The 288,358-nt window shown below is 42.4% G+C and overlaps 4 protein-coding genes across 6 annotated transcripts; 1 reads left to right on the top strand and 3 right to left on the bottom strand.

Moving 5' to 3' along the window:
• Positions 1–59,089: 59,089 nt before the first annotated feature.
• BMP6 (bone morphogenetic protein 6) lies at positions 59,090–158,844 on the top strand. Its single transcript, XM_068396155.1, has 7 exons — positions 59,090–59,522; positions 130,565–130,757; positions 145,664–145,812; positions 147,028–147,225; positions 155,188–155,264; positions 157,219–157,329; positions 157,420–158,844. The coding sequence occupies exons 1-7, from the start codon at positions 59,090–59,092 to the stop codon at positions 157,567–157,569; spliced, it is 1,311 nt and encodes a 436-aa protein (XP_068252256.1). The 3' UTR covers positions 157,570–158,844.
• On the bottom strand, positions 154,280–186,113 carry TXNDC5 (thioredoxin domain containing 5). Of its 2 annotated transcripts, none has more exons than XM_068396157.1 (10): positions 185,829–186,113; positions 180,249–180,398; positions 177,347–177,452; positions 175,974–176,070; positions 173,540–173,655; positions 171,274–171,360; positions 167,319–167,459; positions 164,404–164,486; positions 161,035–161,164; positions 154,280–155,538 (listed from the first exon to the last, which is right to left on the bottom strand). In XM_068396157.1, exons 1-10 carry the CDS (start codon positions 186,065–186,067, stop codon positions 155,506–155,508), a joined length of 1,182 nt encoding a protein of 393 aa, XP_068252258.1. In that variant the 5' UTR covers positions 186,068–186,113; the 3' UTR covers positions 154,280–155,505. The 2 variants fall into 2 exon arrangements, with proteins under 2 accessions (XP_068252258.1, XP_068252257.1); XM_068396156.1 differs by lacking the exon at positions 154,280–155,538 and adding an exon at positions 160,277–160,418.
• A 33,816-nt stretch (positions 186,114–219,929) lies between these two features.
• BLOC1S5 (biogenesis of lysosomal organelles complex 1 subunit 5) lies at positions 219,930–240,594 on the bottom strand. Of its 2 annotated transcripts, XM_068396473.1 has the most exons (6): positions 240,433–240,594; positions 238,059–238,141; positions 237,591–237,632; positions 235,740–235,869; positions 231,362–231,420; positions 219,930–222,027 (listed from the first exon to the last, which is right to left on the bottom strand). In XM_068396473.1, exons 1-6 carry the CDS (start codon positions 240,542–240,544, stop codon positions 221,848–221,850), a joined length of 606 nt encoding a protein of 201 aa, XP_068252574.1. In that variant the 5' UTR covers positions 240,545–240,594; the 3' UTR covers positions 219,930–221,847. The 2 variants fall into 2 exon arrangements, with proteins under 2 accessions (XP_068252574.1, XP_068252575.1); XM_068396474.1 differs by lacking the exon at positions 237,591–237,632.
• An 8,089-nt stretch (positions 240,595–248,683) lies between these two features.
• EEF1E1 (eukaryotic translation elongation factor 1 epsilon 1) lies at positions 248,684–266,367 on the bottom strand. Its single transcript, XM_068396459.1, has 4 exons — positions 266,211–266,367; positions 264,233–264,433; positions 256,468–256,563; positions 248,684–249,345 (listed from the first exon to the last, which is right to left on the bottom strand). The coding sequence occupies exons 1-4, from the start codon at positions 266,310–266,312 to the stop codon at positions 249,205–249,207; spliced, it is 540 nt and encodes a 179-aa protein (XP_068252560.1). The 5' UTR covers positions 266,313–266,367; the 3' UTR covers positions 248,684–249,204.
• Positions 266,368–288,358: the final 21,991 nt, after the last annotated feature.

Raw genomic sequence — 288,358 nt, 5'->3', positions numbered from 1 at the left:
TCTTTAGCCACTCTTAGATTTTTGGCAAAGCTTTTAGCTGTAAAGTCAGTCATGTACTGTTGAAGGTAAAGCCCTGGAAGATGCTATTTTCTGCTATTGTTTTGTTTCTTTTTGTTCTGTGCCCCAGTTACTGTGAGTGCTAAAACTGATTTCATGTGCTAGCCACACTGTATTGTCTTTTGGTCCCAGGGATCCCGTCTTGCCCCCTAGCCTTGTGATCCCCAAGGGGTCCTGAGGAAACAATGAAATCTTTGTCAGGGTATGCTCTTAGTGCCTGAAAACTGGCTTCATCAGCATTTTGAAGTGAACTCTAACTCATGTGTTTTCCTGGACTGCCACCCACTCCTGAGATCCCACGTATCCTTCATCACCCTGGAAATAACAAAGCACCCCAGATAAAGCTCCCCATCTTGCTCAATACTTCTCAGTGTTGCAGAGCATCTTTTTGGTTTTGTTTGTATATCTAAGTGAACTTAATGCTCTCCAGTAATCTGCTTTGATACTGCTAGACAATTATTTCCAATATAGAACAGGAACTGCTTCAAAGCTGGAAGCTTACACGTCGTGTTCCACTTACATGCTTTTAGTTAGGCATCTTCAGGCACAAGAGAATAACTGATTTTTAGACCAACAGAACAATGTGTGGAACAGTTTGTTCCTTTCTGTTCTCCAGCTCACTCCCCAAGAGAAAATCCTGTTAGCCTTTCAACAAACCTGGGAAATGGCACTTTCTGTGCAGTATTATGCAGTGAAGCCAAAGTATTGCAGTGAAGTCCTTCCAGAAGTAAGAACAAGGTGCTGTTTCAACAGCAAGGGAGCTGGCAATTTCCAAAAAAGGAAAAAATAGGACAAAATGTTTTCCTTATTTGCAGAAATTTCTGGCACCATTGATACTGATGACATAGGACCAAACTCAAAATAGACTTTGTTTTATATCATATGCTCATCTTCTCCAGCCTCTCCCATAACTCCTGTATAACCTTATGTAAAGCAAAATTAAAGGAATGGTGCTGTAATTGAGTTGCCTGAAACTTTGTGTGGTATGCAGTGTATGACATCAAAAAGAATGTGATCCTTTGAATAACAAGCACCAGAAAATCACATTTTATAAGCTTTTATCAGCCTTCAATCTCAGAATGGCTGTTTTGCGAAGACCACAGTCAGGACTAATCACCCTGTAAGGTAATAATTTCATTAATTTTTACAGTAATGAATAAAACCTCCTCAAGGCTACAGTGTGTATGTCTACCATGTAGCTGTATATTTGAATTCTGTCCTTTGGCTGATGAAGCAAGATTGCCCAAGTGCTTTGTGCCCTTCTTAAGTAACTTGTGCAGAAATAGCAACCTTAAAGAGTAGACAGCTCTTGGTAGTCCTATTCTTTCAGCTAAGCCTGCTGAAAGTCACCAAATCCTTCATTAAGCTTTATTTTTGCAATCTTCTAAGTCCTTGTGTGCTCACTCCTGCTAGAGTCAGGAGGGCTCATTCTGGGGAAAGGTATTTCCATGAGTGAGCAGGAATAGTGACCTGGTCCCTGTAAAGGCATTTTTGTTACAGTGGTGGGGGCAAGGATGTACAGGGCTTGGCTGGGTCCCTTGGGACCACCAGCACTGTGATAAGCCCTGCCTCATTGCTAATGATCCTACTGGTTTCATTAATGACTATGTGAGTGAGCACACACTAAAGCAAATAATAGTCCTGTGTCTAGTAGGGCTATAGCACCTAAATCTGCTGTGACTTAGTTCTGCAAGATTTCTGTGAACTTATTTGACCATGAACACACGAAGGATTTACATGTTCAGGACATCCATTCTCAGCATTGATGGAGGCACAACTCATGGCTTGTCCTGCTGTAGACTTACCATCTCTCCAAGTAGACAGCTGGGTCCATTAACACCAGGAAGGCTCTGAGATGTAGACTGGAGAGCTGTTATTCAAACACAATTGTTTATTCCTCACGAAATTATACTTGTACTCCTAAAGGCTCCACAGCCAGCTCTCTGAGTTTACTGCAAATTCTGTGCCATGATGAGTTCTCAAAACAGTACCAGATTTAATATAATAAAGGAATAGGACAAGTTCAGTTCAGTTTGGGCTCTCACCTTGCCCACTTCACTCTGGATTCATCTGAAGCCATGCTTTAGCCAGTGCTCTCAGGCACTTGATATCTCTGAGCAAAGCAATGTTTTTCAGCCAGTGTATTCTGCATGCTCCTTGAGATTATCTGAGGATGTAGTTTCACATGCAAGTTATGCTGTTCTATGTATGGGCTGTGATTGAAAAGGGAATCCTGCATTCTTCCTCTTTTGCTGACTTTTCTTAGACAGCCTGAGCAGAGAACAGATGCAGCTGGAAATCAATGCATTTAAAAAAAAAAAAAAGGGTTGGGGGGGAGAAAGCATAGAAAAGGTATAGCTGCTCAGGAATGGTGCGGATTTAGGATTGGCTTCTGCTGACTGTTAAGCCACACCTAAAGGGAATATCTAGAAGTTGCAGTGGGGACCAGTGGCTGTCTGAGCTATTTTGTCAGCAGTGATGTGTCTCGGTGCCTTAGATTGGTGGGAGCTGGTAAACATGAAGAATGTGTCATTTGCATAGAGGAGAAGGCACACTGATGTTTGAACTGAAACTTATCTTGAGGATAACATTGCCAAAAGGTATTGCAATTAAGTGTCTACTTGCTGTGAAATGTTACTATTGAGAATGCTCGTGTTTTTTTTTTTTTTGCTTTTGTTTCTTATGAAGACAGCAACAAGATTAAATCTCATAAATGCAGGCTGTAATTAGGCTGACACTTCATACCTTCTCTCTAGCACATGAGCAACCGTCTCCCTCACTTCTATCAATATCATCCTGGAACACAAAATCAGCTATTACTTTTGGGTTTAGAACTAGCAGAATGCTTACAATGACTCTTACCTAGCTGCTTACAGCAAACAATGTAAAAATACAAGGTATTCTTTGTGTATCCTGTTGTCTTTTGGTTTAGATTTACCCTATGGACCTGGCAAACTAGGATCTCCCTGCGATGGAGAATTCAGACAGTTAAAAACAGACACATTGAATCAGTTGTGTCATTCTTTCTCAACATCACAATATAAACGGTTAGATGTTGCTCCTTGCTGAGTATGAATTTATCAAATTCAAAACTAGCTTTGAAAAAGGTCAATGAATGACGAGAGCCCTGTGCTGCCTGGCTTCATCAAAACAACTAACAAAAGATTGTCTTTGACTGCGACATATTGCAATCAAAATATAGGACAGGGATTTTCAAGTACACAAGACATGTAAACAAGGGTGATACGGTTACGTATTAAATAAGTCAACTTGTTATTAAAGGTGAGATATGAGGCAATGTAAAATATTGGCTTCCCCACCTTGAGAACCAACTTTACCTCTTTCTTCAGAAAATCCAACAGTTATTCATGTGATTTTTGTACAAGTAAGGAGTGGCATTGTTTCAGACCCATGCACTGTGTGGTTAAATGTCTGTTTTCTGGGAATTGCACAAAGCCAAAGCTATTGAAGTCCTGCTAACCAATTTTGCCTAATCCCTGGTACCTGGCATCTGATAACGAAAAAGGATAATAGTTAATGAAGGGAACAAAAGAATACAGCAACGGGTGTATGTTTTGAAACTACATGGATTGTAATGTGTGGATGTGTGTTGCTTAAGGTTATTGATTATTACCATAGTTCTGAGTAGCCAGAGGATCTTTCAGAGGCTACTGCAGTCAACCTGTCAAATAAAAAGCAAGTACTAATTGGTAACTCTGGAGCAGGGACATCACAGATAAGATGAAATCATTTTCAAGCTGATGTTCTGGTACCATGAGTAGTCCTGAAAGATGGAGAACGGATGAAAGTGTTTCTGCAAAAGGTAGTTATGCAGCACTTGGTGCCCAATGGTGATATGCTCTGCAAAAACTCATACGTACTATATGCCTTATGATTGTATGTATATGCATGTATTAGGCTAGTCTAAAAGCAGGTTGTTGGGGAGCAAAATAAATAGGAAAAGAAAGCATCTATCTTAAACCATAATGATTCTGTAGTGTTTCATTGAGAGGCTGTATAAGACTCATACCTGACATGTTAGTTGTGGATGTTCTTGGTGCTCAGCCAAGTTACCAGACTTTCATTTTAAGTACTACCAGACAGAAGATAAGGATTATAGTCTGATAAGGAAAGCATTTGCTACCTAAACACAGAAGGAATTTCGTGTGAAAAGCTGTGGAGATAAAAATCAATGCAGGTGTTAGTGACTTGTATGGGGGAGAAGTGAGCAGCAGTGTCAAAAATGTAACTCACTGCAATCACGGATTTCTTGTAACCTCTGTTTCTTATAGCAGTTCTTGGCATTTCATACATCTCATATTAGTAACAGACCCTATCACTTTTTGCTATCTGCAGTTCAAATGCAAGATACTGGCTTTTGTAGTGGGAATAAAGTTAGAACATGAAAAAAATTATTTCATTTCTAAGCATCTGATGGATAAATATTATTTGCTCTTTCTAGGTGTGACTACATGGTTGTCCTCCCTATGGTCACAGAATCACAGAACGGTTGAGGTGGGAAAGGAGCTCTGGAGGTCATCTGGTCCAAGGCTCCTGCTCAAGCAGGGCCACCTAGAGGTGGTTGCCCAGGATCATGTCTGGATGGAGTTTCCAGTGTCTCCAAGGATGGAGACTGCACAGCCTCTCTGGGCAACCTCTGCCAGGGCTTGGTCACCCTCACAGTAAAGAAATGTTTCCATATATTCAGATAGAACCTCTTGTGTTTCAGTTTGTGCTGACTGCCTCTGGTCCTGTCACTGGACACCACTGAAAAGAGCATGGCTTTGTCTTCTTATATCTGTACAAATTGATGACTTTCCCCTGAACCTTCTCTTCTCTGGGCTGAACAGCCCCAGCTCTCAGCCGTTCCTCATATGTGAGCTGATCCAGTTTCCCTACAGTATCTAGATGCCCTTCATTTTCATCCACTGGATGAAGTGCACGAAAACATTTCTGGAGGGTAGGTCATGATTGTGAGAACATTGGATCAGTCTTCACTTGACTGACTTCCCTTGGACATAATGTGCGTCAGACTATGCTGCATGAGTCCCACGTGAAGGAACGGTTCCAGAGTCATACTTAAGGACAAAGAATATAAATCAGTAATGGATTGGGATACTACACATCAGTGCTTCTGATCGACCATTGCAACACGATAATGCTCCATACATCACAGAGACAGGACAGTGGGGTCAAGGCTTCAGGCCAGAAATATTTAAGGGTGTTGTGTGAATAGGCTGGAGATAGTCATATTTTACTGCCTTTGATATTTATGAATCCTTCCCCCAACCCAGTGTGCATCACTATTGGCAAAAGCTAATGTGCCTGTAAAGGGTTAAGAAAGGAAAATATTCAGAGATTAGAAAAAGGCTCTCTTCTACAAAACTTAAATTTGCAGTGGCCCTAGAGCTGAAATTTACGCTCAGATTCAAATACAGGTCCCAATCAGAGTAACCACATCTGTTTGTAATCTTAGGTAAATTAAGGGGAATTAGAAATACTTTGATTTGCAGCTACAAGGAGAGAGGCTTTGCCTCCTGGAGGTCTAGGATGAAGTTCTGGCTCTACAAAAAAGAACAGGAAACTGACTACTGATTCCAGTGGGACCAGTTTTTCACCTTAGTTGTTTAATATTTTCAAACAAACTCCATCTTTTAAGCAAATGAGTAATACATTTTTGCAACCCCCTTATGCTTCATGTGCTGTTAGAGGCTTGCTCTGCTTTAATTGGTAAATGTCTGTCCTCCTTATCCCTTTACCAGGTGGACTGGCATGACCTGGCTCTCTAAAAACACTGCTGCAATTTGTTGGGGTTTCCACGTATCCAAGACTAGCACCATTGCAGACAAGGGAAGAAACATGCAATAAGAAAAGCAAATTAGCAGAACATAGCTAGGCTAAATTTGGCACATTTAAGCAGTACTTGACATACTTTCATTGTGTGTTCCAAGCAGGAGAAAAATATGTATGTCTAATTTCCATATTTACAAATCCATAAAGTAAGAAACTTGCCCATTCATCTTCCTGTAAGGAAGAGAAGAGGTGAAGGAAAGAACAACAGTGAAAAGTAGGCAAATGAATTTAATTAAAATCTCAGGAAAAGAAACCACAAGGATGAATTATTTGCAGTCAGTCAGCTCACTACCCCAGGAACTTCACAGCAGGTTTCCTCTGCTGCCACATTATGATCTACATGAAGTTCAAGCTGTTGCACACTAACCTATGGGATAAGTTAATAGGAAGAGAGGTTTTAAAATTCCTCAACAGTTGCAGCCTAACTCCAGCCTGTCTGCTTATCCATATAGATGCCTTCACCATCATGTCTGAGTATTTCCCAAATATAGGACTAAGCATAACTATTAATTCCCAGTTTGTGGGAGAAAGAACCTGGTAGGTTTGTGGATTTGCCTGCATGGGATGGAGAAGATTTCTGGTGCTGTGGTGCTTGCATCTGAAGAACTAATTGTGGAAGTATTAAACCTTGAGGAAATGCCTTGTACATTTAGTTTGAACTGTTAAGATCTGAAGTGAACTCAGCTGGGAGTAAGTCTCTAGAATTTTTTTGTCTACAAAATCCTGTGTTAGTTTTCCCAGGTTGGATGGCCCTGTGTTGTTCCAGTAGTGGTTTTCTGTAGCAAGTCAGGGCCACAGCGGGAAGGCAAATGCTATGACTGCTGTTTTGAGTCTCCAGGGTTATTTTGGCTAGGGGACAGAGACAACTTCTGCATTTTGGAGGAACCAAAGCAAAGGGCAGAGCACACACTCATCAGTCTCTTTTGTTAAACAGAAGCGTTGAAGACTTTTGAGCCAGTCATTTCTAGTTACTGTGGAGCACATACTTTGCATCTGAAATAAAATAAACCCTGTTCCCAGACCCTAAATTCAGACCACAAACTGTAGATCCGCTTCTAGCGGACAGTAATCTCAAAGGTAAACATTAATGAAGTAATAAAAATCCTGCTATTACAGTACACAGCCAAAGTTGTGCGTAGGGTGACTCTTGGCAGCTGAGGTCAAGTGGAACTCTAGGTACACAATAAGGCCTGATGATGACCCAGGGAGTAACGTTGTCTGGGGCTTGCCTTGCCAGGGCACTGTCTCTGTCTCTCCTCCTTGCTCTGTAGTGACTGAGAAGGGCCATCCATGAACACAGTGATCTGGCTTCCCCTAGCACTTGGGGCAAGTTTGTGCCAGGCTCCATCAAAAACCTTTCCCGTGATCTCAAAGATGGTACTCTCACTGCCAGACCCTTCTCTGGCTGCAGTGTAGATACCAATCGCCTTCCTCTCCCCATGGAGATGTAGCCTGAATTTGATTGTCACAACATACTGTATGACAGAAATAAGCATGTAACACACCATATTCCTTTGCAATGTCTTTCTTCCTGTTGAACAGTGTGGAGGTTGTGACACCTCTGGCACTGCTGTAGGTCTATGTTGGAGTGAGATAGATAGAGCTTGCATTCTGTGGGTTGCAGCCAGGAGATGTGGATAGGCATGAGTGGTTTTCTCCACATAATATGCATCAAGATAGTCATGTTTCTGGTGGTCATCTTTTGCTTACTCCCTGAACTCATAGCTACTAAAGGGTGTACTTCCAGGTTCAGGGGCAGCTGGGAAGGATTCTGATGCTGTTTGCCTGTAGGTCCTATCATGACGTAATACACATGTGAGATATTGGTAACAATGAAGGTGAATGTCTCTCGTATACCAGTAAAGATCTTCCTTTAGTCTGCTAGCTTGGTGTTTCCGAGGGTTTGATCCTACAGTATATACTTCTGTAGAAATCCCGTTGGACTTCAAGGTCTACAGGCATGTATAACTGAATTTATGGCACAGCAAAGGCAGGGTTAACCCCATCTAGCTTTAGTTATCTAAATGTTAAGTGGCTACATTAAGCTAGTCAGCTAAGCATCCGCTATATGCAGGGGGGAAAAAAGAGAAGCAATGTCTAAATAAGCTTGCTGAATCACACAGTGCATATCAGCAGTGCCTGTCTCTGTTTTTACCCATTGGAGGTAAGTTAGGTGATCAGCTTAGACTAGGTACCCACCTTTTGGACAGTTAAAGTCAGATCCCGGCCTTGCAAGCTATGAGTGTCAGTTCTATGCTGGCTTCATTTCTGCTATAGCCTACAAATACTTCTTACTGTACACTTGCATCTTAATCTGCTGGGTTTTCAGTAACTGGATTCACTGTCTGACAACTTAGAGTAGGGTCTAAGGTTTTTTTGGGGGAAAATACTGAAAATATGAGTAAACTAACTGAAAATTGTAATAACAGAACTATTATTTGTTTATTTTTGCTTTTAGCCAAGCTAAGTTAATTGATTTAATATCATGTACCTGAGCTGTGTGCAGACAGCTCTTGTCCTTTAATGTGGAATGACTCCACAGCAAGAAAGACTGAAGTCCAGGTCCCCACTGTTATCCATATCACAGATGAAACCTTCTGGTACAGCTGAAGACAATCAGGACATGTGTGATTAGAAAGACAAACTTCTAGCTCATGGCAGAACTACAGTGTCTTTCTGGACTCTTCAGAAATTTTACAGTTCTGATTTCACACTGTTGCCTTGCATCTGATCAGGCAGTTGGACTAGATGACCTCCTGAGGTCCCCTCCAGCCTGAGTGGTCCCATGATCCTATGATGACACACTAAGCCAAGGCAACAACATAACCTATAGAGTGAAAGAAAGAAGAGCAGTTACTCCTCAGGGAGACTTATCACCTCCGTTAATGTATATTATTTGGTATTTGTTGCTAGGTAAAATACTGCAGTATGTTTGGTATGCAGATGCAATACAATGCTGCATTGCAGGATGAAGAAAAAACATTTTTATAAACCTAGTACATCCTTTTCTTGGTGAGTGTCAATGGCTTCCTGCAAATTTTGGAAGTGTGCTGTTTCTCAGAGAAACCACGCAAAACTCTTTATACAAAAGTAAATTCTGGGCAACTGGAATTTGGATGCTGGACAACAGTTCCCTGAATAAGAAATTTAACTAGCACTTGCCTGTGTTTTCAGTGACCTATTACATACCAGCGAAAGTTGACACAGGATGTATTTTTAGAGGAGAGAAACTGGAATGCTTGTGACAACTCAAAAATGAACTTGTGACAGAGGCATCAACTTGTAACATGGCAGTTATGGCACAGAGGCTTATTTAACTGAAACCTATGTCAAGTCTTTGCTAGGAATCCCTTTGGAGCCACGTGCTTCTTGTAGACATTTCATTCTCAGAATGGGTGGTGCAGTGCTGAGAGCACAGCCTTTTCAGACAGCTTTTTTTATAGGGAGGACTTAGTCTTTTGCTCTTCTACAAAAACACCTCTAGCAGCTTGAGTCGCAGCCCTCAGGGAGAGCTTAAAATGCTCACCCACAGTATAAGAACATGTTTCCCCCAGAGAGGGAAATCTTTTTACCATCTTAGTTATCTGAAATATGCAAAGCTTGGGTGCATGCCTAATGGTAAGTACTAGGCTTAGGCACTTACCTGAATTGCAGTTCTTTCAAAAAATCAGTGGTAAAACCTGAAGATTGCTTACAAAAAATGTAATAGTTCAGAAAACTACTGTGAGTTAAAAAAAAAAAGTCTCAGAGAATGGAGGTTTTGTGTAACTGAATAAGCTTAGGGAAAAAAATAAAAATGTTACCCCTCTTACATTGTTAAAAAATAAAGGAATGTATCTAATAATAAAGTTTTGGGGTTTGGGTTGTTTTTTTTAAGGTAAGCTTAAAAATATATTAAGGAAAAATACACTAGCACAACTTTATTCATGGCTTATTTTTGTGCTTGCCTATTTAATTTTGGTCACTTACTAAAAATAAAGAGAATCTTCCACAATATTAAATTGTAAGTTGAGAGAAGGAATTGAGTTACAACTTGCCCCAGTCTTTAGGAACTATTAATTAGTGAATCTGGTCAGGACGGTGAGTAACCAAGATCAACTCACAGCAAGACTAGGCATTCCCGACCAGAGGAGAAGGTTACACAGAACCTTTGATGAACACAGAGCAAGAGCTCCTGATTTTGAACATTGCTGAGATATATTGGTTCTTTGAGTTAGTGAAATCAACATGCAAGTGCAAAATTTTAGTGTTAGTTTTGTTTTTCACCCAATATCTTTACTGAATAGGGTGTTTTTGTCTATATACAGTGTTACAGATAAAGATTGAATTTAACAAAATTTAAACACTTAAAAAATGCAGAAAATGGTTTCAGCTAAAATATGATTTAAGGTGTCTTGTTCTGCCACACATGGTAATTTTCACGGCCTGCCTTTTCTGTCTAGTGGTTTGTCACTTGGCTGATGTGCCCACAAATCTCAATGAAAATCTCTTTAACTGTAGTATTTACAGATGAGTGCAGGTTAAACTCTATCACTAGCATTCATTTAATGACATAGATTAACAGAATAGTCGAGGTGGGAAGGGACCTCTGGAGATCATCTGGTCCAACCCCCCTACTCAAGCAGGGTCACCTAGAGCAGGCTGCCCAGGACCATGTTCAGAAGGTTATTGAGTAGCTCCAAGGATGGAAATTCCACAACTGCTCTGGGTGACCTGTGCCAGTGCTCGGTCACCCTCAACGTGAAAAAGTGTTTCTTGATGTTCAGAGGGAACCTCTCCTGTTTCAGTTTGTGCCCATTGCCTCTGGTTCTGCCACTGGGCACCACTAAAAAGGGCCTGTCTCTGTCTTCTTTGCACCCTCTCTTCAGGTATTTATATACATTGAGGAGATTTCCCCAGTCCTTCTCTTCTCCAGACTGAACAGCCCCAGCTCTCTCAGCATTTCCTCATATGTGAGATGCTCCAGTCCCTCCATCATCTTAGTGCCTCTTTACTGAACTCTCTCCAGCAGCTCCATGTCTCTCTCGTACTGAGGAGCCCAGGACTGGACACCAGAGGCACTAGACATAATAACTTGCAATGGCCTATGAGACAAAAATCAATGCAAAAATACTTGATAATATTCAAAAAATCCATTTTAATGTGATTTCAGTGGAAGCTAGACTTGTGTGAATGACCACTTCTTTCTCTAGATGGCTACAGGCACCTAGCAATTCCTGCATGTTATTTCTCCTGACATGCCTTGTCTCACACTACTTCAACACTGCATTATAACAGCTCTGGCAGCTTCTGATCTTTAAAAATGAACCCTGAAATGTCCACAATACTCTCTAATTCTCATTGCTCTTAAATTATGTGTCATCTGGATGTTTTGCCACTTCACTGTTAATCCCTGTCTTCTGCAAAATTAGTCCTCCTTTATGGACTTTGGGATTTCTTTCTGCTGTTTCATTAAGTTGCAAGCAACTTTCTCTTTGCTTGGTAGGTTTAACTGTGGCACTATTTTGCCTCTTATTGAATGGTCACTTACTTTAATATCCTTCTGAGGTGTGACAAGGGTGGCCTTGTTTTCATCTTAAAAGGCTGCGAGGAAGAAAGGAGCTGTCACTTATTGGAAGCACTGATCTAGTGCTCCACTTCCAGGTTTAATTTTGAATTAAGACACTATGGAGCTTGAAGACATGTTTAAAATTATGTACATCGTTAAGTGCTTTGTTGCCTTTGAGCATGAATGAATACAGATCAACACAATGATGAAAACAGGCAACTTTAATGATTTGGTGGCTATCTGACATAATTAGCTTTAAAGGTGGAACAAAACTTAACAAATTATTTCAGTCACAGTGGCTTAAAATTCTGAAATGGCAGCAACTTATTTAGCCTTCCTGTTACCTTGATGTGTCAGAAAGTCAGGGTGATTGTTACAATTTTAAGCAGCAACTTTCTGTCTCCCAGATTTTGTTTCAGGCCAAAAATGTTTTTGACCCTGTAGCTATTTGGTTATGTGTTACTCCTTTAGGCTAGAAGTCCTAAAAGCCAACAGTTCACAGCTCTGCAGAAGTTACTTGATTTGTCCAATCTCTTATTAAGATTGATGAAAGTAAGGTATTTTATTTTTTCACTGTAATATATGTCATAATAAGAGATACATACATGTGTATGTATATAATATATAAAGATATATGTACATATATATGTGCTTTTGTAATACACGAGGAGTAACTGCTTACCCAAGTTAGCAGCGAGTAGTAATCTGCAGTGTCTCAGATGTGTGTGTCACACCACGGTAACTTTTAAGGTACAGTTTTGCCTTGCAGATTATCAATCTGTCTGAGCATTCTCCCTTGGGACATGGAAATATTTCCCTTTCATTTCCATTTAATTTTAAATGGGATGTTTGGTGGAAGGTTATTCAAATCAGGCTGTTAAACTCAGCACTTTGCATTGATGTGGGAACTGCTGAATGAAAGTTAAAGGAGCTGATCTCAGGTGAACAGAAGGAGGTCCAGTGCAGTGGCTCTGGTGGAAAGGGTGCCTGAATTAGTTTTTACTTTATTTCTTACTTGCCCAGAAAGTAAAGAGTTAAACAGAGCATCACAATACTGAGCTAGAGGGACTGGAACCACTTCTTAGAGGAGTTTTGTTTCGTGGATCACACCATTGCCCATTTGCAGTCTCAGAGCAATGCTGTGGCAAATACAGCCCTGATGTGTTAAAGTAATACTGGAAAGGATATGTATGTTTCCTACTGCCCTTCTATGAAAGGGAAGGAGCCAAAACCGTGGTCCCCATTGACAACAGTTCTTGAACAGTCCTGCTAGCTTCAGCTGGATTGATCAAAAAATGGCCTGAATATTCCCAGGTGCACATCTCAGTGACACTACTCACACACTGACAGTTCAGCAGCTATTCTCTATGTTGTTATACCATTGACAGAGTGTCTAGAAAGCCAAGACTTACGACTGTATCTAGCTTCTGCTGGAGTGAAAGGACAAGAGTCTGTCCCTCATAGGTGACTGTGCAGGCAAGTCCACCTTTAATTATGGGTAATTACAGGACATTAGGATGAGTGTATTTGCATCTTTTTTTCTCTCAGTTTTTCTTTTTCTAGCCTGAAATTAGAAGAACAAACACATTTGCTCATCTCTTCACATGCAAAATACACTATACTTTTGTCCTTTTCAGTCACATAATTTACTGTCATGCAGTTCTGAAAATGTCATAAACATTAGCCTAATAAATAAAGAAGCAGGACCAGCTTGCCATATGACATGGAAATAGATGCCCATAAGAATGCAAGATCAGTCCAAAATTATATAGCCTAAAGTACAATTCAGGAAATCTTTTTTGTAAGATTCTGTCACCAGGATAAATTATTCTAAAAGCCACACTGTCTTCCAGATTTAATTCTGAGAATAATAGTCAGAAGCTGAGAAATAAACAGGCTTATAATTTGTAAAAAAATATTAAAAAGGGAAAATGGAGGTTTTGCTATACCTTTGTACTTGAGGCAGACATAATTTCCGAATTACTGTTCTCTACAGGCACTGGCCTGATACGTACCAGGAATCCCACATATAGTAACAATTCTTCTTTTAACACTTGCCATTCATAGCTGCATCTCTGTGTATATTTTTTGTCTTCCTTGACTGTCCTTTCACTGGTGAAATGGTTTTTGAAGGCAGTTTTCCATCAGCAACTGTCTGGCAACTGTTGCCTGCTGATCTTCGTGCTCCAGCCGTGCCTATGGCGATTCTCAAAATGCTGAGAAATACCTGCTTCCAAAATGCAAACATGTCTCTCTCAACTTCTCTGTTCAGTTCTCTTCTTTCCACCCACCCCTCACCTCAGCATGATCTGGGCTTTAACTAGTACATACGATTTTTGAATTCTGCATTATTCTTTTCTATAAGAAGGAAATGTAAAAACTCATATCAGAGGAATATTGCCTGTGTCCCACTGAAGTGCTGAAATGACAAGTAAAGGAGATTTAGCATTCCTAGAATAATTTAAATCCAGCCTTATTTCAAACATGAAATATTTTCTTTCCTTTTCTGATATATTTTGCAAATGTGTGTGTGTATATATATGGACTCACATACATAAAAGCTTTTCTGTAACACACAGCACCTCTTAGTCTATGTTGCTTCACAGACTCGCCTGTTCTCTCCTAAAAGTAGTCCTGACTCCACCTCTTTCTTTCACTCCAGCTGCCCCTTTCACCTTGTTGCCTTGATCTCTTCTCCTCCACATCTTTCTTAGATCCTTTCCTTACGTCTTTTATAATGAACTGAAACTTCCTTCACAAATATCTCCTGCTGTCCCTCATGATAAATGCTTATCTCAGCTTTCCAGGACCTCACTGCTACTGTGGCAGGTGGTGATCATCATCTCTGCCTTTAGGTTTTTTTGTGTATCTTGCTGCTTTTCTGCAACTCATTAGCTGCATCATCATTTGCAGAATCAAGACTAATTTTATGAGTGTACAGTGTATTTAAATGTGCAATATAGTGAGCTTAGCAGTGATGTAGAACTCTTTTTCATATACCTGAACTATTTGGAAAAATCATAGAATCATAGAATGTTTTGACTGGAAAGGACCTTTAAGATCATCAAGTCCAACCGTTAATCCAGCACTGCGAAGTCCACCTCTAAACCATGTCCCTAAGCACCACATCTACTTTATGTCTTTTAAATACCTCCAGGGATGGTGACTCCACCACCTCCCTGGGCAGCCTGTTCCAATGCTTGATAACCGTTTCGGTGAAGAAATTTTTCCTGATATCCAATCTAAACCTCCCCTGGTGCAACTTGAGGCCACTTTCTCTCATATAATCATGGAATCATTTTGGTTGGAAAGGACCTTTAAGATCGAGTCCAAATTTTGAATTAAGACACTGTGGAGCTATGAAATGTTACTATGTGGTCTTTTGACAGACAAATGCAATTAAGTAGAACACATCAGCAACTTTACTTGAAAGGAAATAAGGTTATCATTAAATGGACAGATTTGTTGGTGAACTTTGGGTTTTGAAATGGCGAACAGACCATATTGTACATTTATTAGTTATTAGTCATCTTGTCATCGGTGGTTAATCCCGCCTGCATCAGCAGCAAATGTTATTGCTTCAGTATTCTCCTTTGGTACCTGATTATAACTTGTATATTTAATAAGATACGGACAGATGTAAGGGGAAAAGAGGTCAGTGTGGGGGGAGCTCAGCGGTCACAAGCCCTCCCAGTGAAACGACGCCCTGCGCGCATCTCCCGTGAGCGCGGCCAGCCGCCGCCGCGGGCGCTGTCCCTGGTGCTGAAGGAGGGCGCGGGCCGGGGAGCCAGGCAGAGCCGGGAGCGGCGGCCGCCCCCCTGCCCCCCCCAAAAGGTGCGAGGGCACACACGAGTCCTGCCACCGGCAAGCTGAGCGCTCTCGTTCGTGGGATGCGATGCTGATGTCCTCACGGTTAACAGCAGTCTGGTGTACCATACATGCTAGGTCTGTCATGAGAAGTCCTTGCCCTTGCTTCTACATTGTTCACTGGACGATTTGTCCCTTGGAAGTGGATGTGGCAATTCCTTTTGTCATGCATGAAATGAATGAAGAGAGATATCCAGAGAAGGAACAGGAGATATGCTGAAACATGTAAGCCACATACCACACAGCTTTGTGTTCTCCGAAAACCTGATGATATAAACAAAACTTGAACAGAAACAGCCTGTTCCTTAGAAGAGGCAAACCAGTTTAACTGAATTTGCCTTTTGTTTCTCACTCTGACTCTGATTAGTCAGACTGTGAGTCACAGCTATGCACTCTAAGATAATAACCTTTCATCTACAATGAAACAATTTTGCGTACCAAAGTATTTTCTGTAAGACATACTAGTCATATACTTTACATAGTATTTAACAATGACTTGCTCAAAATCTGTGCTTCAATAAGCAGAAATTTTCAGTACCTAGAGTACCAAGTACACTGCAGTGAGTAGAATTTAAGAGACATTCAGTCTGGAAAGTATTTTTAGAACTCAGACCCTTATTCTAGTATCTAACTGACATGTGAATTCCTTTAAAAAAAACCCAAAACAGGTAAACACCTAATTTTCACTCTTCCAGAGGAAAAAAACAGAAATTGATTCTTTGTGTCCTCTTTATGTAATGTCTTAATTCTCCTTATAGGAACCATATGACAGCAAAGAGAAAAAATATACGGAGTATTGTAATTTGTGTCTTGTATAAAATGGTTCCTTGATCCTTGCTCCTTAGATTTTTGTCATTCCTGAGTTATTCTGTGTCACCACCTATTCTTGTTAATTATCCTAGGTCTTATTCACTAGCCAAATTGCACAACAGCTGGCTTGACAGGAACAAGAATATTAGCAACAATAATGGCAAGCTCATCATAATAGAGAGGATAAGTGGATGGAATGATTTTATACACATTGCTCTGAGTTGGATGACTTCCACAGAGAAAATTCTAAAATAGAGAAAGAATACAGTACTATTAGTAGCTTTGAATGAAAATGCTGCAGAAGGACAATATACATTGATCAAGAGAACCTCCCTACACACATATTAATGATGTCTCTGAACCCTCTGTAATTTCTCTTTGCAGTTAGGTGTTATGATTTTTATTTTTTTGTACATAACCCATTCAGGGATTCAGTCAAGAGTCAAGCTAGTAAAAGATGCAAAGTGGTAAGATGACTCAAAGGCACCAGCCTATTCTGTTCAAAGATTCATCTCCTAAGGTCTCCTTTACACATAAGGATAGTCAGGATAGTTGATATAAATTAATGGCAAATGTGAATTTCAAGTAAGTTCAGAACACTAAATTAAAGCCTCCTTTTCCTGATAAAAATTATCTACACATGTAGAATATAGTTAAACTAAAAAGTAATGCTTTAAAAGCTACAATAGACCAACTGCCCCAAGTTACAGGATCTATCTGGTAAATCCTAAACCAACATGTTTCTCTTCTACACGCACATTAGAGGAAGATTTCCCCAGATAAATCCAGGGAAGGATACAAATAAATGCATTACAAAGGTGGAGTCGCTGAGATTGAACAAGCCTAGAGTTGGAGACTTGGACTGGGAGTCATTGGTGCGGTAGTAGGAGACAGCTTGAATGAAGAATTAGGAACAGGAAACTCAGGCGTTTGGGCAAAGAAAATAGGAAGGGAGGTAGAAAGGCAATGAGGGAGACCCTGACTCAAGCTCAGCAGGGAAAAGGCATGGAGATTGCAGCCAATGTGAAAAGTCAAAAGCAGGCTTAGTAGGTAAGGAGACTAGAACTAAGGGAGAAGATGTCAAAGATTAATAAGGACAAGGGCATGATACAGATTGGTGAATCAAACTGCTCCTTTTTGAAGGGATAAAGGAATCTGTGCCTGCCAGAGCACACACTATTCTTCACCAGAAGGTGATGCCAGAGGTTTGCCATTTTTCTGGCAAAATGTGGCAGTTCCCTGTAGGGCTGATTCACAAAGAAAATGCCAGCTTTGCTACTATGATATTTTTACTGTAAGTGTCAGTATTCTCTGTGTTTGGTTGCAAGTTGGAAGTTTGTTAATATCTGAAAGTCTTAATGTGATATGGTAAGAGGGAGTTTCAGGAGCTGGGGGGTGGACAGAGATGAAGCATTCAAGTTACTATTCAAAAGATAGAAATTATGATGCCTATAATACACACAAGAAAACATTGATTCAAGAACCCAGAAATCAGCAATTTTTGCTGTTCCACCTTCTGTTTGGCTCTTCGGTGGTATCATCAGGACACATGCCTTAATTATTCCCATCAATCTCTTTCAACAGAAGTCTTACCTCATTGAGGGCACAAGGTGGAAACTTTTTCTGGGGATAAATTAAGGCCATGTAATGAAGACACTGTTTTGTGTCTGGATTTGTCCCTTTTGCCACAGCTGTTGGACAAAGCACATTAGGAAATCAAGCAGAATGTTGCAAAATGAGGAAAGATGTCATATGGTTAAGATGTATATGATTCTCCATTGAACATGTTTGCTCCTTCCAGTCTTGATGCTATTGAGTCACTTAGAATTCATGAAAAAATAGTTTGTGTTTCATTTACTGCATGAACACCAGTAGAGTCCTGCCTGACTATGAAAACTGACATATAATGGTAAATACGCAAAAAGCCATGTTGTAGGAATTGCCAGCTAAGCAGCCAAAAGGAATGTTTTTAACCTTAATCTCTCTGCCTCCTTTCCCATGTGTAAGATCTCTTGTTGTCTCATTTACTCTCTGTTTACATGAGTATTATGAAAATAAACGATTTATGAAGTACTTAGCTATTCAAGAGATGAATGCTTTAGCAAAGTTAATGAGCAAATTCATAGAAGGGTTTAAATAATGTGCAGCAAATAAGGATCATACATCAAATGACAGCAGACAAAATACATATCGATAACAAAATAACATGAAAATCAGTTATATAGTCTCAATAAAACAGAGTTGGTATGGAAAGAAAACACCACCAACCTATTATAATAAAATTGAAGACTAACAGAATTTTTAGGCTCAAAGGAACCAAATTAATGGTCCATAAGTAACCTTACTTCTGCTATTTCTTGGCTCTGATACGCTCAACTTTGCACCTTTAAGAGGTTCTTTTAGTATTTTTTGTGTATCTGACATATATTTTCATAATATGTTTTCATTTTCATAAAACCTGTCTTTCCTCATGTTTGACAAAGGAATTACCCTGGCAAACACTTAGAATGCTTCCTTGTTAACAAAAACTCTAGATCCTTTCAGACTAAGCAGACTGACACAGTTAACGAGATTTCCATACACCATCTGAAATGCTGGCTTAGTGGAACAAAGCTTTGTCTGGTTCATGAATACAACTATCTTCTGCCCCTTTTCTTGACCATGAAGTCTGGAACTGTGAGAACTCTCCCCCAGAGCTTTATGCTTCTAGTATCTCTTGAACAACCAAACACATAGTGCACTACAGTATGTCCATGGATTATCCATTTTACTCCATCTGCGGAAAATCCTTAAAGAGTTGAGGTCATATAGCTTCCATAAGGGCAGTCTTTCTACCGCCATGAAGACAAAGACACCCAGAGCCATTAAACCCCAGCTAATCCCATGTGCTATGCATCCAGAGCTCTAAAAAAATGACAAGATTCAATGACTGAAAGGGTCTGCTGACATATTGTTGGTAGATATTATAGACAGGAGCAGGCAATGAGTGATGAAAGTGAAAATAAAACTAGAAAATTTCAATCCATGGTGACAAACTCTGAATAGCAGCGCGCAGCCTAGCAGTTTCTGTATTTCAGTTGTTGCAAGGTTATCTTGATTTGAAACTCTTATAAAAAGGCTAAACAGATTGTGGCCCTCTGCACTGGTAATGTTTCCATCTTTTCTGCCTCGGGATAAAAGAAGTAGTCATTATACTTCTAATGGCTAATTAGCAACATCTTGCAACGTTATGTGACGGGATTATTTTTAATGTAATCATCTACGCTGCGGGGAAGTTTTTGAGACCACTCAGTGTGCACTCTCATGGTGCTGAGCACTAGAGAAACATAAAAACAGACAGTCAGCCCTGTCCTGAAGAACTTATTGCCTAAAATAAGTCCTCATTTTCTGTTTTTATAACCACGTTCCTTCATCAATATTGTCTCTAGCACAAGTGGCTGAGAAGGGATAAGACAGGAAAGAAGTATACAAAATATACTCAAAATGCAATAGATTTTTCTAGTCTCACGGCTGGAAAATCTGGTGTCTCATAGCTTCTAAACTAGGAAAAGGAGACTGCTGGTCCCACTATGTCATGTATCTCATCGGTCGTTAAGTTTCTCTCCCAACAGATGCTATAAAGGTTATTGGATGTCATGCTAAGCATGCCTATGGTTATCTACTGCTGGTCTTGTGTTTCGGACAGGATGATGCTATGGGGGAAGGCAGGAGAAATTCTGCCTTTGGTAAAAAGGAGGTTTTGCTTTGACAACCTTTTGAATATGTCTGTTGTTCAGAGCAGTCAGTGTATGTTTCAGAGAACAGCATTTATTATATAGGTTTACAGTGCACCTTGCGATTCAGACGCAGAACCGTAGCTAGCCGGGCAGACTGTGCAAAACCATGTTTTCAAAGTGCCATCTAGTGGCTTCATGGGCTTTTTTGTGTCGGAAAGTGAAGTTCATCTCCCCGAAATTTGGGGTCAGACCAGAGGGCACGCTGGCTTCAGAGTCAAGGTGGTCAGCGGTGAGACCTCGGTAGCTATTCGCAGCCTGCAATGAGCAGTGCAAACGCTGTAACCTGGCCCGGCTAGAAGACACGACAGGAACAGGGAAACCTGTGCACATGTCCCCAGGAATGGGGATGTGAATCTAGCTGCTGCACCTGGATGTGAAAATAGAAGTGGGTGCAGAGATATACAAAAAAGGCACCTAGAAATAACTGAGTTTTAGTGTTCTGGTGGCAGGCTCTCTATTTTTTCCAGGAAGACAACAGCCCCTAAATCCCCAACTTAAGCTGATTAGTAACAGAGATTCTTTTCTGAATTGCTGTTCTTAAATACCTTAAAATTTGACTGCAGACCTCTAAGGGTCTTCAGAGACACAGTGAAAATCACTGATGTGATTTATTTTCTTAGAAATATAGGGACAAAATAACTGGGTCAAAATGGATGGGGCAGATTTTTAGTAAACCAGTGGCAGTTTTGTTCGGATGCAGAGCACAGATTTGTGACTAGAAAACCGGAGAAAGGAAACCAAATTTTGTTTTCGACCAGATTTTGTTGATGCAAACCCAAAAGCCTTGTAGTTCTGTGTGACAACTTCAAACTGAATTCATTGTTTCACAAGAGTTGCTGAATTCTATATGGGCTCTTGGTAGCTTTATTACTGTATAGTTGAGAGTTCTTAGTTTGGCACTGGTTCTTCACAGAAATCATCACTTTGACTACTGATCCTTTTCTGCAAAAGCGTTGTAAGCCAATATACATCAATGTACTATTTCATCTTTTTACAGTTTCAGAAGACCACAAATCATTCTCAGAAGTTATAATTTTTAATTCATTTGTCATTAATTTAAGCCTCAGATTTTCTTCTGGATTGTTCTCTTGTGGCTGGAATAAATGGACCATTCACTCCTGGTTCCATTTACGCATATCTGTCAGAATGAGTGAAGCTCTGCAGAAAGACACAAACTCTGTGAGCAGCAGTTATAAATGAGTATAAATTTTCTGCTTATCTAACTTAAAGGCAATGTATAACTGTCTCGAAACTGGTTCTGTATTATATTTTATTCAATAGCAAGTGGTTTTTTCTGCAGTTCTACTTTCTTGTGGCACTGGTAGTTGAATATATGATGAAATATATGATTCACAGAAATATCTTGTTTAGCTCCAGTTGTGTGCTTAAATCTTGCCACTTCCATGTGGTTCATACAACTGTTTAGTTAAACATATGTTGATTTTTATTTTTCTGGATATATATATAATTTTCTGAATTGGGGTCAGAGTACTAACGATTGCACTATACATAAAAATAGATGTTCATGTTGTTGCTATATCTGTTTTTAATAATTTAGGAGACACTCAGGCACCATGGTGTTGAGGCCTAGACATGCTTAATCTTCTAAGACCCAAATAAATGATATAACATATGATAAAAATCCAAAAAGAAGGGAAAAGAACCCACAAAGAACCATCAGCACAGGAATCTTGAAGTCCCATGGAAATAGTTCTGTTAATTTAGTTCAAGATTACACATTCCTGATCTTTACTGTTGAAATGAGTTACATCTGGAACATTAAGAGGGAACACTAATTTTTATGTTTTGATAGATATTTCAGTATTAAACCCAATGATGTCCCTTGAAATGAGGAATATGTGAGTGATAAGGAACCATAAGGCTAGAGAGGAAGGCTGGTTTCTTCCTAATTCTACTGATGCATAAAATCATGATAAAAAATTGATGTATTCGTGCCTCTCCCACACAAATATTTTGGATATTCATTCTCTAAGCAAAAGCATTATCAAACTCTTCCCAGAAAACATTTTCAAAAAGCAAAGTTTTTTTCCAGAAAGTTTGCAAAAAAAAGCCTTCACTTCACCACAGAACATTTGCAAAAGCTAACTGCAGATGCTTCCTCAAGTTCTAGTCATATGACCCTTAATTTAAAATGTGTTTCTTTTTAAAACATGGCCTATAAACATGCTTGGGGGGAGATCAACACAGTCATTTAGGAAACAGAAATTTGAGACATGTGTTTGAAATATGCTGGGGAGAAAAATAGAATGCATCACATTAATGACATCGAGAGTTATTTCAAATGCAATTTTCTTATTATTTTCTATTCGAATGGGATCCTGGAGAGACAGAGGACAAAGGCTACAAGGTACATGGCCAATAAGCTAGTTGGCCTTGTAGTTTGTAATTTATTTTTTGTACTTAGCTTTAAGTTCATAAAACAAACCCTTCTGAAGTACAGCACTCAGTGAACTACTGACAAACTGTTTATCTGCTGTTCTGATCTTCAGGATGACCAAGAAAATGGTGCTTTTCCTGTATAAATCTACTGCCTATAGGTGATCAATTAGTGAACTGATAAGAGTTTGTTACATTAGTTGGTGTATTCCACAAAGAGGGGGGAAAAAAGTGTAACCAGTACAAAACTTTATACTGAGATCCTGCAGTCTGCGTACCTTTTAATTGTTGCGTTAATCGTCAGCCCCAACAGAGGGAGGACTGAAAGGATGATAAGCCAGGGCACCAGAGGTGAATCTCTTGTTGCTGAAGAACTCATTGTGTTTAGGGATCTGCCTCTGCCAGTCTGAAAAGAAAGCTTTGCTGTCAGGTGCCTACTGTTTATCGCCAGTGTACCCCACACTGAGAAACAGAGAAAGAAATTGGTGTACTATAAAATAATTTCATCTTTAGTTTTTTCACTTTTCATACTGGCTAGTCCAGTAGAGGAAGGGAAGTTCCCCATCAAGCTGATATTTAAAACTTGCTAGCCAAAATGAGGCCCAAACATTGCTCCTTTCTTTTCTACAGCCAGAGTGCATTCTGCAAGAGACTGGTGTCTCACATGGCTCATGCAGACTTGACAAATACATCATGATGAAACACAAGCCTTCTGTCTAGTCGTAAACACACACACAGAGCCTTCACTGGAGATAGCAGGGCTTTTTCTCACTTAGCCATGATGTGGTGTAAGGACATGTTGCTTCAGGAGGGAAAAGATTCCTTGGTGGACTGATTGGCAGGTCTTGCCAGGAGGTGTAACGTATCCTCAGGCAGCACCTGCCTGCTCTGCTCCCACAGAGTGGGAGAGGGACCTCTGGGCAAAAATCCATGTCCTTTCCCAGCTCATTGGTTCCCAAAGGGAAGGTGTCTGAGGAGCAGACTCCAGTTTCCTCTGTGCTGGGCCTCTTATGTCTTCTAGACATAGCAAGAGGGAACAAGAAAAATATACTCGCTTCAGGTCCCCTGTGTAGCCATATTAGCCAGCCACAGCCTTGCCCTGGAGAGCCTTAGCCAATGGCTTTTCCCTCATGATGCCGCAGAATGAGAGGAGACCTCTGACATCACACAACACTCTGCAGTGCACCATGCATTGGATTATCATTTGAAAAATAGCAGCATTAATAAACCTGGACAAAAGTCCAAGCTTCTCTCTTATTTTCATAGGAGGCCGATGTTTTCAGTGCTTCTATGTCAAAAATTGTTCACATCCTTTTAAAATACCACACTACTATACATATCTTTCTTAGTTCACTTCCCCAAGGCCCAGGTATTAGTCCAAGTTAGATATGCAGCTGGTTCCTTTCTTTCAGAGCTCTACTCTGGGTCATGGCCAAGCCCCTTGCAAATAAATTGCTGGAGGTTTTCTACAGGCAGTAAAGAGAGGCTACTGTAACCACCTCTGTTACTCATCAGCTAATTCACTGGAAACCTGGAGACTTCTGCAACTGGCCAAATACTCCTTCTGGAGAAGCACAAGGTTTCCTAAAATAAAATAATTTAAAAGGCATTACAATTTGCCAAATGATGTATCCAGATTGAGAGCAGTGTAAAGAACAGTCTTTTTATCTTTTGCCATTGTAGATTACAAATTCTGCCAAAAAGTTATTAAAGGCAATAAGTGTATATGGGAATGGCACCAATTATCTAGTCATCCTGAAGATCAGAACTCTGGATTATACTTTGGCTGGTGAAATGAAGAGCATCTTCCCTTCCTTTATTCCTTGAAGGTCTCTTCCTCTTGTTTTGTTCACGGGAGAATGTAGAATCAATAAAAGTTCAGTAAAAATTCAGAAAGTTAAGGTAAATTTAATAAATTGGATATAATTAGTTCTAAGGGATATTCTCTAAAACTTTTCTCATATATGAACAGAATAAAAGGGCACAGAACCATTGCAACAAGTATTTGATGCATTAAGGACTAGAAATGTACTTGGGTAAAGAATAAGAGAAGTACATGTTTTACAGCAGATACTGGGATGGTACATGGAAGTGATATTTCAAATCTAGTCCAGACTTGCTACAGAATGCTTATGGATTGCAGACTCTATAAGGAAGAGCATTCACTGACAAAGCAAACAGGAAACCACATTTAAAAAATGATAGCTGAACATATGGAAGTTTTCACGTGCATGATGTGAAGTGAGGAGTGTGTGTGTTACTAACAGGCAGTGCTATAGCCAATTCTGTATCTGTCCTGGTTTTCATGGGGATAAAATTTACAGAAACAATTTTCTCTCACATTTTGTTTTAGTTTGTGGCCGGCCATGGTATGGTGATCAAGGCCATTAGCAGTGAAAGCCAGGGCAGCTGACCCAGGCTGGCCCACCGGTGAATGCTATAACATAAACATCATGTTCACTATAAATTGAAAAGCTTGCTGGGGATGGGGGGCTCTTTGCTTTGCTCTCTTCTCAATGGTTGCTACCCCTGCAGGGACTTGCCACCACTCTATGGGCTAAGTGTAACTGTGTCTTTTGTATTAGTATTGTTATTGATTTTATTAAATTTGTTTAAATTTCAACCCATGAGTCTCCCTCCTTTTCCCAATTCCCTTTCTCAGCTGGGGAGGGGACATTGGGTGATAGAAAAAACGGTTATTGTTTAGCCCTGGATGTGTGTTAACAGAGACAATATCACAACAGGCCTGTATTGTAAAAGACTCCAAAGCACTATCCTAGTCTAAACTGTAGTAAAGTGCCCATGTCCCAGGTCAGAGCTGGGTTACAAGAGCTGGGGAGTCACTCTGTAATGATGTACAGATACGTGTGTTTTGACCTACCATGTTTACTGTTCAGATGTCTTTCTTTTCTCTACTAAGAGGCTATGGAGAAAAAGCAAGCAGGAATATTCATAAATGGCCCGAAGTAGGCCATCTACCAGCAAACGCTTGAGATTTCACAGAATCACAGAATCACAGAATGTTAGGGATTGGAAGGGACCTCGAAAGATCATCTAGTCCAATCCCCCTGCCGGGGCAGGATTGCCTAGACCATATCACACAGGAATGCGTCCAGGCGGGTTTTGAATGTCTCCAGAGAAGGAGACTCCACAACCTCTCTGGGCAGCCTGTTCCAGTGTTCAGTCACCCTCACTGTAAAGAAGTTTTTCCTCATATTTATGTGGAACCTCCTGTGTTCCAGCTTGCACCCATTGCCCCTTGTCCTGTCAAGGGATGTCACTGAGAAGAGCCTGGCTCCATCCTCATGACACTTGCCCTTTACATATTTATAAACATTAATGAGGTCACCCCTCAGTCTCCTCTTCTCCAAGCTAAAGAGACCCAGCTCCCTCAGCCTCTCCTCATAAGGGAGATGTTCTACTCCCTTAATCATCTTCGTGGCTCTGCGCTGGACTCTCTCTAGCAGTTCCCTGTCCTTCTTGAACTGAGGGGCCCAGAACTGGACACAATACTCCAGATGCGGCCTCACCAGGGCAGAGTAGAGGGGGAGGAGAACCTCTCGTGACCTGCTAACCACACCCCTTCTAATACACCCCAGGATGCCATTGGCCTTCTTGGCCACAAGGGCACACTGCTGGCTCATGGTCATCCTGTTGTCCACTAGGACCCCCAGGTCCCTTTCCCCTACGCTGGACTCCAACAGGTCTGCCCCCAACTTGTACTGGTACATGGGGTTGTTCTTGCCCAGATGCAGGACTCTACACTTGCCCTTGTTATATTTCATTAAATTTCTCCCCGCCCAACTCTCCAGCCTGTCCAGGTCTCTCTGAATGGCTGCGCAGCCTTCCCGTGCGTCAGCCACTCCTCCCAGTTTTGTGTCATCAGCGAACTTGCTGACAGTGCACTCTCTTCCCTCATCCAAGTCATTAATGAATATATTGAATAGTACTGGTCCCAGTACCGACCCTTGAGGGACTCCGCTAGACACAGACCTCCAACTGGACTCAGTCCCATTGACCACCACTCTCTGGCTTCTTTCCTTCAGCCAGTTCACAATCCACCTCACTACCCGATCATCCAGACCACACTTCCTCAGTTTAGCTGCAAGGATGCTGTGCGAGACCGTGTCAAACGCTTTACTGAAATCGAGACAGATCACATCCACAGCTTTACCATCTATCCACCGGGTTACGTCCTCATAAAAGGCTATCAAGTTGGTTGAGCATGACTTCCCCTTGGTGAAGCCATGCTGAGTGCCCCTAATGATCCCCCTATCCTTGATGTGCCTAGAGACAGCACCAAGGACAAGTTGTTCCATCACCTTTCTGGGGATGGAGGTGAGGCTGACCGGTCTATAGTTACCCGGGTCCTCCTTCTTGCCCTTTTTGAAGACTGGAGTGACATTCGCTTTCCTCCAGTCCTCAGGCACCTCTCCCGTTGCCCACGACTTAGTAAAGATGATGGAGAGTGGCCTATCAATGACTTCCGCCAGCTCCCTCAGCACCCGTGGGTGCATCCCATCAGGGCCCATGGATTTATGGATGTCCAGATTGCTTAATTGGTCCCTGACCCAGCCCTCATCTACCAAGACAGATTCCTCCTCTATCCTGACTTCTTCTGGGGCCGCAGGGGTCTGGGGCTCCTCAGGACAGCCTCCAGCAGTATAGACAGAGGCCTTCTTTTTATCCTCTGTCTCCAGGGCCCCCACCTCATTCATCAGTGGGCCTACATTGCCTCTAGTGTTGGCTTTACCTGCAATGTATTTGAAGAAGCCCTTTCTGTTGTCATAAAGGAATATGTTCAAAATACTAACTTTAAAAACTTTTACTCCTTCACCAGTTAAGAGCAAAGTTGGCTTTGCTCATACAAGCTGAGACTAGCAGCATTCAAAAGTAAAGTGGGTGTTTTTGGAGTAAAAAGCACTTTCAACAGGGTCTCTCCTAAGAAGGAGAAGAATTTGGAAAAAATCAAGCTAGGAGTATCTGTAGAAGGCATAAGTTTCCTTTCAAGAGATATGCTATTAGAGTGATGTCTGCAGCCGTGGATACACTCATGCTGGGATGTCTGAGTTGTAGGTTATCTGCCTGAGTTATTCTGCAGGGGCAATAAAAGCACTAGACACCAAGCAGCGGGATCCTGTGCAGATTGCTCAGCCTCCTGATTACCCCACCGGCTTGTTCAGCCGGGACGCTGGCAGCGTGAAGGCACACAGAAAACAGAAGTGCGAGTTTAGCGCGAGGTGGCCAGAGATGTTTCTGTAGGGCTGCGCATTTACGCTTACTGAAGCCAGGGTCCCTGTATTAGTGGATATAGAAGCTACAGCTGCTGTGAGGGAATGCATGGCGCTGTCTGCTAAATTTAATATGTATTTAAAAAAAACCAACGCAACTGTCTCGCCTGCTGCTGGGGATCATTGCCAGCGCCGTGTGCGCATGAGGCTGAAGCCTCTCTGCCATTCATGCAGTTACCAAGATGCTGTTAGCAGAAGTTGTCCCTCCACACTCTTTCATAAGCTGTGCAAATGGGTCACTTAAATCACCGACCATGCTGTTTAAGCCAGGAGGTAACACCATGAAATTTCCTGCTTCACCTTGCACTTGCTGAGGCATACCCTGAGGGCTGGGGTTTGGGGGTGGGGGGGTGTGTGTGTGTGTGTGTGTGAGTGAATATATATGTTTTATATAATTTTTTATAATCTTGGCTGCTCATTTCGGCCTTTTATAATCTCAGCCTTCCAGTACCTGAAGGGGGCCTACAGGAAAGCAGGAGAGGGGCTTTTTACATGGGCAAGTAGTGACAGGACGAGGGGGAACGGTTTTAATCTGAAAGAGGGTAGATTTAGATTAGATATTAGGAAGAAATTCTTTCCTGTGAGGGTGGTGAGACACTGGAACAGGTTGCCCAGAGAAGCTGTGGATGCCCCCTCCTTGGCAGTGTTCAAGGCCAGCTTGGATGAGGCTTTGAGCAGCCTGGTCTAGTGGAAGGTGTCCCTGCCTGTGGCAGTGGGGTTGGAACTACGTGATCTTTAAGGTCCCTTCCAACTCAAATCACTCTGTGATTTTATGATTGATTTGGACCCAGCTGTCAGCCAGGGGCTCCAGCCCTGCAGCAAGCGCGAAGGGCCTCTGCCAGACAGAGGTGCCCGCGGAGGTCTGCGGTGGTGGCCGCCGCCCACCCGCCATGTCCCCCTCGGGGCTGCTCCCGCCCGGCCCCCCCCCAGCGGCAGGGCGCCCCTCGGCGGCGCGGCGGGGCGCAGCAGCAGGTGCCCCCGCTCCCGGCTGTGGCAGCCGCCGTGGGGCGGCGGGCGCCCGGCAGAGGGCGCTGCTGCTGCGGCGGCGGCCGGCATCTCCTGCAGGCGCTGGTGCGTGTTTTACCCCGTTCAGCTCGTGTGTTCTGTTCTATTTAACGGGACAACCGGGGGAAATTCCGCCTCCTTCGCCCAGGGCTGGGCGGGAGGGTGAGGCTGGCCTGGGGCCGGGCCTGTCTGGGCACCCCCAGTCTCCCGCAGCAGCAGAGCAGAAGGGAAAGGCCTTGTGGTTCCTCCCACCCGGCAGCTGTCTCCAAAGAAATAAAATGAGCAGGTCACTTCTATTATTATTTTTTTATTTGAGGCCAGCGGCAAGGCAGTTTGCTACCAAGTGTCGCATTATTCAGTAATCACTGCGATCGCTGCCATCCCCTCGCCTCTGGACCCTGCCGGCTGCGGTGGCCACTGTCCTGCGTGGGAGCTCTCGGCGGGGCAGAGATGGTGGACAGGCTTTGCGCTGGCCCACGCGGCACCGGGGTTCGCACGGCACCCCCTCTGTGCCCCCTCGGTTGTCCAGATCGCCGCTAATAGCGTGTAAGAATAAAGGATGCACTTTGTGCCGTTTTGGGGTTGCTGTAAGCTGTCACAAGCTTGTTTTATAGAGGCTGATTTTAATTTTGCCACCCAGGAGAGTAATAGTCCCAAGGAAATGAAGCGTCTTTCTGCTATTGTTATAAATCCGAAGGAGAAATCCTGGCACATAATTGGCTAAAAAATAGTAGTGTGATGAGTCAATAAATTTCTATTGTGTAGCTTTCTCTGAGTGAACAATGCTATGTTCTGGGGTAGTGTTAAACAATTAGTTCACATATCATACAAATAAGCACATCCTAGATGGATACATGTGGGGGTAGTAGAAATTGTTCATCTCTGGCCAATCAGACAGCAGTTTTTATTTATTTCAGTGTTTAACAGAATACCTCTCTGGGCTCTGGGAGACCTTGCGAGCAATTGAAAATACAATAACTTTAGAAGGAAAGCCAGCAGTTTTTCCTCACTCTCAATCCAGAATAATAATATATGACAAAATATCCTGTTCTCACCACTATTAGCCTTTCTATCCCCAAGTGTGTAAATAGATAGCTGTGCAGGATCAACAGACCTCTTCACAGAGTATGTCCTGCCATGGGGCTCCCTGCCCTCTTTCGCTAGTGGAAGAGTTTTTGGTGTTAATGTTTCCACCAGTACAAGGCAGAAAGAGAGATGAGTACTTCCCCGGGTCCATCAGAAATGAGTAATAAGGTCAGAACCTTAGTTTGTGTAAATGCAACTGGCTGTATTGAGAAAAGCAGGATGAAACAGACTAAAAATCAGCCATATTGTTTCTTCCGAATTTCAAGCATCAGCCCCCTCTATAGTGCTATTTAAAGTCAAAATGTTGTCTTTTCAACTATATGTGCTGAAAACATTTACAAGGAATGTACCGTCATCTTTGAACAGTACTCACCATTTCACTTGAGATGTTTGGAGTAGTTCTGTGTAAATTCCTGCAGTTATTTTTATTGTTTCGTGTTACAATAGTGCCTAGAAATCTGAACCATTTTGCTAGATGCTGTTCAAACACGTCCTAAAGGACAATCCCTTCCCAGAAGGTTTGCAGGCTAGTTCTTTACCCTGAGAATAGAATTTAGTTCCTGGATTTCATTTCTTGGTACATTTGAGTTCTTGTATCTCAAGAAAACTTAATTTTTCTCTGTTCTCATTTAATCCCAATTACTGCCTAATTAGAAGTTGATGTTTTTTTGTAGGAGGACTACCAAGAGAGTTTTCAAGCAACTTGAAGCATGCAGGATTCTGTGAACTAAGTCTCTACAGATGGTGCCTGCCTACAGACCCAACTAGATCTCTCTAAGGCATTAAGGAGAAGTTTAATATTTTTCATTTTGTGCAGAGAGAGTCCTCTTATGCAATGAGACCATCCATTCTTCACAGCTGGTCATTCTTATTAATCCCCAGGAAATGGCCTATGTTCTAATTTGTTGATTTTTAAATACAAACTGAGCAAAATCCATTTAAACACGGTAGTGTAAAAATTGAAATCATACTTTGTGATGGCACACATTTGTGAAGAAGTAACTTCTGTGGGGGTAAAAAAATACTACCCTAGGTTCACCTCTGGTGTTTATTTTGAAGTGTCACAGTGAATGTAATGGGAGAACATAAGCATCCCAGACACCCTTCTTAATGAACCCAAATGCATTTTTAGTCTGACTGTTGTTTTTTGTCTTCATGGGGGAAGAGAGATGTCAGCATGGAAAAGCACCAGGCCATTATGACAATTGGGATTAACAGGCCAGAAGCTAGCAATGCCGTAAACCAGGAAAACACTGCTTTGTTTTTACTGACGTTCAATACTTTTGACGTGGATTGCTCTAGCTGTGTTTCCTGAAAAAGGTGAAGTTTCTTAGGACTGTCAACCCTGACTGCGAATGGTCAGCAAATTACTATCATGAGAGCTCATTATGGGTCTTGTGTGCTTTCTAGCCAGGTAAGTCTGGGTAAAAAACAGTTCCAGTCTCTCAGTTGCATATTCTCCAATTGCAGGGACTGTGCCTGGCCATCTTCATTGTGATGCAGGTCCTCTTAGTTTGCATGCCCGAGACCTTAAAACAGGTACTAAGCTTCTCCTAGTTCCCTCCTAGCTGGTGCTTGGCTTTTTCCAGACTTACAATTACTTGAGCACTCTAATTTACCATCCTGCTGGTCAAGAACAAATCACAGCTAAAGTAGAAAGTGCGTGCTTTGCAAAAGAACTTGCTAAAAGCACAGGCTTGTCTCGCAAGCCACATAAGACAGTTACAGACTCAACAGAGTGAGCAGCAGGTGAATAGAAACTCCCAGCCCTGTCCTTAATGCTCCAGAGGCTTCTGAGGGCTTTGGTTACTATGCTTGAGAAAAATATGCAGAGCCGTTCTTGTTCCTGCTTCTCCCACTGCAGCATTTCTTTCAAGCCCCAGACCAGCTCTCTTCCTTAGGCTGCATCTGTGTTTAAAAGTAGTTCATTTGTGAATGTTCTTCTTTTTCCGGCTTTTTGCTAGGGAGTCTTTGCTATACTAGCTCTTTCTTAGAGATAGCTAGGCAAAGAGCTGACTTCTAGCTGTGGTGAATCCCTTCTGCTGTGGCAGAGCCATTCTTCTGGCACTTCCCAACGGTGGATGAAGTTTACTTTGCCAGATGTAAAGAACAAGATGTATGACCAGAGTCAGCTGTCAAGGGGATGCTTTAACACACAGTGATTCTTATAATTGTAAATGATATTTCACCAGGAAAGAAAAACAAAACAATTATTCTCTAAACAGTGTGGGATTATTTTCTTCTTTTTTTTTTTTCCCCCCTCTTGCCAAAGCAAGATTTAAATTTGGACTTTTCAGTATAAAAAATCCTCTGTCCTGATCTCTCCATCACTGAAGATGCTAAAATGGTTGGGCACTAGGAAATAAAAAGGCCTGAATGAGTTTATTTTACATGTCTACTGTCTCCTTGCCCTTCCTAAAACATGATTACATAAATGAATAATGAAATATGATTTGCATCTCTGTACATTACATAAATGAGTAATAAAACAAGATTCGCATCTATTTAAGGCAAAAAATTCTTAATCCTCTACATTTTTCAACAACTGGGTGAAAATGGGCATGTGAAGAGCTTAGGTTATGAAATACTCAACATTTTTCTTAGAAGTCCACTCATGTATTGAAATTAAAATTGAGGTGAAACATTTAAAAACACCATACTGATTTTCTTTGGTGTTCGCTGTAAAATGCATCTTTGATTTTTTTTGAGCTAGTAAGTCTTATTTTTGTTCTCTTTAAAGATGTAGAGCAGTATGTTAATAAGAAAATTCAGCATCTGAGCCTCATCTGTTGTAAAACAGTGTGCCTTCCTTTATTTCCTCCCACAAAGAATCTAGCCGGGTAATTATTTTAATTACAGTGACTGGGGTACTATGTGACTTCTGAGAATGTTTATTGTCCTTGCATGGAGGCATAGCTTATACGAAATGGCAGAAAACCCTAGTGACTTATTTCATTCTATGCTAGCACATCCACGAGAATGAAACATAGGACATATCTCAATTAGCAAATTAGTTTGGAGCAGGGGTGTATTTCTGAAGCCTAGCTCCTGAACCTCCTCTCTTACCATGTTTTCTTTCATGTCTTAAGTATACAAGCTAGGTTGCTTCCACATGACACTAGACTGGAAGATGCCCTCCAGTGGCTACACTCCAACCACCAGTGTTCTGTCCAATGGGACTACACCAGAAAACTGTTGGAAAGTAAAACCCCCTTGAAATGTGTGTAGCGCAGACATTGGATCCAACAATTTTGGGCTGCTCTACTTGTTAGTGTAGCCATAGCCAGAGGCATGTGAATATGAAACCCAAAGTAGGGAAAGAGAATGTGCATGTTATTGAATGTGTCCATCTTATTCATACTATATTCATTTATCTTGAAAGTTTAGCAGAAGAATAGTGGACAGGTGACATGTAAAACCCAGCTCTGGTAACTGCAACTCTGCACCCCGCTTGAAAGAATAGATCAAAGAACTGTTGTGAATTGTCAAACGGAGATAGCAAAACAGGGAGAGACGTTGTTAATTGCAAATTAGAAGTAAGTGCCCTGCCGTTGTCTAGGTGGGGAACATTTGTATCTATTGTTTATCATTAAGCTACTAAGAACGCTTGCCGCAGTTCCTGCAGTGTTAGTTCAAAGGCAGTTATTTACATTTACAGGGTAAAATCTTAACATTGACACCTTGCATTTGGTTCAGTAGGACCAGCATTTACAACTAATTGCCTTTATTATTACATTAACTTATTTTTTTGCACGTATGCTCTTGTCCTCTGGTTTACCTTAAAATCAGCTCTGTGGTTGGATAGTTTCTATTACTTCTGTAAGTGCAAAGAGAGTAAACGGAAGGCATATTCTGCCCCCAAATTAACTAAGTTAGCATTTGAATTTCCTTTCTGTAATTTAAAATACTGTGAAAGATATGTGTATGGACATATGTGTAACGTATATAGGCACATATGCATAAGCTCTGCACCCTATAGTACCAAATGCTGATTATTAGCCTTTTAAATAACATTAATAAAATGGAGTAATTCAGTTTTATATGGTGGATTTTCACCACGCTTTAAAAATACAAACTAGATTATTTGGATTCACTTGATGTTTCTCAACTGGAAAAGTCCAAATCCAGTCTTCCTGTCTTTTTTGAGAGAAAACAGATATTTCAGGGAAGAAGCAGTTTGAACACCCAACCTAACATTACAGTTCTAAGTTTGGAGATGGCCAGGCTTTTGCAAGCTAGTCTTCTTCAGTGAAGTTCGTTTTGCTGAATTTAGTGAATCAAATGAAAAAAACAAATGAAAACTTGATCTGTCTTTACTTTGATTTATGCCAAAAAAGAATGTAGCCAACCGTATAATAGCTTATTACCTGGTAACTGCAGATACGAGCACACTGCTGGTCGCAGCCTGCTGGGATCTTAGCTTTTCTATGTTTTCTATTTGAACTGAAGTCATGTACATGGCAGTATAGCAACTAGCAAGGAACACGCTTGTGATGTAAGTCATCCTACTTCTCAAAGACACACAAAAATGATGAGTGTATCAGCCTTTTGATTTATCATCCCAGGAGTGTCAGAGGAGACAGCCTGGAGGTTCAGGAAGAACAGCTCCCCTCCCCTCCCAGCCCTGGAAAAGTTTTGTTCCTTCACTCCAAGAAAAATACGTGGGCCAAATTTCTATTGACAATGTCTTCATTTACCTCTGTAGAGTTACAGCCTCTATGAATTTGTGCTCTCATGTCTCATGGTTTCTGTAGTGTGATTCACAATATCTTTTTCCTTTTTTTTCTGCAAAGCTAGTTAACCCCAAAATCTTGAAAAACACAGATACGCCAGTTATTCAGAATGACATCGTATTCTCTGAGAAAAAAAAAAAAAAAAAAAAATCTGTGTTCTTGATGTTAGCAGCTGCTTCTGAAAAGATAAGTCAAAAGATTGTTTGTTTTTGTTTTGTGGGAAACTTTTTCTTAGGTTTTGGAGTGCCTAAGCTGATGGCATCCTTACACAGTCTGACATCAACAAATGCAAAATTGCTCTGCTTGTGCTTTAAACTAGCCAGTCAGCATGACCTTTTGGCTCAGGCAGAGCTGTTGTCTGTGTGCCTTTGGGACAGTTGCTGGTATCCTTGGAGTGAGGTAGAGAAAGCCTTTAACTATTTGCAGTGTCTGAACGAGCATGGCCTCAGATGCCTTACAGAGGTGTAACACAAAGGACTACTGACCACCTATTCAGAAAAAAATCAAAACCCTTCTAAAATAACTTAACTTGAGCATTCTGGAACAAAAATTCTGGAATGGCAAGTAGTTTTTGAAAACTTCACCCTGAGCTTAACTCTTCACTTTTTTCCTCAATTTCCAGACTGTTGGTTATTCTATTTTATAATACTTGTGACATGATAACAATACTAATATTTACGTATTTACAAAGCCATGCCACTTCTTATCCAAAGGGAAAAGAAGTGAAAGTAAGGAGTTGGAAGCAGTGGTATTGTAGGTCCTACAAATTCATGAAAATTATTGTAACAAACTTTAAAAAAAGAAAGGGACTTGTGTGTGATTTACAGTTTTATTTTCTCGGTGCATACGTGTGAGTTATATATAGCACACAAATGAACTAAAGTCGGAAAATTATAACATTGAATTTTGCAGCCTTTCGCAGTGATTCTGTCTGTTAAACTGTACAAGGGAAATTTCTGCTTTCCTTTTATGTTTTGGAGATATTTTTTTGGTGTTGTCATACAGTCTAGTGCTAAAGTAAATGCTGTGTTCTGATTTCCATCAGTGTGGTTTAATCAGCAGCTGAGTTTTCTTGCAGCACGTAAAAATAACAATACCTCAGTCACCCAAAAATGAATTTATTTTTCTCTGTCTGGCCTGGTTGCATGGGCAGAGGAGTTACACCCCCAGTGATGAAGAAATATGGCTGTGGATTAGGAGGGATATATTTCTGACATACGCTGTCAAAACTCTTTGGAAATATATTAAACTTTTTATTCTGTGTATCCATCCTTAAAATGCAGGGCACATGGCAGTTACATGCCTGCAGTCTCCATTTGTATTTTGTGGTATACACACAGCCTTGAGAAGCACATACCATCCTCCCTTGTCCAAAACACTCAAATTACATCATTTGCCTGACCTCCCTTTGGGTACCCCTTCATCTTGGCACCAGTCATTGCCAGGCTTGCTTTGGCTCTGTGCTTGTTCTCTTTTCAGTGACATGTCTTTGTGGAATGTAGTATCTCTTCAGGGCATAATCATCAGGGTGCAAGAAAAGAACGTGGGGCAGATTACCAGAAAAACCACTGCAATGCTGATATCTTGCTGATAGGCAAGAATCTCCGCCATCAGCATAGCAAGCATCTTATTTCGTTTAATTGTTATATTTGCTTTTTGGGAAGCAATGTCTTAATCACAGTGAGTGCATGCTAGACCTCTCTAGTCTTGTCACAGCACCGACGGTTGCAGCACCAAGATGTTTGGCATCTTCTTTACCTTTCAGGATGCCGTGGTTTTTGTATTCATGCTCCACAGTGACAGTTATTTCTTCTCACTGCTTCTTAGGAGGGGTAGCAGTAATTTCTGGCAGTGAAACTGAGTGTTAGACTGTAATTCAGGTGTTCCATATGGTGGACATGGAGCCTTTGGGCCTTAGAGAGCCTGCCTTCCTGCAGGTTTGTTCAGGATACAGACTGGGAGTTAAAAGTTTTGCCAGTAGACCCTTGGCTCCACAGACATCCTGGAGAGGTTGAGTTTCATAGTTCTTCCAACTCTGTCATTGCTGTTGGTCTGCTGCTGGAAGAAAATTCCTTCTTTCATGCCACTCTTGAATGGGAATTTGCTCTTTAAAATCTCTTTCTGGAGTCCTGCACATACACGCATCCATGAACTAAGAGTATGGGCCTGCCTCTGTGTCCTTGGACATTACCCGCTGGTTTTGGATAGGTATGAGAGAAACAGCCCTATGCCACTAAGCTATGAATTCTATGGTGTTAAACATAGATCTGAACTCAAGAACAGAGGTGAGGAGTGTGCTACAGAGATCTGCCTTTGCCTTTCATTCACAAAATATGTCATCTTGGATGACCTCTAAGTTTGTTAGCCAAAACACTTTAGACCTCCTTTGGTACATTACATTGTTCTTCCCAGTTCAGACAACTGGGTTTAATTTTCAACACAAAATTATTCTACACTTCTTTGTGCATTCCCTCTTCATCTCCCCAAAACTAAATGCGTTTTGACAGTTACCACCAAGAAATAAAAAATGTTATATTCTGTGGTTCATCGGATGCAGTACTGGAAAGTGAATCATTCCTTTGCTGCATAAGTGCTACCATATACTGTATTGACTCTTGATTTGGAATATATAACTGTGTTTTGCGTGATCCTGTATGTCCCTAGGAATCTTAAAAGTTCAAAGGCCCTGGCTAGAACATACATCTGAACACTATTAGGTCTGGTCCACAGTGAGTGGCTTAAGAGCCCTAGAGCCTACTTCAGATACAGTCATTTTTAAAACCTGCTTAACCACAATAGTTGAACCCTATCATGTGGCTGTCACAGACACAGATTTAATACTCTTGAACAGTAGTTCTTGGAGACTCTTTTGGCCAGAATATGCATTATTTTTTTCAACCATTTATGAAACTTTCTTCTTCTTTTTTTTTCTTTTTTTTCTTTTTTTTAGGTTTCTACATCTGATATTTTCTTTACCTCATTCATACTGTAAGCTTGAATAAAAGGTTAATTTTCTATCAGAGTCTCTTTAGCATTCGTGGGTGAAAAAAATCTTGGTTATCTTTTAATCTGTTTTCAATTTGGGAATGCAGGTAGGCGTTTAGGTTTATACAGCTGTTGCTGACTCTCAGTGTTCATGCAGTGCTCCATTTTAATGTCTTCCAAAAAGTGGTTTCATGAGTGATTTGCATATGCATTTATTAATCTGCCACAGCACTGGGACTGACTTGTGCACTGAGATATTTTTCTCTTCTTTCAAGGACATTTTTGAACCCTGTTTTGACCATCTCAGGGATAAAGAACCAGCACAGCTTTTTTGTGTGTGTTTTCCCACTTTCAATGTAAGGGCCTTTTCCTATGCTCAGGGAAATACATCCTCGTCTTTCACAACATGCCCAAGAAAAGTTCAGAAGATAGTCCAAAGGCATGAATTAATTCTTAACCTATTGACAGGCAAAACAGCTCATTAAGAGTCAACATACTGTCTTTCCAGGAGAATCCCTGTCCGGGAGCAGAACGTCTCTCGTTGTTCATTATGGGGTGACCTGACTTTGCATCGCTCCCATTGTAGGAAAACAAAATCAGTTTCATTTTCTCTTCTTGATGTCATATATACAGTGACAAAGCTTCAGCCTCAATCTACACTTTTTTGTTTTTGTTTTTGTTTTTGTTTTTTTTTTTGTTAAATTTATTTTGACAGGTTGAATCAGCTGTTTGTGTCCTTGTTTGTAATCTGGCTTTAGCTGGCCCCATAAGCTAGTAGCACTTTGTGTCAGGCATTCAGTCTTTATAAGCTTCTTTCTTTCAGCTTTCCTTCATTCATCTGTGTCTGGAAAGGGTGCTTTCTTCCTCAAGGGAAGAAAGTACTGAAGTACCTCAGTCTCTTCTCTCATTGTAATACTTTACCATATGTGCAGTAGCTGAGCAATAGGGATCCCAACAAAGAGGAACATCACGATTTATCTGTGAATGAAGTTCTTCAGATGGGTTTACCGTTCCCTGGAGAGTTGTGCTTTTTTACGTCCATTGTCCATCCCCGTGTTGTTCAGATCATGGATTCCGACCTGTCCCTTTGCAAAGCAGTGGGCCACATTTTCTGTTGGTATACCTTGGCTCATCTCTGTACTCGAGGGGATATGCTGACTGGTGCCGGGGCAGAGCATTGTGCAAAACTTTTCTTAGCCTCATGGATAAAGCCGTTTGCCTGGGGTGAAGGCAGAGGTGTTCATTTAAAAGTTTAGGAGTCAGGATTCATGACTTCCATAACAGATGTGGAGGCACGTGCTTATGTAATGAAAAACGCCATTGAGAGGTGGTGAACATCTGTCAAATCCACATTAGGAGAGAGGCTTCTCCCTTGATTGCTGCCTTGGGTTAGAGAGCACTAAAATGAGGAGAGGAAAGAGGGACTATTAGGCTATGAGAGAATAATTAAGGTTGGTTGTACAACTTTCTTCTCTGTCCTCTTTTATATCCATTAGTGTTTACCACTCACTAGTTCTCCAACAAGCTCTTTCACAGATGCAATCTTAGGTGTGCATTTAGCTTATTGCAGTGTTAGAGAAATGGATGTTACTGAGCACATAGTGCTATTAGAGAGAAATGGTGTGCTGCTGCAAGCTGCAAGAATATCCTGTGGCTTTTCCCTGCAGTCCTGAGATAGAAGTTATACCTTTGTGAGGACCTTTGAATTTCCACAGTGTGTAAACAAGCATTAATGTAAGTAAGAACAGAGTTCTTTGTCTTCTCTTGCTTGTATTTTATACAGCTGAGTGCGCTGTATTAGAACTGTTACTTCCCATTTAAATATCTTAATTTATGAGTCAGATTTTCAGCTAGTTTAAATTAGTGTAATCTCAATGATATGTCAAGGAAACTACCCCAACCTACTGGCCCTACATCTCTAAATATTACTTATTTATAGGGCCCAAAGCCCCACTGAATTATAATTCAAATAATTTCCAAATAAAAATAAAACACTTGAAAGCAGGATACATGATTAGCCTGTACTTGAGAACATATTGCTAGCTGTTAGATTTTTTCACTCTTTTTTAACAGGTCTATCAAACATCATAATCCATTATGAAATTCTGTAGTGTGGCTTAAAATCAGTTTCACAAGTGAGGAAGCTGCTAGTAACCCCTTCTGCAGAGAAGCAAATGACTGGAGAAAGCTGGACTCGGTTGCAAACGATGCACAGTGCCCACGCTGAGGCTTTGACAGCCAGAGATCTGAAAGCACGGGAATATCAACCTGGTGTCATCCAGGGTTAAAATTGCTCCCATTGAGGCAGAGCTGCAGCTCTTAGGTGGCTGGGGTAATGTATTTGCAGATTTTTGAAACTGGGAGAGTTTGACTCACTATGAATTAAACTGTACGCTTTATTATAGACAATAGACATTGCTGCACTTTTCCCATTAATTCCTTTTGAAAACAATGCCTTCCTAGCTCTGTGCTGCAGACAGTGAATGGGTTGGAAAAACGTGATGATTGCCTAAGATTTATACATAAAGTTTTCTAATCCAAATCTGTTGCCTCAAATATTCGTACTTTTTTCTCCCCGAAATTCTGAATTAGGCAATCGGGGCAACATTAATTTCCAAATAAAAGCAAACAGTGTCCTCTCAGCCTCCCCCAAAACAGCTCTTGGACAGCCTCTGAGGGAAAAAAAAAAGGCTAACGATGCTTAAAGCTGCACTGACCCCAAAATCAAAAGCTTTCCTGAGTTCGCTGGTGCACAATCTCACTTTTCTGCGACATTTTGTAGGAGGTAATTTCTGTGCTGGTTATGATTTGAAAGGGCTGGCCCACAACCCGACCTCAGTCAAATTGGAACAACGTGTCACCAAAGGTCCTGGTCCCATGGTACGTGCTTGGAAATACAACTCCCTAGTGTGGAGAGGTTTCTGGCAATTCAGTGAAACTAAACTCAATTTCCATGGTTAGAAGTTGTTGCAGGAGCATTTCATTGTGTTGCAGTTGTTGTGCTCTCTATGTTTGTGTGTGTGTGGTGGGGGGTGTGCTTGCATGTGTGTGTGGCGATGCTTTACTTCTTAATAGTTAGGGCAACACTGAAAGTTTGATTTGTGGACAGAAATGACAAATTTCTATTAAATTACTGACACGGAAGGGAAAATACTTTTCTCCTTTGAAGTTAACTGAAACCAAATGGGATTGTTTCCCCAAGGGAAAAGTAGTAGTTTAGTTGTGATGCATCCCCTCCCAGAAATCTTTCAAATTATGCATACTGTACCCTCTGTTTATATAAATATGAATTACATGATTGTGTATACAGGGTCATTTGTAGTTCAAATGGAAATGCAGTGCTGCTAGGCAGAGGCTATGGAGAGATTGAGGGGGTCCTAGGATCTGCCATTTAACCCTTTTCAAACAAGGTACGTTAAGTGGCTTTGAGTAGATCTGAAAGAAAGCTTTGGCCCGGTGTGAAATGGAGACACCCTGGTTTTGCTGGTAAATCTGGATTTCTATGCAGCTTTAAATGAAGGAAGAGAGGCTGGTCATTTCTCATTTACATGGTGTGCTCTGATTGTACATTGTTGTTGATGGTGACAACCAACAGTTTATGCTCTGCATTAAATTTGCTTATGTGTTCTCATCCAGCTGTGAAGTTCAGATTTTGCAAGGGATGTTTTCCCACACGCAGGATAACAAATTTGACAGATTGACCTAAGGGTTGTTCTTCTCCAATTTGCCAGTGATTTCTTTTTCATTTCAGCTAACTTAATAATAGTTGGTTTAAATGTCGTTACGCCATAAATAAATTGTCTTCTGAAACATTTTTTCTGTGTCATACCGTCGTGTTTCTGTATGTCAGTGGAAAGACTTATTTCTGGCTGTCTCATATATCCGTCTTTCTATCTTTTAAGCTGAGAGTTTGTCAAATTTAATTTCACCATGGAATATTCAGTTATGTTTTTGCTCTTATTGTCTATATCCTTGGACTTCACTTTCTACTGCCTTATGTCTCCTGCAAATTCTCTGAGGAAACTTAGACAGAATTGATAGAGTTCCCTAATTTAGTAGCTCTGGGCAGTCCAAATATGATGCGTATAAAGTAGGAATGTCATGACTGTTGCCTTGTAGACAAAAAGTTTTGTTCCCAATCTGTTCCCCCCTGCAATTTCATCAGAGTTTTCCCAAAAGCCTTGCAAGCTTTGTGTAGTCTGTGGCTTATTTAATCTCTAAGAATGCCTCCTCTCCACAAAATTTCCCACTTAGATGAACTTTTCTACTGCATATGGGAATTAATCATCATTGGATATGTGTGATGTCCCCTAAAGATTGTCAGGATCGGGCTAACATGTATCTTCTGTCTTCCTGAGACTAAGAGTTAGACTGAAGCCCCGGAAAACTGGTTGATATTGATTTGGAGATACATCTTAGTGTGGGCAAAGAAGACAAGGCATCCAGCAAGAGTTCCTGAGCCAGTTCTTCAGGTGACCTCTTTTTGCAGTGTTGGTGGCAAGCAGGGTGCAGGGTTTGTCTGGCATGTTAAAAGATGTAATTCACTCCTTTGCTCTTGTAGGTGGAGTCCTTTCCACGGCATCTCCTGCAAAGACGTTAGGACAGCTCTCCCTGGCTTGCAGGGGAATAAAGGCTGACTGCACAAATGCTCTTAAAAACAGTGACCTGTACTTGCAGAGCTGGATGTGGAAGGAATTCTGTCTTACCAAAGAGGCTTGGGACACACGAGCCTGTTACCAGCAGTGAGTGTTGGGCAAGTGGCTTTTTCCACTGCTTCCAACGTATTTGCTGCTGCATGTCCCATGATCGTTCTCCATTCTTTATAAATCGTTTTAGACGATATCAAGGGACATGTTTACATTTCCATTAGCAGTGAATTTGCCAGAGGCACATTCATAATGGCCTGTTAATAAAAAGCAATGCAGGTGGATACAGTTTCAGAAAGCAAACGCTTGAATTAGATACACAGGTATCAGTATTAGATTCACAGGTATCAGTATCTATTGACTCAACACTATATCTCTTCTGGTCTGACCTCAGGTAATGTTAGAGCCAGCAAGGTCAGTAGGCTTTTCCAGTTGAAATGGAAACAGGGCAGTTGTATTACCTGAAATTTGTAGCAGCTTCTCTCATTTGGAGATCACTCTTGGTTTTTGACAGACAAAGCTATGTAACTAATACAGAGGGTTTGCTTCCTGAAAGTTAGTTTTCCAGATGCTTTATTCATGCAAGCCTGAGAATCTTGGCCTCAGCATACTTCCACTGAGCAAAATACCTGGGCTGTTTAATGCTGTACGTGGATCATTGCAAACAGCATCACACTTCTTTCTTTGGCTAAAGGCAATAAGAAATCTGCTGCAGGCTTCAAAACCAGTTTGAGTTGCGAAACAAAAGGTATAGACTAAGAGCTGTACGCTGTTTTTAAAGTACAGGCCTGCTGACAATATGGATTGTATTTTGTGACTCTTTACTCTCCACCTGCAGAATCTGCAGCATCAAATAAGAAGCATGAGTATAAACTGGCTGTGAATAACTTTAGGCTGTAAGTAGAAGGGTTCCCAGTATCAGAGCTCTGGGCTTCTGGAACAGCTTTCCAATAGGAGTAATGGGGGCAAGAACAAACTGACTAAATACTTGAAAGATGAATCATGATAAATTAATGAACAGAACAGTATGAAATGAGTACACCAGAAGTGTAAAACTCTGTGGGCTGGTTGTGGGACACGATCACACGAGTTATTTCTCTACTAACTAATCAGTGATGCTCGGTGCTTAGCACCATCCATTTATGCCTAGTTGTCACAGAGATATTGCAATGTGAAACTTGAGCACAATGGGAGAAATCAAGCCAAGCTGTTAAGCAAGATGATATTCTATCAGTTATCACTCTCTATCCTTACTGTAGCAACAGGGTTATAGGGCTGTGATACCTACCCAAAACCACAAAGCAGAAAAGAACTCAATTATGTGAATTCAGGCAGTGGTCATATTGGCGTTATCCAGCATTTTTAGATCACCACTCTAATCTTTATATTTTATATAACAGCATTGAGCTCCTTCTGCAGCCCAATATCCAGCCCTCACTAACACTCCCAACTCAAACCCCTCCTATCCACATATTCTTGCACTCAGATACAGTAGCCATGGTGGTGTTCAGCTTAGGTCCTCTGAAATCCAGCACTCCTTCTCCCCTTTACCATCTCCCTGCAACCCTTCGTAGCCTGCCTCATTCCCTCCAGCTTCAGCTAGGCAAAAATTACAAGATTCCCTTTGTCGGTAAAGAGATGTTAGGAAGAACTAAGGTAGGTAGGAAATACAGAGAGGAAGATCCAGGCTTTTGAAAATGCTATCTGGGCATTTTACAAACACTTGTGCAGTAGCGTGCTGTACCTTAACTCTGTCATCTCCTTCATTATTTAACTCTACAGCTTTAACACAACACTTTCTTAATGAGCCACAGTAGAAGAAGTAATTACATTTGGCTGGGTATTTATCAACAGTAATTTAAATGTTGTTTTGTCCTTTGTCAGATTTGTGCATTAATTCAAAGCTCGGTTTGGTTCTGAAGAGTGAATCAAAGGAAAAGGCAGTGAGAAAAGCTTCATGTTCATGGACTGTCTTGCTCAGTTTACAAGTAAAAATGGAGGTTTTTTTTCTAGCTGCTAGCACCTAAGAATCTTAACCTAGGCTGGGAAAGTCAAAAGAGGGTTCTCTCTGCTATCTACGTGACAACTAGTAACAAAGTCCCTATTATCCAAACTGCAGTTTGTGCAGCTGCATTGTCTAAAATAGAAATTTTTCAGCTTGTGATGCTCAGATCTTGGGGACTCCATAGATGGCTTCTAAGCCTCTGTGAAAAGTAACTAAGAAATGCAGGATTGATGGTAGGCTTAAATTTACTTTCAGAGCTGCACTTTTCCTACTGGGAAAAAAAAAAACCAACCCCAAATTTAGCAATCTGCAAATGAAAAAAAAAATTGTCTAAGGTTTATCCTACAGCCACATGGACGTTAACAGCCAAAAAACTAATACACTTGACACAGCTGTTACTGGGGAGACTTGTGGGGTTGTGTAGATGCACCTGAGGATATATTTGGGCTTGCAGTTGTATTTAGCCTGTGTAGGGAAGCTTCTGTGTTGGAGTTTAGAAATACACATCTGTTAACTCTTGCTTAACATCAGTTAAAACCTTGGCATTGAGTGAGTGTTTGGATTACCTTTTCCTTCATACAGATGTGATTAAATGGCCGTGGCTCTCATTCAGTTTTATTACACCGATAGGTGTTTGGGATGTATCACGCTAGAGCGGTCTCCAGTAAGGTAAGCAAACCGTACTAATAAAAACATAAACTGGTCAAAACAAATCCTGGATCAGCATGCACAGCTGATGTGCAACGGCTGCAAACAGACTGCAATGCACAAGCTTGCAGATACTCCAGGTCAGACACTGGTCTGAGGTCTTGGATGAAATCTTTGCATCCTTCATCCTATTTACCCACTGAAGTGTGTTTCTGTGGAATTAGGTTCTTCTATAAAAACAGTATATAAATGTATATATATGTATGTATTTTTAAAAAATTTCAACGGCATTCTTCCTCATGAAAGTTTTCCAAAGCAGAGGCTGTTAAAAGAAACAGGTTTGCGGTGCTGGTGGACTTGAAGTATCTTTTCTAGCCAACGAACATGCTTTGGAAGAAAGAGTTCTTCGGAGTCCTCTGCATCACTTTGGTGCACTTTTGAGCAATTGGCTATGGAAAAGGCAAATGCTGAATATCTAAAAACACTGTTAGATTCACAGTGTCTTCTGTGTACACATGCGCACACACTGATTTTACATAGGCAAAACCTTTATCTTGCTGCAAATTGCATTCTTAAACCTACAGGCGTCTGGTTTATGTGTGCTCTAGGTTTGCAAACTTAAGGTTGCAAACCTGTTTGAGAATAAGACCTAATGCCTCATGGTTTGCCACCCTTACTTTTTCTTTTGTCAGCTTTTTTAATTGCCAGCTTTTTAAGGCAAGCTTGAAAAAGAAGAAACTTTACAATGACTTCAGTTAATATAATAAGTGCAAGGAGGCTAGATTTGAATGGACCTTGAACATGTGCCAGCAGTGTTAGCGAGGGACTTTGCTAATATATAGTAATCCAAGATGACTGTAAATTATAATCAGTCAGAGCCGTCAACAGGAAAAGAAAGAGACAATTTGCAAATGCTGTTATGCTGGGTTTGGGAAGGGATATGAGAAAAGATCATCATTTGGTCCGTTCTGCAGTGGACTGAATGAAACCATGATGCTGCTAAAAAGGCCAAATGTACTAAACGTGAAACAAAGGAGAACCATTTATTAGGTCTCTTAAATACTTCAAGTAATCAGTTTGAATATAGTAATAAAAGTATATTTTCAGGTTTGTATTTTGAACATACAAATTTGCAGTGGCAATAAGTAAAAGACATTTTTTAAAGATGCTAAAGTGCTTGTTGCATGGAGGTATACTCATATACAAGGGATTTTTTGAAGTTCTTAAATTGCCTGATTCCTGTTTAAATTGATGGGAACTCCTGATGGGATTTTAGAAATTCCTCTAGTGCCTTACAGCATGCTTGGTCCTTAAATATGTTTAAAAATCCAGCCTAAATGACTGAACTAATATTATTTCACCCACTTTAATTACTACCTGAGGGGAATAACTAATAACTTACTGTTGGATTTTATGTTTATGGCTAATATTCACAGAGGTCTCAGTCAGTATACAGGTGTTGGAGGCTACCAGTACATGTATCCTGGAGAGGGAGCAGTGGTATACTCGGGGTGATTTGGCCATGGGGTCAAAGGTAGGAGAGTTAGGAGGTGTTGGCTTCCTACACATGAGGGACAGGGACTTCTGCATCCACTCGTGAACGCACAGCAGAAAACCACAGGCAGCCCAAACCAGAACCAGCAAGGCTTTTGGGTAAGGGGCAAGTTGTGGAAGCAGTTTTTCAGACCCGTTTAGAGGGCAGGCTGTGATTTCAGTAGCTGGTTCTGTTGAACCAGCCCTAATAGCCCCCAATGCATCTCTGGTGATACCCTCACTCAGTTTTTGCTCCTGCTTCAGTCCCTCCAGCTCTTGCATTGATTGTATCTTATTGTTCTTCTGCAGCTCTTCCCAGTCTCTCTACACTGGAAAAGATTCAAAAGCTTTTCTAGAGTGAATAGTTCACTTACAGTGCTACCATGATATAGGATGTTTCATTTATGCAGTTACTGTTAATTTAAATCAATCAACTGTTAATTTAAATTCCACTAAAAGCATACCTAGCAATTGTAACTACAACTAACAAATATTCTTAAACTTAAATTCTATCACTTTTTTCCACCAAAAATAGTTTGTGCACGGAAAATTAAAATGGAAATCAAAAATGTTAAACGTGTCTAATTAAAGTTATGGCACAAAGGACTATGATAGTTGATTCACAGCTAAAACTAAAGGTAACTTCCCATTTTAATAAACAAACAAAGCAAACCCTTTGTCCCAGTATTTTCCATGCAGCATTCTTTGAAGTCAGAGATATCTGGGAAATCCTGTGAAAGCAGAGTGCATAAAAGCGTATTATTGAAGTATTTTCTTTTCTTTTCCTTGTGGGAAGTATGTTATGGAGGGGGGGAGTTGTAGGATTTGCAGAAGCAAAGGAAAGTTTGAGGAACAGTGTGTTGGGAAGAGGTAGGGTTGAGGGAAGTGGGCAGAAAGGCTCAGCCCTGCAGACTTGTGCCACTTCCTGCACTAGCAGCAATACTCAGTCCTGTTCGCTCTGTTATTTTGAGCAGTAAAGTCCACATCATTTTTGGAAGGGGCCTGGGATGAGAGACAAGTAGCCATACAGCAACTGCTGGAAATTATTTGGGAGCTGGGAAGTGTTGGATCTCTGTCTCTTCATTTCCTGACTCTCTTCTTCGGAGAGTGGCATTTTCATGGCTCGCGCATGTCCTTGACTTTCCCACCAGGCCACATGTCCAGAGCTCATACCATCTCCCATGGAGGCATGCTCACCAACAAGTGGACAGCACTATTTAATAACTGTCAGAGTAGTTAATAGCTTCTTACCAAACATGTATGTATTTTGTATCTCATTGGTCATTTACCAGGAAACTTTATAGAGTCTACACCGTTTTGAGACACCTTAAGAAAAAGTATTTGCTTAAGTGCAAGAAGGGGAGAACTGCAGGCCGTCTCATATGGAAATCCCCCTGACGTTTGGAAAGTCCTTTGGTGGGAGATAAAGGGAAGTTTTGATTAGTCATTGTTACTACTCTTTACCTAGTGTATCTTACCTGAATTTTCTTTAATTCATGCATGGCTTGAACTAAAAAAAACATAAAACCACCTTTGTGAAGAGTTGTCATGTTGCAACTGTACTTCACAGCAGAGAGTTGTGCGCTCTGACTTAACCAGCCAAGGATTTTATTGATGACGCTGTGTTATAGTCAACAGACAGGCCTCTATGTAAAGGAAGTAGTTGATCAAGGATTTATCTAATTATTAATTTGTTAGCAGCCTGGCTTGTTCTAATACTTTCTTGGATCTGAGTTATGGTCAGATATTGAAGATGATGACGACCATGGGGTGCCTGGGAATACAAAGCACTTTCACCACACTGGCTTCAATATGTTGTAATGCTATAATTATTACAGTTTATTCATTGTCACTAACCTGTTTAAATATTTGAGAACAAAGTGGTGTGGTTATATAAAAATTTGTGCAAGAAAACACAACTCTCAAGATCTCTTTTAAGCGCCGCTGGTGTCATCTGCAGTCCCCTTTGATCCCAACCACATATCCACATAGTAGCTCTGAGGATCTGTGAACCCTTTCTCCCCTTCTCCCTGTTTGAGATTGTGGCTGATGCTCGTTAGAACAGTTCAGAGCATCTCTTTGAAGAAACATAGTAGTGACAGTGGCTGATCAAAACGCAAATGCTCAAAAACCTTGAGGTGGGGGGGAGGAATCCATATGTCGGAATCCTGTCACAGCTTGAATGTGTTATTGGAGGAAAAATAGGCTAATGTATGGGGCACTGGTTGGGAATCAGAAAACCAGGATTCAGCTCTCAATTCCCCATCTAACTACAGAAGGACTGTTTCAATCTCTCTGTTCCTTAGTTCTCCAGGTGAAAATGTTTTTTTTTTTTCTCACAGAGTCATCATTCAGTGTTGAGACATCTAGGCACTCTGATGATGGTAGGAGCTCAGATGGGTGCGACTGTAGACATGAGGTGGGGATGTCTTCTGGTGTGTGAGTGATTCAGCCCCAAATGATGCCTATTGGTAGGACAAGGGATGGTTGTGTGCTTGCTGCTTGTAACTCTTGAGAGTTACTTTGGTGTCAGAGCAAAGAGTGCAGTAACTTCCCAAGTCGCAGAGCAGCCACATGGAAGATGACACTGACCCTTCAGAGTTATTCCCAGTAATGTCAGCTCATCTCCGCGTGTAATTATAATACAGCCCTAATCTGGACAGTTGTTATGGGAAAGCAGCTCTTACTCCATGGATTATAGAGATTCCCAGCAGCTCTGTGTTTTTTTACTTCTGAGAAGGTAAAGAGGATGTGAGCTGGAAACTCCTACTCCTCCTGCAGCATTGGCCCAATGATTTACTGATTTGCAACTTCTGTAAAATGCTGTTGGTGGCATCAAGTCTACAAAAAAGTGTTTCAGGGCATAATATGGACCAATGTGGATGCATTTTCAGTGCCAGAAGCCCGTGAAGGAATGGGCATTGTCTGAGTTTAGAAATCCAGGCTGAGTTCGTACTACTGATGAATAACTTGGAAATGAGTATAGGGTATCACTGGTGGGAGGAAAACACAGAAGTCAACACTGTCATCTTCAGAGTGTTTTCTATAAAATTAACCTGCAATTGATATTATACATAACTTTTTGCCTCTTCAAATGTGAATCTGAAGGGCAAATACTAAAAAACTTTTTTAGGTTAAAAAACCTGATAGTGCTCAATTGTGCAGAGTGTTCCTGGCATTAACTTAATTCAAAGAAAGAGTCTATAAATGTCCATACACTTTTGTTCTTGGAAAGGGTTTCTCTGGTTGCCAGTGGCACTGTTTGATTGCCCAGATGAAGTGATCCCCCAGGAGCTTTGGATCTCTGTCCAGGCAACTAGCCTGGAGTCCCCACCTTGCCAAGCAGTGCTCCCCACAGCCAAGGTTACTGTTGAATGACCTGCATAGGGAAATAAATGGGCTTTCATGTGAACCTTTTGATGGTGCCACCTTTAGGGCTGCTCTATGAAGACCAGGCTACGCAAAAATATTGATACCCATGACAAAAATAACTTGTCATTTCTACTTTTAGGGAAGGGGTTGAATACTTGTTTGCAGGGTCCAGCCTCACAGGGCTGTGAATCCAAAACTGAGGCCTCTTGGCCCTTTTGTGATGCAAAAAGTACTTTAAAATATACATCTGGCACAGTGCAATGAGAGAACATCCAACATCTGTCACATTCCATTATCTTGCCTTGCTGCTATTAGGCTATTATTAGTATTTAAACTAAATATATCTTCCCACAGGCTGCTAACCATAATACCTCGTTCAAGTACCCATTCCTTTTATTGCCACAAACTGTTCTGAACGTCACATAAATGAAACTGGAACATCACTTGATGGATTGTTATCATATTTTACTGTTTTATTTCATTTTAAGTGGGAGGAAACAAAACTTGCCAAATGTTGTCGTATGGTTTGAAGAAAATTAAATTAATTTCCCTATCATTTGGGGTGAGGGAAGCAAACAGACGCTTTTCTAATGGACATCAGCTGCAGGCGTTCGGTTCCACACCAGCAAGGGTCCATATGCTGTCACTGGTGTATAGGTTTTGTCTTGGGGCTGTAAGAGTCTAGAATGACTGGTTATTTTTTTTTTTAACTGTCTTTTATAATTAATTATCTGCCTCCTCTATCTATCTCTTCAAAGCCGAGTGAAATAAAGACGTTGTAAGAGACTAGAATTACTCTAAGAAGTTAGCTTAGAAATGTTTCCCTCCCAAGTTGAACGCTGTGTTTCCACTGGGAGTTCTGCCCAGCAGTCAGAAAAAACTGCCCAAAACCTCGGGTAGCCTCTTGAAATGAGGCATGTTTTTAATTCACATCAGCACAGATCGCAGCTGCTTGCCCAGGGCCACGAGTAGTGCCCTTCCCTATGCTGCCACGAAGGATGCTCACAAAGCAGCCAGCCTGCATCACAGTTTGGCAGGTGCTCATGCTAAGTCTGTGCCCGTGCATCAAGCAGTGCCCCCTTACATGCCTAGATCCTGGGACAGGATTGTCCGCACGGTTGAACACAGCGGTCTCGGGCATTATTTTGGCCTGGGCCAGGCAGCACTGTCTCAATGGATCCCGAGATGGGTGGATGCTAGTGCAGATCAGTAGCAGTCCCGAGGAGTAAGGGAGCAGTGGTGTGGACATAAGCCTTCCCTGCCTGGGGGCTCAGTCCCAGAGAGCAGTCCCGACAACATTGAATTTTGAAGCAGGGAAAGAGAGGGTCCTGCAGCCCTAGATGTGTCTGCAGGGGCTGTCCCACCACCCCAGCTCAATGAGCTAGAGGGTAGCCACAGCGCTCTGTCTAGAAAGCCTGGGCAGAGCATCATGCTAATGCAACTGTGCAGCTTGTGGTGTCTGAGCTGTGGTGTTCAGAGTTATACAGAATATCTTGAAAGTGCCTGGAAATGACCTTTTAATTGCTTGTTTCTGGGGCTGTTGGTTTTTTTGCTGGAAGAGTCCCCTGGCACAGAGTAGAATAAGCTATTTGAAGTTGGCCATGTATCAGTCTGACAAGGAAGGATCAGTAAGGTGCAGAGACCTTGTGCTGAATGTGACCATCTGAGCGGTACAAAAAAAGGGGATGTGGTTCTGGAGCTGCCGTAGCAGCTCTCCCCAAAACTCCTCTGAGCTGAGCTGAGCTGCCTTCTCAGCACAGGCAAGGTACTCCTATGCACCGGAGGTACTTGGTTTTAAGCTAATCCTATCTTCTAGTTGACATTATTTATTTATTGTTTTACATTATTTATTATAGTACTGTACTTGTTAAATATGAAAACAGTACCAATACGTTAGGGTTTACTCTTTCTGCCCCGTGCAAGGCACCCTTTCACGTATGAGCAAAGACCCAGAGCAGATCAGCTGCCCAGGTCCCTCCTGAACGGCTTGCAAGGGGCCATGGCTGGCAAGGGCAGGTCTTACCTGCTTTTCAGTGCCATGATTGCAAGCCCGCACCCGCAGTCGTGCTGGTCTGCGTGGGTGTGCTAGCTGAGGGAGTGGTCACACTTCGTTACAGCCCAACGGCACAGAGTTGCCATGTCCCAGCTGGCTTTCCCAGCTGGAGCATCGGCAGCCGCAACCCCTCAGCCTGCATCCCCTCGGGGCTCGGCCAGGTCTGGGCTGCCAGCATCCCACAGGAAGGATGAAGGCTTTGGAGCTTGTGTGCAAGCTGGCCGAGACAGAAAATTTGAGCTCTGCTTTGGGCCAACAGTGCAACAAAGACAAGCCTTGCGTTACAGGCGTGTTGTTGCTCCGGAAACTTGAAGCCTCCCATAAGCAATGCAATTACTAGCTGGTTATCACTTTTGCTTCACCAAGGAGGAGATTTTGTTAATTTAGAGAAGGCTAAGAACACAGAAATAGATTTTTTTTTACAAGGCTTCCTCCTAATAGCCTTTAAAGAAACCACATTTCTTTCTCTGTAATCACTGTAGGACCTACCTCCAGAAGGCAAATGTATAAAATCTTTTCTATTGTCCTCTAAACATTTCTTGTAGAAAGAAAAAAGACGAGTCTCTTCTCTGAGTTACCTCATCTTGAGCTGGCATGGAAACTTGTTTAGTGCACAGTAGCAGCTGCATCTCTGCAGCTTAAATTGATATACGGCTGCCCCTTACCTCAGCTCTTCTCCTGACTTGTTAACAAAATGATTGTTGCAATGTGCACCTCAAATCTACATGTTAAATGGTGTTTGGGAACAACTCATGTCCCTTTTTCTTCTGGCTGAATTAGTTCCCTTAAGAAACTAATCCGTAAGCCATGACAGTAAGGACAGGTGTTGAAAAACATCCTCTTTGGGGAATGAGGGAGTGTTTTGCTCCTGATGTATGACAGAAAAGGCTCAGCTATAAGTTTTTAAAGTTTTTTAAGCCACTACAGTTCTCAATGACTAAAAATCCCTTTGTAGACTTGCTGTCCTGCGCAGTGGGCCTTCTGAGACCCTGCTTTTTCCCTAAAATACCTGTGTTTGGGTTGGCACTGTGTGAGGTGTCTTTTAAAACCAATGCGAATGAAACCGAGTGGTATCTACTAAACGTCCATGAGCAGCAAAGAACTGCAGGAAATATGTTTTATGCCCCAGAGCCTGTGGAGGCCACAAGGCAGGAAACCCCTTGGTGGCAGCTCTGCCGCAAGAAGGGGGTGCGGCGGCAGCAGGGAAGCCTCAGAGATGGCCGAGGATGGGAGAAGGCACCGAGCTGCCAGCCGCGCTCCCTGCAGCTGCCCTACCCAGGAGGGAGGTGTCCGCTGGGGTTGGGGTGGGATGGGTGCGAGGCCGCTTGGTTTTCTGGTACAAAACGGCTGCTGAGCCTAATGCAGCAGGGAATGGTCTCCGACGTTTATTTTTTGAGGGTGTTTAGGGACAATTGCCTTTGAAGACTTGCCCCTGCAGGCAAATAGGTGAGGGAAAGGCAGTCCGAGTACAGCCGCCTCTACAATGGGATGCTGCTGGGAATGGCATTTGTATTTTCAAATGTAAATAATCTGGCAGTCCCTGCTGTGGCCTCATGCTATTTTGGTCTATCCCAATTTTATTGAAAAGTGTTGTTGAAAAGACATATTTTGCTCACTGGTCAGAGCAGACTTCGTCAGAGTTACTTTAAATAAGATTTCAGAACTTTTTTTCCCCTACTTTTGTTCTCTCCATGAGAAAAACTAAACAAGATGCTAAACAAATCTAAGCCAGAGTTAGGGTTACTAATGCATGTTTATTAATTTAAAGCATTAGAACTTAAATCCAGATCAAATATTTGAAAATGGAGAGTCTGGTAAAGATCTACATACGAATTCCCCTCCAGCTCTTCATCCTTTCCCAACCTTAACCTATCATATAGACATCTTGGCACGCATTCATTATACCTCATGTGAGCCTAAAGGTCACGATTTACCTGCTAAAACCACAGCCTCCCAGTTCATCCTCACATTAAGAGCTACCCCAATCAGTGTTCAATTTTTGCTGCTCAGTACGCCAGACAATGTACATGGAGGGACACTGGCTAACAGCTCGCCAGCCGACACCAGCCGAGGGTGGTGTGAGGACCTTGATTTCTCTCGTCATCTCTTTCTGCAGCATTCACATGCTTGTGGCCAGGTACCTCTCTAGTTTTCATCGTTCAGAATAAATTCAATTCTTTCTCTGAGACCCCGCTGGAGGACACAGACTCTAGCTGAAGCCCTCTACGCCGGCTGGACGCGGCACTTTGTACTGGTGTAATGGTTACACAGCAGACGTGGGCATACCTGCACAGCGGCAGAAGGTCTGATGACAGCACAGGTATGCCTGCAACCCAGCTTGGGTGGATTACAAGATGCATCTTTGCTACTGTTGTTACCTGTGACAGCTGTGTGCAGGCTAAAGGTAGACTCTTACCTTGTGCTGGCTAATATATTTCTACACTTACTGGCCTTTCACTTACTTTTTATATGTAGAATTGAGATAGATTGATGTAACTGCCTTTCTAGTTTACTAAGTCTAATTCACAGCCTAGAGAGCAGATTTTGCTGTTCCCCTTTTATAGTTGATGATTTACTTTCCTCAGTTTTAAACAGAAAAAGCATTATTAGGAAAAATAAAATGCAAAGCAAATACCATGAAAAGACTCAGAGAAAATATATTAGTGGTATAATATATTAATATTTATTTAATTGCTGCCATTTCAGGTCAGTTTCCCTTGATACTTTGATACTGTGGACTTCAAATAAACTTCAAGCTATAGTTGTTCGCACATAAGTATATCCTTGATAGGGTGGAGATGGTGGCCAGGGTTGGAACAGAGTTGGAATTGTTTGTGAAATGCATACTGGGACTTACTTCACTTTTAACTGTTTGCTTTTGCAAGGATAGCAGTCCAGTTGTGTTGCTGAATTAATATTTATAACCATTTTTTCAAGTGTTCTGATCTGGGAAATCATTGCATATTTTTAGATGAGATTTCTGAGTAAAGAAAGTAGTGGTTTGGTATGTGCAAATAAGATGATGTTACTATTTTTCAACTGTCCCTACTTGCAGTGGAGAAAGTAAGTTCAGCACGCGAAAGGAAAAATTTGAGCTTTCATAGCAAATACTGTTTTTAGCCTGCTTCGATCTTTGATCTAAGATTATACTCAACCACTCCTTCCCATTTGACAAGCAGACCTTGGAAACCAGTACACCAAAATTAGGAGGCATGTTTGCATTTTCAACCTCTCCGAGTGCAGCACTGCAAATAGTCCGTTCCAGCTATGTCATTATTGTACAACACAGGGGTTTTTTTTAGAAAGCAAACGTCATTCTTCATTACTTACAGCTCTTCCATGTTGCTTTAAAAAAATACCTGCCTTTGCTTGGCAAAACGAGCGCAAACACAGAAGCTGCCCTTACTGCGGCGTCCTCGCTGACCCTGTAAGCACAGGAGCCTGGGTTTGTCGCAGGTGCTTTGACAGCCGATGGTGGGAATGCAAAGTTATAAAAGTCAAATGTCTTTTCTGTTTTCAGAAGGTAGAGAAGGGATCGCTAGAATAGTAAGTTCTATGCCATATTTAAAAGTATACTATTAATCCTGAAAAAAAGTTCGATTCAAGGTATATCATTCCGCTAGAGTCGTGTAAACCTGGCGCCTGGGAAGCGGTACACCTAAGGGCATTGACAAAGGTTTTGCATATACCTCCTCATGAATACAGATGAGATGGTATATTTTAAGGCATAATAATGGAACCTCTCTATTTTTTTTTGTTTGGTTGTTTTTTTATTCTGAAAGCTTCCAATTAAAGTTAAATTACCTTTTTACCATTTCGGTGCTTCATATGCCTGGAATGGCTCCTCACAACTTGTGCATAAAACAACCTAATTTGCTTAAATAAGAGCAAGGAACAATTTGCTAAATGAAGACAACCGAAAACCCAATAAATCCTTTTTGACTAGAACCAGGTAGCTCAGCTTTTAATTGCATTACAACCTAAACACTGGCACTGCCAGAAGAAATTAACTGCTGTAGTTAATCCTTGCTGGCACCACTCCACATCTTGGAACGGGAGTCCTGTGGGGTACGGACTCTGTTCATGGCAACGTGTTCCCCTTGAAGCGCTGAGCAGGTGCAGGGTTTTTGAATACAGACTGAAGTTTGCCTTACGGGCAGAAAATTAAATAAGGATTCTTTTCTGGGGGAGGTAGGAGACCTCTTTGAATTAATAGAGGTGGGTTTTTGTTTTTTTTTTTTTTAAGAGAAAAAGAAAGAAATGTTTTATTGCTAACTTGCCATCGAGGGAAACTCCCAGGAACAGACCCGAGTTCCTCGGCTTTGCCACCAGATGTCCGTCACGAGCAGGGAAAGCTGGTGACCAGAACCATACCCAGCAGTCTGCACCCACGGCATTTTTGAAGATGATAGGACAGTGAAAGGGAAGTCTGAGTGAGAGTACATGTTACCGCAGAGTCTTGGATGGCGGATATGCTACGAAGGCTCCTTGGCAAGCGAAAAATTCTGCCAGTAGCACGACAATAAATCCTTAATTAACTCTTAAAACGTGTGTGTCAGCCTGCAGCGGCTGCCGAATACAGAGCCTGTGCACTCCTCCAGAGGTTCAGGTATTCAGCTCTCCTCTGAAGTCTTAAAATCCTTTGCAGAAACTTGCCCTTTCAGATGGCAGGAATTTCTGAAATCTGTCACTGTAGGTGACCTCTATAAGAAGACTTAACTCTTTCACCCCTCAGCAAGTTGCTGAGTGACGCAGTGACTTTCCTAGGTCTGATATCGTTAGCTGAAACCCACAGTGAAGTGTTCACATCTACAGGCGAGAGGCATTTCCAGGGATAAGTAGCATACATCTCTGGGAAGCACTGCTGAAAAAAAGTGAAAGACTTAAGTTAAACTTAACAAAAGGTGCAATGACTTCCTCAGGAGGGTGTTAGCTTCCTAGCTACACATGGGAACTTACCTTAAGAACACGGTAACTTAACAGGGAAGTACTGGAAGGTTTGCTGTGTGTCCCTGTCCCCAGACGGCATCAAACTCAGATGCCCAAATGCTGCCAACTGTTATTACAGCTGCTGTTCATTGCAGTAAGCCCGATGCAAATGGCAGTATTTCAAATATTTTTCTTTCAGAATAAAACCATATAGGTGATACACATTTGGGTATCAGAGAAGCACAAACGCTCAACAGCTGTCCTGGAGTTTAATGCTGTCCGTTGCTAAATGTGCACCAACTTCAAGAGGAGCTGGGGACACTTCGGATGGAAGGGTTCATTCTTCAGAGATAACCGTATGAGACACTTTCTTCTGTCACTGTCAAAACAGGAAGCGGAGGCTACAAAGCTCTGCTGGAGAGAGTGGCATGAACTACATCCAAATAGGCTCAGAGACTGGGAAGTGGACAGCACAGAAGTGGCTGCTTTCTTCCCTCACCACCTGTGGGATAAGTACCTGCCTGGGAAATGTCCCTCACTGACATCAGGGCTCCTCCCAGCCTCCAAATGTCCCGTCTAAGGTGGCTATAAAACCCTCCCTGGTGGGCTGGGAGCCTGGGTTTTCCCAGGGGGATCCCACACCACCTTCCAGGAGAGGGGTGTTGCTCATCTCCTCTCTGGGAGTGAGCCTTCCTCTCCCTGTTTAATTAAACCAGCCCCGTTGCTCTAAGCTGAGAAAAGTGGATAAATGAATCAGCAGAACAAAAGTTTCCCTGGACATTGCCTTCCCCACTGCTTAAGGGGATGATGCAGCCTTCTTTCATGAAGATAGTGGGGTCCAGGATAGCAAAAGGAGCGTGTTGGGTCCATGCTGTCACATGCACCCTCACTTCCAAATTCTGAGTATCTTCACAAACTGAAAAAAAGGGGACAGTTGCAAAAGCAACTTCCATGCTCTCCCCTCCTGCCCCCATGATATCTGTGCTCAAATCTCCTTAAAGATGCCTTTTTTCCTTCCAAAGCAAGCTTTTAAATACCCAGTATTATGGTGTTCCTTGACTGGTGCAGTTAAAACACCCATCTGTAACCTTGCTTTCACATAAGTGAACGCTCGGTTTAACCTCCACTTCTGAAAATAACATATTCTGTCTTGAATATTCTCAGCTGTGTCTCTGGGAAACTGAATATGAGCTTATTGCCAGATTCTGATTCTAATAAAGTTAATGGAAATTTTGCCAGTGACTTCAAATGGTCCAGATATTATTCTCGGGGCCAACTCCTATGAAATTATCCCTGTTCAAACCCAGAGCAATTGCACTGATTTCAGCAGGGCTAGCCTGGGTTTACTCATCCAACCCGAGCAAGATCCATGAAGTCAGAGACCAGCATATGGAAGAGCTGCATCTGGCTCAACCTAACAGCCGTTACTAGAGTGTTGGATGGTGGTGTCTGTGCCCCAGCCCCCCTCCTTTTATGAAAGGGCTGAAATCAGAGCTGCAACCTTAAACCTTTGCTGTAGGAGCACGTATGTTCTTTTATAGCAGTGTAACCTGTTTCACTGTGCAGACTGGACTTCACCCATCGGGGCTCGTAGTGAGGGGTACCTGTGCTTAGCCATTTACCAGCGCTCTGTCCTCAGATGTGCGAGGTAATCCAGAAAAAGCTGTAGGATGCTGTAACCCGTTAAAATTAACTGCGAGGCCTTTTCAGATTTAGAACAGGTAGCACTCCACCAATTTTCAGGACAAATAAGCTACATCCTCGAAGGGCTGGGAGCAGGGGGTGGGGGGCGAAACCCTTCTTTTAAAAAGAAACAAGCCAGCGGAGACGCGAAGCGAAGGCGGCCGGCGCCGCTATTTCGCGGAGCGCCGCTCCAGCGCAGCAAACCGGTGACAACCGACGGGGCCGGCGCTTCTTAACCTGCTCCGCTGCCCCCTCCCGCCCCTCCCCGCCGCCCGCCCGCCCCCGCGGGGCCGCGCTACCTGCGCCCTCGCCCGTTCCCCGCCCCGGAGGAGCGGCCGCCCGCCCCGCCGAGAGGCGGGCGCGCTGGTGATTTGCCTTCGCCTCCAACAGCCCCGCTCCGGCCAGCCCGCGGGGACCGGGGCTGCCGCCGCAGGAGCCGCTCGCTCGCTCCCTCCCTGGCAACGGGAAAAGTTTGCTGCTCTTCTTCCTCCTCCTCCTCCTCCCCATACGCAGACCCCGCGGCCCGGCGTGGCGCCCCCGGGCAGGGGCATGGCGAACTGAGCGGCCGGGCAGGGCCGGGGGCGGCCCCGCCGCACCTGAGCGGCGGCGGCGGCGGGAGGGGGGCTTGCACCGCGGTGCCCCGCGGGCGGCCATGCGCGGCGGCGGGGGCGAGCGCTGAGCCCCTCTGGCCTGGCTGCCCCCCGCCGGCCCAGGCGATCGCCGCCGCGGGGGGGGAGGGCTGGAGGGCGGCGGGGAGCCCCCGGGGAGAGGGGGAAGCGGGGACCTCGCCCGCCTGCGCCCGGCCGAGCGCCATGCCGCGGCGGCTGGCCTGGCTGTGCTGCTGCTGGGCGCTGCTGAGCGGCGCCTGCCGCCCCGCCGAGCCCGCGCTGCCCGCCGAGGGCGGGGAGCCGCCGCCACCGCCCGCCGCCGCCTCGGGCTTCCTCTACCGGCGGCTGAAGTCGCACGAGAAGCGGGAGATGCAGCGGGAGATCCTCTCGGTGCTGGGGCTGCCCCACCGCCCCCGGCCGCTGCCGCGGGAGCCGCCGGCCCCGCCGCCGGGGCGGCTGACGGCGGCGCCGCGCTTCATGCTGGACCTCTACCACGCCCTGGCCGAGGGCGCGGAGGGCAGCGCGGGCGCGGAGCGGAGCGGCCGCCCGCCGCCCCCCGCCCCGCCGCCGCTGCCCAGCGCGCAGGACAGCGCCTTCCTCAACGACGCCGACATGGTCATGAGCTTCGTCAACCTGGGTGAGTGCCGGGGGGGCGCGGAGCCTACCCAGCCCGCCGACACCCGTGTCCCGGGGAGAGGGGGCGGGCGGCTGCTCCCCGGGGAGCGCGGCGGGTCGGGGGCGGCGGTCCGCGGGGCTCTGCCGGACGGGACCCACCTCGGGCTGCGCGGGTTTCGGCCAGGAGGGCAGCTCGCTTCGGCGAAGAGCAACACCTCCCATCCCTCTCGCAAAGGCAAAAAAATATGCCCAGAACGCAAAACCCCGGGGGGACAAAAAAGCAAAGGGTGTAGTGTTATTTTTTTAATAGTCTTTTTGTCCCCGTTTACGATGATAGCGGTCAGAGCCCGTCGTTCAGGGTTGAACCCACCCTGCTGTGGTTCCTGGGCAGCGGAGTCGGGGCCGTGCCGGAGCACGAGTCGCAAGGTCCCGCAGGGCACGGATGCCTTTGGGGCTGGAGCAAAGTGCATCCCGTGCTACTCCACGGTGTCCCCGTCTCCTTTTTTTTTGTGGAGGGGGAGTCTGAGCTAGTGTGATGATGAATACGTGACTCCGTGTAGGAGATTGAGCCCGGGAACGTGATTAAAATCTGTATCATGTGGAAATCTTGAAATAAGTTCTGTTAGATGTCAACCTGCTCTTCAAAACAAATCATGCTGTCAGCGTGTTACTGATGTGAAGGGCTCTGAGGTAGGAATTTCAGTGGGAAAGCCATTAAGCTTTTTACTTGAAGGAGCCCTGAATACTGGACTGCAATTATGAGGAAACAGTGTAATTAGATTCAGCCTAATGTGGAGAATGAAAATATTTCAGTTGGCAAATTGCAGTTCCTTTTTTTAGGGAATTCCTGTGAAGCTCAAGTGTCTTAGCCAGTCAGCTGAAAACTGTAGCTTTTCACTAGTGCTTCCAGAGCTGTGCGCCAGAACGATGACACCTGTGAACAGCTTGTTTTTTTTTAAAAAATACAAATCATTGTGCGTTGCCTCATCTTGAGCAGGTCACTGCAGCAGGAGATTCCCCTGAGCTCCCAGCACTGGAAGATGCACTAGACAGCTTTGTACCATGGTGTATGTATTTAGAGCAAGTTTAGCTCAAGTCCCCAGGGCTGAGTGAGTTTTGTACCTGAGGAAAGACCCGCAGTAGGTCAGAAGTGCCCCCCTTGTGCTGCGAATGTTTGTTGAAGGATTTGTCTGCATTGAAATTGAGGTGACTGCAGCTCCTGCAGGCACAGCTGAGCTATATGGGGTATGCAGCACGCACGGCAGGGCAGAGCCCTGTGGGCTCTGTGTACTATGTGTATAGCTGTCAGGGTCTCAGCCTTCTCGGTTAAAATTAGCTCGAGGGTGTTTAGGTGGTGCTGCCACCTCAGAGCTCTGATGCTTTTGATTGAAACATCCTGAAATCCTCCATCAATGAAGCCAGCGTGGTCTGTGTCTAGCTCGGACCCTGAGACGTAGGAATACTGTACGGGTTTCGAGGCCAAAGGGCAGCTGCTTCTATACTTCTCCCCTCCCAGCCTCCCCAAACCTCTCTGTCCTTTGAATACACAGAGCTGCTGCCGCTGTCTCTGTTCTTTGCCTTGAGGACTTTCAGGACCTGTGCTTGGAGCTGTGAATTGAAGAAGTGCCGCCGTTTCGGCTGTAGCTGTCTGTAAGCAGTCCCCATAGCGCGTTTTATTTAAAGGATGCAGAGCAAGATGCTGGCCAGGGACTGGGCAGTTCCCAGAGGAGCTGATTTCAGGGAGAAATGTGAGCACGTGGTGTTTTGGAAGGTATTTAGCCACCTGCTTTATAAAGCACCGGGAGAGCAGTATTAGATGGTAGGCCTGAAAGTATTTGTTTCTTTTGAAAATAATAAAAAAAAATTTGTATAATTCAAATCAGTTCTGATAATTTGGATCTAGACACTTATGTAACAACAAGGAAAATTATTCATGTAATGTAGTAAAATAGCGCAATTGAGACGCTAGTTATGAGTCTCAGGAAGTATGAATCAACTGCAGAAATTTCTCATCAACTTCCAAGTTCCGAGTCATGAACCATAATGTCATTTGACATGATTGTTTGTTACCAGAGGGTTGGCAAATCGATGGGCTGAGACCAAACAGCTGTTCGGCCATTTTCTGTAGCTCTTCTGACGTGTCAGGGATTTTTGGGGGTCTTCCACACACGTATTGACATTTACTTTCCCACTAAACAATAATTCATGCTGGAGAACTAGAGGAAGCCTAAGGCTGTATTGCAATATAGAAACCCAAGGTGTGATGGGAGCAAGCCAGCCTGTGATCTATCAAAGCGGCTTATAAGGTGTAGCCTAGAAAAGGCAGCAAAAGATGGTGGGATCGCAGCAGAGAGGGAAGGCTTCCTGACCCCAAGGACACTGACTATTCCAATGAAGCATATGCCAAGCAACCCTGAAAACCCACAGCTGGAGTGTCCTTATAAGTAGATGCTGCCAGAGTTATTTTATTTGGGGTTTTCTTCATGTAATCAGACCTATAATAACTTCTGCTTGGTTAAAATCAGCTTCTGAAGAGCTTCGTCTGTGTTCAATCTTAAAGACTTGTCTTTCTGTTACTGAAGGGGCAGCTGCCAGAGATGTGAGGGGCCTTTGCCATTTTCTTGGGATCAGGAGTGTACGGTATTCCATGGGTATACCTGGTGCAGGTTGTCCTGAAGACACATGTGGCTGTGTGGGTGTGAAGTCAGTGTGGGTGGCCGTGGTGACCTGCCTTCAGGTGGCTGATACTGCTTCTGCTGCAGCCCAGAACCAGGCAGACATTTGATGATGCATCTCCTCGTGCTGGAAAGCCATCATCTAGGTCAGCTGTGTGGAGAAGTCCTGCTTTGTTGTGAAAGTTTGCAGGTGGTGATGTTCTTTTGAAAGTGCATTTAATTTTTCCAGTCCTGTAGCCCAAAAAGAGTCAGTAGCTTGTAGTCACTGCTGATTTTAAATGTGCAGTGCTCCAGCCCTTCCTGACCAACATACATATACCTTCAGTCTGGGGACACAGCAGATCTGTTTTCTGTGTGGGGAAGGCTGTGTTTCCATATGTGCTCAGGGTACAAGTCCTCCTTGTTGAGGTCTTGCAAAAGTGAGGGACTTTGATGAGGTCTTGGGATTATTCAGGCAGTGGTGCAGGCTTGTCCCAGGCTGAAAGGTGATGTCTGGGAAGACAGTTTCTTTTTTTTTTTTCTAAAAAAAAAAAAGAAGTGAAAAAAAGAGGGGCACAGAGGCATGGAGGTTCTCCAGACACAGGGAGGAGCTGTCTTACAGGGAGGACAAGAAACATCAAAGTGTAGAGTCTGGGATTTATCTTGCTAACCTAGTGATATCTGCACTGTAGTATGGACTCGCATGGTGTCAGCGATGATTCCCAGAAGGGCTGGCTATAGGGGAACTTCAAGTGTCCAGGCTTTCTAGGATATGCTTAGCGCTTTGTTTTATAGTGCACCTGGAGAGCAGTATCAGGGAGTAGAAATAAGTGTTTGTTCCAATTACAAGTAAAAACACACATAAGATATAATAATTTAGATAATAAATTTAATTTATCAGGTTAGATACCAAAAAATAATTTGACAGAAAATATCATCTACCCTCAGTAAACCTGGTCCCTATTCTGGGAAGATGATCCTAAAAGTGTCTATTTCAGGCATTTTCGCTAGGATGAGGCACCCAAAGAGTGCCTGTTTATTTCCATTTCCCAGATAGGAAGTCTGGATATCTAGCGCAGATGGAAGCATCTGCATTTTAGATCTCTCTATTAGGGATTTATCAGACCAAGCAGGGTACCGAACTTCTGTGCCGGGGAATGGCTGTACAGCAGGGTTGTGGTGCTGGGGAGGGGTGTGTTGTGGGCCAATGCGTGTCCTTGTGAAACTGTTCATCTCCTCCTCGGAAACATCCTTGATATAAATGTAGTGCTGGCATGTCTTGACACAGCGCTGTTGGGAAAATAGCATCTATTAACATTTCCTATTTGACTAATGTACCTTCTTCATGGCACCAGATAGGGTTATCTCCTCTTTCTCCTCACAAAACAGCCCAGGGTTGGTATGGAGATCCCTCCTTGAGGTAGTGACACTGGATTGACAGCTGGACTCAGGCAAGCACCCCTATATTTTACTGCCAAGGCTGTTTTAGTGAGAGACATATCGAGTTCCCTGCAACAAACCCCTTCTCCCTCAGTCCAGGGAGATGAGGAGAGAGGGGGTCATTGCTTGGGTTGGGGGCTGTGGCAGGCGGAAACTCTCACTGGTCTCCTCAGGCTCATCGGTGCTGATGCGAAGGGGAGCTGCACGCCAGCCCCTGTTTCACTGGCTGATGTCTTTAGAGAGCAGTGCGTGCCATGTGTAGCATCTGAAACGAGGCTCTTAAAGACTTTGCTACTCTAACTGTGGCCGGAGTTATTCCCTGTATAATGAAAGGTGCTGTGGAGCAATCCTGGGTCAAAATGGGGAACAAGCTTATCTTGTCCTCACCTATGCCTTCCTATCCTGGCATCCGCACCGAAGGAAAAAACCCACGTGCTTCCCACAAGAAAAACCAAGGAATCCAGTGATAGTCTTTGTGGGTTTCTGCTACGACCCACACCTGGGGCTGTTGACAGCTGGATAGCTCTGCAGGAAAAGTTGGAACCCATGAACTGTCCAGGGGCAAGGACCATAAAAAGTGTGCTTTTGGGGTGTAGTACCTGCTTATCCACAGTATGGTGCCTTTTTGTAGCAGAGTAACAGCATGGATTCACTGTATCTCTGTACTTTTGCAGAAGAGGTTTTCCCCTTTCAGTCACAAGACCCACAGGTCTCTTGGGAGGACTTCAGGCAAAAGAAGGAGAGGAAACCCAGCTGTTTGCCAGGCAGTCCTGCAGGCAGCCCTGAAGCTCTTCCATGTGATTTGAGTTGGGACCATGGTGAAAAGCCTCTTTTATCTTCGAATCCCAAAAACCCAGGGCATCCCTGTCTTCCCTGCAAGATTTCAAGTGTCTACCGGGGCAAGAGCGCTGCCTTTCAGTGCAAGGGAGCTGCTCAGAGGTCAGTGTGGGGTTTGCTGTACAAATGCTCTCTCTCCCCTTGCCTATAAAGCAGCAACTTACAGCCATGATGTCTTCCAAACAGGCTTTTCATCTTTTTGGCAGCTGTCACCTACCAGATTTCCTTCTAGGAATGATCTTGCACAAATCAATGGCAAGCGCTTAGGTGCAAGCGATGTGGCTTTGGTCCGCATGCTTTTCACAGGAAGGAAGCGGTGCTTCAGCATCCTTGTGTGTATTTCTAAAGCAGGTGATTTTTTTCATCTGAAGGATTTGACCAGCCCACCTGTCTTTTTCCTAGTATCGTGCCTGCTGTCAGGGGATATGAAATTAGGCAACCAAGATGTATCAGGGACGTTGCATGATTATATTGACGGGACCGTACCATTCATACTGTCATCCCATCTGTTTATAATCTTGGCCACATGTTGCAAAGGTTAAGACATCTCTTCACAGGGAATAACTGGAGTGTGTGATGCTGCAGATCTGGCTGTGCTGCCAGCTGGCTATATACAGCCTCGCGTTCTCGGCGTGCGAGCAGCGTCCTCCACGTGTGTCCAGAGCAGGCCAGTATTAGAAATCATGAAGCTGATGATGGGAATGAGTTTGCTGACTTCTGCCAAGCCTTGTATACTGGGCCTTGATGCCAAGACAGATCCCAGGTGTCACAGAGCAGCCTTCCATTTGCTGTTCAACAGATGCAGCTCAAGATCCTCGTTTATGTCATCTCCTTGAAGTAGTCGTTGCTTACAAGCTGCCTGCTAGTGTGCAGCTGCCTGACAACACAATTAAAGAAAGGGCAAATGGTCTTTTAGAAGTCCTCAGCTCCTCCAGACTCTGAATTTGAGGGACTGCAGTCATCCTTCTGCCTTTGGCCAGGAGCCCTGGAAGATGTGTGGCTCCTAGAGAAGCTGCTGTTCAAAACCTGCGCTCTTGAAATGAGTGGAGGGTCACTTATCCAGATCTAAGTGTCATCTGGACTAAGCTACTGGAACCAGACCATGTGGCATTAGCAGGACTATTCTCTGTCTTGTGAAAGCTTTTCAGAGCTTGAAGATTTACTGTCTTAAAAGTGGGTGAAATGTTCAAGTCTTGCTTACAACAACAACAAAAAGTGATTGTAATTAGAAAAAGTTAGTATTCCAAAGCAGTCTTGATTGATTTGAGTCAAATTTTGTATGTGTAAATAACTAAAAAGTTGCATTTTTAAAAACAAAGCCAGGTGTGGGGTTGGGTTGTTTGGATCTTTTTGGTAAAAATAAAAGCAGCACTTCCTAGTTCTTTTCCTCAAACAAAGTTGAAACTAAACCACTTCTTGTAAAAAGGTTTTCTTTTGGCAATTTTCTTCCAGCTGAACATGGCTTCATCAGAAAATCACTTGGGCAGCTCTGTCGTGGATGTCCTGTGCTGAGCTCCTGCAGGGACTTCTTGCTGCAGGCTTGCACCTCTGCTGAGGAGCTGCGGGGTCCTTGCCAGGTCTAGCCTGGTGCATTGCAGCGGTGATGCTCTCTCGTAGTTTTAAATATAAACTTTTAAGTGATGTTTGTGATTTAGGAGGAAGGAAGGTGATGTTTAGACTTTCCTTGCTGCAGAGGCATGATTCTTTTTAAGTCATCTTGCCTCATTGCGAACTTGTTGGCGGAAGGCACGAGTTACTTGGGATGTAAACAGTCCCATCGTGTTTCGGCTGTGTCCCAGCAGATGCACAGTAATGCTGTTAAGTACAGTCCCCCTACTAATCATTTAGCATTTCCGTTTGACTGTTTATGTAGCGATGTGAAACAGAGAGCAAACACTATCGCCTGAATAGAAAAATGGCTCGTGGTTGAGAGGTTCCCATTTGTTTTAGCAGGTATCGGACCCCAGAGCCTGGGAGACTGAGGTTAAGGACCAGAAAGTCGTCTTCCGTGCACCTGATTCTTGGAGGCTGGTGTTGGGTCGCACTTAGATTCCCTGTTTGATGGGGCAAAGGTTTTAAACTGAAAGAGGGTAGGTTTAGATTGGATATAAGAAAGAAATGTTTTACAATGAAAGTGGTGAGACGCTGGAACAGGTTGCCCAGAGAAGCTGTGGGTGGCCCATCCTTGGAGGTGTTCAAAGTCAGGTTGGATGGGGCTTTGAGCAACCTGGTCTAGTGAATGATGTCCCTGCCCATGGCAGGGGGGTTGAACTGGATGATTTTTGAAGGTCCCATCCAGCCCAAACCACTTGTGATTCTAAGTGTGGAGAGGGCATTTGGGACTGGGGTTCTCCAGCTGTGATACACTGAGGGCGAGGGGACGTGTGTGAAAACGGTTCAGCGAGTTGTTTCTTTCCACCTTTTTTCCAGTCATGGCTGGCAGAGGAGGAGGAGTGGTGCATCTGCTGCCTCCTGCGTGGCTGCAGCGCTTGCAGCAGGGGTGGCCGGCACCAGCACCCCGAAGAGGTGCCTGCTCCCTGGGGAGCCCTGTGGCCCCGTGCATTGCACCTGGAGCAGGTTCCCAAGGCGGTGGCTTTGGGAAGGGCAGGGGCTTGCAGCTGCCACAGGGCTGTTGCAGGAAAAAAAAAAACTTAGTTAAAGAAACTGAGCCCCTGTGGGATTTCAGGGGTGTTTAATACATCGTATTGGACTTTGAGTACTAAAACCTGTTATGGATTGGGGCCGGTATTTGCTGAACTTTCAGTTACTTAGGCTCCTAGGCTAAGAAACAGCCTTGTAGGGTTGGGTAGATTTCTGGGGTGGTTTTTCTATTTGTTTGTTTTTTGGGGTTGTTTTTTTTGGTGATGGCATGAGATATTTTTTGTTTTGTTGTTAAGGCTGCAAAGATTTTGACAGCGCTGCCTGCAGCTCTTTTTATTTTATGTTGCAGTGTTCATCATAGCACAATGACAGAATTGAATCAGTGGTGGCAACAGTGGGAATTTTTGGCAAAAAAGGATAATGTAGACAGAGCCGAAGTGTTCTGCTGACTAAAACAGTAGCTGTATTTTCAGAGAGCTAGACATGACTGTTTTGATCCAATGTGGTGTTAATCACAAGAATACATAACTGCTTTCCTATGAACTTTCCCCTTAAAAATATCCAATGATATCACCTGATGTTTTGCACGAACGCTCGGTACAACCAGAATTTAGAACAGCTGGCTCCATATAAACTTGGAATATTCATAGGTCAAATATTAGTGTATAAATAAAAACATTTTGAAAATGAAAACAGAAGCACAGTATTTGAAATATACTCAGCGTGCAGATGTACTTCATGGCTTGAATAGCTTTACAAATTAATCAAGACAGTGTTAACACTTGTTCCGAAGAAGTCAAATTTCCCAATAATAAATGAGAAAGTGTTTTTCAAACAGTATTCCAAAGATGTGTTATTTTATGTATTCTAATGGTCATTTGCAGTATGAGAGATGTATGAATTGGCTATTTGAAGCCTCCTTTTAAAGAAGATGTGTTTGATCAACCCAAAATCTTACTGGTGACTAATGGAGAGCCGCAATTTCTTTTATCAAGGGCAGGCTGTAAAACATGCCCTGTTTAAAGCATGCACACAAATGTTCATGGTGAGGTGTACTACGGCATGCAGGTGCAGATGCAGTATTCTTGTCTTGTCACTTACTGCATCGCGTTCATATGGTGTATATGGTCAAGGTATTAGACACTCTGTTTGTACGAGGGCTAAGGGGTGACATAATGTCTATTGAAGCACAGGCATTTAGCTCCACACCAGGCAATAAGGAGCACTTCAAAAATGGGAACAGATTAGAGCTTGGGGGCAGGTTGTGATAGTCACACCTGTAAACCAAGACGTGTTGGAGGGAGAAAAGGGTCTGCAGTTTTGGTGTGAAACAGAGGCGCCTTCTTGCATCCTTCAGTCTCCTGGGTTTTCCAGACCATTTGAGAGATAAATCGGGTAGAGTAAGGCTGTAATCCCAGTCCTTTTACAAGGAATAGAATTGTCCAAATGAGTTGGAAAAAAAGTTGAACTGTAACAAGCACGTACAAGATGCAAAAGACTTGTCTGCCTCTGGCTTTGTAAACTCTGTAATCAAAGCTGTTTGGACATGAACACTTACTGCAGCCTAACTTCCATATTTTTCAAACCATGTTAAAAGTATCTGGATTAAGGCTCTGCATCAGGGAATAAAGAAGTGGTTGGAGCTTTAATTCTCGTGTTGCAGAGGCGCAAGCTCCCTCTGACCGAACCCAGATCAGGAGAGGTCGAAGCGGCAGTCTTTAATTGGCAGATGCTCTGCAAGAAGAAAGGAGGAAGCACTTTCTCTGTCGCTTACCATGGGCTTCCATTCACGTTTCTTCTCTTCTTATGCCCACACTGGTGGTGTGGTCCAGCTTGGCCGTGATAAACACACTTCTTGGTGTGGGAAGAGGCCTTATAAGCTTTTAATATACCTGTGTCTTCGTCATGAAGCTTTTAATATACCTGTGTCTTCATCATGATGCCAAGCCCGGTTCCTCAACACGTTTGCGTGCAAGCAGTGAGGGGCTTCTCTGTGAGCCTTGTTCTGTGCGCGCTATTTTGGTGCAAAATAGTAGGAGCATAGTTCTAAAATCTAAGCCTGGTATGAAACTGATGTTTGAATATCTACACAAAGATTTGACCTGCAAGTACAGATTCCAGGTGCTCGACTTAAATGACGAAGCTTGGAGAAGAAACCCTTTGTTTTAGAAAAGCAGCAGTCTCTCTTGCCCACGAACTGTCATCCTGAAACAGCATTTCAAGCATGCAGACCCTTTTGCTTAATTATTGTAACATCAAATGTCTTTGACATGAAAGGGACCAAGCAGTGGCTATGCAAGATAATGACTTGTTTATAAAAATAATTTAAACAGCATATGAAAAGGATAAACATGCATGTCCTGCCAAAATCCACTGTATGTGCTGCAGGCTTTGGTGATTGTGAATCTCTTGGCTTGCCCTTTCCATTTCTTTTTTTTTTTTAACCCACAAAGAAAAAAAGGCAGAGGGGGAAGGGAGTGAAGAAAAAAGAGATGTAAAAAGAAGTTCTCATATTTAAGGAAGTTCCAACTTATTATGCTGTGGAAGATAGCTGGAGAGAAAATACATTTGTTTAACACACTACAGTAGAGGTTTTCTCTTTGAGATGTCTGTGTCTTGTCTCTTGCATGTGATAGTTTTTACACTGTAATGATTATAGCAGCTGTCCTGTCCAAAAATGTTCCATTCTGCAGGATGTGTAATGCTCGTTACTTACTAGACAATGTAAGGATACTGCTGTGTCTCTTAGTCGGGACCTCAAAACACTTCATAAGTGTTGAAGTGTCACAGTGTGTTCTGACGAACATAAATCGCTGCTATACTAATTTTCCAAATGTCTAAGCTGAGGCTCGGAGGGCATGACTGGACTGAGGCTGTGATGAGGTCTCTGAAATTCTTGCTTTCAGTCCTGTGATCTAACTGTGAAACTGCACGCTGCATTACTGTCCTGGCAGGTCCCCAAGTGGCTCGTGGAGTTGGTGAAACAGTGGGGTCTTATTTGGTGAAGCCCATCCTTCAGGTTGCAGCATCAGTCAGCTGGAAACCACAAGTTCTCACTTGGCCTAGGCTTTAGTCCTTTGCGCTTGTGAACCTTGCTCATCCGTGTTGCGCAATCTGTGCCTTCTGCAAGCACGCTGCATTAGGGACATGACTCCTCAGATGTGCTTGCAAACACCTCAACATTGGTAATGCCTCTGATCTCCATCGGCGCTACCTGAACACAAATATCCACCAGCCGTTCATTTGTATATGATGTCTACTATTTGCCCTAAATGATGACTTTTGCAAGAGAGCAGCTCTTCCTTTTGGGTCTCTGACCGAATGGCACAGGAGACACCTGGGTGCAGTGGGTGGTAGTACGAGCGTGTGGGCAGGCTCTGGTTTTGTGCTTGTGTTGAAGTGCAGCTCTTGTACATGGGCATAAGCTGGCATCCGTGAGGAGCTGAATGTGAAAAATGAAAGCGGTCACAGGCTAGCGTATTTTTCACTTGAAACTATTGGAGAGCCTAGTAAGGGTTTGGTTGACTTTTGGTAACATCCATGATAATGGTAATGTCCATGCTGCAGAGTCGTAATGTCTTTTGGTAATATCCGTACTGCAGGGAAGCTAATAGTAGGTGTTCTTCTGAGTCAATGGATAGTTTTGTTGAGAAACTCCGAATAAAAATGCAGTGTAATGGCTGAAGTTGGTATAATGACTCCTTTATGTTTCAGGAGCTATTGGGATTGGGTCCGCCTGATACTTTTGCTATCGCTGGTCTAAGTAAAAACAATTTTATGGGGTCCCAAAACAGTCTGTTGCTTCTGGCAGCCAGAGAGCTGGCAGCTCCGACTCACTGAGGCTTGAAGAGATAGTTCATTAATTCATGGCACTTTCCAGAATAAACATGGCAAACCTCCTCTGAAATAACAGACGGTAAATCCTCCTTGTCACTCAAGACTGCACATTTGTCTTCAGAAGGGGGCCATGAAAGAAGCTGTCCATCTCCTAATGAATGAGAAAATAAATAGAAGAAGAATTGTGCATTGTGTCGTACTTGACATTGCGAAGCTTCGGGGTGGAATAACAACAAACCTTTCCTCCCGTCTTACCGCTGTTAAATACGGACCTAAACCAAGCAAAGCCCACCGCGCAGACTATCAGATGGCGTAAACTATCATAGCTCTTTGGCAGGGATCCCTGGTGGGAATGACGGCCTTTTTTTACCCCTGCTCTGGGAAGGTAGATTTCAGCACCTCGGCTTTGGGCCCTCAGGGATGGACCCTCTGGTTTCTCTGTGCTGTGAGACTTGTGAAGGTTGCTACAAGCTGGGGTTGCTTGGAGCGCACAGATGTTTTGTGCAGCTTGTTATTTTCTATGTTGGAGGTTATGAGTCAGATTACTGTTACCAAAATGTTTATGTGAAATCATTTCTGAGTCATATATTTGCATCATATACAACCTGTCTGACAATCAAAACATTCAGCGCTCAGCTAATGATTATACTAAGTTTTCCAACACTCTGCTCCAGCATAACATAATTACATGGCAAAGTGCAATATATTACTTTGACAGGATTCTTCATGCGTCTTGTGATGTCAGAACATCATCATTGCTATTATTTGAAATTATCAGAGAAATACGGACTTTGTTGCACGAAACAAAGTTAAAAATAGTGAGAGGCAGTCCGTCTGAAACAAAATGCCCTGCAAATGTTCCTGGAAACAGGCTTTTTTGCTTCCCAAGAGAACATATATTTCAAGAAGTTGCACAGTGCTTTTAACCTTGTTCTCTCCAGAGAGGTGCCTGATCAGGGCTTATTGGTGAATTGACGGAATAGTTGTGGATATTTGCATGGAGAAATTGGCTACTGGGATTCAGCAGCTGCCCAGGAGGCTGTTTGGTAATTTACCGGTTTATAAGATAGAACCAGAGTATTTTTAGCAGCGTGGAAGATATAAACAGTCTGTAAACTACAACGTAATGCACTCTGTGTTTATCTCTCATATGAGTTCTAGCATAAATAGGGGTAGCTTACAAACGTATTCCGAATAATTAGGGCAAACATTTAAAATTATATTTACTTTCAGTTGTGTGGAAAATAGGGCAGGAGTGTTCGCTACCATGTCCCAGTGAATTCAGTAACTCCTCTTTAATTGTTTATTCTCGAATGGGATGGGGAAGAACAAAGCACCCCCCAACTCTGTGCTAAGGAAACGATCAAGAAGATAAAAAGTATGTAGGGGCATAGGGCTGCTCTTTTGTTTGCTTTTAAATAACTGTCCATGAAAAAGCATATGAATATTGAAATGGAAAATGATTTTAGGGCTGACTTGTCTGAATTTGGTTTACAGTCTTTTGGAATTGACTTTGGGAGCTCAGTTACAAGTGTGAAGGGCATTGGCAGGTCCCTTTAAGTATAAAATATCATTGTATTTCATCACTCTCACTGAACTAGCAGAGTGCAAAGTGCAGGATGGATTATGATGACATTCTTTATGTTCCTAATGAAAAAAGTGTGAACAATACAGTAGTGGACTTCCCTGGCTACAAGTGTCGGAACCGTGCTTAGTAATTAGGGAGCCCGCGTTTGGAGCAATAAAAAGCATCCCCATGCAGTATTAGCGAGCACCATCTTTGCTTATGGACTCTCCTTGGCCAGCGTCAGTGGCAAATACATAATTGGACTATGAGGACCAATATATTGTGAAGTGTAGTGGAAAATGCCAAAAAAAAATTCAGTTGGATGAAGTCCATTTGTCCTGTGCTAATTTCTAGCCCTGTAAACAAACACAGCTGCTGAGTGTAGAATCAGTGCTCAGAGTGGTTAAAAACAGTGATGCATTGCTAGTGAGATCACAGCAGGGAAAATATGTAACACATGAGGCTGCAGTAAGGATCAAAACTATCCTCAGCTCTGATTAATTGTTTCTGTTTATATATTTTCATCTATTTATGATGCTGTGGGGTAACTAGAATGTAAAGATGGCTTTTTAATTGCTAGACCATTCAGCTGAGACAGTCAGAGTATTAAGTATTAATCAGCCAGTTGTCATGAACTTTTGGCAAGATGTTCTGAATCGGTGACCAAAGGCTTAATAAATGTATATGTACGTATTTTATATTTCTCTTTTTCATACCAATACGTCATCGGTTTGGTCAACTGGGCTTTGTTATTATTTATTAATATATATGAAGGATCTGTGCAGGTAGGTTTGCCTGTCATTTCATCTTTATTAAAACGTCTGTATTGCAATACTGAACAAGGGACCTGAGGCTTCAAACACTGGCAACCTCAGGGCCAAGCCTGCTAGGTCATTGGCAAAGCAGCAGCACTTACACTGTAATTTGTCTTGTAGCCCTGTTATATGTTTTGACATCCCTGGACTGACTAATTGCTCTGGGGAAAAAAAAGAAGTAAAGAACGCTCATGGTTACTGTAGTAGAAAAGACAGCTTCCAACCTCTTCTGTCCATCACATCAATTATTTAGTGACTGCTGCATGGTCATCCCCAGATCTAGCTGAGTAGGGCTCCTGTGGCTTGCCACAATGCAATTAAATAATGTGCTTGATGTCGTATTGTCCGTCACCTATCCTAACGGAGCATTAAGAGATTTATTTTTCTGCTTTGGCTCTGAGAAAAGAGAAGGCTAAAAGGGCTAGATAGTTCAGGTGGAAAGCAGTGGAGAGCAGCTAAGACTCTCCTTCATTGGAGGAGTTGTTGTTAGGGAATCCTCCAGCGCAACACACTCTTATGTACATTGTGTGTTGAGGACGGCTGAGGTAGCAAGGTCTACGTGCTCCATGTGAGGATTCACTTTTGACAAAGCTGTGGTGGTATCTGTGAAGGCTTTTTGCTAGGTCATTTGCCTGGTCCTTGGCCAGCTTGGTTGCACATGTGTTGCTGGGAGGTCATGAAAGTGAGACCAAAGTCCTGGCTCCTCAGTGGTTTGCTTTGGGCTCTACAGTTGCAAGGCAGGTCTCCATCAGCTCCTTGCTCTCTGCCACTCATCCTCTCCCAGGGGCCTTGACAAGCTGCTTAGAAGCCCCGAGAGTGGCAGGTTATCTCCTGCTGCAAATCTACATCTGCTTTATAATATTAAAATCTTCTGTGAGATAGACTCGGTCTTTTGAACAGCTCCAGTTTGAAAGTTTCGGTCTTTTTGTTGCCAGCTGGGGCTTCGAATTGCACTGGGTGCTTCACCACACTCTGCCATGGCACATGGTGGTGCCACCCTCTTCAGAAGCCTCTTGAGGCTTGAGAAATAATTGGGCGTTCACATTGCTGCATACTGGACTATGCTATCGTGAATTTTGTTGTGTCTGCAGAATACAACTGGGGCCCATGAGTGGCCCAGGCTATGGAAACTCTCCTTGCCACTACCCCTACTCAACTATACGCTGGCATGGAGAGTTCAGTTCTCAAGCTGTCAGTCTGGCACTTTCCATAAACACTAAATTGACTCAGAGTGACTAGGTCTAGTGCTATAAAACATACCGTTCAGGTCTTATTGCCAAGAAAAAAAAAAATTACCTGTAAATAGCAGACTTACAGCATAGGGGCTTATTTCTGTGCTTATGCTTTTTACATTTCCATTTTTGCACCAGCTTGGCAAGAAGTTAACTTAAATGTCAAAACTATTTTTATGTAAATATATGCATTATTGAATCTCTTACTCATAAAGCAAATACTACTTTAAACCCACACAAAACAGCTGAAGCTATATATATTTTCTCACTACTGAATTTGGCTTTTAATAACTTGGAGTGGACTGTCCAAAATAAAGTTAGGAATCAAGGGCACTTTATTTTCCAGCTAGTAACGTGTGTATTCTTGGCTTTGGACTGTACCAGTCTGAGATGGAAGGAAAGTTGGATTTGTACTACAGGTCCTCTCAGCAATTAAAAAGAGAGAGAGATACCATGGTTAAACAAACACATGATTTTTAAATTAGCACACTGTTCTAAAATTCTACAAAGCTACAGAAAAATATGAGGATTATTAAGAAACCTTGAAGGCTTTGATATCAAACAGTGACTTTCTAATGTGTTTCTCCTGCTGAAAGTACAGCCTTGTGCCAGCAGTTACCTGGAGAAAAAAAGACACTAGTCTGCAAAGAGTCCCGTAGATTTCACTGATGCTCTTTGAGGAGTAAGGACAGCAAAACCTGTGCTTAGCAAGTACAAACAAAACTAAACCCAAGGTTAGGGGTAGTGTGCCAAGCCCAGGTCGTAATGTCCTGGGAGAAGATGCTCGCTTGCCTTCCTGGGATTCACGGCTTGTCTCTACGTCACATGTTTTCTTGTCCCACTGCCCTGTTGCCTGTGGGAAGTTGCCTGAGGTCGGTATCAATTCCTGAAGGTAAGGAGGGAAGAGTCACTTCAGAAATTCATGCAGACAAGAGCTTGTTCCTGAATCTGAAAAATACCTTGCTAGTGCTCTGCCACAGTCTCTTGGTGGGATTCACCTTATTGCTATCATACTGCTACCTGCCATGCACTCAGCGTTGGAGCAGCGGTGGCAGAGTTGTCCATGGGTTTTGCCTTGTCACCTGCTGCAGCCAGGGCTCTCCCGAGGGTGCGGCTGCATTCAGGCTAGCTGGGGTGCAGAGAAGCAAGGTGGAAGAAGAGGGGAATCCTCAGCAGAATTGCATGTGATCTGCCAGCCCAGATTTCAGGTCAAGGTTTTAAGTCAATTATCCAGCAATTCAAACTATCTTTGGCTGGGTTGCAGAGTATTTGCCTGTCGCTATGTGTGGCACGAAGGGTGCACGTTGCTACTTTTGCTCTTTCTGGTTGAATAAACTCAAGCTGCACTCGAGCAGAAAAAAAATACCAGAGTGCTTTTTGAGGCAGATGGGCTGTGAAAGCTGCCTTGGTTATCTGAGGCTGAAGTTAATGTGAAGCACTACTGGGGAAAACTTCTGAAAAAAAAACTCCTTAAAGTGTCGGATACAATCACAAGCAAAATTTGGAAGACCCCGCCAGTGTCAGAGCAAATGCTGCAGTTGGTCATGGGTGGGTCACGTCCAGCCGATGAGTTGGGCTGGCTACGCACACCTGACTTCATGGGCATGGAGGAGAGGAGAGGAGAAACGTTGGGGGCAGGAGGAATGAACTGGACTGGAGAGAGGGGTATGTGCGCAGGTCCTGGCTCTCACCTGTGCAGGATGGTTCTGTACGCTAGCTCTGGAGCAGGAGGAGCAGGCGTGTGAGTTTGAAGGATGGTGCCTAAGAGATTCTAGTTTTCTAAAAATAATGTTTTCAGCTGAATGAAACTGCAGCTCTTGCTGATACAGCTTTTGATTATTTTATCTCTTATTCCATCTTTCCTAGTTTGCTTGATTCAGACCTGTGTAAACACTAGTAATGGCGCCTTGTTACTGTGAAAGTGGAGCTGGGTGGAAGAGGCAAGGCTCACAGGGGCAAGAGGCTCATCATCTTTGTTAGGCTAGCCAACGGAGCTGAGAAAACAGGCACACCCTTCATCCTAAAAGCTTTTTTTGTCCATGGTATCCCCTGAGCATCCCTGAGCAGTGTCCCATTGAGCTCCCCGGGCAGCTGCCGGAGCAAGGGGTGAACCGGCTCTGCCCAGCGGTGCCCGGGGGGGAAGTCTGAGGAAGTGATGCTGTTCTGCTTTTCTTGCAATGTTCTCTTCTAGGAAACCTGATTGTAATGTTCTTCATTCTTTCTGGTTAAACGTGGTGTGTGTTAAAAGGCTGCCGAGAGTAGGCTGCTTCGGGTTGTCTTTAAACACAAGCCTTAAGGAAAAACTGAAACAACAGATGAATAAAATGGTTGTGGTTTAGCTTGAGCCATAAACACTGTGTTCCGTTTTAAATACATTTTTGGAAGGTGAGGGGAAACCAATTACGATCGAGTTTAAAGCAAGCAGACTTTCCTTTATTTGACTGAGACGCATGATTCATCTTGACCGCCTTTTTCTTCATTTTTAAGTCATTCTGCTTGTGCCACATTTGTTCCCTGAGCTTCTTTTGTTAATCTTACCACCTGAACAAATTAAGCGCCTGTCGTCGTGTGATGTTCCCTTAATTATGTACGTGCTGGTCACAGTTGGGGCACCTATATTTTCACCTGCTTCTTTATGTAGCCAGAGGACAAGTCATCTTGCAGATTTTTTCCCAGCCTTTGAAAAATTTTTTTTTGATTATTGTGCAGATTATTTGAATACACTTCAATGTCCTGTTTTTCATTTCTGTGTGTGTTTGGAGTGCAGAGGTAGTAAGCTAAGGTGTAACAGTTGGTACTTTCATTAGCAGTTGTGGTGCACACAAAAAGCCCAAATCCGAGCAAGAAAGGAAAATTGACGTTGGGACTAGCACAGACCCTCAGGGCCATTGCAGACAATGAAGTTGTAGGCTTTTTGTCCAGCAAACTCCACAGAAATCCTGCCCAGTTTTCTCCTGTGTTTCACAGGTCACAGGACTCCTGCCAGCTGCCCTGGAAAAAAATTAGGAGCAAAGAAGTAAAAGGCCAGTGCCTTACAGCTGTAAGCTGCCAGGGGTGATGTGCTGGGAGCAGGAGAGATCAGTGGTGTCACCGGTGTCTCGGGTCCTCACAGCAGTGCAGCAGCTGTTAGGTGATGTTCCCAGGTGGGACGTGCACTGCCTTCAGTGTTACAGAGGGAAGAAAAAATACCTAACACGCAAACTCTCCCTATTACTTTGATTTGAGGAAAATTTCCTTGCTGGTCTTAGCCTTTCTAGGTGTTATCTTTGCATGTGAGAGGTTGTCAGTTACTCAGTAATTGGGTCCCAGCAGGCTCCTGCCCCACAAGAAGCACAAGGTCTTTCTGTAGCTGGGGTCAGTCTCTGATGCTTCACAGTACGACAGAAAAAGAAAAAGCTCAGGACATCAATCTAAGTCATGAAACACGGGTCTAATATGGTATAAGTATGGGCCAAAGGAACAGGGGAAAAACCATGATCACCTCCTACTTCATTGCACACTGGTGGTACTGACAAATTTAACACCTCTGGCCTCATTTCCCAAGTTTCAGGTTCCCATCTCAGGAGCTGCAGGAATGGTGGTTCAGTAGAACAAAGCACACCCCAACTCCTCTCCCAGTTTTTCAAGTGGATGTGTATGTGCTGTGCTCACGCTCTCTTCCCCTCCTGCTGAACACCGTCAGCTTTCTCTTAGGAAAATGTAAAATTTTCAATGAGAAGATGGTGGAGGTAGCTTGTGAGAGATGTAAAATGCAGGTACTGTGTATTGGATGTGGGGGAAGGATCTGCTTTTGTTCGAATTTGGCTTTTTAATCTGACACGTGACATCTGTTCTGGTATATAACATGTGCATTAATATATGGAGAAGCAGTGACTGAACGTCCCCGTTCAGTGAATGCCCCAGACGTGAGTTTCGGTTTAGATAAAGTTTGAAATTATGTTCTTATTAGGTATATGACAGAGAATGAACTCAAAAGATCTCCAACTCCAGGCAAAATTATTTCAAGTGGTATGTGGCCAGCAGGTACCCTGTATCAGGGTAACTGGTTTAATTGGGATATTTTTCAAGAAAATTAGACAGTTTCATGATAATGGGGGGAAAAATAGAGTTTAACTGAAACAGCATTAACAGATTGTTTGTCTCTTGGAATGCAATCAGCGAGCTGTAAGGGTTGTTAAATAGATACAAAATTTAAGTGGCTTTACTCTTAATAAAGAAGCAGCTAAATAAATATTTCAAGAAAACAGTGAAGTCAAATTGCAATAAATTTTATTATTTAGTGCACTTTTAAGGCCTCAGGACAGGAATATATCTGCATTCAGGAAAGCACTTAAGCACGTGCTTTCCTGAATAGGGGCATTCTAAGGCTTGTACTTAAGTGCTTTCCTGAACGTGGGCCAAAGCCTTCTAAGAGTTTATTTTAAAGACACTCTTCCCTTAATTAAAACACTTGGTCAAATTTAACAATTAGGTGTCAGCTTGCTTACTGTAACCAGCAACTTTGTGTAACAGCAGGCGGTAGTACTATACAATGACTGAGGTCAGGAAGCAAAGACTACTTCATCAGTTGACACTAGGAGAGGAAACTCGATTTTTATGGGCCTCCCAATAGTTCCCTCTGGCAAGTGCCGGCGGTCTAAAATAAATCGAAGGGGTCTGCCAAGAAGCGGCCCAAAACTGTTTACAGGGCCTCCATTGAAACCAGCCCGAGCTTGAGGCTTCTCCCCGCTGCAGCGGCGCTGAGCAGCACTGGAGCTCTTGCTGGTGCCATCAGTACGTGTGGCTGGACCGCAGTCGTCCCACCAGATGTTTTGTTCTGTTTATGCAGACGTTAAAATTTTATTCGATCGTTCCTCATGAGCACCCAGTTGCTCTTTTTCTCACTTTGGGGGCTGGGAGCCAGTTGTGCTAATGGCACTATCAGATGAGCTAGAGAAAATGGAGTCATTGCAATGCTGCTTCTGCCCCCACCGGGGTCCTGGCCGGTCTCTGTGGCTCCGAAATGTAGGATGGAGCACTGCTCATTCCTCCTGCCCTTCCCCGCATTTGGTGTTTGCTGTTTCCTACCTGGAGGAGCAAGAGTTGCTGAAGCAGTTAGGAAGTTTCTTCACTGGAAGGGAGGGGTGGGACCCGATCACACTAGTAATGGTGAAAACGAAGCCGTTCTGGAACGCGTTGCCAAGATCTCCCTGTGCCCTGAGGAGGTGGTCTTCAAGCATCTCCTGGAGTCCCAGGAAACATAGAAAAGTAAGTTTTTTCTAGCAGCTTGGAGGCAGACAAGTAACTTTGGTGAGAGGATTTCCCTACAGAGCCCACCTGAGGTCCTGTACTTTGGGCATCCCTGTCCAGAAGCCATGTTTGTGAAGTGCTGGAAGTGGTGTTGGACTTCTGTCTTGTAGCAGCCTCAGCTGACACACAGAGGAGGAAATTCACTCTTTGGTTTTCCTGTCAAGTTGTACTTTAAACAAGGTGTATATGGTTTGAAAGCCTGTGGCATTTTCTTTCTCTCCTCTTAGGTTTAGTGGGCCTGCCCTTTGCCTCATAACCAGAGCAGTTCAGCATCTTCCCGTCTCCCGCTGCCTGGATTTGGCTCTGTTGTTACCACGGTTGTCCTGTCTCACTTATTTTTATTTTCTTTGCTCCATAATTTGACATCTGTAATTGCAGGATAGCTCGCAGCAATCTAAGCCATTGCCTTTGTGTGGGTGTCTTTGTCTGAGTGACACCTGTGTAGGGTTTTCCTCAGGTTGCGATAACCTTCATTTTTCAATCAGCGTTTAATTTCTGAAGTCGATAGGTGTTAGCTGTGGCCATGCTTTTAATGGCGAGGTGAGAGCAAGTCTGTGCCACATTCAAAACTGCTCCGAAAGATTTTCTCATACAAAGCTTCACGTTCTGTTGTCCCCTCCTTGTCCTTTTGGACATGGTTTCTACCTGAGCTTGGGATGACCTAAGGCTTGCCCTTGGCTCCTCCTGGCAAGGAGGTGAGGAATGAAGATGAAAATAATTTTTGTGAAAAAAGGTGAAGAAGGGTGTAAGGTTTGGTAAACAAAGACTGTAAATTGGATCCCTGATAGGTTGAGTTTTCCATTTTATGGAGAATGTGCCAAAATACTACAATAAAATACATAATGTGTTTCCTCCGCCTTGCCATTGTAAAACTTGAGAGTCATGGCATATTAACCAAAACCAGATACATCCATCGAGTTTCCATACTCTGAAGCAGTATAGGGTGGGGTGAAGCTGGTATTAATAGGTCTATTCATCACAATAAATTTTCCTGGTAGATGTGGGTGGTTCAGACTCAGTGAAGAAATGGCTCAGAAGCGATCAGTCTCCACCCAGAGAAGCAGGAATTTGTAGCAGGGAGTGTCCCACATACCGGTAATAAAAAATGATGGCTAACTGAAGAGTCTTTTCTTGAAGGGTTTTATTTTAAATGCAGGTGAGCTGAGGTTTAGTTAGCACCGAGACTCATTTTGGTTCCCAGGCTATTTTCTAATGTCACTCGCTAATCATCGGTCTGTGCTCCGTAGGTAAATCTGCATTTGATTAAGAGCTGGCTTTAGGCTGTCATCTTCTCACTTCTGACCCAGCACACCATAAAAAGCCCTATAAAATATGGAGGTTCTCGAGGGAGTTGGCGTTTGCAGTGCTGACCGACACAAAACCAGCATTTTTGTGACTTTGTGTCGTTATGTAAATTGTACATTCTCTTCAGAAATTTATCTATTTATTCATGGGTTTAATTGCTATTTCTTTTACAGCGGGGCTTGGAGTTCATAATGAGAAGTCTGTGCTGGGCGTTGTACCAATACATAACAGAGAAGGCAGCTCTGCCCTTGACAGCTAAGAGGACATGACGGGATGATAGGAGTAACAAAAGGGGTGGAGGACAGAGTAACAAAATGCACAGAGATTAACAGATAAGTATGTGGCTACCCACATTAAACAAATTATTTGAATACAGTGTGTTATGTATGAATTATGCAGGAACATGCATTTTACAGCATTTCGTATCACATTTGGAGATCTGCATGTTTTTTTCTCTTTAAGGAAAAGTAAGGATTGGACAAAATTCATTTGTGTATACACAGAGTAGTCTTCTGTACCTGATCTTGCTTCTGTGTCCCTGGGAGGTATGTGTACATGGAAATAATTTTTAGGTTGGTGAAAGTGAAACAGAAAATGAGGCATTGGTGATGTCTGGGTTTAGAACTTGGATATCTGATCGCAAAGGGAGGTTTTGAACTCTCTGCTCGGTGGAGAGCAGAGGGATCAATTCTGTTATGAAATGGTGGACCTATATTGACGGTTGGTCTTGGCAGAACATACAGAATCACCCTGCTTTTTGGAGAGCATGGGTGTAGGGGCTCAGGTTGGTCAACTGAACAGGAGGAGTGGACCAATCTCTATTTCAGTGCAAAGCCCCAACACGGACGGAAAGGAACCTTTTCCCTTAAACTTAGTTTTTTGGGAGGATGGCAAGAGTTCATGTGGGGTTTGTGACATTGAGGTAAAGGTATCCCACCATTTCCTGCCCACACTTTGCTGTGGGCATCTTCAGAGGTCATAGGGATGGCTTTGCATTTGGTGGTATATTCTGCAGGGGAATTTATGGGCTCCCCGTAGGTGAGGAGCACGTTCTTCCCGCATCTGCTAGATGGACTTTCTGGCCTTCTTCCTATGAATAGTCATTTTGTTGTCCACGCTGTGAAATCACTGAGACCAGGTGGGGTTGCTTGAGGAGATCGGAAATGAAACTGCGTTCCCATTTCTTACAGTAAAGCTGATGTATGTCTCAGCTCTGAGGTTTTTTTTTTTTGCTGCAGCAATTGAAGACAGTCCATGCACCGGTGGAGGAACATTGTTCAGCTATGCGAGGGCTCGTAATTTGATCAAGTAATTCTGAGCTGGTCACATTTTTGTGGATGAGTGTGGGAGGCTGCGCGCCACGTCGCACCCTTACTGTCTCGGGTTTTACCATTTAAGCCTCCTGTTCGCTGATTACGTAAACGCTGAGGTTTCGTTCTTCGGGCTTCGTTTCTGAGACTTCCTGTTCTTCACTCTGAAGAAAGCAGCCACCTCCACCGCAGTCCAGCCAGCGTTCACAATGTGCCTTCTAGGCTGGCTTCATACACCCTGTGGTTTGCACTGATGGACTGCTCGCCCTCGTGGGTGAGAGATGGTGGGTGCCGGGGCGAGTGTGGGCACTTATGGGCTCCTCTGAAATACGTGGCAGTGAGGAATTCAGATGGTAAATCAGGCCCCTGGTTGCTTATGATGAGAAGAGATGAGCGGAAAGCCGGGCTGGGGTGGTAAAAGTGGCCAGAGGCTGGGGACAGGCACCTGCATTGGTCAAGGATGGAGAGGAGAGACATGTGGGGCTGGTTAAACGGGTGAGTTGGTGAGCGGGAGGCGAGAACATTTCTGCATGGATCCCTGGGTGGATGAGTAAGTGAGAGCGGGAGCGAGCGAGGTGGCTTACTGGCGTGCTGTGCGAGCAGGTTGGGTTTCAAGGCTGCGTGTAAGGGTGCTGCTGTGCTTCTGGTGGTAGCTGGGGCAGCGTTGCAGAAATGCAATGCTTTTTGTGGAAGGGATGGTAAATGGTGACGTTAAAGAAATTGAAAGAGCGTTCTTAAGAGTTGTGAGTCGCTGAATTACCCCACGAGCAATGTTTTGCAGGAGCGGATAAGTTCGCAAAGCAAGTTGCTGTAATTTTGCTGCCGTTGACTTTCAGTGGTGCTCCAACATAAGTTGCAACCACACCTGCAAGAAGGGGGAAAAGGCTCTTGGGCTCTGGGTGCCAGTGTTCCTGCTGCAGGTTGTCTTTCGCCCTGTCCTTGCCAGTCCTCCTTGGGGGTTGAGTTGGGTGCAAGCCTGGTCCCCTCCACTTCCCATCACCAGTCTGAGCATCCCTGCCACGGGTATAAAATTATGTCAAACCCTTCTGCAGCATACCTGATGGAGGGGAGGGCTGGGCATGGCCTTTCCTTGCCCCTTCTTCTCTTGCAAGTGCTGGGAGCCACCAGCTTGTAGTGATTTTTGGATCTGAGTTGGCAGTAGCTACCAGCAGTGAGAAGATGAAATTTGGCTTGAAAGTAGCCCTCCTACTTCTCACCTTCAGAGGTGAGAGTTGTCTTTCTGATTAGTTCTGGTGAATACTGATTTTAGTATTGCATAAATATGACTTGTCATGAGTTGCATTGCTGGATTTCAGCATTATTGTTGATCAATTTTTTTGAAAAATTAAGATTTTAGCTTGTTTTAACAAAAGAGCTGAAGTGTTATGGTTTGGGCTTTTTAAGGACATTATTCATTTTTCTATTGACGTGGAATGAAAAAGGGAAGAAAATGAAAAAATTAGAGTGTCTTTTCCATTAAGAAAGATTCTTTTTTCCATCCTTTTACTGGTGTATGTGGTGGATATTTGTAAAACTTTGTTTCATTTTTTTAAGAGCCCCCAGCCATTTTTTCTTGGAGAAAATATTTTAAATATGGAAAATCTCATTTTTTATTTACTTCGTTTTGGAGGGTTTTTCTTGCTATGAGCTCAGTTTACTTATTGGAGCTACCGAGTTGGTCTCTTGAATCCACTTTTGTCAGTAGATCTTTGCATAATGATTGTCCTCTTCTTTTTTTGCAAGAGTAGGATTTAATGAGAGAACCAGCCAAAAGATACAGAGTGGTCATAGATTAAACTGTTTAGTCCAGACAAATTATGCAGAAAACGTGCATCACGGGGGAAAAAGTATCATCTTTTGAAGGTTAGCTTGCAGATTGCAAAGAAAATAACCAGGTTGCTATACTTTGGAGCAAATTTTTTGTTTCCCTTTAAAAGTAATTGAAAAATCAGTTCTTTTCATACAGTCATGCATAAGTATTTCTTTCACAGTGTTGATCTTGCCTTTTCATAACTTTTTCTTGCACAGTACTTAAAAAATTCCTTTGCTGTCTTTCTCAGATTTTATCTCAGAACATGTGTTTTTGTCATTAATTTTGTTCTTATGCATTCATTGTTTTACCAACTTTTGGTTGGCTTACAGTCTATCTGCGGGCTGCATGTATCTTATTATCAGTCTCTGTTCAGTTTGTCCTATAAGTGCGATTTCTCCCCCGCCTGCCCCTGAAAGACTCCCTTTGTAGTGTGTCGGTTTTATGGAAGCCATTGCCAAAGGATGTTGTGGAGGCCAAAGGTATGGATGGTTCAAAAAAGGATGGAGATAATGCAGCTGATGGTAACTGATAAATGTCATGTTCTTCATTTCCCAGGAAGCTTCTAAGTTTCTGATGGCTGTAAGACTGTGCCAGGGTAGAGATCCTTCTGTGTTGTCTCTCATCTTGTGTTCGTCCCTAAACATTTTTTACTGGCCACCTTTGGAGACAGGATGCTGGGCTGCCTGACTCTTTGGTCTGGTCCGTTAAGGCTGTTTCTGTGATCTTGTGAATCTGACTTCGTCTGGTTAGGGCTCCCCAGTTTGTGGTGCAAGCAGTGTGTAGCTCATCAGCAATACAATGGTGGAAACTCATGGGGAAATGCTGCCTATCCCTTGGCTTCGTGACAGCAGAGTTCATACTTTTAACAGCCGAAGAACAGAGGTAACCACCAAGTGAAAAGAATGATGGTTTTCAACCTAGTGTAAGCTCTGAGATAACACCTAAAAGGACATTTACTTCTGTCCTGGATGAACTCCTGAGTGAATTCATCATGCACATGAAGGAAGGATTTAGCTCTTGTGTCTTACCTGTTTGTATGATGAACCATTTCAGTGCTCAACAAAGGTGATTCATCATTTGAGGCTGTACCTTCTCTCCAAAGCACTTTGCAGATCACCGGAGACCAAGAAGACCCAAGAGGTGACTGTTCACTCTGCACAGGGCTAAGCTAAGTGAGTAAATTGCATGTGAGTAAATAAGTGTGACTTACTCAGTGTCACATCACAGACCGAAGGATCAGTCTCAGCCCTGCAGCAGTCTTTGGTGACTGTGTATTTTGATTAACCAATTGAAACGGAGGCAGATCCTTCAGCTTCTGACCTTCTCATAGAGCAGCGTTGGGCGACTTTATTGGAAATTGTCCCTTTGCTCACCTGTTGCTGGTCTTCTTTCCTGGGAGGCTTTGCTGGGGCATTGCCTTAGAGCAGCCTGCCGTCAGGACAGGAGCATGTGAGCGGACTGCCATGGGCACACAACTGCAGCTTTTTGTGATTTTGCCCCTATCAGCCTTTTCCCACATGAAAACTGCAGGGAGTGCGATTGCCAGCCTTTCTTTTGTGTGTATTTCTAGAGCAGAAATGAGCAACAAAGATCAAACTTCTCAGGTTGTTGTCTTGGCTGAAAAGAACAAGATGTTTAGTATGTTTGCTTTTTACTTTTGGGTTTTGTTTTTTCTTCTGAGTTTTCCTGTAGAAGCCTAGAAAGACACCCTTATATATATAATTTAATACTAAAAGGAGTTGGTTTTAGTTTAGTGGTTGACTCAAGGATTTTGAGTATGTGAAAACAAATGTAAGTGTATTACAGGACTCATGATAAAACTCCTCGATTTGGGAATATTGATGATACGAGGGCATCAGCTGCACTGTGGCTGCAGGAAACCCCTTCCTGTTGGTTCCCTGGACAGATTTTGCACCAGGCGAGGTGTGTTAATGCTGATGAGAAATACGTAGGAACCAGTAACTGCTATTTCAGTTCTAGACCTGTTCATTAAAGGTCCTTGAGCGTATACCAAAGTGGTAGACTATAGACCTATAAAAAAAGTAAACCCACTATTCATATGGGCTTTATGTTATGAGAACCCACACAAATGGTAACCTTTTGAGGCAAGATTGTTTGGTTTGGACATACCTACAATTAGGGGGGAAAAAAGTGCAAACAGCTGTTTCAAAGTTTTGTTTTGTTTTGAATAAAAGCATCCAGTCCTAGTTCAGGGTTTTTTTTTTATGCCAAGTTCTGGTTCAAGGCCAGAGGGAGATCTTACTACTGACTTAGAAAGTCCTGAAATGACTCAGAAAGCGAGTGCCAGCACAAACTGTAACGGTACCCACGGACATCACTGACCCGTGGATACAGAGAGGACAGGGAAGCTGAGTCCCCAGCCACACTGCGTGGTCCTGCCACCTTTGCTGAGCGGCCGTCCTGCTGTGGGGCTGTTTTGACTGGCCCCAGTCCACGTGCTGTGTGTTGTGATTTGGGGGCAATGCTGTGTTTTTGTGTGTTTTTTGGATCCTACAAGAATTTACTTGTTTGTGGGGGGTTTTTTTTGGGTCAAGTGACTGGACAATTGGGAATCTACCTACATGAGAGACAGATACTGATACTTGTGTTGCTGGGACCTGGATTCTAAATATTTATCTTGGAAAATGTGAATCATGTTTGTGGTAGCTATTACTGATAGGAGTGCCTTTTACTTATGTTGACAACAGTTAAATAGAAGGACATGGAGCTGGGTAAAGGAAAAAAAAAGTTTCGCAGATACTTGTTCTTACAAAATAAATTTGTTTAACTCTATTTGTGTCTGCTTCTACGTTGTTGTCTGAAAACAAGTGAGTACATTGCCAGGGATGTTGGTGAAGGGGTTAAAACTCTTCTGAGTATGGGATAATAAAAAGTGAATTCTGAATTAGAAAGTGTTTGTATTGGAAAACTAGTAGACCAAAACAGGAGAAAGAAACATCCCTATCCAGAAGCCTGCAAAAATGGCCATGTTGCTGATGCTAAGCGTAAGAGTGCAAGATTTTAGTAGGGTTGTATAAGTGAATGAAAAGAAGCTGCAGATTTAGTGTCCCCTGACCAAGCCAGTAGGTCAGACAGTGAACTGCTCCTGTGAACTGCCTGTTTGCAGCTGACGGTCCCTGGAAATTAATTGTAGAAAACAGTGGAGTGGATTATTCCAACTAACAGATTTGGGATGTTCATGAACTGCTCATTGACAACTGGCAAGTGGAGACTGGCAAAAGAGATGATAACATCTTTTTGTCTAGTTGAATCCTTGTAGAGTTAGTAACTCTGAGAACAGCAGCACTTGGCGAGGGGGAGCACTTCAAACTAAATAAAGAGCATTAGTTCAAGAGATTTTTTTTTTTTTTTTTTTCTTTCATAAGTTAAGATTTGGAAAGGCATCTTTCATAGCAACTTTCAGGAAAAGTGAGAACCCTCCCTGGTTCACTGGGGAGGTATCTGCAGCCGAGTACACATCGTTCCTCTCTCCTCTCTGGGCCTATGGGTTTCCAAGAGGCAGGATTTGCTTCTTCCATACACTTCTCTTAGGTGCTTCTGACAATTTATCTCAGACCTTGACTTTTCTTGTAGCCATTTATTACGTTGGTGTGTTCAGAACATAGATGATGCAAGTTTGGTTTGCAGTTTGGGGATGTGAAAGGCACTTTGGAGAACTCAGCAGAGCCCTCCCACTGTATTCAGGGGAGTAGGACTTTGCATATGGATAAATCCTCTGTAGATCAGGTGTATTAGCTCGAGGAAATACTTGTCAAGAGCAAGGAGGAAATGCCAGTAGCTGAGCCTAGATTGTTTCACTTGAAATATCTTGGGCTGCTGAGCTGCTGCTGAATCCAGAGTCTGAGAGAAATATGTTGCATGTGGCAGGAGGTGCTGGGAGTTTTGGGGTCCCCAATCCCAGCGCAGGTATAACTGGAGGATCTTAACCATGGTCCCCAGCTGCAGAAAAAGTACATCCAATTTAGTCCAAAACTGTACTTGAAAGAAATGAAAATTTCCTGACAACTGGAAATCCTGTTTTTCCGCCAGCTCTATACCTGGCTCCGATTTCATCTCCTAATGGAAACAACCTGCAAGATCCTAATTACTGGCTGACAGCTCGGGACAGAAGAGGTAATGGCACTGTTAAATGCAGGAAGCAGATTTCATCAGTGCTTTGTCAAGTGTCCTGCCTACTCATTCATGTGAGGCAGTGACTCAGGCCATGGTTCCATGGTCCAGCCCCAGGTCCCTGCCTCGGACTGGATCACTCTGCAGTACGGACGTGATCTGGATCAGCTGCGAACAGATGACGTGGGATTTAATGCTGCTTCGGTGCTTTTATGTTGGCTTTATGTTGCCTGTGGGAGGCACAGACTGACAGATGACTTGGCCAGGAGCCTGCCAATACAAAGTTGAATAGGTAGCAAATAGTGGAGCGAGATTAAACTACCAGAGGAGTTTTTTTACCATATCTTGGTTCATTATCACGTTGTTTTGATTTGGTAGTAGGAGTTTTAAAGCTGGATTCACTGTACCAGCAAACCACAGCATCAGCATTATACTGATTTTTCAACCCCTTTCCCTCTTGTTTTATTAGCCAGATCATTTTGCAGATCTGACCTGGAGCTTGGCTCCACAGATGCTTCACCCAGCACAACAAGGGGCCAACAACAGCCATCGGGGATGAGGAGATGTCTAGAATGGCATCCTGGAAGCAGAAAGGCAGACAGCAACCTCTAAACTGTCACTGCCACCAAAGGAAGTAGGACGTGGGACTCCCCTTTTGGAGCTACGCTCTGCCGTCCTGGCTCTCAGAGGTGGCGCTTCTGGTGCTGGCTGTTATTCCCTTCAAAGTATGGCTTGTCTTTCCTTCTTCGTCTGTTTTTTGTTGTTTGTTTTTTTTCCTTTTGGTGCTTCAAAACAGTTTTGCATGTTTTATTTCTTGCTGGAATTCTTGACAGTTTATCATTAGAGGCACAATTTACGTATTTGTTTTGAAGCCTGGCCTACGGGTCCTCTTTTGTTCTAATGAACTTGAAGAAGTTAACATAAACGATTTAGTAGTACAATGTAGAACCTTTAAGTGGTTTTTGTAGGACCTTGGTTCTGAGATGGGTTCATAAACAGTAACCCCAAGTGTTCTTTATTAAATCTGTGCCCCAGAAAATGGTAGGAAGTGATGGGCCCCCCTCCCCCAGAATTCCCATCCCTGCTTGTATGCAGCACGTATACACACCTACGGATATGCCTAGTTTGTGTTGGTAGCCAAATGGTCACATGGTTTCATTGCAGCTCTTGTAAGATGACTGTCTCTCTTGCTTTCTGCATAGCCAAAAAACCTCGTTGTTTTTGTCATTTTAAGGTTAAATGTAAGTAGACCTAATATAGATATTGCACATACGAATGCATGTATAGGTAAAAAAAGGAATGAAGTACAGCTGTGCAGAGGGCAGAGCATTGTGTTTTCTGTTGGAAGGGCCACCACAGTATTAATACATTAAAAAAAGAAAAAAGAACACCCCCCCCAAAAAACCACACCCCCCCAACCTTCTGTGGTGTTAAGACCCTTAGGGCTTTGCTCACATCTCATCTCCAGGCCTGGGTGAGAAGAGGCTCAGAGATTAGTTGTCTCTTCACTTCTTTTAAGAGGGTTTCCTTTAAAAATCTGTTTATGGTTGGGGAGGACATGCCTGAAAAAACATTTGCACATAAAACAGCTGTTAAGTGAATCTCCACACACTGAGATCAAGAGAACGTGAAGAAATATGTACTTCCAAGGACCTCTCTGCCAACTTGGAGCGTCCTTCAGAAAATAAATACAATCTCCCTACAAGTCTCTGGTAACTTAGTTACTGAAAAATAAATTGAGCTACTTAGACCCTTGAACCTTCTTTTTTTTTCCCCCCCTCCTGCTAAGTCTGAAGCAAATGCATAAAATTGTGTTGGAATGATACGCACCGAGGCCAAATAGATTGATTTTAATGTTTCTTCGGTATGTTGTCAGCTAGTCAAGTGCAGGCAGCGACGGAGTTCATCTGTGTGTGAACTAACCACTTTCAGTAGTGCGGCCGCCGGCCTTCCAGCAGTAAATTAAAACGGCGCAAAGACCTCCTTAAATCTCCCCTTGATGCCACGCGCCAAAAAGAGCGTCACTTGTGAGGGGCTGTCGGAGGTGTAGTGCGGTGTTATTAAGGACTTTTCCTTATCTATAGTTTAATTCCTCTTTCCTCCTTTTGCACGGCCCCAAAAGCAGAGGGCTCGCTGTGGCAGCACAACTCAGTTTTCCTCTATTTTTGTTTATTTGTTTCGCTTTGGGGTGCTGTTCGGTGCCAGCGTGCATCTAGTCGGGGTGTCTGCAAAGTCCTAGTCCTCTGCTGCAACATCGTGGCCCTTTAAAACCCTCTGCGGCCGCAGCCAGAGGCGGTCAGTGGTGTGCTACAGATGTTTTTACAGTTCATTTCCAAACAGCTGCTTTTTCCCTTCTTTCGTCTGTTTTTCCTTTATCTATCAAGTCCCCGAGGAAGGCTGACGGCTCACAACCCTGGCAGGGGCTCCCTCCGAGAAAGCCCTCGCACGGGGCCCCGGGGCGGACCCCCGGGCGGCACCTGCTACCGCACAGGTCGGGGCTCGCTTCAGCAGGTTGCAGCGGGCCTGGGCACGGGGGCCCGCAGGCTCGGCCAACGGGCTGACAAGCCAACATACCTACAGCTTTTCCTAAAATGACCCAGGAAAAAGATGGAAAAGCGCTTGAGACGAGGGTCGGTCGCGCCGTTCGAATAGCTTTCGCCCTGCTTCTGGTGCTTAAATGAGCTCCGTGGATTAAAATATCAAGGCACATCCCCAATCTGTCATCCCGGAGGAGAGTGCACACTCGCTCGCCCGCTGCTGCCATCAATCCCCGGTGTTCCCTGATGTGCCGAGGTTTGTCCTGTACCGATGTAAAATGTTTCGATTGCAGGTAACGGGAAGCAGGAAGAAAGAGAGCAAGCCAGAGCGCCCTATTTGGCCAGCTGACAAAAATCCCCAGGCATTTGCGACTCAGTCCTTGGCTCATGAGCCAGATTTTTTCCCATTCATATTCCCTTTCAGCAGACAGATTTCTGTGGATTGTTTAAGCGGGGGAAAAGTCCAAAGATGAATCCTTTCTCCACCCGCTCTCTAACAAAGTTGTTTGTTTCTTAACTTCACAAAATCATTAATATGGTCCATCTGTTGCTTTTCTTTTTAAATTTTCTTTATGGCAGTTCCTTGCTTTGAAGCAGCACAAGGCAAGCGAATGCTGCCGGGGGGCTCCGGGGTTGTTGCAGCCCTGTTTGCTTCTGTTGCATGAGGCCAATAAACCCAGGGATGACTTTTTTCTAAATGAGCTTTCAAGTTTTATAACAGCAGGTTTCAAATGCCACCTGGACCAGAGGATGCTCGGGGAATTGGTTGGTTGAAGGTCAGGTCTGGCTTTGTTAACTTGGAGGGCTTGTCAGCTCTTTCGTCATCGTGTTGTCAAGTCTGGGCTGGGCAGATAATTACTTGTGACAACTTTGCAACTCTGAGAAGCAAGGTTAATTTTTTTTCAGCATGGATTCTCAGGGCAGAAACTGAAAGGTTGGATGCCAAACCAAAGGGTTTGCTGGATAAAGAAATGAGTGATAAAATTATTTTGCATTTTGTATGATTCTTTTGTAGAAGGGCTCAACTGGTTGCTCCTCATGCTGAGTTAAATTAACTGTGTGGTCTTGCAAGATGCTGCAATTCTTTTTTAATAGACGGCCACCCTGCTCTGGCTTCCTGCAGAGCACGTGGAGTGGGGGCAGCACTGGTATGGAGGGAAAAAGCACCGAGAAATCGAATTTGATAGAATAAATGTTATGCAAGCTGGCAGGGAGCTCTGCAACCTGCAGAGGAGTGACAGGGAGCCTGAAAGCTAGTCTTCATCTTTAACTTACTTCTGGAGACCCTCAGCAGAAGCTGAGGTTGGTGGAGGTGGTGGAGGTTGCCTGTAGCAGAGGAGCAGCAGGGCTGGAGGGCAGCATCCCTGCTGGGGGTCCTGCCTGTCCAGGGGCAGGGGAGAAATGTGTGGGGTGAGGTGTGTTGCTGTCAAATGTGTGTGTGTGTGCTTGTGCAGCAGGGAAGCCAGAGGGTTGCAGGGATCCCTGCTAGGAGGGTCGAGGCAGGAACGTGGAGGCACCCACCCTCTGGTCTGGGGTCAGAGTGCCCATGACAGAGAAGGATGTGTAGGTAATCACTGCGGAGACATCCCCACACCTTTCTTCCACGGAGGAGCGCCTGTTGCCCAGTTTCCTCACACGGTTGGATCAGAGATGGACCGTTCCCTCTCCTGCTTGTTGAGCAGCCTACCATTTTGCAGGTAGCTGGGGGTTCCCAAGTTTTACAGTAGATTGTGGTGAATTCCCATTTGAAACGTGTTTCAGCTTAGCTCATGAAAGTGAAGTGTATAAATACACCATAATAACCATAGATAGGCCTAGTTGGAGCTGGGAGGGTCAAAACATCAACTTAACTTTCCAGGTAAAGAAATAAAACCAATGCTGGCTATTTCAGATGTCCTAAAAATGGACGACGTGAGGTAGTGCCTCCTTTCTCTGATCACAGACATCAGTTATCTGTGTTTGCTGTGAGTCACACAGTTGAGATATTTAGCAAATATATGGGGGATACAGTGTTGTATGGCAAAAGGCTCTGAAAGGGCAATACTTTTAGGTCTTTTCAGTACGCCAGCAAGATCTGAGCAGTTTCCAAAGCTTTGTGCAAAGTACGTTATGGAGCTGAGCAAGATATTTAGAAATCGTTAGCTTGCTTTGACATGATAAATGCATTACAGAAGATATATGTAGTCTTGACCAACTCTTGGGTTTAATTTTTCTTTGCTTCTGCATCTTGATTTTTGTTGGCATTTGAGATGCATCACTTCTGTTAAGACTCACCTTTCTGCATCACTGTCAGGGTGATCTGCATCTCCCATGCCATATTAAGTGGGTTCAAGCTGAACATGGTGGATTTGCATGGTGTCATGCAAACTAAAATGCAATTTTTTTGTGTGCTGAGTCAGGAGGGCCAAAACCAGGGATGGTACTTGCTAGTTAACTCACTTCCATGCTTTGGGTATTTGGCAGTAGCTTTGAACTCTCTTTGTTTCTCTTCTATTGTCAGGCAAAAGCTACAGCAGTTGGTTTGTGTCAGAGCTTATCTGCTGTTGAAGTAAACTCTTCAGAGTTAGCATGGTGACAGGCAGTTTGGCAACAGCAAAGAAATTATGCAGCAAGTTTTTCCTGTAATTTCTTCACTTTTACGGCATTTTCAGTATTAGGAAATGTTCTACAAAAAACACTATAAGGCTAGAAAGGTGTATTTGACTTTCATATTTGTAAAGGAGTTCTTTAGGACAAAACCACTCGTTAAGGTTTATTAAGCAGTAAGAGTTGGGATTTTTTTGTATCCTAAAGCAAGGCATCTTTATTCCTAATGCATAAGAGATCCGCTTTCTTTTTTAAATTCATGTAGGCCTACCAGTCCTGCCCGGATGCTGGCTTAGACAGGAAGCTCCTCTTTCTCTTTAAAACCTACTTGCTTCTGATTTAGGTTTGAATTCCACAAAAGCTTAAGCTGATGCTTAAACCTGTGTACTCAGAGGAGACTCCTTAAAGTTCAGGTGTAATTTATACAACTTGAAAAATCATGCACATAAATACCATTTTGGAGGACTGAGGCATTCACGGACTGATGAAGCAAAAACTTGCATTTAGGCTCAACTGAATGAGAGCACTGCTTTGTTCTGTTCAGCTTGAGAAGAATAACCATGCATCTGCCTGAGCGCCTCTTTCTGCAACCCCTCCTCTTACAGAGTTGTTCCTGACTGACTTCACTGGAAGATCCGCACTAAGAAAGTTTGTTGCCCATGATTGTTGCGTTTCAATGACTATTAAAAAAAATACTGTATGTAAATTCACCCTTAGAGAAGATGATGGGAAAGCAATTAATTTCACTTCTGTTTAGGATTATTTTTGGCCAAGTTTTTTTTACCAAAAAGGGCTTAGTTTCAGGATACTAAATGTGAAAATCTGTACTGCATGACTTCAGTTATTAACAACAGAAAAACTGTCCCATATGTTATGCTGGCAGAGAAAACATATTTTTACATAATAGAATTAGAGCAGAAAAATATTATTCCCTCTTGGAAACGTTATAGTATATTAAATATGAACTTGGAAGCTAAATTTCCAGTTTGATTCCAAAAGCTTATTAAAATTTGATGTATGCTCTAGTATCTTTGATTTATGTTGGTTGTATGCGTCCTAATTAGCTAGGAAAACGTCAATTGACAGCTGCAAAATTATGAATGTGTACCACTCCTGAGTCTTCAAGCAATTCTCAGGGAATACCTTCGCTTTTATGTGGCTTACAACTGGAAGTGCAGTATTCATGGCTAAATATGTGAAGAAAGTCCATACACAAATAACCTTTTACCCCTTAAGAGCTACTCCATACCAGGGCAATCATTGCCATTTATGAACATACTGTTTTGTTTGTGTTATGGTGACATCTGGAAGCCTTGATCTGAATTGGTCCTCTCCTATTGTGCAAGGCGCTCTATGTAAGGATCAATCCTTGTCTACGAGAGTTTACAGTCTAATTAAAACTAGATGCAGTAAGTCACTTTACCTAAAAGTCAAAAGGGAATGGGAAGAGGGAAATGGTAAAGCACATGGTTGTTGTTGTTTTCAGATTCACATTTAAAAAACCAAAATTCATAGCAAAAGTGTTAAAGCAATATTTTAAGCTGTGAGATTTGTCAGTTTGCTGGTACGCTTTGTATTCTTTCACAGTTGGATGTATGCAGCTATGTTCAGATGAAGGTTACAATGGTAGAAACATCACGTGGTGAGAGCCTGGACAAGTGCGGAGCTAATGGAGACACCTCTGCTGGAGTCTTGGACCTAAATACTGCAGCCTCAACTGTCATCAGCTCAGTCTGCAAAGAAACACAGGCAGAGCACTAATAAAAGTCTCTGCATTAATAACACTCCCACTGGGCATCCTTGACCAGGCATTTAATATATGCCTTGACCTGTTGACAATTCCAGGTTGCTACTGGCCCTCCCTCTGCCTTTGATTAAAAGCAAGTTGCAACTCATGGCACTGTCAGGAGTGAGCCCTGTCGGAAAAATTAACATACTGCCTTGTAAAGGAGGATTGAACCACTGCCTGGTCCTCCTTCGCAGTCCTGCAAGGCAGATTTGGGATGGGCAGCAGCAATACACGCTTCGCCGTGCTGTTCTGCTGGTGTCCTCTCTCCTCCACCTGGGGAGATGGTGGCTGCATCCCTCTTGCCACAGGGAGTTGGCAGGAAGGACTCCTTCTGAGATGGCTTCCAGATATTGACATTTCTTCTAGAACCTGGCCTGGCAACAACCACTTCCCTTCCCATCACTGTCCCCATCGTGAATGATTACAAACGTTTCAGCGGGAGTTTATTCGTTCAGGGCACGCTTCGGTGCAGCAGTGCCAGTAAGGAGAAATCTTTGTGGAAACTGTTGGAAATGTTGCCATTTCAGCAGCACACCTGCATCATAACGAACTTGCTGTCCTTAAGAAAGGGAAGAAATTTCATGTGACTCTGAACATATGAACTAAATCTTTCATTCAGTCTTGGCTTCTTAAAAAACCCCACTTTTTGACATAGGATATTACTGGAGACAGGGAGGAAAGAACACTCTTCTTCAGAGAGATGCCTCCAGGCAGTAATTGGAGATCAGAAAAACATTTAAAAACTGGCGTAAGCACATTTTAACAATACTGAAAGAAACCAAAGAATCATGGTGTTTCTTTTGTGACTGCTTTTTTTTGTTGGCATGTTAAGTGATCTTTTTTTATCATCATGACTGTCTGGTCAGAGAGCTTTTTATACACAGATTCATTGGGCAGAGCAAGTTGGAGTATAACTTTTTTTTTAGCCTCTGCATTGTGTGTGACATGTTCACATGTGCTTTCATGAACGTTGAAGTCAGTATCTTGACTTGGACCACAAGTAAGTTAGGATTTGATTTAAGATATTTGACGCGGAACATGAACAGATGAGGACTAATGAATTCCCCTGTCAGCTGGGATTGCAGGGACCTCCTTGAAAAGGCTTCAGGCGCTCTTAAAAATCCCACCCATAAATAACTCTGCAAAATGCCTCTTCTCTTTGTGTGTAACAGAAATCTAGAAAGCGGCATGATTTGTCACGAAGCTGTTTCAGTCCCAGGCGCTCTGTGACTGTGGCAAGCTTGCAGGCAGATGGGTGCTCCTTTGCTTTGCTCCGCTTACCCTAACTCCAAATGAGCCTGTGTGTAGAGTGATATTTAAGAGAATCAGAAACTGAGCCTGCATGGCTTGACTTGAGGAGGTGCTGGGCTCCTGTGGCCATCCTTGGTGGTGGTGGGGCTTGCAAGTGGTGAGGACATGGCCTGGGTGTTTGTAACGAAGCCCTTGCTAAGGCTGCCGTCGGCATCTTTGGCCACCGATGGAGAAGCTTCTGTTCATTTTGTTGGTCTTTGGGTTGGGCCCTGTGTTTTGCAGCTGTTAGTTAATCATGCTGGCATTGAAGATCGGTGTCTTTGTTCTTACCGGTCTTCCCATTACTACCCACGTTTATGGGTGGGTGACAAGTGCCGTAGCCTGTAGCCACCTCTCTGTGCCCACGCCGTCTTCATAACCAGATATTTCCGCAACAGAAAAGGGGATTAGTCACAGGAGGAAGCAGGTGTTTCAGATGTATAGGAAAGAGCATGATTAAACAGTGGTATTTTCTGCTTGGGCTTCTCCAGTGAACTGAAGGAGTCATCCTTGGCTCAGCATCCCCCGTGGTTCAGCTGCAAGGCTCAGGGAATGGGTTACCCCCAGGCTAACACCTGGTGGGCTACCAGCTGCATTTGGTACAGAAGCATGCTGCCTTTAACTCTAACCCGCAGGAGGTTTTCTCCTTTCTGCTTATGAGCCTTCAGAGGAAGAGGAAAAAAAAAACCCACGACTTCTTCAATTCACAGCAAATATAGTTAAATGGTAATGCTTTTGTCATCCTTTAGCTAAAGACTCTTTATTTCTTTCCCCATGAAACTGCTGGGTTTGTTTTTTGTTTTTTTTCTTCTGAGTTTTGCCACCCCCACCCCCATGATGGGTGGGCATCTGGCCACCCCTGACCGAGGAATGTGGTGTGAGGGGAAGAGGAGGAGTATGGGCTTGCTGTTGTTGGTACCACCCAGAGCAGGTGGGGAGGTTTGCTCCTCCTGCTGTTCTCCTGTACCTTACCTGTGCCTGCCATGCCATGTTTGTTCCTGGCTGTCTTGGTGGGACAGCAGCCAAACCTGGGTTTCCAGAGTGGTGGTGTAGTTACTGAGGTAATTTTTCCTTTGTCTTGACCATAGCAGGCTCTTGTTTTAGAAGCAGTTTTTCTCATAGGTTAGACTGCCACCACTTGTGGAGGGAAGGTGGGTACCTTGACTAAGGCTGCACCTTGGTATCCTTCTTTCTTTTCCCTATATCAAAATGGCCAGACGTCTGTGCTTTTCAAACCTAGGTTGCAATTGCTATGGAACACCTTGGGTTTTTTTTCCTGAGTGCTTAAAAGCTTTATGTTTTATCATTATGTTGCTTAAAAGCTTTATGTTTTATCGTTATGTTGCTAGACCTAAGTTGAGCTCTTTGTCATTGGTTTTTGATATGTTGAAACCTGATAGAGAGATACCTGTGAGAACTCACACTGTTGAAGTTGTTTTTTGCCTGGTTGGGTCTGAGTGCTTCTTCAGGGGAAGCAAATCCAGGTGAAGGGAAAATTGTTTCCCCTTCATCAACATTTTAGGAGTAAATTTCACCTTCAGATGCGCTGTACAACTACTCCTGTGGCAAAGAGAGGCAGAATTTGGGCTTTGATGCTGTGATCTACTATGATTAAATACTGAGACAGGATACAAATGGATTTTGCCAAGCATGTGTTGCCTACATATTTATTTTTCTAATATATTCTCCAATAGTTTTAAGAAATGGCTGAAAAGGTCCAGCACGAAGCCAGAATGTGTTAAGTTTATTGTTATGCTACTGTTGTTCAGGCAATTTAGAGTAAAACACTACATATGTTTTGGAAGAGCCAAAATAAATATTAGGACTTCGTGCTTCACTTCCCTTCTGCAGTTGCTCTGCATGTCACCAGCAGTAATGAAGGAATAAAAGTTACAGATAGTCACTTCCCTGGAGTGGTTTCCAATGTGCAAACAGAATTTATGGAGGTGGCTTGTTTATGAGACTCTTTTCTCTGTGGCAGATACCGCAACCAAGTTGAAAATAATCCCTATGTATTTTAATAGCAGCAAACCTCTATCTAGTCAGAGGATTATCTTAATCTGGGTCAAGAGATACTGCTGAGAATTTGCAGGAGGTAAAAGCATTTGGGGTGGCTTTGTTTACTTCAGGCAGCTGAAGAGAGGTCATGGACAAATTCCGCTGGTAGTCTAATTACAGAGAGTATCCAAAACAAGTAAGTGCAGATGCTGTGTTTGGACTATGCACTGAGTCCTCTGATAGGAATGGATGTTGCTAACAGGGTCACTCTTCTGTCTGATGGTCATCCTGGGAGCACTCTGTCACGCACCTGGGGAAAGAAAACAGTGATAGAAACATGAGGGAAGCAGCACCTGGGGATGGAGTTAAGTTAGGAGATGCCAGTCTTGTTCAGAGGAGGCACGGGAAGGTGGTGGGCTCGGTGAGCTGCATGTTGCAGGTGTCTCTAACCCCCATGGTTCAGAGATTGTATCATGAGGACGTGGCCAAAATATTAGGTCATTGGCAAATGAGAGATGATTATGAGGAGCGTGACAAGATGCAAATCATGTGGGGAGGTTCGAATGTGAGTAGCCTTTCAGATACTAGTGCAAACTGAAGGATTGTGTTTATAAGCAGAGCAACGAGGCATAGCAAGTAGGATGGACAGCGTTCAGAGATGGTCCCAAAGTAGTTTTATATTCTTTCTGTCAGGGGCAGGATTACTTCAGTCTTCTCTGTCAGTAAACTTTTATTCGAGAGCCTTCATCCAACTGGTAGAAGGACCAGCTTTGTCCTTCGAGCAGTTGTATCCAGTACAAAAGGTTTTTGTGTGTCAAAGGAGTCTGACCTGATTCATCAGGTGGGTGAGGGGCTTCTTTAATTCGTCTGAAATGATGACTTTGGTGATAGACATGGAGAGCAATGATGTTAGGCTTGGCTAATTGCAGGCTTTCTGACAAGCAATTAACATGTCAGAAACATAGTTATGCTTGAAGGAAATGCTGAAACTTTCCTTGCCTCCTATTAAAAAAAAGACCACAAATGGAAGTCTCCTGTAAACTAATGCAAACAATCTGGTAATGCTTCGGGAAGCATTTTGAGAGAACCTGTTTGTCAGTGACGTGACCCGATCGTTGCCTGTCGGGAGATGGCTATGAAGAGGGCTGCCAGCAGCTCTAGGTTTGCTCTTACTGAAAAGGGAAAAGATCACGCTGTGCGTATGAGGCTTGTTAATACCCCTGGCAGCTGTAAGAATTTCCAAGACTATAAAAGCAGCTTATCTGCTGAGGAGGAGAACACCCTCACCACCCCCCTCCAAAATTAGACAGATTAACTTCCTAAGAAATGGAGAGTTATTCCACCACAAACGTACACTGCTCATTCAAGCTAATCTCTGGAGGGCTGAAAGGCCTCTTGTCTGTGATTGGAATCATATGATAAAGCCTTGCTTGCTTTCTCTTTTATTGTGCCAAAAAGTTTGTCTTGCTTTTGATCTAGCTGAAAGCTGAAGCGGCTTTTAGTGTGTTTATGTGTGCTGTATGGAGCACTTTGAGACAGAATATTGGGTCTTGTCTCTGGGCTTCTGGCATGGTTTCCCCTCGTACCCTGCGTGGTGCTCTCCTCAGGCATGTGCTCTACCTTCCCTTTCCTAGTGGTGGTGAATAGCACCTCTGAGGGGGCTTCTCCACTGATGCGGTGGGACTTTTCAGACCTGGGGCAGAATACGGACTAAACAGGGGTGTAAAGTTGTTACCTTAATTTGCAGGTTATGTTCTGCAGGCTGAGGAGAAGAGAATGCTGCAGGCCACCGTGGTCACACCTCCCCTCCTGTGTCCAGGCCCCACACTGGGAATGGCACTCGTGTCTACTGCTGTACTCAGGCGTGACCTTTAAAAAATACTAGTAGCAAACACTGACTTGTACTAGCTGCATAGTAATCAATAGATGTGATGAATAATCTCTGCCCTACTCCTCCCTATAATCTACTAATCCTTGCCTGATGGACAATGAGTTTATTTCTGAAGAGGTCTTTCGTATAGATGCTTGGAACGCTATAAATGTTGTATTTTTTGCCCCAAAAGACTAACTTTCCACTTTATTAAATGCTCGAGAGTCTTTTACATCAAAAATCTTACAGGTTTTTTCCTAAGAGCAAGCTCTCTTTCCTCCTCCCACCCAAAAAAGTCCCAAGGAAAAAGAGAAGTCTTTCCAATGTTCAATACATCAGAGTTGTAAAAATACAACTAGCACTCGGCACATGGGTAAAGTTCATGCTCCCCAGGACTCAATCCTCATTGCTCTGATAGGCTTTGCTTGGACAGGCAAAGAGATGGCATTTCAGAAGGAGGAGGACGTCCTCCACACCACACTGTCAGTGCTGATGCCAGATGCCGATGTTGAGGTGTCCCCTGTGGGTGGCTGTTGTGGGAACCTGTCTTCTCATTTTGGCATGAAGAGCCTAGGCTTATGGCAGAGCCTGAGCGTGCTAATACTGGGCTGGTGCTGGGGGAAGCTTAGGGACGTGGTGTGGGCTACAGACTCCCTCCACAGCTGGTTGGTCTGTGCTTTCCCAGGGTGCAGTAGATTGATACCACTCCTGCTTTGTTTATTGCTGGCTGGGATTGAGGGTCCTGGGAAAAACTTGTCCCTGAAAGCCCTGAAGGGAGGAGGAAAAGAGGAATTGCAGGGCATGTGGTTAGTTGAGCACTCTTTAATTTGGGAATGTCAAGGCAGACTCCCAGGCTCTCTTCTGATAAGATGAAACACATTAAAACCGTGTCAAAAAATGAGGCTTCCAAAAACATCTGAATTTGGATTGTGGCTCGAACCTTGGCTCCATTTTGACCTTATGTAAATCATGTAATCTCCCCTAAGAAACATGAGGGACCTTGCCCTTTGAACCTGTGGTTCTTGGCTCATCCTTCCTCTGGCTTTCTTGTTCAACTCCTGGAAGCCATTCTCGTTTGCCTTTGGGTTGGGAAACTGGCTGCTCCATCTTTGGAGCAATGAGGGAAGATTCATTCACTCATCTGAAACATTTATCTTGTTTCTCTCACAACGAAGTTTTTGCCTTCCTCATTTTTTTGTGTCTGTCTTGCTGGTCTGAAGTCTGAGTGAGTGACAGTTCAAAGCCTGCTTAGCTATCGTCACATGTGGAATAAAACATTTTGGAGTAACAGAGGGAGGGTTGGTATCGTTTTCCTGCACCCTGGGAAAACATGTGATGTTCAGCACAGGGGAACCTGTATTGCCCACTGAGCATCCTGAAACTCCTCTCTGTACCAGGAGGAGAGCAGAGCTTCTGTCTCGCTCACTTAATTTGAAAGAAACAAAAATACAATGGAAAGTTTTTTGCACATAGTCTGTACTATGCCACATGCACCTATTTGTGTCATTCAAAAACATTGTTTTTTGAAAAACCTTTGCAGTTTTCCATCAATGGATCAGAAATAGGGTAACCAGATTTGCTTGGACTTCACCTTTCTGTGAAGGTCAACATGGATGTTAGAGTGGTTGCTGTAGTGGAAACTGTCACTGAGGGCTTCTCTTTATTTTTTTATTTCTGTGATGACTGCAAAAGCTTCATGTTTGTTAAAACATCTGTGGCATTTAATGCCCTATTGTTTTCCTGCTTTGCAAGCAGGAAGGGAGAAATGTATACTTTCCTTTACAACAAACCAGTCTTTGTCAGATGCTGACTCACTTGGCCTTGGTGTGCCGAACTGCTACAAGTGAGTTCATTGTAAGTGTCTCTAACAATGTGTAGTTCATGCCTCGTGCTTTTTGGGTTATGAAATCATATACTGATATACAGGTATGAGAAGGGCTCTGCATCCATTCAGCACAGGTGAGATTGTTATCTGGGCAGTAATTAGCTTGAATAGGAGACTGGATTTAACTGTTTCCCTATGATGACTTTGCATAATTCAGACATTGAGATGCTAATATCTTTTGCATTCCACAGGTTCCCTATCTTCTCATAGCTTATCTCTATTTTAAATGGTTCAAAAAAGATGGCATTTTAATTGTGCGGATGCATCAGATACTCTGGAACGAAACCAGATCTTTCCCAGTGAGGGTCATGCTGAAGTTTTCATGTGATGAGAATGACTATGAATCAATTACTTGATACTTCATAACGACGAAAGAAAACAAACATGGTATCAACAGTGGGTTCAGCTGTCTTTATTTCAAAAAGGAACTTGCAGAACTATTTAAGGCAAAATAAAATCCCAGAGAGGATCATCAAAGGGCTCAAATGAGAGTATAAAGTACTGTACAATGAAAAATGTCACAAAAGCTTCAATGCCTTAGATACGTATGTGAAAAATTTCAGGCTGAGCCTTCCCACACTATGGGAGGTCATCAAGTAAAGCAGAGTTAGCTCTGTTTATCTCCAGTCAAAGCGACACATGACTTCATTTGGGTTTTAGTCTCATTACTGCTGAAGTGTGAAGTGTCAGGTTAAAAAGACTACACGCTTTTCCACCCATCGGGATTGCTCTGTTTTAATGGGTCAGGTCAGCGCTATGGCTCAAAGCATTGCAAACGATTAATGTTTAATACATTTTAAACTTAAGTCCTTGAGAATACAAATTAACCCTGTGGACATCTGTGACTGGGACTTTTTGATATTCACCCGTTTCAAGGAATAGTGTGCCATTACTGCTGGCAACAGAGAGCTGAAACAAAACGAGAACAACATATTTTTCCCAAATCCTATCGTTCTTCACAGAGTGGACCTGGCAATCTGTGCTCTTGCATCCTCAGAGGTTGCCAGGGTGAATTATGTTACACAAACATGTCAGTCTTGGACTATGAGAAGAGAGCGAGTGTCCAATCTAGGTCAAGCAAGAAAGTACTGCCTTTTTTATCTCGAGAGTTTCTTACCACTTCTGACTTCACCTTCCCCGTTCCTCATATTGTATACCAAAACTTTAAAAAAAACCAAAACCCCAAAAACCCAACCAACCAAAAAAAAAAACCCCAAACCAAACAAAAACAACCCCGCCAAAAAAACCCTTATCCAGAAGGGAGATTTCTACCCCATATTCTTGCAGGTTTTGTGCCAAAATTAGCAGACAGAGTGCCCTTCTAAGGTCCACAGGTTAAAAACATTTGATGAGGTTTTCCAACATACCACACATCATCTCTGGCGACCTTTGACACTGTAACTGTAGTGGTGGATGTCTAAAATGAGTAACTAAGAAGAAATCGGTGGGTTCTTGGATCTTGTCAGCAATGTTATTTTTGTGGTGGTTTATCATGCCTTGTTGAGTATTAATATTTCAGAAAAGACTGGCTAAGAAACTGCTTAATATACTGTGTTTTTTGGAGTGGCATGAGGACAATTTGCCTTAGTCATAATTTCAAGGAATGCAATATTCTCTGCAGTATAAAATCTAAGAGAAGCAAATTTTTATGGTGGTAACACTGTTCATTCAGACCTTTTTCTTTTTTTTTTTTTAAAACCTACAGTATTGGCACATTTATTTCAGAAAGGCATAGATAATGTCAGTGTTGAGTTCTGTGGCTGTATAAAACAGTGGGATGATGAGTTAAATTAGTGTATATTGATTTGTGGCTTGCTTTTTATATGACTTAGTAAAAGGAAGCACGATTAATTAAATGTCTTAAATTTTAACATTAACGTTCTTCTAGATGTATCATCTGTCGAGGTCCTCTCATGGCTCTTGTTGTTCCTGTCTTGTGTGCCAGAGGAAGTATTCTGATCAGCAAGGCCTAACAGAAGGATGTTTCTAAAATGGGATTATGAATCTCTGTCACGGTTTAAAGCTGGGCCAGCTATTAACCATGTGGCAGATGCTCTCTGTTAACCCTTTCCCCCCACCTAAGGGAAAGGGAAAAGGGAGAGAGACTTATGGGTTGGAAAGTTAAAACAGTTTTAATAAACTATAATAATGACAAAGAGTATAATAACAATAATAATAGAAAAAAACAAATATATACAAATACGTACAAAACCAAGATCAAGAGCTTGGAAATCCTCCTCAGGCAGAATTGCTCCCCCCAGTACAGGCAGAGGGGAAAAGGCAGTAGCTCCCCCCAGCACGGGCAGAGGGCAAAATGCAAAAGCTCCCCTGCCATCACACCTGCAGGCTTTTAACTGGAGATTTGGCAAAGCTGGTACCAATCAGTGGGAGACAGGAGGGCCCCTCCCTCCTGGGCCCCACCTCCAGGAGGCAGTGGGTTAGTGATAAACAGGAAAGTGAGAATGACATGTATGGGATGGAATACCTTGCTGGTCAATCCTGGGTCACCTGCCCCGTCCACTCCTCCCTGCAGGTACAACCCCCTTCGGCTCTTTACTCGTAAGCAGTGACCTTGGGTTCTCTAAGGCTATTTGGCCTGGTTTGAGCCAAACCAGGACATTCCACCCCTTATTCCATACCATTCATGTCATACTCAGATCACCAGTACCTTTTCATTTTCAAATATATATATACATATCACTAGTCTATGATTCATCTTTATGCGAAAAGTTCATTAAGTTCATTTGGTTCAGGACTGTGGGTTTCCATCTGGCTAGCAGTCTCTCAGCAGTCTCTCTGGCTAGCAGTCTCTCTTTCGTCATGGTTCGTGCCCACGGGTTGCAGGTTAAAGATGTCAGACTCGAGGAGGTTACTGGACGCCACTTGATGAAGCTAGTTCCGGTCTCATCAACACTGTCTTAACCTGAAAGACACTTATGCAGCAACAACATACAGTTCAGGCTTAAGTAGTCTCACCCATAATCAGATCACCTTCAGGGACACATCGGACTTCACCATCTTGCAACATCACCCACCAAGTACATCCAGGTCCCTGAGCAAAAGCAATCCCACGAATGGGTTTACCTTTGCCCGTTACAGGAAGAATCCAGACAGTTTTTCCCAACAGATTCCTTTCATGCACCACAGGGACTTTATCTCCTTCTACTGTATGTAGAAGGTCTGACTGAGCAGGGCCAGCTCGATTGATAGATCCCCTGGTGTTAACTTACCAGGTAGCTTGTGCCAGATGTTTATCCCAGTTTTTAAAGGTTCCACCCCCCATTGCTTTCAGGGTAGTTTTTAACAGCCCATTATACCGTTCAATTTTCCCAGAGGCTGGTGCATGATAGGGGATGTGATATACCCATTCGATGCCATGCTCTTTGGCCCAGTTGTCTATGAGACTGTTTTTGAAATGAGTCCCATTGTCCGACTCAATTCTCTCTGGCGTGCCGTGTCGCCACAAGATTTGCTTTTCGAGGCCCAGAATAGTGTTCCGGGCAGTGGCATGGGGCACAGAGTATGTTTCCAACCATCCGGTGGTCGCCTCCACCATGGTAAGCACATAGCATTTACCCTGGCGGGTTTGAGGGAGTGTGATATAGTCAATTTGCCAGGCCTCCCCATATTTATATTTCAACCACCGCCCCCCATACCACAAAGGTTTTAACCGTTTAGCTTGCTTAATTGCGGCGCATGTTTCACAATCATGGATAACCTGTGCAATAGAGTCCATGGTTAAGTCCACCCCTCGGTCACGAGCCCATCTGTATGTTGCATCTCTTCCTTGATGACCTGAAGTGTCATGAGCCCACCGAGCTAAAAATAGTTCACCTTGTCCTTCTGTGGCTTCTGCGACTCATCGTATGGGACTCCATACAGCAGCTTTCCACTTCCGATGCTTTCCTACAAGACGGCAGGATCCATCGGTGACCAGGGCATACTGCTTCTTATCCTCTGGTAATTCATTATGTGGTGGGGCTCCTTCAGCACTTGTCACCTCAATTAAGAAATGGATTCGTGCTGCTCACAGGGACTGGACCTTCATTTCTCCTATTCACACTTGGGAAAAAGTGATTTGAGGCCCATCTCCCCTGGCTGGGGTCCTGCTCACTGGTAACTGGAGCAGCCATCCTCCTAGAAAAATTCTCTCTGGTATTTCTTTTAGCTTGCAACTCATGTACTCGTGCCTGTAGGGTACTGGTAGGTTGTCCATGCCATCTGCTCATGTCCTCCCCATAACCACGCAGGGCAAACCACAGGATACCTCGTGATGTGTTCTGTTTCCTTTGAGCTGGTCCTGTAGGAGAGCGTTTTCTCCTAACGGCTGCAACGCGCGCCTGTGTAGGTAGAGAGTCAAGTTTATTCTCGATCATGGACAGTTTGTCTGACAGTTGTTTAAATGAGTCCTTGTTCTCCTTAGTCAGTTTTTCCACAGCCGAGATGCGTGCCTGCAGTGGGGAAGAAATACTATCTTCATACTGTTGCATACAGTTAGCCATTTCGCCCACACTAGATCGTGCCATAGCATCTTCTCCCCAGACTAATATTGACAATGTATGGGTATATGTCGGTGGAGCATTCTTCACAACCTTCCGGAACATGGATCGGTTGCATTCCACTTCATCAGGATCTACAGGATCTACAATGTCCCGTGGGTGTCTATAAATGATCTCTTGCACAGCTAGTTCTCTAAGGTAGTTAATACCTTTTTCTATAGTGGTCCATTTGCTTAGGTGGCTCATAACATCATCTTTGTAGGGATACCTGCTCTTTACAGCTGACAAGAGTCGCCTCCAGAGACTGATAGTGTTTGACTTTCTTGCGAGCGCCTTATCAATACCACCATCTCTGGACAGGGATCCCAACTGTCTGGCTTCTTTGCCATCTAATTGCATGCTGTCTGCCCCATTATCCCAGCATCGGAGCAACCAGGTAATAATAGGTTCACCGTCATAACGGCTGAAGTCTTTCCTTATATTTCTCAGGTCCTTCAGGGATAAAGAGTGGTAGGTTATCTCTATGTCCGAGTCCTCCTCTTGTGATAGTTCTGCTTTAGAAGGACCTTTCTTCTGTGATGGGTCTGCTTTAAAAGGACGATCAAGGGAACCCCCATCTGTGTCAGGCCCTAACTCTGCCTGAGAAGGGCCCTCACCTGGGTCATATGATGGCTCTGCCTTAGAAGGCTCTGAGTCATCATCCTTCACTTTACTAGCTGATTTCTTTTGGTATTTCTTCCTGGTTACAGGAGCAATTGGTAGAGATTCGATAGATGCTGGAGTCTGAGTAGATGCAGTGGCTGTCGTGGGAGTGCTGAGAGTCTGAGTAGCTGCAGTGGCCATCTTGGGGGGTGTAGCAGCTGTGGTACAGGCTGCCGAGGCTTCAGTGGGTTTAGTGGCTGTAGCGGTAGTACACACTGTAGGATCTGAGGTGGCTGCATAACACCTACAACTGTCCCTGCACCGATATTTAATCTTATCCCACATCAGAAACACATTCAGGACAACCGAAAATAAAAACATGCCACCTAGACAGCACCATCCTAATTTCGCAAAATCTAGTGGAATCAGCTTGGCAGAAAAGGAGAAGGTACTATTTCCCAAAGTAAAACTGGAAGTGTAATCATTAACAGAATCTGCTAAAGGACGCCTGGAGCGCGCAGATGAAGTTGCTGCTACTGATTCGTGATTAAAGCTGCCCATCATTGTGTCATAGAGATAAGAGATCGGAATATTAACTGCCCAGTTTATCACAGCATAAATCAGTATCAAACCCCATACCAAAACAATACATTTCGACCAGCACCCACTGCTAAACTGCATGTAAACATTCATAAGAAGCAAGCAATAACACAGTGCCCACGGCAGGTAAGGCATCATTGCAATACTCAATTGTGAAAGAAACTCCATAAAAAGATGAGATAACACAGCATTCAAAAATGACATCACCATCTTCACTATCTGTTTTAACTTTCCAACCCCTCCTAAATCTCAAAGGAAGAAATCTGATACTCTCTCAGCTGAGCTCTCTGTGTCTCCTCCCACCAGAGCCAGGATTCAACTTATCAGAGCAACCTGTTGGAGCTTCTCTCGAGCCCCACGTTGGGTGCCAGTTAAATCTGTCACGGTTTAAAGCTGGGCCAGCTATTAACCATGTGGCAGATGCTCTCTGTTAACCCTTTCCCCCCACCTAAGGGAAAGGGAAAAGGGAGAGAGACTTATGGGTTGGAAAGTTAAAACAGTTTTAATAAACTATAATAATGACAAAGAGTATAATAACAATAATAATAGAAAAAAACAAATATATACAAATACGTACAAAACCAAGATCAAGAGCTTGGAAATCCTCCTCAGGCAGAATTGCTCCCCCCAGTACAGGCAGAGGGGAAAAGGCAGTAGCTCCCCCCAGCACGGGCAGAGGGCAAAATGCAAAAAGCCCTCCTGCCATCACACCTGCAGGCTTTTAACTGGAGATTTGGCAAAGCTGGTACCAATCAGTGGGAGACAGGAGGGCCCCTCCCTCCTGGGCCCCACCTCCAGGAGGCAGTGGGTTAGTGATAAACAGGAAAGTGAGAATGACATGTATGGGATGGAATACCTTGCTGGTCAATCCTGGGTCACCTGCCCCGTCCACTCCTCCCTGCAGGTACAACCCCCTTCGGCTCTTTACTCGTAAGCAGTGACCTTGGGTTCTCTAAGGCTATTTGGCCTGGTTTGAGCCAAACCAGGACAATCTCGTAAATCTTTATTTCGGAGACCTTTTCAGTGTCTTGAAGCTGAAGCCAGCATGTCAAATCTGTTACTCTGAACTAAATGCAACAAATAGCTCAGCTGAGATTCTCGTTTTGAAATTTTTTGTTTTCTTTTAATTGAACATTTGTTCTTAGGAAACAGAAAGGCTAAGAAAGATGTTGATATTTCCTCCTCACCACCAGCACTAGAGTTGTCTATTTTTATTTACTTTGAGAGACAGGGAGAATTGGACAATTGGCTGAACCACAGTAACCAGCATCATCCGCTTCTCATTATTTCTGATGCTTCCTTAAACTTCTGAAATCTTGAGACTGTAAAGAAAGGGTACAGTAATTTCTTTTGAAAACCATACAGATTCTGGCAAAAATTCCAGTGCTTTCAAACAATGACAGGATATACACTGTCATCTTTGATCCATACATTGGGAAGGGCTTTGCCCCCTACCCATCCCCACCCTCCTCCTCTTTGCAGTTTAACTTGGGCTGTCAGAAGTGATTTCAGTGTATAACCCTTTGTAGACAGAAATAGATCGGCATCCCCACAAGTGCTAATTTGGCTGGCAGCCCCCAAAAAATGGCTGGCGGACCTGACGTCTGCATCTCAGCTTATCTTGCTAGGCTGTGAGATGAAGCGCTTTGTAGCAGATGAGCTGTCCTGAGGAGAAGTGGAAGAGCAGCTCTCAAGTTGGGAAAAGAATGCACAGCATGGATGTTATTTTTCTTTGTGGTTGTGTGCAGGCAGAAAAGGATGAAAATGTGGTTCAGAAATCAAATGCAGACAACCACTGTTCTCCTCGGAGGACTGCACAGAAAGCATGTATGTGCAGGAGACACTGCTGACCACTGACCACATCCCACTCACCACCCATTAGGGATTTTCAGAATCCATAAGAAAGCCAATGGCGAGAGATTTTTCTTTTTTTTTTTTTTCCCCTGAGGGATGATTTATTGTGAGTATCTCTATTAAGCTTTTGCAGCTGGTGAATTGGGTTTGTATCTGAACTTGAGGCTTCATCTGTGCTGGGAGTGGGTGGGAATAGTAGGAAAAGGATCAATAGACAAAGAGTGGGGAATTTATGCTGGGCATTTGCAAGCTCTTTCTGGGGATTTAAACTATTTGTAGACCTAAACCTCAGATTCAGCTGCCCTTATGGAAGGGGTTTTGTCTTCTCTGTTTTCACTCCACCCCCAGCTCTTTGAGTACAGTAGCATAAAGTTTTGAAAATACTGTACTGAATAGTTTCAGTCTTAAAAGGCTTTATTGCAAAGCATAGTTGTCTCTGTCTAGGCAGGTGGTTAACCCTGTTCAACTCAATACGTCATGTGTAGAAGCATGTGTCTAACTTGTGTAAAATTTGCGTTCAGAGGTTGAGCTCTGCCCCCCTGGGAACTGGGCCGGTGCTTCCAGCCCGGGTCCCAGCACTCACAGCATGCCATGGGGTTGCACAAAGCTGGCAGAGCATGAGCACCTGCCAATCACCCTGAGCTCGCCTGAGCACTGGTGCAGCCAGTCAAACTTCTGGAAATGGACTCTGCCATCAGTCCTCTCATTAGCCTTGCCCACATGTAAAAGAGGCCAAAATTCCCATTTTCATTCCCAGAAGCTTTTCACAGCTCCACTGATTCTGTCCAGTGTGCTTTACAACTGGCTTTGTATGTAATGTAAAAAGCCTTTTCTCCTTGTTCAACTGTTAAAAGCTAAACCTAACATGCAAAAGAAGTTCACGTTTCCAAAACTCTCATCCCCTTGATGAACCTCTGTGCTTGGTAAGAAAAAGCCGGGACCTTGCCACCACTCTCCTGGTGCTGCAGGTGAATGTCCTAAAGGTGACCAGGGAACCAGTAATTTCTTTCCCTCTCTGACTTTTCAGGGTGCTAGAGAGAGGCACGTCATCCTCTCCTCTCAGTATCTCACCAGTGGTCTCTGACAGCGCAGTATACAAATGATCTGATGCATGTAACAAGAAGGAAGGGAAGATTTAACGTTATGTAAATTTAGTTTTTAAACAATTGTCTTAGTCTCTTATTTGAAGAGGTAAGAGAAGTGGATGGAGTATATCTGTCATGGAGACGCTTCTGGCTTCCTGATGGAGGCAAGTGTCTGTTGCTTGGAGTTAGTATAGCACTGTGGGTATCAGCTGGATACAAAGCCAAGGCCTTCCATAGGTGATAGCTGGCGGTAGGGAGGACCTAAGGGCTTTATGATGTGGATGCAAACTCGACATGCAAGAAAATAGTGAATTTTAATATTTGTGTAGACGTACCTATTACCAGTCTCTCATCACCAAGATGAACATAAGCCTTTACACCCCATCCCACTACTGTTGGTTTCGTGAGTGTGTGTGAGAGAGCGAGGGATAGTACACTTGGAAAGAAACAGCTCAGCTGGAGGGTGCAAGAACTGCATGCATGAAGGTCCACTGAGATAAGAACTTACGAGCAGGAATATGAACGTCTGCTTACGCAGGCAAATGTGGTCATGAGTCCTGTCCTCAAAGAAGGCAATGCGAGGATTTTCTGGGAAGTGTTGAAGGTGCCTTAATTGTGCTTCAGCAGTTCATCTCGGTGGGGATGGTACCAGCGGTGCTTCCAAGGGACCTACAAGTACTCATGGCATTTCCCACAATGGAATTAAACCAAGTGCTGGTTCATCTGTGCCTGGGGGCAGCAGGGAGAGCTCTAACTCCAGGTGGGTATGTGGGGCAAGGCAGTCACTTGTGTACACAGCGCTTGCCGTTTGAACCATGGCAAAGATGCAGCCAGGTGGGCTGGACAGAGAAACATAAGAGCGCAGTTAATCTGTGGTTATACTGTTGCGTATGAGAGGGAGGGTTTCATTCCTTTATTAATGCACTTACACCAATCCTCGATGATACCATCTGCTTCTGAGCAATTTCCTGGTTATAAAACACAGTTACCTCTACAGTAAAAATTGGGGCATGGTCTGCAACCACATTTTTTACACTGTCACATTTGTTACGTAGATAAGTGTGTAGCAAGTGCATGCATGTACACTGAATGAGCAGGGCGGAGAGCGGATTTTTTGAAGAGGCTAAAGAGATGTTGAGCTAAACAGATGATGCGGTATTTGATCATGAGATTACTTTTATTTTCTAGTATTTCTGAATGTCTACTACTATACCTTGTGATGTGAACGCTATTTCCTGCAAGCGCAAAATCCTGTGATGGTTTTCCGCTATCTATAGGAATGCAAAATGATCTCTAAATAAATGGAAACTTTCTATTACCTACATAGACCAAAAAGCAGATGTCAGTCTTTAGTTGGTGGAGGTGAACAGCCAAATAAAAGTTCAGCCAATTTTATTGGAAAATGAGGAAAATCAAGTAGAATATTTTCCAGCATTAAATTGCCTTGCTTGTCCAGCATGCTACTGGTATTAAAAATGTAAATTTGTTACAGATGCCAGCAAAATATTTCCTCTTGTAGAGAGAAAAGCATTGTGAGGGAAGCTGCAAAATAATTTACATTCTAGTTTCCCAAGGTCTTTCCGAGGTGTTTTTTTTCAAAACCAAAAGCAAATAGACTTGTGTTTGTTTCTATGTCAGAAGCAAATACCTGCAATTGGTCAAATAACTCTGAGAGAGGTTGTTTAGTGAAAGGGATTTTCATGAGAGTCTTTAACAATGAGTTGAGAGTGGAAAGGGGTTTTCACGAGATTCTTAATGTACCTGTTGCTGGTTTGTGAAAGGTGTGGCTATTACACCAGTTAATAAAATAACTTGTCCTACAGAGCTCCTAGTTGAGGGACACTGTTTTGACTGCAGTACTGCAAATAACTCAGGAGTGTCAGGTATGGTTTTGGTTGAGCCTTCTGGCCCAAGCAGAGGTGTGTGCAAGACCTTCTGTGTTTCTGATAACTGTTTCGGCTCAGCTGAGCTCTTTGTGGATTATCTGAACTGGCTTAAGCGTACTTCTGGATTCTACCTTACAAAACAGCAGCCTCCCCTGAAACCAGACAGCTTTCCCCAAGCGCTCTCTCTTTGCATGCTCTGACCTCTCTGATGGGCATTTTCAAGCAACATGATGGAAGCGCTACCATCCACCCCAGTATCACCTGGGGTTTTTGTAAAGCTGGGCTTAAATCACTGGAGAAACCCCACCTGTGTCTCTGGAAAGGACTTTTTTGAGTGTATCTCTAAGAGGAAATACACGTGATGGTCCATGCACCTCCATATAGAGGACTAACCTGTCTTAGTGGTGGTGATGGTATTTCTACCTGTTGTGGTATCAGTGCCTTGCAAGTACAGTGGTTCCACCATGCAGCCCAATGCTGTTAAACTTTTTGGACAAGCTATTGGTACTGTTTTGGAGGAACTGACCCCTACAGCATTCTTCCCTGCTCTGCCTGTGAGGGTGCAACTGTCCTCAGTGGAGACAGCAGCCCAAGGGCACACCCAGTGCTGCAGCTAGGGTTACAGCTGGGATTGGGTGGGCATTTTGGGCCAAATTTTTTTTTCTGCTGAAAAATACAGTTTTGTTTGAAACAAAAGAATTCTCAGGAGGAAGACAATTTTATTTAAAAAAAATTCTGTTAACTCCTGAATAAATTGAGGTGAAATTAGGCCGTTTGTATCTTTTCACCTAGTGATTTCTATTTTCTTGCAAGTTTGAAGTTTTATGTACTTTTAGCATGAAACTTCTTGCTTCAGCAAAACATAATTTCAGTATTTTTGGTACATTAGTGTAACTTTGTGATGTTTTGGTTCCAGTCTGATATTATAGAGCAGCCACTGAGAAGTGTAGGTGTTTGGAAATGGAAGCTCCATCTCTAGCCCTATCCTAATCCTGGGCCTTTTTAAGATGAGTAGGTGTGTTCCTGTGAGCTTCAGATTTTAACACTTACCTGTAAGACATCTGAGCCATGATGGTATCTGTAAAGTTTGTAAAGAATTTCTAATAGGAAGAAAAATAAGAAATGTTTACTGCTTATTCAGTAATATTTCTTATTGAAGCTCTGTTGTCTAGTAATGTGGAAATCAAGCAAGACCATTAACTTTCCTAGCAAAGGCAGCTGCATTGGAGGGGATTCTGAGAGGCAATTTCTTGCCGTTGCTTAATGTTGGCAAGTTTGAGCTTGCAAGGTGTATCTCCTTGGACAAGGAATAGTGGGGAAAGAAGTAATATTTGCTGTGTTGTGAATATAACATATATCTGTCCAAGAGACTTTTGGTTCAGCCCGTATTGGTTATTTAAGAGTGTGCAGCCTTTCAGGAACATTCAGTTTTAAGAAGAAAACTAATCCACGTCAGGAAATACAACATTGAAGCTGTGTGTACACGAAATACAAGTCTTTGAGGGAGTGTATAGTGAAAATACACCCCACAGCCTTACCTGAGCCATATAGAAATGCAACTTTAGCCTCTTTTCTTGTTCTCTTGTAGGACACCACCAATATGGATCACAGAATGTTAAAAGGAGAGTTTGCTATTTGTATGTATCAGCAGACAGTAAATTTTAAGGCATTTCACTGTATTAATTTTTCTCAGTTTTAATTTTGCATCCATTTACCTGTTTTGCTTCTGTTTTTATAGGACTCCTGAGGTCCTGCCGTAATGTGGGTAAAGTTGCTCACACAGAGGGAATGTATAGAGATATTTTATATTACAATAGCAAAACTGTTTTTTTTACTTGAATTGAGTCAACTTGTACTTGATTCCACCCTTACAGATGTATTAGTTTAGAAAGTTTATCAGTGCACATTTTGCCATTAGCAATGTAACTGGAACAAAAGGACCTTAACAAGTCCTTCTGAACTTGTGTTTATTTATGGATAGACTAGCTCATGGACTTTGTCTTCTCTCTATCCAATCAATTCTGAAAGCAATATGGCTTTTGAAATGGATTTTAACAGGGAGGAGGGGACAAAATCTAGTTTCTTTTGGAGATCCCTTGAAAACTTAACCGTAAAGCTGCCACAAATAAAATACTAGAAGAGTGAGTTAAGAAGAGACTCTTCCTTCACTCCATTCCTTTTCACTTTATCAGAAAAGTGTCAGAGTGGGCTTTCCAAGGTGCCCTGAGACCAACGACCGTGGGCTTTGACACTGAGATTGGAGTAGCGTTTGCATGGTCTGGCCCTGCTACAGAACGAAAGTGGTGGTGACAGCCCGAAGGGCAGCGCTGGCAGCTGGGACATGCTGGAGGGGCTCAATAGCTTTGTATTGAACAAGGCATACAAAAAGAAGGTTGTTTAGTTTGCAGAGCGTTCAAGTCATCCAGCTACCCATGGGAAGGTCGTTTTCTTGAAAGGTGATGAGCAGCAGCAGTCTGTGTGCTGAGGGTTCCCCTCTTGAAGGCAATTAGAGACAGGGGAGGCTGTGGGGGAAGGGAGCTCCCATGACAGAATTAAGATTTGGGTGCATCTTTAAAGGTTTTCCATCGCACTTTCTTCTGTGTGCAGAGGACAGTAGGCTTTTTTATTTTCTTTGTTTGTTTTTTTTTTTTTTAATTAGTCGTACTGTTTCAGATACCTGTCTAAAGACCTTGATGTTTACACTTGGTAATCCCACAGTACCCAGAGAGGATTTATTTGTGACACACCGAGCCAAATCAAATATGTGACTGTGGTAAATTACAGGTGGTAATAACCTTATCTCAGGTCAGTCAGGCTGTCAGTTAGCAGAGCACCGCCCTTACCCAGTGCGGTTTTGGGTGAGGTGCAACTCGGGTAGGTCCTATGGCAAACAATGCATTGGATGCAGGATAACCATCCAAGCTGCTGTCACTTCATCGGTGCTGCTCTTGCCACCATGAACGGCTATGAAGAAACAGCAGAAAGGCAATGGCAGAGGAAAAAAACTTTTCATAAAATTGAGCCAGAAATATGAGGTTAAAATAGATACTCAAGAAGGTTTGTGTCAGCTTTGCTGTTGTTGAGCATCAGGGTTTTTTGTATTTATAATAAAGGCTAGTCTTTATTATAATAGAAATATTTCTTCCCACTAAAAATATCTCATTGTGGGTTGTTTGTTTTCCCTAACTGAAAAAGAAAATACCAAAATCCAAAATATTAAGAGCATAATTATGAGAAAAACATTTATAATGGAAATATTTATTAGAAAATATATTGTATTTATCAGTATTTTTTTACGTCCCCAGCCTTATCTCAGTGCCTACAGTAGGAGCTGAGAGTTCTGTTTTATCCAGACTCCTGGCTCAGCCTAAAGCAGAGTTGCTCAAGCTTTTGATTTTTTCCACATGGTAAAGGCGGTGTTCATCCCATAGAAAAGGTTTTCTAACACTGGATGGAAAGACCTTCTAATACTTTGAATGGATGCTATCCCCAATAAGATAAACCTTCTATGTAAAATATTTTCCAGCTCAGATTTTCCTCTGATGGAAAGATATCGAGTGATTCTTTCCATGCGCTTGGTTAACAGGGTGAGAAATAATGTTGCTAGAAACTCTTCAGGATCTTGACATACAAAGGCGTTATTATTCAGGTTGGGGTTTTTTTTTAATGTCTTCAGATGAAAAGCGTGGGTCAGAAAGAGTCTGCGAGGTTATATATATCAACACCTCACCAAGACATCAAGCATGTGGAATTCTATATTGCAGTGACTATGCTTTAAAGAATGCCTGAAAGAATTCTCCTCAGCTACCCAAACAAGTGCACGTACATCAGGTAGTCACAATTCTTCAGAAAACAAACAAAAAAGTCCACCAAAAAACCCCTCCTTGGAGTTGGCCTATTTCCTGTAATTTTCTAACTAGCGTAAAGTAGCCAAAATCTGTGGTCTAGACTGGTTTGTTCTGCAGATTTTTTCTTTTCTTGGGGATTTACAAACCACAGAGAGTTGGAATGAATCAGAATAAATATTTGCTCATGCACCTACTGATTAGAGCTTTCAAAGTCCCCAATCTTGTTACAACACACATGTGAGCATTAGCATTCACATAGGTTAGGTAAATACAAGGGGTTTCCTCTCTACCCACTTCCCCCCCTCCTCAGTTTCAGCTTAATGGAGACAACACTTTAAATGTGGTGTGTTTTTCTTTTGGTATCCCGCAGTGTTTTCTGCCTGGCAATTCTCTGAGAGACTGTTATTGTACCAGAGAGCACATTTTTTAGAATCCTTTTTATCCCCCTCCCTTAATATCAAGCATGTTATTGCTCATCTTGGAGCGCTTCATCACTGCTGTTCCTGAGTTGGAGATTTGTCCAAGTAGGATAGCAGCTGCAGCTAACAACATCAATTATACAATTACAGTGTTGCACTTATACTGTCCTCCTATTTTGACTGGAGGAAGTTCTTTACTGGGACATGCCATATAATTAATTGCCTTTTTTCTGCATGCAACATTATATAAAGCTTTAGCCTTGCTGTCTCTACGCGAGAAGGGCAGTAAAAACATTCATTCGTGCAAGCCACAACCCCACTTGTTCGAGTGGTTTAGTGTGCGGGGGTAAAAATGATTTTGGAAATGTGCATTAAAAAGAGTTTTGCTTGTCAGATCACCCTACTGTCTATGTGTTTGTAAAGAGAGTGTGTTGAGGTGCTAGCCTGATCCAAACTTTCTAATGGTCAATGCTTTTCTTATTAAAACACAAACATAATATGACTAGGTATGGCAGCTATCTCCCTGGAGTCTTGCTAACACTGTCGACTCTATAGCATTACCATCCTGCAGAAACTTTAAAACAGAAAAAAAGATTTTAAGAGACTTTTTTTTTTTCTTTTTTTTTTTAAAAAAAGCAAATGTTTTTGTAACCAGTGTGCTCGCCACTGAGTTGTAAACTAAAATCTGTGTCTGGGCAATTCAGCTGTTGACAACATTAAAAACACTTAAGGCATGACAAAAGATAAAAGACTTATTTTAAGACCAAAATTCGAAATCAGTTGTGGGTATGTATTTAAATCGATCTCTCTCTATGTATTTGTCTTTACTAAAAGTTAGAAGAGTCTTGATGTTTTTCTCCAAGGATGGCATGTGACCAGTCGAGGCAAGAGAGGAGGACATTACTAAGAGAGGAGGAGCGGAAAAAATAAAATCAGCGATGACAAGGCTGGATTGGGTGGGGCAGAGGCGCACTGGGATAGCCAAACAGCCGGGACATGGATCGCAAAGAGGGAAGATCTAGAAGCCAAATGTCCAAAAATTAATTTGTGGGCAAGCGGCTCTGCTGAGAATTTTAACACCTTCTCTTTTGTTCATTTTAAATTCTGTCTCCAGGAACCTGATGATTTAAGGAAAAGGGTCAAGACAAACTGAAAGCCAGAAATGCCTACATACTGGGTTGGTTTTAAACCGGCGAGGTTTATTAATTTCCTATTTGCTAACCTGAGAACTTTTGGAGTCAATTTATATGCTGTTACTTTAAGACCATTTGTATGTACCTTCAATTTTTAAATGCCTAGAGCCCAAGAATTGCTTTGTGTATTTGGTGAAAGTGAGAGGGAGGAAAAAAAAAGAGGGGAAAAAAAAAAAGTAGAACTTGGCAGAAACTGTCCGTTTTCCTGCTGGATGTTTTTCAGGTGAACTACCCAGCTATGCTACTGTATTAAAGTCAAGCCAACAATGTGGAACTAAGGATTATTCCACAAATCCTGTTTTAATAGTTCTTTGAATGGTGTTTTTCCTCAAGTCTTACGTTTTCCCTAGGATTTCCCACCCTGCTCAGGACTTTCCCATCTTCCCCAAAGCATTGCATCTCCCAGGCTTTTAACTGGGCTGGGCACTGTGCGCCGCAGCTGGGAAGAGGAGCTGTCCCCCCCATGGGCCCGGCGCGGGGCTGCAGGCATCGATGGCTTTATCAGATGGACAGAGACATTCCAAGTATGCTTCTGGTCACTGGGGGATATGGGAATATAAAAAATAATGAAAAAGGAAGGCTTAGAGAAAAGCTGTTAGGCAAACTGGGGCTTTTTGTCAAGTTCTTTTTTTTTTTTTCTAATTTTAACTTTTTTTAAGAGTGAAATTCTTTACCCCTATGCAGATCGTTAAAGCTGTGTGATGTCATTTTCTTTTCTTTTTAAAGCCGTGTTTTGAGAAGCTGAAAGGCTGCAGGTTAGGTAAAGCTATTAATGACCATTTGTGACCTCTGCTCCAACTGCCCACAGCGGCTACAAATTTTTAAATGTCTGACGGCTGCTTGGCTCTCCACAGCATCGTTACATTGGTCGACGGCAGATGAGATTTCAGAGGTAAAAAAGTCACCTCCCAGATTGCACCCTGCTGACATGGCCAGTGGGCAGATTAAAAAATCGGATTTCAGTGGTTTGGTAGGGCAGGAGACTTCCATTTTTATGACCGAGGCATACCAGGAGCTCCATCTGGTTGCCCCCAGCCACATCCTTCCTGTGGGCTGCATGGAGGGCGAATGTGCTCAGAGCTCGTCTTGTCTAAACCAGGGTCTGGGTGCTGCTGGGCATGGGCTCGCACCATGGTGCTTGCCAAGAGAAGGCTCTGCGGATGTATTGGGTAGGCTTGCCCCGTTCTTCTGCTTTTCCACAGGCATCTGCTGTCAGTGGGTGTGAGGCAGGTGGCAGGGAGCTTTGGTTGGAGCTGGCATGGCTGGTCCCACGTAAACACAGTTCTCATGGAGGAGTGTGAACTTGGGGAAACATGCATGGTGGGCACGAAATGTGACATGGGGCAAGTGTGGGAGAGAGCTTTGCAAGACGTTATTGCCTCAGAGAGAGGGATGGTAATCTCACATTGATGCAATCTTTGTAAAATATTCTGTGATTTCTGTCTCTGTTACATTTTCTACAGTTTTCAAGGTTGCAGCTCTTGTGTGTTTCCCAGACGTGTTAGGGTCGCGGAGTGAGATCCCTAAGGGGTTTCACGGCCCATCTGCCTTGGCTGGAGAAGGCTGTGGAAGTGGTGAGACTTCTGTTTTCCTTCTTCCATCCCTCTTTTCTTGTCCTTCACTCTCTTTCCCAGCCCTTTAATTTGGCCCTACGAGAAGAGCGTGCTGGCGAGCAGAGTTATGTGCACTCCGCGGGCAATCAGGCTTCTCATTACCTGTGGGGAACAGAGGCCATGTCTGCCTTCACGGGTGATTCGGCAGAGTGCAAGGAATCAGGGTGGCTGGTGCTGGGGCTCCTCATGTCTCCATTAAAGAGGGTTTGCTTTGCCTTGTGTCTCCTCCAGTCCCCAGGGCCAAACGTGACACCACACAGGTGCTTCTCAGAGCTTTCTGAAAGGAGACTTTCCGACAGACCTGGGAAAGTGCTGCTGGGACCACAGGCCCCCCCGGGGCTCCTCCGTCGGCTGCCATGCCACCCGTTGGGCCTCCTCTCTGCCGTTGCCCCAGTGAGGCCTCACCTGCAAACTTTTGGAAATGATGGCACGAGCGGAAACTGAAATGAGTCAAGACCGCTGCGCAAGCCCTCAGTGTGGTCCCCCAACCCCGGGCCTGAGGGAGCCTCTCCTGAGCCTTCAGGGACCCCAGCATGGACGGCCATGGCAGACGGCTAGGGAGAAAGGAGTGACAAAAAAGAAAGGTGGCGAGAGAAATAGTGGGTTTAGCAAGGGTGCTCTGGTGTTTCTGCGTACCCTGACATCTTCCAAGGCTCTGGCTCTTCCAGTTGGCACAGGGGGTTGTCCTGGTGCCACGGTGGTGCCTGACCCTGGCACTGGTGGGGAGCCTCCCGTCCTGGTGACAGGTTGGAGCCGCTTTGTCCGAATTGGTGCGCCAAGCCAGCACGTGGGACACGGAGGCAGGGAGGGGGTTCACTTCCAAACCGTGCTGCTCCTTAGACAAATATATATGACCAGGAATAATAATCTTTAAAATATTTCATGTTTCCTCAAATGCTTCACGCATTCGCTCTTCTCAGTCTTCAGAGCTGTGGCGTCTTCTCGCCTTGACTCTTCTGGAGAGCATTTGCCCTGTAGTTGCATTTAACGTTGGGTAATTGTGGCATCTCCAGACCATGATTTTACTCTTTTTATCCCTGCTGTCACTTCTGCCCTCCGTAGGTTCAGGGCTTCCTCCTTTCTCATGGCTTCTCTTTTCTCTGGCCAATACCAAGTCTGGTGTCCTTCGTGCTCTCTCACAGAGCACCCTGCCAGTTCCCCAAAGCCTGTGCTCTTCGGTGGTCCTTTGGCTGGACGCTTCTTAATGCAGTCATCTGAAATTGAAGCCCTGTGTAAAATACTAAACACTAAATAATAAGTGACGCAACAGCGTTTCATGGCGTCTGCTGGAGTCACAAGTCACGTCAATGATGCTGCCATTACAGTGTGGTGGTGTAGGCTTCGGGACAGCATGACAAGCTGTGAAGCGCGGCTGATATTTTCTGTGTGTTGGTGTCTTGAGTGCTGGATTGAACTTTTAAAATAATTTTTAAAACCTTAAGCGCTCTGGGCAGTATTTTTACAGGGAGTGATTGCATTGTGTTCAGGAGATATCTTTCTCAGCTGGGCTATTAAATAAAAAGCTGAAACCTGCTTGTGATGCCAAGAGATGAGTGTTCAACAAATAAAAGCGTGCAACTTAACTCACAAGCGTTTTTATGTTGCCTGCTTTCCTACTTGCTGCTGGTTGATTCACAGTCTGAACAATAAACATAAAACCTCCCCTGTGAAAAAAACAGAGAGGGAAGTGTCCATAAATTAAAAAAACTTTCCCACTTTGCACAACCTCCATTTTGAAATTTAGCTCAAACATGCAAGTGAATTGGTTTGGACGGCCTTAAATTCCTGTGGAAGGGCGGATAATTTTGAGAGATGATGCGAGATAAGCCAGGCAACTGCTACACCATTTAAAAAAATCCTGAAAATGTTTCCAGACCCAGTCGGTGCACCTGGGGCAGCTGCACGCTCCCAGGGAGCTGCGTGCTGGCGGCCATGCCAGCAGGAAATGCGGCGTGACCTGTGGCGAGCCTGGAGGGTGGGAAACGCCGCGAGCAGAAGATTTCCACGGGTGGCTCAAAGTGTCCCAGGAAGTTACTGTGTGGGCATGGAGGCAGGAGCAAATATAAAGCCAAGGGAGCAGACAGGAGAGGTAGGAGCATGTTCTTCCCTCCACGTGTGTAGCTGCGAAGCGCTTCCTATCGTGTGTCCCTGCCGCCAGGCTGACAGCATTGCCTTCTTGCCCTAACGCTGGGTCTGCGTGCGTGAAACCTGGCTGTGAAGTAGAAATGTTTTTTGGAAAGCATAATATTATTTTAATCATAAATTATTTGGAGACTTGATACAGAAATAGCTTCAGGCCACTTCTTCCAGAGGGGTGTTTTTGCAGTCAGGGTCTTTATCAACTTCTCAGTGGGAACTGCATTAATATTGCCACAAAAATGCAAACAGTAGTGCCTTTGATAAAGCAATTTGGCATCTCTTAAGCAGAAAGATGTTTTGTTTTCCTAAGATAACAGCACTGTTTTCAGTGCAGGGACCTGCCGTATGTGCCAGCATATGGAAAGAAAATACCAGTTTTGTTAACATTTGTGTTCGGAAGCCGTGGGGAGGGGGCGAAGGAGGCGACAGCCTTTGCAGCTGCAAAGCAATCTCTGTTACTGCAAGGGGGACAGCACAGGCAGCCCAAATGCGAGTGCTGGTGGTGGAGGTGCCAGTGGCCTGCAGTCAGCCTCCCAGGCTTAGCTCCCCACAGAGCGCTCTGCGAAGGGCTCTCCTCCTCCTCCTCCTCTTCGCCTTTGGTTTAGCTCTTCCCATCACGTGCCGGAGAGAGGCTGGTCCCCACTGCCGCCTGCCTCCCAGTGTAGAGTGGAAAAGCTTGGCCATACAGTAGGCATCTTTGTGGATACTGTGAAAATGCCTTTTAGTACTTGCTGGTGTCCCATGGGTATTATATATTTGGATAGTGTATTATTTTGATTTTTAGACTGCCTTTGGTTCAAGAATCCTGAAAGGAAGCTGTTGTGCAACTGTTTTAATCTGATTTTACAAGCTGATTCCAGCTTGATTCCCAGCACAAAGAAACAAAGAAGAGCTCAGTTGTATTTTTCATCCAAAAGTAAAAGGCCCTCCTCCTTTGAAGATCTTCTGTAGAGTGTTATGTTTAGAGAGTGATTTGCTATTGTTTAAATTTAATCTCCATAATTACATTGGGATTGGATTAATTATGGGTTATTTTTCTGAGTCATTCTTTTCTGGCATTCACAGCTATTGAGCATAAAGCCAGGTCTTCATCGGATGTAAACTGGCATTGCTCCACTGAAGTTAGTGGAATAATTCCACTTTATATTGTGGCGGCCCAGATGTGATATTATAGCTGTTTCAAAGAAAGCACCCTTTTGGAGTTTGTTGGCCTTGAATCTTCTCATTATTTTTAAGCTGTCTAGGCATTAACTTCCAATTGCATTATATTTATGGTAGCACAGATAGCTGTTTTCTCTAGATCAACTCAGCTGGACCCAGAAGGATCAACAAAAGGTGCAATGCCAGATTCAATCATAAGTATCTTGACTTTTTCTGTTTAAAAACTGCTTTTTATCACCAAGAGTTTAAGCAGTTGTAAGCGGGGAAAGTTCATTACTTATTTCCAGTGAGCTTTTACATGCTCTTATCTGTCAGAACAAACCTTGGTCTGTTTGTTGGGGATGCTGTACTGCAAATCCAGGGAAAATGTCTGGGAGGCAGAAGGGACTGCTCCTTTTTTGAAATTAGTTATTTTTGATCATTCTGCTTTTCAGAAGGGGGCGAGGAGGGAGTGAGGGACTTGAGGAGACCTGGTATGTAGGAGAGTGGCAGCAGAGGCAGTAGGAAACACTCTCAATGTATGGGATGGATCCGTCACCACAATTGGGGTGACAGGAACAGGTCTTTTCTTAGAGACCCTGAGGGGCTGTGTGGAGTTGCTGCGACTGTGGAAGGTATTTGAAGTTGCTGGGCTGAGAGCAAGGTGTCACCAAGGATCTCTCCCACCCTTGCGCATGTTGGGCAGGGGAGGATTTGCTTTCAGACCTTTTATTTTAGTATCTTACCTGAGTTTCTTCTGTTGTAAAGAATTTTCTTGCTCTCTATTTGTGCAATGGAGTGCTAATAAATCTTAGTTTGGAGAACAGGAAGGTTTTGCCTTGTTTGGGGTCCTTACTGTAAAGAGAAAGTGGTCAGTCCTATCTCTAAGCAGTAGGGGATTTAGGGTGTCACTGCAGTGGGTTAGACCGCACGTCTCTTTAGCCTGGTATCCAACTGACAGTGGTACGTACTATATGTAAGTGTGAAAACCAGACAGCAGCCATCCTTTCTTTCCCTAATGCATCCTCACTACTTCCAGGAGCCATCTGTTTCTGCTGCTGGCCTGCTGTTGCACCTGTGGTTCCACTCAGTACAACTTAACTTCTGTTTCCTTGTTAACCAGCAGAAAGTAGGTGTGAAGCCTTTTAGTCTTCTGTTCTTCCCATTTTAAGATGTTAAACTGGTACTTTGTACTCTTTGGGTTGTACTCTTTGCTCTTTTTTACACAGTGTTTAGGAAATACTGCTTCTTTTAGTAATTGAGGTCGGCTTTAATCTTTAATAGTAATACTGTTTCTACAGTTATGATCATCTGCTAGTGAGGCAGGACTGTTTGGGAGACTTGGTGTCTTTTTTTAGGTTGACCTGATACATGTGGAAAATACAGACAAGCCTTAAGGGGACACCTCTTTCAGTGTAAAAAGAATGTGCTGCAGGTCTCATACATGTAGGTCACTGTGTCTGATGGTCTAGATAAGCACTTTTTTTGAAATAGGAGGCAAATTGTAAGACCAAATGAAGACTGAGTCTTACACTGAAGTTGGACATTCCTCAGTTTGGATGCACAAAAGGCTTGCATGCCTGAAAGCTCATCTTCTGTCTTCCCCCACTGTGTGTCAGTTAGTCTTATAGAAGTGCTACTAAATTCTATATTAATCCTGCCCTATATTTTGATTCTTACTGCCTTTTGCTTCTTTCTACAACAACTGTGACCAACGTTGAGGGTTTTTTTTAAGTTTACCTAAATTTTGTTCTGTGTAAACTATTGGCAGCTATTATTGAAGAAATTCTGGTGTTGCAGTTGTAAGGTTGTAGCAGTAGCTCAGTCATGTATGTTCATGGTCCTTTTATTAGAGGGGACTGTTGAAGCTGTGGTAATGCTTAAAGTACTTGGGGCCTAATTCACTGCTTCCTTGCTCCAGATGTGATGAATGGAGTTGACTTAATGCAGAAATTGATGACGTAAAAGGGAGAAACTGCCCCTGTGCTGCTTATGTAGCTCTGGTGGCGAGTCTCCTTTTAGCGACTCCAGTTGTCAGGGGCTTTCTCATTTTATTAGGGAGGGGGTCACGCATGAAGGCTGAGAAGAAATGAATAGGAATGACTTATATTTGTACTCAAACTGAATTCACGAACACTTGTGCAAAACTCACTCTGTGTAAGCTAGCTATGAATGCTGCTTGCTTTTGCTGGAGTGTGGTTGCAGTGGTCCTGCAAAACCAAGTTGTCCAAGTCATTGTTGAAGATCTCAGGGTGCAAACGCTTCTTGAGAAGTTTCAGCCTTGCTGGCGACAGGATGGATGCAGAATGTCCCATTCCAAGTAGTTGTATCTCATTCATTTGTGACCCCACTCCTTCTCTGCCCCCTCCAAGGGGCCAGGTTGCTGTAGAAGTTGTAATTATTCATATAGACAGCACATTAAGAAAAGTTTGCTTTTGGAGCCCTAGGTTTTGCGTATACATGTTAGTCTCTTTGGCTTTAGCTCCTAGAGTATGAGCTAAAGACTTTCTTAAGCCACCATTGAGATTCCCACCTGAGCACCTGACCTAACACTTTTCTCAACAGCTGAGAACTTGAGAAAACCACCGAGTATCGTGACACTTGGTGCTGTTGTTCTGAGTGAAAATTGTGTTTCCTCGGGAAGGACTGTTGTCCTGTTATTTCTGCATACCAGTTACTTTAGATCCAAAAAGAAATGCTGAAAATTCCTACGCACGAGGAGAGTTTATTTCCAAGACTGTCATTAGGGTTACATTTCCTTTGGTCCAAGGTGTATGTGACACAGTCAAATGGAAATAGAATGGTATAGTTACCAAAATAGATGCATTGTATTAATTTCTTAATTAATTTTTTTTTTGTGTAGTGTTTTTAAAGTAACAAGTATTGTAAGCAGTGTGTTATTTTTAAACCAAGGACATTTTGTGCTGAAATTGGCTATTGCAACACCGGGTTAGAATTAGAATACACAAAATTCGAAACCACAGTAACCCTAATTTTGCCATTCTTGCCTTTTTAACTGCTCAACAATAGTGTTGTGTTTGCACAGTATTTAAAAATATTTGTTAAGGGGAATATAAAGAGCTACTGGCAGGCTTCTCTGTTAACTGTTTGTGCATGCTCAGCTGCTCTGCTCAGAAATGAAAACTGAGGGGCAAGTACTCCTGGTGTCCACAGCTCAGACTCTCCTTTCTGTTGTAAGCAAAGGAGCAGCCGAAGCCCCAGCCAGGATGGGGGCAGAGACCTGCACAGTAGAGCAGACAGTCCCTTTGGCTCAGAGGATGTGCATCCGTGATGGGCTGAAACCTCTGTTTGCCATCTCCTTTCCCAACTCACCCTGGTACACCCATGCCTGGATCTGTAGTCTACAAGGAGCTACTCGGGCAAATGAGTAATAATGTTCAGGATAATATAGTCTGACCATGAGGATGAATTTTATATGGCTATAGTTCTTGTCACAACCCTACAATCCCTGGTTTTGCCTGGCTTGGTCCTGACTTTCCAGCCAGCACTGGGGAGAAGTTGTGGGAGGCCAAAACCGCTCAGGGCTGCTCGCTTTCAACCTACCCCAGCTGTGAGATGCCCGATTTTCCCTGCAAGGGCTTTGTGCAGTTGGGACATGCACATGTCCATCTTCAGATGGAAATTAGCTTAGGATTTCACATGTCACCAATCAGACTAACCTGAATGAATTCACCTGGAAGAAAATAATAATTGGAAAGCAGCTTGAGAAATTGCTTCTCCTTTTTGCTGTTGCCTTATGTTTTAGCGTGCGCCGTCTGCATTTTGAATACGAGGTCATCTGATGCATTGTAACACGATAGCAATACAGACTGGCTAATCCTGGGAACCAGCAGCTCAGATCTTGCCTTTCCAAATTTTACTGTTCTAAAACTTGACTCCTTTGTTAAAAATGAACAGTTTCCAGGGGGTAAAAAGCCCCCAGAGAAGAACTGTTGGCATTTTATATTTTTAAGCTGTCTTGCTGAATGAAAACAGTTGATTATTAACTTGATGGGGTGACAATGAGTATATAGAACTTAAATATCTCACCACTCCCACAAAGAAAAAAAAAACCTACCCTCCATTGTATCATGGGAAGATACATAGCCAGAAAAACTTTCCAACTCGTTAAACTTTTATACTTGCTTCATACAAGCTTAATGTAGGCTTTTTTCCATCCCGTGATGTTGTAGGGACGCTTCTGAACGCAGCTGCGGAGGACACCATCAACTTAACAGTATTTCTTTCTGAATGTGCCTTTCTTATAACAGAAAAAGCTAAATTACTTAGTCTGAAGGATTAAAAAAAGGTTTCCTTGTTTGTATGTTTCAGGTTGTTTATTCTGCCAAGCCTGATAACGAAATCAGTCTGAATGTTTCCCCTGTAATCAGTTTAGTCAGCTTCTGTGATTGTGTGGGGTATTCAGACAAGGACAGGGATAAAGGAAGAAAGTTTTAAAAAACAGGAAAATACTATTGTAAATATATCGGGCAAGTTATAAACTGGGAAAGGGTACTCGGAGTCAAACGTCGTACCTGCTGCTACTTTTGATGCTCTGTGCTAGATGTTTTGGTCGGTTTTTATTCCTTTTGTGGCTTGTATTTGACTTTTTAGAAGAGGGGTAGGGGAAAATACTGATTTAAAGGACTAGAGTCTGGCTGTACCATGTTTAAACTGCATATTTTGTAGTGGAGACAAGTGGCTGTAGCTGACTTGAGGTCTGACATGAACAAAGAGTGAAGTTTTGGCTCATTTTGAGCCCCATGCCATTCTTGCCCCATGCGGGGTGGGATGGCTCCGCGCTCTCCCTTGCGTGCTTGGAGAGTCCACATCGCATCTTGACGTGGGGGCCGTAGCTGGCAGGAAGCGTCGAATATTCCCTTTGCTGTTTCTCTCTGGTGTAATTTTAGTTTTCTGGCACTCTGATGGGGTTCTGCTGCTCATCCTGGTTGTGCCCTTCCCTTTGCTCTTCCTGATCCTCCTTTATCATCCTCAGCCATGAGCCTGTGGGAAAGCAGCCTCGATGCATCTTGTCCACAGGTCAGCTCGTCCTCGCAATGGTGCGGCATGGGACGTGGATTTCGTCTGGTTGTTGCACCTGTGAGCAAGGACTTTGCAAGTTCTAAATCGAGAATCATTGCTTCATATGTGTGTCTCTCCAAACCTGTGAATTTAGACATTCTCTCACCATTAATTACATCCTCTCGTCTTGTAGCAGCAAGTAAAAAGTCCAAGCTGGGCACGTCATTCTGCTGCAAGCAGCCGAACGCGGTTTCTTGTTGGTTGGGTGCTTGCGAGTTTCTGAAAGTAAGTGGCCACTCTGTTTTGGGAAGTGCATCCTGTGGCGCTTGCCTCAGGGTGGGGATTGACCAGGCAGCTCGGGCCCCTTCTTGGAGTGTGTACGCACGAGTCACACCAACCAGTTCAGCATTACCAGAGTCATTCCCAGTTAATAGCAGGGGTGCATGCTTCAAAGGGAAGCCCAGTTCACTGATAACTGATGGCCAGCAGGGTAATTCCTAGGTGGCACTGGAAGTGAGTGGTATCATTGTTTGCCTTGGTGCAGCATCTGATGAAGATGCTGCATGTTACCACCTGTTTTCTGGAAGCCGTAAGGTCCAGTCACCCACATTTGTCAGTCATTTGACATCTAAACTGCTCAGATAGATGCAACAGGAGACTGCCAAAATTGGCAGAGGCGTCCAAGTCTGACAGCAGTTTGCGAGTTTGCCTGGTCGCCCCGTGGCAGCTCTTCACGCAGTTATCTCCAAGTGCAGTGTCCCACAAAATGCTGGGCAGCAGTCATGTGGAGGTGAAAAGATTTCCAGGCAAGCTTCAAAGAGAAGGATGTGACTAACCATCTCACAGGGAGCCAGGATACGGACCCAGCCAGATGAGGCAGCTCATATGAAAGGGCTGCCAAAGGAAAGGGAGAGGACACAGACGAAACTGGCACTGGGGCATGAGGAGGAGCAGGCAGTCGGGAAAGGTAGAGGGGAAAATCTCCCTGGGATGTTTCCAGCGGCCAGGAGACGTATCTTCTCTCAGGGGAGGTAACCTGTGGGTAAAGCAACAAACCTCAAGCACGTTGGCCGTCATTCCTGGCTCCACCATGAGCCTCTCCTGCCTGTCCTTGGACAAGTCACTCTCCTGGTGACTCAGTATCCCAGCTGTAAAATGGGGATTGCTGCTTGCCTCATGGGATGTTGTGAGGGTAATCTCGTGGATGCCTTTGCAGTTTGATGTATTGGGGGAGCAGGGGGGCAACAAAAAGTGAGCACAAAGACGAATGTGAAAAGGAATCTGCACTTCCCTCACCACCTTCTCTGAATGTAATCATGTCCCTAATGATAATATAATGGTGACTTATTCATCATTGACGTACAATCCTTTAGTTGCACTGGTGGGAATGGTTTTTTTGGTTTTATTTTTTTTCCCTTCAGGGCTTTAAAGATATAATTTTGTATGTTTATATAATACGTTAATGTTTTAAGGAATTTCTAGTAGAAAACTAGAAGAAATAAAGAACAATAAATCAAAGTCAGACTAAACCAGGATGTAATCAAGTAATACAAGAGTGGGACTAGAAGCAGAGGTTGCAAAAGGGTCCTCAAACAGAGAAAAAGCAAATCCTGAGGCCTGAAGGAGGGGTTCTGGTTTGCATCCGTCTTAAACTCTATACCCAATAGCATACCTGAGGAGCGCTAAGGCCAGAAACCAAAAGGGGTCACTCCTCCTTGGCTCTCTCATTCTCAAATAAGCTTCTGCAAAGGAAAGGGAGCTCTGGTTAACTTTAACCCCTGAAATAAATGTCATGTTAATCTTATTCTGCTCACAAGGCAGTCTGATGGCTAATGCACAAACCCAGGAGCCAGAAAACAGCAGGTTTTAGGACAGTTGGGGAACTGGTTGACCTGGCGCTAACACTTACTTCTGTCTGTGCCTTTCTGTGCTAAAGCAAAATGGAGCTAATTGTCTCCTTTGTTGGCAGAGGGGTGTGAGACTTAAGGAAATGCTGTAAAGAACATGGAGATCCACAGGTGGAAAATGCTTGTTGCAGTCACAGCTTCAGAGTTTCACACAGGAGCAAAATGCAGAGTCATATTTCACCTGTCAAAGCTGTCTTTCCTTTAAAAAATAGGAAATCTCAAAGGAATTGGCTAGAGAAGGTGAACGTTCATTTTTTGAGTACTGTATTTAGCTGCACAAGCTTTCCTGGCACTTGCCAAGGCTGTCTTTGGAGGAAAAAAACAGGATTCTTGTTTTTTTGAAGGAACAGGTGGCAGCATGTGGAAACCTTTTGTTGTTAAATTTTAGTCACGGTTCCTTTTTTCCTTTTCTTTCCTTTTCCCATCTGCAGTTGAGTATGACAAGGAGTTCACGCCTCACCAGCGGCACCACAAGGAGTTCAAGTTTAATTTGTCTCAGATTCCTGAGGGTGAGGCCGTCACAGCCGCTGAGTTTCGGATCTACAAGGATTGCGTTGTGGGGAGCTTTAAAAACCAAACTTTCCTTATCAGCATCTATCAAGTGCTGCAGGAACATCAGAACAGGTATGCAAGATGGGGCTCGCTCTGTGCCACCAGCCGCTGTCCTGGGGAAGGCTCAGCTTGTGCAATCATGTTGAATCATGAGTGCAAAATGGACCTCAGCCGGAGAAAGTCCATGGTGTTGTAGCCTAGGGTGCCACTTAGCTGCAACCTTTGTGTTGTCTTTAAATAGAGCAAGAATCTGATGTGAGGCAGTAGATTTTTAAACTAAGGTTATTATGCTGGCACTGCTCTTGTGTACTGAAATACACATATCGCCTTTCAACTTAATGCTACCAGCATAAAAATCATAGCCTCTTTGAAAAATACTGGTAATTAGCGCAGATTTGACCTGCTCTCGGGTGGACTTACATTAAAGTAAGTAAAGCAAAAGAAAATTTAGCATGCTGACCACAGGTACAAGGACACTTCTGGGCTTTCAGTGGTAGTGAGAGAGGCAAAAGAGAGAGAGGCCGAATAGGAACTGTGACACACAAATACAAACAAGTGTAAACGGAGTGATTAATTTTAAAAGGGTAACGTTTCTGATGGGGGAATCATACAGGGCAAAAAGATGGAAATACATGATCAGTTAAATGTCAGAGTAATTCTGTGGTATGAAAGTGTTTCATTACTTCTGCTGAAATGTGACAGGACTATAACTGTTCCTCTGCTGCAGGCAGAAAAAAAAAATTGGAAACAGCAGCATTTAAAAAAATCTCCATTTCTTTCCTCTGTGAAGGCTTCCTGGGTGTTTTCCTTTCTGGTCCTTCTTTCTCCAGCCTTTCCATTGATACCATTTGGGGGCATCTGCCTTTGATGATTTGCTGTTGTGAGGGCAACATCAAATAGTTAATGGTTGTTCTGTGGGGAGTGTGGCCTCTGTGGAAGTGGAGAGAAATACTTGGATATATAAGTGATGGGGAAGAAGGTCTTAGTTTTAAAAGGTCAGTGTCCCCTTTGCACTTCGAGTTGTGGGTTGCTGGAGTGTCTCCTGGGGTAATGTGCTTGCTGGTTAGGATGTTATGTCAATAGCCATTGAAGAGCTGGTGGAAGTCCAGATGGTCACACAGATTTCATAGATGTTAGCTGTATTGTTCGTTTGTAGCCACATTGAATAAAAAATAGTGAGTGTTTGGTCTGGTTTAGATTTCACAAGTAGAGATCCCACTCTGGAGCTGGAGGAAAACCTCTGCCAAGTGTTTGTGGAAGTGATTGATATGCTGCTCTGGGTCGGTCACCAAAGGAGGGCACAGAGTATGTCAGGTCTAAGGTTGCCTCTTCTAAGAACTGTCAACTTTTATATGTATATAACCTTCTTTTAGGGTAAACTGAGCAAATAAGTAAAGCATTGCAGAAAAGAGAATAAAAGTACAGGACATGGCCCTTAACGTACCCTGTTCCTAACAAATTTTCAAACTCTTTGTTCCGAAAGTGGCTGTTAGCTCTGCGTACAGCAATGATGCTGGCACCTCCTATCTTTGTTTCAAATACCATGCCAGAAACGTACCAAAATCAGATTGCGCTGTGAAGCTGCAATGCATGTCCTTTGGCACTGGGCACTTCGGCGTCTGCACGTGCTGGGCATCTCTGGGTGCTAGAGACCTCCCTACGGATGGAGCAGAGGCAGCAGCTCAGATGGGGATCACCAGGGTGGTCTCTTTCCAGAGCTGGCGTGTATTTCAGGTCTTTCAGTTCCCTTCTGTCTTGTTCCTCCTGCTGCTGCTGGTGGCCATGCCAAGGGGATCCCACCGTTGGGACTGGGAATCGTAAAGCAGCTTCCTCTAGGTCCAGACTGCCAGCAGTTCATAGTCCCTCCTCGCAGGGGCTAGGCGTGAACCGCTGACCCAGGGATGAGTGTCTGTAGTTCATTACTAACCTCTGACTCATCCAGTCCCTCGAGGGTCCCTTTTTGTTTCTTTTTCTTCTTTATTTATTTATTTTTACTGGTGGGAAGGAGGGAGACCTTTGGCTAAAGAAACTTGCACTTCTGATGAGTCTGCGGGACTTGTCACACCATCTGTGCAGAGATGGACAAAACGTGGCTCACAGACTCTTGCAGTTGTAAAAAGGACGTGCCGCTTTTCCACCCTTTTTCCTTTCAGCTTAAAGGACTCTCTCATGTACCTGTAAAATATAAAAGCACATATGAAAACATATGTGCTTGTATATAAATATGTGCATATGTATGTATTATCTTTTGGTATCTGTATATAATGAATTGTCATCTATATTAATTGTCCTCTATATATTAAAAACATGCAGAAGTTAAAAGACAGTTAAAATAAGATATTAGAAGCTGCGTACCATTCTTCAGTGTTACCTTCAGTTGAGGTTCTGACTCCATAGAGTGCTGCTACTGCTATAAATTCAAACATGCAGCCAGGTTGGTGACCTGGGTGGACTTTGGCCTGTAAACATTCTTGAAAACAAGTACCAAAAAGTTGTACCAAAAAAATCCAAAGGGGTTTTTTTCTCCTCCTTTTTTCTCAGTGGATTAATCTGGAATATAATGTTTTCTTTTCCTGTTGAGAACACTAGAATGTTAAATTACAAAAAAAAGCACTACTTTTTGAAGGAACTTGCTAAATATTTGTAAGACTTCTGTTGCATTTTAGCAGACATGACATGAGCCAGAAAATAACAGCTGCCTTCGACTTAAAAAAAAAAACTAAAAAAAAGTTGTGTCACACTTCCTTTGGACTAATAGTTTGAATAACAGCCTGATATTTCCTGACATTTGATGATATTTTATTGCATAAGGAAGAGTCTGTACAGATCTTGAAGTCTAGCTGGTGAACTAGCAGATGAAACAGAAGGAGTTGAAGTAGCACCTTTTTTCATCTTGTTTTGCTGACAAATATTCCTTCTGGTCAGGAAAATTCATCTCTGAAGGCCACAGAAAGTGCCTGTTCAGGCAACACTGGCAGTCTTGAGAGAAAGTTCAAAGTCACCATGTTAATCTTGGCTTTTATGAGGTTAACAGTTGTCTGAGGCGATTATTGGTAGCTAATAAAATACTTCTGGACGCAAATAATTCTTAACAGGGCAGCTGGCACGTATGGATTTAAACCAGTAGTCTGCAAGAGAAAGGCAGCGTGCACCCCTGAGGGAAAAAATACAAAGAAAAAGAAACCTGCCTGCTCCTCTCAAAGAAGTGGGTTTAGGAGGGCAGGAGATAAGAGAAAGATTCCGTAAATGCAAATCTTCACCAAAGCTCACAGCCTGGAAGTATCCCTTGGCGCCGATTAAGTGTAATGAAGTGGCTTAATTCAGTATTACTTGAGCAAAGAAAAAAAAAAGCTCATCTGGACAGTAAGAGCGTAAGCGTGTGACTCGAGCCCAGATGTGCGTGCTGCTGCATGGAATCACAAGGCACTGCTGGCCGTTCCCTGACGCCTAAAATCAAAACCAAGCCTGAGGATAACATTTCTGCCAGTTACTGAATTATCAAACTGATTTTTGCCACTGTAGACACGGCTAAAAGCAAAGATTATATGGGCGCATTCGAGACTGTCTCCCAGATAGGGGTGTATGTGGAGAGAGCGCGAACGATCAGAGATCAATGCTGATTGAAACAGCGTAACCTTCAGGGAGAAATTTGACCCTCTCCTTGTTCAAAGCCGTCAGAAATATGAAAACAATACTTGTGGAGGCTCCAGGCGGTGAAATGCACATTGAGGACAGTGTGGTCTAAGTACATTCTCTCTTAAAAAAGAAAACATTTTAATACTGACTCACTTGTGTCAGTAATATTTTCTTCTCCCCATTCCTTCCACCCTTTCGTAAGGTAAAAAAAATAGCGCCTAGAAACTAGGCTTTTGTTTTCTAACCAAGCTGCAGTTAACGGACACGTTTTGTCATAACACAAACTGCTGGAGTTGTCAGTGGGACGCTGCGAAGAGATTAATGAAGCCCTCAGGATAGGTCAAGCTTGTGGCCAGCTGTCAGCAGTATGCAGTTTGGATTGTGTGGAGAAGAGGCTTCACCAAACAAGGCTGAGGTGGTGTCTGGTTTGGTCTGAGGGGGATGACTCTGGGTTTTGAAATGGGCTGTGGGCTGTAGGGGCTGATGTCGGGAGGCGGAACGGGCGATAGGTCTGCCAGATACTGCTGCCCTTCACCTTCTGACCCCCCAGAGTTTAAGAGCCTGTGCTGTTTGAAGGCTAGGGCAAGATTTTTTTTTTTCTTTCTTTTTCCTCTGATACGTGCAGGAAGCGGGGAGATTTGCCAAAGCACCAGTTTAGGAAGACAAGTGGTGTCAACTTCCAGGTGCTTGTCCCACCTTGGCTGCATCTGAGGGGGCACTTAGTTTCAACAGGCAGGAGCTGCACAGCCTTGACTCTCCTTCCTTCGGTGGTACCGATGCACGGCTAAGCCCTGCACATGGGCTTGTTTCTAAGGTGTAGCACTGATGTTGTGGAAGGACCAGCAAAGCTCTCTGTGACTTCTGATACCTCTTGGGAGTGGATTGCCATGTAAGTGAGACCTTCCTAAGGGAAGGGAAGGAATTAGTTTGTCCCTGGAAACAGCTCATTAATTTCTTTGTCTTTCCAAAACTTCCTTACTCTCACCCAGAGGGGTGTCAGGTCAGGACTAGGGAAGGCAGTTTATGGCTGATCAAAGATGTTAGTCCTTGGTTTGGATCATGAGTATGTTTTCAAGTGTAAATATCCTGCTAATGCAGACCTCAAAACACTCCCACACTGTCCAAACAACTGATCTATGAAAAACACAGTGGCCTGTGTTAGTGATCAAAGGAAGATATGATACCTTAATGGTCAAGGTTTATTAAACAGTTTTGTTTTCACCCAGAATGAAATATGAGGACTTGATGTGCGGAAAGATTCCTCCTGTATGATAAGACATGTGCAGACATAGGTGTGCCCTGCAGAGCGACTGCCTGGGGAGTATGTTCTTCTACTGAGCACAATTCCTTAAGGGTTAAGGCACTCATTGGTTTTAGCTGCCGGTGGTTTTTAGCTGTACAGTGGTAATAAAGTCGTCCTCTTTGCAACAGGATATTTATACAAATGCGATCCGAGCTTCTAATCTAAAGGGCAGATTGATTTGCCGACAGTGTTTATAGCTTAGAAAATAAATAACTGTCCTCAACTGGGTTTTGGAATGGGTTGTGTAATACAAATGACAAAGCTAGCATCAATCTGTTTCAAGTTGGGGTCAGATTTGTATATAGTGTGCATATATTTGTATATGATAGAGCTGTTTCCATGATGCTATAGAGAAGCATCTGTCCGCATTTCAGTTCAACTCCCACTGTGGGTATGTGATTTGTTGTGTTTTAGGGTGATTGGTTTTTAGTAGTTTAAAAGTCAAAGTTATTCTGGATGAAACTTACTCATTCCATAACCAGCTGGCTTTTTCTACCAGAACTAAAGAATACCATATCAGTGCCTTATTTCTTTTGTTAAAGGTCAAAGATAAATATTACCCCTTTGCCCTCTCCCCCATCTTCATGCCTTAAATTGCAGTTAAACTCTGAGGTGTAGTACTGAAGCCATCACTACAGCTACAATACCCCATAGTCTCATTAAATCATAGTCAAGGAAATGAGAAATACATCTCCTATCCCTGTGGCTTGGGACAATTTTTTCTTTTTTCACCGTTCCTGTTGGTAAAATGTTCATTACTCAGAGCTGTGAAGCTCAAGAGCTTGAGCTGGATGTGGGGGACACCTTTGCACTCAAATATCAGCGTTGGCTTTGCTGGGGATTATCATGGATCTGTAGGCTGAGCTTCCTGCAGTCTTGGCACAGGGAGACCACATCCTCTAGCTCTAGGCTCTGATCTTTCACTCTTTGCCAGATGCAGCCTTGGAACCAATGTTTCACCCTGCTGCTCTTCCAGGGAGGCTACAAGACTTAACCCCCCCACCCCTGCAGACTTCACCTCCAGGGGCGATGCCTGCAGTGACACAGGACAGCTTTTTCAGCACAGGGGAGCTTTTATGAGACAGAGCAGTGGTGGTGTGGGGCTGGTAAGTGAGCAGCGAGAAGCTGAGCTTACCTGCCTGTCCCTTCTGGTGCGTTCCCATGTCTGGATGCATCCCGGATGGCTCTCTTCTGCCTGTGCCAAATTGCAGACCCCCTCCATAGTGTCCTGGCATTTCTGTTTAGTGCTTTTTCCTCCCTGGCTGTCAATCCCTGCAAATTTGTCCCAGTTGCTAGTCTCCTATTTCACCTTGGAGGTAACTTCATTTGAAGGCTGACAGCTCTTAGTATTTCCTTCCTCATTTCTAAGGAGCTCTTATAGGTCATGCATGTCTCTCCTTGTCCCCTGGCCCACAGATGGTATAGCTTCTTCAGAACAGCTCAGCTGAGCCTTACTTCTCATAAAATGATAGACTGCCTTTGCTTTCTGTGGCAGCTCATTCCAGGTGCTGGCATTCCCCTGCTTGAGGCTCTCTGTACAAACGAGCGCTGATTGATTACATTTTGTATGGTGCTTTTAAATCTTTGGAGTAATGGTCATTTAGACAGACTAAGTTGTTAAGGTTTTGTATTGCATCTGTTGGCTGTACCTCATGCTGTGCGAGCTCTGTGTACAGTCTGTTCTGTAAGCAATAAACACTTTTAAATTCAAAGTAGTGCTTACAACTACTGCAAGATGGTGGATCTACAGGTTTGAAAAGGCTGCGATTTCAAAGTTTTATTGATGTGGAGCTCTGTTCAACTCTCTAAGACTGAGTCAGTTGTGAGTACAGTTATTAGTCCATCGTTAGTGGATAAGAGCAAATAATCTTCCTAGTTTGCTATATGCAGGATAATTTTTACAGATGGTTGATGTCAGTGCAAACTAAAGACTCAGCTCCTAAGGTACGCAGAAGAGGAGAGTGTTTCAAAAGTGCGTTAATTAAAATGTAAATCCCACACATTTCTGTGCAAAATTCCCTTTTGAGAAACTGCTGCTAGGCAGTCTAGACTATTATGTCAACTTGTCTTTGAAGAAAAGTAAACAAAAAGGTTCAGCTGAGGAAAGTTTTAGAGACTTATAGTAATTAATGCTTTGGTAAATGGCTGTTGATGCGTAACAATCCTTTAAACACCTGGGTAATTGCAAGCTTTGAAGTTGGGCCAAAAATGTTGTTCCAAGATCTGTAATTAAAATAAGAGACCTTCAACTTGGTCATTTTGAAGGTGAGATTTCTGTTTGTTCTCACTGTCTCCCTGGTAAAACTTCTGCCTGGTCAGGGAAAGAAGGCCAGGGAGGGTGGGAAAGTAAAAAAACCTACTTCAACAGATGCTTCTTTAAATTTAGCTTTTTATAGCTTTGGTGTTTTTCCTGTAGCAAAGTTCCATGTTGTAATGTGTACCCAGAACAGAGAAATTATTTTAATGTGAACATTTCACTAAGTAGTAACTAAGATTAACCACTTGACCTGGTTACTAATTTGACTAAATTCTAATCTAATTAGTGTTCAATTAAAGAGAATTAACACCCAGAGACATTTCATTGAAAGGTTTACATAGAGGTTTCAGTTAACAAAATATTTATCTTACGGGGGCGGGGGGAAGCACTGCAATTAAATGCAAGCTGTTTCTCCTATAAATGCCCTGAGTACGTGGTTAGGATGCCAGCATTAAGAATAGTAGCTAGATTTGGTATTTATATCTGATAAATCAGCTCGCTCTCTGAGGACACTGGAGCTAAATCCTGCCTTCTGAATTACACAGGCCATATTTCTCTGGTAAACTGTGTACTTCTTTCTGTTTATTGCAGCCACTTGTGATTGCTCTGTCAACCTTTGCTTCTCAGTCCTACTCCAGAGTCTTCTGAAGGCCACGGAAGCACTCCCGTTTATTTCTTGGGACTTGAGACCATACTTTAGGGCCCTGATCCAGAACAAAGAGCTTCTGTTTCAAGTTGGGAATATCTAGCTTGCATCTTCCCGTTTAATGTCCTCTCTTGTCTCAGGAAAGTTGTTTCAGCTCATTGCCTCAGTCTCTCCCATTCACTCGCCTCCCTTTAATAATCTAAGGTTAATACATATTATGCCTGCAGCAGCCTTACTATGGAAATCATTAACTAAACTCATCCAGATGGTTAAGCAGACTGAAAATAAAGATGAGATTGTCGGGCACCATAGTGACAATGAGATGACAGTAGCTGTATGAAAACCCAGAGGCAGGTTTAGGCAGAGAGGATGTTAAGGAACGGCCTGTTTTGGTGATGAAATTTCTCTTCTGTACACTGAATTTGGAAGTCCTGCTGTGCAGGTGCCAGAGATCCTGTGATGTCCTTGACATGTGGGGTTGCTTGGGCATGAAACCTTTGGACTGACTCTGCTTTCTTTGGCTGAGGGCAAATACTTCCTCTCTGCTCAACGGTGCTGGCTTATGCCTTTCTTCCAGCCTTTCTTTTTCTACTTTTTCCTGTTCTTTATGCTCCCTTCCTGTTTCCCTCAGGTCCCATCTTGCCTCTGTTATTCTCGAATGCTGAAGTTTGCAGATATCCTTCCATTAATGTGACTGTGTACATAGTTGTGTGCTTTCTCTTGGAAGGCCACAGCCTGCCTCATTGCAAAGGATCAATGTCATCACTTAATGACTAGAAATTAAATTATTTGTTTCATGTGACTTCCTCAGCATATGATCCGACTTCCTCAGCATATGATCCATTTCTCACCTTCTTGACCACTCTTCAGATTTTACTTCGACTATGGGCTTGCATCTACTTGTGTGTAGCACTCTTCAGCATGGTATCTGACTTCTTCATAAACTATTTCTTTTTTTAACGTAGCTATAAGGCGAAGCTGGTGGCATTGTTCCTGTCGTGCAGATGAGAAGCTCATGCATATACTGGTGAGGGTCAACTGTCTCTGCTAGGTTTAGTTGCCACTTTCAGCTGTTTTTTTCCTTCCTTCAGCACCGCCCTTTAGCTTGCAGGAATCCCTTGCTCATCTGCTGTGTGCAGTCCAACTTTTGCAACAGGTAGGGCCATAGAATGTGGACCTGCTAAGCAAACACCGATGGCAAAAATGGTCCCTGCCAGCATCAGGAGTGGTAATAAGGCTATGCAAGCAGCTTTAGCTCTCATGCTTCCCATCTTTATTTTGCAGCCCTAGTGAGAGAGGAATGGAATAAATGTGTTTTCCATGGTCTTCAGAAAGCAGAACTGGGCGGGGGGGGGAATCCAGTTGTGTGGCTGCGTTTCCCTGTGAACACTGGGGCAAGACTGGAAGTGTGAGATTCACATCACTGATGTCTGTCACCATGTTTATTGGCAGCTGTGTGGCCACAAATGGCAACAGTAGCAAGTTGTAGCTGTCTGTGAGGCATCGGTGCAGGAAGATGCCAGTAGTTTCCCAACTACTTCTAGAAGCAGAAGGATGGTGAGTTGGGAATAGTGGGCCTGAAGCACAGAGGTATGGTGGCCATGGGTGCTTTCTACTCCCTTTTCTCTGCAGACTTTTTCCTTTTATCCAGGGCCTCTCCATCTAGTCCTTGCGTGTCCCTGTGTCCCCCACAACTGCAGCAAATCCTTCACCCTTCCCCATCTAATTAGATATTCTTTCCCTTCCACCTGGGGCCAGCATGGGAGATCTCCCCGTCTCTGTTCCAAGATCAGACATCGTATGGTGTTTTTGCAGGAGTAGCAAGAACATCTCTTCTCGGCCATGTGGCTGTAGGGAAGAGCAGATTCCCCTCAGGTGATACAGGATATTTGGTTTACCAAGTGGGGAAAGGAGGGGAAAGTATGTTCCCTGCATACAAAAAGTCCAGACAATTTTGTTGCTAAGCTCTGAATCTCTGTTGAGCCTGTGTAGGCAGCAATGTTCAAGTACTTATGGCTTGGCCAAATTTAAGATGATTTTATTAGAGGAGGAAGGACATACAACATTTCTATTCTGAAAAAATAAAGGAGTGGTTAAAGACTCTTAGATAAATAGTTGCGATTCTTTTTTATGTTAGTGAATTCTTTTTTTTTTCCCCTAATTTTGTCTTTGGAAATCATAGAATCATAGAATGTCCTGAGTTGGAAGGGATCCACAAGGATCATTGAGTCCAACTCCTGTCCCAGCATAGGACAACCCCAGAATTCACACCATGTGCTTGAGGGCATTGTCCAAATGCTTCTTGAATGCTGTCAGGCTTGGCGCCATGACTGCTTCCCTGGGGAGCCAGTTCCAGTGCTCCACCACCCTCTGGGTGAAGAACCTTTTCCTAATATCCAACCTAAACCTCCCCTGGCATATCTTCCTGCCATTCCCTTGAGTTCTGTCACTGGTTGCCAGGGTGAAGAGGTCAGCGCCTACTCCTCCACTTCCCCTTGTGAGGAAGTTGTAAACCGCAATGAGGTCTCCCCTCAGTCTTCTCTTCTCCAAGCTGATCAGACCTAGTGACTTCAGCCGCTCCTCATACGGCTTCCCCTCTAAACCCTTCACCATCTTTGTGGCTCTCTTCTGAACGCTCTCTAGTATCTTCATATCCTTTTTATACTGTGGTGCCCAAAACTGCACACAGTACTCAAGGCGAGGCCGCACCAGTGCAGAGTAGAGCGGGACAATCACCTCCCTCAACCGGCTAGCAATACTGTGCTTGATGCACCCCAGGACATGGTTGGCCCTTCTTGGCTGCCAGGGCACACTGTTGGTTCATGTTCAACTTGCTGTCAACCAGAACCCCCAGATCCCTTTCCGCAGGGCTGCTCTCCAGAGTGAGAGATAAGTGACTGAATAGTTTTTTAAAACTTTCATGCCAAAAACAAAACTAGTAAGAAATGATATGCAATTTTGTGCAGCCTGGTGAGGTTTGGGTGACAAACGTTAATTGAGAACAGGCTTAAGCAGAAAGCATTAGGATGTGTTACCTGCTAACATTACTACTATGACCTACAATACCTGTGGGGTGAACCTTCAGTGTTGGCTTCATCCGGTTGACCAATGCAAAAGTCAGTTGAACAGCAGAGCTGATTGAAAACCAGTCCTGTATGAAGCTTTTGCAAAGAGTTAACTGGGTTGTAAAGCCCAGTTGTCCATTTTTCTGCATTTTACAAAGGAATTGTTATCTTTCAAAAGTGAGTGTGATGTACTGGGGTAAAGTGGAGCATTCTTGTTTGGTAGAATTGTGCCTTGGTCAGGCAGTTTGCTTATTACATTTATGGAGGACACGAAGATGGGGGAGACCCATTGGCAGGCAAGTCCGTATTTTAAGTAATCTAATAACGATGGAGGTTCAATCTGGGGGGAAAAAAGTGTGATTTGGTAGAAAGAAGAATTGCATTTGGACATGAAAAATCAGTGATGTAAATACACCCTAGGAAGTGACTGGGTCCTTTGCGGTTCAGCAGCATGAATCTAAGGATTATAGTGGATCACAAGGTGAACATGAGTTAACAGCGTGAGTTTTGTGAAGAAGCCAAAAATCACACTCTGAGAAGTACGAGTGGAGGCATAGTCTGTGAGACACATCAAAATTATCCTTCCACTATACTCGGCATTAGTGAGATCTTGATCTGAGTTGAGTCTATAAAGAGCAATGAGAATAGTCAAAGTCTATAAAATGTAGCTTGCAAGGAAAGACTGAAGAAGTTGTTTTAATAAGAAGGGGAGATTGTTGTGCCATTTAAGTCAGGTATTATGGGGAAAGGCAAAAAAAAAAGTGCTTTAAGTGAAACCCGTTCAATTTCCTGGAAAGATGGTGGAGTTCCTGAGGCTGGAAATCTATAAAATCAGGTCAGGCAAACACCTCTCAGGAGTGATGTGGATATAGTTGATCCTGCCTGGAGTTCAGGGGAATGGGCTAGATGATGCCATGTGGTCACAGAATCACAGAATCAACCAGGTTGGAAGAGACCTCGGGGATCATCGAGTCCAACCGTTGCCCTGACACCACCCTGTCAACTACACCATGGCACTAAGTGCCATGTCCAGTCTTTTCTTAAACACATCCAGAGATGGTGACTCCACCACCTCCCTGGGCAGCCCATTCCAATGTCTAATGACCCTTTCTGAAAAGAAATTCTTCCTAATGTCCAACCTGAACCTCCCCTGGCGAAGCTTGAGGCTGTGTCCTCTTGTCCTATCGCTAGTTGCCCAGGAGAAGAGGCCAACTCCCACTTCACTACAACCTCCCTTCAGGTAGTTGTAGACTGCAATAAGGTCACCTCTGAGCCTCCTCTTCTCCAGGCTAAACAACCCCAGCTTCCTCAGCCGTTCCTCATAGGACATAGCCTCCAGACCCTTCACCAGCTTGGTCGCCCTCCTCTGGACTCGCTCCAACACCTCAACATCTTTCTTGAACTGTGGGGCCCAGAACTGGACACAGTACTCAAGGTGCGGCCTCACCAGTGCCGAGTACAGAGGGACGATCACTCCCCTAGACTGGCTGGCTACACTATTCCTAATAGAGGCCAGGATGCCATTGCCCTTCTTGGCCACCTGGGCACACTGCTGGCTCATGTTTAGCCGGCTGTCGATCAGCACCCCCAGGTCTCTTTCCGCCGGGCCGCTTTCTAACCACTCCTCCCCCAGCCTGTAGAGCTGCATGGGGTTGTTGTGGCCGAAGTGTAAGACCCGGCACTTGTTCTTGTTGAACCTCATGCCGTTGGTCTCGGCCCATCTATCTAACCTGTCCAAATCCCTCTGTAGGGCCTTCCTACCCTCCAGCAGATCGACACTCCCACCCAGCTTGGTGTCATCTGCAAATTTCCTGAGGGTGCACTCAATCCCTACGTCTAGATCATCTACAAAGATACTGAACAGCACCGGCCCCAGAACTGAGCCCTGGGGAACACGGCTAGTGACCGGCCGCCAGTTGGACTTTGCCCCATTCACCACCACTCTCTGGGCTCGGCCATCCAGCCAGTTTTTAACCCATTTAAGAGTCCACCCATCCAAGCCCCAGGCAGCCAGTTTGTCTAGGAGGATGCTGTGGGAGACAGTGTCGAATGCCTTACTGAAGTCTAGACAGACTACATCTACAGCCCTGCCCTCATCTACTAAGCGGGTCACTTTGTCATAGAAGGAGACCAGGTTGGTCAAGCAGGACCTGCCTTTCATGAATCCATGTTGGCTGGCCCCAATGCTCCGATTGTCCTGCATGTGCCGTGTAATGGCACTCAGGATGATCTGTTCCATCACCTTGCCTGGCACCGAGGTCAGGCTGACAGGTCCTTTCAGGCTTTATAGCTCTCTGATGTCCAAGTGTCTTCCCAAAGTGCAAGGCAATGGGAATATAAGATCTGAGCCTCCTCTTCATGTTTTTGTAGACCTGACTAATCCCATGTTCTTGGATGCTCAGGAGGGTTTGCTCTTACAGAGTTCCCAGTGGCTCTGCAGCCAGACATGTTTGGTTTGGGGGGACGTAATGCCAAAGTTACTCTAATCTGGAGGCTCCAGTGGGACATTGCCTGGAGCGGGCGAGTGCTGGGGAGAGTATGGCACGTAGAGGAGGGGAGGTGGGACAGGAGATCAAAAAGCAGTTGGTGTGAGGGGGAAGGTCGGAACAGGTGCCAGGAAAACTCCTTTTCAGAGATAGTCCATTTCAAGCATTGGAGAGGACCAATGTGTAAGTCATATTCAGAGGTGGGAATGATCTAGCAGTTCATTCCTCTCTTAAATCTGGAGAGGGGGAAGAGTGGTCTCAGCTGCAGCTGCTGTTTGTGGTCTCCTTTAAGCAACACTTCTGTTTATATACCCTGCATGGGAAAGCCCAAATCTTTCAACCTTAAGGTTTCCAAAACATGTAGCAGCTGGACAACCCCAGCCACTCGCTGCTGTTGGAGGTGAAGGTCAGAGTTGTTCCTGAATCCTCTTCCTGTTTGAGGAGCGGTGGCAAAGACTCCTGTGGGAAAGGCTGCTGAGTCAACCACAGGGCGTGCGGCTACCAGCGAGGTGGAGGAAAGCCTCCACGCTGTAAAAATAGCTGCATTAGGAGCCCTAATATACTTAAGTGCTTATTTTTCCATATGTGATCTCATGCAAACCAAGCTGCTGGGCAGTATGACATAGCAGTTGGCCAAAAATAAAATGTAACTCAATCAAAATGTTTTTTTCTGAAGTTAACCTTTGATGGGTGGAAGGGACAGGTACCCTTTTTTTCTCACTTCCATTAAGTTATTGTTAGAAAAAAAAAAAATCCAGGGGGGAAAGACAGGTGAAAATGGGATTGACACCTGGTGTCCATTTTGTGATGATGGCCACAGGTTAAGGATAGGCATTGTAGCTCTCTTGCACAGGAAAGTTGTGCCTATAATACAATGAGAAAATGTACATGGGATTTCTCTGGGTGCTTCTCCAGATGATGTTATCGAACTGAGTTTTGGAGTGCATTTGATGCTGCAAAAAAGTTATAGACTTGATAGGATTTGAAGCTGAAGCCCATGAAGGAGACTGAGTACCAACAGCCTTGGAACAAGACGCTCTAATCGCTGTTGATAAGCCTCAGCAAAATGTCTTTAGAGGCATTTAGAGGTTCGTTTTCCTTCACGGTTTGATGCTTGGCCTGTTACATGATTTTTTTTGGGGGGGGGGTTCAATTGTGGTAGATCAGTGTTGTGGAAGGTGGGCTGAAACCACGAAAACCCTTTGACAAAAGCCATTGAATGCCTGGAAATGCTAGTAGTTTGACCACTGTCCTGCCAAAGCTAGCGTATTACACTCTTCAGGAAGAAGAGTGACTTACAAATCTCTTGCCAGTGGAGAAAACAGCCAGACCTAAGGACTAGGATTGCTTTCCTCCAGCCTTGAAAATGGTGAAAAACTTTTGTAATCCCGAATTTTGTGTGCAGAAGTACATGCATCTCATGGTAAAACTCTGGATAAAACCAGGCAGATTTTGGGGACTGGTTTTTTTCCTAGCTATTAACATCACTTTTACTTATTTCAGGTTTTCTTGTTTCTGCAACAGTGAAAGCCAGGGGAGAAAATCCCAGACATCACAATCTTATCATTACGTTTCTCCTCTGCAGGGCATCTGACCTGTTTCTGCTGGACACACGGGCGGTGTGGGCCTCGGAGGAGGGCTGGCTGGAGTTTGATGTCACTGCCACCAGTAACATGTGGGTGATGAACCCTCAGCACAACATGGGACTGCAGCTGAGCGTGGTGACCCGGGACGGTAGGTTACGGGCCAGTTAATGCAAGTAACCTTGCAAGCCTCTTGGATGCTGTCTAGAAGTGGTGCTAAGAGAGTCCAGTTTTGGTGTGGGGAGTGAGCGCCCTGCCTTCATGGGCAGCTGTAGCCAACATCTTGAGCAAAGCATATGAGGGCACAGATAGAGGGCTGTCAGCTTCTTGGCTGTCCCATGACAGATGTGTCTTTCCCCGTGAGTGAGGTCAGGTGTCTCTGAACAGTACCAGGATGAGGTGGTGGAGGCAGGCTGGGGTAGGGTCCCAGTTCCTGAGCTGGAAGTGGAAGGAGGCATGAAGCTGAGATCCCAGATGGGGTGAGGTTTAGGGATGAGAGGAAGAGAAGAGGGCAGGTATATGGGTAATGTGCCAGCCCTGCTGGCTGCTGTGGCTGCCATCGCCACTCAGATCTCATCAAACTGAGGTGGGAGCCCTGCGCTGGAGAAGCAATGCGGTCGCTGCATGAGGCTGGTCCCTCTGAGGGTGGCTGAACTCATGGCATTTCACAGCCCACAGAAACTTCAAAAGGTGGAAAAGGAAAGAAGAGACTGCAAAAGAGCATGAAATTGAGTGTTGGAAGATAAGCAGTGGGGAAGGAGAGGATCTAGATGAGAGGGTGACCAAAAAGATGACAGCGTCATCTTTCCTCTATAGGAACCAGTCTCCAACCTTATGTTTTCTTATTGCTTCATGCTGGGGTTTGGTACACCTGTGAGACCAGAGGGGATGTCCACTGTTCTCCCTGACAAAAATGTTAATGCCAGCCTCCCCCTCCCCAGTTAGGCTGAGAGGCCGTCCCTGTGCTCTTGTTAAAAGTGTCCAATCTTTTTGCTCTCTGCTTTCCCTAGAGGTCTTCTAATCCCATCTCTTCTTCTGTGTTTCACAGGCAGCAGAACTAATTTCATGATCTGGGCTTTATGTTTTATATATCTATCTGTGTACCTCTTCAATGCCTAAACTGGAGTAGAGATGCCATAGGGGTACCAAAGAGCCAGGTGCTGCACTGGAGCCTCTTGTCCAGGATGGATGAAGTGCTGTTGTAAAAATGTCCATAGGTCATGGTGGCAGGAGGGGAGTGTTTAGTGATAAAAGAAGAGTGTGAACAAGAAGAAAGGAAACACTGCTCATGGGGATGCCGTGATTCTGGAAGGAGCAATGCGACAGTGCTGTTTCTCTAACACTCACTTTTCTGTTTGATTTCAAGGTTTCAGCGTAAATCCTAGAGAAGCAGGCCTTATAGGCCGAGATGGCCCTTACGACAAACAGCCTTTCATGGTGGCCTTCTTCAAAGTGAGTGAAGTTCATGTTCGGACCACTAGGTCAGCGACGAGCAGGCGCAGGCAACAGAGTCGCAACCGCTCCACCCAGGCTCAGGATGTTTCCAGGGTGTCTAGTGTCACAGGTAATCATGCAACACCAGTTTTGTCTGGAAGCTGGGGCAACTTCTTGCAATGTTTCTATGTGCTTTGGAGTGCAAAAGCAAGAAGGGGGACGTGAGGCGGGATGCTCTTCCTTGGGGGAACAGGTTACACCTGCAAGGGGATGGGAGAGGGAGTCTCACACAATGAGACTTACAGGAGTCCTGTTGAATCCCAGGTGGAGTCCAGACCCCCCGTGTGAAGTCACAGCCATTGAATTCAGGGGGGGTGAGACATTTTATCTCTGAATTTTGTGCTTGTGGGTTGCTTGCTGTGCAGTATTTGCCTAGAATTACGCCACATGAAATGCAATATTTAAAAGACTCCATCTCTGCGTACACTGGGATTTATGGTATTGCACATACGTGTGTCCAGCAGAGTCCTTTTTCGATTTTCTTTGGAAAAACCCTGTTATAACAGCACGAGATCCCTTTTTTTTTTTTTTTTTCCTTGTGAAAATAGCAGTGTATACATGGTGAAGTGCATTTCCAGGCAGGCAAAGAGGCTTGCCTCTTTGCTATGGAAGGGTTGCATGTTGCAGGTGTTGTACAGCAGCCTTGTGAGTGCTGTTGCAGGCTGGTGGGACAGTAGGATAACTCCGAAATTTTGGTAAAAATTGAGGGTGTCCTGTCTTCTAAGTCTTGTCTGTTTTCCAGCCACTCTGCCCTGAATCACAGTGCTCCAAGCCCTTCGTGCATTGAGTACCTTCTTTCCTCCTAAACGTTTCAGCCCGTTCCAAGATACTTGATTAATTTGCTTATGCTGCCCCCTTCATTTCCAGTAGGTTCCCTGCTTTTCCCGTGCCTAGAAATGACTGTACACCCAGGAAGAGAGGCGGCTGTATATTTTAGTCTATGTCCAGACACAGCACAGGGAGATGAACTAGCATTGCCGAAACTTAGCCATTGTGAATCCATAGGCTGTCCCCTGCTCTTGCATGCTCAGGTTGTGGGTGAGTCACACTGCACCTGAGATGGCCCCATGCTCGCCATGACGCTGGGAGCCTGCAGGGAGCCAGAGCCAGGTTAGGAGCCCCTCCAGGGCTTGTGGCCAGGCTTCGGGCATGGCCGTGTGCCGATGCAGCCCTGTTGCTTCAGCCCAGCATGGTGATGGACTTGCCCTTGGGACTAGTGCGTGCCAGCAGCAGATGGCCAGTAGCAACTGTTGCATGTCCTTGTGGTGCATGCTGCAGCGTGGCTGTGAGTTCCCATGCCCCACCGTGCAAGTGCCAGACTCGGTTGGGTGTGAAATGTCACTTCACGGATTTTAAGGGCAGGAGGAGCAACTCAGTCCTGCAGCCTGACCTCCCTGAGGGAGGCTGGCTAGTGCCAGCGTGGCATTGCCGGAGGAGTTACCATCTAATCTGGTATGAGAGCCCTCTGCCAGGCCCACAAGTGGAGCCGTCTGTTGGTCCCAATTGCTGAGACCCGCTTTGATCCTGGTTTTCCTTGGGGTCTCCAAGCTGCAGTTTTAAGGGCAGGCATCATGGCTGCTCGCTGGGTTACCTTCCCATGTGATGTGCTTGCCAAGGGCATAGAGAGTTTATTCATCTGGGTGTCATAAGCAGTAAGCCCAGCCGTTAAGCAGGCAGCGTGCGATTCTGCCACTCGGGTGGGATTGGCTGCTGCGCTCCCTGCGTCACGAGAGCCAATTTTTTAATGCATTCACAGCTCTTTGGGAAAGTTACTTGCTGCGTTGCTGTTTTGTGGCGCTGGTAGCGGAGTCAGGATAGGCTCCAACTTTCTCTCTGCAAGCTTTGCAGTGCTAAAAACAAATTTTCACTACTATTAAATCAGGCAGTGTGACTCAAAGCTCCAGAGGGAGCAGATATATTGGGCAAAAAGGGCCATTTTTACATCGCTGCTTTCTCGACTACACCACACATCAGGTCATAAAATTATAAAAGGACAAAAAGGGAAAAAATAGCTGGTCATTCTGTGGTCTCAAGGGCTTTTTTTGAGCTCTTCTAGCTGAAAGCCAGCTTTAATTTAAAACCTGGAATTTGGCAGTTCAGTAGTCAACAAGGTATAGTAGAGCCTCTGTGGATTTAAGGTGGGGGAAAGGAGGGGAATTTAAAGTTAAGATGTATGTTTGGTTGGTTTCTGTGTTTAGAAAAGAGAGACTGCATCAGCTTATTTTCCTTTCTAAGTGTGACACTCTTAGACTCTGTTCTCCTTAAGAAGTGGTTGATTTAATAGCCCAAGAGGCACCAATGACCGATACGCAGTTTTAGCGTTAAACAGATCAGAGATTTTTTTCTTTTTTAGTTGTATGGGTTCCTGCGTCTGTGCCCTGGTGATGCATGACGGGGCTGGAGAAGTGTTCGTCCCAGGATGAAGCAGGACAGAAGCCTGGGGGTTACCCTGAAGGCTGCTTTGCTCTTCCGAGGGTGCCCTGATGCTTCTGGACCCAAAGTGGGCGCAGAACCTGGGATGCTGCGGTCACCTTCTGTGCATCTCCCTGCCTGCATATCTTCTTCTCTCACTGTATCTTCTGTCTCGTCAGATTTTTGGTCTGTGCTATTCCCTGAGCCAGGATTGCTGTTGCCTATCAGGGCTTGAGGGCAGTTTCTGCCCTGGAGAGCAAGGCAGCTGGCTGGCATTGATTTTTTTTGTAGATTGAACCTACCTTCCTCTACGTTAGCAAAAACCTAGGGTTTTCTTTCTTCAGTCCAAAAATGAACCCCCTTCCTAAAAGATGCTATGAGTTGGGTTGGGGCAGTATGTCTGAAAAAGCCTCATTTAGTATCTAAATATGGAAAGCATTTCAAGTCCTGCAGTTCGGAGCGTGTGAAGTATGCTGCTGGGCTGGTACGGGATCTGGTGAGCCGTGGGGTTACGTGAAGGCATGCTGCTATGTGCAGGACTGGGACTCCGCTGTGCTCCCTTTGATGTGCAGTTGTTGTCCTGCAGTCAGTACCAAGTGCTCAGATGCTAAGGTTGTGGCTGTGGCACAAGCATCTCAATGGTCTGTATTTTTTCGCCAAGAATGCTCATTTCCCTGTATTATAAACACGTAATTATGACTGGCTTATATAAAGCAGAACTGGGTAACCCCCATGGTTATAAACTGCTTTGACATAGAGTCCTGCGTCAATGCATTCCTGGAGCCAAGCTCTGTTCTTCTGCAGAAGGAGGATGAACGGGAAGAAAAGGAAGTATTTTCCTCTGTTGAGGCAGAAAATCATACTCCAGCCCTGGCCCAGGACATGGAGGAACGAGGTGGGTGGGAGGAGCATGCAGGTGTTTCTCTGCTGTTGTCTGCAAGATCTGGAGGCCCTCGCCCAGCCATGTCTTGGGGTGGGTTTATCTCATGCTCTCAGACTCTGGACTGACCCTCTAGTTAACCTGAAGAGATGGGGACTCGCTTCAACGTAACAGACAGTGACCCTTGAGCATAAGCACTTCGCTGCCGTATGGCCACCTCGTCTGTGAGTTACCTGAATGCTGGTTTCCATGCGGGGCTGTCTCCTTGCCCAGTGGCGATAACCCTCCTCTTCTGCAAGTCAGCCTTCAGGCACATCCCTTCCCATCAGCCCCTCCTTACAGAGAGAGTTGCATTTAAATGTCTGACTTCAGGCTGCACTTGCTGTTCTGAGTGAAATTCAGGCAACACTCCTTTTCGGGTCCTTCTCTTTAGCCACCCTGGGGCCTCCGAGACTGGTGTGAGGTGCTCTGTGAGAAATGGAGGGGGCCTCCAAGTGGTCTTTCCTTCCAGCAGACATGCTGGACCAGGCAGATTTCCCCATGTGTATGGGAACTAAATACCACAAAGGGCAGCACACACAAACACTGGAGGCAAATAAGGCCAAATGCTTTTGTGGTGGCAAAGGTCTTGTTAATAAATATCATTATCTCGCAGCCAGTCTTCCCTTTAGTAGAGTGCTCAGATGCAGATGGTGCTCAGTGCAACGTGGCCGGCGTTTCTCTATGTGCCTTCACATGTACGTCCCCAACAACTCCCCTTCTTCCCACCCAAGCAGATCGCTTTCATGTGAAGTGGGCTGTTATTAACTGCGTGATCAGTTTACACCAGCTTTATCCGGACAAATCACCAAAGTCAAACATCGAGAAGAAGGGGCTGGCCTTGGAGACCTCTGTCAAAGCTATTTGGGACCACAGAAGCAATTAATTACCATGTGGAATTTGGTAAGCTGGCACCTTGGGAGCAGCAAGGGTGTTCTTAGACGGATCAACCTCAGTAAATATTTATATATTCTTTGCCAGCACTTAACGTGGGAGAGGTTATAGGAAGTCTAAGGTGGGTGCATAAGTATCTGTACGAGGAAGACCATTAGGGTCAGGCTATTCTCTCTCCCCTTTCAGCAACACAAATGCCAGTGTCCAGCTTTAAGAGAAACATCTGTGCTTGCAGAAAGTCAGGCTTGGGTTCTGGTGAAGGCAGACAATGTTCAGTGGAGACAAGCTGCAAAGACAAGCCATCTTAACTGTGCTGTTCTAACTGTGCTGCCCTGGAAGTTATTTTTAAGTGCAGAACTAGGGGTTTGGGGTTTTTTTTAAATCTCTCTTTTAGGCAAAATAATTTGAAGTGTGATTAAATGCAGTCCCTTGTAAATGCCAAGCTAGTGTTTCTGAATTGGTATATTCAGGGGAAAAAAAAAAAGAGATGATTTTGCTAAACCCACAATGAGCCTATAGGAGCTCCCAAAGCAGCTCCCTAAACTCGCAGAGATTTTGAAGGTCTCTGGCAAGCCTTCCTTGCAAATTGAGTCGGGGCAGCGTAAGTCGGCCCCACTGCAGTTGTTTGCAGCGTCCCCCCGCTGCGGGCTGCCTCCTCTCGGCCCTCCTGGCTCCCCGCTGCAGGGCTGCCGGGGAGGGACACGTACCCTGTTGTCTCTTGGATGTTGATGGATCACTTCAAACAGCAGTTCGGGCTAAAACAGTTGAGCATGCTCGACTGGGGTAGCTGGTACTGCTTTCCAGGCTTTGGAGAAAACGTGTCGTGGAGGCCAGCTTCAGTAGCTCAGTGAGCTTTAGCTCACTGCCAAAAACCCTTTACTGTGTGGATTCCTCTTTTTTCAGGCCCATAATTGGATGTACTGTAGGGCATATGCTGAGCCCCAAACCATAGGGAATGGATCGTTATTATGTGTGTCTGTATTGCTGCATTTTTTTTCCCCTGATTCAGAAAGCTGCTGCTGAGGGTTGATTAAAGGTTTGTAATATCCCTAACGCTGGGCTAAAGTAGATCCCATAAAGTAGACACGGTAGGCAAACGTGTAACAAGAAGAGAGGGCAGGGGAGCTTGGGGTGAGGGTTAAACAGGGGAGAGTAGAAATCCTGTGAGAGGGAATGTTTAATATGTTGACATTTAAGAAAGCAAAGGCTGAGTTTGGGCAAGTGAGGAAGCAGAGCTGTCTGCGTCAACCTTGGATGGAAAGTAGCCGGTGCTCGATGCAGAGTGTGAATTGGGTGACTCGATTGCCAACCGGTGAACCAGGGTGCATTTGGGGGGGCCAATTTCAGACAGTGTGAGTGAGGATGCGTTCATAACATGTTCTGCTTCGTGTAGCTTGTTAAGCAGCTCTTTTTTCCTTTGTTTTCTTAAATTTGCGATTGCTCACAGCCTTTCTTCCCACTCCTGTTTTCTCTGCCTCCCTTGCCTTCTCCCCTTTCCCACAGCTGATCTGAGTAAGTCGTAGCTGGATTTGGAATGTAGCATAGTTCTGCCCACTTGGTCGTGAATAGATCAACTCCACTGTAACTCCCTGTCAAATACAGATTGTTTTCCCCTAAGTAAACAACATATTTCCCATTGAAGAACAACGAAGTCATGTTTTCAGGTACTTAAATCAAAGCCTTTGACCACTAAAAGTATCTTCTTCTCGTTTTTTTCCCTTGTTGGGACCAGATCATTTAGAAATATCGCATGATAGAAATTTGCTCCTGGGCTGAGCCTGGGACTGAAAAGCTTCATCTGAAAAAAAAACACCACACCCTGGTTTCTATGGGCTGTGTCTGGTTTGAAAATGGAAAGCTTGAATAGAGAAACTCGCCTCCGTCCTTGCTACTGCGTGCTCCTGAAAGAGTGAATGTTTATGCTGCAGCGGGCTGTTAACCAGCTCTGCTCACCTGATTAAATCCGTGATTGAAGCGAAGCTATTGAAAGTCTGAAATGCAATCCTTACAGTTTAAAACCCAAACTGCTTCTAAAAACAACTCTCTAATCTTTGGTGGTTTGGAGGCTAGGTTTGAGGTGTAGGGTTTTTTCAGACCTCAATGTTAACTGTACCCAGCTGTAATGCTGCGCTGCCCTTAATGTCAGTTGGATGTGCTTTTAGTATTATAGTTTTTCTTCTGAATAAATATTTGCATTTGTAGTTCCCAGACTTTGGGGGGGCGGGGGGTGGTGGTGGAGGGAAGAAAAAAGAAAGACTTATTCAGAGCCAAGGAAAAAGTCACTAAAAGTATTTTTCTATCCCAGCTGCTGCTTTTGGGGAAAGCTACGCTGGGAGGGTGCCCTTTCAAGCTGCCTTAGGGGCGCCGGGGGGCTGGTTAGCTGAAAGGCCCAGGGCAGTGGGAGGCAGGAGCATCAGCGTGTGGCATCTGCCTGCTGATGGAAGAGAGGAGAGGAGAGGAGAGGAGAGGAGAGGAGAGGAGAGGAGAGGAGAGGAGAGGAGAGGAGAGGAGAGGAGAGGAGAGGAGAGGAGAGGAGAGGAGAGGAGAGGAAGCCCCTGTGGGTAAGGCACTGGAGAAACACACGGCCAGTCTGGGTCCAGCTCCAGGACGAGCACACACGTGTCACTGCATGGACAGGGACCTGGGCTCCCACGCTGCTCAGCCGAATTTGCCGCCATCTCTTCCTCTCGCGCTTCCCGTCGGGTGTGAAGCGCGGGTTCGGCAGCCACAGCCAGTGGCCAAGCCGCCCCGCTGCAAAGGTGGTTTATGTGGCTGCTGTGCTGAGGTCCGGCAGCCACCCGAGGCGTGACAAGATCAGCCACCGCCTGTCAAGGCTGGATTTGTGCAGCCACCCTGGGGGTGAAAGGCCCCTCTGTCGCGGCTCGGCTGCTGCGCTCGCTGCGGTTCCAGGTGTTTGCATGCAGAGCCGCCTCTCTTTCCAAAAATAGATGGGAAATTCCACTCGCTGTCAAAAGCTGCATTTTGTAGGGCCATCGGGAGCAGCTCCTCCATCGAAACATCCTCGTACATTGCGCCACAGCAAGGGGACAGGTCTCTGGTCAGGGATTTGCACCCTGCGCCCCTGCTTTTCTGTGCAGTATTGGCACTAAGGAGCAAGTTAAGTTGAGAGTGTGTCAAATTCTGTGTCAGGTGCAGATAGGCAGGTTATGGGACGGAGACACTTGTTTTTCAGATCATGGTTTGTAAAGGTCCAAGAGCGGAGGTGGTGCGTGGAGCCGTGTGTGATGTCCGGGGCAGGCTGGGGGTAAGGCACAGAAAGGGATGGGGACATGGCTTTGCTGACTATGGGACGTCATAGCTGTTTAAGGACTTCTGCTAACCGGTACAGTGGCACAAGGTGATGATTAACCTTCCTGGGGTTGTAATTCTCTTGGTAAGTGTGTGTGTTTTGAGCTTACCACCTAGGGCGGCACACGAGGAAGCAGGCTGAGTTTGAGCACCCAACAGGGATTTAGCCTGTGCTGGGCTGAAGGAGTAGATTTATTTTTAAGAAATCATTTTACTGGAGGTGTTTTACAAGCACTGCTTGTCAAGTTATTAAAGGCAGCTGAAGGAATTATAACCAAGTCACTGTTACTTGGGTGCCTCTGTTCCCATCAGCATCTTAAAAGCTTCAGCCCTGCTTTGGACGTCCCTCAACACCCTTATCCTTCTGGCTGCTGAGGGAGCTTGCCGTTTCTCGCTGCTGAGCCCGCAGTGTGCACACATCTGGCCAGCTGTGCCCTCCGGCGATGCTCTGCCTGTTTTACTTTCTAAATTCCTGTTTTGTTCTTTTTCTTTTAACAGATTACAACAGCAGTGACTTAAAAACAGCGTGCAGAAAGCATGAGCTTTACGTTAGCTTCCAAGACTTGGGATGGCAGGTGTGTGATGTTTCTTTCTGGGTAAACTAGACATTTTGTTATGAAATGTTATCTAAACAGTGTCATGGTAATTCCACTCAAGGCTGCCATTATGCTCTAAAATGTCCCTTGTGCCTCCCCACTAAAACCAGTCACGGGGAAGAGCAAATAAATATTGATAGTTGTGACATTTGATAAGATCCAGAGAAAGCTTGATACTTTGAGATGCAAGTATACAGTCATTCTCTGTCACTCATGGGAGTCACGATACGGGCAAGGGCTCATATCTGTGTACCTGTAATGATAAGGAAAAAAAATATGATGTTAAGCACTGATTTTAACCAAATCAAGTGTTTTCTAGTGATCAGCCTAATTTTAACCCTGGCCGTTGTGTTGAAATCCTCCACCCCTGCCCCACAATTAGCCCTGGCTGTGGTAGGTGGACTGAAGACTGAGTTCAGTTGCAACATTACGAGGCCAGAGTTGTTTAGAGTAAGTTATTTAGGGCCAGGCCATAGTGTCATCAAACATCGTGTTTCAAAGAATGCCCTCATCTTCTCTTTTTTTTTTTCCTTAAAAATTTTTTTATCCTTTCATTCAGCACTTTTGTGAGGGAAATTCCTTTTCTATCAGCTAATATTTTTACCAGATTATAATTCAGGATGCCAGGGCTGCCCCTGTTGCTTCTGTAATACCCTGCACATGAAGGTCCTCTCCCAGCTAAGCAGACAGTAGCATTTTTTGTAGGTTATGTCAGCTCCATCCCACTAGCCACAACTGGGCTGCGTGCTGACTCCATTCCCAGTTACTTGTTAGTGGCTTTTCTTTTCACTTGTGCACAGCCTTTCCACCTCCTCCTCAGCTCACTTGCCCTGCTTCCAGGCAGGAAGCATATTCCAGTTGTGAAGTTCACAGTCTCAAAGGTACTGCTTTCACCTTTCTAGTTGCAGACTTGAGCAGAAAGGTAAGGTGTTGCCAAAGGAAGGCCACAGACCAGGAGGGCTCATTGTAGGAGCTGGAATCCAGATCCTGCTTGGTGGAGGGAGATGATGGAGGCAGGGCAGCAGCTCCCCTGCAGTTGTTGGGCACTGCAATCTCCTTCAGAACATTCGTCAATTTTTTTAGTGTCAATTTATTTTTTAGCAGAGTGCTTCCCTTGTTCTTATACCGCATTAAACCACAAATTTAATTACACAGTCTGTACTGGCTTCTGTAGCAGGAGAGTGACTGTCTTATGAAAAGCAGCTCGGTTTACCAGGAGCAAATTATGGGTGAGCTAGTATAGTAAAATGAAGAGGTGGTTTTGCTATGCCCAGGTATCCTCACATTAGCAATCAATCAAACAGCACACTTGGTTAGCAAAGCTGGCTGTGCTGCTCTTCCTTTAGGAGTCTGGCAAAGGTGGAGAAGCTGTTACACAGCTAAAACTTCCCCCAGCGGCCTTAGCAGACCAGCGTCCCTGTATATGTAAGTGTGTATAAGGTAAAGTGTCTGTGAGGCACCGCATCAGCGTTTTATAGTCCTGTTCTGGAGCTCCCTGGTTGACTTGTGTGTGTGTGCACACAAATACGTAATTTTCTCTGGGAGGGGACACCAGCTGAGGCTGTGAGTCAACCTAGGAAAGGTAGTTCAGCCAGAGGGCCTAACCTGCAGGAATTGTTGGAACATAAAGGCATCCAAACCACAATCCCCACAAGGCAACCCAGCAACAGTTTTAGGAACAAAACTCTTCTAGTTCGTGGCAGTTACGCTGTGCACAGACGTGCACCATTCTTTGGAAATTAAGATCATTAAGACTGGAAAACTCATGGCTCATCAAGAAAAAAAAACACCCTAACAGTTTCAGTGAAAACACATTTTCACCCTCAAGAAAAACTTAGTGGAAAATTTTCAGCTGCTCTTAATTGCATGCAGTTGTCTGTACAAGCTGGCAGCTTTTAAATTTGAATCACGTTCTTGTTTGTTTCCTTAAAAGGACTGGATCATCGCTCCAAAGGGCTACGCAGCCAACTACTGTGATGGGGAGTGCTCATTCCCACTCAATGCCCATATGAACGCAACCAATCATGCCATTGTACAAACTCTGGTAAGTCTCCAGAAAGCTCGACGCCAAAGCAATAGGTGAATTTGTAAATGAGTTACCATTGTCTCAGTCATGTTTTCTTTTTGGCAACAGGTTCATCTTATGAATCCTGATTACGTTCCCAAACCATGCTGTGCACCTACCAAACTAAATGCCATATCTGTTCTTTATTTCGATGATAATTCTAATGTAATCTTGAAGAAATACAGGAATATGGTAGTAAGAGCTTGTGGATGTCACTGACAAACAGTCTTCACATGGACTCCGTGATTCTACCATGAACTTCCATACTTTCATGAACTACCTGACCTTTGAGAAAAAAGTAATGGATGAACCACCATTCAGAACACCCACGTCTGTGCCTTGTGTGAGGAAGGGGTGTGGGGACCACACATTGGAGCACAAACAAACTGCTGGACTTCTTACAGACTGACCCTACCCCGCAGTGGCCACTCAGCTCTGCAGAGCTGGGGCGCGCAAAGCAGCAATAGGCCCAGACCCGCTTTATTCGTCTGGGACGATCTTAATCTCACGTAGCAGCTTGGCCATAGCAGTTGCTTGGATGTGTGCTGCAGTTTTACAGCTGGGCATCCCAACATCCAAAACAAGTGAGGGTTTTTTTGGGGGGGGAATGAGGGGAGAGACAGGGAAGCTAAAGAAAGTGGTGTTAGTACTTCAGACTTAGAGCATACATCTTGTACAAGACAATATAGAAGTCCTAAGGTAGGAATTGCCTTTTGTCTAGAAGGTCCAATTGCTACACCTCCTGAAATCTGTCATGACAGTAAGCATCTTGAACTGTGCCAAAGGAAATGTTTCAGTTCTTCTATTCTCCAAGCACCGTTTAAGTCTGATGCTGCAAGCGTAAGATGGCTTGGCTGCACCCTGCGTTAGAAACACTAACGTGAACTCAGACCCTGGCTGGTCTTTCCAGTTCAGTATTTGACCGAGCAATATAACTTTATACACTTGTTCTTACGCAACTTCCTTCTACTCCCCACACGAAGCTGCCTCATCTACTACCACTTGCCCAGGAAGGAAGTTGGGACGCTTCTACAGCTGTAATTCAGACGTAGAAGTTTAGGGGCCATTCATTCTCTAGCTGGACAGTTTATTTACAGGAAGACAGAATGTCAACAACATATGCAAGTTCCCCCTTCAACTCACGCAACTAACAAACTGGTATAAAGGATACATTCACAGTGTAGCCACGGTTTGTCTAGCAGAAGCTAATAGCAAATTGTTTTGATCAATATTAAACTTGTATTAAATGCACTTACCTCTAATTCTTGCATTTAAAAGGCTTCTTGTAAATACAAGCTATAATTTATTGCACTTGTCACTGTATATTCATTGTGCTGTACCATTTATAGAAAGACTGCTTTTTTAAAAAGTTTTTATTTAGAAAAATCTCAGTGTAAACAATTGTACCACTTTGATTTTATACAAGAAACTCATGAGATTGTGCTTCACTAGAAAGTTGTTAAAAACGTGATAATAAAGGCTTCCTTTAAGGCAGAAGTATATACATTGATCTAATACATCTGCCAGTACAACACTTAGCTTTCACTGTGGCTTTTTCACCCTCACACATTTTTAGATTGAACAGAATCAAAATTTCTGGACAGACAGTGAAGTACCAGGAGAAATTCACTGATTTAAAAGATCATTGTGGTTTTGCCTTTAAAAAAAAAAAAACAAACCCAACATACTCCATATGATGGACAAAAATCAACATCTTGACAGATTAGTCAAATTAGCCTGTAGCCATCCTCATTCCATGAGTTTCTGTGCACGTGCACACAAGAGAGCAGAATTCAGTCCTTGGTTTGCTGTTGTCATTGTATCGTGACAGTCTCTGCAGTATAAATTCTTTGGCTTTCAGTTATGTCTAACATGGAACATCTTATGCATCAAGAACAGATCCATATTATAATCCAAGGCACCACAGAGTGCATGGTCCTAGCATTCAAACTTATCAACACTTACAGCTTGGAAAAAGGTTAAGGCTCAAGAAGAGTGGGGAACTATTTTACACTACTGTAGGACAGCTGAATGGAAAAAAAAATTAAACATTGTACTACTTCTTGTTCTCTAAGTGCTCTGAGTCAGGAGCAGGTCAGCACAAAGTATGGATTCAGGCAAGGGTAGGAAACACATGTCATCAGCTCTGAAGTCTAACTGATTATTTAATATTAACAGAGCAGTTACAATAGCGCCTGTTCAGTTTGGCTCTATATAAGTAGAGCATAGTTACTCCTCAGGAGCTGGATGGAAGCAGCCTACGAAAATCCACCTGACACATGTACACTATGGCATCAGTGACGGTCAGGCACATGTTACAGTACCATCACTTTCATTATGGCTAGACCTCCCATGCTGAGAGGATTAACAGGAAACAACCAGCTCATGGTGGCCTGGTATCTTCCAAAGGTGTGTGTGTTTTCAACCTCCCATGACTTTTGAGTTCTTAACCAGCAGCTATATTAAGACAAATAGGGTTTAAGTACAGTTGTAGAGGCAAAAGTGACTCAACACAGCTGTAGCTTTTACCTTTCTAGTAATGGTGGGCAGTTTGTAAGGATTACTTTTTAACCAAATCTAACCTGAAGACAAAAATATTCTACTGGTGCCCTTAAGCTGGTTTTCTTAATGTATTTTAGTCTCAAAGGAAACCACTTACACTTCATTGTGGGAACGCAGAAATGCAGTAATACTACCAATGCTGAAAACATCCTCAATTTGCACAGTAACTACTTGTTAGCTCTTCACACACAGGGTAGCATGTCTTCAACACACACACAGAGGGAAGATACCAATGTTTAGTACATTCAATTTCCTAGAAACAAACATAAAAAAAATGCCCCAATCCCTCCCCCACCCCAAATACACTATTTGAAAATTAGCAATGATTAAAATCCCTCAGCTACTGTACAAAGACAGCCAGGGATGGAGCATCCAGACTTTTATTACAATTCATCCCTTGCCTGACGCAAGACAAAGCTATGCAGTGATTCAAGGTCTCTTGTTCCATTGTGTTCACTGACTTTCTTTCCACCTCGGAAAAGCAGAAGTGTAGGATAACCACGTACCTTCAAAAGACATACACAAAGAATAAACTTGTTACTAATGTCCAAACTCACTGGTATCCTTCACTTGTATGTACCTGACTTTGAAAAGCTACCAAACCCCTCTAAAACAATAAGCCATTTTAATTAAAAAAAAAAAAAAAAACCAAACACCACACCAGAACTTCCAATGCCAACCTGCAATTTCTGAACCTTCATGAAAGTGAATGGGCTAATACATGGTCCTATAGGCTCTCATGAGCAGCTGGGAGTGGCAGCTCCAGCTCTGTCTTTGGTTGGCCGCCTACCAGCACCAAAAGACATCTTTTTTTTTTCTAGGAACAGACCTTTGCATTGGCTACCACGAGACTGCTTTGGTGCTTTCACAGAGGGAGGCTTCTTAAATTAGGGCCGCCTTCAGCTTTATCCAACAATGAGAATGACCAAGTCTGAACAAACAGTCCAGGAAAGAAACAGTGTCACCAGGTGCTGTTCTGAATACCTCTTTTTTTGGCTAATGGAGAACACAGCTGCACTGTCACCAGGCACCCGCAGTGCAGCAGCTGGCTCGGCTGCGTGCTGGAGCCTCTCACATTCGGTACACAATACTATCCCGTTATTGCAGATCTTTCACACTTACAGAAAATCTGTTGCAGACGTTACGTTCCACCGTGCAGTCTACTTCTGCTATTTTGACATCGGTCAAACCTGGAAATTGCTCTTTGGCAAGGTTCTCCCAAGTTGGAGCCAAGTTCTTACAGTGACCACACCTAGAAACAAAAGAGGGAGATTTGTTTAGCAGATATACCTTCCAGTTTATCTCTACTGTCTTGCTGCAACAGCTGTAAGTTTAACTAGCTGCCTTTCCTATCCCCTAATGATGTGGCCCTCCAACGCCCTTGCACTATTATGTCAGTAAATGAGCTAAGAAAACGAGTTATTTTTATGTAAGTAAGTTAAGCACTGAAGTAGTTTCTGGCCTTTGTTAGTCTCATCTGGAATGGTATTCTGGATGTTGGTGCATTAACATTTTACCCTACAGAGGAATATGAAGCCAAATAAAGACGAGCACAGAGAACATTTAAATGAAAAAAAAGACTGCCTAGAAACAAACGTGGTTTAAGTATGGCACAGAATGTCTGTAGTATGAATTAAGTTTTCAGGTAACATATGCCAATTATGGTAAAGCTACAATAGCCCAAGTTTGATTATTTAAATGAGATTTTGATTTCCCTATTAAATTTCTTACAGTTCCTAACAGCCTTCTTGACCAATGTAGCATCGCCCGATGCTGGAAACTCAATTTTGAGAGAGGCATTTGTCAACACAGATTCTGTTTTTAAGGAGCACTCCAGTAGTTTAATGCACTTATTCACTGAAGGTACTTTGAAGTTTAACCACTACCACTGTACTTCACTTTCAGGTAGAGCCACAATGGAATTGTTTGCTAGTCAATAAGCTTCCCTTAGCAGATGGGGAAAAAAAAAAAAAAAAAGAAAACCAAAAAACCCAGTCAGACCCTATTCCGATTTGCACTAAATAGAAAATAACTTCTGTTGTATCATCAATAACACCAAAAAGCCTATTACTATTTTATTCCCTTATGTCTCTACAGTAATGAGAGAATGAAGTCCACAGAGGACACACACTGAAACACTAGTGTCAAGAGAGAAAATGATACTGTAAAACGGCAGGAACTATAGTAAAAGTATTAATTTTGTTTATATTTTGAACTTAGCTTAGCCAAGTTCATAACTTGAACTTCTTACTGCCTTCAAGAATTCCCAAAGCACTTTAGGCTTTAAAGCTACATCGCTCATTCTATTCTAACCCAGCTGCACCTTAATTGTGTTATTAAAACAGCCCCGTAATTGCCTCGAGGCTGGATCAAGACATTTACAAAAATAAAGATGTCTCTGCAAAAGTTTTCTTAATACAAGCCAGTATATATTTAAACCACCTTGTTAATACACAGTGACAGTATAAAAGCATTTCTGACCATACACAAAAGCTACTAGTACAGGATATTTTATGCTTACCATGCAAGTTAACATTAATATTTATCCAAAACTAACTGAAAGACAGAACTAGCAAGCAACATAATAGTGTTTGCTGAGCCCTACATAAGTTAATCCACTTGGAAGAGAAAAAGGTCATTTACGCAGAGTGCTACAACTGTATACATAAGCCTGACTTTCAGAGCTAAAACTAGGATACCAGCTACATAAATATAGGAAGTATTTTCCTAAACGGTGGATTTCTGAACGTTGCAGCCAGGGAGCCCACAGTGGTTTAAGAACTTGACTCACTGCATCCTGACCCACCATTTCTCAGCCTGCCATCTACCACTGATCACATCTGTGAGATCCAAGCAGCATCCCGTTAGAATCTCACAAGATAAGGAGATGGTTAAAGTGCAGTATTATTAAGAAAAGTTAATTAAAAAGGGAGCATTTCTTTATCTCAAACTTTTCCAGAAAAAGTTTCTCAGAAAATCAACTCCTACATATGCCAACAAGCCCTGGGTTCAGACATCAAACTAGAATCTATTTTGTGCACAGGTGTAAACTGAATTCACCAGCCAGTTCTGCTGGTGGCGTAGTAGCAGCACAGGCACAGATTGAATCTGGGTTCCTCACAGTGCACAGAAAGGCTAAATGGAGTGAAGAAAGAGCAGAAAACGTGAAGGGGGTGGGGGTATGTGTGTGTATGGGCAGGGTATTTCATAACACAGCGGTGGCAGATACTTGCCCACATCCAAAAGCAGATCTTTCAGATGTAAGAGAGCACAGACATAGCTCTCAAGCAGCAAACGCACTGCGGTAAAAAGGGTGACAACACTGGAAAAGGCTGCATCACTGAGATTATGTAAAGCAAAATTTTTCCTGGTACTTCTTGCCTACAGTAAGAAACACATTCATGCCTACTGTCAAAGTTAAGCTGCAATATTTTGATACCTCTGAGCACATTTAAATATGGGTTGCATTTGCTTGTGTTGCTTTGTAATGGTGACCTTTTACCACCACAAAAAAAAGATCTTTTTGTATTTTATATACTGCATTAATGGGGTGGCTAGTGATGAAATCAGAGATGTGTTATCTTTCACACAGTGAAATACAGGTTAATTTTAATCTCTCCCCCTACACTAGGCTTCCTTCTGTTGGCTAAGAGACTGGGCAATGGAGGAGAAAGATGGCATGCAAATTTCCTGAGAAATGTGCAGACAGAGAAACTTAAAACTTTTTTTTTTGGTCTCAGAAGGGAAATAGTAAGAAAAGGGGGAAAATACTTGTTCTGTGAGTTTGTAATACTGAGGTCTCACCCCAGCTTGGGTCCCAGGCTGTGCTGGATGTGCCAATAATGGCAGATGCCAGGTAGGACATGACTTTCTTTTCCCCCCAGTGCTTTCCTTTGGGTGTCTACACCTGCACCATCTGTATGGGACACTTCTACCTTGGGTCACTATAAGAACATATTACATGGAATATACTCTTAAGGACATCTCAAAATTGTCACTTGTGCAAATTAGGGGTTTTTTTTGTCAGTTATTTGAAGAGTAACAGCCAATTATCCATAGCTCTACCATCTGTACCAATTCCCAGGTGCTCAAAGGAGGCTTCCAAGAAAGGTTGGTTGTGGCAGAAGAGGGCCCAAAGGCCAGCACGCTCTCCTTTCTCAATGCTGGCAATACGCTCCCCTCACCTTACCCAAATCAAGGGGTAGGAGCACGCTGAGCCTCCAAAGCAAGCTTCACTCTCCTTGTTCCCCAGCATTACCTGACACAGTAAAGCTTCTCTGCCAGCCTTTCCACAGAGAGGGATCCCAAGAAAGCTAAAACAGATTGAGCTTTTTTGCTCTAACTCTTGCCAACACACACATTTTTCAGTTAATTCATGTTTTAGATCAGACAACAAATACAGTACTACACAAAACTCAAAGACCTACAGCAACTAATGCACTGACAGCTCAGATCAGCAATAATCCTGAACTACAGGTGAGAACTTCTTACCATGGGGCGTAGAATTTAATAAAGGTGATTCCCCTAGCAATGGTTGCATCAAAGTCTTTTTCAGAAAGAGCGAGCACTGCAGCCTGTTCAAAAAAAAAAAAAGGAAAAAAAAGAGTCAAAACTTTTTGTATGTATAACATCAGCCAAACAAGCTTTTAGCTACCTGAAAGGGAAACTCAAACTGTAGAATTATTGACAATATAAACAAGTGTAGCAGCAGCACACGTCACTTTCACCCCTCAGCTGCTTTCCTCCTCTAGAGAGATGCAGAGAAATGCATATTTCATGCTGAATCTCATCCATAATTGGAGAAACAAAACATCCCTATTTTCAGGGGATTTGCCTGTATCCAAATTTTTAGTGGTTGGAAAAAAAAAATCACCTTCATTTTAATACACTGTCACGCAAATGTTTCAAGGAACAACCCTGAGAGGAGTTGGCTTAAAGCACGTAGTGGCCATCTGAGAGTTTAATGAGGTATGGAAGGCACACCAGTGATGTCTTGACAGCTGGTCTCCCTCTGCTCTATCCCGGCGTTGCATACATAGAAAAATCTGTTACCAGAAACACGTATTTGCCTCTCAGGAGGACATCACCAAGCCACACTTGCATGGACACTGGAAGAATTTTTAGTCCTCGTGATTTTAACGTCAGGAGCAATGGCATGGGAGTGATGGGAGGATAGCACATTGCTTGATTGCACTTGCAGAGCACAGAACAGTAACAAACTTCATTTTTTGTGTGAGACCCTTAGGGGTGGGAGGGATTAAAAATAAATAAATCTCAAGCCTCAAATTCAAATGAAAGCAAAAGAAAAATAAGAGTGCAACTGACAGTATTACCAGGTCCACTTTAAACCCAGTAAGAGTTTCATGAAGTGAAGCCAAAAAGAAATTTGAAATTACAAATTAAAGGTGCTGGATAAACATTTCTGTAAATAACTGTTAGTTCATGAAATTAAGTTTTTTCTTTAAGTTGAAGTGTTATTACATCTAAAGAATTCTTTAGAAATTATACTAATTATTAAATAATTACAAATAATTAAATGAAGAAAAAATGAGCACAATTCTACTCTTCTATTCTGAATTTCCTAAATGAGTATCTAAAACAGATATTCCAAACATCATTTACAATCTAAGACACCATCCTAATCTGAAAACCCCATAAACAACGTCCTCCCCATGATCCATGTAGTAAAACACATTTTAAAGATCTGTAGATTACTATCAGAATAACAACGTGAACTCTATAACCACAGAAGTAAGTTTAATATCAGATAGCTCCTTTAGCTTGGTTTCTTAAGAAAATACAGCTTATGCAATCACGTATCTGAGCATCTGCTGGTCACTCTACCTTAATCCATCTGGATCATTTTTGAGTAATTTTGGTGACATAAGGCAGGAGAGAAGTCTCATGGACATAAAAGTACAGCTTCTGTGAAAGGGCTGGCATGCACTTGGCCCATGTAAGACCTGGGGGAATCCATGTAGGGACTCAAAACTGGGACACAAATTTGGAGTCGGAACTCATTGCTTTTGCTGCCTGTGGTACCGGTGGTGGGCTGCTCATGGTAAATGCAGTCAGTGTTTGTTGGCTACAGGGGCTAGCCCCTTGTTTCAAAATTCATAAGAACAAAACCAGAACCATGGTGTCTGAAGATGAGTGACCAAGGAACAGCAGCATCCAAAGCTGCGATATAAAGTTGCAAAGACAAAGTTGAGTCCTACACTGTGTCTACTATTATTTGGAAAAAAAATCCCCCCACAACCTTTTCCTGTTTGTATGTGTGCTGGTGCATGCAAGGCATAACTGGGAATTTGCATCACATGTGGTTCGTGTTATTTCTACAAATATAGACAACTAATTACTTTCTGCATTGTACTAATACCAGTTCGTTAGGATCTTCCAAAAAAAAAACTTTTGAGGGGTATGAAAATTGCAAATCTATGTTGTCTATAATGTTTGGTAAGCCACTTTATGCAAGATGAGTAATGCTGCTGGAAAAGTCAACTGCGACAGGTAATATTCTCCTGTGAGAAGCTACATATAAACTGTATTTATATTAATAATATTGATGCTTTTTAATTACGTAAGTTCATTCTGCATCACAAGGGAATGTAAATCACCATCCCTTATTTTCTAGGCAGAAGTATGTTTTCCACATTTGATGAAAAAGTATGCTTGAAAGCCATCCCTAATTTCTCAACCTCACCAATTTTACTCAGCTACAAGAAAAACAGCAGATGAAATGCCGAAGTGATTAAAAAATCCAGAAAACAGCTTGAAGTACATGAAGTACAAGTATGCAAAGGTGAAGTTATTCCTGCCAGTTCCTTGGCAACATTCATAACCCCTGTAGCTCCTAAAACCAGGATTAGAATAAACCTCCAAACCTGAGGAGTTTTCTTGTCACAGGACATGTTACCTTGCTGCATTTAGATCAGTCTTCATTATCTTTGCTTGATTGTTGTTTCTGCATATAGTCTGTAAGTATAGGACCCCGGCTGTTTTTAGTGGCTTAGCAGCGTGCACCATCCTCCTGGGTTCAAGTGAGAATCTTGCAAGAAACGTTCATCTTCATAGCTATGAAATATGCTGTCATACAGACCAAGGTGCCAGTAGTTCCGCAGACCAAAAAAGACCACATTTATGCCACTATCTAAACAATTTATTGCAACCATAAAAAAGGAGCCAGACTTTTTTTTTCTTCTCCAATTAATCAGGTTAGTAAACTACAATTTATGGTCTAATTCCACTCATTAATTGCTAAAAAAATAACCAGGAAAGTATTTGCTACAGTTTACATCTAGAAATTGTCAAGCTATCAGAGAGAGAGAAACACATGGAAGACCTGGACAGGCTGCTGAAACAGTCTGAACACTTTTAACACCACTGCAGAGCGCAGGACCACTTACCTCAACATGGGTGGGTTCTGCAGGTGGCTGTGGGGCTTCAGTGGGTTTATCTGCTGGTGGCTCTTTCCCAGAGCTCTGTAGTTGGGAATCCACATATTCCTTTAAGGAATCGAAGTCCCTCTTCCCTTTGTACTGGTCACCCTACAATTATCAAATAGTTTGTGCAAGTGTGTATATGCAGTTAATCAAGCAAATAAATAATTATCAGCAAAATATAAGATTGCCCAGTGTAAGCATATTCATAATAAATACAATTATCTAGTCATTAAACCTCTCCATGGCATTCCATTCACTCCACATCTTCATGATTTGACATAGATTCTTCTGTACCAAAAGGGAACAACCAAAATTTCCTTGAAATGAAAGGTACTTCAGAAACATAGAAGCAAATTTTAGAAACTTTTCTACTTCGCCCTTCATGTCTCACTCTAGCCAGCATTTTCAAGGTTTTGTTTTTCTGAATTCTGAATTTTTATTTTCTAAAGCTATGGCAAGGAACAATAAAATACCCATCACTATTTGGTGGTGGTCTCTGTTACATGAGAGCTCTGTCTGGTGTATGGCAAGGAACAATAAAATACCCATCACTATTTGGTGGTGGTCTCTGTTACATGAGAGCTCTGTCTGGTGTTTTGACAGGGATGAAAGATGGACTTGCATGTGACCTGAACTACACAGTTGCTCCTCTGGCCCATGCACTTGTCACATGTCCTCGGAAAACCCAAACAGTAAGGCAGCGCTCTCTGGGCGCCTAAGTTCACCTGGGAGCAAGAGACAACAGCTGCCTGCTGTGGGACAGGCAACTCCAACAGCACCACTCTTATAAAAGTTAAGTCACATTTTTGAACCTGCACATAAAGCTCTCAAGCAGCTAGATCTTCGAGAAGCCCCAGTTTGCCTTAGATGCTTCCCTATATCTCAGGTACTTTCACAATGCTAGAGAACAAGAAATCAGAGCATCTCTGAGCAGTTTCTAGTCTCAAATCCACTGTCAGCCATCTGCAAACTAGCCCTTGCATAATTGCCCTCAGCGCTCTCTGTGAAAATTAGTACTCATTTCTCTGTTCAAAAGAGATAATCTCTTCGAGATACTACACATCCATTTTGGATAAAACTCGAGTTTTGGTCCCACGAGGTGTGGGCTACAAAATGTATTTCCTCTCTCAGATGAGGAGTAACTCTTCAAGAAACAGCATACAATCTTGCATACATTGGAAGGAAAAACGGACACCTCTGCAACTATTTCCTGTATCTTTGGAACTCTTCCTACACATTTTCCTTCTTTTGTAACTGGTAATGCTACTTGTAATCAGCCACCTTCCCCACACTGGGTCTAAATCACAAAGGAATGAATCTCAGATGATGCAAGAAGCCTAAGGCTAAGTGTTGGGTCCTGCACTTGGGTCACAACAACCCTGTGCACTGCTACAGGCTTGGGGAAGAGTGGCTGGAAAGCTGCCTGGCAGAAAAGGACCTGGGGGTGTTGGGCGACAGCCAGCTGAATATTAGCCAGCAGTGTGCCTAGGCGGCCAAGAAGGCCAACAGCAGCCTGGCGTGTATCAGAAACAGTGTGGCCAGCTGGACTAGTGGAGTGATGGTCCACCTATACTTGGCACTGGTGAGGCCGCACCTCAAATACTGTGTTCGGTTTTGGGCCCTTCACTGCAAGAAGGACATTGTGGTGCTGGAGCGAGTCCAGAGAAGGGCAACGAAGCTGGTGAAGGGTCTAGAGCACAAGTCTTATGAGGAGCAGCTGAGGGAACTGGGGTTGTTTAGTCTGGAGAAAAGGAGGCTGAGGGGAGACCTTATCGCTCTCTACAACCACCTGAAAGGAGGCTGAAGTGAGGTGGATGTTAGTCTCTTCTCCCAGGTAACAAGCGATTGGATGAGAGGAAACGGCCTCAGGGAGGTTTAGATTGGATATCAGGAAAAATCTCTTCACGGAAAGGGTTATCAAGCACTGGAACAGGCTGCCCAGGGAGGTGGTGGAGTCACCATCCCTGGAGGTATTTAAAAGATGTGTAGGTGTGGTGCTTAGGAACATGGTTTAGTGGTGGACTTGGCAGTACTAGGTTAACAGTTGGACTTGATGATCTTAAACGCCTTTTCCAACCAAAACGATTCTATGATTCTAAGCCTGTACCTGCTTGTTTGCATCTATTTCAGCAGGGCAGGGTCAGTGCCCATTCATTCCTCCCAGGGTTTCTGCTGCATCTAACCAAGAGGGATGGTGTGATGCCAGACTTCAGTTATGACAAAGGGGATGATGGTATTACAGACAACAATACTGGATGGCTGAAGCAGCTCTCTTCGTCCTCCCCTCCTTACTGAACAGTACAATAGCAGCCAGGGAGATTTCCAGGAATTTCTGGGTCAGATTATTGAAGAGTTGTTGGGGTTGTTTTGTGGTTTTTTTGAATATATTGTATCAGCCTATGAAGGAACACGTGATTCTGGTGGCAGTATGCCACCAGGGAATACCACACTGCCAATGGAGAAAAGTCAGTTTGACACCAACAGAAATATATTGTTCAGACTAATGGCTAAGATTCAGCTTTACCAAATACAACAGCAGCGATCTTTTTCTTTCCCCACACTCGATTCAAATAACTCCAAGCAACTCAAACGTCAATAATTACAAAGGGTCAAAAAAAAATTTATCTGACTTGTTGAGAAAAACCACAGCTAACTTTTCTAGATCAAGATAGTATGGTTCTGGCAAGGTATCTTGCCATCTGTAGCTATCTGAAAAAAAAAAAAAAAAAGCAGCTGGAAAACCAATCTGGAGAAAGAGCAGAGCACTTCTGTTCTTCAGACTCACACCATATAGAGACAAAAGTTTAATTAACTGAAAACCCCTCTAACCTTGGGCATGATATGTCTGACTTGAGCACTCCCTCAGCTTCTAGGTCTGCTTCTGACATGTGCCAGGCACCTCTGCTCGAGCAGTCACACGGCTGTGTATTTCCTGTGTGAATCAGGCTGGGATTCAAAAATCCAGGTGCTGCTTCATTTAAATTCCCCGGAGTGTCTGATCTTATAGGGGTGCTTATACCAAACCTCACATGGTATGTACTTATGGCCATTTTCTCTTTAGAGTACCAGAAAACTGCCACAAGCAACAGCCACTAAACTGGACTGAATACCAAAACTTACATCTCTGGTACTGTAGATGTTGCAAAAGGAATGCAAGATGAATGGGGCAAAAACCCAAAACCCCCCAAAACTTAGTGGGTAAGAGCTGAAAAGGAAGTCCTAGGTTCTCTGCTTCCAGACCTATTTTTAATATCCATTTAATACATCTAATTTATCTTGAAAGTGTGAAATATATGATAAGTAACACTACTATTTAGAATATGTTTATTTGCTGCTGTTCATGTACGTGGTATTTATAAATACTTTACTTCGCCATAACTTCAGAATATTGTAATTCTTTGAATTGCTACAAGGAAAAATGTCAACTGAGCCCATGGGACTCTCACTCACAGTGTCATATGAAGTGGTCAGATATATAAGAAGGAAAATTTGCATCACTCAGACATCACTCAGCAGGTAGGCACCACTTACAGATGAGAATCTTCTGATACACACTGTCAAAATTACATATTTTTTTATTATTTCTATTTCATCTATGTTTTTGTGTTCCATAGGAGGTAAGGTATCAAGATAAAGTACACCCAGAATTCTCTTACACAGTAGCATAACTGGAGATACTGCTTACAGATTTATCAACATCATACTGGTTATTTGCAGAGCACAAAGAGCAAAAAGCTCTAACTTTTATCTGTGGATGAAAGATACCTCTTCCAGTACCATACTGAACCTCCAACATCCCTTTGTCTCACAAGCAGACTTTGCTATATGCCCACTTGATCTTTTTTCCCAGAATGCAAACACAGTCTAAGTATTATTCAGAAAAAAATGGTCTGATCTTCTGCTGAGCTTGCAGACTCACCTTTTCACCATTCTTAAACCAGAAGAGTGTGGGATAGCCACGAACTTGGGTTTCAGAGCAGACTTCGTAATGCTGAGTACAGTCGACCTACATTTTGAAAAAAAATATAAACCATTCAATGCATAAAATAAATACACAACAAGCATCATAGCCTCCCTTATGTTTAAAATCTCAGAAAAATACAGGAACAAGCAATACATAGCTTGGCAAAACTCAGTACCAAGTACTGTCTTGAGAATGATTATGTCTGCCTTCCAGACAGTGGTTTGGTTGTATAATTGGGAGGCTGTGTGTGTGCTTTTGATTTTTTTTAGGAGGGATCAGAGAGGGAGGTACAGATAAAAGGAAGTAGTAACAGCTACAAAGAACAACCAAGACATAATTAAATATCCAATTACAAAGTACTTGGTATTCTCAGTGAACAAAATCACTGCACGGACACAAAATGCTAATGTGAGAGCGCTTTAAAGTGAAGATATATTGGCTCACCCATTTTTTAAGACTACTCTTTAAAGACTTCAGAAGACACATCAACAGCTAGCAAGTTAACTTCACGCCAAGGGAAGTTCCAAGTGCATAGCAACATTCAATTCTAATATAAACCATTCTGTAAAGTTATCTGTTTATAATCTTTTTTGAAGTAGGAAAAAAGACAACTTAAGCATCGGAGCCTTTGCTCGACACAGCACTTGGATTTTGAATTTTGCATTAGAAACGCTTTGCTTCAGATCACAGAAGATCAATTCTAAAGATTAAACAGCATCCTGCCAGTAGGTATCATTGCTGTTAAGACACTATTCCCCCAGATTACATGAACGTCAGGGTTCAACCTTCTTAGAAACAGTTGTGTTTCCTGTTTACTTACAGGCTTACAATCTTAGCCAAGACATGTTTCACAAGGTATATAGTTACACAAAATTGACTAGATATCGAGACAAATCTTAGTGGCTTTATTAAACAGCAACTACCAGTAACAGTAACTGCAAACACGACAGACAACTGAATAAACCCGAAATTTCGGAAATTTTTTGTTTGGGTATCAGAGAATGGTTAACTTCAAGAAGATACTTAAGCTAAGCAAAGATTTTATCAGACAGCAAGCAAGATTCTCAAAAAGCAAATCAGCAGATGCAACATTTGGTACACACAGCATCAAAGGAGCAATAGCCTCCGATATTTTATTCTCAGAGGGAAACTAATTTTATAACCACCAGGTCTCAAAATTTTATATATATATATATATATATATGCCTTCTCTAAAGTTCAACTATGCTGACCTGCTCTGTACATCTACAGTGTATCTGAATTAGCAGATTTTCAAAAGCATTAAAAATAGAAATAATTTAAAAAAAAAGTCAAGCTCATCAGCTCTAGTAACAGCTGAAAGCGCTATGAGGGCAGAGGCAGGAGAGATGGCTGGGTTTTTATCCTTCTGCAGGACTGACAACACTGCTGTTATGCAGTCTTTCAGATAGTGGAACCACTCTGAAAGCTTAAGGACATGGAAGTTGAGCCCAGTCAGTTTTCCACCATTGGCAAATACAGAACGCTTCACATCACGAGCCACCTGGACTCAGGTATGGGTCAGCAAACAAAGCCAGTAAGTGCAATTGCCAGACCACCTCCATACCTCTGCACAGAAGTCACTCCACGTACAAATAACAAGCTCCCATGGTAAATACACCACAGAACCTGGTTATCAACCCTAAGGGAAATAGTAAAGCAGGACAAGATATCAGTTTTTAAGGTGGAAGACCCCCTGAAACCTTTAGAAAGGTCTATGGGGGTAAATAGGAAAAAAAAAAAAAAAACAACCAAGAGATAATTCATCATAAGGAACCCTGTAGGTCTAAAGCTTGCTAAGGAATCCAGTGCGTTAGAGAGCAAATTAGAAATCACTTTCCCATACAAATACTGAAGTCTATCAAGTTCTGACAAAGGGGAAGCATAATAAAAAACAAATGTCAAAATATTGTTACTTGCATCTGAAGTATTAGACTTATTCCCAGCTCTCTCTGAAACACAGGGAGCTAGTTGTGTTCCTAACAAGTCCTTGCTTAAAATGAGGAAGTCCTGTCAACTGTGGGTGTGTGAGGGGGAAAAAAAAAAAGCATCCCAAAATTAAAATAGAAACTATGACTATAAAAGGATTTAAGAGGTGACAAACAAAACAATTATTTGCAAATCACAGCACAAAAAGCATGATACTTGGCTGAAACATTCATTCACACAAAACCCACGTTCAGACTCTGAGCACTTCACCTACCTTGCCAATCTTGACAGTTTCCGAATGCTCAAAGGCTTGAGCCAGTTGTTCCCAGGTTGGGGCCAAAGCCTTGCAATGACCACACCAAGGGGCAAAGAATTTGATAAAGTGATTACCTTTTAAGTCAAAAGAAAAAAAAAAAAAACATTTAACTCATTTGGAATGAATTTGGCTGCTATTAAAGACTAGGTACTAATCTCAGACTGCAAATTTATCATGGTATTTCCTGAGTTAAAGATAGGAAACACTGTGAATCACAGGCCAGGACAGAATACTTCAGCGATTAGGTTTTCAATACTGTGTGCAGGGCCACAGTGTTGCAAATTCCCCTGAAAATCCAAACAGCTTCACAACCTCAAGCCAACAAATAAGATACTAAAACTGATATTTTTAACCTAACCATTTGCTACAATGTCTAATTCTACCATGTCAATCACTTGCCCTATGACAGAGTAGAAAGAATCACCAAGGAACATGTATTTATAACAGCATAAATGGAAGTACTAGACTTCAACTTAAACATTTCTTAGAAAATACCACTGCATTAAGTCCATCAATTACCTAAATAATTTTGTTCAGCATTCCATTTTCCTTTTTCTGCCCTGCTCTTTGTATTTTCATGTCAACTGTTCAGAAATCACTGCCTTCAGTAGATTTTTGAGGTGTTTTATAGAGAGAAGAGTCTCTGTACCATCTCCTACTAATGTTTAGTTTAAAAGTATAATCTGCAGAGTACCAGAAAATGTAATTTCCTTTAATTAAGATTACTATTAATTAAAAATGTTGCACGCTTTTGTACACATCAAGGCAAGGCTCTGTTAATAAGAGATTAAAATGAACTTAATTAAGACAAAGAAAAAAAAATTAATTTGAAAGAAACACCAGCAACTGGAGAAAAGCTCTTTTTAACAGAATTATTCATAACCCTTTGACAACTGCTTTGGGGCTGGTATTACTAGAATTCAGTTCTAGTTTGAGAGCTTGGTCACAAAAGGAGGTCAGAGGAAAGACATCACAAAATAACTAGGAAATGTAAACTGCAGTAGCAGTGTACTCTAACTTGCCTGGTCTGCACATGGAAAACTTTCAAACCAATTGACATGCTTTGCTTTGGTCGAGTAAACTGCAAATTGAAATTTCTCACAAGTGAGTAAGAACATCTAGTGAAAATCAGCTATTCTATACCACATACTCTGATATAGTCTCCTACTCGATAGAAAAAATTAAAATTCTTTTTGCCCTAGAGCACCAAAAAGGTAAAAGGAGACTTTTTAAGAACAAAGTCAACCTTCCAGTTGGAACTGCTAAGCCTCCTCCTAAATTTAAGCACTGAACTTCTTGTAACTGAAGTCAAGAGAGAACAGCAGCTTTACAGACGATCATAAACCTGCTCAACCATTGGATATGACCATGTCTCCTCTATGAATGCCAATGGACACTTAATAAAAATGTTACAATAAAAATATTACAACATTTACACATACACTAAACTTAACTATCTGTAAGTTAATGCTTATCATGTCCCTGATGGCTTAGAGAAGAATCCACAAATACTTCTGATGTAATTCTGTGATAAGCCACACAGGCTGGGAAATTTTGAGTTAGCTGCACAAAATGCTCTTTTACACTTGAAAATATTTCTCATCAGTTAATGGTTACTTTAAGAAGCTCTAGTATCTGCCTCACTGGTGGTAGAACACAGGCACAGATAGTTACTTTAATCCGGCCTTTGTTTTTAGGAAAACAGATAGAGATGGTAGGATCATCTGTTGTTACAGCAGCCCAAAGTTTCTATTTTAAGATTTTGCTCATTCTCTAAAAAGCCCACCATGTGGGGGTGAAATTTCCCATGTTAAGTATCACTCCTGGCATTAATTTTAAAGCTTCCAGACAAACTATTTTTTAACTGGCCAAACAGGTGAAGTGTTTTGCCCACATTAAATTCTGGAGGAAGGAAGCTAAACAATATCAAATAAGGGGCCAGGCTGGAGTGGGATCGGGGCAGTAAGGAGGAAGTGGGTAGATTATATTTATTCAGAACATCAGCCTGGGAGTAAGAACAAGCCAGTACTTAGGGAAAGAGGAAACAGGACTTAAAAAAACACAAAGTGAGTGGCAAGGCTGTGACTGAGCGAGGAAGGCAGGGAAAGAGATACCTTAGTTGAGCAAGCCCCACTAGCTTCCTCCATGTGATTAGGGACTTAATTTTACTGCCTTCTGAGTGGAGTGCCGTTCTTAAACTTTCTCATGGTGTGCAATATGTAATTAAACTACTGCATTTTTACACCGATGTAGTATCAACCTCTTTCACTAGGTATTACTGGAAAATAGAAGTGGGAAGGAGGTACCTTGAAAACTAACATTTCTGTTGCAGACTTCCCATTACTGATGTCTCTGTAAGCACGTATCTCTTGCTTATGAAAAAAACTGTTACCTTCTGCTATGTGCATCTTGAAATTGTCTGCTGAGAGTTCATACATTCCCTGCTTGGGTTCAGGGGCTTTTGGTGGTTCCACATCAGAATCTGGATCCTATTCATGAGAAAAATTAACTTTTATTTGTCTTGTACAATAAATACACACTATTTGATTCCTGTATCACACCATTTTGTGGTAGTGTTGTAAATCTTGTACTCTGAAATTTTAAATTCCTAAAGCAATGTCCTTATTTAGCTTGATTTAGGCATCTAATGTTTCCTAACAAACGGCTACTTGAAAACAGAACGTGAAGAAGACTACCGCACAGAAAAGAGCTATCACAGTCCCTGGAATAACAGTGTCTTTCACTGTGCTGTAGTATAGTCACAGAGCACAGTAATTGCTATGGCATTCATCACATCACCATATACTAATACACTTAGATTACATAACAGTTGCTCCGTAGCATCACCCTCAGCCACATCTGCCATCACACCAGTTTCAGTAGTGTTTGGGCTATTTAAAAATAGCAAGTGAGAAAGCTATTTTCTGCTGCCCTAATGCTGGAAAGAGGGACCTAATGGCTCCATGAAGGCAGCAACAATGGGAAAAGAGCAAACACTTTATAGGTATAACTTGCAGCAAACCCATTGGTACCTCAGCAAAAGCAAGTGACAACGTTCTAGATACTAGGGTCAGAGCTGGAAAGAATTTTTTAAGAACCTCAAAATACATTTCTTAAAATAGTTTAGCATTTAATGTTTAATTATTAAAAATACCATGTTTGTTTAAATATAATCATGTTCTAACTGTGGTTCAGCAATCACTAAAGCTTTATCTTGATCAGAAAGAGCAATCACAATTTAATTTTAAGCAAGCCTTGGCTACACTATGTAAGTGCTACCTCTAAACTCAAGGGTTTTCCTAGTGATGGTATTAGCTTCATTTACCTGATCGATTATTTTAAACACTTTCTTTAGGCTACAACATCATCAGATAATAACTGAGCTAAAGATGGTTTTAAGAGCTAATTAAACCCAACACAAATGCAATTTATAATGTATTATATCTAAATAGCTTTTCTTATTCTAGAAACATTATGGCCTACAGTTCTCAACTGAACTGACGCTAAGAATTGTATCTTAAAACGTCGAAATGCTAAACATTAAAAACTGCATCACGTACTGTAGTTTTAAACACAGGAAACAAAGGGCAGGTCACAGGATGACAGTTTTAATTACTGTTCTGACTTATGTGGAAGCTGTTCCATATTGTTATTGCCACCTGACTTTTATTCTCAGGAGCAGATTTCCTCCTGGAAAATGAAACCTAACCTATAGAAATGGTAGATAAGCAAGTCTGCAGAAGGGAATATTTCCTTTTCACTTACAGATGGTTCCTCATTTAGTTTCTCCAACATCCAATTTTCCAGTGCCTGGAAGTCCCTAGGGCCTTGGTATTTCAGAGTTTCTTGTCCTGGTTTAAGCAGCTTTAGGCTAAAGGATCAAAATGTAGAAAAGAGTGAGGCAAAAATTTTCACACAGGAAGCGTTCTCAGAAAGCTAACACGCTTTGCTAATCCACAGCAATGCAGCTCAGGCTGCAGTAACAGCTCTCTCAACTGTTAACAAACATCAGCATCAGGCATCTCCCTCAACTTAAAGGGTCATGGCTAGAGCTCAGGACACTTTTTCATTCCCATGTAAGCTTTTAAAGGAGATTTTAAAAACAGCAAAAAGAAATACCATGTTAAAGACCAACATAGCCTAATATTACTTTGATCAATAAGCAAGAGCAAATAAAACATTGCAGCGTTCAGTTCTAAGGTTAATCATTCATTATGCCTATGAGTCCTATTCCAGTTTGTCAAAAAGCATCAATATTGTTTTGTTCACCCCTCTCCATCACCAAAGGAAAAATATCCAATGCTTATTTTCCCAGGAATTTCTTTCTCACATTTCATCCGCTGACTGCTCTTGGAATGCAGGACTTTTCACGTGGTATTAAACTGATTCAAAACACGCTGAAACAAGTCAATAGGACAAGGAGATAAGTGACTGCTTGGAGTGATTCAAGACTTCATGATTATAACATGCAATAATTGCTATCAAAACTTTTCCGTAAACTACCTAAAGCTTCTACTATTAAATATTTAACTTAAAATTGGAAATATATTTGGTAAAGGGGCAATATTGACTTCTGATCTAGTCGTATTTTTTAAAGCAAATCATAGTTTCAATTACTACTGTCACCTAGCTATCAGTTCCACTTGCCAAGCTGTCATTTTGTACTGCTTTTTCTGTTTCTTGAAATGTTTTTCTCTCTGTTCTTGTTGCACAGTTGGAAAAAATTAACATATGAAAGTGCTGAAAAACCACAAAATGCAAATACATTCAAAAGAGATAGGAGCTCCCACTGTCTTTTCTATTTAAGGTATTCTTGAATGTTCCTTGTGATGATAGAAAGTCAAAATTTTTTTGAGGAGAAATAAAAGCAACTTCGTAATTAGAAGGAAACAACAAAAATGAAACAGAACATCTAAAGTGCACCTCATGGCAATACTTTTGAAGAGTAATAAGAAAAAAAAAAGATACCAGCTTAAAGAGCCAGCTGCACCTTTATTTTCTTCAAATGAGGGTAAGTTTTCTCTAGTTCAGTTGAGAGTATTTTGCAGCACCAAATAATCCTGAAGCAACAGTACTAAGGAGCACAGGGGCCTGCTCAGCCAGTTTAACTCTCAGGGGGATGGAAATGGGATGCAGGCTTTCCTCTGACGGGTATTTGGAAAAGCAGCGTAGGGACCAGCACATCCTGGACTTGCGACAATCCCTCCATGCCTGAGGAAGCTGTGAAATTTCCCTTGCTGGAGGTTTTTAAAAACAGCCTAGTTAAAAACTGACTCAGAAAGGAAGAGAACTGATATCATGAATTCCTCTTCATCTCTATATTTCTACAACTAGCAGATAACTGCCTTATCATTTATACTTTTTAAGTAGATGAAAGTGAGCACTAACTATTCCTAGATATTTAATGACCTTAAAGAGGAGGCGGGGGCGGGGGGGAGGGGAAATAAGCAATTACATGTGCATTCATTTTTTTCTTACTCAGATCTCTGCTACTCTTTCTATTTTACAAGGAACAGCACCACAACATAATCTATTCAAATACATAAAGATGACCAATGCTCACTTTTGGCGACATTAAAATAGAGTTGTAATATTCATTGTTTCTTGGTATTTCTAGTGGAACTAAGCCACAAACTGCTCTTAAGGACAATTCCTATTTCAACAAGGACTTTGCTATTTATAACTCTCAACTTCTACTCAGTCGCACTCATCTGCGTCAAAGCGGGTGCAGCCAGGAGCATATGTCAAGTTCAGGCTGTTGCTGGGGTCAGCAGTAACACTAGACAAAGTGAGCAAAGGGAAGGAAACTTAAAAATACAGGCTGTGGAAGGGCTACAGAAGATTACATTCTCCACTTATCCCCACTAAGATGAGTAATTAGTAAAGCAGTTGAAATGACTCCATCCATTTTTGCAAGAAGCTTTAAAGAAGACACAAGTGAAAAAAATCCCTTTGCTCCTTTTTGGCAGCTAAAAAGGGAGCGCGCGTATCTAACCCAAAAGCACTATCCAGGCTGACCTCTCGTAGGTACTCTAGATCATGTTCTGCCTACCAAAGCTGAGGCAGAAAGGCATACAGCCTTCATAACAGGATAAGTTTAACAACCTTAAACTCCAAATTAATTTCTCCTAGATCAATATAAGCAAAATTACCTAGAAAAAGTCTGTACAACATCACCACTGCTACACTGACACTATTAATTTATCATTTTATGAGCACCAAGTTCACTCAAACATTTAAGAGATCACCTATACATTAATTATGAATGGTGTAGTGTACTGATGAAATTGTGACAGTTATTTTTAAAAGTACCGTTACCAGAGACCAGCTCTATCATGCATATCACAGCTGCATAATGTACTGTTGCTTGAGAAAGAGGTAATTTCAGAGAAAAGAAAAGGACAATTCTGGACTTCATTTAAACACAGCCATCTTCCAAGATATAAAACAGTTTCTTTAAAAAAAAAAATTAAAAGAGTAAGAGTAGTATGTATCACATGATACTTGGCAACATGGTAAAAAGGCTTAAAATGAACATATGAGGTCCAAAGGGCTACAAAGAAATCCACCAAAAAATACAGCTTAGAAGTTAGCTTCAATAAATTGGCAAAGGATCACGGAAAACTAAAAGAGAAAGAAATAGGAGCAGACATCCTTTTATACTTACGTAGGGTATCCTCGGACGCCAAATTCAGAGCACAGTGGTGTATCTGTAGTACAATCCACTTTAACAACATAGACCTGTGGGTTTTCCATGTTGTTGTATTTATCTCCCAAATCATTCCAAGTTGGCTGGAGACGCTGACAATGTCCACACCTGTGACAGAAGGAACAAGATATTTGCTTAACAGTTGCTCATGTTTAGAGGGGAACGAATCTATGGAAAAGTCATAGGCAGAATGGTCAGAGATTTTGATAAATTTAAAAATAGTTCAGTCAGAAATGTTCCATACTTGAGCACTGCTACACTAAGCAACAGTGAATACTATTAAGAATTGTAGGACGCTGCAAACACATCTCACATAAAAATCGTCAAGAGATGAGAACTTCTTGCTACTATCTTTCTTCATTACAAAGCCTACTGAACACCCCCTAAACTTACTGAGGCTATTAAGAAAAGCACTTTCAGTCTTCCAGCTTTCTAGAAAAGTCCTGTGAGGTTGTCTAGCTTTCTTTCTGCTCTAACATTTCAAAATACTGAATATTTTAGCAGCACGTAAGAAGGTAACAGTTTCTAGCCTCTTTGTAAGGCCACTTGTGATTGTGTGCGTCACAGGAACTGTAACTCGCAAGTTACACATCAGGACTGATTTCTGAACAGGGTTTCTCAAAATCCTCCCATACTGTGCTTTGCCCCAGCAACACACCATCAACTAATTAGATCTGCATGTACACAGAAAACTGGCCTCATACAGTTGCTATAACATCAGCTCACCAGAAGTAGAAAATGGCTATTCTTCTCATTGTTTTTTCTCGTTGCTCCAGCCGTTATAGCAATACCTTATTCCTGTAACTACGATGAAAAATTTTAGGGAATGGATTTTCATTTCTCTTTAATGGCTGCTTTTGCCAACCCTCCAAGACATCTAAAAACACATAATTGGATTAACAGAAAACATTCTCAATCTGATAGTACGGAAGCTGTTATTGCCTTTGGCATGACCTTGACAGTCTACTTCGTAAGTAACAATTAAAACACCATTGCGACTTTGGAGAAAATTGCTCCCATTTAAAATAGTTTCATTTATACAACAGGTTTTGTGTCCACTTGTAGAAAAGCTGCACAGATTCACACCTGTACAGGTATCCTGATATCATTAAGGCAAAAAAATAACCTTGAGATTTACTTTTAACATAAAGAACGCCTTCTGACCTTAATAAGGTCCCATTGCAGTCAGTCGCAGTGGGTCACCCACACTCCCACTATGCAGGGGAATACGACCTCCCATATGATCTTATTCTGAATTGTCATGGCGAAGGGATAAAATGTGTTATTACTAAAATTAAATACTCCTTAAATATTTAACTTCATACTGAAGTGCCTCCATAGTCAACTCTTTCATGGAGCATGAATTAAGAGGAGGATTTTGGATTCCCTGGTTCCTTCCAGTTGTGGGGATTTTAAACACCAAATGAATACTGACTAGTGTTAAAGAACAGAGCATGGAAAACTAGGCAAGGCAATCTCAAGTAATTAACCCACTGTTTTTTAAGTCCAGAACAGAGCTGCCTTGTCCATATGTAACACTATGATTTCTGCTATACGCTAAGGTCCCCTTTCCCTTCCTTCTTCAGATTATATGAGCTAAAATTGAAAATAAAGCAGGAAAAATGCTCATATCTGAATCAGTAATCAACTAGTTAGTCAGTCCTGGTTTTCAAAAAAAATCAGTGTTACATAGAAGGAAATACAAGACAAGACAGTCACCAAAATACTTTTTCTGAAATTCATAAGGTGTAGCTGCAGAATACATAAAACCAGAGAAGTCAAAAAAGAAAGCTGGAGAGGGACTTTTTACAAGGACAAGTAGTGACAGGACGAGGGGGAATGGTTTTAAACTGAAAGAGGGGAGATTTAGATTAGATATTAGGAAGAAATTCTTTCCTGTGAGGGTGGTGAGATACTGGAACAGGTTGCCCAGAGAAGCTGTGGATGCCCCCTCCCTGGCAGTGTTCAAGGCCAGGTTGGATGGGGCTTTGAGCAACCTGGTCTAGTGGAAGGTGTCCCTGCCCATGGCAGGGGGGTTGGAACTAGATGATCTTTAAGGTCCCTTCCAACCCAAACCATTCTATGATTCTATGAAAAATTAAGAAAGCAAGACCATGCAACATCACACACCTCCCCTAGCCCCATGTACCTACACAGTCTTTCATTGCTACCACTCCACATTACATCAAAGGGGCTGGAGGAGCAGCCAGTTCTACCACCGAGGATGGTGGAGACATGGGCGTCAATGACAAGTCCTGCTCTTCCTTTCCTACATGGGCTAGGAAGCTGCAAGCATTCATAATCTCTATTTACAAATGTGAATGAAGACCCAAAAGAGACTAACAAGGCTGTAGGAAAGATGCACCTTTCGGAAAAAAAAAAACAAACAAAACCCTGTTTCTTCTACACCACTAACATCAGGAGGTATGGGCGAAAGGACGTTATATTTAAGAGTTTGCAGATAGGTTGCCCATTTTAACGCTGAGCAACTGTGTGCCACAAGTGCTCGTGCCTGGAGATTATTTCGCTGTGGCAGTACCTATAGAGTACCAGGCTGCTCTACCTCATGCTGACAGGTCAGTGCTCTTCCCACAGCATCAGTGCTTCTCCTGTGCAAAACTGGATGGCGGACTTCCTGCGCCATGACAAGAAGGGATGTAAAGGTACCTAAGTACCATATATGTCAAAACTGCAGTTACTGATAAGCCCTCTGCAGTCAGTGAGGAACACAGACATTTATGGAGGCCACAAGTAGAGCTTGGGCTCTGCAGCTAGTAAGGGCGGCTCCACAGCAAGACACAGCACAAATCATTATCCAATCAAAAATGCTGGTAGGCCCTGGGATAGACAGGTGAACGGTACAAGCAGCACAGGACCAGTCTCACTCTGGACAAAAGAATCCAGCTAAGGTAAAATCCAGTCAACAGAGTTCAACTCAACAGCAACAAACTCTAGTGATCAAGTCTGCTTCAGCTCAGTGGATTTCCAGAGGTTTACCAGGAGACCACAGATGTTGAAAAGATGTGTAATGGTCAAAATAACACAATGGAACTACTCATTTGAAATTCCTTCCAACTAAGGAACCAGAGGAACTTCATTCCTCTGTATACATGCAACTGGCATGGCCAACATCTTAAGAACATCTAGTGCCACTGAGAGAGTAATCTGCTCATGGTTCTGTCCCTTGTCAAGTGTAGCTACCAAGAGGGACAGCCTGATGATCGAAAACCTTAGACAGCTGATGGCAATGCTGGAATGCTCTCTTTTTGGAGTAGCCTGCAATATTTTAAACAAATGTAGGACCTCATGTGTACCGCTGCTGTTTGGGAGTGAGGCCCTCAGCAATATTTGTTTCGAGAATCTGGAAGAGAAGAGTTATGTCGGCTCTGTCTAACCCAACTCTTACTGGTAGCATTGACAATACAACATTAGCAGCACCCATAGCAATCTGAAAGACAATCCCAGCTGAACGTTGGACTGTTTGCTAGGCTTCTCCCTTGTAACTACAGGGAGCCACGCCAAAACGCATGCCTCTGTGAGAAGCATTAGGAGATTAGCACATTAACATCACCTAGGAATAGGGCAAAAGTCTCTAATATAGACCCCAGGGCTGTCAGGTTACCGCCTGATCCCACAGACAATAAAACTACTGGTGTGTATAAGCGCCTCTCAAGCACTTGGATGCTCCCTTTGTCCTTCTCTTCCCCTTGGATGTGAAACTTGGCCCTGTTGCTGCCTATCAGGAGCCAGGAGTCCAGACCAAAGGCCCTGAAGCCAAGACCCAGAGATCTGAAGGAGGTGAGAACACCCGGAGGTGATGAAGAACATCCAAAGGGTGAGAAGAACATCCGGAGAAGCCACAAGTCTGGGAAATGATGCAGCTCCCTCACGCTCGCGTTGGGCAGAGATCCTCAGCCCTCTCAAGGGCGCAGTGTGGTCCAAGTTTGCAAGGCCAGCACTCTCTTCAATGCATGCTGAGGATGTGCAGCATACACTGGACTCTGTAACAGCCCATTTGGCATAGAGTTTCCTGTGAAGCCTGCACCAAGATAAAAGCTCATCTGGTTTTAGGGATGCCTGTGAAACAGTCAGTCAAAGCTTGGTCAGACACAGATATTATCAACGGAAAACAGAACAGAGCAGAAGCACTCCTGCTCCGCACAGGCATTGCTTAGGCCTTACAGCACTCTCAGGCGAAGGGCCCTCGCCAGCAAGTCAGGCGTCCTCCACTGTTGTGCTCCTCAGAGAACAAAGGCAGGCATCTGCTTGTTCAAGCTTCTGCTTAACGTTTTCGCATGGCATAAACAAGTCGATGTTAACAACAAAAAAAGTAGTAGCTCCTCAGTTTTTAAAGGAAATCCTTTTCTCCTGTTGATTTCAAAGAGCGTCATGACTCACGTATGCCTAAATGGCACCGTGTACCAACAGATAACTTAGGATCAAAACATAACTTTTGCATATTGTTCCCTTAACTTTATCTAAATTTAAGAAAACCTGGGTAAAAAAAAACAACAAACAAAAACCAACCAACCAACCCTAACAACAAAACTCACAATAACCTCTACTGGATATCTGTAAGTCAGATAAAAAAGGATAGGGGAAGAAATGAAGAAAAAAGAAGAGTATGAACAACCACTAGAAAGGCCCAGCAATGAGAAGTACTGTCCTCCTGACAGCTGTAACACCCAGCAAAGCCCTGTTCCCCTGCTCTTCTCAACTATTCTTGTCTCAACTGTAGCAGTCCAGGACAGAAGCCCAGTAGGTCTCTTGCAAATCTGAGAACTCTCCAGCTCTGCTATGGCTACCTGTGGCCTTGAGGACACAGCACTGTCGTTATACTCCTTCTGCTGCAAATTTATCCTTAAATTTCGTGATTGCAAAGAGAATGTAACTTCTGCAATGGAAATACTTGTGAGACTGGGGGGACGCCAGGTAAGTGACCATCACCAAATTGCAAATACTCCCACACACAGAGGCCACGCACTCTTGATCGCTGAGGAACGACGTGGAACAGTGTGGGGACGGACAGGGAGAGCCGCCGGGCACCGGGGCTGGCTCCAGCCCCGCAGAGCCGGGGCAGCCCCTGCTCGCCTCCTCACTGCCCACCGGGGCGACTTCACCCGCAGGCCCCACGCGGGGGGCACTGCCCGGCGCCCACGCCCGCGGGGCCGCTGCGGGTGCCGATGCACCCCGCTGCCTCGGGGCAGGGAGCGGCCACCACGGGCCGGCTGAAGCCCCCGCCAGAGCCAGCACGGCCGCGGAGGCCCGGGCCACGCACACGCGAGGCTTCGGTTTCAGCTCCCCCTCCCCGGCGCTCCTCAGTCACCGGCTGCCATTTAACGCGTGTGCCCCCGCGCCGCCCCCGGGGATGGCGCCCGGCCCGGCCCCGGCTGCTGGGGCTCAGGGCGGCACGACCCCGAGGCCTCCCCCGCTGCCGGCCCGGCCCGGCCGCCTCCCGCCGCCACGTCAACGGGGGAAGAGGCGGGCAGGAGGGCGCCGCGCCGGGCCGGGCCGTGCTCCGCCGCTCCGGATACCCACCACGGGGCGAAGAACATGACGAAGTGGGGGGCGGCGGCGGCGCCGTGCCGCAGCATCTCCGCGCTGTAGAGGTGCCGCCCGTGCGGGTCCGCCTCCGCCGCCGGGCCCGCGTCCGCGTCCGCGCTCGGGCCCGGGCCCGGCTCCGGCTCAGCCCGCCCCAGCCGGCCGCAGAGGACGGGGCCGAGCGCGGCCAAGGACAGGAGGCGCCACCAGGCCGGGCCGGAGCGCAGCGAAGCCATCGCAGCGCCGAGAGAGCGATCGGCCAAAGCCCCGGCCGCCTGCTGCTGCCGCCTCCCTCCCCTCCCCGCCCCGCCCGCACGCCGCGCCCGGGCCGGCTCCGGCTCCGGCCCCGGCCCCGGCCCGGCCCCCGCCCCCTGCAGCCAGCGCCCGCCTCCCCCCGGGCACACACCGGGCCCTCGGGTACCCCCTGCCCATGGACAGGCACACACGGGGACACACACACACGGGGACACCTCCGCCCCCGCAACCTTGGACCCTTCCTTAATGGAAATAATTTTTTTTTTAAATTAAAGTAATAATATATATAACTTCTCTCTTATTGATATCTAACAATAATATTTAATTTTATGTTTATATATTAAGTTACATTAATATTAAAATTTATCTTTAAAATTAAAATAATAATTTTACATTTTTTAATATACACACACACACACCCCCCGTGATGAAGCTTTCCTAAAGTAAATCAATTAAAAAACAAGGGCAGGCCGGGTGGTACCAGCCCGGTTAATAACGGTGCTGCACCTCTGGGAGAGCCGGGAGGAGGTCTCCTTCCCTTGGCTCTCCTGCTCCGCACTTTCCGCCTGCTTCGAGGGGAAGGGGAGGGCTGCTGGCACTACTGGGGGGGTGCTAGATTTGCAGCAGAATAACAATAATTAGTAAATAATAATAATAGTAGTAGTAAATAATAATAAAAGATAATCAGTATGAGATAGCTGCAAGCTGATGTAACACGGGAGAGGGATTTGTATTTCTCTAACTGCTCTAATTTTAATTTCAGTTTAGATTAGGTATTTTAACTGCAGGTCTTTGAGGTTGGGATAGCGAAGTTGGGTAAAAATCAGCAGCTCACCTTGTTTAACAAGGAAGTGGATTTTGATGAAAATGTCAGGTGACTAAATAAACCAGCACGCACACATATGCACAGACAGAGGCACACCAGGCCGGCCTTCCTACCTCTCATGTCCACCTCTGCAGAGATCTGTGCTCGCATAACACCAGGGCTGATGCCCAGCAAGCCAGGCTCAGCCTGGCACCGCTCCTCTCTGACGAGCTGCTGCTTGCAGTCAAGTGCAGGAATGTGTCCAGACAGGTAAGCTGCAGTTCAGACTGCGTCTTCCACACTCCTCCTTCCCCACATCATCCTGTCTCTGAAGGCTTCCCTCTAACGTTACCTCTTCTACAGGACTGATGCCAGGAAGGAGCTTGCTGTGCAGCCCATGTACACGTTGTGCAACGCCCATCTCATTGCATGGGCTGGTTTCCACTTTGAGCCAATGCTGGCTCTGGTCACTCAGATCACTTAGGCTACAGCATCTTTGCAAGGGCTGTCATTAGAGCCCACAAGAATCACTTATTTAAAAAAAAAAAAGTAAAAATGAAAACTAGAAATATCTTTTCTTTCAAAAATCTGAATTACTTCTGAAAGCTACTACCTGCCTCAAAACCAGGCTTCCAAAAATCCTTATTTTGTATATGTGAAACAATTACAAAATACTCAGTCTACAGTTATCACCAAGCTAGAAAAAAAGACAAACCTAAATCATCCAGAACAGTAGCTAGTCACCAGAATTGGAATTTAAGTACAAATCTATCCTTTAACAGCAGTAATCTTTACTTTAAACAAGGTTTACTTCTGTGCTCTTCGAATTAGGTGACTGACTAATCATGCATTCAAAAATTAAAAAAAGACAAGCGCAGATTATTTCCCACCTTCAGCATATGAAAAAATACCAACAGAGCCCCTTAAACAAGAAGGCAGTATTGGAGAGGGTGAGAATGACTAATTCTCAGTCCCTGAAGAGTGTCCCGATACAACCAGGTGAGTTGTTTAACCACAGAAAGTACCTCCTCTGGTTAAGCAAGCTGGTTTCTTTCCCACACAAGTGTATTTTTGGTCTGCTTTTTCTCTGTATATCTAACACATTTAAAAATAGACTTTTTAATTAAATTAATGATCCTCTTACCTTAATTAAAAATAGATTAATTAAAAGCTATTTTGAAATAATTTTTAATAAATGTGTGAATTAAGGGTTTCCATCTAAGATACAGACCACCTAAAAATGACAGAAATTCAGCATCACTTTCAGTAGAAACACAAGTATAACGGTTCAACATTCCCAAGATGAACCAGTACAGATTACAGTTAAGCTCTTGTCAATTAGCAAGAAGTACTGCTAGGTCAGAACTGCTGATAAGAATAAATCTTTCTCTGAGAATGCCTCTTTCCTCTCCATAAAATGCTAATAAGATTAATATTGCTTATGTAAATTAGTGTTTCCTGCTTGCTGATTTGGATCTTGGCTAAAATTCAATTACCACCTCACTCCAGCTCCCTGCTCCCTCTGCCTTTGGAGCTGATAAACTTTCTTTTTAGCTCTCATCCTCCTATTTCTATTAACTGCATGGGGAACACAGCAAGGATGGGGAGCAGAACAGTTGACGTCCCTTTGTGGTTAGCCTGGTGGCAACTGCTGTCTCTCTAAGTTTACTTGGAAGAATACCCACAAAGGTTTCGTACAACCCCAGCCGTACTCAGGTCCCATCACACAAGGTGAAGGCACATCAGATAAGTGGTGATAGGCAGAAGACTTCAGCCAGTCACCAACATCTCTAATCCCTCACTCTTGCTATCATTTTCCACCTTGTAATCCTCTTACCCTTCTTCTGCACCCATACTATCCCCCAGTGCAGCACGCCAACATCACCCAGCCTCCTGCTTCTCCAGCCATCCAGCCTCAGCCTCCCATGCCCCACATGTTTTCCCAAGGATAATCAGTCCCTGCTCATCAGCAGGGCTTTCCTCCCAGCTGCAAGCGACTGACACCCAGGAGCTGAACTTCCCAGATATCTGTCCCAGAGTAAGCACCTGAGCACCACCACGGAGCAGCTGAGCAGGCAGGACCTGGGGCAAATGGTCCCCAGAATAGAGAGTCACCAACAGCAGCAACTACTGCTCGGGGATGGATCAGCAGTGACTGCTTACGCTTGCTGCAATTGCTCCTCACTGATCAGCAGTTCACAGCAGCTCGTTCTGGGTAAAAACACACATCTGGGGAAAAAAAGCATCAAAGTCCATCAGGCTATGAGTGGTAGCTGATGTTTGCAAAACTGATCTAAACTAACCACCTAACGAAGAAAAAATTGCCAATACACAGCAATTAACCTGCACTGTTTATCAACAAGAGAGGCTCATCCTTGGACATCAACAGTCGCTGCTGATTATGACTCCCAGTGAATCCTATAGTCCCTGTACACGTACACCATCTCCCAAGGTCCTCCATGCTCTTGACCTCAGTTCTGGAAGCACAACTAATCTTAAAAGCTTTGCAGAGGAATAATCCTGATACCCCAAACCCAGCCCACCACCTCTTAACTCCCGAAGCAATCAGCTCCCGCTGGCGAAGAGGCACCGGCAGATGTTTTGGCCTGCAGAGGTGTCACAGTACAAACAAGGTATTTATCCACGTGTTGTGCTTGGCCAAAGAAAGTCCTTGGTGGGCAGCGTGTGGACATGGAGGCTGTGCATTGCATAGGCCTGATGTAAATGTTTTGTAGGACCAAGGGAGCCTAGGACTGAAAAGGACCTCAGAAGTTGTGGAGTTTTGTCCTTGTTCTGCCAGATAATAGCATCATACAGTCCTGTTTGTAAACTGCCTTAGCTCTATTTTAAAACAAGTGAGAGCTTTTTCGCCTACACCACTCTGCAAGTTAGTTCCTTGCCTAGGATTATGAGCTTTTTCTCATAGCCAGCCTGTATTTATTCATAGCTCATTCATACCAGGGTGTTCCTCTGCCAGCATTTTCCTTTAGATGAAATACTCTCTTCCTCTCTGACAGTATTTAGAGGTAGCAGTGGCATCCTTTCTCAGCTTTTGTTCTGCTAGACTAAACAATCCAACAGCTCCCATTCATTCACGAGTACTGTCCCACAAATGTTCTGTACAAACCAGACTGGCAAATAAAAAAAATCAATCATCCTCTCATCCATTCACACACAGCTGAGCAGCAAATGCATTTTAACACATGTACATCTTAGTCACCTTATCCCCGACATTAAACGTATCCCCGAAATGGGATTAGCATCTTATCTAAGAGTTTAACTATTTTGCAGATGTTTCCTTTTCCATTCATGTCACAGACAACTACTTCCCTTCTGTGGCCCTGACATGAAAAGATGATATTATGTATGCATTTGGTTTGTTTGGGGTTTTTTAAACGTGATTTGCTTACTGGCAACCAAAGAAATCTACAGCAAGTGACTGCCCTGCTTGATAGAGTCCAGATACAGGTGCACTGCAAACCAAAGCCTGATCCACACACACCTCTGTGCCACACTTTTTTCTCTCTGTACTAGTCAAATAATACAGGACTATTTACATGTGGGGAAGATGACCCCTCAGAAGCACCTTTGTTGCTCTATTTTTCTCAGCTTCCCATTCCTGACTTATATTTTCCCCCATTTCAAGGACTTTGCTAGAGCCAGGCTTGTTTTCTTAAGAGCTTCCTGTTTCTGATACATATTTTACAACAGCAGCTGAAGTTGTGGCAGCAGAGGATGCTAATATCTGGAAGCAGTGACTGAAAACAAGAAGCTGCCCGAGACCCCCAGGGAAGAAATACCAGGGGCATCATCCAGCCCAGCTAACGTGGTCATTTCAGCAGGAAAAGCTGAGCCTCCAGGTTTACTGTGTTAAGACCTGCATTGGCCATGTTGCGCTTTGCTGCCTTCTGTCATTTAGAAATGTTTTAACTAAATCTTTTTCATCTTGTGAAAATGGCATGTACACATTTCTTTGCAATGCTTGGTTTTAGATGGAATAAAAGTAACATTTCAGGAGTCACTGTGGCCCTCGTAAAAATCGCTCTATTCTGTTCCATTCCTTAAAATAGAAATGTGGCTACATAATTGACATATTGTACTGGTTTTGGCTGAGATGGCGTTAATTTTCTTCATAATAGTTCCTATGGTGCTGTGGTTTGGATTTGTGACCAAAACGGTGTTGATAACACAGGGATGTCTTAGCTATCGCTGAGCAGTGCTTGCACAGCATCAGGGCCTTTCCTGCTTCTCATGCTGCCCTGCCAGTGAGCAGATCAGGAGTGCACAAGAGGTTGGGAGGGGACACAGCTGGGACACCTGACCCCAACGGACCAAAGGGATATTCCATACCATATGACGTCATGCTCATCAATAAAACTGGAGTAAAGAAGGAGAAGAGGGGACGTTCAGAGTTATGGCATTTGTCTTCCCAAGTCACTGTTACACAAGATGGAGCCCAACTTCCCTGGAGATGGCTGAACATCTTCCTGCCAATGGCAAGTAGTGAATGAATACCTTATTTTCCTTTGCTTGTGCACACATCTTTTGCTTTACCTATTAAACTACCTTTATCTCAACCCATGAGTTTTCTCACTTTTACCCTTCTGATTTTCTCCCCCATCCCACTGTGGGCAAGAAGCTGTGTGGGGCTCAGCTGCCCACTGGGGTTAAACCACAACACTTATCCAAACCAAGATACTTTTTTCTAACCTTTTTTCTCTTTTTTTGTTCTTGTTTGGGGAAATCTTCTAAAGCTACCTGAGTTTTTCCCTTCCAATCACATTCAAAGACTGCACTGAGACTCTTTGATTTAATGCTTGTTCACAGTAACTGGCAGGCACTCAGAGCTGGTGTGCAGCAGTGGGGGCTATTAGAGCACAGCTGACTTTGAGACACCAGACAAAACCTGGAAAATCAGAGCAGCTTTTACTACACATTGTATGGTGTGATAGTATACAAAATAAAGGGAAAAGCCAGTTTTATCATAGGCTGCCGAGCTCCACTGAGTCAGTATAGTGCTGCCATTTGTGTTAGCCCCGATTTTCGTTCCCATGATCTACAGCAAACACTAGTTATTTTAGTATGTCATTTGCATCTCAGGTGTATCACTTAACTTGCCACGTAAATGTAGTTTTCTCATTTACATTCCACTGTTAACTTGATATATAATCCACAAAAAAAAAAAAGACAGACTCATATGTACGACCCCCTAAGAGACTTCTAAAGCTCAGAATAGAGCAAGTTGTATTTTGACAGCTGTCCTTTGAATCCCAAACTATAACCCCTCAGGGGACACAGCATTATGTAATTTTAGTGACAGCACAATTGTCATTCAGCTAGAAAGAAGGATATTGTGATCTCAACGGAAAAGAAAAGTGATACTGTCATCTGTAAGCTTATAGCCCTTTTTCTTTGGTAATTTGTACCTCTCATGAAGGGTTAGGAGTGGAAATTACTACAAGCTGTTGAATAAAATGACATCATTTTGCCACCCACAAAATGTTACAAGTTTGACAGCCTAGAAAATGGCACAGCAGTAAGGAAAGAGCAATCTCATGGCAAGTGAGTGCTCTTCTTTCTGGAGGAAACATATCCTCATTGTGTCGGCTGACCACTATCTCTGTGGGACTCTGACCACCATGGCCACAAACCCCGGTTTCAATAGTTGCTCTCTCCACTGGCTGCAGGAAAGCAATATATAATTGCTGGAAATGCTACTCGCTCCACGGTCCTCCAATTCTTACAGTTCAGTCAAATGAAACAGAATTTTCCTTTCAGGCAAATTACTCTGAATTGTAAATCACTATGCTGCAAAATTAATAAACAAGGAAATTCAGTTATTCAATTAGAAGTTGTTAGGAAGAATAGGATAATATAGATTGAAGATTTCATGGATCATAAAAAAAGAATTTCCTGTCTATTAATTCTGCAGCTGCTTTAATGTGCTCCCCTTAATGATGGAATACTGGAGGCTATTTTTTTCCATGGTTGAATTCTCTTCCATTACACTGCACACGCCCTCTTAAGTAACCTGCAGCTGCTTTTATCTGCCAGTACGAATGCTGGTCCATTGTGATATTTGACACATTACAGAGCCCCTGTGATTTCTCCACATAGCCTAAATAAAACCAACCTGAAGCTCAAGGAACAGGGGCTGCGGGCATGAGTAGAATTTTAAAATGTCCTGAGATATCCAGAAGGTGAATGAAGATTAGGAAAAAAGTAACCAACACTTGTGTAGACAGTTACTCACTCACAGTTTCTGGCCAATTTCACAGGCTGCATAGCAAAAAAACTGTTTTTAATTATTTTTTAATCAGCACTTTCTCCCTGATCTGCCCTGTACCCTTCTGGTGGCTCATAATCAGCATACTCCAATATCCACCCAAAGAAAAGTTGGACTCTGATGCTGCTCTTTCAAAGCCAGCTGCAATTTAGGCAACCGAAAAGAGAAATTTTTTTCCCTTGATTTTTCTCTTCTGAACTGTGACACCACCTCTCTTTAGAAAAGAAGACCCAAAACTATGGAGGACTGTAATTCTAACTGACAGGGCTGCCATTACTTAATGTTTGTTTTATACTTTCAGTATGTCACATAATCTAATTTGGATGTTTTGGAGCAGTAATGAACTACTTTTCCCTGTAACAGCTGATGTCAAATGCAGTATTTACGGTTTCACAGAAGTAAAGAGAAATGTACAGAGATTCAAGAATAAAGCAAATAGCCACCCTTTTAAGTGGGAGTTAGCTGATTAGGATTTAAACACAAATGCCTTCCTTATGTGCACTTCACTCCCCTCAAACCTGGCTCCTCTGTCCCTACAATCTACAATTTTGCACTTCTGGTACAAGGACTTTTTTCTTTCTAGCTCTCACTACGCCAACAGCTTCTTTCTTTATTTTTAGCTCTTCATCTTACTGCTTTGTCTTACAGCTTTATACCCATACTTCTCAGTATTTCCCTTCTGCTACAGAAGCATATTAATTGAGAAATTAGTGTATTAACACTACCTGTTCTCTGTATTATAAAACTAGTTCTCTAGCTATCATGTGGTAAATGGAAGAAATATAAAAAAACATGTTAAATACTCACTGTGTTTCTTTCTAAATCAGGCTAACATTCAACCCCCTTTCTATTTCATGTACATGACAAACCCATCCAAGACACGCAGAAAAATAACCCACTGGTCATGATTCTCTTAGGTTCAGAAAAGGAATAGGTCTACAGACAGGACTTTACTGTATGCCACCAGAGGAATGGCACAGCACTGGTAGGAAGAAAGTCTGGAGACAGTTAAGGAAAATAATTTGTAAAATAGATAAGGTGGGAGCAGCAGGGTAAGACAAGAAGAAAGGTAACCAGGAATGGTCTGCGGTAGAGCACAAGAATTTGTGAGAGGAGGAGAAGAAAAATCCAAGGTAGAAAGGCATGAAGACATGAGCGTGGTTTGGGGGAGCCAGGGTGTCTATATCCGTAGAGACAAAGGGAGAAGCAATCTAAAAGAAGGTACTTGAGTCCAGCAACCTGTGTGTGCCTGCTGCAGGACCCAGGATATATTGCAGGAGAGATGGTGTCTGTCCAGGTCTCTTGTTCTTAATCTGTCAACTGGCTGGAGGCCAAGTGTTCACCCACATAACTTAAGAGCATGAGAGCAGCTGTAAATTATCCTTGCTGAGACCTGACCTGAGTCTGCTGCATGAATCGAGGACCGCAGGGCACACCATGTGCTGCATTGCAAAATGTTACTCTCTGGGGAGCAACCGGTCTGCAGTGAGAGGAGATCTCAGAAGGGGCTGTCAATACCTATACCTCTTTGATGACAGTAATACCCATGAATAAGGCAAGAGTCATCAGAGTGGCAAATATTTTAGAGGATTCTAGTTCCTTGGTAAGCTGGACATTTTATCAAAGTCAAATATAAAGTCACGCCCTTTAAAACAAGGGATCATGCCATAACCTAGAGAATAAAGAATGGTGTTCAGGAGGCAGGAGCTTCACAAAGTGCTCAGCATTTGGCTATATGGTGAGAAGGCCAAAGACAGAACATGGTGGGACATTTCCCTAGAAACCAAAAAAGAGAGAAGGGAGAGCACTCATGGACAAAGAAGGCAGGAAAAGAGAGAGGAAATGGGAAATACTAATGTCATAAAATCCAAGAAAAGACAAATCTTCAAACAAGATGAAGTATCAAGGAGGCCAAAGCTAGCAGAGAAGCATGCCATCATTGCCCGGAACACAGAGAGGTGTCTAGGAACACTTTGGAAATTAATATAACTGTATTTCTGAAGAGAGACAAAAAATGAGAGGACTGCAGATAGCAGTGATTAACTATAACTAATTTGGCTAGACAATGACTTACCAAATTAGCTTTTTCTAGCTCGCCCTGAGTGATCTGTTTAAATCCTGATTGGTGGAGAAAGACATTAAAACATCATGCATGTTAAACACTGTGCTCAACAAATTTATTACCACTACCCCTTCACAAGATAGGAAGAGGGGCTGTGGTAGGATCTTTGGAGTTTGTTTTGGACACCTGTAGCCAGCATAGTTTCACCAGCTTTTCTGTCATTCTCCTTATGTGTCCAAATGGTTTCCAAGCAGAGACTTCTGTTTCAGGAGCAGTAACTGTGTCCTTGCCATTTAAGTTTGCCCTAAACTGCTTTAGCTATCAGAGAATTTGGAATTCCCAATGAGAATAGTTGCTCTTTTTGTAGATAGAATTTAATCTTATCTCGTGAAACATGAGTGTGTTTCTAGTGCATGTAGTGTGCTAGAAAAGTATTAGGTACCTACATTTCTGATCTAATCCTTGGGTAAATAAGACCAAATTAGTGACTGCAGCTTTAGGCATTCAGCCAGGGAGAAATTAAGTTTCCATGCTGATGTTCTGAATGAAAAACTCAGGTACCTCAAACAGTTTAACAAAACTAAACATGCTAGTTTTTCTGTGAATGCTCAGTCTATGTGATAAAAACAAACCCTTCCTTGACTGCCATCTCGCCAAGACATAGAGACTGTATGCGTGCCTACTACTAGGAAGTATTAAATCAAATGTGTTTCCTTGGTATGAGCTTGAACACAATTTGTTAAAGCTCTGCATGTAGAAAATTATAAATATTATAATTAGGTAGTTATAGTTCAATACATTTTGAACAACTTCCGTTTTACAGAAACTCTTAAGCAGCCAACCACACAAGGGCAGCTACTCTTGAATTGCAGTTATCTTCTTTGCCTCTTCCCAGGTGGATCTATGGCAATGAATTCTTCCCCAAGAGAGATGAGAAATATTCTGAAAACAAAGGAAAGAGAATCAATTATCTGGGCATAACACTGGAGTTGTCACTGAGGCGTACGGACTCCAGCGTGGCATCCTGCAGGAAAACAGCAGTAGCTTTCAAAAAAGCTGGAGCAGCAGCAGTCACTGGTGTCTCAGAACATCGTACCACCAACCTTTCAACAATTTAATCTATTTTCTTCTTCCATCTCATGCAGAAGAACGTGTCATTTGATCATGAAACAGGGAGGTACCAAGGGTAGCCTGGGAACGTTCAGCCAGTGGCATAACCCAGCAAAATTCCTGTTTCTATCAAGCCCAGTCTTAACTGAAAACCTTTCACCAGGGGCTACTGTCAGTTCCTCATACTCTGTTGTGGGTCGTAAGATTCCTCTTAAAGACAGTCATTCACCAGCAAACACCTCTCTGAAGCTTCATTCTCTACAAAACTTGCAGGTAAATAAAGTGCCTTTTATTCCACGTATTCTGCTACTTATCTTCCTGCTTGAGAAGGGGAAGGGGGAGAATCTTACTCAGTTTTTACAATATTAAAAATGTATTTATCCACACGTATTGATTACTGAACTTGTATTATTTGTACTGATCGATGATTTCATGTACTCAAAACCGGCAATTGGCTCAGGGTTTGACTTTCTTTTGCACTAAAGATCTCTCAGCCTCTGCAAACAACAGAAACTGAGCCATAGCTACTTGCTTTCCATGTGTACAAAGCACTACGCGGAGTGCGATGGCAAGCAGCTCATATTGCTAAGTCAATAATACAAGGTAGGCGTTTAACCGCCATTGCCGCTGGCACGGGGCACATGAGGCAGTGTAAGCCAGGCATGCGTTTCACCCTCTAGAAAAAAGGGAAAACACCTTTTCTCTTATACCAGCAAGATGCCCTGCAAAGTGGATATACTTTTTATCCAAATTACGATGTAATCTTCAAGAAATACGAAATTCTTTGGGAAAACTGACAACTTTGAAACAGTATCTCGGAGTTTTACACTGCCCTCCACAAACATTAGGACAATAACGGGCAAGGGCTAAGCATGTTTTGGATGATAGGAGCAGGAGAGAGAGGAAACCCAGGGTTAAGATGCAGCACTTGTTCGCTCGACATTTAGTCAATGTGACCCTTAGTTCAGATATAATGAAATCATTCTGTATATATTTTATTCCAATTCTAATATAAATTTGAAATAACTGAAGCAAAGAACAGAACTTGCTGTCCTGCCTACAGAGTACCCGTGCTTTAATGTATTGCAGGGAAAACAACTGGGAAGAAGTGATAAACATTAGCCATTCAGGCTTATGTGTCAAGGAATATTTCTACTTAAAGACCCATGTGACAGTCTTTTTTTGCTTGGAAATGTATACCTGGTTCTATGACCTGCAGAAGCTTTCAGCAAAAAAAGGTATCTCAGGCTTTGAATTAACCACATGAAAATGAAAGGGCATAAAACAATCAATTAAACCACCTTTTTCCTCCATGTGTGAATGGGATGGATCCGAATGAAGGCTGCCCTAAAGAACTGTTTTGACCATAATATCAGCAGGTTGGTGTAAGTACCAGAAGAACGGAAAGACATTTTGGCTCTACCTCAGGGAAAGCACAAGCTATCCATCCCGCATGTTTACAGGCTCTGGATCCTGTTTGATGCACAGCAGATCCTCCTTGAGTGGGCAGCACCTATGACAAGGGTGCTTGTTTCACCCGCTGACATGTGGTTCTGGCTACGGTTTCTTCCTGTTATCTCAAAGTGGAGGCAATATAGGGTTCTCTAGATAAGCTGTGTACACAGAGCTTGTTTAGAAATGGAAGGTTTTTTTAATGGAAGATCCTGCTTTTAAAGTGGATCTTTTATGGTCAGCATGTGACTGACAGGGAGCTGGCTTGAGCCTCCAGCACTCTCGGTGGACAGGCACAGCCTGCATGAGCCTACCTCGGTCGTCATCGGCCAAAGTATCCGAACTGATGTCTCCAGTGCTACCAGGTTTGGAGAGACACAATAAACTCGAAACCTTTCTGATGGGTCACTGTACAGTGACAAGTCTGTACTTTTGCTTTGCTGAAAAGAAATCTATACTTAATCCACATGAGTGATGTGAGGATTAATTTTTGAATACTTGCAAATTACTTCAGAAAAAAATATATCATAAATAGTAAGTATGTTCTGCTGAGCACTCCAGCTAGCAAATATTGGAACAACTTCTAGCATATGATTAACTTTTGCTTTATTCTTCCTTTAAGTTTGTTATTTCCTGTTCCTTATAACATATTCACTCAAACTACGGTGAGGTTACAGCTGTCACACAACTCCACTTGGACATCCCTACTGTGCAGGGAAAGATCAAAACATGGATTTAAAAGAATATAATTATGAGAAATCATGCTGAAAAATAAGCTTTGTAATATCTGTTGTTACTATTCACATCTGTTGTCACAATGACATCTGGCTTGGGACCTCCGTTTGCTGATAAAGTTCAGCTACCAGAAGAAGGAAGCGTAGTTCCTTGATACAGCTCCATAAGTCAATACACATAATTGGCTTTACTACAGTGAGTCACTCTTTCACGCCTTCGCACGCTCACCGTCTGATGGTGAAAGGAGACTTACCATTTCAGGTACTCTAACGTAGCAATTGCTACTGTTGGACTACAATTGCTACTGACTGGAACCCGAGTCATAAATTCGAGATGCATATTCAAACTTCTACAAAGTTGGAGGGCACACTGAAATCAAGGGCTTTGTGTCACTCCCATCTTTAGAGGCACCACACTGCCTCTAGCTGCTTACATCTTCAGCGGTTGTCTGAAATGAGACACTGTGAAGAAGGAGGTGGGGATTTATATGCCACATTTCTCATACTGACATGCCTTGAGTCCCACTGAAGCAAATGCACCTGGTCTTAGGGTGTAAACTATTAATCTTACATGGTACTACTGTGCAATATTGCATGTTTATAACCATTCTTACAAGGCACCTCTCTGATACACCAGCTACCTTAAGACATTGCTTTTCCAGTCTCTGACTCTCACTAAAATAGCAGGTAGAAAAGTCAGATGGAGGAACAATTTTCTAACTGTGTCAAAGAAACAGGGAGGAGAAGGAGAAAGGAATTAGTTCATAAAATGTACTTGGATTTTGAAAAAGGCTTTGACAGAAAAGGCTCTCATTGGACTATGGAAGACACTAGCCACTGACAGAGGAAGAAGAAAAATGTTGTCTTGAATCAGAAACCAACAAAGAGATTGAAAAAACCTCAAAGCCACAGCAGTTAGCAGAGAGGAGCGGTTGATGGACAGAAGCAACCTCCAGCACCTCCGCGTACGTTCAGCACGTGGCACAGATGTGACATGCTTCCTGGCTGGAGACTTACACGCTATTACAAACTGCAGCGTAAAGCAAAACACAATATCAGCTATGGATAAAACATGGATAGCTGGGATGAGTTAAGATTGCAAAGCCTCCAGACGGGACTTTTAAATTAATGGCCTGGAAAACAGAATTCTAAAGTGGCAAAATTTGCAAATAACACAAAAGTCCTTAAACTAGTGAAGAGCAGAGAAGGTCACATGGAACTTCAATCAATCAGCTGAAGCTATATGTTAATTAAAAATTTTCAAACAAGTACATGTATTTAAATTAATGGAATATTTTTAATTATCAGGCACCTGGAATATCTCATTTGATGGACTTCAGCAGAATACTGAAGTATTCTGTATATTAAGATCTCTCTCTCTCTCTCTCTTAATATTTATCTATCTATATAGATATTACCATAGTTGTGTTAATATTCAAGAGAGCAAAGCACTGGCCACAAAAGTTTATTTCCATGAAGGACAAAACTAAATATTAACTAAAAATATTTCTTGCAATTATTTTTAATCTTTAATACATTTTCAAATGTTAATTAATGAAAGCTGCTTCAAGAAGTGGAAAAATCATTGTCTCCTTTTATGTCCTGGAAAAGGGAGGTGGAGGACAAGGCTGGTGTGTTGAGTCCCAGGCTGACCTAGTAAAAGCTCTATCAGATGCTGAACTCTACAGTGGTGTCCCAGAAGAACACCAGCAGAAAAATCAAAGTAGCATCTTCTCCCTCACTCCTTGCAGCCTTATTCCCTTCCACCTCATGAGTCAGCCTGGGAGGAGAACACGGTCCTGACCTACACACAACAGGCATTTTCAAGAGTACCCTGTAAATGTATTCCTGACATTGGGGATCTCATCTCTTCAGAGGTGAGGGAGACATTTGAGGTTTGTATCTCTCCTCCTTGCGTGCTCACGTACTAGGGAACCACAACAACTGCTTAAGGCCAGTATCAGAAATGCAACCGTTACACTGGCCTCCCCACCATCTTACCAGGGCACTAGATTACACATTTCTTGGACCATTACAACAATGTAGACAGGTTATTCTTGTGCTGAGCCAAGTCAGCGGCAATAAATAAATGCCTTTCAACGTTCTAAAACAGTATCCTTCCAATGCTGGACCACTCACAGTTTATGAACAGTCCTACTCCCTGAACTAAAGGCAAAAGCTCTGTTAGATGAAGCCAAATTCAAGCTGATGTTTCAGCAGCTTCCAGCCACCACCTTCTGAACTGTCCCTCCAAACCAAGCTGCCATCCCACACATGGCTTTCTTTTGCTGGGGGCTGCCCTGGTGCTGTGTATGCACCATGTCTGAAACTCTGGGAAACCTTCAGTGTCCTCTGCATCAAAAAAGAAAATTGCTTTTTCATGAGTGTATTTAATTATTAATAGGAAGGTGTTGTCTGCAGGCAGCTCAGAGTAGCAGTATTTGTTGAAAAGTTAAGAAATCTCACAGATCTCTAGGTCTCCAATCTGGGTGAATTAGGGGACAGATTACAATAAAACCTATGGAGCTGGATTAAATTAGAAGAGGTCTCAACTTGTAGCTGGAGGAAAGGTTATTTGCCTTTGTCACTTTCAAATACTATTTTGAAAGAACATCAGGTGCTCTTCTGCAACCACTACAGTGAGCAAGTTCAGAAGGGCCTACCAGGTGCATCTGCTGAGTGTTAGCAGATTAACCCACCGGAGAGGGGAGAAAAACCACAAACAGCTGCATCTGCCCACATAGATAGGAAGTGTGAAGGCAGCTGTAAGTGTTACCCAACTTCTATAGTCCTTTACTCTGTAAAAAAATAAAGGCTACTACCTGGCATAGCTACCAGATATGCATTTTGGGTGTCATTTTAACTAATTTGTGGTGAGAAAGGGCTTGGAGAAAGGTGAGCAGACTGCTTAGAGTCCTCTTTGAACCAATGTTACTGCTGTACATGAAGAAGCAACCGTAAAAGAAGGAGCTGAGGGTCCAAGTGGAAGATTCACTGATGGTATATCCACCCAAAACTGAAATACCAGGGTGCTGCCAATGCCAGTAGCAGTAGGAAGAGTCCCTTGAGCTCTTTGAGATAGCTCTGGTGTGAATACAGCACAGTAATCTGTGAGAGGACAAAAAGTGCTATCAGCTGCCAAATGTATCCTGAGAGTATAGACAGAGAAATGACAAACTACAGTCCAGTATGTCTGGTAATCATGACTGCAGTGGAAACAACTGACAGTCTTGGCACCGCACTTCCAAATTTCCTCCATCCTGAAACATAACTTCTCTTGTGGGCCCCTTCCTACTGTTACTTGTGACTGACTGGCGTTTCTTGGCCTTTCCAGGTCAGAAAGCTAGAAAAAGCATTTCAGAGCTCCAAGCAGGCTTCTACACGCAGAGTCCTGCTGCACCTGAAGTGGCCGTGTATTTTGATCTCTTTTCAGAAAGGCATTTATGACAATGCTCCCTCCCTTCTGATCTCATGAGAAGGTGTTTAACTTCCTCTTTAAACTAGAGAGCTTTAAACTAGATTCGAAGGGGGATGGGGTGGTAGCTGGGCTTGCACCACTGGGGCAATGCTCTAGTGTTGAGGTAGACCAGGAGGCCCCCCATCCCCCTGGGGTGAAATCAGGGGGTGAATCTGGGATGAAATCGGTGTGCCCAGCTCGCTCCCTGAAATGCCTGTACACCAATGCACACAGCATGGGGAATAAACAGGAGGAGTTAGAAATCCGTGTTCGGTCGGGGGGCTATGATCTAGTGGCAATTACAGAGACTTGGTGGGACGCCTCGCATGACTGGAATGTGGTCATGGATGGCTATGTCCTGTTCAGGAAAGACAGGCCGCTAAGGAGAGGTGGTGGAGTTGCTCTTTATGTGAGTGAGCAGCTAGAATGTATTGAGTTCTGTCCAGAGGCAGATCAGGAGCGAGTTGAGAGTTTGTGGGTGCGAATTAAGGGGCAGGCTGGCAGGGGTGATACTGTTGTGGGTGTCTATTACAGGCCACCGGATCAGGATGAGGAGGGTGATGAGGCCTTCTACAGGCAGCTGAGAGCAGTCTCTCAATTACAGGGCCTGGTTGTTGTGGGGGATTTCAACTACCCTGATATTTGCTGGGAGGCCTACTCAGCCAGCCATCCCCAGTCCAGGAGGTTCCTCCAGTGCATTGATGATAACTTTCTGATGCAAATGGTGGATGAGCCAACTAGGAGAGGAGCGCTGCTGGATCTGATCCTCACTAACAAGGAGGGTCTGGTGGAAGAGGTGAAGGTTGAGGGCAGCCTTGGTTGTAGCGACCATGAGATGGTAGAGTTCAGGATCTCATGTGGCAGGAACAGAATAGCTAGCAGAATCGCAACCCTGAACTTCAGGAGGGCCAACTTTGGCCTTTTCAGGCAATTGCTAGGGGAAATCCCATGGGACAGGGTACTAGAAGGTAAGGGGGCCCAAGATAGTTGGTTAGCGTTCAAGGACTGCTTCTTCCGAGCTCAAGATCAGAGCATCCCAACAGGTAGGAAGTCAAGGAAGGGTACCAGGAGACCTGCATGGTTGAACAGGGAACTGCTGGGCAAACTCAAGTGGAAGAAGAAGGTGTACAGATCGTGGAAGGAGGGGCTGGCCACTTGGGAGGAATATAAGTCTGTTGTCAGAGGATGTAGGGAGGCAACTAGGAAAGCTAAGGCCTCCTTGGAATTAAACCTTGCAAGAGAGGTCAAGGACAACAGAAAGGGCTTCTTCAAATACATTGCAGGTAAAGCCAACACTAGAGGCAATGTAGGCCCATTGATGAATGAGGTGGGGGTCCTGGAGACAGAGGATAAAAAGAAGGCGGAGTTGCTGAATGCCTTCTTTGCCTCTGTCTATACTGTTGGAAGCTGTCCTGAGGAGCCCTGGACCCCTGCGGCCTCAGAAGAAGTCAGGATAGAGGAGGAATCTGTCTTGGTTGATGAGGGCTGGGTCAGGGACCAATTAAGCAACCTGGATGTCCATAAATCCATGGGCCCTGATGGGATGCACCCGCGGGTGCTGAGGGAGCTGGCGGAAGTCATTGCTAGGCCACTCTCCATCATCTTTGCTAAGTCATGGGCAACAGGAGAGGTGCCTGAGGACTGGAGGAAAGCGAATGTCACTCCAGTCTTGAAAAAGGGCAGGAAGGAGGACCCGGGTAACTATAGACCGGTCAGCCTCACCTCCATCCCCGGAAAGGTGATGGAGCAACTTGTTCTTGGTGCTGTCTCTAGGCACATCAAGGATAGGGGGATCATTAGGGGCAGTCAACATGGCTTCACCAACAGGAAGTCTTGCTCAACCAACTTGATAGCCTTTTATGAGGATGTTACCCGGTGGATAGATGATGGTAAAGCTGTGGATGTGGTCTATCTCGATTTCAGTAAAGCGTTTGACACTGTCTCCCACAGCATCCTCGCAGCTAAACTGAGGAAGTGTGGTCTGGATGATCGGGTAGTGAGGTGGATTGTGAACTGGCTGAAGGAAAGAAGCCAGAGAGTAGTGGTCAGCGGGACAGAGTCCAGTTGGAGGTCTGTGTCTAGCGGAGTTCCGCAAGGGTCGGTTCTGGGACCAGTTCTATTCAATATATTCATTAATGACTTGGATGAGGGATTAGAGTGCGCTGTCAGCAAGTTCGCTGATGACACAAAACTGGGAGGAGTGGCTGACACAACGGAAGGCTGCGCAGCCATTCAGAGAGACCTGGACAGGCTGGAGAGTTGGGCGGGGAGAAATTTAATGAAATATAACAAGGGCAAGTGTAGAGTCCTGCATATGGGCAAGAACAACCCCATGTACCAGTACAAGTTGGGGACAGAGCTGTTGGAGAGCAGCGTAGGGGAAAGGGACCTGGGGGTCCTAGTGGACAACAGGATGACCATGAGCCAGCAGTGTGCCCTTGTGGCCAAGAAGGCCAATGGCATCCTGGGGTGTATTAGAAGGGGTGTGGTCAGCAGGTCGAGAGAGGTTCTCCTCCCCCTCTACTCTGCCCTGGTGAGGCCGCATCTGGAATATTGTGTCCAGTTCTGGGCCCCTCAGTTCAAGAAGGACAGGGAACTGCTAGAGAGAGTCCAGCGCAGAGCCACAAAGATGATTAAGGGGGTGGAACATCTCCCTTATGAGGAGAGGCTGAGGGAGCTGGGTCTCTTTAGCTTAGAGAAGAGGAGACTGAGGGGTGACCTCATTAATGTTTATAAATATGTAAAGGGCAAGTGTCATGAGGATGGAGCCAGGCTCTTCTCAGTGACATCCCTTGACAGGACAAGGGGCAATGGGTGCAAGCTGGAGCACAGGAGGTTCCACTTAAATTTGAGGAAAAACTTCTTTACTGTAAGGGTGACTGAACACTGGAACAGGCTGCCCAGAGAGGTTGTGGAGTCTCCTTCTCTGGAGACATTCAAAACCCGCCTGGACGCGTTCCTGTGTGATATGGTCTAGGCAATCCTGCCCCGGCAAGGGGATTGGACTAGATGATCTTTCGAGGTCCCTTCCAATCCCTAACATTCTGTGATTCTGTGATTCCTCACTCCCTACATTTCTCTTGGGAATCTAACGTAGTTCATGTTCCTTATCTATATTTTGTTGCTGATAAGACAAGAAATATACAACGCTTTAAAGAATTAGATAACAACCATCCAGGATGGAGAACCATGTTCCAGCGTCCTCAAATCCTTGTAAAAAAACTAGAAACCAAACGAAAAGCAGAACTGAATCTTAGGCAAGGTTAATATGACACTGCAAAAAGCAGAACTGAAGCTCAGGCAAGGTTAATACGACACCACAAAAAGGAGGCTTAAGAAGATATTTGATGGGAAGGCAAGAGACAGTGAAAACTCAACAGGCAAATCAATTTGATAGCACATAATTAAAATAAAAGTAGTTTTTACATCAAATACTAAACAAGTTGCAGCACTGCTAACGCTTATATGTCTGAATGGTTAGAAACACATGCGGTAAGATTATGGGCTGAAAACCCCAATACCTTAAGAGGAATGAATACTAACGGGTTTTTAAAGCCACGTTGGTGACATGTTGACTCTGGGCTAACACTGGGGACAAAGAGACACTCAACCACCACTTACCACGCTGACATAAGTAGAAAGTCATGCTGACATGAGCAGCTCCTGGTCCCACTGCTCCCTCTCTTTGCTCCTCCCTTTCCTCTTGTGCTAACACAGCCGTGCATACCCTCGCCTGGCAGAGCCCCTCGGGGCACTAATCCTGCTGACAAACACCCAGCACAAGGGAAGGGCACCACAGCAACAAGTAGCTGAAGGTGGGGATCACTGCCTGTCCCCACCTGGAGTTTTGGCAGCCTGTGGAGCATCTCTATCCCTGGCCCTGCAGCCACTGCCTGCTGGTGGCTTGCAAGGTGATGCTCAGCAAACAGCCCGTAGCGCTGGTCTACCTTGTCATTTAGGTGCCCCAAATGTCCTTGCACGTCATGGCAGTCTCTTTAGTCAGGAACAGGGGTGCTACAGCGAAGAGATGAATTTCATTTACAGAACACTGAATGCATTGATTTCTCCCAAAAGTGGTTACATTTTGTAAGAAAAATATTTATTTTTAAGTTTGTCGATTTCTTATTTTGCCTTGTGATCTAATGTAGCTTTTTCCTTTCCTTCCCTGGCACCACACTGGCTATTATTTATTTATAGAGCAAGCAAAAATGGGCTAAGCCCTTAAAAAAAAAAAAAGAAGATATGAGAAAGGTGTGGTCTCTTCCTCCAGTGCTAACAGTCTAACTTTAGATGTGATGGGATAAAGTGCGAGTGAGAAAATAGGAGGCTGAGATGGGCTCATAGACAAAGATTACAGCGTAAGTATATTTTGGATTTTTGAATTTTGTAATAATATTGTTGATTCACAGGAAATCATTACTTTGCCACCCTGAACTCAGACATACCTCGGAAATCAGTAGCTTTCTCATCTCTTGATGTAGTGGTTCTGAAAAATTTTATTGCAAGCCGTCTCTGTGTTGTTTTTTACCCCTCTCCTTTCTGTTGCGAAACAAAAATAACGTTAGTGGCTCAGTAAACCTAACTTTAGAATTCAAAATACCAGGAAATTTAAAGTTTTAAAAGCAACAGTAATTTTGTGTCCTTGCATCAAGGGAACTAAATTCTTAAATTGGATATGATGGATTGGAAGCCAGCTCTGAGATCTGAAGTGACAAGTAACATGATCAAACAAATAAAAGTGAAGTTTGAATTTAACACCTGTTTTGGGGGGGGAAGCACATGTCTCTCCAACACTTGCAAAGACCATGTTGCAAGAGCTGAAGAGCAACACATGGTACAATAAAAGCTCAAATGAGATATTTGGCTGAAGTTATGGAAAAGACAGATCCACAGAAAAAGAAGTGGAAGGATCTCAATATGATCTAGCTGTATAGATGAGGGAAAAGGAAAGAATAACAATTATCTCTACCAAGCCAGACTGGAAAGATGGTTTCTGACATTGAGTCAGGTAATGAAGAACATTTGGGTAAAGCATACAAAGAAATGCAGAACAAATCAACAGGCTCCTATTTCTCCTTAATCAGAAGGGGGTTTAGCAGTATGAAGGCCATCTGTAGTAGACAATCCACAACATACCATTTAATGCTGCTTCCCACTCTAAAACCCCAAATTTACCTTATTCCTTTGTTAAATCAAACATATTGAGTCATATTTCATTAACCAGAATGAGTTTTGTGTCACATAGAATTGTCTTCATGGGTGTTTTAATTAGATTCAAAATGCTATTTAGTAAGATGTCAGCTTTGTCCAAAAAACCATGCAAATAACAGCTGTACAGCTGTAACTGTCTGCGAGTTATCATGATTGTGAAGTCTGAGTTTTTATATATATATCAGGGGGATCTTCTCTTTGAGAGAACCATGATGCAGTCACAAGGTCAAACTTTGATATTGCTTTTGTAAGAGAATTTGCCTCAGGTGTTCTTATTTTTTTTCTCTCAAGCAGAAGAGCCCTCAGGATCAAACACAGCTGAGTTGACGTGAACAGGTGCTCACCATTTTGCAGAATAAGACTCAAGTGAAGCAGGTTGAAATATCAAATACAAACTAGCAGTGAGCGTCACATCATCCATAATGCGGGATCTGACGACTTACGTTTAAAAATACAGCGCTTCACCTGGGAAGAGCAGCTTAACCAATTCAATGTCATGTTTGCATTCACCAACACCACTTACCTCAGGACCAAACTACCTTAAGGGTTTTGTCAGTAGTGGATTTGGCACTTGAAAAAAGCCTCCTGCATTAGTCTGCCGTGTCACAGACTACTTAAAATAACTGGCTGGTTATCACAGAGCATTCTGTTAACTGATGGGTGCCTCCTCCTCCTCCACCAGGTAAAGCCTGGCTCTTGGTGGCATCCTGCTGTTTATCTGCAGCAGGCAAGCGGCAACCCCTGTGCTTCCAGAGCTTCAGCCTCTCCCTGCGCTGGTGATAAGTTACTCCCCGAGTCCTTTCTGCCAATTGTTCTTGGCAAACGGACCGGGGAAGACTATTGTTGCTGGCTGTTATCTCTGCCTCTGACTCCACTTGGCAAGGGTGCAAATCTCTCTGGTGTGGAAACAAGCTGCTGGACTCTGGATGAGTCAACTCATTAATAAACAAAGAGTTACAAAGGAAATGGGAATCAGTCTTAACAAAATAAATGCATAAAAAGTTTATTGGATGCTAGGGTGTTTGTCCTCCCCAGCATGACACTGCTTTATCTCGGGCCCCAGCCTTCCTATCAGAAAATAGGGAAGTTAGTAGTTTATCAAATTTTAATCAGCTTAAATGTTGATGTATTACTTACATAGCATGGAAAGTATTTTCTCTGTTGTTACTGGTGAAGGTGGGCTATTTTTAATTATTATTTTTTATCTGTTTCTCTGTTTCTATACTTTCTCTGCTTTGTGGAGTGTGCCAATGCTAACTGGAAGACCTTCCATCACCTACTGCTTACCCTGTCTCCATGAAGGAGCCCAAGCCAGCGGCTCTGCAGGAAGCTCAAGACTGAAGTATTAAATTCTCATGAAATCTTCTCCTGTGTTGAAGCAGAAATATGTGATCAGATTCAGGAACACTGGGCTTGGGACTTGGCGGGGGGGGTTGCAGCTTTTTCGTGGGAGTGTTGGTCAGGTTTGCCTTTTTTTTTTATTTTCTTTAAAAAAAAGAAAAAAGTATTTTTGTATTTTCTCCTTACAACAGCAGCTTTGGCCACAGCTCACTGTAGGCCATTTCATTTGGCTTGGGCCGAGTGTTTGGCCAGCAACACCATTATAGTGGTAAAAAGCAAGCCTGGCTCTTCTCAGGTTGCTTCACGCTCCTTATACCCCTAAGGAGAGTTCTACCACTTTTCTTGTGGCAGCATTGGGAAAGCCTCACAGTTTCCTCATCTGCGAGGTGTCCACAGCCATATCCCCTTCTCTCACTATCAAAAGCCAGTCTTACTCTCCAAGAGACACTTCAACAGTCAGTCCCCACACAAGCACACTACTATTCCAATGATGTTAAAATAAAGCAAGATAGATACATTACACTTCAGAAGAAAAGCTAGAAGTAAAAGCAGCTGTAGGCAAACATACGCTGCTGGACTATTAAGTTCCACATAAAGCAAAGCTAGCTAGATAGAAAGCTTATTTACAGTGAACTCTTATTAAGCAAGAGCAACAAAGCATTACAAGTTTGGCACAGACAGAAGCCACCTTGTCTTTCAGTACCTTTGCAAGGTAAATTTATTTCAAGGCCCCAGAAAGTCTGTCGAATGACATGGATCTATTTGCTTTACAGGAAAAAAATGGGATTCTTTGTATTTTCCTGATAGAAGTGTGCTCTCTCCTTCTCCCCCAAGTCACCATACCATGTAGTTACCCCCGCACCACCTTTCAAAGCCATGCAGGATCCAAAGCCACCCCACCTCCCACAAGGGATTGCTAACAAACAGCATTGCCTTAGTTCTTCTTCCTGCCCAATATTCACTGACAAGTTTGACCCTGGAAATAAATCAAAGATGACCAGCCTTATGCATTCTCCTCATTAAGCATTTTGTGAAATACACATGAATCTGCATCTACCCAGAAAAACATCAAGCTGGAATAGGATGGGCAATTCTTAAAGAAAAAGGTGGGTGTTTGTTTTGTGGTTTTTTTGTTAATGCATTCCCAGAGTACTCTAATTATGAATCAGATAGATAGCAATTATTACACAAACACACAGTGTGAAATACATTGTTTGAAAGAATAAAATCCATGGAAAACAAATACCTAAAGCTAAGTGTCTGATGAGATGCCCTTATCTGTGTTAGAAAGTGTTGTGCAAAGGATAGTACTCAAGAGTTAGGAAAGGTCACGATGAAATTTGCCTAAAAGAGCCAATTGAAAGTTTCCTAAGTGGAGTCCTTCAATGAAGAGTGGGCAGTTTTCCCAAAAAGTTCACCTAGAAAGCAATCGGTCAATGGCAACCTGTAGTGTAGGCTACAAATCAATTGTGTGCTATGTAAAAACCAATTTCTTTAATCAGTTGTAAAAGTCACACAGATTTAATCCATTTTCTCTCTACTCTTCAAAAATAAAGAAATGTGAATAGACATATGATTTACTTTCTCTGCACTGTTTACTGTATCAAAGACTTTTTCTTTACTCTCCAAGTTAGGCCTCTAAAGGTTTCTCCCTACATACACACTTCTCCAAACTTCATTTTATTTTCACTGTCCTTTTCCCATTTCAGTCACATCCCTGCTGAGATGAAGCAGACTATTTAGTAGTCTATATAAGTACGTACTATATATCATAATATTACTTTTTTTTTTTAATTTTTAGTATTGTTCTTTACTCATCTCTAATACTACCTGATTTCCCATATATCTATTTGCTTTTCAGCCAACACTGCAAGCTGGAGAGACATTTTCACGCAGTTCTTCACAGCAACATGTGTATCTTTCCCAGCTGGTTTCAGTGAATTTAAAATCTAACATATATAAATAGTCAACATTGTTCTCTAAATCACATTACACTGCAATCATAGCTCCATCATCATGTCAGATCGCCTGCTCTTTGTCAGGTCCTTCTACATTTCCTTCTCTTCCTTTCGAAATGTGACAGAGTGATTTTTTTTGGTCATGTGTTGATTTTTACCACCCCACTGCTTGTGCCTTCCTCCAAATCAAACATTAGACAGTGCCAGCACCAGCACAAACCTTGGGGGAACTCTGCTTAACCTTACTTAAACTCTATGAAAACAACTTGCATCCACCTTTTCCACCATAAAGTCTTAGACCTCCTACCATAAAGTAAACCAAACTGACCTTTTCATGTTAAAGAAAGAAAAAAAGAAGGAAAAAACAAATTGGAACTGTGCAACCCCTGATTTAGGCTTGTTGAGGAAAAGCACGGTCAGGGATGAGGTGGGTAAAAGAGGAATGTTTGTTAGAGCTCAGAGGGCATCGTTGTTCACTAGGAAGCCAAGCACAGAACAGAAATGAGAGGAGGGAAATCACAGAAGTGAACATGCCCCTTGGGAAACAACTCTTAAGGGCAAGTCCCACATCACGCAAGGAGGCCGCACACATGATGTCATGCTTTCTCGGTTGTACCTCTGACACCCCGCATGGTTCAAGAGGGGACTGATCACTGCTGGAAGTGTGTGTGTCCTAGAGGATCCTGTCTCCTGCAAGTGCAAAGGCAGCTGTTGTATCCATTGCCAAGGGTTTATGAAATGCAAAAACCAAGTCATAAAAAAGAAAAAAAAAAATGAGGGGAAAAAAAAAGTGCTGGAACTCTCCAGTCCTCCTAGGTATAATTACAGAAAATAACAACAAAAATAAGGTGGCTTCTGGCACTTTTGGTGTTCCGAGGCGTTTACTGTTTTGAGTCTCGACTGCGGTAACGTGTAGGACGCATAAACAGCGAAGTTGGCCAACCAGATGGGCACGCAACCTGCTAATTGGGGAAAGTCTGCCCCAGCATCCGGCCACCGGTTGACAACACAACAGCCCCCAGGAAGTAAATTTTTATTTTAATTTTTTTAAATTATTATTTTGAATGCTGGCTCAACCACTGATCTAAAAATTAAATGAATTTGCATTTGGTAGGCAAAAGAAAATTCTTTTCTGAATGTGTATCAGCTTTCATCACTTCTCTGTTTATAGCATTTAATAGCAAGAAGTACAGGAAGAGAATCTAACTGCAAATGCCTTATCTATCCGTGTAGTACCACTGTCTCTACAGCTTTGGTTTTATCCTTTTCCTTACACAGAAGTTACACAGATCCTAGCAGCAAGATATACTTATCACAGAACACAGCTACTCCAGTAATATATTCAGGAAAAAAAAAACAAACAACCCCCCCCCCCAAAAAAAACCCTACTACCCTTGGATGCACAGTACAGTTACCTGTTGGAAAGAAGCATGAGACCTTTTCTTTCCCTTTCAATTTTATAGAATATAAATTCTGAGTCTTCATGACTCAGTTATTTGCACTGTAAGAAAAGGTGACAATCCTGTTTTCAACAGACATTAAAATAACAGATAATAAATTCCACTCTAATAAATTCCATGTTGTTTTTTTTTTAAAAATACATTGCCTAAGGTTTCCAGACCATATGTCCTACAATATACTTTGTTTTCAAGCAAGCTGACGCTTCAGTCTTCTAATCTAATCTCCATCTGTTTACCACTCAGTTCAATTTCTTCTGATCAAAGGGCTTAGCAAATATCAATACAGATATTATAGAATACCAAGACATAATAATGATTCTAAGTTTACTTTAATCTCTGGGTCTGCTTTTTTTCTCTTTCTTCTTTATGATTCTGTAATGGAGTGAGGGTCTGATTCTCAGACCAGGTTTTAGCTAATAATCCTTTGTGGATGCCTAATTGCATGGGGCCACAAACACTCGTAGTATTATGTAGGTAAACTACATACTTGTAATTGTGAAAGGTGGTGACTGAAATTATGTTCCACAGTGTAAATTATCTGACCTTTCAGTTAAACATGTGTTACCGGCTTAATGGCCACTGAAGGTGTTTTAGTAATAGAAATAGTTTGCTACCTTTTATTCCTCTAAGACTACATTGCCAACTCAGCAATGAGCTGAAATGAAGCCAAAGGGACAGTATCTGTGAAAAGCAGAGCACCAAGTGCTACGGCAGGCTTGAATCCTATCATCAGTCGCAACTATGAGGCCATTTGAAAAGGATGGCGGGGTGAAGCCTGTTGGGCTCCAGCAAAACAACCGTGGAAATTATTAGCACACCACCTCTTTACCAAGAGCAAGAGTACAGAAAGCAAAATGAAAATAATAAATTTACCTTCATATATCCCTGTTTATGCATCCAGGGCTGGCTGGTAGGAAAATAAAGATCTATTTAACGTTAAACGAAATTCAAAGTTCATTATTTTTTTGTTTATATAAAAGTCACAGTAAGCCTACTGTGACATTTTGGTAGTCTTACTATCCACACTTTATAGGCAGTACCAACGCAGTCTGATGTTCACAAGGCATGTTATGAGCCATGAAACATGCTAAAGGCGTTTGACCTCATTATGGATGAGATGCCCAGCAATTTTAACCGCTTAGAAAAAGCTAGTGTTGAGTTGTGAGGAACTAATTAACGCTTGATACAGTGAACAGCGTCACACTTTTCATTCTTTCATAAAACAAAAATAAGTAGTTAAACTACAAACCTGAAACAATAGATTCAATTTGAAAAAGAATCTAAATAGTATGAGCATGGAAGTTACGTGGTATGAGAACAGTGATTACATTAATCACATTTCTTTGCCACAGTTCAGTGCTGCTATTAAAAATGAGATTTCTTGCGCTCATCCTTGAAGAGGAATGCCCGATTCCAAAAACACTAGCTAAATTCTATCTATCTGCAGTGAAGTTAATGGGAATTTTGCTAAAGATTTCGACAGGAGCAGGATTTCATCCTTCTGTTTCTCTGGCACAAGCAGAACACACCATGGATACATGCAAACCTCTCTGCGGAGTCTAGGTCTTTCTGGACGAGTGATCCTTTGTAAATGATGAATCCGCTTCAAGATGCTAAGTACAGAGCTGGACTCGGCAACCCCTGCTGGCATGCAGCAAGTGCCTACACAGTTACCCCTGAAGCTGGTAGGACTAGTCAGTTAAATTCTCTCAAGGAAGTAACAAAAGGAAAACATCCCTTAGAAAAGCTATATCATAGGCATATCTTCTCATTAAATCCAAGCTATCACTTTTCTAAATCAATTAAATACAATTTATATATTTCCCATTTATGACCACTTCTGTCAAACTTTATCCAGAAGCAAGAACGAGAGCAGGCACCATTAAGAGCTTCTGGTTTAATTGTATTCCATTTTGATGTGCATTGATTTGCTGTTTTCTTACTATGATTTTGCAAATTTATTAATAGTGCAAGGTTCCCTGTGCTACCTTGCTGAAGACTTTGGATCCAAACACAACACTTCTTCAGAAGTACTTTCCATCTGCTTATTAAATATGAAAAATGAGCTCTTCAAAGATCAAGAGCATCGACTCTTTTCCCAGGAGCAGCATTTCACTTTTCTATATGCCTATATAATGTCTACCAAATTCACAATCGCATCTAACAACTATTCAAACACGACTTAATGAGTAAGTTGAAAATTACATTTGACAGAGAACCTGCAAAAGCAGTATCTGAATACTCTTCAGTGTATTTACTCTTCTTTCATTTGCACTAACCAAAAAAATGCATAAAATTAATATGGGCAGTAGATGTAGCTACTCATTTCAGAGTGACGGGAACGGGACCACGATAACATTAACAAAAATTTATTTCCTTGAGATGCAAGGGAAAGGGGTAAAGATGCTTTTTCACTACCCATTTTTTTCCATTTATATTCCTGTTACAGTGCAGTTCTCTGACCATGTTACTGGCTTTATTTCATAGAGGTAAAATGGCCAAACCCCCTCCCCCCGCAACATGAATCTTCATTATACTTCCCTATCTATCTCTAAACAAATTTGGTTCAAGATATTTTGCTGTCAGGTTCCTGTTTCTTCTAGGGGTAATTCATGCAATTGCTGCTGAAAGCCCATTAAGAAAGAAGCCACGTCTGTCACCGGACAAAGGAGGATGTAAAAGCACTTCATTGTTCCTGCTCTGAAGAAAAACAATTTGCCACAGCCAGACCCCCCTCCCAGCAGTGCCAAGTGCGTGGTAATTTATTACCTCTGGATGTCTGATTCCAAGTGAAGGAAACCGAAATGTCATACCTTCATTCATAACACCGTCTCATGGAATTATTTTTTCCGGATTCCTGGGAAGTTGAAATATTTGAGAAGAATATCAGGAACTGTTGTTTTAGCCTGTTTGGTGAGTAGATAATTGCCTTCCAACCCTATTCTTTCAGGAAATGATGTGAGTGTTGCATTGTTCCTAGACGGGGGCAGCGATGTTTTTTAACAAGACACATACATACATATTTTTAAAAGAAACAAAACACAACAAAAACATGCAGTCTAAGCCACTGTACTGAACCAGACTTTTTGAATCTGGTGTAGATAAGAGGTTGGCCCAGACAACGTGTCCACATTTCACATAACTAAGAGCATTCTTTAGAAGAGATGTAAGCAACACTTTTTGTTGAACGAGAAAAAGAAAAAGAAATCTAAAACAAAACCCTTTATGATGTGGGAGTAGAAAGCTCATTATGTTAAGTGATATCAAACATGACCAGAAAAGACCCTAGGGAGATATTACACTTTTTTATTGGATTCTGTGGGACAAACTAGCCTGGGAACTTGAAAGTACAGGGAAGGTGCACGTGGAAATCACATCACATATGAAGCATAATTTCTTACCGTGTGAAAATTATTTGGAAATAGTTTTCAGCTAAAGTTTCTCTCTATGGCAGCCATTTCAAAGGGAGCACACTGAGGCAATGACCTACAGTAGCACTAATACAATAGCTGCTGGATAACCTCCTTGCAGAGGTATGCAGTCTTAGTCCAGTTCTGTGTCAACAGGCAAAATATAATCAGCACTGAAACTCACAACAACAGAGGCTCACTTTGAGCCTCTTACTTTGTTTTGACTGAAGATAATGGCAAAAATTCAACTCAGTTTTTGAATTTCAATTTAATTTTTGATAAAAGTAAAATTGGGCCTGGAAAGAGTGTAAAGAGGGAACTACTATTTCTTCTTCAGGAGAGGCTGCAAAGGACAAAGGGACAGCATACAGAAACTCTGTTATGACTTTTCATGCTCCAGTTTGACCACCACACATTCCTTTAGGACTTGCATCCTCTAAAGACAAACAAACTGAAGGAAGATTTTGCATTTTGTGATCCTGGGGTGATGGTGACTGCCACCTTAGTGACAAATACAAGCCACCATCGTACAGCAACCTGATGTAGTGAGCTGCATCATCCATTTCCCCCCTACTTCAACATCTGGCTAAAAAACAAAAAGTCCATAAACAGCTTTATTACATAAAATTCTATCTGTTCTTGGCTGTTTTAAAGGAAATAGCATTTGCTGTACCACCTGCAAGTCACAGCTGCAAGAAAATTTCAGAACACAACACATCCTGGTCACCCCACATTTTTATATATATATATATATATATATATATGGGTTTTTTACAACTGGAAATGGCAGCCTGTATTTGGGCCCACTTCTGGATACATGGATATGCAAAAAGCCTTACACAAAATGAGAGAAAGGTACTGTCCCACACTAGGTATCTGTGTACCATTTGTATTCTGCACTCAAGGCGACCCAGATAATGAATTCAACACTTTAAACTAATACAATGAGCGCCTCTAAACCTGTTCAGGACACAAATATCAAAGTCCTACTACCTCTGAGTGCTTCTTGATTCCAGAATATTTTTCCACTGTTGCAATGTATTGCAGGCTGCTTACTCTGAAAAATTTTCTGAACCATTTGGACCTTGATAGTTTAAAGGATAATTCCTCCCTCGGATTCCAAATGCTAATTAGTTGTTTGAAACCAAGCTGCTAACTAGGTGTACTACTGTGATTCTACTTTACAACTTTTAACATTGTTTAGTAAATATTTTCTAAATTATGCTCAATTTTCTTTCGAATCAGTACTTTGGGGGGATGCACAGTATTTCCTATTTATGTGATTCAGCTTAGAAGCTTTCTAGGTGACATAGCAAATATTGGAACAGATTTAGAGCCATCTGGAGAGGGGATTTTCAGGAACTGGAATTTATTTAATGAGGGCTGAAAACATCTGGAAAGAACAAACTTGGGTCCACTCATAAAGGACTTCCTATGACCTCAAGCAATCCGGAACTAAGTTTCCCGAAGCTAAAGCTACTGGAAAGTGCTGCACATATTCTAGAACACGTTACAGCAAGAGGCATTTCTGCACATCCTAGTTTGGGAGAGCACTGGCGAGGGACCACCCCACAAGCTTTGCAAAGCAAGCTTGCAAATTTAACAGTTAACTCAAAGGCAACTAAAAATGCTCATCTAGGTCCTGCAGTGTTTGCTGCGGCAAGAACAAAGTTTATTTGTCTCCAGATTACAGAATATAGGGAGCATATGTCATGAAATGCTGGATAAATTTATAGATTATGTCCATCTCAAAATGTAATGAGCAACAAGCAAAAGCTATAAATAGTGCTTTGGTTCTCACTAAATTCCATTACAACAAGTTAAATGCAATGTCTGTTAAAAAAAACAATGATACTCAGTTGCAGGTCTCCTTGTATCCACCCAGTGAGTCACTGGCGGAGAAGATTGAGGAAATGTAAGGTTTTATTTTAAACTACAGTTTTAAAATACAGTATTATCCATCCTTCAGTGCAATTGTCTTGAAAGTTCATACTGAAAGGGTCAGGTTTTTCATCATCATCAATAAAATGATGTTAAATAAAAACCTGAACCGTCCACGTTCTGATTTGGCCCAGATACAAGTATTTTAAGACGACAGTCTGAAACCTAGGTGAATAGCTCTACTAGATTCCTAGTTAGGAAGCACAAATCTGAGACCCAGATTTTCAAAGCTACAGCTTTAAGCCCTAGCAGGACTCTGGAAGCCTTTCTTCTTTCTGATGCTCACACCATTGTCTTGAGTAAATTTGTTCCTATTTTGCTCATTACTATCTATAAAACTGCAAAGGTACTGCAACCAATACTATACGCTCTTCAGAACAGGAAGGTCCATATATATGGAGTAATGTATTTCTAAAAGATTACTTCAACCCTTATAAAACTCCCTTTGTTAATTGCCCCAAAATAGATTCAAGTGTTTTTGACTTCTCCCTTCTCTTTTAAATGTCTATGTTATTTGGAATTTCTGAATAATCTTATGACTAAACTACTTACGAAAGTCGTGTTATTCATTAAAATCCTACTACAGCAGCTGCACTCCCACTTCCCACAGATTCTGCTGTATCTTGACACACAGACCATAAGCTAGACCAACAGCACTGAGCGTACTGCATCTTTACTACTTTGAGAAGTTCATTTAATTATAAACAATTAAAATTATTGGTCTGTTTAGAAGTGCGTGGTATGATAATTTTGGTCACGAAATTTTTTGCAGAAGTCTCCATTTCTTTATTATGGCACAATCTCTATCAATAAGCATAAACTTCTGCCTCAAACCTTCAGAAAACCTGATCCACTAAACTGAACAGCAGCGTAAGAACGCAGCTCTTGAAGGTTTTAATCTCTGACATTGAGTCTGACTTCAGATTATAACGAATCTTAATTACAACGCATAAGTATTGTAGACAACATTGTTCAGACCAGCACACCTTCCATAGATCATTTTAAGAGTGACCTGTTGTAAGCTTTTTTGAGGATTAATGGGGCAAAATGCTGCTCATAAATAGTGTCATTTTTTATTTAAAAGCATGTGGTTTCATCCACAAAATGTCTTGTACTTATACAAGATATGGTATTACAAATGAACATGAGCACTTTGTATCTCATGTAAAACCAGGCTTTCTATCTTTCCTTGTCAGGCTTGCACTGACACCTATTGGGGAACACTGTAAATCTCAAAATCTGTAGCCTTAAGATAGGAAGCTTTTCAGCTCAGGAGAGAACTACATATGATTCAATTCATTGACTGATTATGCCATGTATTTGATATTTAATTTGACTACTGAAAAAAAACTCTGCAGTTTTTGAGGAAAGATTTAACAAGCCATAAATTAAAATATCAGAGAAGATGCAATGTTCCAGCTGTAATTATGGATTTTTTCTATAAAGAGTATTACCTAGTGTTAGCATAGAAAGAAGCAGAGTAAGAGCAAATAAATCAGCTTTCTCCCTCCTTCCTAAAATTAAAAAAATGTGATTGATAGGCCTTAGATATAAAACATTCCAAGAACAGCACAAAGGTTCATTGCTAAAACAAGGCAGTTAAAAACAAAACAAACCCTTAAGTGTTTCTTCAATTCCTCAGTTTGTTATTACTCCTAAATACAGCAGCAGCAGGTTCCATACAGCAGTTCCAAGGAAGATACCAGTTTCTTGCTACGTATTCATTAGAACAGAAAGACTGAGAAAATATTCCAGTGATGACACGACATCCAGACCCACTTCCAAGTACAAAGAACAGTTAAACCTACAGTTCAGTATAATAAACAGTGCTAACAGTTAAGCAAAAAGTTATGTGCATAGTCTGTTACAAAGATGGATTGCAAAACTCACCTGCCATACTAGAAGTTAAGTGCTGAGGACCCTTTCCAGCTCCTATTGGAATCCACTCCAAACTTCTATTGACTTTAACAGGGATTAAATAAATTCTCAAGATTTTTAAAACTATGAAATTCAGTCACGTTAATATTGCAAGTAGAACACTTCATGCACAAATTACATAAAAACAACTTTAAAACTATTCATTTTCCTATTTCTCCCAAATGGCAGAGACTACTGAATAACAAGAATTTGAATCTTACGAAGTAAGTCCCAGTGTGGAGCACTACTGTGTCCAGAGAGACCACAGTCCCACCTTGCTAAAAAACTGCTGAAGATAGGAATCTGTGTTATCCATCAGATGTGTTCTGGTTTGAGATAATTAATTAGACACATTGGGTTTGTTTGGGGTTTTTTAAGCATTTGGACAGAAAAAATAGGTTTTCCTGTAAATGCTGGCAAGTTGCCTCAAAGACAGTTAAGCATTTCCAAGCACCCTAAAACCTACAGTGTATCATATATTAAAAAAGTGAAAGTTACTGAATAAAATAATTCAGCAACGGATAGTTTTCAGGTAGTGCCCACAATGAATAAGAGTGGGCCAATAGGCAGATGTAGACCATGAAGAAAAGTGTTTTCAAATGGTCTTCAGCATAAAAATACCTGTATCATTCTAAAAGAGGAACACATTCTTGGGGTTAGTATTTAGAAGCTTTCAAAGAATCAGGTGCACACATCCCAGAAGATTTTGGAAACACCGCTTTATTTTCCAGTGAATATCCAAATTGCAACACTTGTATCATTGCTTAAGAGCCCTCAAATTGATAAAATACTAAAATCTACAGCTCCAGTGCACAGTTAATTAGATATCTGAATCTTAATAAAAATTATCAGTGCAAAAATAAAAATTAATTCAATATGCAGTTAAATGCATTTTGTTATAAAGATATTTGGGCTTTGAGCACATATACATCAAATAATCTGGTAAGAGAGAAGACATTTCCAGTCTGTGCTCAAAACAATCAAAACTATTCCACACCCAACTCTAATGACAAGCAAGACCTAACTTTCTCTTTTTAAATGAAAGTCTGAGCTCAGTTACAACATTCATCATGGGTACATAAGCTGAAAAATATTAAGAGAGGTCACCTTCCATTCAAAAAGGGGTTGTTCTAAAAGAGGATTTCCTATTTTTCATGTGTGGGATACTTTTGAGACATCCAAGTTTTTTCCATCCACAACACAGAATTAACAACATTCCAGAGTGCCCCAGTGTCGGCAAGTCCTCTTTTCAGTCCAGATACACAATGATGATTGATGAAGCTGTTGGGCCTACAGTAGCGGGCAGAGCAGCTTTGGCAGGAATTCAGTGTTATTGAAAGAAATCTCAAATACTTATTCCATCTCCTCTACTAACTTTAATCACACTATCAACATGTTGCCAGGAATGGAGCCTTGACACCAAGCCATAAACTTACACAAGCAACCATTGTTGGCATATTACTGTTGCAATACAGGTAAAGGATAAATTCTGTTTATTTTTACCTGTTTCCATTCTATATTGGACACCAGCTAAATTATGGAAAGATATTTCCTGTACTAACAGTTAGCTTGCAACAAATTTCATTAAGGTACTATGTCTCATTTTGCTTGGTTAATGAACTGATTAACTTCTTCAGTTACACTGCTGTTAACTGCAAGTTTTAAATAAAAGAAAGCAATACAGGAGCTTCACACACCCCGTAAGAGTAACAGTTAGTAAGAAAGCAGATCAGTACTACAGGCATTTTACCACTAATCTGCTCATTTGTTATGCTGATAAAGAAATAAAAATCTTTCCTCAACTGCTTTATAAAATTCTGACAAGCTTATCCTAAGTAAACCAACAGCATGTCAAATACTTAAGGTAAATACTGTACTAGCTACAAAGCTAATACAAAGACTGATATGCTTCTCATGATTACTTTTGAGCTTGTTTTGGCTTTGCTTAGAACAGTAAAGCTTAAAAAGAGGCCTGAGACATTTACAGGGAGAGAAAAGAAATTGTTGTCCAAGCTCACTTAGCCATTTTATGTTAGCAAAACCCATTTAAATCTCAGCTCTACTTCATAATACTGAGCATACAATCCAAAAGTTGGAATTGCAACTGGATTTAAAACTCTGTTGAGATCTTTCATTGCTAAAGCTTCCAAGTAAAGTATTCCGTAAAACAAGTTGGTTTTCCTGAAATCTGTGAACGGGATTTACAGTTTTCCCAGTGAATTCTCAGCTAACTATGGCTGGAACATATTACACCTACTGTTTGAGAAAGGGCTGTGGCTGCACACTGGGATAGTTGGTATTACATTAGTATCTGTATTCCCAAACGATATGATGGGAGAGAATTCCAGTTTGCAACTCCCTGAGCTGATGTAGTCACAAAATGTAATTTCCAGTTCCTCTTTCCAAAAAATGAAGGAATACTGGCATTCTACGTGCCCTAAACAAACAAGCAGAGATAGGCACTTAAGTTGAAAGTATGCAAACCTTTTCTTCCTGTACCAAACCTGTAGAGGAAATTCTCTTTTTCTTATGTGTTTCAGCTTTCCAAAAGCGTCTCAATTTAAGTCAGAGCAACTGAGTATTGGCACAAACACAGCATTATTAAAAAAGAAAGGTCTTAAAAAGAAACATATTTGTCCAGTTCCTTCTCCATCTCAGAATATTGCTCTTTGAGGCGCTCCACAGCTTTTCTGTGCTCTTCGTCCACCTCTGCTCGTTTGTTTTGTTGTTCTTTCATGAATTCTTCCCAGTCGGCTATGCGCTTCTCTTCATGAGCCATCAGCTTGTCCGCCTGAAGCTGAGAGGAGGAAGATGACAAGTTTTAACAATCATTTCCAGATTAAAATAGAGGGTTTAATGAGATCTACATAATGTTAAGAGTATTGGAGAAACTGGGGTTTTACTTCAGTAGAGGAAAGTGAAACTAGCAAGAAAACATATGAAAAGGTGAAACTAAAAAGAAAACATTTATTTTTATAAAGTACAGTCAATCCAAAACTAATGGTAAAATGTCTACTACGATACTATTAAGACGATAGCATTAGCAACAGTAGCTTTTCTGTGCTACAGCCTGGTGAAAAGTAATTAAATAAATAAAACAAAAGACACTTCAAAGTTACTAGTTTGCATAGTTCGCATCTGTTACTTCCTAAAGATCATACTTGCTACATTATTTGCTCCTCTGATTACTGACAATGTTCAAGTACTGTAAGCAGCTGATATAAATCTGTATTATCCCACAAAGATTTTCTTTTAGAATGAACTTTTGATTTTGGGAGCATGGTATTCGGTGCTTTTAGCCCCTTAGTTAGGAAAAAAAGAATCAGTAAATGAGCGCTGCTTTTTATTTTTCTCTCTTTTTTTTTCCCCCTTCATTTTTTGTGTTCACACAGAAAGAAGTTGTCTATTGACACAAACAGACTCAGGGAGTCCACTGTTCTGAAAGTAACCAAAAGAGAAATAATTTAAATAAAATGCATCTAATCTGCGATTAAGTGGTCTTGAAGAACCAAGAATCTGCGTCTAGTCCAGCAAGCACAGGCAGGTCTGTATTATATATGATACAGACAAAAAAAATGCACTGCAAGCCTTACTACAGCTGGTTTACGAGGAAAATACTAGGCCCACTATATTGCATATTTGTGAACATTAGACAAAATAAAATTTTAGAGAGTGATGTATCTCGATTATTTAGATATACATGCACTACTAGAGCTTAAAGGATCCACTTCAACAGTCAAGTCAACGTTTCAGGTTTTATGTCAAATACGTGTAAATAGAATGCTTCTATGTTTCACAACAAATTATGATGGTTAATAAAACATGTATAAATTACATGTCAGCCAACCCTTCAACATATTGCTCCTCTTTTCTTGACATTTGCTACTTTCCCCTTGAAAGCCTCATTTGTTGAAACAAAAGTATTTTTTACATACTTGAATACATTTTTAAAACTAGAAACAAACCACATTTCTATTTTACCACAATGCTTATCTTCAGCATAGTCATCAGATACTAGTTTTGATGAAAAGTCTCTAACACAAAAAGGAAAGAGTGAAATAGAATATAATAACACGGATATTCAATGTTTCTAAACTGGCAGTTCGGGTTGCTGCTTTAGCCAGCTAGCTCTCACGGTGATTAATGTCTTCCTTTATAAATAAGATATTTTTCCCCTTATACTTTCATACTGCTTGGCTTCTGGTAAGTCTGATTCCTTTCACTCTCTTATCTTGAAAAAAAACCCCAAAACCCCATAAGTCTAGCTATCTAGAAAGAGAGATCATACACACATCCAACATGCATGTCCAAATGAGACGTACTTCTGTGGATTGCTTGCAGGAAGTATTAACAGTCTGGCCTCCCTGTATTATAAATGCTGAAGTCACAATAAATCTAGGCAGTCGTTCTTACATTTGCTCAGTCTCTCAGCAAAAGAGAGGATTCATCCTTCTTTTATTTTCTTTTCTTCTCCTTTTTAACATACTAGCTATGATTATTTTTATGTACTTCTGTGTAGGAATAAATACTATGATACAGCTTCAATAGACAGCTGTCATTTTTGTCAACTAAAGGCAATGGGAACCCATTTATGTATTCTTCAACACACTTAAGATCACCCATTGTGGGTTAAATAAACCATTTTTGCCATGCAGCATTTTATATACATTGTAACAACATTATGCCAAGATCCATTTTGTTTGCAACAGATGCAATATCAGCTACGAACAAAACAGACTAGTGTACACTACGAGTTTGATCCGTACACTACTTCATATTCAACAGGTTTTGGAACTGTCAGTGCATCGCAAGCTTACTGACAGGATTACACAGCACCTACCAAAACCACACTTCAGCTGGACCAACCCATGCTCCTCACAACATGAATAGTTTGCAAGGAACATGAAACTCATGTTGCTGCTTGCTATTTTCGTTTTCCACTGCACCATTTCTACCCAAGGATATACAATGATTTACCTGGTAAAACAAATGAAGACATTTATAGAACATGAGATAGCTAAGTTTAGTTTATCAAAAAATCCACGGTCTAACTCCTTTCTTCTCCCAACAAACCTCTTGCCTTCCCCTGCTCATTCAATCTTTAGCTTGCTCTTCAAGAGAAGTGACACTGTGAAATAAAGGGATATTAGCAGCCAGGCTACGCGCATTACCTAATCTACGCCTAAATAAAAATTTAAACAGTTGAGTACTGAGAAGCAATTGCTGTAAGTGCTTATTCTTTAAATATATAAAGGCAAGCAGCATTCTACTGAAATAGTAACTAATTTTATAGAGTAAGATTTATATTGGAAATAAAGTAACTCCATATAATTGGAATTCATACCTTTAACAAAGCAAAAAGTTGCAGATATGAATAAACACTTTAGAAAACAGAAAAATAAAATTAAGATATACTAGAGCAAGCAAGCAAGAATGGCAAGAAACACCAACTAAAAGGCACAAGGGCTTGAATACTGTTTTCACTCTCCCACCCTGGTAACGATTTGGAAAACCCCACTGTAGAAGCTCTGTGCACCCCTTGGGCGCTGCAGCTCACCTTCTCATAAAACAAATTCAAACCCAACCGTTCTCAGCAGCACTTCCAGATCATTAACACTGACGGCTGCTGAGTGGGCATGTTTGTGTGTGCGAGACAGTCATAATCTTGAAACCAATATTCCTATTCCTGCCAGACAAATAGCTGTGTGAACAGCAAAAATAACAAAGTGTGATTCTTAATGGATGCGTGCCTTAGGATACAGATCTTTCAACCAAAGCACATAAGCTTGCAGTGTAAACTACTTCTTATTAGAAGTTAGAAAATCCACGCAGGAGAGACCTATGAATGCTACAGCTGTGGGATAAGCTTCAAGGGGCACTTCAGTCTCGTTAGGCATCACAGAACAATATGAGAGAGAAATACTGACCAAAGACAGGTTCCTCCAACGCCCTCATCCAACTGCAAGACCCAAGCTGCAACCGACACCATCCTTGGCGCTAAGGTACTAAAAGGCTTCCCTCATCCAAGCCTTCTCCACTGTCTCGTAACAGCTGCTACCATGGCAGAACATCACTGAATAGTCTCTTGAGAATCCAGGGTCCCACGCAGGACATGGACACCTAGCGCTCCAGCCAACAAAAGATTCAGTTTCTCAGCACAGAAAGATGACTTTGACACTGTAGCTATACAAGTATCCTTCAGGTTTGCCCTATATTGTGCTTTCTTACCACAATGCTCTCCACTCCTACCACATTCTCTTCATATCCAGTGCTATTAACCTCACTGCTTTATTCAAGTGACCATAACACACAGGAGGAAAAACTCATTAAATCAAAACACTATGCAAGAAAATATTGTGCCCTAACTGTAGTTGTAGCTGTAGCACAGCTAGAAAGCATAGAGGTCCATATAGGTAGATTAAATAATCTCTCTTGTTAAATATGCCATTGGCAGCCATGAAAAATCCTTAAAATACAAAGTTTTTCAAGATGTATAGACATCTTGGCATGGATTTGTTTTGGTTAAGTCAAAAGTCACTCTCAAAAAGCAGTTTCCAAAAGTCAACATAATTATGTATATCTGTAGAGACAATACTGAGTGTATTTTATACTATCAAGTAATAATTTCCAAATTTACAGATTTGCAAAAAGTTTGTTTTCCAGAAAACAATACACATAGAATTTGATAGTGTGCCTGACAAATTAATTTCTAGGGGGCTTTCGCAAAGGTGATGAAAACATCTTCACTTTAACATAACAGAACTTCAGGTTATTTTCCATCAATTTGTTATTTAGGAAGCTTTCCAACGTCATATTACATTGCTCACTCCTTAAAGCCTGACTACTTAAAACTCAAGAAATAACCTCAATCAATTTAAATATCAATACAAATTGGTGCTGCTACCTTAAGCGTCAGGATCCTTAGTTATGAAGCAGTAATTCATTGCACATTTAAACTCATGCTGAGTAGAAAAGAGCATGCGAATATCATTTAAGAGGAGCAATCTTTGAAATACATACCTTCTCTGGCTAAATATGAACTAAAAATTGAAACAAAAAGTTAAGGCTCTAGGTATCTCTCCCAGCTTGCTGACACAAATATGACAACAGTAAGAAGAATGATCAATCTCTAGAGATCTGTATCACCTCAGTGATGCAGATATACACAAAACTCCAATAATTCTTTTAGAAGTTAAAAACAAGCTATCATGAATATAATTGTTAATAATTTACACTCCAGATTTCGCACGTTCTCAGAAATTTTGCATTCAGGAAAGGTTTAACAGCATTCTGAGCAACCTCAAACATGTTACCATGTGTCAGTGGTTTAGGTTTTTTTTTTAAAAAAAATCATTCCTAATAGATAAAATATATTCTGGAGAATATATTTTGGTGAATATATTTTGAATGAATTTTGGTCCTCCAAAATTGTTACCTTTACATACAAGGTAAAAAAGCCAGCCATATGTGGAGTAGGCCATGTTTTGAGATGTTAAAGATATATGATAAATATCTTTTACTAAAGAAAATCTAATTCACATATCCCAACTCACAAGACAGTCTTGGTATTACAGAGCTACAGAATATTCTGGGATCAATCTCTACAGTTACCCTAACCTGATGTATTCCCAGGGCAAGTGAAAAGACAGAACTTAGAACCTTTCGCTTACGGCATCTACCCTGATGGTGAAGACCTACTTCCAGTTCCTTATACATTGAATAATTAAGTTCTAGATAACTGATGCCAATAACTATCCTGAACATTAAAACAGTTTATTATTCTTACATGCTTTTTTAGCCAGTTGTTTCAAAGGAACAGACACCATTTATCTGCTTGGTTATTGTGTAGACTGAAAAGAGTAACACTGTCATTTCTATATATACATACATATATTTATAAATCTGAATTCATCCAGTCAATGACTCATGTCAAATATATTAACTTCCAAGTCAAACAATAATTCAAAGACCTTCAGTAGCTGGGCCCCTGCAGGTGACAGATGACATATTAAGAGACTAAGAACTCGAAATTGCCTTTGCATACTGATGCTCAGTTAGAAAGCACTTCTGTCTTATCACAGAACACAAATGTATAATAAATACATATTCATATTTCAGGAAGGTAGAAGAATGGGTTTTCCTGAAGTCCAGAAAGCACTTGTAATAGTAATAAATAACTTCTGATCTGTTAAAATTCATATTTTTTACTGTCATAAAGAAGGAAATAATGCCTGCATGTTTGAAAATGCAGGTACAGTTGCATGAGAAAGTAATCCCTTTTTCTCCTTTAAAAGAAAAAGTATTTGGAAGAACAGTAATTCAGTGTTAATTTTTATTACTTTTAAACTTGTAACTTTGCAAGACCAACTCAACTATGTAAAAGATAAATTGTAATAAATTCTGACCCATGCACAGTCAGCAAAACACTTAAAATGAAATAAAGATTTACAGAACTCCTAAATTGCTGAAAATTTCTAATTACAAATTTTGGATTGCTAGTAATGATTCCAAACCCAGAAACAGACACCTTGATTTTTATGTTTCATTCTTGTTTCCAGGGCTGCCAACTGGAGAAACTAAAACTTGTAAACTAACAAAATACCACAAAGAACAGCACATACAAACACGAAAATCAGTGTACTTTCATAGAACAGCTTTTCAGAGTATAGCGTAATTTTAATTCCTACCCTTTGTCATTTAAAATGGCTTCTAAAGCAAACAAAAATCTCTAAAATAACTATAGTCTAAACTGCCCCTTAAGTCAGACTTAATTATAAATTAGAAAACAGCACCTAGCAACCCCAGCATAGCCATCGCAGAAAACAAAGTCCCACTTTCAGTGGAAGTTCCTCTTCCAGTCAAGAAGTTTTGATGAAATTGCTTTGGTATTTAATTGTATAAATATACCAGTGCATGATAACAAGAGATGCCAATATTATGATATCACGTTCAGGCTTCAGAACAACACATTTTGTTCTTAGGTAAAACCTCATGACCTTTGAACATGTGAAAATTGCCGTATGAACTAAAGCATGCAGACAGATGTACCTGAGCCAAGAGGAAGCCTTAGGTAATTCACGATACCGTCTGGTACCGGTACCATATTTAGCCGGGAACCAAAAAAAGAGACTCTCAATCATTAGCTATAAATTGTAATGTTTTAAGCATTAGACAATCCAACTTCTCCCACCATGCTGTAGACTTCTATTTGAACCAAAAGATCGTTTAACTGTCAGCAACAGTATGTTATGCTTCAGGCTTTTACTCTCTGTGTTACTGACTGGCACTTACTATCATCTACCCCACCTGAAAAGATCTACAAGGCAGTACAAATGGTATTTCTCCATGGCTGTTAATTTGGCAAAATTCGGATAATTTGTTTGTTTGTTTGTTTAATCAGAGAACTATCTCACCCCCAAACACTCTTAGAACTCCAGCTCTATCCTCCTCTAAAGGTTCCAGCTCCAGACCACACTGATACAGCTTTGTCCTGTTTTTGATTGCTGGTTATCCACTCTTTCAGCAATTCCTTTTCTCCAAACAGTATTTCAGCTGTTCTGCTAGATGTTCCTCGACTCACCCAGCAGAACATAAGCCATAGCAAGCTGTTAAACTTCACTTTTCACATGTAACTTGAATACTTGTCCTCAATTTCTGTCTTTCAGTATAACTTTATAAATACAAGGGTTTGGGAAACTCATACTAAGCTTAGAATCTGTTCTACATTTGTAACAGTGCCTACTACTTTCATGAGTAATTTTTCATTAAGATATTTAGACATGACTAAATTTGGAAGATTTTCAGTTTTCACATTCATATAAAAATTTGAAAATAGCTTTGAGTTAAAGTTTCATAATTTGGTTTAGATATAAACTAAAGTTTGAGTAAATTACAAACATAGTTGCTGCCTTATTAATTCCTGTTCTGGGAATTCCTTTTGGTGTGTTAGCAAATTTACATATTTTGGCAGTGATGTCTCATATTTCTTTTATATCAACACCTAAGTTCAGACATTAGTTATTCGGAAAAAATCTAATCTGATTATGAAACCATTTTTTCACTCAATAGTGCATACTGCTTGACCTTGAAAGATAGTGAAGCCTTCTTGTACACAGTACTGTCTCACATGAGTTGGTTGTATTTATTTCTATCCTTGTCTTACTGTCACTGGTTATGCAGAAAACTAACATTTGTAAAAACATCAAATTTTTCAGTAAACTTTGCTTTTAGTATTACTTGGGCTATTTTTGCTGAAATTAAAAGAGACAAAAAAACCCCCAGAAACACATAAAAAAAAAAACAAACCAAAAAGCCTGCTGTTTGAGGGAGACACAGGCTTTGAGAAATGTTACCATACTAGTTCATGCTACAAGCAATTAAGAGGTAAGACCATTAATGGGAAGTGTTAGGTAGCTTCCACTATAAGCCTGTACTCTTCTACATAAAAATATTTACAATAAAGAAAAAAATAAGAATATAATACACAAAAACAGGTTTACAAAATTTCTTGAAGTCTTCTCTAGTTTCTCCCACAAGCTTAAAGTAATCCACAACTTGAACTACTAACTACGTATTACTGATCTGGGTGGGAAGACTACACAACGAGACAGGGAATTCCATGAATGCCTCTTTCAATGACACTCCTGTAATCACAAATTACTTCATACCCTAAGCGAGAATGTGGTAAGGACAACATCATTTCCCTTTTGTTACTTGGCTGATATCAGTAGCTGAAAGGAACTGCAAAAAAAGATAATTAGTAAAGCAAATAATCTTAAAATTCATTCTATTCAGCAGAAATTGAATTAATTTCACTGAGGGCTTCTAACACTAATCACTTGACACTAGATCTTAGCAAAACCCCATTATTTTTCAGAACACACGATTTCAGAAAGAAAAGTAAGGAAAAGGAATTTCTCCTCAAGCAGCTGAACTACAGTGACACCTTTTACCTGTAATTTTAAAAAGTTACCTACCTGTTGTTACTCACATTTGGAAAGTTTCAAGCCGAAGTCTTATTATACAAGCTTAAAAAAGCACTACAAACCCTGAATAGCTATTAGTATTGCTTCACTGCACATAAAAAAAATTGAGTGGAAATACACAACTAATATTTTAAAAAAGAATAGTGAACATTCTTATGAAGTGATTGTTCATTTTGTAAGTTATACATTTTTTTATTAAAGTTTTACTTCAAACAAACAGTAGCAGAACTATACGAATTTCCTATTTAACTTCTCTACCAATATCTACACTAGTGTTAGACACAAGCAAACATTGTCAGGGTTCAGCAGCGTGCTATTCGCACAGTACCAGTATTCAACTGCAACTGGACTGCCCATCTTCATCGATTACAAAAAGGAAAGAAAAACACGACTACCAGCTTACACAAATCAATGTGCAGCCTGTTCTGCGTGATGGCCACAGAAGTGTCTTCAGTTTTTCTGAACTGAATTATTATAAATAACGTTTTGCAAGTAAAAAGATAACACAGGAGCACAATCATGAAGGAGTAATGGGAAAACATGAAACTAATTTCTTGTATAATTTTCCAGATTTTAGATTCAGAGCACATGTATTTCAAATGAGCAAAGTGTAGCCAACTGAAAAGATTCCAATGATTCGCATGTTCCTATAATATAGCCCTTCATTAAATAACCTATCCACAAGTGAAAAACACACTTCCTTTTCAACAAGCAATATATATAATATGGTCAATGTTCTCAGCTAACTAGGAAAGATTTACATTTCCATTCTGGTAGGTTAGTAGGTATTTTTTGTTCCACAGAAAATAATTTTTTTTTTATATTTAAGCTTTCCCTGTATGTGACAAATATTATAGTCTCAGCCAGGAAGGAAAATAAAGCAAAAGGAAATAAAAAAAACCCGCCAGTTTCCATACATCAGGAGATTGTAGGAAGAGCTAGCGATCCATTAACTTTGCAGTCCTAGAACATATATGCTGCTGCAGTTTGCATTTTACAAGTGCAGAAATCACCACAAAAAAAGTTTTACTGCAAGTATACAAAGTATAGAAAGATGTGTGCTATACTGAAGGCATGTAGACTTGCTGTAGAAGCACAAGACTCTTACTGAGGTCACATTATAAAAATCTATCCATCCATCCTTACCTTCCTCTCTTCATGCTCCCTCTCTTGGAGTCTATGGATCATATCGTTGGCAGTTTGCACTGAAATAACAAATGGCAGTAGATCAGTCTGTTGTTCTAAATCAAGGAGAAACTCGCCTGAAAGGGATTTAAAAGACATGAGGCTGTTGCAAGTCAAAGATTATATTCCACTGTGTCACTTAACTCTGCACGAAAAAGATTTGTCAGTACTTGCAGAAGATGCTTTACATTGATAACCGAATGTAGGCAGATCACCGACTTCAAGCCTTGTGTGCTCTAGAAGCCAAAAAGAGAAAAGCAGGTAGGTCCTCTTGTGCCCATATTCCTTAGTGTCACTGACGAGCTAGTGTGCACTACTCAGCACCCCAAAAGACATCAAAAAAACTCTCAAGTCAGTAAGTAGAAACAGGTGACCAAGCTCTAAGTTTTAGTTGTTTGTTTTTTTTTTTTTCTATTTTTCCCCCCATCAAATGTAAAAAGTGATTTAGTATAAACAATCTACATGGAGAATATCTTTATGCTGGAGCCAGCCTCTTCTCTCATGAGACTAAGCCTCGAAAAACTTGTCAATGGAAACACAAACTGTATTCCTACGCAGGTTTTTTTCCTAACTTATTTAACAATTAATGCAGAATTAAATATACTGATTTCCCCAAAGCAGTCATTTCTCCCACTAGCACATCCTAGTATCAAGAAATACCTTACTTATTTATCATCACCTTCTTAAAGCTGGTGACTTCTCACACCAGGAGGCAGGATCCTGCCCCCCTGAGGGTTTTCAGTTACAGAACAGGTTCACTGCCCTCAAAGCTGATGAGGAGCTGGGAGCACCATGAATTGGAGCATCTGGTGGTGACTGAGCCTGAGCCACTCAGGACCATTAGAAGACAGTGGCAAGTGACAGTTGTAGCAGACTCCCTACGGCAGGTGATGGAGGCTCCTCACCTGTCTGTATGTTTTGTCATCTAGGGAGGTTTGCCGCTTGCCAGGAACTCATGTTCAGGATGTCATAGGGAAGCTACTGAGGCTCAGACTATTACCCCTGGTGCTCTTCCATGTAGACACCAGCAGTACCGCAGGGGTGACCTAAGAAATATGAGGAATGACTACAGGGATCTGGAGACAGTGGTCAAAGGCACTGGGGTTCAGGTAATGTTCTCCTCAGCCTTCCTGGTGAGGGGAACTTGATGGATTTTTGGGATTAACAGCTAGTTGCACGGTTGGTATTGGCAGCAAGGTTTTGGTTTCTATAACCATGAGACCCATTTTGAGCATCAACACTGCTTGCATGAGATGGGATCCACCTGACTAAACAGGGCAAAAGTACCTTTGCCAACACGCTGGCCAACCTGGTAGGGACAGCTTTAAACTAGAAATGACAGGTGAGGGAGTGATTCCTCAAAAAAAGAAAGTAAGGAAGCTGGGTACAGGGTAGGCAAATCAAGGGTCTGGGATGATGGTAACAGAAGGAACATAGCAACCTTTTCAAGGACCACCACCTGCAAGCTCAAGAAAGGTCCTTCCCATCAAGTAGAAAATCAAGCAAAGGCAGTGGGAGGCCTGTATGGATGAGCAAGGAGCTCCTAACTGAACTCAGACTTAAAAAGGAAGTGTATAGGAGGTGGAAGCAGGAGCAGGTGACCCAGGAGGAGTATAGAGTTGCTGTCTGATAGTGCAGAGACAGTTAGAAAAGTCAAGGCTGATCTGGAGTTGAATCTGGTGAGGGATGCGAAGAACAACAAAGGATTCTACAAGTTTGTAAACAACAAAAGAAAAATGAGAGAAAATGTAGGCCCTCTGCTGAAAGGGGCAGGGGAGCTGGTGACAAAGAACATGGAAAAGGCCAAGGTACTCAATGCCTTCTTTGCCTTAGTCTTTACTATAAAGACCAGCCTTCAGGAATCCCAGGCCCCCGAGACCAGAGGGAAAGTCTGGAGCAAAGATGACTTACCCTCGGTGGAGGAGGACCAGGTTAGAGAGCACTTAAACAAACTGGAAATACGTCCACATGGCCTGACAGGTTGTGTCCACGAGTGCTGAAGCAGCTGGCTGGTGTCACCGCGAGGCCACTCTCTCTCTTTGAAAGGTCATTGCGACCGGGAAAGGTTCCTGAAGACTGGACTCCTATCTTCAAGAAGGGCAAGAAGGAAGATCCGGAGAACTACCGGCCTGTCAGCCCACCTTAATCCTGGGAAAGGTGGTGGAAAAAATCCTCCTGGAGGCATTTCCAAACACATGAAGAAGAAGGTGATCGGGAGGAGTCAGCATGAATTTATGAATGGGAAATCATCCTTAACTAACCTGATAGTCTTTTACAATGCAGCAACTAGCTTGGTAGATGAGGGGAAAGCGGGCAATGTTGTTTACCTCAGCTTCAGTAAGGCTTTTGATGCTGTCTCCCATAACATCCTCATAGACAAGCTAACAAAGTATGGGTTAGGTAAGTGGACAGGGAGGTGGACTGAAAACTGGTTGAACAGACAAGTGTAGAGTCTGTGATCAACAGCAGAAAGTTGGAGGCAAGTCACTAGTGGTTTACCCCAGGGGTCAGCCCTGAGGCCAATACTGTTTAACATCTTCATCAGTGATCCAGATGCTGGAGCAGTGCACCCTCAGCAAGTTTGCAGAGGATACAAAACCAGGAGGAGTAGCTGACATTATATGGTTGTGCTGCCATTCGGGGGGACCTTGAGCAATTGGAGAATTGGGCTGAGAGGAATCTTATGAAATTCAACACAGGGAAATGACAAGTCCTGCATCTGGCAAGGAATAATCCCAGGCAGCAATACACACTGAGGACAAACAACACAGCCTTGCAGACAAAAAAAAGGCAGCCAAGCATCCTGGGCTGCATTAGGAAAAGCATTGCCAACAGGTCAAAAGAGGTGATCCCTCCTCTCTGCTCAGTGCTGGTGAGGCCGTAGCTGTGGTAGTGTGTCCACTTCTGGGCTCCCCAGTAAGTGAAAGAGATGGACTTACTGGAACAAGTCCAGCACATGGCCACAAAGACGATTAGGGTCTGGAGTATCTTTCATATGAGGAGAGGCTGAGAGAGCTCAGCCTGGAGAAAAAAAGGCCCAGGAGGGATCTCATCAATGTGAATAAATATCTGATTGAAGGGAATGAAGATGAGCGAGCCATACTTTTCTCTATAGTGGTCACTGCCAGGACAAGAGGCAATGGGCACAAACTGAAACACACAAGATTCCATCTGAACCCAAGAAAACGCTTTTTTCTAGTGAGAGTTGTCAAACACTGGCATAGGTTGCCCAGAGAGGTTGTAGAGTCTCCATCTGCAGAGATATCCAAAACCCAAATGGACACAGCCCTGGGCAACTGGGTCTAGCTGCCCCTGCTTGCACAGTGAGGTTGGACAAAACGATCTCCAGAGGTCCTTTTCCACCTAGGCCATTCTGTGATTCTACTAATAATGTATTGCACAGCTGACTGTTAGAAAGTAGGGAGTAATATCCTCCCCTCCATTCAGAAGGTGTTAGAATATGTGTGTTATTTGCATGACTAAATTTTAAGTTTCAAATATTTTCCTGCCATTGTTTTATGCATATAGCATCACGTACCATTTGTTATTCTGCCAGATGCCTTATAAATAAGTTATATGAAGTTAAATACTTATACAACATGCTATACATAAAATATAACAAAACTCCCACTGGCATGTTTCAATTTCATAAATTTGGCAGCTAAAGCTATATAGCCACACTCCCTTGAGATATCTTTTTGAGAAGCTATCCTCCTGAATGAGTAAGAAAAAAGATACTGAAAAATTAGTACAATAAATGTTAAACTTTCTTTTAAAATCTGAGCGATAAAAAATGTATTAGATGGTTATAACGACAAAACTAGGATTAGCATGCAACAATTATTATTACCACCCTATTTTTGACTAAAGATAATAATAATAGAACATTTCATAGCTATACAGCAGCAAGTTTTGTTTTAGATCATGGGGCGGGGGCAATATTATGCTCTCCCATGGGGAAATTAAGAAACTTGAAGGTCACACCACAGCATGCTTGCAACAAGCCAGAAAAACGAAGTTTTGTCCATGGCTTTAGCCAACATGGAGTACTACCCTGTTTCTACGTGAGCAGCAAAAGATTGAGCTGAAATAGCTTCTACTTAAATCAACAGAACGCTTTAATGTAACCTTAGCAAAAGCTGTTGTCTGGACCAATAAATATAAAAAAAGTCCCCATCGTTTCCCTTTTCACATTTCACAGAAATGAGAACAAAGCACATAAATGGCAGAAAATTTATCCAAGGATGGTAGTTTTTCTACAAATCATATTTTGAATCCAAACTATTTAAATTATTCCTCAAAATGATGCAACAAGGGAAATAAGAAGCAACGTGCTTACATCTCTTGAATGCTTCATTCAAACTGTCATGCATTGCCTCCTCACACTTAGGAAGAATGTGTTCATTTGTTTCAAAGATCGTGTTCTTTAGGTTTTCAAGTACTCGTAGTTCTCGGAGACCACGTTTTTCCTGCCAGAAGAATTGAAAGAAAATAAGTGGCTAACAAGGAATTCTACTTTCCAAAATAAGATGGTTCCCCAGTTGATAAACTAATAGCTTTATCTCACCGATTATACCATTATTAAAGTGTTACTCTACTTATTCAGCACAACTGATAAAATTAGTTTTGTGGAAAAAAAAAAAAGAGAGTAATGCTCCATTCTTCACACAAGAATACAGGAATACTTCGAACGACACTTCTGGTCCTTGTGAGAAAAGTTAGTATTTACTAGTGAAAACATTGTGTGGAAAACTATGTTGTTTTGTATTGATAATTTACAGCATAACAAAAACAACATAGAGAAACAGAGCTTGAAAGCACTGCATTTTTTTATAACTCAGCTGTTACAGAGAAATAACATAGCAGTGATTTTACTTACTTGATGTTTGACCTTCTAGATTTGGCATGGTATGGGGTTAAAGCAATGCAAGTAAAATTGTTTTTACTGACGTAAAGCAATGAAGTCAAGACTGAAAAATAACATAACACAGCTGACTAAAGAGGCAGCCCTTCTTCTGGCTCACTGCTCATCATGATTAATTATAAGAACAACAAGCTCTTGCTTTATTGCTTACATTTAAAAAAAAAAATCTATTTTTCCAAAGCCACAGCACTCCTCCCACTCTGCATTTCACCTGCACTTTCCTTTAGACAATGAAAAGGATTCTGAAACCTGGTCCAGGCTGCTGCCTGCCCCCTTCCCCCTCCTCTTCAGAGTTATGAGTAGAGTTGCATACAAGCATTCCTGCATTGAAAGCTGCTAATCATAAAGCAACTCTAGATAATAAAAAAATACTGCACCACACGAAATGGGCAATTGCATCACTATACCCATTTTAAAATTTCAGAAATAGAAGCACAGACAAGTAAAGTCACTTAAATAAACAGGTTCCAGACTTCCTGAATGCAAATCTACATTCTTTACACACTAGATGCTTGTCATTGAAACAAGCAGCTCATGTCCTGCTACAACCAGAAAGTATCCGATATCTCAAAGTTAGAAACAAGTGTAATTTTTTGAAGAAATTCTAAGTTGCAAAAATGTAAATAATCCTCTGCTTTGCTATTTTCCCCTTAAAAGTATAAACCAGAAATCACATTTCAAGAAAAGATCTAAGAATATACGAAATTTGTCCAAGAAACAGAACAAGGCTTCAGGTACAATGAGAGAAATATAGGAATTATAAAGATATGAGTTAGTGTTTTGTAATTGAGTTTAAAATTTTCCTTCCTATGAAAAGCCACGTAAAACTACTGTATCCTATAACTTATTTAGGGAACACAAAGAAAAGAAAACATTCCTTAGGACTCTCAAGCCCATACGATACACATCTCATGAGAGTTTAGTTCACATACTTATTCTGCTAAACCAAGCAGAATGGGGGGAAAGACATTTTAATGTCATTTTTTTAAAATCATCTCTGCACATTAGAAATTTGAGGTGTAACTACATTTTCAAGACCAATTTAAAGATTTTTAAATCCCACATTCTTTAAGAATTAAAAGCTAGTCAGAAATAGCCTTTTGTTGACACAAGATTACACTTTTCTAAACTTCTGCTGCCATCTTGTGGAAACTGTTTTATACTTTCCAAGCAAAGTTGTGTGTACTTTTACACCTTCAATCAGTACTTCAGCATTATTTCCAGCCAATCAGATAACATTCATTCCATTTTTAATGATTTTCTTACTTTGTATAAAGTGTTGCTCTTCTCTTCCAGAAATATTACTTTCTTTCATGGAGCAAAAAATAAAGAAAAATTAAATTACAACCATGCTGAATCCAGCTGAGGCACAAAGCAGTTTCTTAACCAGATGTAAACCTATACCAGCCAACAATAGTTTCCTTGAACCAACCAGACTTCTCTATGATGTAGTCCTAAAAACCTTTGCCTACATCAATATTCCTGCCAGTCTTTTGCAGGAAAAATATTTATGCCCCTTTCAAAACGTTTTAAATAAAAAGATCTAAATTACTGCATTGCTTACTAAAGATGTAGACATATACTATAGATCTGTTAGTTGTTTTGGACAAGAAATACATGTCAAGTGTTTCTGAAGAAAATCACAACCATATTATAATCTCTAAAAAGATGTTAAAACTGTTTAAAGTCTCAGACTCTGAAGGTTACAGCACCCAGTAATATACAAATACTTACTTCAAATTCTTTAACAAAGTAACGTATTTCTCCCTGAATTACCGGTCTGTGGTCCAGTAGTCTTGAATAGATTTCTCCAACATCTAGAAGATTAATGAAAGTCAGATTTCTAGTTTTTCTCTCACACTCCATACTAGGCTACACAAACAAGGCAGCACACCATACCTCGATGCAAGAGGCACGACTGCTCACCAAAGACATACAAAATCAAAAAAGCACCAGAATAATATTTACTGGCTATCCTATCTATTCAGCAAACTGCCAACTTAGATAAAACGCAATGAGTCAATATTCCAGGAGCCAGACACCTTTCTGTGAGGGTGAACATTCTCCTCTGCCTCTCAGCACCCTCTGTTTCAATCCTGCTCCTCCTCAGTACAGCTTCCATATCTGACTGTAAACGGTGGAAAAAAATTGACGCAGGGCAGAACCAAAGGCTGCAGCTCAACAGAGGTTCGCAGCTTAAGATGTGAGAGTTTTCTGCAGCAAGACTACAAAGGAAAACTCCTAGCATTTTCTTGTATTCCAGGGCCAAAGACTTGAAATCTACTCTTGAAGAAGAGTATTTGCAATATAAATATGTATGAGAAATAGGTTTGGCTGTCATGCAGGAAAAAAAAAGCCCACTAAATTTAAAAGCACTCTGAGAGCATAGCAAATAAAGACTATTTCAAGAAACATACAGTGTAGTTCCAACAGGCACTTTAAACCCATACTGAACTGGCACTGCCATCTAAAGGAAGAGCCCTACTTTTTCTCCTGCCCCCAGCTATTTGAGCTACCTTGCAGCTCTCCCTCTCTACTGTATCCACATGTATTTCTTAAACAACCTGAATCCCACCCCATCCAAAAATAAGTGCAGAATGGTTATTTCAAATCTGGGGAATGATATGATTGCGGTAAATAAAGCATAGACTAAAACTCTTCCAAGTTCAAACACTTCTATGTACAGATTAACTAGGACAAAACATGGGTGTCTTACAAAAGTAGGAGCTGATGACACAAAACCAGGAGGAGTGGCTGATACACCAGAAGGCAGTGCTGCCATTCAGCAAGACCTGGACAGGCTAGAGAGCTGGGTGGAGAGGAACCTCATGAAGTTCAACAACGGCAAGTGAAGGGTCCTGCACCTAGGGAGAAATAACCCCATGCACCAGTACAGGCTGGGGGTTGACGTGCTGGAAAGCAGCTCTGCAGAGGACCTGGGAGTCCTGGTGGACAACAAGCTCACCATGACCCAACGATGTGCCCTTGTGGCCAAGGCCAATGGTATCCTGGAGTGCATTAGGAAGCGTGTGGCCAGCAGGTTGAGGGAGGTTATCCTCCCCCTCTGCACTGCCCTAGTGAGGCCACACCTGGAGTTCTGTGTCCAGTTCTGGGCCCCCCAGTTCAAGAAAGATAAGGAACTACTGGAGAGAATCCAGTGGAGAGCTACAGAGATGATCAGAGGACTGGAGCATCTCTCCTGTGAGGAGAGGCTGAGGGAGCTGGGCCTGTTTAGCCTGGAGAAAAAAAGACTGAGGGGGGATCTCATTGATGCTTACAAATACCTTAAGGGCAGGTGTCAAGAGGATGGGGCCAGACTCTTCTCAGTGGTGCCCAGTGACAGGACAAGGGGCAACGGGCACAAACTTAAACATGGGAAGTTCCATCTGAATATGAGGAAAAACTTCTTTACTTTGAGGGTGACAGAGCACTGGAACAGGCTGCCCAGGGAGGTTGTGGAGTCTCCTTCTCTGGAGATATTCAAAACCCGCCTGGACGTGACTCTGTGCAACCTGCTCTAGGGGGACCTGCTTTGGCATGGGGGTGGACTAGATGATCTCCAGGAGCCCCTTCCAACCCCAACCATTCCGTGATTTTGTGAGCTTCCCAGGAAACTTAATGCCAGTTGCAAGGACTCCATGGAAGATCCAGCTTCCCAAAATAAAGCCACGCAGCTACCTGAGTTTCAACCTCCCAAGAGATGAAAGCTGGTTACGCCTCCCAGATGCCCGACTTCAAGCCTCAGAACCTTTCAAGGCCAGGCTGGATGGGGCTTTGAGCAACCTGGTCTAATGGAAAGTGTCCCTGCCTGTGGCAGGGGGGTTGGAACTAGATGGTCTTTAAGGCCCCTTCCGACCCAAACCGTTCTGTGATTCAACGGACACCTCACGGAGCCGCAGAGAGCTGGGGGGCGGCTGAGGAGACGGCTCAGGCGCGTCTCCGCAGTCACACTCCGCCCCGCGCAAGGGACGCGCTTCCCCCCGGCCCGGCAGCGCCCCGCAGCCCCGCAAGGGCCCAGACGCGTGTCCCCCCCGCCCCGCCCCGCTCCTCCCGCCAGCGCCGTACACAGCGGGCTCGGCCACCGCAGCGCGCCGGTCCCGCTCCTTACCCTTTATGATGGGCTGAATCAGGGACCCGGCCGCCAGCGCCTCCCGCTTCTTGTCGCTGGGCAGCGGGGCCGCCCCGCTCCGGCTGGGGGACGCGGGGCCAGCCCCGCTCATGGCGCTCGGCGCCCCGCTCCGGCGGCGGCCCACGGGCAGCCCGGCCCGGCCCTTCCCCGCCCGCTGAACTTCCGCCTCGCCCCGGTGCCTCGGTGTGAGGTCATCGCCGCGCGCCGGCCGCCTTTGCTGCGGTAACGGCAGCGGGCGGGCGGGCCGGACGTGGCCAGGCCTCCTGCCGCCCCCGGGGCACCGCCGGTACCGGCCTCCTCCGGCGGCGCCCGCTGATCCCCCTCTGCTGCGCTGAGGAGAACGGTTTTTACACGGGAGGCAGCTGCCGCCGCCGCAGGGGCCCTGTGCGGCCCCGCCCGGCACCGGCTGCCCCCTCCTGGCACACGCACCGGGACGTCGTCCGTGCAGAGCCCAGTGCGGGGCTTCCTCAGGCCCCAGCGCCGGGCATTTCTGAAAAAAACCAAACCGCACAAACCAAACCAACCACACAAAAAAACCCACCGAAAAAACAGGGCTTGTTGGTTGGTTGGTTGGTTTTTAGTTTAGGAGAAGAGACACGCACTCAGATACATCAGTTTGCTTCTGGATGTAGCGAACACCAATAGCAAACGGTTGGACTCGTGGTCTACAAAAATTAAGAGCAGCAGTCTATTTCATAACTAATTAAAAAAAAAAGCAAGAAAGACTTAAAACCCCTATACATTTATTTTAAAACCATTTGAGAGTGTCAGGATATTTTCAGTATACTTCCCCCCTTACAAATTACAGTATATTAACTTCTTTCTGAGATTTATTTTTTTTCATGCTGCACACACTCAATAACTTTTAGAACAGCTTCATCCTTGTTTAGGTCATTGCATCTACAGTTTGGGTTTTTTTACACCTCCTTTTTACTCGCAGTACGTACCGCACTGCTCGCTGTCTTTGTGCGGTCGATGAAGGAAGAACCGGACCACAACTTCGTCCGCTGCAACCTACACTGTCCTGACCTGGAATACCTGAAAGGAGACAGGGTAGCTGGAACAATTACTGTTTCATTAGTAGAGAACAGGAGTAGTGTATATTTCTTTGCTAGAAATTAGTTCTGCCCATATTCTACTCTGCATAGCTTTTATAAGTAGGAGCAATTGCCTGGCTGATGAAAAAAAAAAAGGTCTTTTTTTTCTTTTTGTATTGTGTGAAGCTATTACAACACACACAAAAAATGATCGTATTATTAAATTCTGTGTCTCATCATCAAAGCTCAGAAACTGCTCATGGAAATCACTGTAATATTTTTTTGACAATACATCGAATCTTTTAAACGCAGCCTTGAAAATGAGGGAATTGGTTTTGTTGAAACAATCTCCCCCCAGATCAGTCAAAATATGGTTAAAATCTGTTTAAATAATAAAATTAATCTTACATTGGGAAGTGTTCAATACTTGAACTAGAGTTATTATTCAATTCAGCATAAATATATAATCTAAAATATTTTTCACTCCTTCACTGTTACATAGTCTGTAAAAATTACATTAAATAGGCACTAATTAGCAGAGATGAGAATCGTTATTAAAAAATATTGTTCACTTCCATGTATTTTTTTTCCCTCAAAGTAACCATCTCTTGCAACCTATAGATTAGTATTTATATTTTCCCACTTGGATCCAAAGCAGGTAAGCACTTGACAATCACCAGTAAATTACATTAGTGCTCATATATTAATAATATCTGGAGGATATTCCAGCTGGCTTGATGATCACTAATAACTAGGGGTCGAATTGTCCAAATGTTAATTTTATCCCCTTCCAGTCTAGCTGCTGTCCCTTCCTAGTCTCTCTGACAAGTTATTTCCCCCTCTAAGCCCTATGCTCCAGCTATCTTTTTATTCGCTAAGGAAGAAATCCTGAGGTTAAGGGGGTTTATAACTACTGCATTTCTAGGAAAGAGTTTTTACATCATGAATAATGTCAGGTTCGGAATTACGTGACTGCAACAAGGGCAAATCCTATGACAGATAAGTGCATCCGTTTCTAGGACTACTGTCCTGAAACCATTTCTCCTCTTTGTTTGAATACTGGGCGGGGGGAGTTAAAGAACATGCTTTATTTGCTGCATTTATGCCTGATTTTGTTTTTTTCCCCTGCTTACTCTCACTGCCCCGTCAAGCTTATTCTCAAAATATATTTAAAAAAATTAAGGAGGACTTAAAGAGGTGATGGCTATAAAAAGACAATACTTGTGGAGTCCCTAACCTGTCAGTTTGTAGGAAGTAGTCATCAAGTCACAAAAACATGGAAATAGCTATGGCTTGGAGCATGAAAATCAACATATGTAGTCATCATGTATTTCTTTGGAAGATAGGCTAAACAACCTCTGTCACTTTTGCCGTGCAATGGAACCCGCTTTCTCTTTTCGGGATCACCCTGCCGCTTCCCATTAGCGTCAGCAGCGCTCGGAACTGCAAAATCTCCTGACGAACGCGCCGAGTCCTGTCGTTTCCCCCGCAGGCTGTCTGGCGACGAGAACCCACTAAAGGATTTTTTCATCCGAGCGGCGGTGTCCCAGTCAAATGCCGGCAACAGGCAGGGAAACCCAAACCTGTTGAGGCAGACGTCTGCCCAGACGGGAGGAATTGGAGCGACGGCCCTTAAGAGGGAGAGGCGAGGGGACGTACTTTGCGCCAGCAGAATAAGTCCATGGGCTGCACCCGTGATGGGAGACCGAGACCGCCACCGTGATGGCTGGAAGTTTGGGGGCCGCGATGCCGATGCTGGCCAAAGCAGGCCTGGGGCTGCGCTGTTTGGAGGAGTGCCTTGTCAGATTAGCCGTGCGGCTACCGTATTTGATGCACAACCTCGACGGACAGGCCTGCCAGGCAGAAACTGCTCAGGCAGATGATGCTAGGGAGGACAAAAATTATCCACCGCAAGACTAAGAAGACAGATGACACCCAGCAGGAACAGCAAGCCAAATCTGCGGAATCCACAATGCAGCTGGCTAGCCCGAGGCTACCTGCCTCTTTGAAGTGGAATAGACATCACCGACGAGCTGTCAAATTAGATCACCAGCCTGGAAATGCTGAAAGAGATTTAGTTCTTCCAACAGAGAAGGGTAAGTTTAATAGATGAAAATCTTCCTAAAGGGGCCAAGGTGGCGTGGGAGGGGAAAGGGGAATCCTTCAGATGCAGCAACAATGAAAAACTACTCACCTCCCGCCTGCCCGCAGCGCGAGGGACGGGATGCGTGGCGTTCCGCAGCTGCTGCGGTGGCTGTAGTCACTACCAGCACGGAAAATAAAGGCCACGCCTGCAGGAACGTGCTCAGAGCAGCAACAAGTAACCCTTGCTACAAAATCAGTTCCCCCAAATCTGTGACATCTGTATACGTCACCCTGGAGGGACATAAGGTACTCTGAAGTACTTCGAGACATGCAGCGGTGGGATACAAGGATCCAGCCTGAATCCGAAAGCTTGGCCCAGCAGAAGCGCGTGATGGCATCTCCCCTCACGCGTCTTTTGCAATAAAATTCAAGCACAAAAAAGGTGCAAAATACAATTCAGTTTCGATAAATCCAGAACAAAAATTAAGATTACCAAGTGAGTAAGCATGTGCTCAGGTGTATAGTGAATAGGAAACCTGGCATTTCCATTAGGGACAGCAGCAGCATGATCCAATTATAGATACAAAGAAGAAATACTGCTCTTAGGGGGAAAATATTAAATGTATTAATCCATTAAGCAGCTCCATCATTGCAATTACACTTTGAAGTTAAAGACCGTGAAACACACCAAAGATTAAAAGAAGTGATAAAATTGAAAACCAAAATAAAAAAAAATAGGTCTACAGATCCCTCTTCCTAGCAAAAAATTAAAAAAGAGAGGTAAAAAAAATACATACAAGGCTCTGTATACACATACAATTATAAAATCAATTTATGGCCATACCAAGGCAAATTTACTTGCAGAAAAATCGTGATAATGCCTCTATTCCCAGCTTCAGCATTCATGTAGCAGGCAAACCATAAATCACCTGCAGAGACACAAACAGAAGATGCTAGCAAATCAGGAAGAATATGAACCAGACCTCTGAAAGAAGAGCTTACACTGGATTTCTCAATAATGATTTTATAGGTGTATCTATTCCTTCATTTTCATTTCTCTCAGCTAATCTCTTTTTCAGTAATTTGTCCTCATCTCTTCCACATCCATAGCACTGAGGAACAGAGTTTTGATCGTCTATTGGTTTTTAACCAACAGGACAATAAAGATGCCCAAGTTCTACAGCTCTCTTCAACTGTAATGTTACTTGAGTGTGTTTTGTTTCACGGACAAAACCATGTTAACACTTCTAAGTCACATTTTCATATAAAACAGTTAATGTAAATGAGTGTCTTATTTGAATTGCAAAGTACTCACGTCCATCTTAAACCTTAGTTAGAGTCTCAGCTCCCTGCTAATAACCCAGGATCCACACCCACGCTGAAGAGTCAAGATTACTCTTCCATCAGCTATAATTATAATTGAAATAAATGTGTGTGTGTGTGAGAGACAAAGAAAGTGAAGTTGAACAATTATTTTATCAAGATACTTCAATGAGCTGTAACACCTATTGGGAAGTTTAAGATGTACCTTACAAAAAATAAGTTCCCCATTTCTAGGCCTATGTTCTTCCAAAGATTCAGATGGTAGTAAGAAATTTCTGGGAGAAGGGCTACTTCAGTTTAAAGATATTTTGAAGAAGGTGAAGTAGGCTATAGAGAAGGATTACAAGAAAATAAATATTAAAAGGATGTAAAAATATCACCTCTTACAGGCAAATAGCTAAGATGCTAGCTAGGAGACTTCACTGTCCAGATGTTATGGATTCTACCCAGAGAATCTCTGGCAATTCAATAGGTGCAAACCTCTTGAAAGCAAGTACTTACTGGGGGCGGGCAAGGAAGAAAAGGAACAAAACTTGCTTGATTAGTTTCAGTTGCTAACCAGAAGTGGTATCTCCGAACTTGGTTTCTGTGTGGAAAACTGGGATGCCACCTGGTACGTAAATCACTGATGACACAAAAGGAACTCGACAAAAAGCATGTTATACATTTAAGCTATCATAAAAAAATATGTTTTGCTGCTGAAAAGCCTACACTTCGGTTCCATCTGAATGGTCAGGTTTTCTTAGTACCCAGGTCTAAGCTGGAACTAGTTTTTTTTGTTCAGTGTAACACAGATCTTCTCACATTTCTCATTCCTACTCACTCTTCTCTAATCCCATACTAAACCTGGATTTTTTTTTTTTTAGAAATAAGTCTTGCCTAGTTATAAGTTTCAGTGCAAGAATTGCCCCTAGAGACTTCTGAAGTCAAACTGAACTCTCACTTAAAAATGAAGTTATACAAAGACTAAAAATCATCAGCACATTTCTAACAAATCCTATGCAATACTTGAACACCTGTTTCAGCCTGGCTTGTCTGCAAACAGTGGTCACCTTGGCATCAAGGGGAAAAAGACAAGGCAAACTGGTAAGTGTAAGATTTCACCAAACACTTACAATTATCGTATTTATTTCACTGTTGAATTCTTCAGTTGCTGAAAGGTTGTCATGCAGCACTATCTCACCATATGGCAACAACCTCAAGTCCTAGAGGCACATACTTAAAAGACCATAACATGTCAGGCCCCTTGAATAAATTAGATGGAACAATTATGCAAAATAATAATACTGCAATGATGAGATACATTAACAAATGAGAGTGTCACTGTTCATGAAATGCCGTGAAAATAAAATCCACACATCACTGTGGTCATCATCATCATCAAACTGCGAAGCAACAAAGTAAAACAACATCACAGTATTTACTGCGCCCTTCAGCAACTGGAATTTTAAGAAAGGAGAAGGGGGTTGCAAGGGAGGGAAGTCACTTTTACTAATGTTCAGTGGAAGTATAATAAAATATTACAGAAACAGAGACAAGTAGTAGCTTTAAAAAAGCAGAACATTTACCCACGCACACTCTCTATACAGACCATATAAAGCTGTATATTTTATATATATATGTAAAGCTGTATATATATATATATATAAGCTCTCTACCGAGAGCTCACATACACTACACCTCATCTGTAAATATGAAGCACCATCGTAAAAAATGTACCTCATACAATCTCAGATAGACCAAGCTACATTTTTATGATTTTTCAGAAGTTTTTTTTTCAGATTTAGTTGTCCTTGATGATCAAAAGGCATTAGACAGAAAGGGGGAGAGGGGAGGAAATCAGTACCATCTGGTTTTCCCGGTCACGTCTCTAAAGGCAAAATCTCAATTCATCCTTCTTTGCTTTTAACCCTCTACCCCCTTAAGTTTCTTCATGCAGGGGAGAGAACATTGATATGTTCAAGTTAGCACCAAATACCTTTTAGACAGTATAGAGTTAAATTACTAATCCACTTCTACGCATTTCATCTTTCTGTTAGCTGAATTTTTTTTTTTTAAACATTTCAGCAGCAAGTAACACTTCTGTTCTACACCAGAGAAAATAAAACTGGCACAAGAGGCTAGGGGATACTGCAGCAGTAGCATGTAGCCACCTTGAGAAATCCCGACACTTGCAAACAGTGGCTGTTTGGGATTAAAAAAAATGACACTTTGTAGCATCAACCCTACAAACTTGTCAGAAAAGACAACAGTATTGTTTTCAGCAATATTTTTAGCTCTGATTTCATTTCAGTGTTCTTAATTGTAACGTAACCTGCTATTTCCATGGATGAAGGCTTGCATGTACACTCTACAAAACTTAAATCATTCTCATTTGCAATAGCATATATAAAACCAAACAATAAGATGAACGTGAAACTTCCCCAAAACCTGATCAAATGCACTGATGATTCCCACTCACGCTCCCCTTCAGAAACAGAATATGGTTCATTACAGCAGAATTTAGTAGAAATGTAGGTATTTTTCTAATTCTCACCATCACTTGCTCCCAGCCATAAGGGGCAGGGGGAACACCAAACTCACTTATATACATACCACCACTAACAAATGTGTGAATAAATTGGGAACTGGGAGTGCAAGTACTGACAGCAAAATCCTGGAGCCCTGTGGTAATCAAATACGAAGAGTCTGAAGTTTCTAATGTACATTTGCACTAAAGCCCACTCCACAATTCTTGAACAGATCTCAAGATTTCAGTGAGATCTTCATAATTAAGTACCCAATGCCTGCTTCTGAACAGCAAGGAACAAGAGTAACTAACAGGAGAAATGGCAGAAGCTGAGAATGAAGCCCCCTGGGAAGCAATGAGAACTTTTTCAAACCAAACAAGAATATTTGCATTTTTAACAATATAAGACATTCCTAAAAGTAACAGTGTGCCTGTAAACCCTCTAAAGAAATTATGTATATACAGAAAATACCTATTAGAGAGCCTGGAATTGTCCAAGTTAAGCTTACTTGTGCAATTTCCCTTTTATGTGTTAGGATATATTTTAATTACCTCATCTCATTATCTACCTACTTTTTTCTTAAGGCCTTGTAACATTCAAAACACTCAAACAGCTATCCAAGATACCTTTACATCTACCTTACTGGGTGGGAGGCTCCTAAAGTAGCACGGAAGTTAAAATCGAAGAATGTACAACTGAGTTGTTGTTTGCTGAACACTGTTGTAGAAACCAACATAGAAGTTTATCACTTAAAATATCAAAATATTTTTGTATTTCTCTGTGTTTTAAAAGAAATGTTAACTGAGTTGTGCAGAAGGTAATTACCCAGTTCAGATGTGTCCTTAGGGCATTATGTTAGCACTTTTAAATTTGTTAAAAATAAAAAAAGGGAGACACATTCTACAGTGAAATGACCTGTCCAAACGTCTGATTCAACAAGAGCATCTGGTTTTAAAACAAACTTTAAAATATTGAGAGCATAGCTCATTATTATCTTAAGCTGAGGGAGGTGGGTTGTTTAGTTTTGGTCAGTTTGGTTTTGTTTGTTTGGATCTTGAAACTTGCATTTGCACTTGTGTGGAAATACCATATGAAGTGAGATGTAAGCAAAATCTTGAAAAACTCTGGCTTTGTTACCCAGTTTGAAAGAAACCAGTTACAGAATCTAAATAAAAGTCCATATATCACAAAATGAAGTAGCAAGTGAACTAACCTATAAAATCTTCATTTTCTTTACTGAAGAAAAACTAAAAAGTTTCACACCCACATTAAGACTAGAGTTTTAAAATAATTTATTCAGTCACATAAATACTTTGTAACACTTGCATATTCCCTTTTTCATATCCTTGGCACACAATATAGCTCTTAACTTTTACAAAACTAGTTTAAACATCCATGGAAAATAAAATGAAAAGAAAGCGGGACATATGTAAAAATTCAATAAATAGCAAAAGGAGTGAATAATTGAAGGAAAGTAAGTAATTCTTTCCTACAAAGACCATGTAATTACACTTGAATGTTTAATTGAAAGAACTTTTCATTTTTAAAAAATAGTGAATTAAAACTCAATTTCCATCTTTCTACCATTGTTGCATTTAATCAGACACGATACAATTCTTTAACCAGTCCAAATTCTTGAACGAACAACAGCAATTCAATGCAGTTGTATTATTTGAGGCATCAACAGTTTTGGTTCACATACAGAAGGTTACAAACAGTATCTGCAAGTTAGTGGTTTTGGACAGTATAACTTCTGAACTCCCAAACACCCTTCCAACGTGACATTAAGATTTTCCCTAATGAGCATTAGTGTACAATCTGTTCTTGATAAAGATGATAGTAGACAGATGTTGTCGGACACCTGGATAATGTTGAATGTGGTTGAACCAACGGGACACATTAAGGTATTTCTCCTTTTCTTGCACTGTGAGGTCCACCTGCATGGGGAAGAAATACAAGGCCCTGCATCATTAGTGTCATAACATGTGGTAAGGTAAAATAAAAGTGGATAGTTTTACAGCTGATTTCAACTCACATAAAAAGTTGTTACAGTCCAGCAGTATTCTATCTTAATTTCACATATTAAAGTTCATAGCCCAAAATACTTATTTACTTATAGTTTACTCAAATGAACAGACCTGGCAGGTGGAATACACTTTGTATGATAGAGAGGGGGAAAAAGGGCGTTAGCTTCCTTGAATTCAATATATGCATCTAGCTGTTCATGGGGCTAGCATACAGTGTTGGGAGGGACAGGGAAGGGTTCTACAACATGCAAGTCTTTCACGTTAATCTACGCAGGCGGTCTTTCCTCACAGGCAAAATGACTACTTTGTATTTCAAGGTGTATTATAAGTACAGGAATAAGTTTTTTTCAGGCAATTTCAGACTGGATAGAAAAACTGAAAGTTGTTTTCCATTCTGAGCAATAGCCATACAATAGTTACTCAGAAACAGCACACCTTGACACTGAACTGTTCAGATGTGCTAGCTCACACTATTAAGATAGCAATGGCGTGATTCAAATTACTACAGTAAAACAAACCTGTCCATACTTCATAAACATATTTCAAATACTATAACTTACTCCTAAGGTTTGAGGTCCTGTTGTTCACCAGAGTTCTCAAGTCAACACCACAGTCACTTGCTTATTTTAAACCAGATCTAAACAGCTGCAAGATCAGTCAGGAAGAAGCCTCCAACTATCACATAGCTATTGCAACAGCCCCTTGCCACAGGAACTGTGGCTAACATTAATGAGGAGCTTCAAGCCTACCTTTACTATTGTCAGAGGACCGGCTCAGATAAAGTCATCTACGATTACAGATCTTAACTATACCTTTCAAAGTCTTTCAGCTGTAGAAGGACTATTTCCATCCTGTATCACTGTTCCTTGATTAGCAATTTCAGGTCTCCTCATTCCTCTGTAATGAAGTTATCTTATCAGGTTAGACAATAATCTGTTTCCTCACATTAAACTACTACAGCTGAATTACAAATGGGGTACTCCTCAAAACAGACTACAAAAACCAAAACAGAAACAAAACTTGATCTTCACATAAATTACCCTATCTTACCTCACCTATACTTAAACCAATCAGTGTGGGATTCACCTCCCTTCATTTTCAGTTAGCTAAGTTAGCCATCAAGCTTAACTTAGTCATCTTGACAACACCTTGACCTTGCAGTCAATAAAAAATGGGGACACCTGTAGAGGATAGTTTTAACATACAAATCACTAGCTAGACATGCCTAATATGTAGGCTTCTAAAGCTAATCAAGGTTAATCCCCTCCTCAAAAGCTAAACATATGGCATATTCTTCATGCCTTGTTCTACAAACACCAGATTTCATGGATAATGCAGGTCCCTTACAAATCTGATCTCGAGCACAGGACAGCTGAAAACAAGTACATTCCAACAAACTTTAAATCACACAGGAAGAGCTATACATACTCATTTACTCAGCTGTACGAGTGAAAAGCTGGTGTTCAAAACTAAGTCTCCTGTTAAATTTCACCTCATGACACACCAGCCCTTTCGATTTCAAGAGCTGCCTATGACATTTGCTGCTTCTCCTTACTGTTCTCTCACTCAGCCCAGCACTTGGCTTAGAATTGGAAAGCTTTAAACATGTAGAGGTAGAATGAAAATAAGGATATATACTAGAAGATGAACCACTAGAAAAATACCAAGGAAAAAGAATTTCAAGGAGTTGCAGGAAGGAATTCTAAACCAATGCCACATAGCATTAAAGCTCTATTAAATTAACAGCATAGTAACTGTGCCAACAACCAAAAAGCAGGGATCTTGCAGCTGCTCCTAAACCCACATAGCTCTTCCTCCTATGGGACTCACCTGCCAGAATACAAGCACAGCCCTGCACATGTATTTCCACAACTTCTGCAATTTTGACCTGTATGAACCCCAGTTCGGGCAGTATGTAAAAATCTGCTTCTCTTGCTGCTGGCATGGAAATGTAAACACTACTCCTACAGCTGTATAGTCTGATAGAAGTGCACAGACAAATCAATTAAAACACAGCCACATATGTTTCCAGCTCAGCAAAAACAATGAGGGTTAATCAGCATTAGCCAAGTGGAAGAGAGTAACACTGATACGGGGAAAAACTCCAGAATTTTTAAAGGCATTACAAACAAGAAGTGGAAGCTATTAAAATGTGACACTGGGTGCTTCACAAATTGCCTGAGCTTCTGCACGCACAGCATTCAGGACAAAAAAAACCCATGCAGTACCATTTAGGGGAAGATGCTTCTGATCACCTGCAGTTTGTTGTAATTAATGGTAGTTGGAAGCTCGTGCTTGGTATGAAGCTGTAGAACCATTTACAAAGCAACAGAGAGCATGAAGAGAACCACATGTGCACTGTAAGGCCATCTAAAATTACTAAAAGTGAAGATAAGTATTTAAGCATAAGCAGATACTAAAAATACTGTTACTTTAAGCTCTGCGAGTGTTGTATTCTTAGAAGTTGGTGTTGTAATTACATTTTCCAAAGTCTTCAATGGGTAAGGACTTGGCTATGAAAATGCTGAACTACACTTCACATTTTGCGGCAGATACAGTATTTCCTCCCCATAATTTTATACTGATAACTCTCAATCTTCACATTTCTCTGATGTAAATCAAAAATAAATTCTGGAAAACTAGTCCTCCTCCATTCTGTTAGTGCAGTGAAAAAACATCTGAAGGGCAAAACAGATAGCTACTCTAATAAGAAAACCCCTTTTTGTACTCTAGGCACAACAAGGAAGATATTTTTACTTATTTACATAATGTACTCTATCAGTGAAATTTATTAAAAAGCACTTTGTGGCATGCTCTACTTTTTACCCAGAACATAACTCTTAGGTTAATTGTTTAGAGATCACTTCCATGGCATTTTTTACAACATTTTCTTAGATGGGTATTTTCTGTTCTTCCTCATTAAATTAGATAATTCCCCCAAGTTAAGAAAGGCTGCTGTTCTGCTGTTAAAATAATTATTTGCTATTAAAGCAATTATTTTAATAGCAAAGAAGCACACACTCAATTTGACAGGCGCTTTTTTTTTAATGTCACAGAAAAAAAAAATCTTTTATTCTTCCACCACAAAGCTCACAATGGGTAACCAAGGTGGTCATCATACAATGCAACTAGATGAGTTTCTAGAAGGGCTACAAATACACAAGCTTTAATCATATTTGCTTTCAGTAGCGCTGGGGATGCAGGCACAAATTCCCATTCCCACACCCGCATGTGCATGGATAGTCTAAAAATACCTGCCTACATCTGAAGCTCTTCAGCATCAAGAAAAGGATAAGATACTATCTCACTTTTTAAATCTAACCTTTAGATATGAACAGAAAAAAACAAAAACCAGTTGAATGGTGTATTTCATGAAACGCATGTACCTTTACCTAGTTTTGACTAATTTTCTGCTGTTAAAGGATCATGCTTAAAATTAAATCTTTTCTTCAAAGTAAAACTGTTTTTTGTAATTCAGTTTAAGTACCATTTCCAGCATCATTCTTTAGAAGGAGAGCCTGTTATCCCAGTATTAAGATAAGCAGCATACCAGTGAATATTATCAAAAATTGATGGCAATCTATTACAGGAAATGTTAATTATGGAAAATATTAACTGGAAAATAAACTACTATTGCAGTCTCATTATAGATCAGTATTAGTAGTTTTGACCTGAGGAGAACAAATTTGTTCGTTCTGTACTTGATTGTACTTAATTTGACCCCAAAATTTTGACTGAGGCTTCTTCCATTTGCAGATATAAATTTCACCCATAAGTTGTTTTTTAGGCCTTATTAAAGAAATTTCGAAGTCAGACATAGAGATTTGAGACTACTTCCTTGGTTTTGACAAAATTTTTGAAGTATAAAAACACATTGATTTTTGTATTGATTATTTCTCTTAATTAGAACTGGACTTATACTGTTTGAAAATACTTAAGAATAAAAACACAGGGAAACTTTTTTATTTTAAATTAAAAAAATTATATGAAGACAAGTTCATTACCACAGGGGGAATTTAATGCTTACTGATCGCCTGAGCTATGCTCAAGCAATGCTTCCAAATCATGTTTTCTCTGCAATCTATGCTTTAACCTAGTAGAACTTCATTGTTCATCATGTTTATCCACATATGTATTTAAGTAATCAAAGTGTCTAGAGACAACAATTATTTATATTAGATACACAGAGACATGGAATTACATGTAACAATGTAAATCACATTGATTGAAAAAGCTCATGCAGACAGCATCAAGCATTGCACTTTTTGGGTATTTGTGACCTATATTATGATGCAGAACAACAATGTATACAGTTTAGTTCCTACCTTATTATTACATGTGTATACTTCTAATTAATAGACTCAAAATAGACTTAAGTCTGTAAGAAGCCTAAAACACTACCTGTGAATCTGACTCTCACTCATTAAAATACTAATTCCTTTCCCACAATATAGATTTTTAAACACATAGTACTATTGTGCTTATTAAGTTAACCAGAAGGGAGAGGAAGAATGAAAGAAAGGCATACAACTGCAAAATTAAGAGTTGCTGATGTTCAGTAGACAAACTGATTAATAAGTTCAAGTGGACACTCTGGGACAGTGAAGAACCAGGTTTCAGAACCAGCCCCCCGCCCCCCGGATAATTGGAAGGGCAAAATGAAGGTGGGAAGAGGGAAGGAATACGAAGATATACGATCTATATTCAGAAACACCAAGAAAGGAAGATGAAACCACAGGTGAAAAAATAAGCAATAGGATTGGGTGGTCTTAAAAACCTTTCCAGTGAAAGGTGCATCAGAAGGTTTTTAAAGTTTTCATAATACTTGGCTCATTCAGGACAATCATGGTATGTCAGTAATATTTACAGTATTCTGTTAGTAATGTCTGTGTTAGCATGCAGTTGTTAGTCCATCAAAAGCAGAGAGATTAATCCTAAAGGTCATTATTGCTAACATTTTTCCAATCAATTTTCTAGAAAGCTTGATGGACAGCAAGAACTGTGGGGGTCGCCCTCCCTGCCATGCCTCCCATTTCTACCTCCTCTCTTGAAGGATTATAGGAAACATTTACTGACATTTTGCACAAGGCTTAGCTGAAACAGTGGTGGATATGACAAACTGCTTCCCTGGACCACATCACATTAGGAGATACAACAGCTTTCCCTGCCCGCCGCCCCCCCACTAAAGATTGGGGCAGAGAAGCAGCTCTGGACAACTCTTCTCATTACAGGGCCGGGGGGAGGAAATCACAGGATTCTACAGTTCAAGATCTTACCTTTATAGTTAAGTACTAATATTAATCAATTCTGAAACCTTCAAAATATTTGTAATTCCTAGCTAGTAGCTTCTAGATTTTCCTTTTTATTTAGGATAGCCACCCCATTATTTGCCCTTTGTACCTTTCTGATTCAGAAAATTATCTTCCATGAAATAAAACATTTCAGAAACAGATGCTGTACCATAAACTTGTCCCAGGTAGTGTCTGGATGGTTACAGGCACCCAGGAGCACCAAGTCATTTGTTTTTACCATCTGTTCTATTTCCCAAAGCAATAACTTGTATATTTTCCTCTTGATTAGGTGGTCTACTCTAGAGCAAACTCTAAATTTAAAATACGCTTGATTTTCCCCTGCCTAAGTTTTTTTAAAAAAGTCTCATTTGAGCTCGTACTCTTACAGCATATACAGTCACATTTTTAGAAAGTACTTATACTTTTTTTTCTATGTCTACATATGTGAAAGGTAACCCATTCTGACACTCTAGTCAACACATCTATCTTACTACTTCAGATATTTTACAAGGCAAATATGATTTAACAGAATTAATTCCAAGTTCCTTACTCTAACATGTTTTCAAAAACCTTCTAAAATGAAGCTTCCTTTCGTTCTCCTCTGCTTGACACTCTCTCATTTGAGCTTTTACTCCTGGACAGTCAAGATATATATACATATGTTCTCCCTCATTTTTGGTAGTATTTAATTACTTGAGCCCCACCCCCCCACACCTCCCTTTTGAAGTGTAGTGTTCTTGCACTCTTCTCCCAGAGTCCTGCTTTTAATTTTATGAAGTAACCATTCACCCAGTTGATTGAATTCACCAACTGTCAGAAACATGTGCATTTGTCAGAGGAATCTTTTTCTGATTATTCCCCTCTCTCCCAATTTTCAAATGTAAAACTGACTGATTTTACCTTCTCCAAAGAATTTAGCAGACCTTTTTGTATAAGTCCTTTGGTTTGCTTAGTAGTACCCACTCCAGAGAGGACGGCTCATTTACAATCACATTCCAGCCAAATACAAATAACTTCTATTGCTTCATCTTTAAATTACCACTTTGGGTTCAAAACTGAGGTGCAATGATTTATAAGCACTACATAGTAAACCCTGAGCTCAGTACGAAGAACCTCAACATCTTCTCCACTCAGTACAAACTTCTTTTTGTTATTTTTTTTTCTCCTAAGCATCAGCTCCCCACGTTATTTTCATATTCTGTATGTTATCAAGTCACCATTAAGCCTTGAAACACGAATGACATGTTGTTATGATTGACACTTTTATATGCATTCATCCTTCAGAAACTTAATTTATGTGCATCTTTCATAGCACCAGCAGCATTTCTCCAATACTAACAAGGTTAGTACTTTCAGTTCTGACACGTCCTTTCAGTTTCATTTATCTATTTTCCCCGTGTAGTTCTGTAAGCAGTCATGTTTCAGACTTGAACAGATAACAGTCCTCATACCTAGAAACACAGGGACAGGCATCATCCTTGTTATATTACATAGAGGAAACTAAAGCATTCTGGACACTACAGATAATACACTTCGTTTGACAGATCCACAGCTAAATATTAAAAAAGTAAAAAAATTAAGTTAAAAACAAGTTTTATTTGAGGTTCTTATAAGGAATCTCCCCATTTTTGCTCTGTAATTGTCATTGATCAATTCAGTAGGTCAACTTCTACAACAATAATCTGCCCTTTAGATAAACAACAATAGTTGTACGTATAAAAACAATGCCAATAACACTTACCATGACATGATGCAATCCATAATACATCAAAATGTCTGCTAAGGTAAAAATGTTTCCTGCAAGGTAGACTTTATCTTCAAGGTGTATGTTAAGATCCTAAAAAGGAAGAAGTCATTATACTGCTATAGTATTGACTTTGTAAGACAAAATAGTAAGGCCATTGTTAAAGATAATAGAAAACTTCCTCTGGAGACCACGCATATAAAATAAACATCAGCTTTAATTTATCCCAACTCAGCAAAGGAGAAAAACATTAAACGAAGAAAAAAATTCTAAAAAGTGCCACAATAATAAACTAAGATATCATCATTCTTTGATAGCGCAAGTTCAATAAAATTTAAATGTTGGTCTCTAAACAAAGTGCTAGCCAGCTTGCTGCTGGCACATAATTTTTCATAATTCCCCCACTTACATCAACTCAAATTTTTGTAAATATAGGTGTGATTTATTTTACTTATCAAGCTGACTCCACAGAAACACTTTCAAATCTGTCTTTTCTTGGCTTCAGATTACTGGAATTCAAACATGCAAGTGTTGTGTATTTTTTTTTTATTAGTGCATATGACTCAGAAGCACCACTGTTAAATGTATAACATTTAATAAGTGGAAAATGCAGTCCTATGATCAAAGGAGAGTATATTGCTCTTCTGGCAGCAGCTTCTCCTGTCCTCCAGGAGTCACTCAATGCAGCTGGTCAGCAAGGTTCTGGAATTGCAAGTGTATAAGAACCAGGGAAACACAAAGGGATAGTGGGCTGGGAGACAAATAATGTGCTTCAAGCTCAATGCCAGAAACTTGATACCCATCAGCTGGTATCATTTGACACCTGCTTTTATTAATGTTGAAATCACTGCTGGCAATTCTTAATGACTCAATACTGTCAATTCAGTTGCTGTCTATGTTCATATATGAAGAGAGCACTGCTTCAGCATTTTAAGATCATCTCTCCCTCAACAATTCCATATCAGAGGCTGTAAGAGTGGGTATTAGAAGGCTTCCATTCAGGTTCAATGAATAAATATTTCAAATCTGTATTACTCAAAGATCCTTTTTCATGACTTTTTGTATGCAGTCATTCTCTGCCAGAAAACAGAGGAGGCTGGCAGACTCATCCTTCCTCAAATGTGTCACTGCTGAGAACATGGGCATCACACATCAGCTCTACCTCTTTACCTGCCTTCCCTTTTCTCCACATCTTACCTACTTCTTATCCAACTTATGCACCTTTCTGCCCCTTACTTCCCTCTAAAGAAAGCAATGTAACGGCAAACAAAATTATCTATTTTAACCCTGATCCCAGAAAAAGCGAGCTTTAGTTTTATAATATTCTTTTCAGAAACGTAGGAAAAGAGTTTCCCAGCTTTTCCTTGGATTTGGAAACTCTCCCTGTTAGTATTACTCTGCTGGTTGAAAAACCTTGTAGTAAATGCACTCCTTTTTCCTCAGAGATCTCCTTAAGCCACTCCTTCTCCCCACCCCAGAAACAGAGGTAAGCAGCTTAAATATAACTAATATTTTTTAAAAAGTCCCTGAAATAATTTTTCAGTCTCAATTACATTATGTTCCATTTTCAGACAACCTTTTATTTAAAAAAAAAAAAAAAGAAAAAAAGGTCTAGGGCAAGAAGAAGGGGGTCAATAATCAGTGAACAATTTAAAAATTACATTTAGCCTTAAACATATTGCAGTTTTTGTGGTTCCATAATTTTACTGATATGGAGATGTCCTACAGTGCATATGTAAAAAAACCCAAAACCCAAAACTAAAATGCTCAGACTTTAAGACATCTGACCTCGTATTCAAACCTGACAAGTTCGACTCCGTTATGCCACTTTACTATTTCTTTGACAACCTCTTTATGACAGGACTCCTGTACTTCTGTAGCATTTAAACATCCTCACGTCTGCTTTGATTTCTTTTATTAGAGCAAATCAGGGAAAAATACTAACCCCTGCATAGTTAAAATTCTGTAAGGTCATCTGCCCCTGGCTATGTAACTTCTTTTCTTTAGACTGGTTTATTGCTTTGTTAAAGTTAGTTACCTCTCAAATTACTTTAAACATGTAAGTACAGTTCTGTGGAATTTCATAAACACAACACAAAGGCAAATGCACCATTAAGAAAAGCTTGCATGAAGAAAAAAAAATTTAGAGATCTGTCTATTAGAGAAAAAATCATAAACTCATCTATCCTGACATAGATTCTCTGACCAGCATTTTTAATTTTGATTAACCAGAAACTCAATATGGATTATAATGAGAAATAACACCACTGAAGTTATATCCCCAACTCTCCCATCCCCTTTCTTCTTAGTCTAGGCTACAGATTCAGGATTTTGTAAAGTAAAAAGCTCATTATCTTTAAAGGTACAATCAACACAGTTATTTTCCTGCTCAAAATTTTGGATTTCTGCATCAAAGACTTTTACAGCATGCTAATTCTTAGTTCTATACATCTTTAAAAGGTAGGCTAGTTTCTATGCAGAAATATTGTTTGCCCAGTTGTTCAGGATGGGTTAATATCACACAAAGATGGGTTAATGTTATACAAAGAATAAATTTGCTCTTTGAATATACTCCGCATGTATACTCAAAATATTCATCAATAAAAAAAAACCCCTAAAACTTTAAAGGCAAGGTAAGCCATTAGAGCGTGAACAATTATTTATTCTGGCTCGTCAAATTTTATGAAGTCAGTTAATTGAACAAATGGAATTTGACAAAAATGGTTTAGTCTTGGATAAATTAGCATTAGTTTACAATTTGTTTTTGAACGTGTACTTCCCTCCCATAAAATACAGACACATATTCCAATTTCATTCTGTAAGTCAAGCTAATTCAGAAACACCACATTACCATTTTTTTTTTCATGTGCACTAGGCACATTTAGTTAATCTTGCCCCATGGGTTATGCTTCCCATAGATGATTATATTACTGGCTAATAGCCAACTGTGTTAAAATTCCCGAAAGCCAAGCTTTCTTAAGTGACCATAGTATAAAACTGAAATACTGTTCCTGTCCTGGAGAGATGAATGAAAACATGAATACAAAACTGTGTTTGAATTTCTGTTACATCCAGGAAATTCAGGTCAGTTAGCTGTCATTTGTATCATTGTCTTTTGTGTACTGAATGTCACTACTTAAATTGATAACGTATATACAATCCCAGTATTAAATGTCTGAAATAGTCTTGGAAGTTGCTCATAACTATATGAACTTATTGTTGCAATCCCTCAGGAAACCCTTTCTCAAATTTCAGACAGGTATTTAAGGTATAACTGCAGCTTGATACACTAATATGCACTGAACAACTGCAGCAATTCAAATTCCATTTTCAGGTATGAGGGGGGAAAAAAGCAACGGAAAGAAGAGATCTTGAATTATTTACGGACTAACCGATGGATTTCCATTTGCTTGTTCTATGGAAGAAAAGTCCAATTTACAGCCCATATCTAGAGTGACAGCTCAACACATCCCATACACGGCACACTTCTGGATACCCCACAGTACCGCTTACTATCTTTTAAGTATGTGGTCTAATCGTCTGTAATCCAACTCATCCACTAAGGCGACTGAATCCCTTCCAGCCACCGCAAGTTGAGACAGCAGCTCAGATAACTAACAGTTGCTTCTTACGACGACTCAATAGCTTACAATTGATCTAATAATACTCTGTTTCTGTTTTGGATATTCTGTCCACAACACCACACTGCTGGTGTCTGTACTTCCCTTACACACAGAAGCACATCCTTTCAGTCAGCAACATTCCCGAGGTCGTTTATGCCCTAAGTGCCTTTATATTACACCATGCAAAGACAAAGAGCTGAGCACTCTCAAATGCCTCAGAAAAGCCTCTGACAAAGCAGAACCCAAGAAAAGGGTTCTGCTGCCATATCCAAGAAAAGCGTAACTGCACTGTTGGGGCATAATCATAATTTTAATTCTAATGCAAGACTTTTCTGTCTAACTGGCAAACTATGAGCTAAACCTGGTCTGGAAGAATATCATATTCAACACAGTTTCCTATAAAAGACACAAAAGTAATCAACAAATGTTGCTCAAATAATCAAAATTCAATCTTTTACACCTGTAAGCGCACAAAAACATCCTGGTGCTAACAGAAAACAGACAGAAATGAACATGGAAAGCTGAAGTTTAAAAAATGCTTGCTGGACAAACTTGTCAAAGTGGGTAGGCATCCCATTTAGAAGTCTACCAAAAAACAGTGTACAAGAACTGTGTAATAGCATGGACAGAGCATGGTTTAACCTGCTTATGTATTTGCGAAAACAGTAATTTTTTAAACAAGCACATTAAATAAGAATTGAAGCTCTCTTATTCACATTTGTAATTGGATTTCATGATTACAGCCAGACAGCACAGGAAATTGGGACAAAAGTAGTTGAAATCATGCAACATTTTATGTATAAGACACTGAAAGTAGTACACAAAAACTCTTGGTTGTAATTATCCTTCAGAGACTAGTGATTTCTACATTTCCATGGAAGCTTTTCTGTGAATTCAAGTACAAGCTCCCAGTTATTTAGAACATGCCTCTGAAGATGGAGTCGGGGGAAGAAACCTCAAGTTTTGAATACCTAAAATTGACAAAGCAGACACATTCGTATCTCCTAAATGGAATTCATTAACATTTAAGTAGACATTGATGGCACAAATGTTTCACAAAGGTTCTCAATTCCTTCCCAGAAGAGTAGAAAAACTACTAGTTATCAAGCACAACTCAGTAATTTTCAGATTTTTTCCTATGCAGCTTAATTTACCACTAACCAAACATCAAAGAAACAAAGGAAATTCTCATCCTATGGGAAAGAAAGTTAACATAATGCATTGGATATTATGTTATCACCGCTATCGACAATCATCATTCCTACTTATCTGCTGAAGAACAGTCCAGAGGTATTGCTCCCTAAATGGGACCAATTTTGTCCAGTACAGGAGCACAAATCAAAGTTAAACAAAACTCCAAGAGCACTTTCATTGGCTGGTTCTGAACAGTATGACATTTGCTCTGAATGAATATAAAAAACCTGGCTGAGATGGTGTGACTACTTCATGATTGTTTTCATGCCAAGTAACAGCTTTAGTCAACATGTCAGTAAGAACAATTTAAGAACCTACTTTCCTAAGGCCAACAGAAAACCATTCCTGTTCAAATTAACAAACCTTAAACCAGTTATTTACTGATGTTTCTCAGAACCACGTCACCTCAGTTAAGGGTTAAACAGAGGCAGCCTTAAGTTTATAGCAGAAGCGACTGAACTGTTTTTGGCGCAGCTTATTATAAATTGTGGCTCTAGGCTGCAACTGTCCCAAGACTGCCATTGTGTATTCCAGACACGTTGTAAAACTACAACCTCAGACTTCCCTCCCTATTTTAGTTTTTTCTTTTTTTCATCTGTACTCCCTTTTGGCATAGTATACTTTAATGGCAGGCTGCCTCTTTTTCCGATTAATCATGGTGGCAAGAGAACAAATTAAAAAAAAAAAATCTTAATTGCTATACTATGAAATTATTAGTGCCGGAACAATTCCACAGCAGCCCTGTATCAAAATAAATTCTGGCTATTCAACATCTGCTAAGAAAAAAAAAATCCACAGGAAAATTTTGAAGTGATAATATCTAGTAGAATATACTTAAAAGCAGAGATTCTCCCTCCAGTGATACTGTTTCTCAGTAAATTTCTCAGGAAATTTTGCTTTGTTTGGAAACACTTGATTTATCTACATATTTGTATTTCAGTATATTGTCTTTTCTACACTGCCAGTGTTGCAAAGGCTAAAACTGAAGAGAGATACCAGCTTCAGCATGGAACCATCATATCTCTGTGTCTGGTTTTAATACCTAAATGCAGTTCTGCAAATACTCAGTGTGTGTGCTGACAAAGCAGGTATCATCACCTAAGCAATCCAGAGCACATATATTTTGTTACAACAAGACAGAAAACTTGCTGTTGGTTTTTGTATGATAGAAGGGCAAGAAAGGTAAATAAAAGTTAGTTATTTATTCTCATATGCTCTTCTCACAGTTTGGGAGAGAAAAAAAGGCATCACAAGTTTGGTTGAAAAACGACTGAAATTACATAATACTTGTCATACAGGTTTTTAAAAAAATTAATTAGACAACAAGGACTTCTGAGGGCCACCTAGTCATACCACCTGTTCAAAGTACAGCTAAACCTGAAGTTAAACCCTGATTAGTCAATGCCTCCTTCAATCAAGTTCTGAAAAGTCAAAAAGGGTAGACAGCTTTCATGCAATATCTGTAGACTGTGACTGTAAAGGTTCTGATAGCATTTGCACGTAGAAAATAAGACCAGAGATATTACAAAAAGAGAAGCAATGTAAACAAACTCGTGCTTAACCAATGAAAGGTATTCCATAGATACAATGAGATCAAGATAATTCAGATTATCTGGGGTGTAAGTGAGAGAAATGCTTCTTTAGGGCTTTCAACAAATTGATCCTTGTAAAGCAGGCATGATATTCCAAGTCCTCAAGATCAAGGAGGCTGTCAGTTTGAAAAGGACAACAGATTACTAACAAAGCTTTGCTTTGCACCATTTTAAGATGCAAGATTTTTCTTGATTTTAAGTAACAGAACGTATTAACTCTTGAACGCTGCTTCAGTTTATCTTTGGTTTCTGCAATAGTTCTAGTTGACTCAGACTTGGCAAACCTAACAAAAGTCAGAAGTATTAAGACTCTGCTAGCCTCAAGTAAAGTCAACCTTCCTAATGCCTTGCAGCTCACAAAGCTATTTCTAAACCCAGACTCAGTAGTAGCACTGAGCACTGTGTACTTCCCATCTAAAACACACCTTTAAAATTAGAAAAAATAAACACTTTAAAAATCGATTGAATTTCACTGCTGTTTCATGCACACTTAGTAAACAGAGCCCTTAGAACTTAACAGTGTAAAGCTAATTTTCTCTTCAAGCTCTGTTCCCACAAGACTGCAAAAATACTAATTACCAGTCACGAGGAGTAAGAAGGAAAATAGAGTAAGTTTTGCTATCTACTCCCTGCCATCTGGCTGCTCAAGTAACAGGGTGACCCTTGAGATTCTCTTTTCTACTTTTACCTGTTTAACAGGAAGGAAGCTTCAGACTACAAGAAAAGTTTAATAGTTTAATACAATAGCCCAAAGCCTCTGTACAAAGCAGCTTGATGTGAAGGGCAGTTTTGCAGAGGTTCCTTTATGATTTCACTTTCACACACAATTCTCTCCAGTAACTCCTTTTGGGATCAATACCAATTATCACACCATCAAGTACGGCCTGTATTCCATAATTACCAAATCAATAAGAATAGCTCTTAAAACAATCAGAGCAGTGTTATCTTGAAACACAACACCAACTTGTTTGTAACTGAGGTTTTATGAAGATAGCAAGAAACTTGCATCTTACACGGCTAATAAGCGACTAGGCAGATGAACAATCTCTAAACTATCTGGAGCACCCTGGGTAGGTGTTTACAGCATTACAGCCATGAGACACTGTAAGAGCTCTACTTCGTATATTTTACAGTTTAAGCTGTCTTCCCTTCTGTTTCAGGTTGTTGGGGTATTTTTGTCAACAAAATGAAAAGCAGCAAGCAGAATAAAAACCACTGCTTAAAGTTACTGTCAAGCCTTCAGCATTTGCTCAGTTTTATTAATTCATTGTTCATACACACATTAGCACTGTAATCTTCTTCAAGGTCTAGTCACTCCAAAATTCAGTGGCAAGGTAATTAAGTACTCCTTACCTTCAGAATTAATCTAGTATCTTCTTTACTAGAACTTCCGTCTACTCGAGTCACTCTATATTCCAACCACTGCTGAACAACAGCTTTCTCTTCTGCAGTACTTCCAAGCAGTTGGTCTTTCTTAGCCCGTTTAACTAGGTGGGCAGCTATGGTCATTAATCCTGTCAGACCAGGACCATTGTTTGTTTGAAGAACAGGAACCTAGAAGAGGAAACAAAAGTGTAATACTAAACAACTCATTCAAAAAGCAGTCTCTATAAGAATAGCTATTGTTTTTTTATAGCCCCTCAAAAGAATCTTTAAAGCAATATCAGAATTTAGAAGTATTCATGCTAAAGGTAGTAACATCAAAAAGGTGTATGCTCTCTTTTTACTCTTTGGGGTGGTTTATTTTCAGTTTTCAGAGAAGAAGTGTATTTAACACACGCACATGGACAAACCAAGACACCTTTAGCTCCAACTAATAAAACTCTGCTGATATTAGCAAGAAATAGTATTGTTCATTCTAACACTGGCAGAAATGTTGTTAACTTTTAACTCATTTTCAAATTCAGGACTCTGACTTAAGATTATAAAGTCAGTAGCATCCAGACGCTCTCTGAGCAGACTGCAGTAGCCAGGCTTAGTGAAATGCTTACTCATACTTAGTGTTCTATTCCCAAATGCTATGATAGAAGTTAGTAGTTCACTGGTACCAGGTGAGGACAACACAACACACCTCTAGCCTTAACCATGTCTTTGTTAGTGACATTAGCACATGTTAAACTGTGGGAAAGGAAACTGAACTGCTAAGGGTCAGAAATGAAGTGAATGAATTGAAACTCACTGCAACTGACTAAAGCCCATTCAGTCACTTATGACATCAAATGACAGAAGAAAAACTGATTAAAATGCAATATTTTTTTAAAGAAAAACCAGAAGAGCCCATCTATGTTCAGATTTAATTAACATAAGGTGCAAGCTGAAAGCATAATACTCATTTTGCAGTTGTACCAAGAGTCTTTGGCTACTATTCAATTTTTCCACTCAACACGCAGTAAGAAGAACTACAGACAGATCTAGTTACTTGATTTTTCAGACTTATGCTTGATGGTAATAGCATTAAAATACCAGTTGGGTTGTTAAATAATGAAGGAAACTTTTGCAACCAAAGAATGCATATATTGATATTCAGGACTCTAATCATAAACAGTAAATAAAGTCAAGAAATAAACATACAAAAACATAAGGCAACCGCACAGCTTCTTTTCTCTGTTGTCCTTCTCCGAGAAGATCACATAAAGGCCCTCACACATTCATGACACTCTCAGCCTCACATCACGTTTTTCGTGCCTCAGGTGCCTCTTAAACCACAGAACTTATGTTCCCATAAGAACTTCAAAATATCAAGACATCTACTTTAAAAGAGCAAAATACTTAAAAGCAACGGCTCCTCACTACAGATGCATTTCTGATATTAAAACCGCATATTTTTTCACGTAATTTAACCACGCCAGCACAAATATAACTTGCACTGGCACCAGGAAAACACAGGGAGAAGGAGAGTGGTGTAAGAACAAGTACATTCTAAGCCGACATCCCTCCAACGACACACAATAACTCTTCCACAGGCAGAGGGAAGAGGTTTCCAGAACCTACGAGGAGGTGGCGAGGCCCTACAGCCACAGCTGAAGGCGAGTGGTGAAAGAAGGGATTGAAGGGGAAAAGGTGAAAACTCCTGCTCGAGGGGAAGAGCTGACCGCGGGGATGCGCAGCTGAGGCCGACACAGGGTACGCCCGCCCCGGAGAGAGGGGGGTCTGGGGGGCCCAGCCACTGTCGCATCGGTGGCGGGGGGAATCGTGGCGGGGGGAATCGTGGCAGGGGGACGGCGCAGGGCCGGGCCGGGGACGCGGGAGGTAAGGAGCCGCTGGGGAAGGGGGGTCAGTGGACGCCCGCGCGCGCTGCTGCCCGCTCCCGACCCCTCCTCGCTCCCTTCACCTTCCGCTCCCCTTGGACGCCGTACTTGTTCCCTTTCGGCAGGCCCAGCAACTTCTCCAGCAAAGCCAGCTCCTCCGGCCCCGGCCGCGCGGCGGCTGCCATCTTTGCCGGAGGCCTACCTGGGAAAGGAAGGGCACCCACAGCCGCCACCCGACAACAACCACCAATCCCATTGGAAGACAGAAGCACCACACCGCCAAAGGAACCGTCACTGCTATTGGCCTGAAAGGACCGGCCAGCCAATCAGACGCTCGGCGCGGCCAACGCATGCGCTGAGCCGGGCTTTGCTTTTGCAACACCTCGGGGACGGGGGAAGCGCCGCGGATTGCCAAGAGCGCATGCGCAGGCGCGGGTACACATTCCCCCGCCCACATGGTGATTTGCGCATGTGCGTGCCAGGGGTGAGCACGAGGGGGCTAAGCCCCGCCTCCGGGGTGTGGCCTCAGCCGGAGGGCGCGGCGAGCGCTGGGGGCCGCGGGGCCGGGGCAGCCGCTTCCCGGCCCCAGCCCGGCGGGGGGCGCGGGGGGCGTCGGCGCGGCCGCCCCCTCGCTGCTCCATGGCCAGGCCGCCGGCAGCGGGGGCCGAGCAGCCTCGCGGCCTCCCAGAGCAAGGCGCTCCCCGGCCCTGCCAGAGTCGGTTCCTAACCCGGGATGGAGACAGCGTCCCTTTCCCGCGGGCACCGGGCGGGTTGCTTCCCGGGGAGGGGCAGGGTCGGCTGCTGGGTTTGTCGCTGTGCCCCTGACAGAGGCAATAAAGCAGGAAAGCCCGTGGTTTGCCTCATCCCGGTGCAATCCCCACGCAGTCCTCGGTTCGCAGCGCTACCGCCCGGCCCGGGGGTTTCTCGGTTGCCGGAGGCGTGCGGGGGTGCCCCGACCCCCTGGGGGGGCCCCGCTCTCCCTGGGTGGCCCGGCCCGCCCGGTCCCCCGCTGCCGCGCCGGGCTGCTTGGCTCGGTGGATCCCTTAATGCAATCGCGAGGCGCTGCCTTGTGGTGCATGGGGGGGAAACCGCCGGGTTCACCGGGCAGACGCGGCTCGCCCCTCACTCGGGTCTCCCAGAAAACGAGCCTGACGGGGTTACGCTGCTCACCCATCCGTTTACCGGCCCTGCCTTCCTCCACCCTGCAAATGTTGAACCTGTTGTCCAAGTGTAGCCAGATTTAGCAGAGAAGCTGAATTTTCAGAGAGAGTCACGTTACCGGAGATTTTGTGCACGAAGGAAGATCTCGCAGAACCGAGACATTACACGCGCCGATGGAGGGCATCAAAGGAGGAGGAGAGATAGAGACAGGGTTAAGAAAAGCATGTTAATGAACCATGGCTAATGACAGTAGTGAAGTTAAGAGATAAAAACCACAAAATCTGAGCTGGCCATGAAATAGGCTGATTTAACTGCACGTTAGTGTGTATCAGATTTGTTAAAGACATGATTTAATCACCTTTGTAATTGAAGGTGTTCTGCTGCAGGTGTCATACCTCTACATCTGATCATAAATGTTAGAAATTAAAACAGTTTTGGATGGGCAGGTCTATTTGTGCAGAATATCAAAGTGCCTTTCTTGATAGAAGACTATTAAATACCAAACCAGCATTTTTTACTAAAAACAACGAGCTAGTCTTGTCCTACTACTGACAATTTCAAAATACAGACTCAGGGCTATCACTGTGTTAGTCATATTAAATAAGATGATCGTGATAAATGTCCTGGTTCTTCAATGAAACGGTTTATCTTAAAACAAGGTGACATTTAAATTGGTACCTTCTGCTGCAGAAAAAGTCAGAAAGTGGCCACAGAGCCCTCCTCTCAGTGGGGAGCAATTCTGAAATGGTGAGTGGATTTTTAAGCTTTTGCAGGAATTTGTCTGATCTTTTATATTAACATCTGCAAAGCACTTCATTAAAAAAAAATTGCTCTGCCTTGAAAATGGCATTGCTCTTTGCAAAGTTTTCTAATTCTTCAGCTCCTTTCCTGCAGCAATATTTTTAAATGCTAGTGTTCCAGCTGTGTTCCAGTGTGACACCTGAGTGATCCAAAATTGTACAGAAAGCCTTCCTTTTCAGTGGGGAAATGGATAGAAATGTTTTACCATTTTTTTAAAAAGCTAGTTGATTGTTTCATTAGTGAAAGATTTCACTTTCAATAATGAATTATCTATCAGTAAATGTATACCTAAATTTACAGGTTATTTTATATATTTATAATTTTTAAATGCTTTGAAACCTAGAAGGTGAGACTTATCAGTGTGAAATATTAGTATCAATGGATTGAAATATGTATCAGTTACAATAAAAAGGTTACAATTTCAGTCAGATGAAAAGCTAAAGCTTTTTTTTTTTTTTGGCTTTCGTCCCACTTCAAAGTTTTAAAGTCCTTGGAAGGGGAGACTTTATAAATTAGGTGGAGGAGATGAACTGCTTACGGTTGTGCAGCAGTGTTCCCTTGATAACAGCGCTTAGCAGTCTCTCTTCTGCGCACAGTTCCCCCCTCGTTCCATTAGGTGGAGCTTTGTGATTAAGACTGCAGAAGAAACTTGCTTCAAAGTGGAAAATAATTCGCCACGGAACGGCTGGGGGAGGTGGCGAATGAAGCCTACTTTGCTTAGAGGTATCAGTGTCCTGTACGCAAGCTCGATACACAAAAATTTGAATCAAGACCCTCACACACAAGGAAAATAACTTGAAAAATCGATTCTGTCACACGGAGTGCTTCTCTAATCTGCTGTTATCACAGTCAAGTTCCAAATGTAAAATACCTTAGGTTATAAATTAAATGTCAAATATAATTAATTTGGCACTTGAAACATGAAGTGGATGACTGTCCTTTAGAGAAAACCTGACAGCTTTATGTATGTCACATTGGTATCTGTTAAAAAGAGCTTTACATGCCAGACGATCCTTGTGTGAATCATATTGCTGTTAGCTGTACCAGAATTTTGTCAATGTAATAAGTCTCAGAACAGTTTTCCCCTTAATTGTCTGAAGCTTTTGCAAGACAATATAAATCAAGTGTCATCTGCCTCATCTGTGCAAAATAATGGTTTTATCATACATCAAATAAGCAATTTATTTCTTATTCATTACTAGAGAAGTTATTGTTGAATATTTACATACAAATCTATATTTTATACAAATGGAGAATATTTTCTGCCCTGTGCTTTGGACACACTGCAGTTACTATTTGAATCCACTTTTCCTTCCACCTTCTTAAATTCAGCAGCAGCAGCTGTAGTCCTGCAGTACCCTTCCACAAGGAGCTCCAGGTTGTAGCTGCGTCTGCCGCTCCTTCCCCAGCCCACTGCCCTGACGTGTGGAGACCCCCATGTTAAATGCATGTACCAAACTGGTTAAATGTTTGCGAGTGATGATACCCTTTATACTGCCTGATCTACAGCCCGTGTGACCGGAGCAATTCCTTTAGTTTAAGAGCAAAAAAAAACCAGGCTGAAACCTTGCTGCTGTTACTCCGCTCATTGAAATGAGGGGAACGTGTGCAGTCAAACTAAAAGATCCAGACTTGTTCCTAGTCCCTGCGGTGGCTGAATGAAGCAAAGATGAAATTAGCTTTTTTTTTTTTTTCCAAGTTCTCTTGGAAAATCGAACACACAAAAAGAATGATTCTTGTACCAGCCATCTCTCCTCTGCTTCATCTTCCCTTTACTTCTGCTCAACCCGTGCTGTACGAGAGAAACACGAGCCCTAGGTCCATGTTAAAATTTAGCCGTTCTTGTACGTGTCAGGCAGAGAACAACTTAACTCGAAAGAAATATTTTAAACCTAAGAGGCATGATAATTTTATCTTTTTCTCTCATTTTCACTAGGTTACACTGACAAAAGGACTTCTAGTTAGAAGCCTTTCTGCAGGCAATGAGTCAGAGATGTTACTGTCGCAGCAGCTGATTTTAGCGTAAGTGCATATTGAAGGAAACAGGGAAGGGAAAGTCTCCGTGATATTACTGCTGTGATAGCACAACACCAAAAGTAGTGCAAGGGAGACTTGTCATGTTCCTGAGAAGACTGATCTCATGCACAAGTATGCCTTAATTTAGCAAAACATGCATATGTTTATATTCCTTGAAGTCAGAGCAACAACAGGATTCCTCACTGACCATTACAAAACTGACTTAATTCTTTTTGTCTTCTGTTCCATGGAAGATGACTGCAAGTCACGACACTGCCCAGGCATTACGGTGATTTGAGGTTGCCATCTTAGTTGCAAGGCAGTGCCAGATCCACAGGCAGGGTAGCTGCATTACTGCACTGCTGCATAAAAGCTAATTAGCCCAGGCAGGCAGCAATTAGCTCCACACTGCGGTGCCTGTTTTTGAAGGGTTCCCAGAGCTGACTCACTCGTTCATAGCTCAGAGTTCCCTGAACTTTGCTATAGGTGTGTCTGCATTTGCATCTCAAAAGCATCGTGACTTGGTTTTGAGTTTAAACAACTGTCGAACATGGGTGTGAGTTTGGGTTTGATAATTCAAAAATAATTTTGACTATTTTCCATGGATTTGGAGACCAATCAATGAAGAGTATGTATGTATTCACATATATGTATGAGTATCTATACATATATAGAAGACATATAAACAATATGAAGACATATGAACAATGACAATGTCTTGTCATTGTTCCTTTGAAGTGTTTTTTGTCAGAAAGCCCAAGTAACTTTATTGTTCAATAAGGGGTCAACCCTTAGGAACTGATGGTCGCAAATTTGATTTCCCTGAGATAAGAAAATATGGACCTGCATGGAAAATTTACTGAGAGCTCTGTAGGGACATATTCTTCTCTTGGTTCCATCCTTGTTTCTTAAGTCAGATTTACTACCCTTTATTACTTGCCTTCCAAATGAGAAGATATCATTAAAGAAAAACAATAAAAATTGATGAGTGCATGGAAATGAAGAATTATGGAAAATGGCTGATTGATTGGCACTGAAGGGAATAAACTGATGTCCATAATACTAATCTGAACACTAGGGTTTGGTGTGGCAGAGGACCACTGTTTTTTTCAGCAGTTGTGCATGTCTAGCACAAGCAGTTCTGTACCAGAGAGACAGCTAAATAGATGAAGCAGATAACTAATTTTAAAAGTATTATACCTAGAACACTACACCTCCTTTAACGTGTGTAAATATGTTACATAGGGTTGTTGAAAATGTAATCTGATGCTTCTTTTACAGCTGAGTGCTGGGTTTTGTCTGCTGTGTTTTTGAGAACAAACATGATCGTAACTGAATTGCAGCAAGCTGTTTTTGGGGGGTAAGCCGTATTTACATAATGCAGGGTCTTGGGATGAAAAGGCTAAGCTGTCTCAGCATACGCTATCAGTAACATGCCACGTTAGTCCAGACTAATTCTGTTCTTTGTTCTCCAGCTATCGCTGTGCTGAGCTGGAAATATGTCCTGAATATACACTAGATGGCAGGCGGGTCAGGTGGCTGGAAACGAGCCTTGCCCATTCATCACACAGCCTTCTCTCCTGCCTCCAAAAGATCAATTGGCCTTCCTCAGGCCTACACAAAAGCACATTTGGCTCGCTGTGCTGGATACGAGTACGCAGTCAGCGGACTAGAAGCTGATCTAGCCCTCTGCCCACAAGATGCTAGGCCGTGTTGTTTCCGGCAGATTTGCTTTTGCCTTTTAGCCGACAAGGAGAAGATGCCTGATCAGTAACAGCTCGATCAGTAGCAGCTGTTGTTGAGAATAAGGCTTGTGTTAGAGAAGGGGATGTGTTAAAGAAGCGCTGTCAGCACCTGAGGCAGGCTCTGATGGCTTGTCTTCAACAGTAGACTCCTGTATTTGCCCTGCAGCAGATGATGGCAGCTTGTCGCAAAATTTTTTGTAGCAGAACATCTTTCCAATGCTCTGTGTTTGCCCCAGGATGAAAGATGCCCTCAACATTGCCCTTAAAGTGGAGATCTCGTTGCGATGCCAGCACGTGCAGCCTTGAATACATCAGTCCTTACTGTAGGATCCTTTGTGAGCTGTCGTGACACAAGGTCAAGTTCAGCCCTCATGTAAACTGGTGTGGTGCTTGCTTGACCCACAGCTCTTGTCAGTGTAACAGAAATGCTGTCAGCTTTCACCTCTCCTGCTGTCCTTGAGGAAAGGATGGATTTGAAAGGAGAGGTCACATCACTATCTGATTATGCTAATGTCATAGGTGAGTCTCACAGGGCTCTAAGAGTAAACTACATTTAAAAAATAGTCTTTCCAATAGGTTTTTTTGCATTAGTGATGTTTGTAGGAATGCCATGAGTGGTCATCGATTGCTTTTTTTCCTCAAACAAAAAGTTTCCTCAGTGTTGAGCTGCAATCATCAGATGTATTTAGGATTCCTGCTATGGTATGTGAATTCCTGAACTGGTGCACCTCTTCTGATTTTAATTATCAATGAATCTCCAGATTTTATGGACACAACTGGTTATTAGTACAAATAAAACAAGTCTATACTGAGGATTTTAGGGAGTTTGCTTTATCTGTTGCAGGGCTAGAGCACTTCCACAGAAGCAAGATAGTCTTTGTTGCCAGTTCATCTAAATCTACTCAGCACATCTCCAGGCAACAAACAGTGGAAAACCTGCTTTTTTTTTCCTAGACTTTTCTCTAAACTACTACTGCTTGTGGCTCTGTATCAGTTGAGAATTATGGAGAAGTAGATGCTTGTGTAGCTTCAATTGCCATATTCATTGAGTGAGTTAGTAAAATAGCTGGGAGTCTTGAGAAGAGCAATGGGAAAATCTCAGTTTGAATAAACAGGCATAATTAGAAACTAGGAAGTTTAAACTTCAGTTTATAAGTGGCTCTAAATACACTGGTCTTTTGAGTTCCAGCCAGATTTATACTGAGGTGGGTTAAAACCACACCTGGATGCTGTACTATTGCACTGTGTGCAGTTTTGAGTAACTAATTGCAAATCCCAGCAGCTCCACTGCCCCTCTTTTTATTCCATCCATCTCTACTGACTACACAGGCAAAGTTTTTCAGAGAAACACCTTGTTTTGGAGGCACGTCTCATGAAATAGCAACCCTGATGGCTCTCCAGGGCAGATATTGCCTATATTGCTGTGTATCAGATGCATTGTGGTTATCAATTGTTGTGAGAGGATTCTGCCTCTACCTTTACGCTTTTCTCTCAGATGAAAAGCCTTTACGGTCTTCAGTATTGCATGTTGTAGCATTTAGAGAATGCAGTAGTTAAATCAGTAACAAAAAAGAGAGGAATCAGGCTTCAGTTGTTGCTAATCTAACCATCTGACACTTCCTAGGGTATCTGTACATTTTCTCTAATAGGACAGGAATGATCAAATACTACAGACAAGCACATTTTTCTTTTGATCTTTTTGAGTCCACGAGGAACCGCTCAATAAAACTAGGAAATGTTGCAGAACAGGAAAAAGAGAAAATAGTAATATACAATTGACACAGTGAACAGGCAGGTGTACCTATACAGGCATGAACACTGGGAGGGTCCTTCACTGAGCAGCAGCCAGTCTCAAAGGAAAGCTTACAACCCCTTTCTCTTGCAAATGTGGTTAGAGACAAGTTGCATAAAGACAACAGGAGCAAACATCAGGACACAACCAGCCAAATGAAAATATGGAGCAAATGACTCACCATAGCGTGACTTCTCTTTTGTGTTCCTGCAATCACAAGGTTTATCTGCAGCAAAGCCCCTTGAAGACAGTATTAATAGTGAAAATAAATGTTATGCTCCTTCATTTGTTCTTTGCTTCTCTTTACTCAGTCTCTTTCAACTTCTAATTGCTGGAGACATAAATCTACAAAGTAAGCAAACATATTCAAAATATAAAATTGTAATTACAACAGTACATTGTATAACATTTTAAATGAGTTTTTTTCCATTAAAACAACTTTCTTAAAGCTAAAATATGTTTGGAATATATGTTATAGACCCAGGTCAACACAAACTCCGTGGGAGACTCCCTTTGTGAGAAGAAATTTACACGTAGCTTTTGGCAAATGTGTTTGTTTGACATTAGCGCAGACTTCACCCAAAGGAAGATCTGCATTAGCGTGGAGATGCCACATGATGCTTGACCCAGGACTGCACAAAGAATTGCACACCAAGCTTATGAATTTAAGAACTTCAGGTTATGTTGCGCTATAACCCATGGGTTTGTTAATGGATCTACCAGAAGAAAACAGGGCTGCAAATAGAAGATTGTCCTGTCCTCCAGCACTTCTACAAAATCACACAGTTCCTCCTTTTTCTAGGTTTTTAAAAATTTATTTAGATTTTTGTAATGAACTCTCCTCCTTTCCCCGTTTCTCCCTGAAGTGATCTTCAGTCTTGCTTCCTGTCTCCATCCAAAACTTGTCAAAACTGTACCTGGCAATGCAGCCTTTTTTTTTTTTTTTAATCAACTGTTTATCTGGTGCTGTGTTTTGGAAAGCATTTTGTGGAGGTGAAGAGCAAGGCTTATGTGATGATGAGTATTTGAATTGATTACAGCAAGGAAGTATAATGCTAAAGAAGGAGGTCATGATTATAAGCTGCTGGGTGGTGGTCAACACATCAGTGACATTGTGAAAAATCTGATTTAGAGTTATTTGAGCCCACAATCTGGGGGACTGTAGTTGGGTTTTACTCCACAGGAGCTTACAGAGGTTCAGACAATAGTTTATAAGATATATACAGAGATCAAAGTGGTTTGAAATTCAGACTGATTTTCTATCTTTTTTTTTGGTGCGGGAAAAATGAATAAACCCTCAAAACACTCTCATTTAAGGCCAGTTCCTGCCAGCAAGGGAAATTTAATCTACTCAAGCCACCAAATCATTGAGTACATTTATTCATTAAAGTAATCAATCAGTGGAAATAGGTTTTTCTTTTTATATATTAAATGGCAAAAATGATGAGTTCATAAAAATGTCAAGAAATTTTCATCTCTGCTATCTCTTTTCTTAGGTCAGCTGTCTTCAAATGTATTATCCCATTTGTGGGAATCTTACTTATTCTGTCTTTCTTATAGAAAGCTGGGTATTGAGTATTACACAGAGATTAAAATTGAGTAGAAACTATAGAAAATGTCAAACATAGCAGAAATCATGACACTTGCTCTTTTGACTAGTCACAAAAGCATCAACAGTTGTTAATTTTTGAAGCTAGTACTCTGGCAGTGTTACATTAATACATCAGTCACAGCAACTTTTTGTTTACATTTTTGCTAGCATCTACAAGTTTGTCAAGATCTATCGTCTCTTTCCCTTATGCAGTTGGTTTCTTTTATTTTGACAAATGGATCCTTGCCAAGAAGTTATGTATGGCCTTGCACATCATCATTTGGAAGCAGGAGACAACATTGCGATTATCATTTTTCTCTACTATTTATAATGCAGGCTGCTGCTTTGAGATCTTTTAGTGGAAAAGACCTGGTGAAGAAAAACATCAACCATCCATTTGCCATGGTAAATAAAATTACATGCATTGTTTGTCTGACATACTCTAAACCTAGAACTTAAGCTCCTTTTAGTTAGGGAAAGATGAAGTGCCTCCCAGGTTCTTCTTTGAGCTCATATTCATTCAGGAAAGTAGGAATGTAAAGGGACCAACGGTGTGCCGTGAAATTCAGTGTCTTACATCTGCAGGAAGTCCTGTAATATAGGCTATCCAAAATTTGTAAAACATCCCCTAAGACTTTTGAATGAAAGACCTTACAATTGTTATAAAGATTCTGAACCTCAAAAACGGTGTCACAGGTAAGGAAGAAATGAAATAAACGGCATTGCCAATATTTTGGATGAAGGAGGAATTTCTTAGGTGATGTTTCCAGATCTTCCCAGGAAGTCATGGGACCATGGGCCATGCCCCAAGCTCCAGAGGAGGAAGGATATTCCCAGCTAATTTTCTGAAGTAAAATTCCATCCTGAAATGTGTTGTTATCAAATCATCAGTTTGTTACTATTGAGTCTGATGAAAGGTTTAACCCTGAGAGTGTGAAAAAGACATACTAAAGAAATACCTGATCTTCCTCAACAGTGCCAGGAACATCCACCACCTCCCCCAGCACCGCAGCTCCATCTGTGGCCAATCTTCAGAGGAAATTGATTGACAGCAGCCCTGAAGTATGGACTAATTAAATATATCATAAGTAGGTTGCAGTGAATACAAATCAGTTTGACCCAAAAAATTTTGGTTCCCAGATGTCAGCAAGATTTTCTGTTTAGCTTTTTAACAATGGTCAGGGTCCAGAGGCAGTCTCTGTAAATAACAGGGGCATCTTTGATGTCATTTCTTACTCCTCACAGTTTTAAAGTTGACTAACAAATATCTTTGGAGCAAGCAGACTCTAAAGGGCAGCCAAAGGCCTGTTTATATGGGCAAATCAGCATGTGGTAAGGTAAGATGAAAACTGATGGTACAGTAGCTGTCTGCACTCATTCTTCATAGGGAGAGTGGTGAGCCTTCAGGGCGCACTCAGATGGCCTCTGCCAGCGCTCACTGAGGTAGTTTAAGGGGTCACTGTCCCTGGATATCTGCCTTGTCCTTTTGCTGGAGATTACGGCCCCTGTTCCAGCGGTGATGGAAAGGAGCACATGGACACACTTCCACCATCCTCCTTCACAGCCCGCTGCTTTCATTGAAATTACCAGTGAAGGCTGATTGGTGTTAATGAGCTGAGCTGCTGTTGATGGAGACTGAAGCAACCACATTTGGGTTTACTGCTCCAGCTAAGGGAATAAAACTGCTCTCAGAAGACTGGGGCAGGTGCCATAATGTCCTAAAAGTCTTAAGAATATCTCTTTGTGGATGGGGTGGAACAAGATACCATGTATTTAATGATTAAAAGCATCTACACGGGGAATCAGGGCAGAGTAGCTAGTGGCTTGCATATTTGCAGTTCACATAGCTGTGTATGTACAGTCTTGCGCTAACTTCTTGGGCACATCAGAAAAAACTCTGCAAGTTTCAGTTATTCAAAAATACAGTAAAACTGTTCCTTTTTGGACAGAGCAACACCATGTTGTTTGTTTCATTAGAACTCATCAGTCCTCATATTCTTGATTACATTAAATAGAGCAGAACTCTGCCTGAATAAGAGTGCACTGGTACAATGCATCTATCATTGACTTCTCTCCCTAAATGGGATGACAAAACCCTTTCAGATCCTGCTGAACATGCCTACTGCATGCAATGCAAAACCCTTTTTTCCTTGAGATTTTGACGTGGATCTATGAGTTCTAATGCATATCCTTTTGAGGCCTTAGGATTGTGCTGCATCGTCTTTCCACAAAGATGCAGTGTTTAGGTAAAGAGAGCAGAGGCTGAGATATAATCTCAAAGACTATCTATACAACTTGGAGATCACGTTGTCAGTGTGTAATAATTTGTTGAACGCTTAGAGAGCTAACAGAATATCTTCAATTGCTTTGCATTTTTGAAGGAATTCAGGTATCTTAAAAGTATCCAGAAAACAAAGTTAACTTTCAAGCTACTGTAGACTGGGCTCACAAACTTAGCATCTGAGCTCACAGGCTCAAAATGACCAGGCTGTACTATTCATCAGGAATCTCTACAGAGGAAAGATAATTAACAATATTCAGTAAAGCGTTTGACACGGTCTCCCACAGCATCCTCGCAGCTAAACTGAGGAAGTGTGGTCTGGATGATCGGGTAGTGAGGTGGATTGTGAACTGGCTGAAGGAAAGAAGCCAGAGAGTGGTGGTCAATGGGACAGAGTCCAGTTGGAGGCCTGTGTCTAGCGGAGTCCCTCAAGGGTCGGTACTGGGACCAGTACTATTCAATATATTCATTAATGACTTGGATGAGGGAATAGAGTGCACTGTCAGCAAGTTCGCTGATGACACAAAACTGGGAGGAGTGGCTGACACACCAGAAGGCTGCGCAGCCATTCAGAGAGACCTAGACAGGCTGGAGAGTTGGGCGGGGAGAAACTTAATGAAATATAATAAGGGCAAGTGCAGAGTCCTGCATCTGGGCAAGAACAACCCCATGTACCAGTACAAGTTGGGGACAGACCTGTTGGAGACCAGCGTAGGGGAAAGGGACCTGGGGGTCCTAGTGGACAACAGGATGACCATGAGCCAGCAGTGTGCCCTTGTGGCCAAGAAGGCCAATGGCATCCTGGGGTGTATTAGAAGGGGTGTGGTTAGCAGGTCAAGAGAGGTTCTCCTCCTTCTCTACTCTGCCCTGGTGAGGCCGCAGCTGGAATATTGTGTCCAGTTCTGGGCCCCTCAGTTCAAGAAGGACAGGGAACTGCTAGAGAGAGTCCAGCGCAGAGCCACGAAGATGATTAAGGGAGTGGAACATCTCCCTTATGAGGAGAGGCTGAGGGAGCTGGGTCTCTTTAGCTTAGAGAAGAGGAGACTGAGGGGTGACCTCATTAAAGTTTATAAATATGTAAAGGGCAAGTGTCATGAGGATGGAGCCAGGCTCTTCTCAGTGACATCCCTTGACAGGACAGGGGGCAATGGGTGCAAGCTGGAACACAGGAGGTTCCACATAAATATGAGGAAAAACTTCTTTACGGTGAGGGTGACCGAACACTGGAACAGGCTGCCCAGAGAGGTTGTGGAGTCTCCTTCTCTGGAGACATTCAAAACCCGCCTGGACGCGTTCCTGTGTGATATGGTCTAGGGAATCCTGCTCCGGCAGGGGGATTGGACTAGATGATCTTTCGAGGTCCCTTCCAATCCCTAACATTCTGTGATTCTGTGAATATTGTGAATACCACTTCATACTTCCAAACGAAGCTTGTCTTTTGGTCATTGGCAAAACCAATTTTGGAATAAATGGGGTATGTACAGACAAGACTGCTATATATCTGGCTGTTACAAGTTCATCTCTCCTCTGTATCCAAATCTTCCACTTCATGTAAATGTATAAACCCACCAGCAGGAACAATTCATGAGGTTGAATCCAATAACATACCATGCAACGAGTATTAAGGTTATCTGCTGTAGCAATCTTACCAGCACTGAAACTTTCCTGACAAAGTTTCATCTGCACGTGGCTAGGTCTAGTCAAGGTGGAAGATTTCAGAAACTCCAGGCAGATCTTTTGCAACCAGTTTCCTTATGTCAAAAAAAATACCTTGCCCTAATACAAATTGTTTTATGGACACCATGAATTCCTACCTTGAAAGGCATCTAGATCAATATTAATAATAAAGAGGAGAAACCTAAAGACCTGCAGCTTCCCTCAGGTTCTCTCATGCACCATTGCTGATACTGAAGAGCAGCTGTTTGTCATTTAGCACATACAAGGACTTTGCTGTAATGGAGGCACCCAGCTCTGCTGTCCTCGGCAGAGTTGTTTTACATACTCTGCTGATATTGATGCGAAATGCTCAGTTCCAACACATCAAGTCGGTGTTTGTTTGATGTGCAAATACATGAAAAAGACCTTGGGGAAGAAAGTAACTCTGGGTTTTCAGAATGTTTTGTCTATTTCTGTTCCACAGCTTGTCTTGCTTCTGCTGCATTTTGTAACATCTGGACTCTGTACAGGCAACAAAGCTCATGTTGGTTCTGTCCTATGCTCTCTGCCTTGGAGCAACAACAAGTGCTGCTGGTCAAAAGACTCTTATTTTGTAGGTCTACCAAAGAGGGAATGTAAGTGGAAAACAGGTGGGGGGAAAAAAAAAAAAGAAAAAAAAAATCATCAGTGCTTCTTGAAAATGTTTCTTTCCTTTTCCAATACTTGGACTCAAGTTGTCTTCTTAAAATTACCATATCAACTGGAAATGCTTAGTGATTCACACAGAATCCCAGAAAACAGGAAATCCTGCAAAAATGCATCATTCCAGGCCCAGACGTACTTCCACTCTTGACAAGGACAGTTTTGCCACCAGTTCAAATGAGAGCTCTTGGAGTATGATCCAAAGCCACCTGCAATCAATCACTGATTCTTCTTCCCTTCTAGTGTTTGGTCATATGATAACAAAACCACACTAATACAGAAGAGAAGTAGTACTTAGAGCTGCTTGAGGAAACACAGGGTAGGTGCTCAGGTAACTAATTAACACAGTTCCACTGTAGGCAATGACATATACTGTATTCACTGAATTTATGCCAATTTTTCCTAGTCAAGACTCAGGCTGACAGTGTTTGCACGCATCACTGTTCAAAGGTTGCTTCTCTATCCGTACATCTGGGTGGGATAGAAATTAAAGGCCAAATGCAGTCCTCAGGTAACACTTCGGAAGTGTTACAGAAGACTCTGTTGCATTTTGTATAAAAAAAATGTAAATTATTTTCAGAGTGAATTTAGTTCATTTTTCATCACTTAGTTTTACAGAGGTGTATAACTGCAGCTGGGAACTGCTTGTACTTGCTAAATTATATAGCCATGGTGAGGGTCCAGTCACTTGGAGGGCTTGCAAGTTCAGCTGATAGGTCCCCGTGGCCAGACCTAAGACATACTGGCTCTCGTCCACCTACTTAACCTCACAGATGAAAAGCAGAACCTTTTCATCTGGTCTGATAGCTCACAAACGTACAAATATGCACATGCATTTATAGGCTGCAAATAATTTACATATAAAAACAAACAAAATGAAAGCAAACACAAAATTGGGATGTACGATGTGAAGCCTATAAGCATGTTGGAGGTAAAGCCCAGTTTCTAGAGGCTACTGACAACTGCCTCATGCCATAGGGAGAGGCGCTACGTTCCATAACTCAGAGAGCCAATTATACCAGTGCCTTGATAGAGGGGAGGAGGGAGAAATCTTTTTGCTGACCCCGACAAACAACAAACTTGTACCCTGAAGCCTGATCAGTTGTTCAAGTTTTTTACATTGCATGGCTGTTGAGTAATAAAATAGTTTCTTCCTAAGACCAATAGCATTTCACTTACCAATATACTATTTGGTGCATTCCTCATAGTTCATTTCCAATATCAACTGTACCTTCCCTCCTGAAGATGTGGAATTGCAAACTGACAAGCCCAGTTAGTGGGAGCTGAGTCAGTAATACCTCCAGGGATTAAGGGGACAGAATATTTATAGGCAATCTAATGTTTCTGCGTACTTTTCGTTATAAAAAAATCTAGCAATTAGGTACTAATATAAAAAGTACTAAATATTAAATTACTAAAAGGTCATGTTTACACAATATGTTTTGCCCACTAGCCACCCAGAGAAAAAAGTTGAGCATTTGATTTCACTCTGAACTTTATGCCTTTGATAAATTTAAGATTATTGTTGTATTAAAGCCGTTTTATGTCCTCAGTGGGAGTTAAGGCACTCAGCACTTGCAGGATTGAGTCTGAAGTAAGGATGGGAGCAGTAATATGACCACTCTTGAATAGCACTGCCTAACATCTGAGAAGGATCAGGAAGACAATCCTTAGCCCTGAGCATTATATACAAATGAAATAGGGGTTATCTGGGGGCAGCATAATTCATTAAATGTTCCTTCTAAATGTAAAACACCAAATTCCCTCGACACAGTCAGCATTTCGATCTGCAGTCTAGTTGTGACATAAAAATGATATTACAGTAAGAGTAAACTTAAATTCAGAAAAGCTCAGAAGTTCACTATTAAAGCTCATTCTATTTTCTCATTACATCTCGTAACAGCCAGTAAAAAACATTATAGATATCATAGTCCTTTGATAAAGTGTCTGATTTTAGAAGATGGGACTAGATTCTCAGCTGGTGTCAATCAGGAGATTTACATTAACTGTAATCCAATTACCCTGCAGCTCTATCAGCTGAGAACCTGATCCAGGAGCTGTAACGGTCAGTTAGAAATGCATTTGTATATAGCTTCATCTTCCCCTTGCACAGCTTTCTCTTTTACTTCAAACCAGTGCGGGGAAAACTTTCAAGCAAATATTGTGATCAAATTTTTATGAAGGCTGGATAAAATTACATTGTGACTGAAAAACAGTTTATTTCAAGGGAGGGTATAAGATCAGACCATGCAAAGTTTAAAAATCCCTCACAACTTTAATTGTACTGTAAGACACGTACATCACCCGTGCTAGACCCACTGTATGCTCTTCTCATCTTTGATATATTCATCCTTACATCAAACCCTCTCATGAAACAAGGAAGGATTATTTGTCCCGTTTGGCCAAACGGGATGCAACAGGGTAAGTGGTTTGCTTAAGTCTACACAGGAAACATTTCAGAAGAGTGCGAGTCTTTCTCATGCTGGGCTAATGCCCCAGTCCCCGGACCACTTTCTGCCTGCCTAGTTCACCTTCTGTTATTTAATACAGGCTCTACTGATAATCTTTCAAAAGTCAGTTATTTATACTCCAGCTTAACCAACATGGAATAGTTGAAAGGTCTGCCTTGTGAGCTGACAAATGGAGGGTGCTATATAAAGGCAATAATTATTGATTTTAAATATACTATCTGTTACCATGCTATTAACAAGAGACCAGTCCAACGACTAGGATGATTCAAAGATGCTCCCCTTAGCTCCATCAGCACTGCCCAATGCCCTGCTCATATTCTGTGCCATGCAAGACAGAGGCAGTCGAGTAGCAACGCTGCTCCCCTTCCGTCATATGGCCCCATCTGTCCTTGCAAAGCTGGGACCAAGTCTCAGGGTCTGAAGGAAAGCTACTGCTGACCCCAGTGGATATTCAGTTATGCTGAATGACACTCGTTTTCATTATAAATTGCCAACAAAAAGTGAGGGAAAGTTAAAGAAGTTAATGCTAAGGTCTTGGATAAAAGCTTTGTAGGAATCGTCCCAAATGAGAATATAAAAATACTTATGGAGAAAAGGGAAAGGAAAAACCTTAAAGAGAAGCATTTATGTTTCCCTTTTTTTCATAATTGTGTTTTAAGATTTCCTTATGGAAACGCTGCCAATTCCTGTATTTGAAAAATACACTCTCTGCCTGTTCAGTCTCTCCCAGAGTAGGTCACTCCTGATTCACTGTCCACTGAAGTAGACAGCTGTAATTCCTTGCGTTTGTGTTAAACTTAACCTAGAGATTTTGAAGCTGTAATGGAAATAAACATCTAGGGTCCCTCCAAAACTCAAGATCACATTTTGACTACAGTTATTGTTTACGTCCTTTAAGACACTGTGTATACTAATAATGAGGTTACAAGTGGTTACTAGAAAGATTTGGTTCCTTTTCCATCTGTCTGTGACCAAGCAGCATTGCAAAGGGGCCAGTGGAAGAAATAGGTGAATCTGGCCACTTACTGACTTTTTGTTACCTTAATACAGTGAGATAAGGAACAGAAAAAGTATGCTTTTTTTTTGAGCAATTCCTTTTTTATTCAAAATCTATGAGGGCTTACCTTAAAAATATATGATGCTATTGAATTCAGCAAGCTGCATGATTTATGAAACCAGGGTCACCATTTCTTCCTGTCAGTTTTATGTGATCAGTTATTGTAAGTGCCTATCACTCATTATATATTTATTTATTGGAGGTTAGAGACAGTCTTTTAAAAGACTTTCACAGAAGGGTATTGGGGCACATTACCGAAGAATTGACTTTCAGCTAGACAGTGAAATAAAAGTTTCAGGCCACATTATCAGTTGATAGAAATCCTTGTAGCCTCGTGCTTTCGATTTACTTCAGCCCTGTTATCAATGACCTTGTACCTGATCATTTTTGGCACAGTCTTGCTCTGGCACAGTGTAACGATGCCGAGACATTTTCCCAGAAAAATACAAAATGTTATACACCATCTCGTGTCAGGTATTCTGTGCCTCAAATTGGTGGAGCAAAGCATGTTATTTCCACTTAGCGGGAAGAAACCAACATTGTTATTTCTACTGCTCTAGTGTCAGGGCTTTTTATTTCCACTGCAATGATTGTACAAGCTCTCATAACTAATAAGCCAACATCCGCCCTGCCGAAAAAAAAACAACAAAAAACCAAACTTGGATGGTCTGAAGCACATTAGAGCACACAAAAGAAAACTGAATTCAGGCTGCAGCTAGCATGGAAACGTGTATTCTCCTGATAGCAGTGGTGGGATTTGACTAAAAAAATGGACGTTTTTCTGATACATCAGCAACCTCTGGATTGTTTCTGGTTCTCCAGATGATGCAAGCAGAAAAACTAAAACAACAAGCCAAGGGTGCATATAGATTCCATGCTAACTTCAAATGAGGAGGGGAAGGAAATGTAGTACTTGCTTATGGTTGTGTAAAAGAAATGCAGTTCAGTTTTAAAGCTTCTGGACACAAGTGGTCAGATATAAAGGACCCAGATAAACCACATCAGACAAAAAAAAAAAAAAAGTCATATATCTCTAGAGCAGCTTAAATTTTAAGAGAATTTCCTCTGAATAAGGGACACAGCATCACTTCTCAAGATTTCCTGAAATGAGAAGCAGCTCTAGGCTGAAGTTGGGGCTCCCTGGAAACTTACTCATCACATTGCTGACATGAACCAGTGCACTGTGAACACTGGCTGTGCCCCATTCCCAGCCCGATCTTCCCACTTGTTAACCTGAACTGCCCTCAGTCCCCAGCCCTCCAAGCAACCTTCTCTTACAGCACAACTTGGTGCTGTGACCTCCTCCAGCTCCCAACAACAAGCTTTCTGTTTCACAGCATGTGAACCCAGACCAGGAAAAGACGGGTTAGATTTTATGAGGATTGCAGACTACAGAGTCACTGCCCCTGAACACACAGAAAGTTGGACTCTCTGTTCGGTACAAATCTACAGCACTTCATGGATGCAAATGGAACAAAATGAATTTGTTTTAGCTGATTGTTCTATCTGTAGATTCTGGGGTTACACAGGATTTATTTGTTGTGGTGAAAAATAAAAGACCTTGGTTTATTGCTTATCAGTGGGAAAAATATGTCTCTATTCTCCATGAAACTAAGACTCACTCACTCATGTTTATATGGCTTTATAACACCTGGTGTATTTTAAAACAAGGGAAACTTCAAGAGGGAAACTAAAAGATGCTGTTTTCCTGTGAAAATGACAATTCTGTTACTTGTAAATGTAATTATCTTCTCAGCTTGATAAATTAGCACAAAATGGGGGCAGAAATACAAAAATGAGCTCTTTGACAGAGATTATCACCTTTCACCTTGGAACACATATATAGATGCTCTTTACAGCATTGTTTTTGCAAGAAGCTGTACTTACTCTGGACTGTGTCTTGAGAATTCACAATATAAGAATATGATACAGAAAAATTTGTATAGCATAGCAATTTTTTTAAAAATGAATTTACTTCATATAGGATTTTACTGAGAATTATTTATTTCCCGTCACCACAGCCCTTAAATTAGAGGCTGACATCAGCATAAGATGTGCGTTGCTTATGTTACTAAATGTTGGGGACACTTTCAAAACATCTCCTACAAGTGCCTGCAAAATAATATAAAATTAATTTTAACCCATAATAAACCCTTCTCACCAGTACCAGCTAACATCTGCCTGGTTGCTGTCATACATCCTTACCCAGTGGCAACGGAGACATGGCCATCCTGAACCCCGTTTCTCAGAGGTGACGAGAACAGGGAGCTGGAGAATATCTCAGTCCAGCATGGGTTATAGCATCTGGATTTGTGACAGAGAGCAGAAGCAGTACCACAGAACAGGAAGACGCTCAGCACCCTGAAGCTGGAAGCATGGCAAAGCGGAGCTGTGGATGCGGTCCCCGCCTGGGAGCTGGTGCCGCACGGTCTCTCCGGCGCCAGCTGAGGTCACTGTGGCTCCGCGCCTCCCACTGCTTTTGGAGCAGCTTTTTGCTGCTGGAAGAATGGAAACGGCAACAGATTTGTCTATTTCCCCCTCCCAGTACATATAGTTTATAAAAATGGGGACTAACTGATGGTTGTAATTTTGATGGAGATTTACCTGTAGGCAAGAGGGCAATCAAACCCACACTATTAAGGAAAGGCTGATTGAGTTAATGAATACAATTGTCAACTCTACAAACTGATTCAGTCTGTCTAACAATCTATCAGTTTGTCTTTCCTCTTGCAGTTTGTCCCCATTTATATCTTGCTGTATGGTGACTGTAGGTGAATACCTAAAATCCCCATAAATATAAAATTGTTTGAGGGAGGACTGATGGATGCTTGGGAAAAAAGAGGGGATCTGCTACATAGGGTAACTGAATTTATCACTGTTCAATTAAACACAGTAAATTTGGGCTAGGCAGCTGAGCTAGTACGTAATGTTACCCTTTGCCTTTATGATGTAGGTGGTCTAGACCAAATTCAGGTCTTTTACTCATTGGACTAAGCCAGCAAATGACACAACCTGGGTCTAATTGATGAGATAGTGTACAGGAAGCATTGCATATAGATACTGGAGACTGGTGCTCCAAAGTAACAATAACATCTTCTGGGGAGCAGGGAAGAGAAGGAGTTAGGAGGAAACATCAAAAATACCTTCTTGTGGGTCAGAACTTCAGGCTTGGTAAGCCTGCAGCCTGCCAGCCTAAACTGACACTGCAAAGCCCACCACCTGATCTGCAGGAGATTTCCTTCCCTACAGGGAACCCCAAGGGCCTGCAAGGAAAGACTTTCCATCCTCCCCATCAGTCAGGCTCAAAGTTCAGACAGAAGGGAGTGAGGTGTTGGAAAATAAAGACTAAACTGCTGAATAGTCAAAAAAGAATAATTCACAGCTCAGGCCAGGATCAAATCCAATTCAGAAGACCCCTATCTAGATCAGACAGCCCTTCTAGGAGCAGTTACTAAAAATGACCTTTTCAGACATATCAGAAAAAGTTCATGTTTAACTTTTGAAAGAGGCATGCATACTCTGCCTTCCTGCCAGCGCTTGGCACCAGCACTCAGAGTGGCCATCACTGAAGAGGTGAGGGACAGCATAGAGCAAGAGAGTTACCTACCTTTTCCCTGGGGTCACACACAAGCAGGAAAACAAAAATTAGAGCACAGTACATGGCTGTAAATAAGTGTGACATGGAAATAATAATACATACTTTTTAGAGTGGAAAGAACCCTGTGTTTGCTGGGAAGTCACTTGTGAATGCTACCAGTGAAAGTAAGGAGCAACAACCCACGGAGAGAGATCAGAATTACACTCCCAGGGCAGGAGCTCCTCTTTTTGAAGCAAAGTAACAGATGCCCCTCACCTGCTCCAAGAGAAAGATCAGGTGTAATCAGGTTTGCCACAGCTGTATTTGTCTGTCTGCAAGTGAGGCTCTTAGGTCACTAATGGCGGGGACACAGGCAAGCATAGGCAGTCCATAGCTGTGTTTTAATAGAGGACACTAGGCTGTGGTATGGGCCTCCTCTAGCTGAGCTTATGGAAGAAATGTAAATATAGTTGCAATATGATTAGCCTATGGATGCACTGTGAGTGATGTATTGCCTCATTGGGGGCAAAAGTGCACATACTTGTGTAATTAAAAAAAAAAAGAGTTGTAAGTGAGGAGACTTTATATAAAGTCTCCTAATAAAGAGGTGACCAACTCTTCAGAAATCCGGTCTCATACAGCTGTATGTATGTAATGCTATGTTTTGCCATCTTCCCTTCATCTACAAGTCTTTTTCAAGACATGCATGATAATACAGCATCTATCTTTGTTCTGACATGAATCTGCGTTCTTAAAGCCTTGCATACAGCAGATAAAGATTTATAACCCTTTCGCTCATATTTCAGCTATTCCTTAACTAGCTCTTGCATATTATTTATTTTATTTAATAGAAGAGTATTTTGCATGTCCTGTCATGCAACACTCCAAGCCTCTTTCCAGAATAAAGAATCCTTCCCCTCCCAAATTTTCTTATGCTGCATCACCACGTATGGCTAATAGCTGATTAATACACGTTGTCTGTATAACTGCAAGTTTATCCTCAAGTTAGCTGGATTAGACAGGGGGTTCTGCAGACTACACTGCCACTGAATACACTTCAAATTTAACATGAAGTTTAATCAATAAAAATAACGGCAATAAATTTGTCTCATTCTACTTTTTTTATGCTGTAGAAATGCCTGAGTATAAATGGCTTTCAGCTGTTCCTCAAGAGATACATTTGTCATTTATTGAGCACTTTGTGCTTCGCAAGAGTACCTATTACACTGTCACAACGTAAATTTGCCTTGCCCCAATGCTCTTGAAATCACAGAATCACAGAATGTTAGGGATTGGAAGGGACCTCGAAAGATCATCTAGTCCAATCCCCCTGCCGGAGCAGGATTGCCTAGATCATATCACACAGGAACACTCCAGGCGG

This window comes from Nyctibius grandis, chromosome 3 (assembly GCF_013368605.1).
Source record: "Nyctibius grandis isolate bNycGra1 chromosome 3, bNycGra1.pri, whole genome shotgun sequence".
Classification (NCBI taxonomy): Eukaryota; Metazoa; Chordata; class Aves; order Nyctibiiformes; family Nyctibiidae; genus Nyctibius; species Nyctibius grandis.
Note: the sequence above shows the minus strand (reverse complement) of the source record. Positions and strands in the feature narration are given on the sequence as shown.

Bases quoted from the DNA above. Each gene is read 5' to 3' on its own strand.
- BMP6 (XM_068396155.1), top strand. From the start codon at position 59,090: ATGCCGCGGCGGCTGGCCTGGCTGTGCTGCTGCTGGGCGCTGCTGAGC. The intron at 145,813-147,027 runs GTAGGTTACGGG...TTTGATTTCAAG, and splicing joins GAGCGTGGTGACCCGGGACG to GTTTCAGCGTAAATCCTAGA. The intron at 147,226-155,187 runs GTAATCATGCAA...TTCTTTTAACAG, and splicing joins CAGGGTGTCTAGTGTCACAG to ATTACAACAGCAGTGACTTA.
- EEF1E1 (XM_068396459.1), bottom strand. From the start codon at position 266,312: ATGGCAGCCGCCGCGCGGCCGGGGCCGGAGGAGCTGGCTTTGCTGGAG. The intron at 256,564-264,232 runs GTAAGGAGTACT...CTTCCTTTTTAG, and splicing joins ATACTAGATTAATTCTGAAG to GATCTTAACATACACCTTGA. The intron at 249,346-256,467 runs GTAAGTGTTATT...TTCCCCATGCAG, and splicing joins ATGGATTGCATCATGTCATG to GTGGACCTCACAGTGCAAGA.
- BLOC1S5 (XM_068396473.1), bottom strand. From the start codon at position 240,544: ATGAGCGGGGCTGGCCCCGCGTCCCCCAGCCGGAGCGGGGCGGCCCCG. The intron at 237,633-238,058 runs GTAAGTATTTGT...GCTCCATGAAAG, and splicing joins ACTTTGTTAAAGAATTTGAA to AAAGTAATATTTCTGGAAGA. The intron at 235,870-237,590 runs GTAAGAAAATCA...TTCTTCTGGCAG, and splicing joins AGAGCAACACTTTATACAAA to GAAAAACGTGGTCTCCGAGA.
- TXNDC5 (XM_068396156.1), bottom strand. From the start codon at position 186,067: ATGGCTTCGCTGCGCTCCGGCCCGGCCTGGTGGCGCCTCCTGTCCTTG. The intron at 180,399-185,828 runs GTGGGTATCCGG...CTTCTGTCACAG, and splicing joins GTCATGTTCTTCGCCCCGTG to GTGTGGACATTGTCAGCGTC. The intron at 171,361-173,539 runs GTAGGTGAAGTG...TTCAAAATGTAG, and splicing joins AAACTGTCAAGATTGGCAAG to GTCGACTGTACTCAGCATTA.